Genomic DNA, 271,672 nt, shown 5'->3' on the forward strand with positions numbered 1-271,672 from the left:
TATTACCCAGTACAGTATATTAGTATTATATACAGAGGTAATAGTGTAATGTGTCACATCTCATGGTATATCAGTATTACCCCAGTACAGTATATTAGTATTATATACAGAGGTAATAGTGTAATGTGTCACATCTCATGGTATATCAGTATTACCCCAGTACAGTATATTAGTATTATATACAGAGGTAATACTGTAATGTCACATCTCATGTTATATCAGTATTACCCAGTACAGTATATTAGTATTATATACAGAGGTAATACTGTCATGTGTCACATCTCATGGTATATCAGTATTACCCCAGTACAGTATATTAGTATTATATACAGAGGTAATACTGTAATGTCACATCTCATGGTATATCAGTATTACCCCAGTACAGTATATTAGTATTATATACAGAGGTAATACTGTAATGTGTCACATCCCATGTTATATCAGTATTACCCCAGTACAGTATATTAGTATTATATACAGAGGTAATACTGTAATGTGTCACATCTCATGTTATATCAGTATTACCCAGTACAGTATATTAGTATTATATACAGAGGTAATACTGTAATGTGTCACATCCCATGTTATATCAGTATTACCCCAGTACAGTATATTAGTATTATATACAGAGGTAATACTGTAATGTGTCACATCTCATGTTATATCAGTATTACCCAGTACAGTATATTAGTATTATATACAGAGGTAATACTGTAATGTGTCACATCTCATGTTATATCAGTATTACCCCAGTACAGTATATTAGTATTATATGCAGAGGTAATAGTGTAATGTGTCACATCCCATGGTATATCAGTATTACCCCAGTACAGTATATTAGTATTATATACAGAGGTAATACTGTAATGTGTCACATCCCATGGTATATCAGTATTACCCCAGTACAGTATATTAGTATTATATACAGAGGTAATACTGTCATGTGTCACATCTCATGTTATATCAGTATTACCCCAGTACAGTATATTAGTATTATATACAGAGGTAATACTGTAATGTCACATCTCATGGTATATCAGTATTACCCAGTACAGTATATTAGTATTATATACAGAGGTAATACTGTAATGTGTCACATCTCATGGTATATCAGTATTACCCCAGTACAGTATATTAGTATTATATACAGAGGTAAAACTGTCATGTGTCACATCTCATGGTATATCAGTATTACCCCAGTACAGTATATTAGTATTATATACAGAGGTAATACTGTAATGTGTCACATCTCATGGTATATCAGTATTACCCCAGTACAGTATATTAGTATTATATACAGAGGTAATACTGTAATGTCACATCTCATGTTATATCAGTATTACCCCAGTACAGTATATTAGTATTATATACAGAGGTAATACTGTAATGTGTCACATCTCATGTCATATCAGTATTACCCCAGTACAGTATATTAGTATTATATACAGAGGTAATACTGTAATGTGTCACATCTCATGTCATATCAGTATTACCCCAGTACAGTATATTAGTATTATATACAGAGGTAATACTGTAATGTGTCACATCCCATGTTATATCAGTATTACCCCAGTACAGTATATTAGTATTATATACAGAGGTAATACTGTAATGTGTCACATCTCATGTTATATCAGTATTACCCAGTACAGTATATTAGTATTATATACAGAGGTAATACTGTAATGTGTCACATCCCATGTTATATCAGTATTACCCCAGTACATTAGTACTAGCCTCTGCTCGTGACTTTGTCTGCGGGTTGTTGGTGTTGATGATCTGCCTATATTCAGCAAATTTCTGGCATTGATGGTTTGCCTGCTCCGGCATTTTGGCAGCTCTTAAGCTCCTCTGCTGCTGTACTTGCTCCTCACACCGTTCCTGTAATTGTTCCAGCATCTTAACAGCTCGCTGCGATGCCATATAATGAGCGTGTTGTTGGCATTGATTATCCGCATGCTCCGGCATTTTGGCAGCTGTCACGCTGGCCTGTTGCTGAATTCGTTCCTCGCGCTGTGCTCGTGATTGCTGTGGCATCTCAGCAGCTTGCTGAGAAGCCATATAATGAGCTTGTTGTTGTTGATGATCCGCATGCTCTAGCGTTTCGGCAACTCTGAAGCTGGCCTACCGCTGAACTTGTTCCTCGTGCTGTGCCTGTAATTGTTGCAGCATCTCAGCAGCTCGCTATATGAGCGTATTGTTGGCGTTGATAATCCGCCTGCTCTGGTGTTTTGGTAGCTATTAAGTTGGCCTGTCACTGAAGTTGTTCTTCGCACCGTGCCTGTAATTGTTCCAGCATCTCAGCAGCTCGCTGCGATGTCATATAATGCATGTGTTGTTGACGTTGATGATCTTCCTCAGCTTGCTTGACTTCTGGCTCCTTCATAGTTCTCTTTGTTTGCAATATATTAGATTTTCTTTTTCTCAACATGTCTAAAATTGGCAAACTGCTAATTTGGAGTAAAGGTGTATGCCCATTTCAGTTTGTCTGCACTGCCTGGAGCATTTCAGGTAATATGCAAATGTGTATACTAAGGGTCAGTGTGTGTTTACACAGAGATATAACAGACCTGGGACCTGAGATAAGCTGCTGCAGGAGCAGTGTAATATAGTATGTGAACATAAATTCATAACAGTCATGAAGCCGTGTTATTTACCAGGATAAAAAGTAGCCAATGTTTTAGTCAAGGTTACAAACTAACAGCAGTGTTAGCCAAAAGTATTGGCACCCCTGCAATTCTGTCAGATAACACTCAGTTTCTTCCAGAAAATGATTACAAGCACAAATTCTCTGGTATTATTATCTTCATTTAATCTGTCTGCAATGGAAAACCACAAAAAGAATTGTCAAAAAGCCAAATTGGATATAATTCCACAGCAAAAATAAAAAAGGGAGTGGACAAAAGTATTGGCACTGTTTGAAAAATCATGTGATGCTTCTCTAATTTGTGTAATTAGCAGCACCTGTTATTTACCTGAGGCACCTAACAGGTGGTGGCAATAACTAAATCACACTTGCAGCCAGTTGAAATGGATTAAAGTTGACTGAACCTCTGTCCTGTGTCCTTGTGTGACCACATTGAGCATGGAGAAAAGAAAGAAGACCTAAGAACTGTCTGAGGACTTGAGAAGCAAAATTGTGAGGAAGCATGAGCAATCTCAAGGCTACAAGTCCATCTCCAAAGACCTGAATGTTCCTGTGTCTATCGTGCGCAGTGTCATCAAGAAGTGTAAAGCCCATGGCACTGTGGCTAACCTCCCTAGATGTGGACGGAAAAGAAAAATTGACGAGAGATTTCAACGCAAGATTGTGCGGATGGTGGATAAAGAACCTCGACTAACATCCAAACAAGTTCCATCTGCCCTGCAGTCCGAGGGGACAACAGTGTCACCCCGTACTATCCAGCGTCAGCGTCTGAATGAGAAGGGACTGTATGGTAGGAGACCCAGGAAGACCCCACTTCTTACCCAGAGACATAAAAAAGCCAGGCTGGAGTTTGCCAAAACTTATCTGAGAAAGCCAAAAACGTTTTGGAAGAATGTTCTCTGGTCAGATGAGACAAAAGTAGGAAAAGGCCTCAACATAGAGTTTACAGGAAAAGAAAGAGGCCTTCAAAGAGAAGAAGACGCCCCCTACAGTCAGACATGGCGGAGGTCCCTGATGTTTTGGGGTTGCTTTGCTGCCACTGGCACTGGACTGCTTGACCGTGTGCATGGCATTATGAAGTCTGAAGACGACCAACACATTGTGCAGCATCATGTAGGGCCCAGTGTGAGAAAGCTGGGTCTCCCTCAGAGGTCAGGGGTCTTCCAGCAGGACAATGACCCAAAACACACTTCAGGTCAGCACTAGAAAATGGTGGCGAGAGAAAGCCCTGGAGACTTGTAAAGTGGCAGCAATGAGTCCAGCCCTGAATCCCATAGAACACCTGTGGGGGAGGGGGAGAGAGCTCTTGGTGGCAGTTTGGAGAAGACCCCCTTCACATCTCAGGGGGGACCTGGAGCAGTTTTCCAAAGAAGAATGGTCTAAGATTCCAGCAGAGCCTTGTAAGAAACTCATTGCTGGTTAGCGGAAGCGGTTGTGCGCAGTCATTTTACAGTCTAAAGGTTGTGCTGCCAAGTATTAGGCTGAGGGGGACAAGATTTTTGTCCGGAACATTTTTGGAGTTTTGTGTAAAATGATCAATGATTTGACTTTTTTTTAATTCTCTTTTGTGTTTTTTCATTGCAAGCAAAATAAATGAAGAATAAAGATATTACCAGAGAGTTTGTGCTTGTAATCATTTTCTGGAAGAAACCGAGGATTATCGGACAGAATTGCAGGGGGGACAATACTTTTGGCCAACACTGTACATACAGTCCTATGAAAAAGTTTGGGCACCCCTATTAATCTTAATCATTTTTAGTTCTAAATATTTTGGTGTTTGCAACAGCCATTTCAGTTTGATATATCTAATAACTGATGGACACAGTAATATTTCAGGATTGAAATGAGGTTTATTGTACTAACAGAAAATGTGCAATATGCATTAAACCAAAATTTGACTGGTGCAAAAGTATGGGCACCCTTATCATTTTATTGATTTGAATACTCCTAACTACTTTTTACTGACTTACTGAAGCACAAAATTGGTTTTGTAACCTCACTGAGCTTTGAATTTCATAGCCAGGTGTATCCAATCATGAGAAAAGGTATTTAAGGTGGCCAATTGCAAGTTGTTCTCCTATTTGAATCTCCTCTGAAGAGTGGCATCATGGGCTACTCAAAACAACTCTCAAATGATCTGAAAACAAAGATTGTCCAACATAGTTGTTCAGGGGAAGGATACAAAAAGTTGTCTCAGAGATTTAACTTGTCAGTTTCCACTGTGAGGAACATAGTAAGGAAATGGAAGACCACAGGGACAGTTCTTGTTAAGCCCAGAAGTGGCAGGCCAAGAAAAATATCAGAAAGGCAGAGAAGAAGAATGGTGAGAACAGTCAAGGACAATCCACAGACCACCTCAAAAATACAGCGCACTTTGCACAAGGAGAAGCTGTATGGGAGAGTGATGAGAAAGAAGCCGTTTCTGCAAGCACACCACAAACAGAGTCGCCTGAGGTATGAAAAAGCACATTTGGACAAGCCAGCTTCATTTTGGAAGAAGGTCCTGTGGACTGATGAAACAAAGATTGAGTTGTTTGGTCATACAAAAAGGCATTATGCATGGCGTCCAAAAAAAACAGCATTACAAGAAAAACACATGCTACCCACTGTAAAATTTGGTGGAGGTTCCATCATGCTTTGGGGCTGTGTGGCCAATGCCGGCACCGGGAATCTTGTTAAAGTTGAGGGTCGCATGGATTCCACTCAGTATCAGCAGATTCTTCAGAATAATGTTCAAGAATCAGTGACGAAGTTGAAGTTACGCCGGGGATGGATATTTCAGCAAGACAATGATCCAAAACACCGCTCCAAATCGGCTCAGGCATTCATGCAGAGGAACAATTACAATGTTCTGGAATGGCCATCCCAGTCCCCAGACCTGAATATCATTGAACATCTGTGGGATGATCTGAAGCGGGCTGTCCATGCTCGGCGACCATCTAACTTAACTGAACTTGAATTGTTTTGTAAAGAGGAATGGTCCAAAATACCTTCATCCAGGATCCAGGAACTGATTAAAAGCTACAGGAAGCGACTAGAGGCTGTTATCTTTGCAAAAGGAGGATCTACTAAATATTAATGTCACTTTTCTGTTGAGGTGCCCATACTTTTGCACCAGTCAAATTTTGGTTTAATGCATATTGCACATTTTCTGTTAGTACAATAAACCTCATTTCAATCCTGAAATATTACTGTGTCCATCAGTTATTAGATATATCAAACTGAAATGGCTGTTGCAAACACCAAAATATTTAGAACAAAAAATGATTAAGATTAATAGGGGTGCCCAAACTTTTTCATAGGACTGTATCAGCTAAGAGAACCTTGGAGAATGTGAAGCAAGATGGAGGTGTCCCCCAAATATTTTGCGCCCTCGAGGTCTCAATGAGGATTTTCCATGGGCTGCATTTCTGTGACAAGGTTGATAGATTTCCATTTAATCCTTATTTATACCTTTGATGATATCGGCTTTTCTATCCCGGGCCAGGAAATGTGAACAGGATTCTGACAAGATGGCAAATAGCGCCAATAATTTATATTAGGGCTGATATAACGGGTAATGTTAGAGACGAAGCTCCTTACCAATATGTCTGTGGGTTATCTCTTTACAAAGACACATAGGATTGTGACTAGTCTATATCCATCCATCAGGGCTCGTTCACATCTGCGGCCCGGTCTCCGTACTTAGGTTTCCGTTTCCTGCCTAAAACACAGGCAGGATACGGAAACCTGCAGGAGACTTTCTCACCCATTCATTTGAATGGGTGAGAAAGCGGTCCGGCCGTGCGCGGCAGTGAGCGTTTTGCGCTCTCCGCCGCGAAACCGGGTTTTATAATCTGGACACAGAGTCGGACATGCAGTACTCTGTGTCCGGATAAAAAAATCCGGTTTCGCGGCGGAGAGCGCAAAACGCTCACCGCCGCGCACGGCCGGACCCGGTCTATGGTTTCCGTCTTCTGCCATGCAGAAGACGGAAACCATAGTACGGAGACCCCAGACGCAGGTGTGAACCCAGCGTAAGAAGAGAGAATTATTTCCCACTGTGGGGAATTTACATTAGACTGTATATATTCTATCTGGTGAAATAATGATCCCAATCTCCTGTGCCTGCGCCTTGTTCATGTGAGCTTATACTCACCTGGTTTGGTAAATGTTAAGTTCCCCTCTCATGTATCTTGCCTGTACATGGAGAGAGGGAGACCCCGAGATGTGCACTTACTATCTATAGTATTGGGGTCTTCTTATATTCTTCAGAGATCTTTGGGCCCCCTCCGGCTCCCGATAGTGATTGTTACCTCTGCACCCCCTATAGTTACGCCCCTGCAGGGATTCACAGGGGTAAAACACCATATGGTTAGGTGACATCAGCCATCTATCTGCAGGCTGGGGTATACGCTGAGATCTGGTGACTCTCCCTGTAAGGTCACATTCACACATAGCGGAATATTGTAGATTTGCTGGGTGCAGTAATTCATGGGATGGGGTTTAGTTAAATATTTTGTATTTCCGGTGAAGATTTCTGTGTGACCATGTGTTGTAGGCCTGAACATGATAGGAAGAGTCAGCTTGTTATAAAAATTTAGAGGTTTATTAATATCTTGAAGGAAAACACAGGAACAGGGAAAAATATCCAAAATAACACAAATATCAGTCAATGTCAATATAGCTTACATCTTCAGAGAAGTTAAAGTTCTTCGTCTGGATATCCTGTAGTTACAGCTTGGTTCATGCTTGGGTTGGTGGACTTGGGTTGAATACGTGGTCCATGGATGACCATCTGCCTGGACCACCCACCCTGGTCTTCCCAAAGACAGACCCAGACATGTGTATTTCTTACTCATTTATATTCATGAGAGTGGGTGTTACCTTCCATCTTGTAGCTATGTAAGGAGGTTTCTAAAATGGTGTACTCTAACCGCACCCATGTCCCCAGAATATAAGACTATGATGTCAGTAGAGTGTTAACCCCATGTCAGCTAGAGAATATTGTAAATATAATATTTAACAGGTTTCTAACGTAGATTTGTCTCCTGTAGGTTTTCATTGTGTCCTGGATTTGTTGCATGGATTTCACTGTTTACAATGTGACGGGGGAAACGGTGTCACAATCTGCTGCAATGTGTGGATTTTACTATGGATTTGATGCAGATTCATTGTAACATCGGTGTCAGATCGCTCTATAGCAGGGGTAGGGAACGTACGGCTCTCCAGCTGTTGCAAAATTACAACTCCCAGCATGCATACTGGCTCTGCTGTTCTGGGAAATCCCATGGAAGTGAATGGAGCATGCTGGGAGTTGTAGTTTCACAGCAGCTGGAGAGCCGAAGGTTCCCTACCCCTGCTCTATAAGAAGCTGAAAATTTATTTTACAAATGTAATATGATTTAGTTATTTCTTTATTTTGCAGGGTCAGGAATGAGTGTTACCTGTGACCATGACGGTAAGGATTCCTCCTCCTCCTCTTCATTCTTATATTTAGTAACTCATCTCCTTTTCCTCTCTCTCAGCACATAATGTGGAGAGTAATATCTGCAATGTCCTGTATTACTGAGGACACTGTTGTGTATTGTGTACATGGCGGTGACTTTAGTATTTTACAGGACGCCCCTACCCTGTACTTGTATCAGAAGCTGAGCCTGCGCCATCCGTAGGACGTCAGCTGTAACTACCTCACATCTGCTGCAATGTCCAGGCCGAGCACTAGCCCTGATACCAGATGTGTAACCCCTTACATGCCACAGCCCATACCTACAGCTGGACTCTACTGGGGCCTATGGCAGCCAGAGCCCAACCTTAACACATATAAAACCACCCCTTGCCACCCCCAGCCGCCCAAAGATCTCAATTCCAGGCTGCGGGGACATTTGTTGGCAATCTGGAATGGACAGACAGTCAGTGCAAACTGACCGTCTTCCTACAATCCCCTGATCTCCTGTAAGCAGTGGCATGGCCCGGCTCTCCCGCTGCACCAGGACTGAGGACATTGATGATTGTGTACAGGGGAGTAACATGAGGGGGTGCAGAGGATATGGCACAAAGATCAGAATGACTATATAAGGGGGGTTGTCTAGAAAATCTATATGGAAATCTGCCTAAAATAGACACTAAAACATAACTTCTATTAATATGACGTAAAACAGGGCTTGGACCAGTAACTTAACCCCTCAGTGACTGGCCTGTTTTGGACCTTAAAGGGGCTCTATGGATGGGATGGAAAATAATATTTTAATGTAAAGTTCTATTTAATTTGCATGCAAAAAACGGGATGGCGCATTTCTGCGACTTTGACGTTTCTTTAACACCCGCCCCTGTAAATATATATTTATTTTTTTTTAAATGTAGATTGTGAGCCCCACATAGAGCTCACAATGTACATTTTTCCCTATCAGTATGTCTTTTTTTGAAATATGGGATGGAAGTCCATGCAAACACGGGGAGAACATACAAACTCCTTGCAGATGGTTTTTTGCCCATGGCAGGATTTGAACACCAGGACACCAGCGCTGCAAGGCTGCAATGCTAACCACTGAGCCACCGTGTGGCCCCTCTGCCCCTGTAAATATATACATGTGTGGTATGTATGAACTCCTCACATATTGCAGTTTTTTGGACAGTACATTATGTTTGCAGAAAGGGATTGCTTGAGCCGCACTTTAGTGGCAAATTTGAATTTTTGTGCAATTTTTGCTTGCGATCTCTGTTTGCTGCAACATTGCATGAAGGTGGTTGTATATATGAAACATTAAGTTGTGTTTTTATATACGGTATGCTGTGCAATCTCAAAAAAAAAAAAAAAGTTAGATTTTGGTGTCACAGTTTGGTAGGTGCAGTATAGCTTTATAACATATTAGTGAACAACAGCAAAATCCTGCCTATCTTTTGTATTGGTGTTTTTGGGAGTCTGAGCTATTGTTGTAGTTGATGTTTGCGGTACATATAATATATATATATATATATATATATATATATATATATATATATACACACATTGTATACACCATAAGCTATTATTTTAAATGTATTTTGTATATGAACCTGAGATTGAACATGAGTTTTAGGTGCAAATATGTGTTTTAGTGCTTTTTTTTTTTTAAATGTTTTGTGTTTGTCACAAAGTTGCATGAAGGTGGATGTGGCTATTGATGACCTATTAAGACATTTGTAATCTTCAGGTTGTCTACTTTCAAAAAAATATATAGGGTTTAGGGGTTCACTTACTTTTCACTGTGTGTAATCCCTACATTTTATAGGATGATACTTTTTAACATTTCCAGCATCAAAGCAGATTTTGTACCTTCCAGTTCTAGCAATTTTCTGAAGACACGTGCATGTGGGTGCAGGCCATAGTGATATGTATGAACTCTGCACATGTTGAATTCTTATTTTTAGGAGGTTTGGTGCATATAACTTATTGTTCGGTTTCCGCTTTTAACAACTAATCTAAATTTATTTGCATTTTTTCATAAAACATTCACTTTAAATCAAAATTGCATGAAGGTGCCTGTTCGTATACAGTACCAAGTGGCATTGAGACAATGCTGCAGGTGTCTACTTTAAGAAAATATATAGGTATGGGGGGGTTGGATGCTTTTTTAATGTTGCAATTTACCTTTGATTTATCCCCATCTCAAAACTGTGAAAATTGCTCTGGCTACTGGAGGTGCAAAATTTCCAGAGACCCTTGGCAGCGAAAAGGTTAATGACCAAGCCATATTTAGGAAAGTTGCCATGTGCGACTATAAGTGAATAATTCTGTAACAGTATAGCGCATCCAAGCGATTCTGATATTGCTTTTTCGTGACATGTTGTACTTTACTGAGAACTAAACTAGACTGATATAACATGCATAAATTTATTAAAAAACTCACAAATGCTGAAAATTTTGAATTTTTTTTCCCCATTTTGAGCCGTGATATCTCACATATACACAATAATACAGGGCAAAAAAGTTTGTAGTTATATATTTCCAGATGTTCTTTTTGTGGTTTAAAGGGGACCATCACAAGGATCCTATCTATACTGCTTGTTAATGTGGATTTAAGACTTTTCCTAAATACATTGCTTCAGCAAAACTGCTTTGTTTGTCCACTATCTTACGTTATTCACTTCATTGTTGACACTGCGTTTCTTGGGATTCGTAGCTGCCTGCTCTCAGGGGGGAGGGGGGGGCTAAGTGCAGGGGAGCGAGCCTGTGTCTGTAGCTGTTCCTGTGTCTGCACCACACATGAGACCTAGCTTCCTGCTCTCAGATAGAGGAGGGGGGGAAAGTGAGTGCTCCGAGCTGCTTGCATTTCTGGACTCTTTGTCTTAGGGAGGCTTCACATGGAGTTCAGCTCCGCTCATTCTGAATGTAAAACTCGTTGAGAATGAGCGCATAAAAAGCAGATCCCATTCACTACTATGGGTGCCGGCATACACGCGTATCACATTGAAAGCAATTGGTAAAAAAGCCTCCCATTCATTTCAATGGGTAGCTCGCGAATGCCGCCCCCCTAGAAATGAATGGAAGCTGCTTTTTATGCGCTCATTATGAACGAGTTTTATGCTCAGAATGAGCGGAGCTGAAATTTATACTCGGGAGATATATGAAGGCTGGGAGACTTGTCTCACTATCTTATTAAAGAACTGTATGTCCGATGCCTAGCTGCATTGGGAGCACGCAGGCAAGGCCAGCGGCATAGAAGTGACGACATCTCGCCGTTGGCTTTGCATATGAAACCCTGCCCACCAATTGACAACGAAAACCAGGAAGAAAGGAGTCTTTACAGCAGCGAAGACTGGTGAGTAAGGGACATGGGAATACCCCTTTAAGCATATTTGAAATAATATTAGCATATTTGAGTAAGGGCGGGTTCACACTAGCGCCCGATCTCCGTTATGCAGGTTTCTGTTTTCTGTCAGCAGAAGATGGAAATTGGCATTCAGTGAGCGCCCCGTGAGCGTCTTTTGGTCTCTGCAGCGAAACCATTTTTTTTTTTTTTTGGGGGGGGGGTTGTAACCGGACAGAAAGTTCTGCATGTCCAACTTTGTGTCCGGTTAAAAAACAAAACGGTTTCGCTGTGGAGAGCAGAAGACAATCACAGGGGGACACTTTTCAAAACCATTCAAATGAACGGGTTTGAAAACTGCTTGCCGGTTTCCGTCTCCTGTCCAGTCTCTCGGGCAGGAAACGGAAACCTGCAAAACAGAGATCGGGCGCTGGTGAGATCATGAAAAACAAGCAAACAAAATAACCCTCCAACACATCACTAGGACTTTGTTGCACCACCTCTGGCTTTTTTTCTACAAAATTAAACAACTGAGGGAACATCCTCAGGGACTGGTGATTCCATAATTTTTGCCAGGAGTTGTATTTTAGGCCCATTGCACATTCAAAAAAGATTTGTGTTACCAAAGCAATTGATTCCCCATAAATGACACCATTTTATAAACTAGACCCCTTAAAGAGGATCTTTCACCACTTTTGGGCACATGCAGTGTTATATACTGCCAGAAAGCCGACAGTGCGCTGAGTTCAGCGCACTGTCGGCTTTCCCGATCTGTGCCCGGTGTAAAGAGCTTACAGTCCGGTACCGTAGTGTTCTATGGTCAGAAGGGCGTTTCTGACCATTAGCCAGAGACGTCCTTCTGCCTCGCGGCGCCAATCGCGCTGTGCTGTGGAGCGGGGAGGAACGCCCCCTCCCTCTGCTCACACTGCTCGTCTATAGACGAGCATTATCAGGAGCGGGAGGGGGGAGTTCCTCCCCGCTCCACAGTACAGCGCGATTGGTGCCGCGAGGCAGAAGGGCGTCTCTGGCTAATGGTCAGAAACGCCCTTCTGACCATAGAGCACTACGGTACCGGACTGTAAGCTCTTTACACCGGGCACAGATCGGGAAAGCCGACAGTGCGCTGAACTCAGCGCACTGTCGGCTTTCTGGCAGTATATAACACTGCATGTGCCCAAAAGTGGTGAAAGGTCCTCTTTAAGTTATTCATTGAGGGGAATGGTGAGGATTTTGACCCCCATAGGTTTTGAAAAAATTTGTGTCAAACAAAAAAATTTCATATTTTTTTACACAATAGTTTCATTTTAAAAGGATCCTGAAGAAAAAAGATGAGGTGAAAAAAAATGAGTTTTAATGATGGAATCCCTTTAAAGGCAGGTTTTTTTGCACATAACACATGAAAATGAAGAAAAACAGCACACAATAGATGACCCCCATCTCTCCCGTGTTCAAAAATGTACACTTTGTGGTCTTAATCCTATGTATGGGCTTACAGTGAGGCCACCCCAAAAAAAGAGAGTACCCATTGGGTTTCATAAAAGGAATGAATTTGAGGCTCCAACATATGGTCACTAGCCAGACTGAACGACTGTCCTTTCGCTACTCTCCTTGACACCAATTGTGCTGGTAGCCCCACTTGGTTCTTGCGTACTGTCCCACAGGCCCTTGTATTTGCAGCATGGAGACCTCTGTACAGGGGGACACTAGTATAGAAAGTGTCAGTATACACATAATACCCTAAGTGGAGAAAGGGTATCATCAGTTGCCAAACAATTTTCCCACTTGTGCCAATTCTCTCTGGGCACCCTGGGGGATTGATTTGGCGGTCCCTACCCTCGTATACAAAAATGTTGCAGGTACAGTTAGGGCCAGAAATATTTGGACAGTGACACAATTTTCGCGAGTTGGGCTCTGCATGCCACCACATTGGTTTTGAAATGAAACCTCTACAACAGAATTCAAGTGCAGATTGTAACGTTTAATTTGAAGGGTTGAACAAAAATATCTGATAGAAAATGTAGGAATTGTACACATTTCTTTACAAACACTCCACATTTTAGGAGCTCAAAAGTAATTGGACAAATAAACATAACCCAAACAAAATATTTTTATTTTCAATATTTTGTTGTGAATCCTTTGGAGGCAATCACTGCCTTAAGTCTGGAACCCATGGACATCACCAAACGCTGGGTTTCCTCCTTCTTAATGCTTTGCCAGGCCTTTACAGCCGCAGCCTTCAGGTCTTGCTTGTTTGTGGGTCTTTCCGTCTTAAGTCTGGATTTGAGCAAGTGAAATGCATGCTCAATTGGGTTAAGATCTGGTGATTGACTTGGCCATTGCAGAATGTTCCACTTTTTTGCACTCATGAACTCCTGGGTAGCTTTGGCTGTATGCTTGGGGTCATTGTCCATCTGTACTATGAAGCGCCGTCCGATCAACTTGGCAGCATTTGGCTGAATCTGGGCTGAAAGTATATCCCGGTACACTTCAGAATTCATCCGGCTACTCTTGTCTGCTGTTATGTCATCAATAAACACAAGTGATCCAGTGCCATTGAAAGCCATGCATGCCCATGCCATCACGTTGCCTCCACCATGTTTTACAGAGGATGTGGTGTGCCTTGGATCATGTGCCGTTCCCTTTCCTCTCCAAACTTTTTTCTTCCCATCATTCTGTTACAGGTTGATCTTTGTCTCATCTGTCCATAGAATACTTTTCCAGAACTGAGCTGGCTTCTTGAGGTGTTTTTCAGCAAATTTAACTCTGGCCTGTCTATTTTTGGAATTGATGAATGGTTTGCATCTAGATGTGAACCCTTTGTATTTACTTTCATGGAGTCTTCTCTTTACTGTTGACTTAGAGACAGATACACCTACTTCACTGAGAGTGTTCTGGACTTCAGTTGATGTTGTGAACGGGTTCTTCTTGACCAAAGAAAGTATGCGGCGATCATCCACCACTGTTGTCATCCGTGGACGCCCAGGCCTTTTTGAGTTCCCAAGCTCACCAGTCAATTCCTTTTTTCTTAGAATGTACCCGACTGTTGATTTTGCTTCTCCAAGCATGTCTGCTATCTCTCTGATGGATTTTTTCTTTTTTTTCAGCCTCAGGATGTTCTGCTTCACCTCAATTGAGAGTTCCTTTGACTGCATGTTGTCTGGTCACAGCAACAGCTTCCAAATGCAAAACCACACACCTGGAATCAACCCCAGACCTTTTAACTACTTCATTGATTACAGGTTTACGAGGGAGACGCCTTCAGAGTTAATTGCAGTCCTTAGAGTCCATTGTCCAATTACTTTTGGTCCCTTGAAAAAGAGGAGGCTATGCATTACAGAGCTATGATTCCTAAACCCTTTCTCCGATTTGGATGTGGAAACTCTCATATTGCAGCTGGGAGTGTGCACTTTCAGCCCATATTATATATATAATTGTATTTCTGAACATGTTTTAGCAAACAGCTAAAATAACAAAACTTGTGTCACTGTCCAAATATTTCTGGCCCTAACTGTATAACCTCTGGAGCTTTCACAAACTTTGTAAACTTTTACTCCATAGCGGGCTCGCTTCGAGGGGATGAACTGGTGGAATGAAAGTCATCAGGGATTTGTCAACTTCCAAATTGTGTTCGGGGGTGTATAAGGAAAGAAAGGTCTTATATTTAGCCTATCGTAGGCAGGGTCAGATCTAGGAAGCACTTGGGAGTTATCGGTAAAGTGAAAAAATCTCATGAGGGTCTCATAACGAAAATGGCTCAGTACTGCTGCAAATACAGGGGTTGCATGGAGAGTTGTGGTGCTTCAATAAGATCTGATTGAAGGCTTTTTTAACAATCGCATCAACAACGTAAGTCCCAAAAACTTTTTTATTTCAGGGACATTAGTGGAGCTCCAGTGTCTGGAATAGACGGATGTGGGATTGGCTGAAATATATTGTCCAGCATAGATGTTTTTCTACTGGACAATTAATTCCATTATTTGGTCCGTCACAAACAAGTTAAAGAAATTAATTGGGGTAAAGCCTCTGATTAGCATTTATTGCAGGTATTGCAAAAAATGGGGGTGTTTGGGGTACAAATGTAGCAGAAGACTCCCACATTGCAGTTGTAGGCTGAGGGACCGCAGTGCTAGGGCCTGCACCTGATTCAGTTTCTGCTTGGACTAGCAAAGGGCTTTGAAGACCAGAGACAGAGGCAGAATCAGAGTTGTTACTAGCTGATGGGACCTACTCTAACACACTGTTCATGTCACTGCCAGAGCTGCTGGAGCAAAGCGTATGCTTCCTCCGCGCTGTACAGCCTACTGGACATTATACTTGGTTTTTTTTTAATCAAAATTAGAGTTGCCTACACAGGCACTGCTATTGCAAAAACAGAGCAAAAGCAATATGTTTCCTTAGCTCTGCAAACAGATAGGTAATCTGGCGTCTGGCGACCAAATCGACTATCCCGCCAGTTAGAGAAAAAAGGAAGAGGTAAAATGTTTAGGTTTATGTTTATATGTGATTTTTTCTATGTAACCTTAGTGGTGGTACAGGAGTCCTCAGGTCTGGTAATATCTGTGTGAATGTTTATTCTTGCTTCTTATTTCTTTCTTTCCTCATTAGCCCGGCCACCTAATGCTCTATTTTCCTACTATTTCTTGTCTTACCATCTGGGAACAATATACTAACACTAAGGAACTGCTCACAATAACATGGATTGATAAAGTGGTTTTTTTGTATGCTTACCTGCAGTAATGGAGTTGCACTGTGGTGTGTCTGCCCTGACCTTATGACTAAGGCCCCACGGGCCGGATCCACAGCACTAAAGCACTGGGGGAAGAACCGCTGCGTGATCGCATTGCGGTTCGTTCCACAGCGCTTTTAAGAGAAAGTTCACAGTTTTCTTCCGCGGACTTTCTCTTACCATTATACAGTCCTATGAAAAAGTTTGGGCACCCCTATTAATCTTAATCATTTTTAGTTCTAAATATTTTGGTGTTTGCAGCAGCCATTTCAGTTTGATATATCTAATAACTGATGGACACAGTAATATTTCAGGATTGAAATGAGGTTTATTGTACTAACAGAAAATGCGCAATATGCATTAAACCAAAATTTGACCGGTGCAAAAGTATGGGCACCTCAACAGAAAAGTGACATTAATATTTAGTAGATCCTCCTTTTGCAAAGATAACAGCCTCTAGTTGCTTCCTGTAGCTTTTAATCAGTTCCTGGATCCTGGATGAAGGTATTTTGGAGAAACAATTCAAGTTCAGTAAAGTTAGATGGTCGCCGAACATGGACAGCCAGCTCTCAAATGATCTGAAAACAAAGATTGTTCAACATAGTTGTTCAGGGGAAGGATACAAAACGTTGTCTCAGAGATTTAACCTGTCAGTTTCCACTGTGAGGAACATAGTAAGGAAATGGAAGACCACAGGGACAGTTCTTGTTAAGCCCAGAAGTGGCAGGCCAAGAAAAATATCAGAAAGGCAGAGAAGAAGAATGGTGAGAACAGTCAAGGACAATCCACAGACCACCTCCAAAGAGCTGCAGCATCATCTTGCTGCAGATGGTGTCACTGTGCATCGGTCAACTATACAGCGCACTTTGCACAAGGAGAAGCTGTATGGGAGAGTGATGAGAAAGAAGCTGTTTCTGCACGTACGCCACAAATAGAGTTGCCTGAGGTATGCAAAAGCACATTTGGAGAAGCCAACTTCATTTTGGAAACAAAGATTGAGTTGTTTGGTTATAAAAAAAGGCGTTATGCATGGCGTCCAAAAAGAAACAGCATTCCAAGAAAAACACTTGCTACCCACTGTAAAATTTGGTGGAGGTTCCATCATGCTTTGGGGCTGTGTGGCCAATGCCGGCACTGGGAATCTTGTTAAAGTTGAGGGTCGCATGGATTCCACTCAGTATCAGCAGATTCTTGAGAATAATGTTCAAGAATCAGTGACGAAGTTGAAGTTACGCCGGGGATAGATATTCCAGCAAGACAATGATCAAAAACACCGCTCCAAATCCTCAGGCATTCATGCAGAGGAACAATTACAATGTTCTGGAATGGCCATCCCAGTCCCCAGACCTGAATATCATTGAACATCTGTGGGATGATTTGAAGCGGGCTGTCCATGCTCGGCGACCATCTAACTTAACTGAACTTGAATTGTTTGTCCAAAATACCTTTATCCAGGATCCAGGAACTGATTAAAAGCTACAGGAAGCGACTAGAGGCTGTTATCTTTGCAAAAGGAGGATCTACTAAATATTAATGTCACTTTTCTGTTGAGGTGCCCATACTTTTGCACCGGTCAAATTTTGGTTTAATGCATATTGCACATTTTCTGTTAGTACAATAAACCTCATTTCAATCCTGAAATATTACTGTGTCCATCAGTTATTAGATATATCAAACTGAAATGGCTGTTGCAAATACCAAAATATTTAGAACAAAAAATGATTAAGATTAATAGGGGTGCCCAAACTTTTTCATAGGACTGTATCTACGGCATATTAACACAAAACAGCCAACTAAGTCTGCAAAGCGAACTGCTGCAAAGAAGCTGGTGAATAGTCAAGGAGTCAGACAGGAGCATGCAGAAGTGCAAGGAGCCACAGCTGCTCCATTAACTCCAAGTGTTGCTGAGCCTTCTGAAAAGACTTTACCAGAGAGCATGGCTGACCTTATGAAATGGTGAACTGTGCAGCAGATCAATGCAGAAAAAAGGCAAATGGAGGAAGCCAGGAGAAATTGCGAGGAATTGCGACGTCAGGATGAACGCCCTTTTGAATTGTTATATGGGAGACCAACCTGGGGACTCTTGGATGTTATTAAAGAGGTATGGGAAGGTAGAGATGGTCATCAGAAAAATGTGGTAGAACATGTATTGGAAATGAGAGAAAGATTAATGAAATTGATTAAGGTAGCTCATGATAATGTCCACAAGGCTAAAGGTTACCAAAAGAAATGGTATGATCCACAGGCCAAAAATAAATCAATTAAAGTTGGGGATAAGGTTCTTCTCTTGCTTCCTAGCAGTGAGAATAAGTTGTTGGCCAGATGGCAAGGGCCATGTAAAGTGGTTAGACAAACAGGTCCTGATGACTTTGAAATTAAAACCCCAGATAAAAAACAAAAAAATAAGGTTTACCATAAATAAATCTATTGTAAATTTATTAAAACGTTGGATTTGAACCAGAGGTTAGTCCTAAAGATAACACTACCTGTACTATTGTCACAGAGTCTTCACAGGATATGTCTGAAAAATTTATGATTTGTTGAAAAATTGTGCTCACTGGTCAGAGGTAACATGGAATCCAAAGTTATCTAAAGAGCAACATTGTGACCTGAGGAAGATTATTGGGTCTAGTTCACATATTTTTGGAAGTAAGCCTGGCCGTGTGTCTTTAGTTTCTCATACAATAAATACTGGAGATCATCCGCCTATCAGACAGAGACCTTATCGAATACCTGAGAAATTATAGGGTGAGGCTGAAAATGAGGTTCAAGAAATGCTTAAATTGGGAGTTATTGAACCCTCTAAAAGTCCTTGGTCATCACCTGTAGTGATGGTTGGGAAAAAAGATGGGACCATAAGATTTTGCATAGATTTTCGTACAATTAATGCTATATCTAGTTTTGATAATTAATCAATGCCACGTATTGATGAGCTCATAGATAGATTGGGGTGTGCTGAATATATTTCTACCCTAGATTTATGTAAGGGCTATTGGCAAATTCCACTTGATGAGAAATCAAAAGAAAAAACTGCCTTTGTGATGCCAAGTGGTCTGTATCAGTTCAGAAACCATTCAGATGCCATTTGGTCTTCATGGTGCTCCAGCCACGTTTCAAAGAGCCATGGACTTACTCTTGAAGGATCATATGGTGTACTGTGCTGCTTATCTGGATGATGTTGTAATCTTTAGCAAATCATGGGAAGAGCACTTGTATCACTTGGAAAAGGTGATAACTGAAATTGGGAAGGCTGGTTTATGGATTTGTAGGGGAAAAAAGTATAAAAATGTGAAGAAAAAAGGACGAAGCACGGCGGAGCACTTCGTTCTGTTATATGATCTGCAGATCTGAAGGTGATCAGGGGGTTAAGGAATACAGTGTATTGTGTTTTCTTGTCATTGTCTCAGCTCTTTGTAAGTAGCGATGCGTCTCTCTCCTCTCATCAAACTACTAGCAGGAGGAGGGATAGACGCAGCACTAATCTTATACTTTTTTTTTTTTTTACAAATTTGTGACATTGAGCATTGCGATTGGCTTATCACACTACTCACATGTCAAATACCCAATAGAAAATTTAAGTTATAGTTAATTTTTACAGGAGGAGTTAAGTGTAGAGATCAGCGGAGGGTAAGGCCTAATCTATAGGTTTTAGGCCACATCCCCGACATTGATCAGAGATGTGGCCTAAAAACTGCAGATTTAGGCCACAAAACCTTCCAAGAAGGCAGCCGTCACTATTTAATGAATAGTGACGATCGCCGGACTGCGGTCACGTAATTGCCAGCATACAGATGTTCACTGGGTTGTCAGGTTTTCTGGGTGTCGTGTGTTTATGGTTTAATACTAGAAGTCCCAAAGAGGGGTCATTTAACATTTCTACCATTGCTTCAAATGGGAGCTCGAAATGTCTGGGACTTCTAGTGTTAACCGTACAATAATGGATTGGTTTTTGGCCACTATATGGGGAGCGTGTTATAACGGGTCAGGGCCTATGCTGTGCTGCGTGGAGGTGCCCGACCAGATCTCTGTCCAGTGTCGGAATCACTGCTGGCTCTGGTGGTGGGGTAGGCAGAGTGTGCGGAGGTTTCGTTTTCCCCCTAGCACCAGGATTTTCAGGGGGGGGGGGGGGCAGCGGGGGGCCTGAGGCTATTTAGGCCTCATTTTGGTTTAGGCCCGCTGCTGGTTATTCGTTTCCCTGTGGAATCAGCTCCGCTAGCGACGAGCCTCTCTCCATTTCCCTGTCTCCTGTCCTGCTACCTCCTGCCTCTTTCCCTGTACCTGGATTTTCTTGGATGTGTATGACCTGGCTTGCCTTACAGACCTCTCCTCCGTGACCCTGACTTGGCACCTTCCTAATCTCCTGTGTATGACCTTTGGCTTTCACCTGACCTCCCTTTTGGACTCTGTTTTGGCTACTCCGTTTACCTCCAGTGTATGACCCGGCTTCCTTGAGTATGCTTCTGCCTCTGACTTCTGCTACCACGTGACCTCCAGTTATCGACTCAGCTTGCTTGACCATGAATCTGTTCCTTGGGTATCTACGTTACTCACCTGGATTACCCTCCTGCTCACTTGCAACTCCAGTCCATCCTGCTCTCTTGGACTTCTCTCTAAGGCTGAGTTCACACAGTTTTTTGGTCAGGAATTTGGTCAGTAATCCGCCTCAAAATCAGCCTCCAAAAAAAGCCTCCCAATAGTTCGCTGGGTGTGCGTCGCTCTCTGGGCAGTTGCGGATCCGGGTCTCGGACTTTACCAAGGCCAACTCCACCATCAGGAGCTCTGGTGAAGAACTCTGGGGCCTGGTTCTGCTCTGATTAGGAGAGTGTAGCACACCCAGGACTGTTTTTGTCTCATTGCTTGGGGATTCTAGTTGCTCAGAACTTACTGAATTATTTGTTGCATCAGGTTCATAACAGCGCATGTCTTGAATCTAGATCTTCTTGTCCATCTGTGGGATTGGTTCAGTAATCTGGATCTGCTTTTGGTCTTTTTCTCTATTACAAAGAAATGGTCACTTCACACAATGGAACTGAAGGCCCTGCTCACAAGAGCTTAAAATCTGAAGCAGAGGGGACACAAGAGGTATCAGGGGCGACATCAGAGGTAGCATTGCTTATACAATGGTCAGAAAAATTTGTAATAGAGGATACTGTCATTACACAAACATAAAACTGAATGAGTCGTCACCAGTTGTGACCTTTAACATGCGGATGGTGCCTGAACATATAAAGTTAGCTTGAAATGGCATCATATTGTGTGGGGTAATGTGGGAGCTGGAACAGAGGAGGGTTTGTTTTAGGGATTGAAGCTTTAGTTTGCGCTTCAAGTTGTAGAAATTGGGAGTTAATCTGATTGTCTGGGGTAGAGCATTCCAGAGAAGTGGTGCAATTCAGGAGAAGTCTTGTATACGAGCGGGGGAGGTTCTGATAATAGGGGATGTAAGTGTTAGGTCATTGAGTGAGCGGAGAACACGGGTTGGGCAGTAGACAGAGATGAGGGAGGAAATGTAGGGAGGTGCGGCATTATGGAGAGCCTTGTGAGGAGGGGGATAAGTTTATATTGTATTCTGTAATGAATAGGCAGCCAATGTAGTGACAGCACAGACCGGAGGCCTCACTGTAGCGACCGGCACAGACCGGAGGCCTCGCTGTAGCGACCGGCACAGACCGGAGGCCTCGCTGTAGCGACCGGCACAGACCGGAGGCCTCGCTGTAGCGACCGGCACAGACCGGAGGCCTCGCTGTAGCGACCGGCACAGACCGGAGGCCTCGCTGTAGCGACCGGCACCGACCGGAGGCCTCGCTGTAGCGACCGGCACAGACCGGAGGCCTCGCTGTAGTGACCTGCAAACGGTAAGCAGGAAGTCAGCAGCAGCCAGTGCTGTATACACCCATAGGAAAGAATAGCATAGAGGAGTGCACAATGAGACTTCCGGGGTGCACGAGAGGCTAATGTCACGACCTGAATGCTTTTATAAAATTTGTGTGTTTTTCTGGTGGGGTTGTTTGGGAATTGATCTGGTGTTCTGTGGTCTTCTGGTGGTTTCCTTGCCAGTGGGCCATTGGTTGGATATTGAGTGTTGGCCTTCAGAATATACTTGAGTTTTCTTTGGATTGAACCTCAGGTGTTGGTCGTTACCATCACCCTATCAAATGGTTCTGGGGCCTGTATAAGGAGGAGAGTTGGCTTCAGTTATTGCTGATTTTCGTTGTAACCAACTAGAATTTGTGGCTCAGGGAGGAGGAGTGTTTGTGAATATTACAACTGACTATGCAGTGGTGTGAGTGTTGCCTGTGTGTGAGTCTGGTTTTCTCCTCCAAACTTCTACTCTACCTTGTCATTCTGGTTTCCTGACACTGTCTTGAGATTTGTAAGGTTGTTTGGGTTCCAGTTTGTTTTGCCCCAGTCCTGTGTAACCCTTTCCTCACCTCTCCACTGTCCCCCTCATTCTCTTGTTGCGTATTGTGTTGTGCTGCGCGTCTGTTGTCCAGCACATCCCATCCTGTTTGTTGTGTCTGCAGATGCACCTTGGTTTCTTTAGGGGTGACCACCTTAGTATCCCCAGTCCCTAACTCTCTGTAACTCTCACCCTATCTGTGGGCTAGGCTTTCATGTTTAGAGAGCCAGGAGTTGTCGGGGCCATGGCTAGCTTGGGAACAGCCGACCACCACCCGCAGGCAAGACCTAGCTAGCCGCCGTAGCGTCAGGGATAGTCTCCTACCCCTGTTCCCTTAGTGGTGCAGTCTGCATTTGTGTTCTGTGTCTGGGCATAACAGCTACTTAGCATATGAATAAAAACGGCTAAGGCGATTTACATACAAAAGGTAGGCGTGGAATAGCCTTTCTAAAGACTATGCAAGGGTGTGCTTAGTTAAAAATGACTTTTCCCAATGATAGAGCCCCTTTCATCATTTATACACATACTATCAATATATGACACATGAAGGAACCAGTGTATACCTACTATATGACTAATATTTCTCCACACACAGTCTGTATATACCACATTAGGACCTCCAGGGATGGTAATATGGATATGTTCTATTATAAATGGAGCTCAATTCAACATAACATTGTTACTAGTTGTTTGCAACATTTATAGCCACAAGGAGGCCAAATACATCTTATGTGACCCTCGCAGTGTGCTGAGTGTATATACCTTATGGGTATTAGTATTCCTATCCTATGTAGGACATTACCAGGGGTCACTATACAAAGCTGGAGACGTCTGAGTAGGGATCTTCAGAAGTAGTTTCTATGTTCATTCTCTCAGACATCTCCAGGTCTCTCTAGGCCAGGGGTCGGCAACACCTGGCACGCGTGCCAAGAGTGGCACGCGAGGCATATTTTGCTGGCACTGCAGCCAGCCCGCATCCTTCATGCACTAAATTGAGAAAGAGAGCGTCCTTTCAGAAGCTCGGCTAAAGCCGAGGTGTAGGACACGCCCCCTTCCCTCCCTGCCACCAATCAGAGATGAGCCTCTCACTGCACAGGATAAGGGCTCCCTGGACCTGCTGCTACATGTGAGGAGCTCCTGCCGTCTGCAGCCCTGAGGAGAGGACGCAAAGTGAAAGTAAACACAACACCAGGTACGTGTGTTACTAACTATTCTTATTACTGTCAGGCATTTGGGGTTATTAATTTAGTGTTAGTAACTCCATGTGCCTCACATTAATAACAGTTAACCCCATCATGTCCCTCATATTAACCCCTGTGTGGCTCACATAAGGGTTACTGATGTGTGAGACATATAGGGGTACTAATAAAGGACCTATATAATGAAGATGTTCACTTATTACCTCCATATGTCTCACATATCAGTATCCTTATGTAAAGCACACAGGGGGTTATTGTGAGGGACATGATGGGGTTAACTGCTATTAATATGAGTTACTAAGCTGTAATATACATAACCAGACTTTTTATCCACAACTTTGGATAAGAGTACAGACCTATACATTTCAATTGACCCATATATACAGCATTTTTTTGTGGCTGTGTATCTGGGCCAAAATGTCCGGTTTTTAAAATCGGACACTGAGTACTGCATGTCCGACTTAAAAAAAACGGTTTTGCGGCGGAGAGCATAAAACGCTCACCGACGCTCACGACCTGCAGGTCTCCGTCTCCTGCCTCTGTTTTGTGCAGGAAACGGAAACCTGCAGAACGGAGACCGGGCGCAGATGTGAACGAGCCCTTAGGCTCAGAAAAACGCAGCAAAATATTCAACAAAAAAGCTGTGTTCTCACAACGTGGGGGCCTCAGCCTTAGGCTAAAGCCCCACGTTCCAGAAACAGCTTTTTTTTGTTGCAGATTTTGCTGTGTTTTTTGAGCCGAAGCCTGGAGTAGATTGAGCAGGAGGGAGACATATAAGAAGCTTTCTATATATTTCCCGTTCCTTTTCTAGCCATTCGTGGCTTTGACGGAAAAAAAACGCAGCTAAATCTGCAACAAAAAAAGCTGCATTTTTGTAATGTGGGGCCTCAGCCTTGGTGTGATTCTATTGGGTGGTGACACTGTAACTAGATGCAATTATAGTCAAATCCAGTTCCTGGGCACCAGTGCGGTCACTTTGGTGTAAGTGTGACACCCATTAATTCCTGGCTAGGGTTTTGCGGTTACTGCACCACCAGGAACTAAAAGTGACTGAAATTAATCTGTGTTTCACTTACAGAAAACTGAAGGGCCAAGGGACTGGATGGAGCATCCAAGTACATTGTGTGTCAGCGCTTTACAGGTATGACCTTACTCTGCTCCCAGTCACATACATTACCACTAATTGTGGGTTACATATGTTACATTGCTTCTAATGGAAAAGAACATGTGTATCCAGGCAAATAGTAGTAAGCGCATGTGGCTGGGAGCGCAGTATGACAGCACCCCTATGTTGTGCTATATGACTTTAGTGTAGGTGTCATCAGCTTTACAATTATTGCCCGGCACTCCGAGGACCTCATCTTTGATTTTTTTATTTAAATCGGCACGCCGAACAAAAAAGGTTGCCTACCCCTGCTCTAGGCTATTACTGATATGTCCTTTATCGAGGCTATAGCAGCGGATTAGCGTCTGATTTAAAGGGATTCTACCATTAAAAAACTTTTTTTTCTAGCTAACACGTCCGAATAGCCTTTAGAAAGGCTATTCGTCTCCTACCTTTAGATGGGATCTCCGCCGCGCCGTTCCTTAGTAATACCGTTTTTTACCAGTATGTAAATGAGTTCTCTGGCAGTGATGGGGGCGTCCCCACTGCTGCCCGAGATCAGGATCCTGCGCTGCCTCTATGTTCTTCTGGAACCTCCCCTTCTTTCTTCAGCCGCGTCTTCTTTGTGCTTAACGGGTTATGTTTCCCCATATAATACTTTACATCAATCCTCAGTGGGCGTAACTAACGGGGTAGAAGCGGTAGCCGTTGCCACAGGTCCCAAGACATTAGGGGGCCTCCTAATGTCTCGGGCCCCTGATAGTTGTTTTTTGTTTTTTAAATGTAGATTGTCTTTGTAGAATGGGAGGAAGTCCACACAAACACGGGGAGAACATACAAACTCCTTGTAGATATTCTTCCTGGCGGGATTCAAACTCCAGGACTCCAGCGCTGCACGGCTGCAGTGCTAACCACTAAACCACCATGTTGCCCCTGTTTTTTTGGTTTTTTGTTTTGCTTTTTTTTAAAAAAAATAATAGGCCGTTACCTGCTGTAGTAACCCCTGAAGGTAACGGGCCCTATTTACTTACTGATCCCCACTCCTGCTCACAGCCACCTGTGCTTCCCCTTCTGCGGAGGCGGCTGTAAGCAGGAGCGAGGATCAGTAAGTGAGGCTGTGAACCCGTGAACCCCACAAACACTGCTGTCATTATATTCTGTGGTCTCTTCAGACCCTGGAATATAATGATAGTTGGGCCAGGGGAGGTGAGGGAACATAAACAAAAAAACACTGTTACTTACCTCTCCTGCACTCCAGCAGGCTTCAGGCCTGTTTCATGGTGTCACAGACGTCACGTGACCCAGACCAGTGTCATTATGTGTCCATCCATGAAGAGATCTGCAGGGGGTGCATTGGAGCCAGGGAGAGGTAGGTAACATTGTTTTTCATGTTTGGATCCTCCTCTGTGTTTCCAATCATTATACTCTAGGGCAGGGGTCCTCACACTATTTCAGCGTGTGAGCTACTTTGTTAGCTGACCAAGGCAAAAGATCTACTAGGGCGGGGGCGAGCCCGGGTGGTATTGTGGGCAGTGTGGGGCAGGTCTGTGGGCGGGGCCGAGCATGTGGGCGGGGCCAGGCGGATCGTGAAAGCAGGAGACAGCGGCGTTCTGTGGCCGCCCAGGGATCCCTGCTGTCTGTCTGTTCACAGTGCAGGCTGAGAGTTATCTCTGGACACTGGCAGGCTGGGGCTGCGGCAGCCAGTGTCTGGAGATGACTCTCAGCCTGCACTGTGAACAAGCAGACACCGGGGATCCCTGCATCCCGTGATCGACCAATACGTCCTTTGCGATCTACCAGTACAATGATTGTTCATGGGTGGTCTACAATTGGGCATAATATTGTGTGCAGGGGCTACTGTGGGGAATAATAATATGTGTGTCTAGGGGCTATTATAATAGCGTGTGCAGGAATGTGGGGGCGTAGTGGTGCTGGGGTTCCCCATGTCAAATGTTCTCCTTGGGCCCCTGCCATTCCTAGTTACGCCAGTGTACATCCTGCAATATAGCTGTTAAAACAGAGAGAGGATTGGGGTCTGTAGTGTATATCACTCTGCTACCACACCGGCCATCTATTCTTGCTCATCATAATAATTCACGAACCTGAGCTCAGATCCTAATTCTAATACTGTGATCACAGAGATATTGCTGAGACTCCAGTGAGACATTAGGAGACAGTCAGAGAGATACAGAGAGCCTAATCTCATCTCTGTTATTACAGTGATATTGCTGATTCTGCGGTGTTGGGGGGGGGGTGTATTAGATGCAGAAACATAGGCCGCTAAGCACCTATAATGGGACCCTAATCCGCTGCTATAGCCTCAGTAAAGGACATATCAGTAATAGCCAAGAGAGACCTGGAGATGTCTAATAGGAGGGAATGAAGAGGGGGGTGTAGTATACAAATATAGCAACTACTGAAGATCCCTACTCAGATGTCTCCAGCTTTGTATAGTGACCCCTGGTAATGTCCTACATAGGAGGCTGTATAGGAATAAGGGGCGTTCACACTTAGGCCCGTGTCATTCCGCCTGGTTTCCGTCCTTAGCCCTGGCGAAACTGGACAGGGGACGGTTTCCCGGCGGTCAGCTTTAAAACCCATTAATTTGAATGGGTTTTAAAGGTAACCCCCAGTGTCTGCCTGTGTCCTCTCTGCGGGAAAAGCAATCTTTTTGGGCTGGAAACAAAGTCCTGCATGTACGACTTTGTGTCCAGCCAAAAAAAAAATGGTTTCCCCATGGAAAGGCAGCAGGCGGACTCCGGCGGCTTGCTTTCAAAACCCATTCAAATTAATGGGTTATAAAACTGACCGCCGGGAGACCAGTTTCGCCAGGGCTGAGGATGGAAACCAGGCAGAATAACACAAGACAGACACGAAAACAAGTGTGAGCGCCCCCTAAGGCTGTATATTGTCTGATATCCTGCCTGCAGCATTATCTACAATTACAGCCCATAGCAATAACTTCATAGAGTACATGGAGAATGGTGTGAATAGGGATCTATGATAGGGGCCTGTTTCCTGAAGTGTAAGCCGTCTGATGACCCTGCACCAATATTATACCTGACAGGGGAAACACCTCAGACATATATAGGAGGAGAAATGTACGTCAAGTACTATGGTGTCTATATTGCCTTGGCTAAACTCATAAGTTGTGGCCATTGCATATTGAACTGTATGCCGTATACACCTTGCAAAGCTGCTGGAGCATCTGTTGGCATTGTTCAATAAAAGTTATTTGGTTTACCCTGCACCCCTGGGCTCCTGAGTCATTGCCTGCATCATCATCATCAGGGTACCTCCTGAACTACATCCATATCGGCTCAGTATTGAGAGGTCCCCTCTCCAACAAGGAGTGCCCCAGGGGAAAAGAAGGACACTATCGTATCCAAAAGATAAAACAGCAGGACCCCTCGTGTCTGCACAGCCTTGTGGAGGAATCGGAGTGTGTGAGCACCGTAGCAGGCCTAGTAGGTGGCACAGCCCGTGTCATCTCATTCCACACTCTGTTCTCCTCCGCTGGGTTGTTGCATCAGTGCACATGATGGAAAGCCTACGCCAGTCACTTACTAGATATACAAGTTACTGCTCCGAGCCCTGTTTTACTTTTACTTTATAGTAATATAAGTTATGTTTTAGTCTCTAGTTTAGTCAGATTTCCTTGGTGCAGAGGTTATAGTTAGAGATGAGCGAACAGTGTTCTATCGAACTCACGTTCGATCGGATATTAGGCTGTTCGGCATGTTCGAATCGAATCGAACACCGCGTGGTAAAGTGCGCCATTACTCGATTCCCCTCCCACCTTCCCTGGCGCCTTTTTTGCTCCAATAACAGCGCAGGGTAGGTGGGACAGGAACTACGACACCGGTGACGTTGAAAAAAGTAGGCAAAACCCATTGGCTGCCGAAAACATGTGACCTCTAATTTAAAAGAACAGCGCCGCCCAGGTTCGCGTCATTCTGAGCTTGCAATTCACCGGGGACGGAGGTTTCCGTCCAGTTAGCTAGGGGTTAGATTCTGGGTAGGCAGGGACAGGCTAGATAGGAAGGAGAAGACAACCAATAGCTCTTATAAGAGCTAAATTCCAGGGAGAAGCTTGTCAGTGTAACGTGGCACTGACGGGCTCAATCGCCGCAACCCAGCTTTCCCAGGATCCTGAATGGAATACACTGTCAGTGTATTCCCGTATACCCTATATATACCCCCGATACCCGTTCCAACGGTGTGCCCCCCCACCTTCACCCCAGAAATACCCTGCAAGTCCCCTAGCAATAGGATTGGGGCTATATACACCCACTATTTTTGCTACTGCCATACAGTGCCATTGTCTCACTGGGAATTCAAAGAATATATTGGGCTTACATATAACTTCAATTCCAGGGAGAAGCTTGTCAGTGTAACGTGGCACTGACGGGCTCAATCGCCGCAACCCAGCTTTCCCAGGATCCTGAATGGAACACACTGACAGTGTATTCCCGTATACCCCATATATACACCCCAAATCCCCGTTCCAACGGTGTGCCCCCCCCACCTTCACCTCAGAAATACCCTGCAAGTCCCCTAGCAATAGAATTGGGGCTATATACACCCACAATTTTTGCTACTGGTATATAGTGCCATTGTCTGACTGGGAATTCAAAGAATATATTGGGGTGACGTGCACCCACAATTTTTGCTACTGGTATACAGTGCCATTGTCTCACTGGGAATTCAAAGAATATATGGGGGTTATGTGCACCCACAATTTTTAATACTGGTATACAGTGCCATTGTCTGACTGGGAATTCAAAGAATATATTGGGGTTATGTGCACCCACAATTTTTACTACTGGTATAGAGTGCCATTGTCTCACTGGGAATTCAAAGAATATATGGGGGTTATGTGCACCCACAATTTTTACTACTGGTATATAGTGCCATTGTCTGACTGGGAATTCAAAGAATATATGGGGGTTATGTGCACCCACAATTTTTAATACTGGTATACAGTGCCATTGTCTGACTGGGAATTCAAAGAATATATGGGGGTTACGTGCACCCACAATTTTTGCTACTGCTATACAGTTCCATTGTCTCACTGGGAATTCAAAGAATATATGGGGGTTATGTGCACCCACAATTTTTAATACTGGTATACAGTGCCATTGTCTGACTGGGAATTCAAAGAATATATGGGGGTTACGTGCACCCACAATTTTTGCTACTGCTATACAGTTCCATTGTCTCACTGGGAATTCAAAGAATATATGGGGGTTATGTGCACCCACAATTTTTAATACTGGTATACAGTGCCATTGTCTGACTGGGAATTCAAAGAATATATGGGGGTTATGTGCACCCACAATTTTTAATACTGGTATACAGTGCCATTGTCTGACTGGGAATTCAAAGAATATATGGGGGTTATGTGCACCCACAATTTTTACTACTGGTATACAGTGCCATTGTCTGACTGGGAATTCAAAGAATATATGGGGGTTATGTGCACCCACAATTTTTAATACTGGTATATAGTGCCATTGTCTGACTGGGAATTCAAAGAATATATGGGGGTTATGTGCACCCACAATTTTTAATACTGGTATATAGTGCCATTGTCTGACTGGGAATTCAAAGAATATATGGGGGTTATGTGCACCCACAATTTTTAATACTGGTATACAGTGCCATTGTCTGACTGGGAATTCAAAGAATATATGGGGGTTATGTGCACCCACAATTTTTACTACTGCTATACAGTGCCATTGTCTGACTGGGAATTCAAAGAATATATGGGGGTTATGTGCACCCACAATTTTTAATACTGGTATACAGTGCCATTGTCTGACTGGGAATTCAAAGAATATATGGGGGTTATGTGCACCCACAATTTTTAATACTGGTATACAGTGCCATTGTCTGACTGGGAATTCAAAGAATATATGGGGGTTATGTGCACCCACAATTTTTACTACTGGTATACAGTGCCATTGTCTGACTGGGAATTCAAAGAATATATGGGGGTTATGTGCACCCACAATTTTTAATACTGGTATACAGTGCCATTGTCTGACTGGGAATTCAAAGAATATATGGGGGTTATGTGCACCCACAATTTTTACTACTGGTATATAGTGCCATTGTCTGACTGGGAATTCAAAGAATATATGGGGGTTATGTGCACCCACAATTTTTAATACTGGTATACAGTGCCATTGTCTGACTGGGAATTCAAAGAATATATGGGGGTTATGTGCACCCACAATTTTTAATACTGGTATACAGTGCCATTGTCTGACTGGGAATTCAAAGAATATATGGGGGTTATGTGCACCCACAATTTTTAATACTGGTATACAGTGCCATTGTCTGACTGGGAATTCAAAGAATATATGGGGGTTATGTGCACCCACAATTTTTACTACTGGTATACAGTGCCATTGTCTGACTGGGAATTCAAAGAATATATGGGGGTTATGTGCACCCACAATTTTTACTACTGGTATACAGTGCCATTGTCTCACTGGGAATTCAAAGAATATATTGGGGTTATGTGCACCCACAATTTTTACTACTGGTATATAGTGCCATTGTCTGACTGGGAATTCAAAGAATATATGGGGGTTATGTGCACCCACAATTTTTACTACTGGTATATAGTGCCATTGTCTGACTGGGAATTCAAAGAATATATGGGGGTTACGTGCACCCACAATTTTTGCTACTGGTATACAGTGCCATTGTCTCACTGGGAATTCCACAAATAATTTGGGGATTCATTCACCCTACATCTCAGGCTCTTGCCATATTCACCCAGGTTGTCAGTGCTGCACCAGCTCGTTCCCAGACAGCTCGGCCCGAAAAACACGTTACCTATATAGAGGATTTGGACAATGAAGACAACATGTTCTAAATCTAATGTCTGCACCTTCTCCAGAATTAAAATAAAGGCAGCGTTTAACTTTCAAATAGCACTGCACAAAGGAAGAGCTTATCAGCTTGTCTCATGACATGCTACTGAAAAGTTTCATTTGTGTATCTTAATGTAAATATAGTTGTATAAGCTTTTTGGGTTTTAGGCACTGCCAAATTATTTATTACCACCCGCTCCCTTATAATGATGATGACGCCAAAGTCACTGTGGGTGTTCAGAGCTCACAGCTTTGGGTGACATTTGTCTTGCTCTCTGTCGGTACCAGCTGTCTTTTTGGATACCGTAAAGTTATGTTGACTTTATTAACAGCTATAGAAGCTTTAGCCAGGTTGTGACGGTGTGTAACCCTAACAACACTAAGTGGGATACACATTAATAGTCAGTCTATGTACGCTAAACGTATCACTGAAGTAATTTTTTTTCCCTCTCCCCTAATATAAGAAAGGAACAGACATTAGACCTAGACCGGGGTTCGAGGCTTGAAAAAATCCAGTATTATTTGTTCTTCATGATGTGAAATATGTGTTGAAAAGCAACCCAAGATGAAGTCAGCCATGTGTGCCAGTGTGTTACTTGGCATGCCTTTGCTGGCCCCAACTGTAAGGGTCACTCTCCATTTCCTCCATTTTCCACTCCCCTTCACACCATTTGTGGTGAAGCAATGGGATGCACTGAAGTGCACCCTCTAGCCTCGTGTGGGATAGGGACATCAGATGCCACTCCAACCCCCTCGTCTTCCTCCGCCAGCCAACGGTGCGAAGATGAGAGGAGTGTGCTCTGAATGTTTTCTGCCTAGCAGAGGCTAGTTCTCACTTACGAAAATGGCCCCACTTTGACCTGTATATCAGGCACAATGGTGTAGGTTTCAAAGAAACATGGCACCAACAAGTTGGAAAACGTGGGCCATGCGTGGACCGTGTTTGAGTCTGGCAAGCTCCAGATCTGCTACCAGGTTCCAGCCATTATCACAGGCGCAAAAATGCCAGGCCCCAGGTGTAGCAGGGAAAAAAAAATGCCATCTCAGCCAGGATGGCATCCCTGACCTCGGAGGCACTGTGCTGTCTGTCCCCCAAGCTGATCAGTTTCAGCACGGCCTGCTGACATCTCCCCATGCCAGTGTTACAGTGTTTTCCGCTAGTAGCTGGGGTGGAGGTTGCAGCTTCGTAGGGTTTCAGTCTACTCCTGCCATGAATTTTGGCCTGGGAGAGGAGATAGGCCACCCCAGTTTGCACCCGGGGAACAGACTCCACCACATTCACCCTGCCTGTCATTAAAGATAAGCACTGCAGCATCCCTGACCACAGGCGCTTGTCCATGTGTCGGTGGTCAAGTGGACCTTGCAGCAAAGCGCAGAGCTCTGGGCCCGACTGATGTTATGGGACACATGCAGGCGCAAGGCAGAGACAGCACACCAAGAGAAGTAGTAACGGCTAGGCCCAGCATAGGAAGGTGCCCCAGCTGCCATCTGCTGACGGAAGGCCTGGGTCTCCAGAAGCATAAACAAACACCAACATCTCCAGGGCCAGCAGTTTATCGATGAGGCTGTTACAGGCTTGGGCATGGGGGTGGGTTGTATTGTACTTCTGCCTGCAATGAAAAGCTTGGGAAATGTGGAGTGGCTGGGAAGAGACGCATGATGGTGCAGGCCAAAAGGGTGCATGAGGGTGAACTCCCCAATGTGTCAGAGATAGGTGTGTAGGTGTCCTTGCATCATATACTTGCACCATATTTGGCTTTGGAAGTTAATTTTGTGCCAAAAAGTGGTTAAGACAGCGATCCCTCAGCTACTCCCGTTACACTGTCTATTGAAGTTACCATCTGTGGAAGTGGACCACCATTTCTAAGATCCCAAAGGAAGCAGGCAAGAGATGTGCAGTTCAGAAAAAAAGATGAGAAAATAAGTTTAGGCTGTAGAGCACAGAGGGATCGGAGAGGACAGAGCTGGTGTCGGCCAGGTATTCCCACAACATGCGCCTATACTTGTCCCTCCTGGTGACACTAGGCCCCTGAGTGGCAGTAATTTGTCCAGGGGGGCCATTAACGTGTTCCAGACCTAGGAATAAGTCTTCCAACAGGGTAGAGTTTTGCATGCCTTTGCTTCTACCCACTGTTTTTGCTGCTTAGCTTCCCTCCACATCTACTCTGCTTTCACCCCTAAACATCACCCCAGTTTATGCCTTTGCTTCTACCCAGGTTTTTTGTTGATTTAGCTTCCCTCTACATCTACACTGCTTTAGCCCCTAGACATCACCCCTGTCCATGTGGGGTCGGTGGCCTCGTCATCCACCAACTCCTCTTCCAATTGCGCACTGCCCCCTTACTGCAAACCGCACATGACCACAGCTTGCCTTGATGGCAACTGTGTCTCATGATCCCCACTTAGGTCCAGACAAGTCGGTGGCGGGTCCAAAACCCCAAAATTGGAAGGAAATGGCAGATGCTGCAGTATTTCTAACACCTGTTCCTGGTGCTCGGGCCTGGTCTGTGTTGTACCCTGCACCCTGCTTAACGCATCTGCCATATCCGAAGTTGTGCTGAGCGCATGCTAATGTTTTGTGTCCAGTGCAATGGATGGGATGGGATTTCACATAAGTCTGCCACCCATGGCCACTCATGGTTGAGCAACTGAGGGAGTTGACTTTGACGAACCCGAGGGTTTTGGAGTTGGAACTACATCAAAGGTCTGTGCTGCTCACACACTCTGCTCAACACATGATATGTTTAGTGCCAGCAGTGTGGAGACGTCGCACAACAGCCGTTGTTCCAGCAGGTACAGGCGTTGTAGGAGTGCATAGAGGCTAGCAGCGGCAACTATACACTTTAAAAACTATCCGCACAAGCGCCACACTTTCACCAGTAGCTCAGGAACATTGGGGTACCTTTTTCAAAAGATTAGCAGCAATGAGTTAAAAACGTGGCCCAGGCATGGAATATGTTGCAGGCTGCCAAGCTACAGAGCCAATCCCAGGTTACGGCCATTATCACACATGACAACATGCCTGGGCCCAGGTGCAGTGGCAAAAACCACATTGCCGTCTCATCGAGGATGGCATGACTCACTTTGTAGGCAGTGTGCTGTCTGGCCCCCAAGCTGATGAGCTTCAGCACGGCCCGCTGACGTCTCCCCACACCAGTGTTGCAGCGTTTCCAGCTCGTAGCTGGGGTCAATTTAACAGCGGAGGAGGGTGGTGTTTCAGCCCTCCTCCCAGGAATGTTGTGTGGGGAGACAAGTCAGGCCACCACATTTTGCGACCCGGTCCACGCCTCAACTACATTCAACCACTGTGCCCAAATTGAAAGTTAGCGTCCCTGTCCGCATGCACTTGTCCATTCGTAACTGGTCACATGGAACTTTAGGGCTAAGCGCTGAATTTAGGGACCGCCTCATGTTTGGGGGAAAGTGCTGGTGTGGACGGCACAGTGCGGTGGCGCAGTAGACACTCTGCCCAAAAAGGGCAGAGTGTCCCCCAGCCGGGATTCCAACATCTCCTGGGCCAGATTTCTTGAGATGAGGCCGTTGAAGCCTTGGGCATGTGGGTGGGTTGCGCTGTACTTTAGCATGAAATGAAAGGCTTGGGAGATGGGGAGTTGCTGGGAAGAGGCGCATGATGGCGCGGGCAAAAGGAGAAATGGCAGGAAAAGGTGAGGATAAGGGTGAACTCCCCAAAGTGTCAGAGGCAGATGTGGAGGTGTCCTGGCTCCTGGTCTGGACTGCAGCGCCAGCCCTGTCAACAGTGGAAGAGGCAGTGGCCGCCAGGCCAAACGACGATTATCCTGCGCTTGCTCTCACCCACTGAGCCCAGGGCTTGCCTTCCAAATGATGGCACCCGCAAGAGGTGGTGAGATTCCTCTCCGCAGATCTCCAAACCATCTTGGACTTGCAAATTGCACTAAATTTGTCATGTAACTGACATGTATATGATGAGTCTATCCATTGTCTGTTCATTTTGGTGAAAGTCAGCCTGTCAGCTGACAGACAGCTGTGCTTGTCAGTGATGATGTCACCGGCTGCTTGTACCCCCAGTTTTTGCTGCTTAGCTTGCCTCCACATCCACACTGCTTTTGCCCCTACACATCACCCCTATCCATGCCTGTGCCTCTAGCCATAAGTCTGCCACCCATGGAAACTCATGGTGCAGAAAGTGAGGGAGCTGACTCTGAGGAACCCTTGGGTTTTGTAGCTGGTACTCCATCAAAGGTCTCTGCTGCTCACACACCCTGCTGAACATACGGTATCTAGGGTTAGAGCGTGTGGTGACCTCGCACAACAGTAGGTGCTTCAGGCAGATGTAGGCCTTGCTGGAGTGTATTGCGGCTAGCTCCAGGTACTGTAGACTTGGGAAAGTGGGTGTCCAAGTGCCGCACTTTCACCCTTAGCTCAGCTAATTTGGGGTATGTTTTTAAAAATCATTGCACCACTACATTGAACATGTGGGCCAGGCATGGAACGTGTTGGAGGCTGGCAAGCTCCAGAGCCCTCCAACAAGCTAAAAAACCTGGCCCCAGGGGCAGCGGGGATAAACAAATTGCCATCTCATCCAGGATGGCATCCCTGACCTCAGAGGCAATGTGCTGTCCGTCTCCCAAGCTGATGAGCTTCAGCCCAGCCTGCTGACGTCTCCCCACACCAGTGTTGCAGCGTTTTCAGCTCGTAGCTGGGGTCAATCTAACAGCGGAGGAGGAGGAGGGTGGTGTTTCAGCCCTCCTCCCAGGAATGTTTTGTGGGGAAACAAGTCAGGAAAATTCTTGAAACGGGAGAGTTTTGCATCTTTGCCCTTGCTGCCTATGGACATCCCTTTGCCTCTAGCCACCATTTTCCCTGCTTTGCTTGCCTCCACATCCACACTGCTTTTGCCCCTAGACATCACCCCAGTCCATGCCTTAGCTTGTACCCCCAGTTTTTCCTGCTTAGCTTGCCTCCACATCCACACTGCTTTTGCCCCTAGACATCACCCCAGTCCATGCCTTAGCTTGTACCCCCAGTTTTTCCTGCTTAGCTTGCCTCCACATCCACACTGCTTTTGCCCCTAGACATCACCCCAGTCCATGCCTTAGCTTGTACCCCCAGTTTTTCCTGCTTAGCTTGCCTCCACATCCACACTGCTTTTGCCCCTAGACATCACCCCAGTCCATGCCTTAGCTTGTACCCCCAGTTTTTCCTGCTTAGCTTGCCTCCACATCCACACTGCTTTTGCCCCTAGACATCACCCCAGTCCATGCCTTAGCTTGTACCCCCAGTTTTTCCTGCTTAGCTTGCCTCCACATCCACACTGCTTTTGCCCCTAGACATCACCCCAGTCCATGCCTTAGCTTGTACCCCCAGTTTTTCCTGCTTAGCTTGCCTCCACATCCACACTGCTTTTGCCCCTAGACATCATCCCTATCCATGCCTCTTCCCCTAGCCATAACTCTGCCACCCCTGGAAACTCATGGTGCAGAAACTTTGGTTGCTGACTTTGAGGAACCCTTGGGTTTTGTAGATGGAACTCCATCAAAGGTCTGTGCAGCTCACACACCCTGCTCAAGATATGGTATTGTAGGGTTTCAGCGTGTGTGAATGACGGACAACAGCCTGTGTTTGGACAGATGTAGGCCTTGCTAGAGTGTTTTTAGGCTAGCAGCGACTCCTGTGCACTTGCAAAAGTGGGCGCACAAGCGCCGCATTTTCAACAGTAACTTCGGTACATTTGGGTATGTTTTTAAAAAACTTTGCACCACTAGGTTAGACGTGGGCCAAACATGGAACGTGTTGGAGGCTGGCAAGCTCCAGAGCCGCTACCAGGTTCCAGCCATTATCACAGGCGTAAAAATGCCAGGCTCCAGGTGTAGCAGGGAAAAAAAAAATGCCATCTCAGCCAGGATGGCATCCCTGACCTCGGAGGCACTGTGCTGTCTGTCCCCCAAGCTGATGAGCTTCAGCACCGCCTGCTGACGTCTCCCCACACCAGTGTTTTAGCGTTTGCCGCTAGTAGCTGTGGTGGAGGTTGCAGCGTCGTGGGGTTTCAGTCTACTCCTGCCATGAATTTTGGCCTGGGAGAGGAGATAGGCCACCCCAGTTTGCACCCGGGGAACAGACTCCACCACATTCACCCTGCCTGTCATTAAAGATAAGCACTGCAGCATCCCTGACCACAGGCGCTTGTCCAAGTGTCGGTGGTCAAGTGGACCTTGCAGCAAAGCGCGGAACTAAGGGCCCACCTGATGTTGAGTGACACGTGCTGGTGCAAGGCGGGGACGCCACACCGGGAGAAGTTGAGACGGCTAGGGACGGCATAGTGAGGTGCCACAGTTGCCATCAGGTCCGGGAAGGCGGGAGTTTCAACAAGCCGGAACGCCAACCTCTCCTGGGCCAGCAGTTTAGCGATGTTGGCGTTCTAGGCTTGCGTGGGTGGGTGGTTAGCGGTGTATTTCTGCCGGCGCTCCAATGTCTGAGAGATGGTGGGTTGTTGTAAAGAAGCGCCTGATGGTGCCTTTGATGGTGCAGGAGAAGGAGATAAGACAGAAACAGGGGAGGATGAGGGAGAAGTCAACAAAGTGGCGGAGGCAGATGAAGTGATGTCCTGGCTCGTCCTCTGGAGTGCATCGCCAGCACTGTGAGCAGAGGCAGTGGCATGAACGGCGGGCGACGTTTGTCCTGCCGTTGCTGCCTGCCACTGATTCCATTGCTTGGATTCCAAATGACGGTGCATTGAAGTGGTGGACAGGTTGCTCTTCTCAGGGCCCCTACTCGATTTCGAGAGGCAAATTGTGTAGACGACACTATATCTGTCCTCGGCGCATTCCTTGAAAAAACTCTACACCTTCAAGAAACGTGCCCTCGATGGGGGAGTTTTTCTGGGCTGGGTACAAAAGGGAACATCTTCGGACATTCCGGGTCTGGCCTGGCTTCGGCAAAGCAGCTGACCTCTGCCTCTGGACATGTCTCTGCCTCTAGCTACCCTTTTTGGTGCTGCACCTGCCTCAACATCCACACTACTTTCCCAGCTTGACATCTGCCTTGTCCAGGTGGGGTCGGTGTCCTCGTCGTCCACCACCTCCTCTTCCAACTCCTGTCTCGCCTCCTCCTCCTGCACAATGCGCATGTCAACTGGCTGCCCTGACAGCAACTGCGTCTCATCGTCGTCGATGAGGGTGGGTTGCTGGTCATCCGCCACCAAATCGACCGGAGATGGAATGGAGGAGACTCTAGTGTTTGAGCATCTGGACACAGATACTCGTCTGTTAGGTCCGTGGAATCGCGAAATGGAGGGGCAGGTTGCGGTACAGTCAAAGGAAGGGAGAACAGCTCTGGGGAGCAGGGACAGTTGGGGTTATTGTTCTGGGAAGATTGGGAATTTTGGGTGGAAGGAGGACAAGACTGTTGGGTAAGAGGAGGTAGAGGCTGACTGGCTGGTGGACAATGTGCTTTAAGCGTTATCCGACAGCCATTGCAAGACCTGTTCCTGGTTCTCGGGCCTACTAATCTTTGTACCATTCAGCCTAGTTAATGTGGAACTTTTGTGCAAAGCGCAGAACTTAGGGCCCGCCTGATGTTAAGGGACACACGCTGGTACAAGGCTCAACTCACCCTAAGTGCCAAAAACACTGCTGGTGCAAGGCTCTACTCATGCCAAGGGCCTCAATCTCTGCTGGTAGCTCAGCTTAAGGTCATGTAACTTTGTTTGGAAGGGCTCATGTTAAGGGCTAGAAAAGTGAATTTTGGAAGGTCTTACCACATCACACACACACACACACACACACACACACACACACACACACACACACACACACACACTCAAAATGACAGTTAAGGGTGAGGGCTTTTGGAATTCCCATTGCCTATTCCATTTGTGGTTGTCATGGGGAACGTGATTTAAAGGGGTGGTTGTTACTGTTTGTTGAGCTTAAATTGGGGTTTGTGTCCATCCATTTGGGGAGTAAAGAAGGTTTCCAGGTATTTTCCCACTTTGATAGAGGTTTTTTGGAATGTGGAAAGTGTGTAGTTGTTAGGCAGTGATGTTGGGGTAATAGAGGGTCTTTGGTGTGTTAGATGCCCCCAGACATGCTTCCCCTGCTGTCCCAGTGTCATTCCAGAGGTGTTGGCATCATTTCCTGGGGTGTCATAGTGGACTTGGTGACCCTCCAGACACGGATTTGGGTTTCCCCCTTAACGAGTATCTGTTCCCCATAGACTATAATGGGGTTCGAAACCCGTTCGAACACACGAACATTGAGCGGCTGTTCGAATCGAATTTCGAACCTCGAACATTTTAGTGTTCGCTCATCTCTAGTTATAGTTGCTCCCAGGCCCAGGAGCCTTAGTGGGGCAATAAGGTGTCTTCCCAATATGATGAGACCAGTAGTATAAGTATAATTCTGGGGCCTGGTACATTATATTACAATGGGGCTCAGGAGCGTCATGTTATGCCTCTGAATGTTTATGAATTTACCTGATATTATTGCACTTTCAGTCCCACTAGGGGACTTTACTATGCGATCACTATATAACTTGTACAATGCACTGCCGTACCTCTGTATTGCAGTACACTGTTCCTATGTCGTCATCCTATTACACCTTCTCCTAGCAAATAGAAGTAATACCATGACAACTCCTTGTCACCCTATGATCATGTTGTTGATCCTAAGCTCCCCTCTTGGGATTGGGACAAGGTCCTGCACAGATCACTTCTACACTCGGCGTCTTCCTCAGGCTTATATTTCTCAGATATAAAGTGTTTCCCCCAGACCTAGACTATGGATAAAAGCCGTCTGGTTCGACAGTGAGGACTAGAGCGGTTCCCTCCTTGGATGTACCTAGACTGCTGAAAGCCCTACAAGTCTCATGGAGGGGACACTCTGCATCCTACATACAGCAAGTCTGAATAGATAAATAGGTTTGGAAAAGTATTCACACCCCTAGACCTTTGTCACATTTTGTCACCTTACAATCACAAACTTAAGCGTATTTTATTGAGATTTTAAGTGATGACCAATACAAAGTATCAGATAATTGTGAAATGGAAGGAAAATGATACAAGGTTATCAAAATTTTAATGAAATTAAAATCTGAAAAGTGTTATATGCAAAAGTCTTCACCCCCCTGTACTCTGATACCCCTACATAAAATCCAGTGCACACAATTGCCTTCAGAAGTCACTTAATGAGTTAATAGAGTCCGGCTGTGTGTAATATAGTCTCAGTTATAGTGGTTTTTTAGAGAACACTAGTGAACAAACAGCATCATGAAGACCAAGGAACTCACAAGACAGGTCAGAGATAAAGTTGTGGAGAAGTGTAAAGCAGGGTTAGGTTAAACAAACATCTCCCAAGCTTTGAGCTTCCCAAGGAGCCCTGTACAATCCAACATCTAAAAATAGAAAAAGTATTCTACAACTGCAAACCTACAAAGACATGGCCGTCCACCTAAACTAACTAACCAGGAGAGCGCTGGTCAGAGAAGCAGCCAAGAGGTCCATGATCACTGTGGAGGAGCCGCAGAAATCCACAGCTCAAGTACAGGGAGAATCTGTCCACAGGACAACTATAGAAAGTGCCATTTGCAGTTTGTCAAGACATGTGGAAGAAGGGGCTCTGGTTAGAGGAGACCAAAGTTGAACTTTTTGGAATGCTAAATGTAAAGCTCCATATATGGTGCAAAAGTACCCCTGCTCATTGCCCTGAACACCACGTCATCCCTACTGTGACACATAGGGGGCAGCTTCATGCTGGGGGAGGCTTTTCTTCAGCAGGGACAGGGAAGCTGCTCAGAGATAATGAGAAGATGGATGGAGCCAAATACAGGACGATCCTGGAAGAAAACCTGAGACTGGAGGCTGCAAAAACCCTGAGACTGGGAAGGAGATTCCAGTAAGACAATGACCCTAAACCTCCAGCCCGAGCTCCAGTGACTGGTTTAGATCACAGACTATTCTGGTGTTAGATCGGCCCAGACACAGTCCAGACCAAAATCCCATTGAGCATCTGAGACATGAAAATTACTGATCACAGACGTCTCCATCCAATGTGGCCGCAAAGAAGAAGAAGGGGCAGAAATCTCATCTCTAGATGTGCAAAGCTGAGACCGAGCCCAAAAGACTTGGAGATGTAACTGCAGCCATAGGTGGTTCTACAAAGTATTACTATAGGGGGGCTGAAGACTTTTGCACGTCACACTTTTCAGATTTTTATTGGATTACAATGTTGATAACCTTCTATCATTCTCCTTTCACTTCACAGTTATCTGATACTTTGTGTTGGTTATTACTGAAAATCTCAAGAAAATACATTGACTGTAAGTTTGTAGTTGTAAGGTGACAAAATAAGAAAGTTCAAGGGGTGTGAAGACTTTTGCAAGGCGCTGTGTGTACCAGTCTAACTGCCCTTAGTGTGGTCAGGCAGTTGCTGACATTTACCATTGTTTGTGGACCTGCCCCGCCATTCAGAGGTTCTGGTACTTGGATCTTCTCTCCGGCCCATCCTACTACTTCTGTTCTTACCTATAAATGTAATACAGGTTTCTCATTTATCTTGCAGGGAATCCTATCCCAGACTCAGGAGAGAGGATTATAACTCCACATGATGGTAAGGATTCCTGCTCTGCCTTCATACAACAATCTGGATCTGGTAAATAATCCTACATCTGTACATGTCACCCATCCCAGATCAGGAGGAGATAAATGTTGGCTGTAATGCCTCTGATTGACCACATGGGGGGTCATATGTACAATCACAATATAACTAAATAAACTGCTCAGTCGGGCAGGATGGGGCCGAGTTTACAAAACTCTTTAAAATCCTGAGTCTGCACAAAATGGCAAATAATTGGCCAAATTTGGCTGATGATGCCATAATCTTATATTTTGAGCTGACCCTCAGTGGATCAGACAGAAGTTTGCCGTGTTGTTTGTTATAAAGTTTTTTAAGCAATTGTCATCTGAAATGGCCAAAATTGACCATTTGGCCGCCTTTTATCTTATACTTGGCCAGTTTATGGCTGTGCTCTTGTGTTCCAGCTGTGATGTGGGACAGACACCATTTCTCATCCAAACTACATTTTACCCTGAGGCCATTAACTATGAAATCATACCTCCCAACTTTTGAAGAACTGAAAGAGGGACAAAATGTGCGGCGGGCGTAGCCCCGCCCACTTTTGTGTTGACTCCGCCCACTCGTTAATTTTTCATGTGCCCGCACACAGTATAATCCTCCTACAGTCACCCGTAAATTATATGTCCCCCCTCTATCTCTCCCCCAGTTTCATATACACCCTCTGCCCCTAGTTTCATGTCCCTCTTCCATCTCTGCCCCCAGATTCATGTCCCTCCATCTCTGCCCCCAGATTCATGTCCCTCCATCTCTGCCCCCAGATTCATGTCCCCACATCTCTGCCCCCAGATTCATGTCCCTCCATCTCTGCCCCCAGATTCATGTCCCCACATCTCTGCCCCCAGATTCATGTCCCCACATCTCTGCCCCCAGTGTCATGCCGTCCTCTCCATCTCTGCCCCCAGATTCACGTTCCACCTCCACATTAAACTTACCTTCTCCTCCGCTCCCTCGCCGCTCTCTGCCCGCCTCTCTCGCTGACACATGCGGCTGAAGGAAGGAGCTGACACAGGTCAGCTCCTCGCTTCGCCGCTGCCCGCCTCTCTCCCTGACACATGCGGCTGAAGCTGCTCGCGTGCTCGCTTCGCCGCTGCGTCTCTCTCTCGCTGACACATGCGGCTGAAGCGAGGAGCTGACCTGTGTCAGCTCCTCGCTTCGCCGCTGCCGCGTCTACAAGCCAGGAGCCGGCGGCAGCGGCGAAGCGAGCAGCTTCAGCCACATGTGTCAGGGAGAGAGGCGGGCAGCGGCTAAGCGAGGAGCTGACCTGTGTCAGCTCCTTGCTTCAGCCGCATATGTGTTCAACTCAGATCTGCGTCCTGTGGACGCAGATCTGAGTTGAAATCGGGACATACCTCCCTCCAACCGGGACCGCGGGACATGTCACCCAAATCGTGACTGTCCCGCGGAAATCGGGACGGTTGGGAGGTATGTGAAATTGCTGTAAGCTGTAACCTGCACCACAGTCTGCATGTCTGGTAGAAGTCAGAGAGTAGAATCTCAAGTAACTCACCAGACACAAAGTAAACAACAGTGTAGGGTCATCAGTGGAGAAAGCAGCAAAGTACAGGAGCGAGTGACAGAAAGAGAGGTCGAGATACGTAGCCAGAGTCAGATGCCAGAGAGGGTAAGTACAGCAGAGTCACAATCCAAAGATAAGTCCAGTGCACAGTCTGATGGTCAGAGCCAGAGAAACACAAACAGGAAGCAATAGGGGTGGGAGCCAAAACCAGGGCGAAACCAATAGCCGGCATGGAAGAGAGAGCTGGAGGGCACTATAAAGACCTGGACCAGAACATAAATTAAAGTACAGTTTCTTATCCCCTTCCCGCCGATGGCATTTTTTGATTTTCGTTTTTTGTTTTTGACTCCCCTCCTTCTAAACCCCATAACTTTACTCCCCACGCAAGGATGAGTTAACCACTCAATTACTATCGGCGGCCAAATTACTCATCCCTCACTTCTGGCGTCAGCAGACCGCCCCACCGATCTCACTATGGGAATCAAAAGTTCAAGAGCTTGCACGCTTCGAAGAGCTAGTCGCCTGGTCCGAGAGACGAATCGAAAAGTTCCGCACAACCTGGGCCCCATGGCTGAAGTCTTGATTACTCTTCCTTTGGACCTGTTGCATCTCAGAGGCTGCGCTACCTCGTATAGTGGAACCTTCCAAAGCAATAACAAATGGCTACGTTGCGGAGGACTCAATGACTGGTTGGATACTGGCTGTACCCTCTGTTATACCTGATCCCTCTCCTCCCCCCCCCCCCCCTTCTTACGTTCCTCACCTGTCCTTATCACCCCTCTTACCATCTACCTAGCACACACCTTGATATTACGGTGGTTACAGAATTAGATTTACTATGACAAAAACTCCACTTGAATCCACTATCTGAAAATGCTATACTCCAAACCAAAGGACAGCGTAAAATTTAACTTTTATTAAATAATGTTAAAACAATAACTCCGGGTATATAGAAGATAAAGTGTCAAACTAACTGCATAACCTTCCTAATAAAGTCTTTGCATGAAAATGACTCAATTAGTGTCTAGCTCCCAACTCTCTAGTTCAGAAGCCAAGGGTATGCTTATTGATCCAGAAATAACTTGATGGTAGGCATAGGTACCAGGATGAAAGCTCATCATCCTGGTACCTGTGCCTACCATCAAGGCACGGGGAAAGGTGGTTTTAACCGCCCATCTTCTATAGACAGAAAGTGGACTATTGAGTTCAAAGTAAATGTGAGCCGCCGAAAAAGGAGGTAGATAGGCTCCGATAGGGTTCCTGGCTATTAGGATATATGGAAAGCATAGGATACCTAAATGATTTGCAGTAAGATTGAAGCAACAGACTTTTTTAGTCATTTAGTCTCCTGATGAACTCCTAAATACGGGAGGGAAACGCGTTGAGACGGGACTATACTATATGTGAATGGGGACCTAAAACCTTTGAATAGATCCTCAGCAAATTACCATCAGCTGCTATATCGGCTTGATGCCGGATAGCTAACATTGGGCAGAGTGGGAGGTAGCTTATATCCTAATATAGGAATACCCTAGCCCATTTTGCTACTTTATAGACGGCATGCCAATGTTCTGTCTTCTTTTAATATTCAAATATTAGTGAGACATTTGTCTATCTGTTATTGATCCAGGGGAGAAGTTATTTCTGGATCAATAAGCATACCCTTGGCTTCTGAACTAGAGAGTTGGGAGCTAGACACTAATTGAGTCATTTTCATGCAAAGACTTTATTAGGAAGGTTATGCAGTTAGTTTGACACTTTATCTTCTATAAACCCCGGAGTTATTGTTTTAACATTATTTAATAAAAGTTAAATTTTACGCTGTCCTTTGGTTTGGAGTATAGCATTTTCAGAATTAGATTTACACATGTTATGCTTTAAACCGTCTGGTCAGGCTGCTATTATGCTGATGTCTGCTTCTAGACTACAGTTGTTTGAATTTCCTGTATCCTTTTCTTGTTTCTGTATCCCCATAAAATTTCTTTGAAAAGTCAATAAAACTTGTTGAATTAAACCCCATAACTTTTTTATTTCTCCGCTCCCAGAGCCATATGAGGTCTTAATTTTTGCGGGACAAATTTTTCTTCATGATGCCACCATTAATTATTCTATATAATGTCCTGGGAAGCAGGAAAAAAATTCAGAATGGGGTGGATTTGAAGAAAAAAATGCATTTCTGCGACTTTCTTATGGGCTTTGGTTTTACGGCGTTCACTGTGCAGCCAAAATGACATGTCCCCTGTATTCTGTGTTTCGGTACGGTTCTGGAGATACCAAATTTATATGGTTTTATTTACATTTTGACCCCTTAAAAAAAATCCAGAACTGTGTTAAAAAAATTTTTTTCTAAAAGTCGCCATATTCCGACGGCCGTAACTTTTTTTTATACATAAGTGTACGGGGATGCATAGGGCGTCTTTTTTGCAGGGCCGGGTGTACTTTTTAGTTCTACCATTTTCGGGAAATGTTATTGCTTTGATCACTTTTTATTCAAATTTTTATCAGAATCAAAACAGTGAAAAAACGGCGGTTTGGTACTTTTGACTATTTTTCTCGCTATGGCGTTTACCGAACAGGAAAAATATTTTTATAGACTTGTAGAGCGGGCGATTTCGGACACAGGGATACCTAACATGTATGTGTTTCACAGTTTTTAACTACTTTTATATGTGTTCTAGGGAAAGGGGGGTGATTTGAACTTTTAATACTTTTTATATTTTTTTATATTTTTTACTTTTTTTTTTTTTAATTTTTTTTGCATTTATTAGACCCCCTGGAGGTGTTGAACCCCAGGGGGTCTGATCACTAATGCAATGCATTACAATGCTAATGCATTGCAAAAAATCATCCTTTCTTTTGCAGGCTGCATAGACCAGCCTGCAAAAGAGAGAATTTGCAGACAAGCCTGGGAGCCTTGTAAAGGCTCCCGGATGTCATGGCAACGTGACGTCGGCCCTGGAGCATGCTCCAGGAGCCGGCGATCCCGGGAAAAATGACGGAGCCGTTTGACCGTGGCGCCGGAGGGGTTAATGCCTCGGATCGGTCCCCTTAAAGCAGTAAACACCCGGCGGCTATGGCGGCCGCCCGACTCCCGGGCGGTCGCCATAGTTATAGACCCGACATGCGCCGTACTATTACGGCGCATGTTGGGAAGGGGTTAAAGGGGAATTTGTATCTGTGAACCCGGAAGACTTAAAGGGACCACAGCGGACGATACAACCCTAACAATAATAAGTAAAGGTCTAGGTGAAGTGATTAAAAATAACAAACACTTATACTTACCTTGCCTCACCTCTCCTGGTTATCCTCGCTCAGTCTGGCTCTATTCCTCGGTCCTCTTCTTCCTGCGACTGAAGTAAATGCCGGTGTGCCTTATTTGTGAGCTCAGTCACTGGCCAGAAGAGCCCCGGAGTGAATGCTGAGCCTAGGAGAGGGGAGTATTTTAATCATCTGGCCTAGACTGACATCCATTGGAAAGGGGGCCAGCAAGATGTCGGCCACTTTCCAGTAACAAAATATATAGTGGCTGGGGATCCAGGCATACCCTGACTGCTATCATGTTGGTCTGGGGCCCTGGCCATTTCCAGCTGGCTGCGGGCCTCATACCCCTCCAGGCTCCGTCGTGATTGCAACCTCTGCAATCGCGATTGTTACTGACTGGGGGTTATTATAATTTGCCTGGAGGTTACTGTAGAAAATGACTACTTGCCTGGAGGTCACCAGGGAGTATTGCTCCTCGCCTGGGGACCATTATTAGGTGTCTGCTGTCAATTGAGGAGCAGTATTATGTGTCTGAGGACCACTGGAGAGCATATAGTGTTAGCCAAAAGTATTGGCCCCCCCTGCAATTCTGTCAGATAATCCTCGGTGTCTTCCAGATAATGATTACAAGCACAAACTCTTTGGTAATATCTTCAGTTATTTTGCTTGCAATGAAAACACAAAAGAGAATGAAAACAAAGTCACATCATTGATCATTCTGCACCAAACTCCATAAATGGGCCGGACAAAAGTCTTGGCCCCCTCAGCCTAATACTTGGTAGCACAACCTTTACACTGTAAAATAACTGCACACAACCGCTTCCGCTAACCAGCAATGAGTTTCTTACAAGGCTCTGCTGGAATCTTAGACCCTTCTTCTTTGGCTCCTGCTCGCGGTCCCCCCTGAGATGTGAAGGGGGCCTTCTCCAAACTGCCATCAAGAGATCTCTCCCCCTCCCCCACAGGTGTTCTATGGGATTCAGGGCTGGACTCATTGCTGCCACTTTACAAGTCTCCAGGGCTTTCTCTCACCACCATTTTCTAGTGCTGACCTGAAGTGTGTTTTGGGTCCTTGTCCTGCTGGAAGAGCCCTGACCTCTGAGGAGACCCAGCTTTCTCACACTGGGCCCTACATTATGCTGCACAATGTGTTGGTCGTCTTCAGACTTCATAATGCCATGCACACGGTCAAGCAGTCCAGTGCCAGAGGCAGCAAAGCAACCCCAAAACATCAGGGAACCTCTGCCATGTCTGACTGTAGGGGGCGTCTTCTTTTCTTTGAAGTCCTCTTTTTTCCCCTGTAAACTCTATGTTGAGGCCTTTTCCTACTTTTGTCTCATCTGACCAGAGAACATTCTTCCAGAACGGTTTTGGCTTTCTCAGGTAAGTTTTGGCAAACTCCAGCCTGGCTTATGTCTGTGGGTAAGAAGTGGGGTCTTCCTGGGTCTCCTACCATACAGTCCCTTCTCATTCAGACGCTGATGGATAGTACGGGGTGACACTGTTGTACCCTCGGACTGCAGGGCAGCTTGGACTTGTTTGGATGTTAGTCGAGGTTCTTTATCCGCCATCTGCACAATCTTGCGGTGAAATCTCTCTCTTGCAATGTTTCTTTTGCGTCCACATCTAGGGAGGTTAGCCACAGTGTCATGGGTTTTACACTTCTTGATGACACTGCGCACGGTAGACACAGGAACATTCAGGTCTTTGGAGATGGACTTGTAGCCTTGAGATTGCTCACGATTCCTCACAATTTTGCTTCTCAAGTCCTCAGACAGTTCTTTGGCCTTCTTTCTTTTCTCCATGCTCAATGTGGTCACACAAGGACACAGGACAGAGGTGGAGTCAACTTTAATCCATTTCAACTGGCTGCAAGTGTGATTTAGTTATTGCCACCACCTGTTAGGTGCCTCAGGTAAATAACAGGTGCTGTTAATTACACAAATTAGAGAAGCATCACATGATTTTTCAAACAGTGCCAATACTTTTGTCCACCCCCTTTTTTATGTTTGCTGTGGAATTATATCCAATTTGGCTTTTTGACAATTCTTTTTGTGGTTTTCTATTGAAGATAAATTAAATGAAAATAATAATACCAAAGAATTTGTGATTGCAATCATTTTCTGGAAGAAAATGAGTATTATCTGACAGAATTGTAGGGGTGCCAATACTTTTGGCCAACACTGTAAACTGGGCCACTAAGGGTGAGTTTTTGTTATCTGTTGGGTAGAAAGTATAGGATGCTGTAGCTTTGAGTCAGGCATCAAAACTGCAATGGGAAAATGCTTATAGTTTTGATGTGGTTTTTGGTTAGATTTTCTAAAAGTGGAAGAAATTTATGTTCCAGCTTTAACTCTTTCCCAACATCCACCATACTAACACGGTGCATGCTGGGCGTTTAACTATGGCGGCTGCCTGGGAGCCAGGCGGCCACTATTGCCGCTGGGTGTCTACTGTTTTATACAGATCAGGGGCATTAACCCCTCCGGCGCCTCGGTCCGCTTTGACATTTTTCCTGTAATCGCTGGCACGCAGAGTAAGATCCAGGGCTGGCATCCCGTTACTGGGACAGCCGGGAGCCTTGTGAAGGCGCCCTGGGCTGTCATTCTATTGCAGGATATGCTAGGTAGCCTGCAATAGAAGCGCCGGTATTTTGCAATGCATTGCCTAAAACACATATAAAAGTAGTTAAATACTATGACACACATACATGTTAGGTATCCCTGTGTCCGAAATCACCCGTTCTACAAATCTATAAAAATATTTTTCCCGTACGGTAAACGCCGTAGCGGGAAAAAAGTCAAAGTGCCAAACCGACATTTTTCACAGTTTTGCCTCTGATAAAAATTTGAATAAAAAGTGATCAAAGCAATAGCATTTTCCGAAAATGGTAGAACTGAAAGTACACCCGGCGCTTCAAAAAAAAAAAAAAAAAAAAAAAAGACGCCCTATACATCCCCATACACGGAAGTATAAAAAAGTTACAGGTGTCAGAATATGGCGACTTTTAGAAAAAACATTTTTAAACAGTTTTGGAATTTTTTTGAGGGGTTAAAACATAAATAAAACCATATAAATTTGGTATCCCTGGAATCGTACTGATACATAGATGACATTTCATTTTGGCTGCACAGTGAACACCTTAAAATCGAATCTTGTAATAAAGTCGCACAAATGCACTTTTTCTTCAAATCCACCCCATTATGATTTTTTTTTCCATCTTCCCAGTACATTCTACAGAATAATTAATGGTAGCATCATGAAGAAGAATTTGTCCCACAAAGATTAAGACCTCATATGGCTCTGGGAGCGGAGAAATACAAAAGTTATGGGGTTTTGGAGGGGGAGGAGTCAAAAATGAAAATCGAAATATGCTGTCAGGGGGAAGCGGTTAAATTCAACAACTGCAGAAAAAAAAAAAATCATCAAGACTGGTGGTATTTTTTTTTTTTTTTTTTGTCTTTTGGTAAAAATTATTTGGTAGGGGTGTCCTGCAGGATCTTTTTTTTTTTTTTTCCAGGGATGCCCCAAGTCTGAAATGGTAGGAAACTCTGGTGTAAGGATTTGTTTTCTAATGTATTTTTTTCCCAGTACATTAGTGAAGTGAAATAAGAGGATATACATGTGGTATTGGTGTATTCACACTCAGCAGGATAACCAAGGTTACATCACACTTAGGGTGAATTCACACTGAGTAAACGCTAGCTTATTCTGAACGTAAAACACGTTCAGAATAAGCGGCGTCTAAAGCAGCTCCATTCATTTCTATGGGAGCGGGGATACGAGCGCTCCCCATAGAAATGAATGGGCTGCTTCTTTCACTCCGTGCAGTCCCATTGAAGTGAATGGGGAGTGCCGGCGTGTACGCTCCGGCATGAGCAGAGCTTGCCGTATACGCCGGCACTCCCCATTCACTTCAATGGGACTGCACGGAGTGAAAGAAGCAGCCCATTCATTTCTATGGGGAGCGCTCGTATCCCCGCTCCCATAGAAATGAATGGAGCTGCTTTAGACGCCGCTTATTCTGAACGTGTTTTACGTTCAGAATAAGCTAGCGTTTACTCAGTGTGAATGCACCCTTACTGCTCAGACATCACTGTAATAACATGTACAATGACTGCCAATAGGAGATTCTTCTTAGTTACCAGGACAGGAATATTCTCCATACAATGCTGCCAGTCTTCTCCATGTCCTAGAAGATTTCATTCTTGTGTCTCCTTCATGTCCTAGATGATGAGACCCGGCAGTTTTACCAGCGGCTTTGTCAGTATAAAGATCATGTCCTGAGGATGACATATGGATATTTCCAGGATGATCTGATCTACATTGTGGAGAACATGAATCCTACTTCTCTTTTGAAAGAGCTGTGGTCCAGAGATGTCACAGATTTTGAGGTGAGAGCACATGAAAGGTAAAGCATGGAGTAGCAATTTTTGGCTGCATGCACATGGAGTTAAGCCGGGCTTGTAAAAATACTCATTCACTGCCGTACACACAAGCGCTACGGACAGCTCCCGAACACTTCCGATTCACTTCAATGGGAGCGCTCGTAACGCCAGTGTTACGAGCGCTCCCATTGAAGTGAATGGGAAGTGTTCGGGAGCCGTCCGCAGCGCTCGCATCTACGGCAGTGAATGAGTATTTTTACAAGCCCGGCGTTACGTCGTGTGAATGCAGCCTTTGTGTATAAATTAGTTATTACAGCCTGTTCTGCACCACGTGACTTCCCCATTGCATGTGTTATGTATCAGCAGCATCGTTGCGTGGGATTCACCATATTCTATAATATTTTTGATGTTATAGTGATGCAGTCACAGAGTTTCAGGATTTGGTTTGTATACTGTGATATTCCTCTCTATCCATCTCCTCCGGCCATTATTGTTATATAGTAATCTCCTTGGCAGCTTTTTCCCATTTTGTCTCACAGTTTACAGGTATTTTTTACTAACATGTTACTTAATAAAATGAAATGATTTTATTTTGTTGTGGGCATGATTTTTTTTTTACATTGGGATATAGTCACATGATTCTCGATTTTGTTCTGATTTATGTATTATGCTGGGTTCACACCAGCGTTCAGGTCTCCGTATTAGGTTTCCGTCTTCTGCCGGCAGAAGACGGAAACCTGTCATGCCGAGTCCAGCCGTGAGCGCCGGTGAGCGTTTTATGCTTTCCGCGGCAAAACTGTTTTTTTTTTTAAAACCGGACACAAACTACTGCATGTCCGACTCTGTGTCTGATTAAAAAAAAAAAAAAAAACGTTTCACCACGGAGAGCATAAAACGCTCACCGGCGCTCATGGCCGGACACTTTTTTTACCCATTCAAATGAATGAGTTTGAAAGATGCCTGCAGGATTCTGTCTCCTGCTCTGTTTTTTGCAGGAAACGGAAACCTGCATGAACGGAGACCGGGTGCAGATGTGAACGAGCCCTTACTGGCACTTTTTGAAATTTGTTGTATTTCCTGTATAGAAATGTATACATATGTATACTGTATGTACGGTATGTATAGATATATATGAGATAGCACCAAGTAAGAATGAAATACAGAAATATTAACCCCTGTGCTGGACCTCCCGCATAGTACTACAGCGGCAGCATGGTGCGCACACAGAAACTGGCAAATGTGTCATGGCACCTGAAAATAATACTGCCCTTCATAAGCCTTATGACGCTCCCTGCCTTCTTTGCCCTGCCGTGTGCCAAAATAGTAGTTTTCCTCCACATGTGGGGTATTTCCATAGTCAGGAGAAATTGCATAACAAATTGTTGAATCACACATCTGGTCATCCAGGCAAGCAAATACACCACGGCAGTTCCTTTGCACTTGAAGAAGGGCGACCTATGCCCGAAACGCGTTTGCTGTTGAACTTTGATAAACTGGTTATTTTGACATCTGGTGAAGCGCGGTCCTTCCTCCTGGTCCCTATTTATATTCTCTACACCATTGGTGAACAGGACCCAGTCGCTCAATCACTTATAGGGAGGAACCCCCTAGAATTGGTTTCCAAGCATTTACAGTAGTTGTGAATTCCTCACAACTCTATCAGGTGAGAGTGCATCTAACCCTGTTACTACACCCCTATCTTGACAATACTTCACCATATACAGCTCGGTGCTGTTCTGTTTTTTCTTTGCATCCTCCTGTCCTGGCTCTTCCCCGCCTTGATCTTCCGATCTTCCTGTGGGTTTGGTTCAAATCCCGCACATGCGTAGTAACGCTCCCTCCGGAGCACTACTGCGCACGCTCTGGGGCCATTTTTGTAGTAGTTCTAAGTTCCCCTTAGAACTATGTGAGTGTACTGTGCATGCTCGGTACGCTTGCGAACCTCTTCATTCTGGAAGAACAGAAGATCAAGGTGTGGAAGAGCGAGGGCAGGAGGATGGCTCTGGAAGAAGAAAGAAGAGGAAAGCGTGACAGCAAGATGACGTCCGACAGTGCACGACCGCTTGAATAATTTCGCTGATAGAGCCCCTTTACAGTAATAAATATGTGAAACAGCTGTTGGATCAAAATGGTTAGTATAGCCCTTGAAAAATTCCTTGAGGGGTGTAGTTGACAAAATGGGGTCATGTTTTGGGGTTTCAACTGTTATGGTACTTTAGGGGCTCTGCAAATGCAACAATGGACCTGAAAACTATTCCAGCAAAATCTGCCCTCCAAAACCCAAATAGCGCTCTTTCCATTCTGACCCTACCTTGTACCCATACAGCAGATTATGGCCACATATGGGGTATTGCCGTGTTCAGGAGAAATTGTGTAACAAACTGTGGGGGGATTTTTCTCCTTCAACCTTTTGTGAAAATTATAAGGGCTAGTTCACACGGGGACAAGGAGGTGGATTTTGACAGCGGATCTCACCTCAAAATCCGCCTCCATACAATGGTGGTCTATGCAGACCGCCAGGCATCTGTTCTCCACTAGCCGCATGTTGCGGCTAGTGGAAAAAAGAAGTGACATGACCTTTCTTCAGGCGGATTCCGCCTGAGGAAAGCAATAGGAGTCTATGGGATGTGGAAAAACCACCTTGCGGTTTTTGGTCGCGGTTTTGTACCGCGGTTTTGTCAAAAACCGCAACCAAAACCACGAGGCGTCTTTTTTTTTAAGGTCCATTCACTTTAGAGCAGGGGTAGGGAACGTACGGCTCTCCAGCTGTTGCAAAACTACAATTCCCAGCATGCATACTGGCTCTGCTGTTCTGGGAACTCCCATGGAAGTGAATGGAGCATGCTGGGAGTTGTAGTTTCACAGCAGCTGGAGAGCCGAAGGTTCCCTAGCCCTGCTTTAGAGGAGGGGAAAACCGCCTGGCGGTTTCTGAAGCGGTGCTTACCAAAAACCACTTCCTGATTAGGAAACGTTTTTTTTCCGGTGCCAAAATAAGCCACATTTTTTTTACGTGTGAACTAAGCCTAAATTTGGGTCTAATACAACATTTTATTGGACAAAAAGGAAACTAGGATTTTCACATTCCACTGGTAGTAAAATTGGTGAAACAGCTGTTGCTTCCAAATACTGATTATAACCCTCGATAAATTCCTTGAAGGGTATAGTTTTCAAAATGAGGTCACTTATTGGGGCTTTCCACTGTGCTGGTACCTCAGGGGCTCTGCCAGTGTGACATGGGGCCTGAAACCAATTCCAGCACAATCTGCCCTCTGAAATGCTCAATGGTTCTCCTTCCCTGCTGTTCGCCAATACAGAGATTTATATCCACATGTGCGGCATTTCTATAGTCGGGAGAAATTGCATCACAAATTGTGTGTGTGGGGGGGGGGGGGGGGGCATTTCTCCTTTAACCTCTTGTAAAAATGAAACATTTTGGGTTAAAGCTACAGTTTATAGATAAGAATGTAATTTTCCATTTTTATGCCGAATTCTGTGAAACACCTGTAAGGTCAAAGTACTCACTATACCCCTTGATTAATTCCTTGAGGGGTCTTCTATACAAAATAGGGTCACTTTTGGGGGTTTCCACTGTTTGGCACCTCAGCGGCGTTACAAATGGGACATGGTACCTGAAAGCTATACCAGGAAAATCTGTCCTTCAAAAGCCAAATAACGCTCTGTTTCAAGCCCTGCCATGTGCCCGTACATCAGTACACCAGCACATTAGTGTCCCCATACATCAGTGTATCAGCACATTAGTGTCCCCGTACATCAGTGTACCAGCACATTAGTGTCCCCGTACATCAGTGTACCAGCACATTAGTGTCCCCGTACATCAGTGCACCAGCACATTAGTGTCTCCGTACATCAGTGTACCAGCACATTAGTGTCCCCGTACATCAGTGCACCAGCACATTAGTGTCTCCGTACATCAGTGCACCAGCACATTAGTGTCTCCGTACATCAGTGCACCAGCACATTAGTGTCTCCGTACATCAGTGTACCAGCACATTAGTGTCCCCGTACATCAGTGTACCAGCACATTAGTGTCCCCGTACATCAGTGCACCAGCACATTAGTGTCTCCGTACATCAGTGTACCAGCACATTAGTGTCCCCGTACATCAGTGTACCAGCACATTAGTGTCCCCGTACATCAGTGTACCAGCACATTAGTGTCCCCGTACATCAGTGCACCAGCACATTAGTGTCTCCGTACATCAGTGTACCAGCACATTAGTGTCCCCGTACATCAGTGTACCAGCACATTAGTGTCCCCGTACATCAGTGTACCAGCACATTAGTGTCCCCGTACATCAGTGTACCAGCACATTAGTGTCTCCGCACATCAGTGTACCAGCACATTAGTGTCCCCGTACATCAGTGTACCAGCACATTAGTGTCCCCGTACATCAGTGTACCAGCACATTAGTGTCTCCGCACATCAGTGTACCAGCACATTAGTGTCCCCGTACATCAGTGTACCAGCACATTAGTGTCCCCGTACATCAGTGTACCAGCACATTAGTGTCCCCGTACATCAGTGTACCAGCACATTAGTGTCCCCGCACATCAGTGTACCAGCACATTAGTGTCTCCGTACATCAGTACACCAGCACATTAGTGTCCCCGTACATCAGTGTACCAGCACATTAGTGTCTCCGTACATCAGTGCACCAGCACATTAGTGTCCCCGTACATCAGTGTATCAGCACATTAGTGTCCCCGTACATCAGTGTACCAGCACATTAGAGTCCCCGTACATCAGTGCACCAGCACATTAGTGTCCCCGTACATCAGTGCACCTGCACATTAGTGTCCCCGTACATCAGTGCACCAGCACATTAGTGTCTCCGTACATCAGTGTACCAGCACATTAGTGTCCCCGTACATCAGTGCACCAGCACATTAGTGTCCCCGTACATCAGTGTACCAGCACATTAGTGTCCCCGTACATCAGTGCACCAGCACATTAGTGTCTCCGTACATCAGTGTACCAGCACATTAGTGTCCCCGTACATCAGTGCACCAGCACATTAGTGTCTCCGTACATATGGGGGATTGTCGTGTTCAAGTGAAAAAGTTAGATGGTTATTCTCCTTTAACCCTTTGTGAAGGTCAAAAATTTGAGGCTAAAGTGATCAGAAAATTTGATCAGAAAAAGGGTAATTTTTCATTTTCACGTCCTTATGGTAATAAATTCAGTGAAAAATCTGTAAGGTCACAAAGCTCACTATACCCCTTGATAAACTCCTGAGGTGTCTAGTTTCCAAAATGCCAGGGGCTTTCAAAACCCCTTTATAACTGGATTAGACCCTTAAAAAATGGGTTTTGGAAATGTTCTTGAAAATTTTAAATGTTGTTTGATATGTAAACCTTATAATTAGAGATGAGCGAACAGTGTTCTATCGAACTCATGTTCGATCGGATATTAGGCATGTTCGAATCGAATCGAACACCGCGTGGTAAAGTGCGCCATTACTCGATTCCCCTCCCACCTTCCCTGGCGCCTTTTTTGCTCCAATAACAGCGCAGGGTAGGTGGGACAGGAACTACGACACTGGTGACGTTGAAAAAAGTAGGAAAAACCCATTGGCTGCCAAAAACATGTGACCTCTAATTTAAAAGAACAGCGCCGCCCAGGTTCGCGTCATTCTGAGCTTGCAATTCACCGGGGACGGAGGTTTCCGTCCATTTAGCTAGGGCTTAGATTCTGGGTAGGCAGGGACAGGCTAGGATAGGAAGGAGAAGACAACCAACAGCTCTTGTAAGAGCTAAATTCCAGGGAGAATCTTGTCAGTGTAACGTGGCACTGACGGGCTCAATCGCCGCAACCCAGCTTTCCCAGGATCCTGAATGGAATACACTGACAGTGTATTCCCGTATACCCCATATATACACCCCAAATCCCCGTTCCAACGGTGTGCCCCCCCACGTTCACCTCAGAAATACCCTGCAAGTCCCCTAGCAATAGAATTGGGGCTATATACACCCACTATTTTTGCTACTGCCATATAGTGCCATTGTCTGACTGAGAATTCAAAGAATATATTGGGGTTACATATAACTTCAATTCCAGGGAGAAGCTTGTCAGTGTAACGTGGCACTGACGGGCTCAATCGCCGCAACCCAGCTTTCCCAGGATCCTGAATGGAATACACTGACAGTGTATTTCCGTATACCCCATATATACACCCCAAATCCCCGTTCCAACGGTGTGCCCCCCACCTTCACCTCAGAAATACCCTGCAAGTCCCCTAGCAATAGAATTGGGGCTATATACACCCACTATTTTTGCTACTGCCATATAGTGCCATTGTCTGACTGGGAATTCAAAGAATATATTGGGGTTACAAATACCTTCAAGTCCTGCCACTGCCATATAGTGCCATTGTCTGACTGGGAATTCAAAGAATATATTGGGGTTACGTGCACCCACAATTTTTGCTACTGGTATATAGTGCCAGTTTCTGAGTGGAAATTCCCCAAATAATTTGGGGATTCATTCACCCTACATCTCAGGCTCTTGCTATATTCACCCAGGTTGTCAGTGCTGCACCAGCTCGTTCCCAGACAGCTCGGCCCGAAAAACACATTACCTATATAGAGGATTTGGACAATGAAGACAACATGTTCTAAATCTAATGTCTGCACCTTCTCCAGAATTAAAATAAAGGCAGCGTTTAACTTTCAAATAACACTGCACAAAGGAAGATCTTATCAGCTTGTCTCATGACATGCTACTAAAAAGTGTCATTTGTGTATCTTAATGTAAATATAGTTGTATAAGCTTTTTGGGTTTTAGGCACTGCCAAGTTATTTATTACCACCCGCTCCCTTATAATGATGATGACGCCAAAGTCACTGTGGGTGTTCAGAGCTCACAGCTTTGGTTGACATTTGTCTTTCTCTCTGTCGGTACCAGCTGTCTTTTTGGATACCGTAAAGTTATGTTGACTTTATTAACAGCTATAGAAGCTTTAGCCAGGTTGTGACGGTGTGTAACCCTAACAACACTAAGTGGGATACACATTAATAGTCAGTCTATGTACGCTAAACGTATCACTGAAGTAATTTTTTTTCCCTCTCCCCTAATATAAGAAAGGAACAGACATTAGACCTAGACCGGGGTTCGAGGCTTGTAAAAATCCAGTATTATTTGTTCTTCATGATGTGAAATATGTGTTGAAAAGCAACCCAAGATGAAGTCAGCCATGTGTGCCAGTGTGTTACTTGGCATGCCTTTGCTGGCCCCAACTGTAAGGGTCACTCTCCATTTCCTCCATTTTCCACTCCCCTTCACACCATTTGTGGTGAAGCAATGGGATGCACTGAAGTGCACCCTCTAGCCTCGTGTGGGACAGGGACATCAGATGCCACTCCAACCCCCTCGTCTTCCAGCCAACGGTGCGAAGATGAGAGGAGTGTGCTCTGAATGTTTTCTGCCTAGCAGAGGCTAGTTCTCACTTACGAAAATGGCCCCACTTTGACCTGTATATCAGGCACAATGGTGTAGGTTTCAAAGAAACATGGCACCAACAAGTTGAAAAACGTGGGCCATGCGTGGACCGTGTTTGAGTCTGGCAAGCTCCAGATCTGCTACCAGGTTCCAGCCATTATCACAGGCGCAAAAATGCCAGGCCCCAGGTGTAGCAGGGAAAAAAAAATGCCATCTCAGCCAGGATGGCATCCCTGACCTCGAAGGCACTGTGCTGTCTGTCCCCCAAGCTGATCAGTTTCAGCACGGCCTGCTGACATCTCCCCACGCCAGTGTTACAGCGTTTTCTGCTAGTAGCTGGGGTGGAGGTTGCAGCATCGTAGGGTTTCAGTCTACTCCTGCCATGAATTTTGGCCTGGGAGAGGAGATAGGCCACCCCAGTTTGCACCCAGGGACCAGACTCCACCACATTCACCCTGCCTGTCATTAAAGATAAGCACTGCAGCATCCCTGACCACAGGCGCTTGTCCATGTGTCGGTGGTCAAGTGGACCTTGCAGCAAAGCGCAGAGCTCTGGGCCCGACTGATGTTATGGGACACATGCAGGCGCAAGGCAGGGACAGCACACCAAGAGAAGTAGTAACGGCTAGGCCCAGCATAGGGAGGTGCCCCAGCTGCCATCTGCTGACGGAAGGCCTGGGTATCCAGAAGCATAAACAAACACCAACATCTCCAGGGCCAGCAGTTTATCGATGAGGCTGTTAAAGGCTTGGGCATGGGGGTGGGTTGTGTTGTACTTCTGCCTGCAATGAAAAGCTTGGGAGATGTGGAGTGGCTGGGAAGAGGCGCATGATGGTGCAGGCCAAAAGGGCGCATGAGGGTGAACTCCCCAATGTGTCAGAGATAGGTGTGTAGGTGTCCTTGCATCATATACTTGCACCATACTTGGCTTTGGAAGTTAATTTTGTGCCAAAAAGTGGTTAAGACAGCAATACCTCAGCTACTCCCATTCCACTGTCTATTGACAACTCCAGCCCTGAAATTACCACCTTTGGAAGTGGACCACCACTTCTAAGATCCCAAAGGAAGTAGGCAAGAGATGTGCAGTGCAGAAAAAAAGATGAAAAAATAAGTGTAGGCAGTAGAGCACAGAGGGATCGGAGAGGACAGAGCTGGTGTCGGCCAGGTATTCCCACAACATGCACCTATACTTGTCCCTCCTGGTGACACTAGGCCCCTGAGTGGCAGTAATTTGTCCAGGGGGTGCCATTAACGTGTTCCAGACCTAGGAATAAGTCTTCCAACAGGGTAGAGTTTTGCATGCCTTTGCTTCTACCCACTGTTTTTGCTGCTTAGCTTCCCTCCACATCTACACTGCTTTAGCCCCTAGACATCACCCCTGTCCATGTGGGGTCGGTGGCCTCGTCATCCACCAACTCCTCTTCCAATTGCGCACTGCCCCCTTACTGCAAACCGCACATGACCACAGCTTGCCCTGATGGCAACTGTGTCTCATGATCCCCACTTAGGTCCAGACAAGTCGGTGGCGGGTCCAAAACCCCAAAATTGGAAGGAAATGGCGGATGCTGCAGTATTTCTAACACCTGTTCCTGGTGCTCGGGCCTGGTCTGTGTTGTACCCTGCACCCTGCTTAACGCAGCTGCCATATCCGAAGTTGTGCTGAGCGCATGCTAATGTTTCGTGTCCAGTGCAATGGATGGGATGGGATTTCACATAAGTCTGCCACTCATGGTTGAGCAACTGAGGGAGTTGACTTTGACGAACCCGAGGGTTTTGGAGTTGGAACTACATCAAAGGTCTGTGCTGCTCACACACTCTGCTCAACACATGATATGTTTAGTGCCAGCAGTGTGGAGACATCGCACAACAGCCGTTGTTCCAGCAGGTACAGGCATTGTAGGAGTGCATAGAGGCTAGCAGCGGCAACTATAGACTTTAAAAACTATCCGCACAAGCGCCACACTTTCACCAGTAGCTCAGGAACATTGGGGTACCTTTTTAAAAAGATTAGCAGTAATGAGTTAAAAACGTGGCCCAGGCATGGAATATGTTGCAGGCTGCCAAGCTACAGAGCCGATCCCAGGTTACGGCCATTATCACACATGACAACATGCCTGGGCCCAGGTGCAGTGGCAAAAACCACATTGCCGTCTCATCGAGGATGGCATGACTCACTTTGTAGGCAGTGTGCTGTCTGGCCCCCAAACTGATGAGCTTCAGCACGGCCTGCTGACGTCTCCCCACACCAGTGTTGCAGCGTTTCCAGCTCGTAGCTGGGGTCAATCTAACAGCGGAGGAGGAGGAGGGTGGTGTTTCAGCCCTCCTCCCAGGAATGTTTTGTGGGGAGACAAGTCAGGAAAATTCTTGAAACAGGGGAGAGTTTTGCATCTTTGCCCTTGCTGCCTATGGACATCCCTTTGCCTCTAGCCACCATTTTCCCTGCTTTGCTTGCCTCCACATCCACACTGCTTTTGCCCCTAGACATCACCCCAGTCCATGCCTCTGCTTTTACCCCCAGTTTTTTATGCTTAGCTTCCCTCCACATCAACAATGCTTGCGCCCCTAAACATCACCCCAGTTTCTGCCTGTGCTTTTCCCAAGCTTTTTTTGTCGATTTAGCTTCCCTCCACATGCACACTGCTTTTGCCCCTAGACATCACCCCAGTCCATGCCTCTGCTTTTACCCCCAGTTTTTTATGCTTAGCTTGCCTCCACATCCACACTGCTTTTGCCCCTACACATTACCCCTATCCATGCCTGTGCCTCTAGCCATAACTCTGCCACCCATGGAAACTCATGGTGCAGAAAGTGAGGGAGCTGACTCTGAGGAACCCTTGGGTTTTGTAGCTGGTACTCCATCAAAGGTCTCTGCTGCTCACACACCCTGCTCAACATACGGTATCTAGGGTTTGAGCGTGTGGTGACCTCGCACAACAGTAGGTGTTTCAGGCAGATGTAGGCCTTGCTGGAGTGTATTGCGGCTAGCTCCAGGTACTGTAGACTTGGGAAAGTGGGTGTCCAAGTGCCCCACTTTCACCCTTATCTCTGCTAATTTGGGGTATGTTTTTAGGTGTAATCAGATTTTATTAAGGTTTTTGCAATTAAAAAAAAACAAACATCCAATGTAACAAAACAGCAGGGAGGGGAAAGAACATTCTAGGAACAAACAAGGCGACCACGCAGGGCCGAGGGACAAGGTACAGAACCGGGGAAAAACCCCAGCAAAAAAACAAGGGCAAAAAAAATAAAAAAGGCATCAAATCAGGGGGCAAGAAGGGGGGAGGACAGGACAGGGCGAATGTACAGGACACAAAAGGGGGGTGGGACGAACAGAAGGTGTAACAAAACCAGAGGGAGGGGGAGGAAAATCAACCAGAGAGCACAACCCAGAGCAGGGTAAACAACAAAGGAGGAAGGGAAATCAGGCAAAAAGGGAGGTGAAATCCGAGGATTCCTGGAACACCACCCACGGCTGCCAGAGGGCGTTAAATTTGGAAGTATCGGGCGTATCCTCCACCACAAGAAACTCCATTCTACGGATAAGGAGAAACTCCTGCAGCCATTCCAGGAGGGAGGGAGGGACAGGGCTGCGCCAATGGCGGGGAATGACCGTCCTGGCAGCCGTGAGAAAGTGACGCAGAAGATCACCCTTCACCTTGGAGAGCTTGCCGGGGATAAGGGAGAGAAGGGCCAGCTGCGGGGAAGGAGTCAGAGAGCGGCCGGTAACCTTTTCATAAAGCGAGAACACAGCCGACCAAAACGGCTTGATCTCCTCACATTCCCACCATACATGAAGGAGAGAACCCTCCGCAGAACCACAGCGCCAACAGCGGTCAGAGACCGACGGATAAATCCTATGGAGGAGGGTAGGGCAGCGATACCATCGGGTCAACAATTTGAAGTTCTTTTCCTGGGCACTACAAGGTAAAGGCAGCTTGTGTGAAAGGAGGAAACAACGGTCCCAATCAGCAGCAGATAGACTAAATCCCAGATCGGACTCCCAAGATCCAACGAAGGGGGGGGGGGCCCGGGGTGGCAGCCTTCAGTAAAATATCGTACAAAAGGGAGAGGGCGTGCGGAGGGGACTCAGCGCCCCTCAGCAAAGCCTCTAAGTCCGTGAGGGGAGGGGAAAGGAAGGATTGTACAGAATACTTGTGCCAAAAGGCGGATAATTGATGATACTCCAACCAGGAGAGCGCAACGTCCGGACAGGAAGATTGGAAGTGGGCGAAAGGGGGTAGAGAGGGAGAAGAATCGGGGATATCGCCCAGTTTAGTGTCAGCAGTCGCAGACCAAACCAAAAAGCGGCGGGCGGCTACGCCCGGCGGAAACATAGGGTTTCGAAACAGTGGGGTCAGGGGGCCGGGCACCCTAGCCAGAGCAGCAGATTTGCACAAAGAGTCCCACACTGAAAGGAAGTGGGAGGCCAACGGAGAAGAACGGATCGAGGCAGGGCGGAAGTGCGAGGGCAACCAGGGGAGAGAAGGAAGGTGGGACGACGTCAGTTTTGCCTCTAGGGACACCCATTGTTTATCGCGGGACCTATAGCGCCAATCAAGCAAGCGGAGGAGGACCGCTGCGCGGTAGTAAAGAAGAGGATCCGGCAAGCCAGCGCCCCCAGCAGTTTTGCGCCGAGTGAGTGTCCTAAAGCGAATCCGACTACGGGAAGGGCCCCAGACGAAACGACCGAAAAGGGACCTAAGCGCAGAAAAAAAACGCCCGGGAACCGAGATCGGGAGAGCCTGAAAGAGGTAGAGGAAGCGGGGAACGACATCCATTTTTAGGACATTTATACGGCCGAACCAGGATAGACCAAGGGAGCCTTAGGAACTCAAATCGGAAGTGGTCTTCTCTAAGAGGGGAAAATAGTTGAGATCTACCAAATCCTTAGGGTCGGGGGCGACCCGGATCCCCAGGTATTTAATGGAGCGGGATTGCCAACGAAAAGGAAATTGGGCGGCCAGACCGGCGACTTCGGAAGGCGGGAGAGAGACGTTAAGGGCTTCGCTCTTGGTAAGGTTAACTTTGAAGTTGGAGACCTCCCCGAAGCGACGGAATTCATCAAGGATAGCAGGGAAAGAGCGGTTGGGTTGGGCAACATAAAGCAATAGATCATCTGCGTACAGAGCGGCCTTAACCTGAGCACCATCTACCGAAAATCCCGTAATGTCCGAGCGAGAGCGTATAGCCACGGCCAAGTGCTCCATCACAAGAGCGTATAGAAGGGGGGAGAGGGGGCAGCCCTGACGAGTGCCGTTGCGGACCAGAAAAGGCTCCGAGATGATACCGTTCGCACGTACCCTGGCAGAGGAATCCCCATATAGCGAAAGTACCCTGTGAAGGAACACCCGCCCGACACCAACCTGCTCCAGGGACGCCCTCAAAAAACCCCAGTGGACCCGGTCGAACGCCTTTTCGGCGTCGACAGAGAGAAGGCAGAGTGGGGAGCAGCGCGCACGAGCCGCGTTCAGAACTAGGAGGGTTTTACCTATATTATCACGCGCCTCCCGCCCGGGTATGAAGCCCACCTGGTCAGTGTGAATGATACGGGGCATGAGAGGGGAAAGGCGATTAGCTAGCATCTTAGCAAAAAGCTTGATGTCTACATTAAGGAGGGAGATCGGGCGAAAATTAGGACAACAAGTAGGGTCCCTCCCCGATTTGGGGAAAACCGTAACTAGGGCAGAAAGGTATTGACGTGTGAAAGGAGTATCCGCACCCAGACTGTTGAAGACTCTGAGTAGGAGGGGAGAAACCTGATCCTTACACATCTTATAAAAGCGGGGAGTGAAACCATCTGGGCCGGGGGATTTGCCTGATGGGGCCATCTGAATCGCCAGAGACAGCTCCTCTTCAGTAAAGGGGGAGTCCAACGCCTCCCTATCCGAGCTCGATATCGAAGGGAGGGCCGTGTTGCGTACGTAGTCCCGAATTTTAAGGAGGGTCGAATCAGGGTCAGCCGAGTCACTAGGGCCCGCAAGGTTGTAGAGAGATTGATAATATGCGCGAAAAGACTCCGCAATGTCAGTGGGATTGTGTAAGGGGCGACCCGAGCTATCTCTCAGAAAAGGAATATACGTCTTAGCCACCCGGGGATGCAATTTTTTAGCGAGCGGTCGACCACATTTATTTGCAAATTCGTAAAAGTGCTTCCGCTGTCTATCGCGGTTCTTCATATACCTTTCATCTAGGTAAGAGCGCAACTCCTCTCGGGCATTGAGAAGTTCAGTGGATAAAGAGGTCGTGGGGGTACACTTATGCGCAAGTTCAAGGGCATGTATCTTCGCCAAGCGATCGGAAATCCAGATTGAGCGCTCCTTCTTAAGTCGGGAGCCATGTTTGATAAAGATTCCCCGAAGGACACATTTGAGGGCCTCCCATTTTGTCGGAAGGGGAGTAGGGTCGTGGGCATGAGTGAGCTCGAACTCCTGAATGGTTGAGAAGACGTCAGTCCGGCAGGAAGCATCTTTGAGGAGAGAATCGTTGAGGCGCCAGGTGAAAGGACGGGAGATAAGTCCGGGGATCAAAAAGGACACAAAGACAGGAGCATGGTCCGACCAAAGCATGGACCCTATACGGGCCGTGGGGGACCAGGACAGTGCATGGTGACTGACTAAGAAAAAATCAAGACGGCCGTACGAGCCATGGGCAGGGGAGTGGTATGTGTAATCACGCCCCTGGGGGTGGAGGACCCTCCAGACATCTACGAGACGGAGAGAGTGTAACTGGGCTTTAAGTCTGCGTAATTGGGAGGGGGCGTTGGGCAAACGTGGGGGGGAAGAGTCTACAGAAGGGTCAAGTACAAAATTGAAGTCGCCCCCCAGGATCACCACCCCCTCGCTGAAGTCCGCCAATTTACTCAATAGGGACCGACAGTAAGCCATCTGCCGCTGATTGGGAAGATAACACCCCGCGATAGTCACAACAGAGCTGCCAATACGTAATTTCAGAAAAACATACCTGCCCTCCGGATCAAGAACCGAGCCCAGTACCTCATGTTGAAGAGAGCGATGAAGAGCAATAGAGACACCCTTCGACTTCGCCGAGGGGTTGGCGCTGTGGAACCACGTCGGGTAATGACGGTCACGCATAGCTGGAATATGGTCTTTCCGGAAATGAGTTTCCTGCAAAATTAATATGTGAGAATGAGATTTGTGAGATTGATATAACACCTGGTGCCGCTTCTGAGGGGTATTGAGGCCCCTGGCATTCAAAGAGCATAATGTAACCGAGGCCATAGTGCCACAACCCTGGAGGAAGGATGGAGCGAGGTGAGCTCACAAAGAGGACCAGAAACAGAAGGAAGGCTTGACACAAAAGGAAAAGACAAGGGGAAGAGGAGTAAAAGAACAAAGGCAAGGGACAGGGGAGACAACACACAAAACACAACAGAAACCACAAAGTGGGGGGAGGAGAGGTCCTCCCTAGAAAAAGTGGGGAGAGGTGATCAACGCACCAAGAATCACGTTAACAACTAACGCGAGGACCCCGGGAGGGAAGAAGCCAGGCAAGAACAGACCGGCTCCCCCCGAAGACCCCGCACCACAATAAAGAAAAGGATAACAGATAAATGAACATACAGTAGACCGGCCAGGCATAGAACTCAGTGGGAGGAAAATCAGCAAAAAAAAAAAGGGAAGGAGAAAATCGAATCAATCAAACAAAGTACAACAATAGCAAAAGCAACCCAACAAGGGGGATAAATCCATCTCAGGGCGGTAGGGCAGCTCGCCCAGAGGGGCCATCATCAGAAGCCCTGTCCGGGGGGCGCTGGCGGGGCCGAGCCCTCCTCTGAGGAATCGGGCGTAGGTAAGGAGCAGGGGCTCCGCCGGGAGCAGGCCAGCTAGGAATGTCCACTGGAGGGAGGTGAAGGGCCAACATGAATGATGGGATCTCAGCAGGATGATGAAGGGTGAGAAGTTGACCATCTCTCCGGACCTGCAGACGGAAGGGGAAGCCCCAAGAGTAGGCGATGTTGTTGCGCACTAGGACATCCAGAAGGGGCTTCAGAGCCTTACGCTTGGCCAGGGTAATACGAGAAAGGTCAGGTAGGAGCTGTATCGGCTGACCCTGGAAGAGGACTGGAGCAGAGTCTCTAGCTTTGCGAAGGATTTGCTCTTTAAGCTGATAACGGTGCACTCGGCAGATGACATCTCTTGGATTGTCCTGAGAGGGAGTGCGGGGGCCCAGTGCCCTGTGTGCGCGATCTAATTCTAGGGGAGAATCCGGGGAGGCACCCAGCAGGGAATTGAAAATGGAGCAGAGGGTACCTTCCAGATGTCGAGGTTCAACCGACTCCGGAAGGCCACGCACTCGGATGTTGTTACGCCTGTTTCGGTTCTCCAAATCGTCCAAGGCGTCAGAGAGTCGCTGCAGTTGGTGGGAGTGTGTCTGCAGAACCACATCGTGGGAGTCCACCAGGGCCGAAGTAGTAGATGAAGAAGCCTCAACCGCAGCCACCCTATGCTCCAGGCGTTTAACAGAGGAAGAAACAGCGGCCAGTTCAGCCTTGTAGGACCGTTCCAGTCTAGCAACATAAGATTCCATGTCTGCTTTGGTCGGGATGGAGCTGATAGTAGCACTGAGACGACGTAGCTCACTCAAGGCATCACCTAAGGAGGCCCCAGGTACAGCAGTCATAGATACAGCAGAATGACAGATTGTGGAGGGACCCAAAAATGAACCAGGACCAGCAGCATGCCACGGGGGCAGGGAGGCCTGAGGGGTCTGTGCAGGTTGGGTCACAGAGGGCTCATGTTGAGAGACCTGTACAGCAGGGGAGCTCAGGGTAGCCTGTTGTGGGGCCTGCATAGGGGAGGCAGGAAGAGAGGGCCAGTCCATATCAGAGGCAAGCACAGGGCCCTGGGGGGAGGGAGAGACACGTCCATGCACAGTACCTGGGGAAGAGGAAACAGCCGGAGGAGTGCAGAGGAGAGAGTCTTCTAGAGCTGGAGGCGGGGGGCTGGAAGCCAAGGAGGACGGAGGAGAGCTGCTGGCATTCTCCTGTTGTGGCGTCAGGGCTGAGACAGAGCCGGGCGGCAGGTTCCGGGACTCCACACACGTGGCGGGCGCCATCTTGACAGACCCGCCGGCAGCAGCAGACGGGCCGAAAAGCCGGTGAAGCGCCGCTCCCGGAGCTAAGGGAGGCGGCGTGGAGGAGGAGCGCCCTGTGCCCCGCTTAGATCTCCCCATAGATGAAGTCCGCGGCAGGCCGGTCCGTGGTATGTGCGGCACGGGGTAAGTCTCGGGCGGGAGCCGATGTGAAGCACGTCTCTACTCGTGCATCGCCAGGCCACGCCCCCTTGGGGTATGTTTTTAAAAATCGTTGCACCACTAGATTGAACACGTGGGCCAGGCATGGAACGTGTTGGAGGCTGGCAAGCTCCAGAGCCCTCCAACAAGACAAAAAAGCCTGGCCCCAGGGGCAGCGGGGATAAACAAATTGCCATCTCATCCAGGATGGCATCCCTGACCTCAGAGGCAGTGTGCTGTCCGTCCCCCAAGCTGATGAGCTTCAGCCCGGCCTGCTGACGTCTCCCCACACCAGTGTTGCAGCGTTTCCAGCTCGTAGCTGGGGTCAATCTAACAGCGGAGGAGGAGGGTGGTGTTTCAGCCCTCCTCCCAGGAATGTTGTGTGGGGAGACAAGTCAGTCTACCACATTTTGCGACCCGGTCCATGCCTCAAGTACATTCAACCACTGTGCCAAGATTAAAAGTTAGCGTCCCTGTCCGCATGCACTTGTCCATTCATAGCTGGTCACGTGGAACTTTTGGGCAAAGCGCTGAACTTAGGACCGCCTCATGTTTGGGGAAAAGTGCTGGTGTGGACGGCACAGTGAGGTGGCGCAGTAGCCAGCAGGCCCAAAAAGGGCAGAGTTTCCACAAGCCGGGACCCCAACATCTCCTGGGCCAGAATTTTTGAGATGAGGCCGTTGAAGCCTTGGGCATGTGGGTGGGTTGTGCTGTACTTTAGCCTGGAATGAAAGGCCTGGGAGATGGGGAGTCGCATTGCAAAGTGTGTAAACCACACTCAGTTTGTCCTCGACCTATACATTTAGAAATTATCTCCCCCAGCGAGGAACGTGGCCTCGATGGGGGAATTTTTCTAAGGAAGCTAGAAAAGAGGGCATCTTGGGCCTTGCTGGCTCAGGTCTAGCTTCTGTCATGCAGCTGTCTTCTGCCTCTGGACATCACTTTGCCTCTAGCCACCTTTTTCCCTGCTTAGCTTGCCTCCACATCCACAATGCTTTTGCCCCTAGACATCACCCCAGTCCATGCCTTAGCTTGTACCCCCAGTTTTTGCTGCTTAGCCTGCCTCCACATCCACACTGCTTTTGCCCCTAGACATCACCCCAGTCCATGCCTTAGCTTGTACCCCCAGTTTTTGCTGCTTAGCTTGCCTCCACATCCACACTGCTTTTGCACCTAGACATCACCCCAGTCCATGCCTTAGCTTGTACCCCCAGTTTTTGCTGCTTAGCTTGCCTCCACATCCACACTGCTTTTGCCCCTAGACATCATCCCTATCCATGCCTCTTCCCCTAGCCATAACTCTGCCACCCCTGGAAACTCATGGTGCAGAAACTTTGGGAGCTGACTTTGAGGAACCCTTGGGTTTTGTAGATGGAACTCCATCAAAGGTCTGTGCAGCTCACACACCCTGCTGAAGATATGGTATTGTAGGGTTTCAGCGTGTGTGAATGACGGACAACAGCCTGTGTTTGGACAGATGTAGGCCTTGCTAGAGTGTTTTTAGGCTAGCAGCGACTCCTGTACACTTGCAAAAGTGGGCGCACAAGCGCCGCATTTTCAACAGTAGCTTCAATATATTTGGGTATGTTTTCAAAAAACGTTGCACCACTAGGTTAGACGTGGGCCAAACATGGAACGTGTTGGAGGCTGGCAAGCTCCAGAGCCGCTACCAGGTTCCAGCCATTATCACAGGCGTAAAAATGCCAGGCCCCAGGTGTAGCAGGGAAAAAAAAATGCCATCTCAGCCAGGATGGCATCCCTGACCTCGGAGGCACTGTGCTGTCTGTCTCCCAAGCTGATGAGCTTCAGCACCGCCTGCTGACGTCTCCCAACACCAGTGTTTTAGCGTTTGCCGCTAGTAGCTGGGGTGGAGGTTGCAGCGTCGTAGGGTTTCAGTCTACTCCTGCCATGAATTTTGGCCTGGGAGAGGAGATAGGGTACCTCAGTTTGCACCCCGGGACCAGACTCCACCACATTCACCCTGCCTGTCCTTAAAGATAAGCAGCATCCCTGACCACAGGCGCTTGTCCAAGTGTCGGTGGTCAAGTGGACCTTGCAGCAAAGCGCGGAACTAAGGGCCCACCTGATGTTGAGTGACACGTGCTGGTGCAAGGCGGGGACGCCACACCGGGAGAAGTTGTGACGGCTAGGGACGGCATAGTGAGGTGCCACAGTTGCCATCAGGTCCGGGAAGGCGGGAGTTTCAACAAGCCGGAACGCCAACATCTCCTGGGCCAGCAGTTTAGCGATGTTGGCGTTCTAGGCTTGCGTGGGTGGGTGGTTAGCGGTGTATTTCTGCCGGCGCTCCAATGTCTGAGAGATGGTGGGTTGTTGTAAAGAAGCGCCTGATGGTGCCTTTGATGGTGCAGGAGAAGGAGATAAGACAGAAACAGGGGAGGATGAGGGAGAAGTCAACAAAGTGGCGGAGGCAGATGAAGTGATGTCCTGGCTCGTCCTCTGCAGTGCATCGCCAGCACTGTGAACAGAGGCAGTGGGATGAACGGCGGGCGACGTTTGTCCTGCCGTTGCTGCCTGCCACTGATTCCAGTGCTTGGATTCCAAATGACGGTGCATTGAAGTGGTGGACAGGTTGCTCTTCTCAGGGCCCCTACTCGATTTCGAGAGGCAAATTGTGTAGACGTCACTATATCTGTCCTCGGCGCATTCCTTGAAAAAACTCTACACCTTCGAGAAACGTGCCCTCGATGGGGGAGTTTTTCTGGGCTGGGTACAAAAGGGAACATCTTCGGACATTCCGGGTCTGGCCTGGCTTCGGCAAAGCTGTTGACTTCTGCCTCTAGCTACCCTTTTTGGTGCTGCACCTGCCTCAACATCCACACTACTTTCCCAGCTTGACATCCGCCTTGTCCAGGTGGGGTCGGTGTCCTCGTCGTCCACCACCTCCTCTTCCAACTCCTGTCTCGCCTCCTCCTCCTGCACAATGCGCATGTCAACTGGCTGCCCTGACTGCAACTGCATCTCATCGTCGTCGATGAGGGTGGGTTGCTGGTCATCCGCCACCAAATCGACCGGAGATGGAGGAGACTCTAGTGTTTGAGCATCTGGACACAGATACTCGTCTGTTAGGTCTGTGGAATCACGAAATGGAGGGGCAGGTTGAGGGACAATGAAAGGAGCGGAGAACAGCTCTGGGGAGCAGGGACAGTTGGGGTTATTGTTCTGGGAAGATTGGGAATTTTGGGTGGAAGGAGGACAAGACTGTTGGGTAAGAGGAGGTAGAGGCTGACTGGCTGGTGGACAATGTGCTTTAAGCGTTATCCGACAGCCATTGCAAGACCTGTTCCTGGTTCTCGGGCCTACTAAGGTTTGTACCATTCAGCCTAGTTAATGTGGAACTTTTGTGCAAAGCGCAGAACTTAGGGCCTGCCTGATGTTAAGGGACACACGCTGGTACAAGGCTCAACTCACCCTAAGTGCCAAAAACACTGCTGGTGCAAGGCTCTACTCATGCCAAGGGCCTCAATCTCTGCTGGTAGCTCAGCTTAAGGTCCTGTAACTTTGTTTGGAAGGGCTCATGTTAAGGGCTAGAAAAGTGAATTTTGGAAGGTCTTACCACATCACACACACACACACACACACACACACACACTCACACTCAAAATGACAGTTAAGGGTGAGGGCTTTTGGATTTCCCATTGTCTATTCCATCCGTGCTTGTCATGGGGAACGTGATTTAAAGGGGTGGTTGTTACTGTTTGTTGAGCTTAAATTGGGGTTTGTGTCCATCCATTTGGGGAGTAAAGAAGGTTTCCAGGTATTTTCCCACTTTGATAGAGGTTTTTTGGAATGTGTAAAGTGTGTAGTTGTTAGGCTGTGATGTTGGGGTAATAGAGGGTCTTTGGTGTGTTAGATGCCCCCAGACATGCTTCCCCTGCTGTCCCAGTGTCATTCCAGAGGTGTTGGCATCATTTCCTGGGGTGTCATAGTGGACTTGGTGAACCTCCAGACACGGATTTGGTTTTCCCCCTTAACGAGTATATGTTCCCCATAGACTATAATGGGGTTCGAAACCCGTTCGAACACACGAACATTGAGCGGCTGTTCGATTCGAATTTCGAACCTCGAACATTTTAGTGTTCGCTCATCTCTACTTATAATGTCTTTACAACACAAAAGGGTGACTAAAGTTTGATGCCGACATAAAGCAGAGATCTGGGACATGAGATTTATGATATAATTTTGGCGGTCTGACTATCTGTATGCAATGCACATCATTTCAAACTTTTTGAAATGCATATTTTTTCAAAATTAAGCACAAAATATATCCACCAAAATTTACCACTAGGACGAAGTACAATGTGTCACGAAAAACAATATCAAAATTATTTTGATGACTTAAATTGTTCCAAAGTTATTAAGTGGCACATGTCAGATTTAAAAAAATCGAGCTCTGTCAATATAACCATAGTGGCCTAAACAGTGCACCCCAGTAATAGTAATGGCCCTCACATAGTGTCCCCAGTAATACCGTCATACAGAACATCCCAAAGGTCCCAGAAATAAATAGTGACAAATGGTAAGTATTAGAGATGAGCGAACACTAAAATGTTCGAGGTTCGAAATTCGATTCGAACAGCCGCTCAATGTTCGTGTGTTCGAACGGGTTTCGAACCCCATTATAGTCTATGGGGAACATATACTCGTTAAGGTGGAAACCCAAATCCGTGTCTGGAGGGTCACCAAGTCCACTATGACACCACAGGAAATGATGCCAACACCTCTGGAATGACACTGGGACAGCAGGGGAAGCATGTCTGGGGGCATCTAACACACCAAAGACCCTCTATTACCCCAAAATCACAGCCTAACAACTACACACTTTACACACTCAATACCACCTCTCTGACAGTAGGAAAACACCTTGAAACATGTGTATTTGGCACTTGCAGTGAGGAGAGCTTGTCACCAGCAGTGAATTTGGCCCTTGTAGTAAGTTGAGGTTGGCACCAACATTTGTTTTGAAAATCAGGGTGGATTGAGCCTCTAACCAGCAGAGTTTGGGCAAATTCATGGTGGAGGGAGCCTCTAACCAGCCCAGTTTGGACCAATTCATGGTGGAGGGAGCCTCTAAAAACCCCAGTTTGGACGAATTCATGGTGGAGGGAGCCTCTAAAACCCCAGTTTGGACCAATTCATGATGGAGGGAGCCTCTAAACAGCCCAGTTTGGGCAAATTCATGGTGGAGGGAGCCTCTAACCAGCCCAGTTTGGACCAATTCATGGTGGAGGGAGCCTCTAACCAGCCCAGTTTGGACCAATTCATGGTGGAGGGAGCCTCTAAAAAACCCAGTTTGGGCAAATTCATGGTGGAGGGAGCCTCTAAACAGCCCATTTTGGGCAAATTCATGGTGGAGGGAGCCTCTAACCAGCCCAGTTTGGACCAATTCATGGTGGAGGGAGCCTCTAAAAAACCCAGTTTGGGCCAATTCATGGTGGAGGGAGCCTCTAACCAGCCCAGTTTTGACCAATTCATGGTGGAGGGAGCCTCTAACCAGCCCAGTTTGGGCAAATTCATGGTGGAGGGAGCCTCTAAACAGCCCAGTTTGGGCAAATTCATGGTGGAGGGAGCCTCTAAAACCCCAGTTTGGACCAATTCATGATGGAGGGAGCCTCTAAACAGCCCAGTTTGGGCAAATTCATGGTGGAGGGAGCCTCTAACCAGCCCAGTTTGGACCAATTAATGGTGGAGGGAGCCTCTAAACAGCCAAGTTTTGGGAAATTCATGGTGGAGGGAGCCTCTAAAAAACCCAGTTTGGACCAATTCATGGTGGAGGGAGCCTCTAAACAGCCCAGTTTGGGCAAATTCATGGTGGAGGGAGCCTCTAAACAGCCCAGTTTGGGCAAATTCATGGTGGAGGGAGCCTCTAAACAGCCCAGTTTGGGCAAATTCATGGTGGAGGGAGCCTCTAAAACCCCAGTTTGGACCAATTCATGATGGAGGGAGCCTCTAACCAGCCAAGTTTGGGCAAATTCATGGTGGAGGGAGCCTCTAACAAGCCCAGTTTGGGCAAATTCATGGTGGAGGGAGCCTCTAACAAGCCAAATTTTGGGAAATTCATGGTGGAGGGAGCCTCTAAACAGCCCAGTTTGGGCAAATTCATGGTGGAGGGAGCCTCTAAAACCCCAGTTTGGACCAATTCATGATGGAGGGAGCCTCTAAAACCCCAGTTTGGACCAATTAATGGTGGAGGGAGCCTCTAAACAGCCCAGTTTGGGCAAATTCATGGTGGAGGGAGCCTCTAACCAGCCCAGTTTGGACCAATTAATGGTGGAGGGAGCCTCTAAACAGCCAAGTTTTGGGAAATTCATGGTGGAGGGAGCCTCTAAAAAACCCAGTTTGGACCAATTCATGGTGGAGGGAGCCTCTAAACAGCCCAGTTTGGGCAAATTCATGGTGGAGGGAGCCTCTAACCAGCCCAGTTTGGACCAATTTATAGTGGAGGGAGCCTCTAACCAGCCCAGTTTGGACCAATTCATGGTGGAGGGAGCCTCTAAAAAACCCAGTTTGGACCAATTCATGGTGGAGGGAGCCTCTAACCAGCCCAGTTTGGGCAAATTCATGGTGGAGGGAGCCTCTAAAAAACCCAGTTTGGACCAATTCATGGTGGAGGGAGCCTCTAACCAGCCCAGTTTGGACCAATTCATGGTGGAGGGAGCCTCTAACCAGCCCAGTTTGGGCAAATTCATGGTGGAGGGAGCCTCTAAACAGCCCAGTTTGGGCAAATTCATGGTGGAGGGAGCCTCTAAACAGCCTAGTTTGGGCAAATTCATGGTGGAGGAAGCCTCTAAACAGCCCAGTTTGGGCAAATTCATGGTGGAGGGAGCCTCTAAAAACCCCAGTTTGGACCAATTCATGGTGGAGGGAGCCTCTAAAAACCCCAGTTTGGACCAATTCATGGTGGAGGGAGCCTCTAAAATCCCCAGTTTGGACCAATTCATGGTGGAGGGAGCCTCTAAACAGCCCAGTTTGGACCAATTCATGGTTGAGGGAGCCTCTAAACAGCCAAGTCTTGGGAAATTCATGGTGGAGGGAGCCTCTAAAAACCCCAGTTTGGACCAATTCATGGTGGAGGGAGCCTCTAAACAGCCCAGTTTGGGCAAATTCATGGTGGAGGGAGTCTCTAACCAGCCCAGTTTGGACCAATTCATGGTGGAGGGAGCCTCTAACCAGCCCAGTTTGGACCAATTCATGGTGGAGGGAGCCTCTAACCAGCCCAGTTTGGACCAATTCATGGTGGAGGGAGCCTCTAAAAAACCCAGTTTGGACCAATTCATGGTGGAGGGAGCCTCTAAACAGCCCATTTTGGGCAAATTCATGGTGGAGGGAGCCTCTAACCAGCCCAGTTTGGACCAATTCATGGTGGAGGGAGCCTCTAAAAAACCCAGTTTGGACCAATTCATGGTGGAGGGAGCCTCTAACCAGCCCAGTTTAGACCAATTCATGGTGGAGGGAGCCTCTAACCAGCCCAGTTTGGGCAAATTCATGGTGGAGGGAGCCTCTAAACAGCCCAGTTTGGGCAAATTCATGGTGGAGGGAGCCTCTAAACAGCCCAGTTTGGGCAAATTCATGGTGGAGGGAGCCTCTAAACAGCCCATTTTGGGCAAATTCATGGTGGAGGGAGTCTCTAACCAGCCCAGTTTGGACCAATTCATGGTGGAGGGAGCCTCTAAAAAAACCCAGTTTGGACCAATTCATGGTGGAGGGAGCCTCTAACCAGCCCAGTTTGGGCAAATTCATGGTGGAGGGAGCCTCTAAAAAACCCAGTTTGGACCAATTCATGGTGGAGGGAGCCTCTAACCAGCCCAGTTTAGACCAATTCATGGTGGAGGGAGCCTCTAACCAGCCCAGTTTGGACCAATTAATGGTGGAGGGAGCCTCTAAACAGCCAAGTTTTGGGAAATTCATGGTGGAGGGAGCCTCTAAAACCCCCAGTTTGGACCAATTCATGGTGGAGGGAGCCTCTAAACAGCCCAGTTTGGACCAATTCATGGTGGAGGGAGACTCTAAAAAACCCAGTTTGGACCAATTCATGGTGGAGGGAGCCTCTAACCAGCCCAGTTTGGACCAATTCATGGTGGAGGGAGCCTCTAACCAGCCCAGTTTGGGCAAATTCATGGTGGAGGGAGCCTCTAAACAGCCCAGTTTGGGCAAATTCATGGTGGAGGGAGCCTCTAAACAGCCCAGTTTGGGCAAATTCATGGTGAAGGGAGCCTCTAAACAGCCCAGTTTGGGCAAATTCATGGTGGGGGGAGCCTCTAAAAAACCCAGTTTGGACCAATTCATGGTGGAGGGAGCCTCTAACCAGCCCAGTTTGGGCAAATTCATGGTGGAGGGAGCCTCTAAAAACCCCAGTTTGGACCAATTCATGGTGGAGGGAGCCTCTAAAAAACCCAGTTTGGACCAATTCATGGTGGAGGGAGCCTCTAACCAGCCCAGTTTGGGCAAATTCATGGTGGAGGGAGCCTCTAAAAACCCCAGTTTGGACCAATTCATGGTGGAGGGAGCCTCTAACCAGCAGAGTTGGGGGAAATCAGGGTGGAGGGAGCCTCTAACCATTAGAGTTGGTGGAAATCAGGGTGGAGGGAGCCTCTAACCAGCAGAGTTGTGGGAAAGCAGGGTGGAGGGAGCCTCTAACCAGCAGAGTTGTGGGAAAGCAGGGTGGAGGGAGCCTCTATCCAGCAGAGTTGGGGGAAATCAGGGTGGAGGGAGCCTCTAACCAGCAGAGTTGGTGGAAATCAGGGTGGAGGGAGCCTCTAACCAGCAGAGTTGTGGGAAAGCAGGGTGGAGGGAGCCTCTAACCAGCAGAGTTGGGGGAAATCAGGGTGGAGGGAGCCTCTAACCAGCAGAGTTGGTGGAAATCAGGGTGGAGGGAGCCTCTAACCAGCAGAGTTGTGGGAAAGCAGGGTGGAGGGAGCCTCTAACCAGCAGAGTTGGGGGAAATCAGGGTGAAGGGAGCCTCTAACCAGCAGAGTTGGTGGAAATCAGGGTGGAGGGAGCCTCTAACCAGCAGAGTTGTGGGAAAGCAGGGTGGAGGGAGCCTCTAACCAGCAGAGTTGGGGGAAAGCAGGGTGGAGGGAGCCTCTAACCAGCAGAGTTGTGGGAAAGCAGGGTGGAGGGAGTCTCTAACCAGCAGAGTTGGTGGAAATCAGGGTGGAGGGAGCCTCTAACCAGCAGAGTTGGGGGAAATCAGGGTGGAGGGAGCCTAGTATTAGCAGAATTGTGCAACGCTTATGGTGGATGAGTATGAGGATGCGGAGGAATTGGAGAGGTTGAGTACAGACATGGAGTTTCATGTTGGGGTGCTTTACACAGGTGGGCACAAAAATGAAGGCTCTATCCAGTGGTGGTTCATTTTTATCAAAGTGAGCCGGTCGGCACTCTCAGCTGACAGACGGGTGCGCTTGTCAGTGATGATGCCACCGGCTGCACTGAACACCCTCTCAGATAGGACGCTGGCGGCAGGACAGGACAGCACCTCCAAGGCATATAGGGCAAGTTCAAGCCACAGGTCCAACTTCGACACCCAATACGTGTAGGGCGCAGAGGGGTCGGAGAGGACAGGGCTGTGGTCGGAAAGGTATTCCCGCAACATGCGCCTATACTTCTCACGCCTGGTGACACTAGGACCCTCCGTGGCGGCACTTTGGCGAGGGGGTGCCATCAAGGTGTCCCAGACCTTAGACAGTGTGCCCCTCGTTTGTGTGGACCGGTGAGAACTTGGTCGCCTACTGGAGGAACTGCCCTCCCTGCCGCCAACGTCACATGCTGGAAACATCTCCATCATATTCTGCACCAATTGCCTGTGGCAAGCATTGATGCGATTGGCCCTCCCCTCTACCGGAATAAAAGACGAGATGTTGTTTTTATACCGGGGGTCAAGGATAGCAAAGATCCAGTACTGGTTGTCCTCCATGATTTTGACAATACGCTTGTCGGTTGTAAAGCACCCCAACATGAACTCAGCCATGTCTGCCACAGTGTTAGTTGGCATGACTCCTCTGGCCCCACCGGAAAGTTCAATCTCCATTTCCTCCTCATCCTCCATGTCTACCCATCCGCGCTGCAACAATGGGACGATTCGAAGTTGCCCGGAAGCCTCCTGTATCACCATCACATCATCGGACAACTCTTCTTCCTCCTCCCCCTCCTCCTCCTCCATTAAACGCGATGAAGCGGACAGATGTGTGGACCTACTCTCCAGCTGTGACGGATCGGATGCTATCCCTGACTCCTCTGTGTGATCTGAGTTATCCCTGATGTCAATCAGGGATTCTCTCAGAACACACAAGAGCGGGATTGTAAGGCTCACCATCGCATCCTCAGAGCTCACCCTCCTTGTGGACTCCTCAAACACCCGTAGGATGTCACAAAGGTCTCTCATCCATGGCCACTCATGGATGTGAAACTGAGGCAGCTGACTTTGTGGCACCCTAGGGTTTTGTAGCTGGTATTCCATCAAAGGTCTCTGCTGCTCAACCACTCTATTCAACATCTGAAACGCTGAGTTCCAGCGTGTGGGGACGTCGCACAAAAGCCGGTGTTGTGGCACATGCAGGCATTGCTGGAGAGATTTTAAGCTAGCAGCGGCTACTGTCGACTTGCGAAAGTGGGCGCACATGCGCCGCACTTTCACCAGTAGCTCTGGAACAGTGGGGTAGCTCTTTAGGAAACGTTGCACCACTAGGTTGAAGACGTGGGCCAGGCATGGAACATGTTGGAGTCCGGCAAGCTCCAGAACTGCTACCAGGTTCCGGCCGTTATCACAAACGACCATGCCTGGGCCCAGGTGCAGCGGCTCAAACCATATTGCCGTCTCATCGAGGAGGGCATCCCTCACCTCGGAGGCAGTGTGCTGTCTGTCCCCCAAGCTGATCAGCTTCAGCACAGCCTGCTGACGTCTACCAACGCCAGTGCTGCAACGTTTCCAACTCGTAGCTGGGGTCAATCTAACAGCGGAGGAGGAGGCGGTGGCGGAGGAGGAGGCGGTGGAGGAGGAGGAGGAGGGGGGTGTTCTTCTCGTGTCCCTGCCAGGAATGTTAGGCGGGGAGACGAGGTACACCGGGTCAGTTTGGGAAGCAGTCCCAGCCTCAACTACATTCACCCAGTGTGCCGTCAGTGAAATGTAGCGTCCCTGTCCGCATGCACTTGTCCACGCGTCGGTGGTCAAGTGGACCTTTGTGCAAAGCGCGGAACTAAGGGCCCGCCTGATGTTGAGTGACACGTGCTGGTGCAAGGCGGGGACGGCACACCGGGAGAAGTAGTGACGGCTAGGGACGGCATAGCGAGGTGCCGCAGTTGCCATCAGGTCCAGGAAGGTGGGAGTTTCAACAAGCCGGAACGCCAACATCTCCTGGGCCAGCAGTTTAGCGATGTTGGCGTTCAAGGCTTGCGCGTGTGGGTGGTTAGCAGTGTATTTCTGCCACCGCTCCAATGTCTGAGAGATGGTGGGTTGTTGTAAAGAAGCGCCTGATGGTGCCTTTGATGGTGCAGGAGAAGGAGATAAGACAGGAACAGGGGAGGATGAGGAAGAAGTCAACAAAGTGGCGGAGGCAGATGAAGTGGTGTCCTGGCTCGTCCTCTGGAGTGCATCGCCAGCACAGTCAGCAGTGGCAGAGGCAGTGGCAGTGGCGTGAACGGCAGGCGGCCTTTGTCCTGCCGTTGCTGCCTGCCACTGATTCCAGTGCTTGGATTCCAAATGACGGCGCATTGAAGTGGTGGACAGGTTGCTCTTCTCAGAGCCCCTAATCAATTTCGAGAGGCAAATTGTGCAGACAACACTATATCTGTCCTCGGCGCATTCCTTGAAAAAACTCCACACCTTCGAGAAACGTGCCCTCGAGGTGGGAGTTTTTCGGGGCTGGGTACGAACTGGAACATCTTGGGAGATTCCGTGTGTGGCCTGGCTTCGCCTAAGCTGCTGACCTCTGCCTCTAGCTACCCTTTTTGGTGCTGCACCTGCCTCAACATCCACACTACTTTCCCCGCTTGACATCCCCCCTGTCCAGGTCGGGTCAGTGTCCTCATCATCCACCACTTCCTCTTCCAACTCCTGTCTCATCTCCTCCTCCCGCACAATGCGCCGGTCAACTGGATGCACTGACGGCAACTGCGTCACATCATCGTCGATGAGGGTGGGTTGCTGGTCATCCACCACCAAATCGAACGGAGATTGAGGAGACTCTAGTGTTTGAGCATCTGGACACAGATGCTCCTCTGTTAGGTTCGTGGAATCGTGACGTGGAGGGGCAGGTTGAGGGACAATGAAAGGAGCGGAGAACAGCTCTGGGGAGCAGGGACAGTTGGGGTTATTGTTCTGTGAAGCTTGGGAATTTTGGGAGGAAGGAGGACAAGACTGTTGGGTAATAGGAGGAGAGGAGGCAGAGTCTGACTGGCTGCTGGACAATGTGCTGTAAGCGTTCTCTGACAGCCATTGCAAGACCTGTTCCTGGTTCTCGGGCCTACTAAGGTTTGTACTCTGCAGTTTAGTTAATGTGGCAAGCAACCCTGGCACTGTGGAGTGGCGCAATGCTTGCTGCCCCACAGGAGTAGGCACGGGACGCCCTGTGGCTTCACTGCTACCTTGCTCCGCAGAACCATTCCCCCGACCTCGCCCACGGCCTCGTCCACGTCCCTTTCCGGGAGCCTTGCGCATTTTGAATTCCCAGTTATAAACTGGCACTATATACCAGTAGCAAAAATTGTGGGTGCACGTAACCCCAATATATTCTTTGAATTACCAGTCAGAAACTGGCACTATATACCAGTAGCAAGAAATGAGGGTATTTGTATTCCCAATATATTCTTTGAATTCCCAGTAAGACAATGGCACTATATACCAGTAGCAAAAAGTGTGGGTGCACGTAACCCCAATATATTCTTTGAATTACCAGTCAGAAACTGGCACTATATGGCAGTAGCAAGAAATGAGGGTATTTGTAACCCCAATATATTCTTTGAATTCCCAGTCAGACAATGGCACTGTATGGCAGTAGCAAAAATAGTGGGTGTATATAGCCCCAATTCTATTGCTAGGGGACTTGCAGAGTATTTCTGGGGTGAAGGTGGGGGGGCACACCGTTGGAACGGGTATCGGGGGTATATATAGGGTATACGGGAATACACTGTCAGTGTATTCCATTCAGGATCCTGGGAAAGCTGGGTTGCGGCGATTGAGCCCGTCAGTGCCACGTTACACTGACAAGCTTCTCCCTGGAATTTAGCTCTTACAAGAGCTGTTGGTTGTCTTCTCCTTCCTATCCTAGCCTGTCCCTGCCTACCCAGAATCTAAGCCCTAGCTAACTGGACGAAAACCTCTGTCCCCGGTGAATTGCAAGCTCAGAATGACGCGATCCTGGGCGTCGCTGTTCTTTTAAATTAGAGGTCACATGTTTTCGGCAGCCAATGGGTTTTGCCTACTTTTTTCAACGTCACCGGTGTCGTAGTTCCTGTCCCACCTACCCTGCACTGTTATTGGAGCAAAATAGGCGCCAGGGAAGGTGGGAGGGGAATCGAGTAATGGCGCACTTTACCACGCGGTGTTCGATTCGATTCGAACATGCCGAACAGTCTAATATCCGATCGAACATGAGTTCGATAGAACACTGTTCGCTCACCTCTAGTAAGTATCAGTAATATCCGTAGTAAGAATCCCACAATGTGCCCTAGACATTGTACCATATGGACAGTGCCATTTATAAATTGCCTGCCAGTAAATACTGTACAGATAGCGCCCCCTATAGCCCAATATAAAATGTCACCAACTACTTGCCCCAATGTGCTGTAAATAAAATTTTGCCGTGTGGGTTTTGACACCACTGAGGGCTCCATATACAGTAGTGTCATTTATAGGGTCCTCCAAGTGCTCCATATAAAAGCTGACATAATGTTATTGCCCCTGTAAAGCAATGGCACTTCCTAAAAGACATGCTGACCCTATCCCAGCTGGAATCTCGCACTGCGCCATTTCTTTCCCGGTCATAGTAGTCTGCAGCCTCATACAGTGCAGGGTGTTATGTAAGCTGATGGCTAAAAGAACCTAAGCCAGTGACTCTTGTGCGCCCCCTATCAGCCATAGTGCAGAGCTCCTGTATCCCTGCCAGATCCAAGCAGCACTGCCATAGCCGACCCCCCCCCCCCCCCACTAAGTGCTGTCTGTGGCCCCCGACCTGCAGCACCTGGGACTAAATACAGCTCAGTGTATCTGCAGTGTCACATGGGGAAGGGAAAATGGCGACTTTCCACCACAGCACAGAAAATAAAATGTTGAGACTATGAAGTGATGGAGACAACAGAGAGACTGAAATAACTGACAGGCAACATGAGATGGTAGAAGAAGTATTTATGTGCAGCAGCCCATTGGTGGAGGCCAGGAGGTTGGGAGTAGTAGTGGTCACAGTGCTGATGGTGGCAAGGATCTTAACTAGAGATGAGTGAACAGTGTTCTATCGAACACATGTTCGATCGGATATCAGGCTGTTCGATGTGTTCGATTCGAATCGAACATCACGTGGCAAACTCCAAAAAAATTTGATTCCCCTCCCACCTTCCCTGGCGCTTTTTTTGCACCAATAACAGCGCAGGGGAGGTGGGACAGGAACTACGACACCGGAGGCATCGAAAAAAATCAGAAAAAAGTCATTGGCTGCCGAAATCAGGTGATCTCCATTTTAGACGAATAGTGGATTTCAAATCCGGGTCATATGAGAATGTGAACTTTGTGACTAAGAGACAGGCATAGCTGTACAGACAGGGATAACCTTTATTTAGGTAGGAATGTTATTAAAAATAACTTTTTGGGGCTCTATCGGGTGTGTAATTGTGATTTTTGTGACATAAACTTTTTCCCATAGGAATGCATTGGACAGCGCTGATTGGCCAGAGTACGGAATTCGACCAATCAGCGCTGGCTCTGCTGGAGTCTAAGATCGCTCCACACCAGTCTCCATTCAGGTCCGACCTTAGACTCCGCCTCCTCCGGCAGAGCCAGCGTTGATTGGCCGAAGGCTGGCCAATGCATTCCTACATCTGATGCCGGTCAGCCCATCAGATGTAGCAGAGCTGAGTGTGCCGGTCAACCCATCTGATATAGCAGAGCCGACTGTGCACACTCGGCTCTCCTACATCAGATGTAGCAGAGACGAGTGTGCACACTTGGCTCTGCTACATCAGATGTAGCAGAGGCGAGTATGCACACTCGGCTCTGCTACATCTGATGTAGTAGAGCCGAGTGTGCACACTCGGCTCTACTATATCAGATGGGCTGACCGGCACACTTGGCTCTGCTACATCTGATGTAGCAGAGTCGAGTGTGCACACTCGGCTCTGCTATATCAGATGGGCTGACCGGCACACGGTGTAGTTGAGCAGAACTGGCTCAGCAGTGTGCACACTCGGCTCTGCTATATCTGATGTAGCAGAGCCAAGTGTGCACACTCGGCTCTGCTATATCAGATGGGCTGACCGGCACACGGTGTAGTTGAGCAGAACTGGCTCAGCAGTGTGCACACTCGGCTCTGCTATATCAGATGGGCTGACCGGCATCAGATGTAGGAATGCATTGGCCAGCCTTCGGCCAATCAGCGCTGGCTCTGCCGGAGGAGGCGGAGTCTATGGTCGGACCTGAATGGAGACTGGTGTGGAGCGATATTAGACTCCGCCTCCTCCAGCAGAGCCAGCGCTGATTGGTCGAATTCCGTACTCTGGCCAATCAGCGCTGTCCAATGCATTCCTATAGGAAAAAGTTAGCTTGCGAAAATCGCAAGCTGACAGGGATTTCCATGAAATAAAGTGACTTTTATGCCCCCAGACATGCTTCCCCTGCTGTCCTAGTGTCATTCCAGGGTGTTGGTATCATTTCCTGGGGTGTCATAGTGGACTTGGTGACCCTCCTGAGACGGATTTGGGTTTCCCCCTTAACGAGTATATGTTCCCCATAGACTATAATGGGGTTCGAAACCCGTTCGAACACTCGAACAGTGAGCGGCTGTTCGAATCGAATTTCGAACCTCGAACATTTTAGTGTTCGCTCATCTCTAATCTTAACCAGATTCTCCTACTCATCTCCTAGGCTGGTGCAGTGCTGAGGGGGCTGCAGGTTAGTAGTAGTGTTTTCCCTGGGCCATGTCCTAATGCTTTTGCCTCTCTGTGCCTGATGGTAGTTGGAGAGCCCTTGTTGGACATGCTGGAATAAGACTAGAGAGGTAGGGTTTTGGCAGAACAAACTCGCTGAGGTTTCTTGAGGCAGAACAAGGTAAGTTCAGCAGCATCTAAATAATGGACACACAGTACTTACAGAGCATCCACTGAGGGCTGGGGCTGAGCTGGTTGATGGTACTACCCAATGGCATCTTCCTGACCACAAAACAACACATGACTGTCCTAGTGCTGGCACCTTCCATCCTACCTTGGAGTCTGGCCCAGTCTCCAAGCTTCTCTTCTCTCTGATACAACTTCTTCCTCCTGCTGAGGAAGGAAGAAACCAACTGTCTCCTTGTCTTCCCTACGTCGAACTCCAAGTCATGGTTGTACCTTCAGATCAGCAGCCATTCTCCGGTGGTTCTCTCCACTAAAAGGTACATATAGGTATTAATAGTAATACACTGTGTTCCAGATTACTATGTAAAAAGTGTTTAGGAGTGATAAGGTAAGAATTTTTTTGTTAGTCAGTTAAACTCATGGATGGTGATGTGTGTCAGGGCTCTTTATATCACTGAAAGCAATTGCAGACGCCTGTGCTAATTAGTTTGGCAGGTATGTCCAATTAAAGGCAAGACTACTTAAGAAGGTTGTCCCACATTATTAAGCAGCCTACATTTTCAGTCAAAATGGGAAAGAAAAAGGATGTGTCGGCTGCTGAGAAGCAACAAATTGTGGAGTATTTAGGTCAAGGAATGACTACAATCAACATTGCCAAGACACTTCATCGTGATCATCACACAATCAAGAAGTATGTAGCTGATTCACAGCACACACGTGTGCGTGCAGATAAGGGAGAATTGAGGACTCTTTCCAACAGACAATTACGTTAGATTAAAGAGCAGCTGCAAAAATGCCTGGTCATAGCAGCAGACACGTTTTTAAAGCTGCTGGTGCCTCCAACGTCCCCCGAACAACAAGATGCAGGGTCCTTCAGAGGTTTGCAGCTGTGCGTAAGCCGTCCTGTCCACCTCCTCTATCCACTGCACACGAGCAGAAAGGGCTCCAGTTGGACAAACAATACATGAAGACTGACTGCAAAACTGTTTTGTTCACCAATGAGCGCTGTGCAGCGCTCTATAGTCCAGATGGATGGAGTGGAGGATGGCTGGTTGGTGGACACCCCATGCAAATACGGCTACGGTGCCAACAAGGAGGAGGTAGAGTAATGTTTTGGGCTGGAATCATGGGGAGAGAGATTGTCGGCCCCTTTAGGATCCCTGAAGGGGTAAAGATGAACTCCATAATATATGTGGAGTTTCTCAAACAGCACTCCCTGCCATGGTTCAAGAAGAAGAACCGCGCACTCCGCAGCAAGATCATATTCATGCAGGATAATGCACCAATGTCTCAGGCTGCAAATAACACATCTGCATCTCTGGCTGCTATGGGCATGAAAGGGGACAAACTTATGGTGTGGCCCCCATGCTCCCCTGACCTCAACCCCATTGAGAACCTCTGGAGCATCATCAGAAGGAGTGTCTATGATGGTGGGAGGCAGGTCACATCTAAGCAACAGCTCTGGGAGGGGATTCAGTCCTCATGCCAAACAATTGAAGCAGAAACCATCCAAAACCTGACAAATACAATGGACAAGAGAGTTCAGAAGCTCCAACAAGGGGTCCGATGTGCAAACGTAACATCACATACAAGACAGTTTGGACTTGAAAACTGTTTGATCTCAGTCTGTAATAACCTGCTAATGCTGAGAATTACACAAATGACCATTTTTTTGTTCTTTATAAAAATAAAAAGGTTGAAAACTCTGCTGTGCATAATAATTTACAACATGCATTTTGTGTTGTTTTTTTGTTTTTTTTAATATGTAATCATATGTGACTGATCATAGGCAGTTTGTTCAAAAACCTTTCAATTGTACTCTAATAGTTGATGACTGGAAAATTACAAAGACTGCAATTCGTATATGTCATTTTTGAAAATATGAGAAAATAATATTTGCATAATAATTTGGAACACAGTGTATCGGTTCTCCATGATACATATATATAGGACACTCCACATGTACACCTACAGAATGACCACGATATACTGGAGACATGACAGCTTATATCTAATGGAGAATACCAAAAAGATGTATAGTCCAGTCTAGGTGGAAGTTACCCCTCCCCCGCACACATATTAGGGGGTCACTAGATCTTTATATATAATCTGATTGTTACTTGTGGGTTCTGGAAGGATTTTCTCTCCTATTCCTTAAATTTATCTTTCTCTTCATTGTAAAGAAGACTGACATAAAATATTCTGATATGTTAACCCCTTGTATTCTCTATATTTGTGTAATGACCCTTATCTGTGATCTTTTCTTGTGTTCTAGAAATATCTGAGTCTACAAAATGATAGAAAAACATTGGCCCGGACATTACTACGGGATATTTTCCAGAGAGGAAGAGAAGCTGTGATAGCATTGTGGGTCAGTCTATACAGCTTACAGAAGAATCATGGGACCCCCGGCCTGCGCGCTGTACTGGAGGAGCTACATGAGAGAGGTAACATTGTGTATGTGATGTGTCCGTCATACAGGTAACATTGTGTATGTGATGTGTCCGTCATACAGGTAACATTGTGTATGTGATGTGTCATACAGATAACATTGTGTATGTGATGTGTCCGTCATACAGATAACATTGTGTATGTGATGTGTCATACAGGTAACATTGTGTATGTGATGTGTCATACAGGTAACATTGTGTATGTGATGTGTCTGTCATACAGGTAACACTGTGTATGCGATGTGTCTGTCATACAGGTAACATTGTGTATGTGATGTGTCATACAGGTAACATTGTGTATGTGATGTGTCATACAGGTAACATTGTGTATGTGATGTGTCATACAGGTAACATTGTGTATGTGATGTGTCATACAGGTAACATTGTGTATGTGATGTGTCATACAGGTAACATTGTGTATGTGATGTGTCTGTCATACAGGTAACACTGTGTATGTGATGTGTGTGTCATACAGGTAACACTGTGTATGCGATGTGTCTGTCATACAGGTAACACTGTGTATGCGATGTGTCATACAGGTAACATTGTGTATGTGATGTGTCATACAGGTAACATTGTGTATGTGATGTGTCATACAGGTAACATTGTGTATGCGATGTGTCCGTCATACAGGTAACATTGTGTATGTGATGTGTCATACAGGTAACATTGTGTATGCGATGTGTCCGTCATACAGGTAACATTGTGTATGTGATGTGTCATACAGGTAACATTGTGTATGTGATGTGTCATACAGGTAACATTGTGTATGTGATGTGTCATACAGGTAACATTGTGTATGTGATGTGTCTGTCATACAGGTAACACTGTGTATGTGATGTGTCCATCATACAGGTAACATTGTGTATGTGATGTGTCTGTCATACAGGTAACATTGTGTATGTGATGTGTCATACAAGTAACATTGTGTATGTGTCCGTCATACAGGTAACATTGTGTATGTGATGTGTCCGTCATACAGGTAACATTGTGTATGTGATGTGTCCATCATACAGGTAACATTGTGTATGTGATGTGTCCGTCATACAGGTAACATTGTGTATGTGATGTGTCCGTCATACAGGTAACATTGTGTATGTGATGTGTCATACAGGTAACATTGTGTATGTGATGTGTCTGTCATACAGGTAACATTGTGTATGCGATGTGTCCATCATACAGGTAACATTGTGTATGTGATGTGTCCATCATACAGGTAACATTGTGTATGTGATGTGTCCATCATAGATAGATAGATAGGTTCCTAGGAGTCCTAAGAGTATTCTCTACTATGTATTATAGGTAGGTTCCTAGGAGTCCTAAGAGTAATCTTCCCTATATATAAAACAAACTTGTGTGATCCGAAATAAATCCTGGTACTGAACCACCTGAACCCAAAAGAAAACCAATGTTGAAAGCTTCAACAATCTGTACCAATAAGTCATAAGAAAAATCTCAAAGGGTGTTTTTTTGATAAGCAGTCAGTGTTTTTTCAAAACTTGAGTGGTGACTAAAGGGATTCTAGTAGCCCGCACTTCTTTCTCAGATGGGCTCCGCACCCTTGTCAGTGCTTTTAATGATTGATGACGTGAATATCCCACAGACAGTTCTTATGTCTTCTTACTATGGGGGTTCATCTTACGTCTGTTGTACATAGTGTTGTGGTAGAATTTCATTGTGACCCCCAGAGTAGAGATGACACCTTATTGTCTGTGGGTTCTCAGTTCTTCTTCAGTTCTCTACCTCCCACCTCCTCCAGAATCCATTCAGCTACAGAAAGACACCGCTACTACTTTCCTGCCATCAGAGAGGAAGTGCAGCCTTCACTGCAGACAATATACCTTAGGATAGACCATCAGTATCAGACCTGCGGGAGTCCAGTCCTAGACCAGCACAGTGACAACAAATGTACTTCTTCTAAGCACATGAAAAATGGTCCTGACAGAGACAGGGGTGTGTAATGAAGGCGTCGCCTGTGTCTGGATGGTGGACAATGAAACTATGGGAGCTGCTCATGCTTGTGTATGACTAGGTTCACACTTGGGCCTCATCTACGTCCAAGGTTTCAGTCCCAAAATCTGCTTAAGAAATGCAGAGAGAAAAGTCCAGTCCTTCCAACAGGACTTTTCTCTCCACATTTTTCCACCCTTTTCGGGCGGAAACCCAGTGGACCCCATTATCATTTCTGGGGGCTGCAGGTAACACTCTTCTAAGTGGATTATGTTTCAGTTCAGGGGGTCCCCAAAAGAACCCCCATATGGAAACCTTCACGCAGGTGTTAACATAGCGTATCAAGCAATCTTTTCTACTGGTGGTCTGTCTGGGCCGCCTGGAGTCTGTTCACCGTGTGTCCCCTCACATAACCACTGCCCCAACATCTCCTAAAATGTGAGAATGACCTAGATGGTGGAAATACATCAAAATAACCGTCCTGCTTCTCTCAGTCCAATCATGCTGCCCCCCCCCCCTTTCAAACTCTGTCAACTTGGCACAATGTCATTGAGTGCGTCATAGAGACATGTCTAGCACTAAATGTTCTCATAACCAAGAGGTACACTACCCAAAAGCAGCCTCTGAGAGGGCAGCAGGGGGAGCACTTTGGCCAGACCTGTAATCATTTACATATCTGCCTGAGACAGAACTCCATGCTGGATTTTGCAGCAATCTGACCTATCAGTGTGATATTTTATACCAGTGAGTGTATGCTGTTAGTGTATAAGTGAATGTCTGCTCCATATGATACATGATTAGAGATATCAGCCGGACCAGTGACCGCCATCTGTATACTGTGCTCTATAGGAGACTAGCATCTGCCCGCAACTTCGTCTGCGGATTGGTGTTGGCGCTGAGCCGCGTATAGTTGGTGCTCTTTGTATGATCCGCGGTGTGAGCCCCTGCGCTGTCCCCGTGTGCGCCTCCATCCCTCCTTCCACCCCATGGTCCCCCTACATACAGCTCACCCCTAGCCAGCCCTCTTACCCCTCCCTTGCCCCAGTCCCCCCTCGCCCATGGCCCCTCACTTACCTGCACCCCCTGCCCCTTGGGTGTAGTGTACTGAGGTGTATGTACATCTGTGCATATGCATATGGGGGGCAACCCCCTGCATCCCCCTCCCGTGGCACCCCCCCCCCACGTGCCCCCCCATCTGTGCGCACCTCCCTCACTCCCTCCATTCCCTCCATTCCCCCCCCCTCTGGCCAAAACCTAGGTTGAACAGCAGGTTTACCTGGCGTACTGACAGAAAGCGCAGAGCATGTCTGCACACACGCTGCCTGTTCGGTCCGGGCCCAACGTTCTATTCCTGTCTGTGTGGCGCAGCTTCGTGCAGGCGTGGAGGTTGAGACCGCCGATACCCTGTGCGTCTCCACAGACATGCGGCCTGTTCGCTCCGGCACCAATGTCCTATGCCAGTCCATGTGCCGCCACTTCCTCCAGCTGCAGAGGAACATCAGCCGGCATGTGCGCTCCTTCCCCAGCCCTCTGTTGTATCGGCCGCACAGTATGCGGGGACGTGCGGCTCTCCGCTGCTGGTGTACAATGGCCACGCCCACATTTTGCCGCCAACGTATGGTGCCGCCGCGCTGCCTCCATAGGCTACCCATACCCTGCCATGCACCAATAGGAGGTGTGTTGAATAACCTGCGCTAGCGTGATGCCAGGTTATGCAGCGGAGCCGGCGCAAACTTTTGCTGGTTGCGGTGGCGATTTGGGGTGAGTGAGCCACATTTAGAGTAGCCTATTGTTCCTTCCTGACCAATATTTAGGTGTGTGTGAAAATGCTGGAAAATCCATTCAGCCGTTTGGCTGTGATTGAGGAACAAACATCCAAAAACAGAAACCCACAATCATCCAAACACACAAACTTTCCCCTTTATAATATTAGTGGGATTAGTAGGATAGGACGTCATGTCCTGATGCTCCAGGTCACTACAGAGTCAGGTCCTGTATATCCAGCACTAATAATGTCTTTACACTACAAGACTGGTTACATCTGTCATTTCTTATTAGGTGACAGTCTGGTGGTGGAAATCCTACTGGATAAAGAAGGACACCGACTGCACCCAGACCTGGAAGGTAAGTGTGTATTATATAACCGTATTATTATATTAACCCCTTCCTGCTCTGCCATGTACTACTATGTCATGTTGAGTGTATAGTTACTGATCAGTGCTGTAATAGTACGGCACCTTCATTACACAGACAGGACCTGGGACTTGGCGCTAGAGTCAGAAAATAATCCGTCTCTGGCAGCTTAACCCCTCAGATTCTGTGATCAATAGCGAGGAAGCTTCAGTGCAATGTACTGCAATACAATGCGTCACCAATGTGTCATGTCCGCACTATCCAAATATTCAGGCGCAGAGTTTACTCAGGACTTCTTGGAGCCCATTATTTTTCTGTCAGACATACATTACCAGCTCCAGCCTGGAAGGCAGCAGTCCCTCGTTGCATTTTTTCCTAGTTTAGTCTCCCCTCCCTTTAACTCCTTCCTGACATGTTGGGAATCCTGACCCAGGCGCTATTTTCTCGATAGTGCATTTGGGGAGGAGCGCCAATTCCCTGAAACGAGATTGTATATATTTTCTTAGATATACAAAAATGAAAAAACATTCTAAAAATAAAAACAACTTAAAAATAAAGCCCTATGTGTCACCGAAAAAAAAGACGCAGAAATCAATTGTATAACGCTAATGATAAAAATATCATAGTTCTCAAACCGCACATACAAAAACTCAAATATGTGTCTGGTCCTGATCCAGAGAAATTGGCCCAGTACTGAAGTGGTTAATGTATTTTTGGCGGGAGTGCCTCATGTTGGTAATAATTAGAGTTATTGCCAGTACCCCCCCCCCCCCCTTAGGCAGCATCTTCAGGGAGGGCGGAGGAGGGTAAAGGGGAGGAGCTGACAGGTGGCAGAGACAGATATAGGAGAACAGCGCCTCCTCTCTGTATAGACTGTACGTGAGCCCAGGGGTGCGGGTTAGATGGACTTCTGTCCATGTTATCACTTCTCCTGTCCATCATCTCTAAGTTATAGGGGTGACTTATAGGGGTATTCTCTCTGACGCCGCAGCCAAAACATTTGCCATCACCCAGTTTGTGGCCTGAAAAGAGCTGATCCACCAAAAGGAATAGATATATATTGCGGTTAAAACGTAACCTTTAATAAATATGCATTAATACCAATCTAAAGGAACACACAGGAAGGAAATTCATGTACCAGTATATACTGTGCAAGAATAAATCATCACACAGGCACGGCAGCCTCCAGAAAATAAAACCAAAAACACTCACCAATTAGATGATATGGAGTGTGGTAACGGTGCACAAATGGAGGTGGCTAATAGTAACAAAAACTGGTACAATATCAGATATATCAAAAGATAGGAGTGGCCAAGGGTAGAGAGGTTAGGGAAATGGACAGTCACACCACTAAGGGGACAGGAATAGCTATTTCACCCTAGAAACCGGACTCCGAACCATTCCGCTAATGGTAAATGGTCTGACTGGAACCTCTCCCTAGATGGTTAAGGCCACCATAAGAAATACTGAATGAAAACACTCTTATATTAAAAACATAGAGCATGCCACCCGACATGCATGTTTCATCAGGAAGATCACACACAATCCTGAATCATCAGGGGTTAATGGCTGAAAAATGCTCAAATGCAGATCAACCCTGTACAGCCATATAGTCATACTACACCAGTCACATACTGCTCAAACCTCACATCCCATATGGTGCTGGGGGGAGAAGACAAGGTTAAGAGCCAGTATGGAAGGGAGCCGTCATAGAAAAAACAGGTTAGTGGTGTTCCAGAGTGTTAGGAAACAACCACATACGCCCAGGTATCTGACAGAGTGCCGTCCGCCCTGCGTTCATTATATAGAGAGCCAGGAAACGCGCGTGTCCAAATCGAAAGAACGCGCATGCGCACTAGATGCCCGACTCGAAAACGAACCCCAGTGCACATACGCAAAAGGTCCGAAGCCTGCGCACTCGCACAAAGGTCCAAAATCAGCTCAAATAGGACTACAAGTACAAAAGTAACAACAAGGAGCCAGCAGGATCACTCCAAATGTATGTAACCATAATAATATACAGAGGGGATCAGTGTCACGCTCTATATAAATAGAACATACCACCCTGATAAAACGGGGAGGATGTAAAAAGAAGGATATTTAGTGCCAGCATCTAACCAGGATTAACATACCAGTGAACACAGGGATCAATGAGCTGATACAACCTAATCACAATCAAATCAATGAAGTAAAACTAAGCTGTTCATTCAACCCCAAAGGCTGAACTGTTTTTAGGCGAAATATCCATTTGGTCTCTGCTTGAGTAACAAGATGATCCCAATCCCCCCTTCTGACCGGAGGTTTGAGGAGATCAATGCCCATGAATTTGATGCAAGAAGCATCACCTTGATGTGCCAATCGAATATGGCGTGCAATGGGAGTATCAGATTTACAATGGGAGTCATGCATATTTATTAAAGGTTACGTTTTGACCTCAATATATATCTATTCCTTTTGGTGGATCATTTGTATAGTTGAATAGATTGTCAATAATAATTGGAATCAATTTCTGAAAAGAGCTGCACAAAAACACCACAAAATAAACATCAAGAAACTTTACCTTTAACACCGCCCCCATCCTGTCCGAACCAGATCCTTATAGTGCAAATTATAGGGCAATATAATGGGTGTATAGACACAACCCCCAAACCTCCAGAGGGGCATCAAATCCAAAGTTATATCACTGTAACTGCAATACTGAGGAACTGCAGGAGCTTCAATGGTTGTGTCCATAATATGTGAGTAATACAGCGGCCATATTACACCAACCTGTAAGTGGCCCTACTTATCCCATCAGGTAGGGTCAGAGACTTACCATTACTGACTGGAGTTATAGTGTGTATACGGAGATGGGAATTATATTCCTATGTCCAGCTCCAGCACCAGACATCACAGCAGGAGCCATTATAGTTTGCCTGAGACAAATCACAAAGATTTGGGTTTTGTTAAAAAGCATAACTTTTGGAAAATTTTGGTCAAAACCAGTTTCCTGGGTATTATTGGTTCATTCATCTCTACTAGAGATGAGCGAACAATAAAATGTTCGAGGTTCGAAATTCGATTCGAACAGCCGCTCACTGTTTGAGTGTTCGAACGGGTTTCGAACCCCATTATAGTCTATGGGGAACATATACTCGTTAAGGGGGAAACCCAAATCCGTGTCTGGAGGGTCACCAAGTCCACTATGACACCCCAGGAAATTATACCTACACCCTGGAATGACACTGAGACAGCAGGGGAAGCATGTCTGGGGGCATAAAAGTCACTTTATTTCATGGAAATCCCTGTCAGCTTGCGATTTTCGCAAGCTAACTTTTCCCCATAGAAATGCATTGGCCAGCGCTGATTGGCCAGAGTATGGAATTCGACCAATCAGCGCTGGCTCTGCTGGAGGAGGCGGAGTCTAAGGTCGCTCCACACCAGTCTCCATTCAGGTCCGACCTTAGACTCCGCCTCCTCCGGCAGAGCCAGCGCTGATTGGCCGAAGGCTAGCCAATGCATTCCTATTGGTAGCAGTGCTGAGCCAGTTCTGCTCAACTACACAGTGTGCCGGTCAGCCCATCTGATATAGCAGAGCCGAGTATGCATCAGATGTAGCAGAGCCGAGTGTGCATCAGATGTAGCAGAGCCGAGTGTGCATCAGATATGTCGTTGAGCAGAACTGGCTCAGCACTGCTAAGTCTCTGCATTCACATAGGAATGCATTGGCCAGCCTTCGGCCAATCAGCAATGGCTCTGCCGGAGGAGGCGGAGTCTAAGGTCGGACCTGAATGGAGACTGGTGTGGAGCGATATTAGACTCCGCCTCCTCCAGCAGAGCCAGCGCTGATTGGTCGAATTCCGTACTCTGGCCAATCAGCGCTGGCCAATGCATTCTATTAGCCCGATGAAGTAGAGCTGAATCCCGATCAGCCTATCGCGCTGTGCTGTGTGAGCGGGGAGGAACGCCCCCTCCCTCTGCTCACACTGCTCGTCCATAGACGAGTATTATCAGGAAGGGAGGGGGCGTTCCTCCCCGCTCACACAGTGCTATAGGCTGTGCTGTGAAGAAGGACGTCTCTGACTGACTGTCAGAAACGCCCTTCTGACCATAGAAGAGCTACGGTACCGGACCGTAAGCTCTTCACACCGGGCACAGATCGGGAAAGCCGACAGTGCGCTGAATTCAGCGCACTGTCAGCTTTCCGGCAGTATATAGAACTGCCTGTGCCCAAAATGGTGAAAGGTCCTATTTAACCCCTTAACAAAAATCCAAAACTGTGCCAATTTTTTTTTTTTTTAAAGTCGCCATATTCTGACAGAGCAGCCTGCAAAAGAAAGTCACTGCACACAGGCCAGGGAACATTTACAAGGCTTCCGGCTGTCTTGCCAATGTGACGTCAGCTTTGACCAAGGCACGAGAAGGGTTAATGCCCACGATCAATGCGGGCACCGACTGTGGGCATTAGTGCATGGTGTCTGCTGTATGAAACAGGCTCACGGGTGGCGGCCATAGTTAAACACTTGGCATCCACCGTAATAGTACGGTGCATGTCAGGAAGCGGTTACAGAATTCTGTTTCCTTCTCCATTTATTAGGCTGCTCTCCTCCTCTTTGTTATCAGTCAGACTGTATATATGGAATATGTCTCCATGTTAACCTCACACACAGAAGTCTACAGAGAGGGGAGGGAAGGGATTTATTGCCTCATTTTGTGCAGTGGTTGAGTCTTATCCTGAAAGATAGCGGTATCAGAAGAGCGTCCTCACTCAGTGTAACAGAATGGAGGATTATGTAGATAATCTGTTTTCCCATAGTCCAAACAGCAGCACAACAGATGGGGTATTCCTGCCCCTGCGTGCAATCAGGACAGGTGGAACTTTTGCTCAATCAAAGAACCTCCCCTATAAGAGGTCACCAGACCTCCCCCTCCTCGTGTTAGTTATAAAGTAGAGATTTCCGAAACCCTTCAGAAAATTAAACAAAACAAAAATACAGGGAGGAAGCTTTGTGCTGCTGTTTGGACTATGGGAAAACAGATTATCTACATAATCCTCCATTCCCCATACGTCCAACACAGCAACACAACAGATGGGGAGGTAGCAAGAAACCCCCCCCCTAGGGTGGGACTTCCTGACAAACTGATGTCAATACAGAGCGACTGAAGGCAACCGCCTCCGCGCTATAATCGTCTAACCTATAATGTCTCACAAAAGTTAAGTGAGAACTCCAGGCTGCTGCAGCGCAAATCTGGTCCAGGGAGATAGAATGTCTCTCCGCACATGTCGCAGCAACTGCACCAGTAGAATGTGCCCTTACAAACTCAGGTGGAAGTAGGCCCTGAGTACTGAATGCTTGAGAGATGGCCTCCTTAATCCATCTCGCCTATGTTGCCTTAGAGGCTCTACACCCCTTTTATTTTCTGGAAAAATTTACCAGAAGGTTTTCCACTCTCCTGAATGTTCTAGTGCATTCCAGATAAATTTGTAAGCACCTCTTCAGATCCAGGGAATGCCACCTCTCTTCCTCCTGAGAGGTGGGGGACGGAAAAACCGTGGGTAGGGTAATTATACGATTAATATTCCATGTCTACGGGACTTTTGGAATAAATCCCGGAAGATATCTTAATTTGTACCCTGTCTGGCAAGAATAACAAATCCGGTTCAGAGGCTGCTAAAGCCTGTAGTACTCCAGTACGTTTAGCCGATGTAATGGCTACGAGGAATGCCACTCTGCAGGAGAGGAATTTTAGTCCTACCTCTTGTGGTGGTTCAAAGGGGGGCCCACAGATCCCCTGCAGTACCGTAGCTAAATCCCATTGGGGGATTGGGACTTGGATGGTGGGTCGGCGCCTAGCGGCCCCTCTTAAGAATTGACTTACCAACGGATCTTGAGACAGTCTCATCCCTAATACGGCTGAAAGGGCAGCTACATGCACTTTTAATGTTGCCGGGGTGAGGCCTTTCTCCAGCCCGCTTTGCATAAACTCCAATACCGACTCAATAGCCGGTATTGCACGTTGATTCTCCGTGCACCATTGCTGGTAAATTCTGCCAATCCTCATGTAGCTTCTATTCGTAGAATCTGCCCTTGAGCAGGCCAGTGTTGTCCGCACAGCCTGTGTCAATCCCCCAGGCTGTCAGGTTGAACCTCTTCAGGTCCTGGCATAGCCGCTTGTTTTGGGTTACCAGGTTGTGAAGAAGTGGAAGCCTCCAGTAATTCCCTCGACTCATCTGCATGAGGTGGGTAAACCATACCCTTTTCGGCCAGTACGGTATGATCGTAATCACCGATACCTGATCCTGTCTGATCTTGGCCAATACCTTCAAAACCATGGGAAGTGGAGGGAAGATGTATGCCAGCCTGAACCTCCAAGGTATTGATAGGGCATCTGCTGCCAAGGGGTTGTCTTTCTGGCAGAGGGAACAGAACCTCTCCACCTTGGCATTGTATTGGGTGGCCATTAGATCCACCTCGGGGAGACCCCACATCCGAGTCAATTGAAGAAAGACCTCCTGGTTGAGGGACCACTCGCCCGACACTGCTTCTCCCATGCTGAGCTGGTCTGCCAGCACATTCAGATGTCCCCTTATGTGCACCGCACTGAGGTGGCTTAGATTTTCCTCCGCCCAGGTAAAAATCTGATTTGTTAGCTTGAGGAGGGAGGAGGACCTCGTCCCTCCCTGCTTGTTCAGGTAGAGGACCACCGTGACGTTGTCCGTCCTGACTCTGACCGCCTTGCCGCGTAGATCCCGGGCGAAGTATAGCAGGGCTCGGTACACTGCGCATAACTCGCTCCAATTTGATGACTGAGCAGTCTCCAGTCGGCTCCATGTCCCTTGTGCCAGGGTCTCCCCCAGATGCGCTCCCCAGCCATGAAGGGAGGCATCCATTGTCAACAGGGTCCAGTCGGGCTGGACCGTGGACATCCCGTCTTTCAATAGGGACCACCATCGCAGTGATCGACGGGTACTGATGGACAACTGGATAGGCTTCTTCAGCCCTGAGGGGCTGCGGCTCCATACCTTGAGGATCTCGCTCTGTAGTGGTCGCATATGCCATAGTGCCCATGGAACTGCATCCGCAGCTGCTGACATTAAACCTAGGACCTTCATTGCGGTTCTTACCTGAACCTCCCGCGTAACCGCCAGATGTTGCACCGCCCGACAAATCTTCTTCTTCCGATTGTGAGGAAGAGATATCTCCATCCTCTGAGAGTCCACAATGAACCCTACGAACTGGATTCTGGTGGTGGGGACGACTGCTGACTTTTGCCAATTGATCAGCCAGCCTAACTCTTCTAGGAAGGCGATAGTGGTCCTTAGGTGGGCCGCGAGAACCTCTGTTGAGTGGGCCTTTAACAGCCAATTGTCTAGGTACGGTATGACAAATATACCTTGGAGCCGAAGAGCTGCAAAGACCGGAGCCACGACCTTTGTAAAGGTGTGGGGGGCCGAAGATATTCCGAACGGAAGAGCTATGAACTGTAGATGACACATAGTACCGTTCAGCACAACCCCGATTCTCAAGAACCTTCTGTGTGGCGGAAAAATCGGGACATGTAAATACACGTCCCTTAAATCTAGGGTGACAAACCTTTCTCCTCGGTGCAGAAAAGGTATCACTGACCTGATGGTTTCCATCCAGAAACGGATCTTGAGGACATAGTGGTTGAGAGGTCTTAAATCGACCACCATTCTCCAGCCTCCCGATGTTTTGGGTACTAGAAACACTGGAGAGTATACCCCGGTTGATTGCTCTTGCCAGAGACATCGGTTCTAGAGCACCTTTGTCCAGGTATTCCTGAACAACGTTCTCCAGAAGGATCTGCATTTGACCAAATAAGACACGGATTTTCACAACTTGTCGGCTGGGTGAGAAGTGAACTATATTTTGTAGCCCGAATGCACGAGCTGGAGGACCCATGGGTCCTGAATGTGACAGCTCCACGCCGCCAAGAGGGGAAAAGGGAGGGGGGGCCTGGGAGTGGGCGTCAGAAGATCGTCTTCTTCATTTCGGGCTTGCCCCTCTGCCCTGACCCCCAGGGCGCTACTGAAAAGGAGCCTCTGGAGGCATACGACTTGGAGAACCCTCTCCCTCTATATGAAGGTGCAGCCCTCCCCCTAGAGCTTTGGGGAAAACTCTTCCACTTGCTGCCAACCTCTCCATGGTGGTGTCCAGCTCTTTTCCAAAGAATCTGCCAGGTTCAAACGGAAGAGCACATTGATTATACTTAGAAGTATTTTATTTATTAGGATATTTATTTTTAATGTAGACTGTGAGCCCCACATAGGGCCCACAATGCACCCCTCTCCTCCCTACCAGCATGTCCTTCTGGAGCATGGGATGGAAATCCATGCAAACACGGGGAGAGCACACAAACTCCCCGCCGATGCTTTTTTTTTATTTTTTTGACCCCCGGCAGGGCTCGAGCCGAGGACTCCGGTGCTGCAAGGCCACAGCGCCAACCACCAAGCCACCGCACGGCCCCCTTATACTTAGACATATTATCTGCCCTCCAGGGCTTTAACCACAGGGGATGTAGCCTCCGCCAGATAGGCCACAGCCATGGACGTGGAGGATAGGAAGGCCAGTAAATCATCCCTGGGAACTCCCGAATCAATATCCTTCCTCAGAGTGGATATATTGGATCGCAGAAACTGCACGACCTCGTTGGTGAAGATTCCCACAGAAGCCTGGCCGAAGCTGAGGTATAAATGCGGCGCAGAAACCTCTCTGTATGTCTATCCATTGCATCTTGCAGATTTGAACCGTCCTCCGACGGTACTACTGTGCGCTTGGATAGCTTGGAGACGGCCATATCCGCTCTTGGGGGTGGCCCTCAGCGATCAACCTCCACCGGAAAAAAAGGGTTCTAAGCCTCTTTGAGATCTGAAAAGACCTCTCTGATCGTCTCCATACACTTCACCAAGGTGAAGTTAGGATGGAACCCCGCTGTGTCACCTATAGATAATGCACTGCTGATATAAACTTTTCCCACCTTTAGAGGAGGGAGATTTTCAAGCAGACAGAGCCCAGGATGAAGGAAACTTTTTCCATGAGAACCACAAGTACATTATTACTTTTTTTTTGATCATATCATAAATGCAAAGTGCAACTGGGACTGAACCTAGGATACTGTGGATTCAGGCATACAGGTCTGTAACCCTACAGACTGAGCCACTAGGGCTCCTGTTTCTAAGTAAGACCTCTATGAAACTGGGAGAGGGGATCTTACCAGAAATCTGCATGTACTCCTTTACCCAGGAGATGACAACATAAGTGGAGGGATCCTAGCTGGAGGACCCCGTACTGACAGCAGTGCAGATATACATAACCTTACAACAAAATGCCATCATGTGAGCAATAAGCAAATATGCATCTAATAAGTAATGATAGTACATAGGTATATGAACCCTTCTTTTAGGTTCACAGCATATAGTTCCCGCTTAGGAATTAAATGCACATTGGAAAAACCGCAAGACATATAAAATATTTGGTTGGATCTTACCATAATGGCGGCAAATCGACTTCCATGCTGTGAAGTTGACAGAGTGCCCTTAGCAATAGAAATGAGTGCTTTTAGTCTCTGCACTAAAACACAGAGGGAAATCTGAAAGGGATATGGCTTACCTTACTGCAGGGCAGTAAATGAACTGCAGCTGAAAAAAAAGTCAGTAACCTGCACAAGGCAGGTAAGACAAGAGACTGCAGTATAAACCTAGTTCTTTCTCTCAGAAAGAAAAGGAAAAAGGATCCAAGACATCTTCTTCCAAACCACAGAGGAGGCCACAGCCTCCTCCACCTGTCCAGTCACACAGGACAGAAAAAAACACGAGGATGGGGAGGTCTGGTGACCTCTTATAGGGGAGGTTCTTTGATTGAGCAAAAGTTCCACCTGTCCTGATAGCACGCAGGGGCAGGAATACCCCGTATGGGGAATTAGTCTTTTCCTGCACCTCCCCCTCCCCTCTCCATAAATGTTGATGTATAAAGTAACTCAGCATGTTAAGTGGAGACGGAAACCTATTTATATAATGAGATCTGTTATAAAGTTTTTTATATTCACCTGTACTATTCACTTATAATAAATGGTGTTAGAATTGGATGATAAGGATGTACACAACTGCTAAACTCATATTTATTACTGATCCTGTAATACATTCTCATCTTGGTTCTCACCTTCACATTCATCTTATATTTTTTCATAGAATCCCAGAGAAGTCACAAGAGACAATTTTATGAAAATAACAAGATCCTTACAGAGAAGAAACCCCCGGGATGTAACCTGGGAGAGGAAAGTTTCTCCTTCTCTACACGTTATGTGAACCTCATCATTGTCTCCACTGATCACTTTAGGGAACGTTCTCAGAATGAGCTCATAGAGACCGGGGCAAGACATGAGGAATACTTAAAGGAAAAACAAAATGAATTACAGCGAATTTCACCCAACAAGATGTTCCGTTGGTGCCACCGATCCAGACTTGTACTACATATGGTAATGGTGAGCGGAGTGCCCGGTGTAGGGAAGACCACACTGATGCAGAAGTTTGTCTATGACTGGGTGAAGGGCGATCTCTATCAAAGATTCTCTTTTGTCTTTTTCTTCAAATTCCGAGAACTGAACAGACTTGAGGATAAGGTTAGTCTGGAGACCATGATCCTTCTTCAGTACCCATATCTGGAGGAGCAGCTGGAGAACATCTTAGAAGATCCAGAGAAACTTCTCTTTATATTTGATGGATTAGATGAAAACAATCATACAATGGATTTCACATCACGTCACTTGTGCTCTCATCCTAAACAGCTCAGACATTGTGGTCAGATTGTGGTTAGTTTGGTGAGAAAGTCTCTTCTTACTGGTTGTTCTGTCCTAATGACCAGTCGCCCAACCAGACTGGCATCAATAGGTTGTAATGTTTTCCAGAGAATAGTAGAAATCACTGGGTTTCTTCCAGAAGAACGAAAGACTTACTTTGAGAATTTCTTCTCCAACCCTGAACTGTCAGAGAAGGCTTTTACTTATGTGAAGCAGAATGCCACCTTGTACACGTTCTGTTACCTCCCGTCCTACTGCTGGATCATCTGTTCTGTATTATCCAGGAGCTTCCAGACGACAAGTAGTGACCAGCAGGTGACATTATTACCCAGAACAGTGACACAACTCTTTGCCATATTTGTCGCCAACATTCTGTCCAATCACAGCCTGGAGAAAAGTGACGCTCAGAAGATCCTGCAGTCCATCGGGTGGATGGCACAACATGGAGTCATGAACCACAGGATTATATTTGAGGAAATAGATCTGGATTCTTTCCATGTGGACAATAAGTCAAAGCTCTTATCAAGTTTTCTGATGGAATTGGGGAAACCTGTGACCTATTCCTTCTTACATCTCACTGTTCAGGAATTCTTCTCTGCCTTGGTCCATTATACTGATTATTCTCCTGAGAAGTTACAGAAATCACTAGAAGAAGCCAAATCCTATCCTGATGGACGTGGTGAGATGTTCCTCCGTTTCCTGTGTGGTCTATCAGACGGCACCACCAGGTCAACACTAACTGGATACCTGGACAAACAAGCAGCTCAGGCCTCCAGAGATGTCATCACTTGGCTGAAGAACTTCATTTCAGAAGAACAGAGGCTGGTGGAAAGTAAAGACAAGAAGCAACATCTTCTCAGGACATTCTTCTATCTGTTTGAGACCCGGAATAAGGCTCTAGTGCTGGAATCATTACAATCACTAAGAAGATTGGACCTTTCTGGTGTTCACATGTCAGCTCTAGACTGCACAGTGTTAGCATTCATCATGGAAACCTGCACACATATAGAAGGACTAGACCTGAAGGCATGTTCCATAGGTCCAGAAGGATTAGAGAGACTTGTACCAGGGTTACATAACCTGCAGCATCTGAGGTAAAATACTAACAGTATTTAATTTTTCTACATTATTTGGCTTCTGATGAACATATTACATTTAACCCCTTTCTGACATCCGCCGTTATATAGCGGCCACACAGGAGCTGAGCAGCTGCCATAGTTGCTGGGTCTTTGCTGTATTATACAGTAAGGACCTGGCACTAATACCCAGATCAATGTCTGCACTAATCCCAGGCATTAAAGCTAACTGAAGGGGGGAGGGGGGGCTCAAAATCTACTTTAAAAAAAAAAGAGAAATATAAAATAGTTACGGGTGTGAGAATATGGCGACTTTAAGAAATATTGGGGGTTTTAGCAAAGTTTTTAATTTTCATTAAAGGGTTAAAATGTAAATAATATGACATCAATTTGGGATCCCTGGAGTTGCACAGAAATGTAGAATACAGGTGACGCCATTTTATCTGCACAGTGAACACCATAAAAACGAAGCCAGTAAGTCGCACAAACGCACTTTTTCTCCAATTCCTCCCTATTCTGAATCTTTCCCCTCTTCCCAGCACATTGTACAGAATAATAAATGGGACCATTATCAAGAACAACTTCCCTGCAAACACTAATCCCTCATATGGCTCTGAGAGCGGAGAAATAAGAATGTCTGTTACTATTGGTCCTATTATAAAGTACCTGTACATGGGGTCCGGTACCTACAGTAATGGGAATGATCCCAGCAGGAGGGGAATGTGCTGAGCGTGTGACCCATGTGCTTGTTAGTAAGGGGGAGGGGAGCTACCATATATGTGCCCACTGATGGGTATGAGGGCTCAGCACTATGTGCACCGCTCACAACATCCAATTCACATATTTTTTTTCTTAACTGGGTGAAAATCTCCAGAGACTACAAATGGCAGATACTGTCACCTGTTTTCTGTGTATTGTGCCACAGCCCAGATGGAGGGGAGCGGAGGATGGGAGTAGTAGTGGTAGATGCTGCCACCGGATAGGCCAAGTGTCCTCAGCCACTCTCCCCAGCTCTGCTCCTAGGCCGGACACCGGTGAGGGGCTGCTGTGCTACCTGATGGCGGTGGTAGATGGTAGTGGTGGTAGACTGACCCTCACTGCTAGCACCATAGATATCCCTATTACATGTATAAGACTAGCACTGGGGAGATTCTTAGCACACGGCACTACTGGGTATGATATGGAGGCGGTATTATTTATATATCACACAAGAGGTGCCCCCCCCCCCCCAAAGAAAAGGATATAAAACAGAACTTGTAATAAATATAGGTTAAAACTAGTATATAAGACGGGACGACGTATAGCCCCTATGTTAGCTACAAATAGATAGTGGTGCTAAGGCCACACACCCAACCCCTGCGCCTACTTAGACACAAGAGCAGTCCCTGGTGTTAGAAAGTTGCTATTACACTGTGGAGATGCAATTAGAAACCACAAACCATGTATGACATGATGTGGCTGATGTAGATAGATTTCCACACCAAGATGGAATGTGTCAGATGAATAGACAGGGGGCGGTATTGCCTCTAGGTTACAGGCCTGGCCCAGATAATAGCCCATCTGTTACATAATACACAGTTCACTGTCAGGAGTCCATTGTAGGAGCAGCGCTGGGCAGGGGAAGACTAATACATTAGATTGCCTTCATGCTGCATTCACAAAGTGTCACGTCTTATTTATAAAGAGTTGTGACATCCCATTCCTAGTTGTGGGGTATATTTTGGGGGTATATTGATAGGGGTGCAGCAATATCATGGCATCCCCTGAGCATATTAGCTCCGTACCCTCTATTGTTATCTATATACATTATATTTGGGATAATATAACAGAGTAGATCCCCCTTATCAGAGAGGAGTTCTCCCTTATGGTCTTACATTTTATGTTTATTCAGATGGACCTAGATATTCCTCACACAGTCGGCTGTAGATTATTGTATTGTCAGAAGGTTTATCGTTATAGTTTATTTCCCTGGGACCAGTGCTGTGATATTATAGGGGTTGTGGATGGCTTTGTATGTTAGCGTTAATAGCTTGAACTCAATTCGCTGGGCTATGGGTAACCAGTGGAGGGACTGGCAGAGGGGAGCAGTCGATGAGGATCGGGGGCTGAGGTGGATTAAGCGAGCAGCGCAGTTTAGGGTGGACTGGAGGGGGGCGAGGGTGTTAGCTGGGAGTCCATGCAGAAGGGTGTTGCAGTAGTCTAGGCGGGAGATTATGAGGGCCTGGACGAGCATCTTGGTAGTTTCTGGGGTGAGGAAGGAGCGGATTCGGTGGATGTTCTTGAGCTGGAGGCGACAAGAGGTGTTGAGGGTTTGAATATGTGACTTGAAGGATAAGTCAGAGTCCAGGGTTACCCCAAGGCATCAGGCCTGTGGGACAGGGGTAAGTGGGGTTCCATTAACTTTGATAGATGGGTCGGGTGGGGGGGCCATACAGGATGGGCTGAAGATGATAAACTCTGTTTTATCCATGTTGAGTTTGAGAAAGCGGGAGGAGAGGAAGGAGGCTACGGCAGCTAAACAATCTGGAACTCTGGCCAGCAGGGAGGCAATGTCAGGTCCAGAGATGTATATTTGGGTGTCATCGGCATAGCAATGGTACTGGAAACCATGGGATTCTATGAGTTGGCCCAGGCCAAGGGTTATCCACCTCGGCCTATAGGCCAACTACCACAAAAAAACAGAATAATCTCTCAAAAAGTATATAAATTTATTGAAAAATTACATAAAAATAACAATATATTCAGAAGCAATGGTGCAACCAGCAATAGATGCAATGAACATACATACTAGTAGGTTTTCACGATATACTCAATAAATAGTCAATGCAATGCTCCATAATATAGCATTTTAAGAAAGTGAATGTCACTGGCTATATAAGAATAAATATAAAAACTTGGAATTACCAAAAGCATACTAGGTTACAAGGCCAATGATTTAACACTTAGTGTTGAAAGAGCAACATTGCAGACATGAGAAGATAGCATATGAACTACTTAGGACATTACCTCTATGTATTTCATGCACCGATACGCGCCCCGACGCGCGTTTCACCACACAAGTGGCTTCGTCAGGGGGAAAATAGCTGTATGGCTGAATGTTTAATGCCAAATATATATAGTGTCCGGGTAATTTTTAGATTCCGTTCAGCTGCCCTGCGTGTCTAAGCTCCAATCGGAGCTGCCGCACATTGTAAACATACCCGCGTACTCCAAAATAGCCATTGCGCATGCGCAAGTATTTCAAAGCATCGCGAGATGCCTGTATTATGACGAGCGAGCCAATATGTACTGCGCATGTGCGGGGAAGACACGCTAATCGCCGCATCCAGTAAAAAGTCCACACATCTATAAGAACCAACGTAATATACTAAATTTAGACTGTTAATATATGGCTACAAAAAGAGTGATTTGGTGTATACTGCATATATAGAGGAGATTGCCCTAAGGTACAGCTACTTAGACTTTGAAAAGAGACACACCATCATTCCTTGCAGCAAAACATTTTCAATGATGAAAAGCAGTATGATTACCGCAACAATAACGCATGCAATGTGAATAGTATCAAAGACTATAAATACAAATTAAAACAAAAAAATATAAAAATAATAATTATATAAACATAGTGCAAAAATTATATATAGACATGATACAAAAAATGAAATAAAGTGACGTGAATAGTGAAAAAGTGCGCAGTGGCGAAGTGAATAAAGCAATGTGAATAATATATACATGATAATAGACTTTAATAAAATCATAATCATCTATCCTATAAACAATCTTTGCAATAAATACCATAATAAAGTGCAAGTACATAATAAAGTGCATAATGTATATATCATTTAAGTATAATAATAAATGTTACATAATATTAATGTAGATGCGTTTCAGTTTTCAATTTATTGGGTCTTTTTTTATATTTTCTATTGTTCTTATGATGGTTCATGTACTGTAAATACCCGAACACTATATAAAAAAACAAAAAATCAAAAAATAAAAAATGAAAAAAGAGAAGAGAAAGTAAAATTAATATTAATAAAAATATATAAATGGCGGTAGTGTGCGTGCATATACATATACAACCGTACATATATATACACACACACACACGCTCATAATACATCCAATATACAAAAGTGCTCATTCAGCCAATTAGCACTAAGAATATAAAACATGACGACTGCAGATAAAAACTGGAGGCTAGAAAGAAGAGAGAGAGAGAAAAAAAAGAGAGAGAAAAAAAGAGAAAGAAAGAAAGAAAGAAAGAAAGAAAAAAAAAAAAAAAAAAAAGAAAAAAAAAAGAAAAAAGAAAAAAGAAGAAAAAAGGAGAAAAAGAAAAAGAAAAAAGAAAGAAAAAGAAACAAAAGAATAGAAAAGTAATTATAAAATTGCAAAATTACAAGAAAGGAGCATATTGAATGTTATCGTTCAAACCTTTCGGATGAAGTGTCTCAAGAGTAAAGATCCAGCGGGACTCTTTTTGCGCTAAAGTACGTTTCCAATCGCCAGAGCGTGAAGTTGGAACCACTTGGTCGATTGCCCTCATTCTCAACAAAGAAGGATCTGAATCATGATGAATTTTAAAATGTTTAGGTAATGTCTTCAGTAGAGAGATGTTGTTTTCATCCCTTGAGTTACGGATATCTATATAGTGTTCTCTAATTCTTTTTTTGAACTCACGACTAGTGAGGCCAATATAGATAAGGCCACAAGGGCATGTTGCAAAATATATAACTCCTTTTGACAAACAATTCAAGGAATGACGTATTTGGTAGAGCCTTGTTCCCTCCGAATTCCGAAAATCCTTAACACTGTCAACATTTTGGCATGCTATACATTGACCACAAGGCCTGCATCCCCAAGTTGGTTTTGAAGCTCCAAAAATATATTGCCGTGGATTGATAGTATAATGGCTCTTTACCAACATGTCTCTCAAATTTTTTGATCTTCGATATGTTATCTTTGGATATGTATCAACATATTTTCTCAAAACAGGATCTTGGGTGAGTATGTGCCAATGTTTATTTAAGGTGCGATTCATCTCATGATGTCTAGAATTATAGGATGTAATAAATCTTACTTGATCGCTGGTGGTTGATGGTTTCATACGGGGACGAAGTGCATCTTTTCTCTGAACTGAAGCAGCTCGTTTAAAGCCTTTTTGTATGTATTCTTCATCATAACCTCTTTCACGAAATCTCCTGGTGAGATCCAGGGAAGCTTCAAAGAAGGAATCCTCTGTAGAACAGATCCTTCTAGTTCTTGCAAATTGACCAATAGGTATACTCTGTACCAAGTGTCTTGGATGGGATGTCTGAAAGTGTAGTAATGAGTTAGTAGACGTATCTTTACGGTATAATCTTGTTTGTATATCTCCATTACTGTCAGTAGTGAGTTTTACATCCAAAAATTGAATTTCATGATGGCTGAAACTATATGTCAAAAAAATATTCTTATTATTCCTATTCAAGTGTCCCATAAAGGTGTTTAATTGTTCTGGAGTACCCTGCCAGATGATGAATATGTCATCGATAAACCTCCCCCAGTAGTGGACATATTCCACGCCTGGGGGAGGGTCGACGAGAAAAATGAGACGCTCCCACATGCCTAAAAAAAGATTAGCATAGGGGGGCGCACAAGACGCCCCCATTGCCGTTCCTTGGCATTGCAAAAAGAAACTATCCTTAAAAGTAAAGAAGTTGTGTGTAAGTGCGAATCGTAGTAGCTTAAGGATGAACTCACCTAGAGACGTATCAAGGGAAGACATACGTATAGCTTCATGGACCGCTTCCAATCCATCATCATGTTTTATAGAAGTGTACAAAGATTCAACGTCACAAGTGACCATCATCATATCTGGATCCAAATGAATTCCATCAATCTTCTGCAGGAAATGAGTAGTATCCTTTAAGTAAGAAGGCAGATTTTCTACCAGTGGTTTTAGATAATGGTCAATGTATTGACAGATAGGTTCACACAAATTGTTATTGCCAGAGACAATAGGCCTACCTGGAGGAATCAGCGGGTTTTTGTGTATCTTAGGAAGGAAATATAGAGTAGCAATAGATGGTGAACTTGGTAACAGGTAGGAAAACTGATCCTTTGTAATAATTCCCTCTGAGACTGCTTCCTGTAGAATTGAAGATAGTTCAGAGGTGAATTTTAAAAGGGGATTAAAAGTGAGTTTTTTATATAAAGCAGCATTTTTTAAATGTTTAAACGCTTCCTTCTCATACATTGATCTTGGCCATAATACAATGTTGCCTCCTTTATCCGAAGGTTTTATAATTAAATCAGTCATATCCTGTAATTCCCTAAGTGCATTTCTCTGTTGTTTATTCAAATTATCTCTACAAATGGTAGGAGATATTTTTTTAAGATCTAAACTGACTAAGTTTACAAAGGTCTCAACTGAATGGGATAATGAGACAGGAGGGAATTTTTTTGATGGTGGAATCAACCTTTTGGGAAACTTACTTGGATCAAAGGGTTGTGTTTCCTCAGATAATTCCTCTAAAATCTGTAAGGCCATTTGCTCTTCTTCGGTTTGAAAAATAGCTGCTGCTGATGTATTATCAAAAATCTTTTTAAATATCAGTTTCCGTGCGAATAAATGCAGATCCTTGATTACCTCAAATGGATCAAATCTAGAGGTTGGAGAAAAATTTAATCCTAGACTTAACACTTCCTGTTGTGACGTAGTGAGAACGCAATTAGACAAATTTATAATTTGCAATTGATTCACCGTGCTCCTTACCATATTTGAAGCAGACATGGAAGTATGTTTTTTCCGATTGGTCCCTTCCATATTTTCCTGTTTCCTTTTGTATTGTCGTGTAAATTGTCTGTCTCGTGAATTCGAAGCATGAGATGAATCGCCACCAGTAGAGTGATAGGAAGAGACAGATGAAGATCTGCTTCTTCCTGAATTAGAGTTATATCTCCATTTGTACACTTTATTATTTTGAAAATCTAAAGAGTCGCGCTGATACTTTTTTCCTTTTGTTTCACGTATATGTTTCTCGGTTTGATTAATTGCATCATCAATCTCTTTCTTAAAAATCTCCAGTTCTGAATTTGATAACTTCTTTTTTAAATCACGTTCAAGTTTTTCAATATCTGTGGTGAGTTCATCAACCATTTTCGAATTATATTCTATGATCAATTCCATTAGGGACTTACTTGCTCCATTACATATGGTTTCCCATTTATTCAGAAATTCCTGATGTAATTCATTGAATGATGGAGGAATTTGAATTCGTAGGCCCCTAGGTATCAGCTGTTTACTTATATAATTCTCCAAAAAAGATTTATTCCACCACACTTTAAGTTGTTTAATCTGTTGTTGTTTGAATTGTTGTTTAATCTCACGAATTGAACGTTGATCTGCAGTCTCAGAAGGTGCACCATTACCTCCAAAAACAGAATCTAATTGGATGCGCCATGACGCTTCCCTGGCCCGAGAAAACCGAGAAACATATACGTGAAACAAAAGGAAAAAAGTATCAGCGCGACTCTTTAGATTTTCAAAATAATAAAGTGTACAAATGGAGATATAACTCTAATTCAGGAAGAAGCAGATCTTCATCTGTCTCTTCCTATCACTCTACTGGTGGCGATTCATCTCATGCTTTGAATTCACGAGACAGACAATTTACACGACAATACAAAAGGAAACAGGAAAATATGGAAGGGACCAATCGGAAAAAACATACTTCCATGTCTGCTTCAAATATGGTAAGTAGCACGGTGAATCAATTGCAAATTATAAATTTGTCTAATTGCGTTCTCACTACGTCACAACAGGAAGTGTTAAGTCTAGGATTAAATTTTTCTCCATCCTCTAGATTTGATCCATTTGAGGTAATCAAGGATCTGCATTTATTCGCACGGAAACTGATATTTAAAAAGATTTTTGATAATACATCAGCAGCAGCTATTTTTCAAACCGAAGAAGAGCAAATGGCCTTACAGATTTTAGAGGAATTATCTGAGGAAACACAACCCTTTGATCCAAGTAAGTTTCCCAAAAGGTTGATTCCACCATCAAAAAAATTCCCTCCTGTCTCATTATCCCATTCAGTTGAGACCTTTGTAAACTTAGTCAGTTTAGATCTTAAAAAAATATCTCCTACCATTTGTAGAGATAATTTGAATAAACAACAGAGAAATGCACTTAGGGAATTACAGGATATGACTGATTTAATTATAAAACCTTCGGATAAAGGAGGCAACATTGTATTATGGCCAAGATCAATGTATGAGAAGGAGGCGTTTAAACATTTAAAAAATGCTGCTTTATATAAAAAACTCACTTTTAATCCCCTTTTAAAATTCACCTCTGAACTATCTTCAATTCTACAGGAAGCAGTCTCAGAGGGAATTATTACAAAGGATCAGTTTTCCTACCTGTTACCAAGTTCACCATCTATTGCTACTCTATATTTCCTTCCTAAGATACACAAAAACCCGCTGATTCCTCCAGGTAGGCCTATTGTCTCTGGCAATAACAATTTGTGTGAACCTATCTGTCAATACATTGACCATTATCTAAAACCACTGGTAGAAAATCTGCCTTCTTACTTAAAGGATACTACTCATTTCCTGCAGAAGATTGATGGAATTCATTTGGATCCAGATATGATGATGGTCACTTGTGACGTTGAATCTTTGTACACTTCTATAAAACATGATGATGGATTGGAAGCGGTCCATGAAGCTATACGTATGTCTTCCCTTGATACGTCTCTAGGTGAGTTCATCCTTAAGCTACTACGATTCGCACTTACACACAACTTCTTTACTTTTAAGGATAGTTTCTTTTTGCAATGCCAAGGAACGGCAATGGGGGCGTCTTGTGCGCCCCCCTATGCTAATCTTTTTTTAGGCATGTGGGAGCGTCTCATTTTTCTCGTCGACCCTCCCCCAGGCGTGGAATATGTCCACTACTGGGGGAGGTTTATCGATGACATATTCATCATCTGGCAGGGTACTCCAGAACAATTAAACACCTTTATGGGACACTTGAATAGGAATAATAAGAATATTTTTTTGACATATAGTTTCAGCCATCATGAAATTCAATTTTTGGATGTAAAACTCACTACTGACAGTAATGGAGATATACAAACAAGATTATACCGTAAAGATACGTCTACTAACTCATTACTACACTTTCAGACATCCCATCCAAGACACTTGGTACAGAGTATACCTATTGGTCAATTTGCAAGAACTAGAAGGATCTGTTCTACAGAGGATTCCTTCTTTGAAGCTTCCCTGGATCTCACCAGGAGATTTCGTGAAAGAGGTTATGATGAAGAATACATACAAAAAGGCTTTAAACGAGCTGCTTCAGTTCAGAGAAAAGATGCACTTCGTCCCCGTATGAAACCATCAACCACCAGCGATCAAGTAAGATTTATTACATCCTATAATTCTAGACATCATGAGATGAATCGCACCTTAAATAAACATTGGCACATACTCACCCAAGATCCTGTTTTGAGAAAATATGTTGATACATATCCAAAGATAACATATCGAAGATCAAAAAATTTGAGAGACATGTTGGTAAAGAGCCATTATACTATCAATCCACGGCAATATATTTTTGGAGCTTCAAAACCAACTTGGGGATGCAGGCCTTGTGGTCAATGTATAGCATGCCAAAATGTTGACAGTGTTAAGGATTTTCGGAATTCGGAGGGAACAAGGCTCTACCAAATACGTCATTCCTTGAATTGTTTGTCAAAAGGAGTTATATATTTTGCAACATGCCCTTGTGGCCTTATCTATATTGGCCTCACTAGTCGTGAGTTCAAAAAAAGAATTAGAGAACACTATATAGATATCCGTAACTCAAGGGATGAAAACAACATCTCTCTACTGAAGACATTACCTAAACATTTTAAAATTCATCATGATTCAGATCCTTCTTTGTTGAGAATGAGGGCAATCGACCAAGTGGTTCCAACTTCACGCTCTGGCGAATGGAAACGTACTTTAGCGCAAAAAGAGTCCCGCTGGATCTTTACTCTTGAGACACTTCATCCGAAAGGTTTGAACGATAACATTCAATATGCTCCTTTCTTGTAATTTTGCAATTTTATAATTACTTTTCTATTCTTTTGTTTCTTTTTCTTTCTTTTTTCTTTTTCTTTTTCTCCTTTTTTCTTCTTTTTTCTTTTTTCTTTTTTCTTTTTTTTTTTTTTTTTTTTTTCTTTCTTTCTTTCTTTCTTTCTTTCTTTCTCTTTTTTTCTCTCTCTTTTTTTTCTCTCTCTCTCTTCTTTCTAGCCTCCAGTTTTTATCTGCAGTCGTCATGTTTTATATTCTTAGTGCTAATTGGCTGAATGAGCACTTTTGTATATTGGATGTATTATGAGCGTGTGTGTGTGTGTATATATATGTACGGTTGTATATGTATATGCACGCACACTACCGCCATTTATATATTTTTATTAATATTAATTTTACTTTCTCTTCTCTTTTTTCATTTTTTATTTTTTGATTTTTTGTTTTTTTATATAGTGTTCGGGTATTTACAGTACATGAACCATCATAAGAACAATAGAAAATATAAAAAAAGACCCAATAAATTGAAAACTGAAACGCATCTACATTAATATTATGTAACATTTATTATTATACTTAAATGATATATACATTATGCACTTTATTATGTACTTGCACTTTATTATGGTATTTATTGCAAAGATTGTTTATAGGATAGATGATTATGATTTTATTAAAGTCTATTATCATGTATATATTATTCACATTGCTTTATTCACTTCGCCACTGCGCACTTTTTCACTATTCACGTCACTTTATTTCATTTTTTGTATCATGTCTATATATAATTTTTGCACTATGTTTATATAATTATTATTTTTATATTTTTTTGTTTTAATTTGTATTTATAGTCTTTGATACTATTCACATTGCATGCGTTATTGTTGCGGTAATCATACTGCTTTTCATCATTGAAAATGTTTTGCTGCAAGGAATGATGGTGTGTCTCTTTTCAAAGTCTAAGTAGCTGTACCTTAGGGCAATCTCCTCTATATATGCAGTATACACCAAATCACTCTTTTTGTAGCCATATATTAACAGTCTAAATTTAGTATATTACGTTGGTTCTTATAGATGTGTGGACTTTTTACTGGATGCGGCGATTAGCGTGTCTTCCCCGCACATGCGCAGTACATATTGGCTCGCTCGTCATAATACAGGCATCTCGCGATGCTTTGAAATACTTGCGCATGCGCAATGGCTATTTTGGAGTACGCGGGTATGTTTACAATGTGCGGCAGCTCCGATTGGAGCTTAGACACGCTGGGCAGCTGAACGGAATCTAAAAATTACCCGGACACTATATATATTTGGCATTAAACATTCAGCCATACAGCTATTTTCCCCCTGACGAAGCCACTTGTGTGGTGAAACGCGCGTCGGGGCGCGTATCGGTGCATGAAATACATAGAGGTAATGTCCTAAGTAGTTCATATGCTATCTTCTCATGTCTGCAATGTTGCTCTTTCAACACTAAGTGTTAAATCATTGGCCTTGTAACCTAGTATGCTTTTGGTAATTCCAAGTTTTTATATTTATTCTTATATAGCCAGTGACATTCACTTTCTTAAAATGCTATATTATGGAGCATTGCATTGACTATTTATTGAGTATATCATGAAAACCTACTAGTATGTATGTTCATTGCATCTATTGCTGGTTGCACCATTGCTTCTGAATATATTGTTATTTTTATGTAATTTTTCAATAAATTTATATACTTTTTGAGAGATTATTCTGTTTTTTTGTGGTAGTTGGCCTATAGGCCGAGGTGGATAGTTCTTATAAATACTACCTAGATTTGCCCTATATTTTTTTGTCTGACCAGGCCAAGGGTGTAGATGGAGAACAGGAGGGGTCCTAGGACGGAGCCTTGGGGGACACCTACAGAGAGAGGGCGAGGTGAGGAGGTGGTGTGCGAGTGGGAGACGCTGAATGTGCGGTTGGTGAGGTATGAGGAGATCCAAGAAAGGGCCAAGTCTGAGATACCAAGGGATGAGAGAATTTCTAACAGGAGGGAGTGGTCAGCTGTGTCAAAGGCAGAGGAGAGGTCAAGGAGGAGGAGGACAGAGTAATGGCGCTTGGCTTTGGCGGTTAGCAGGTCATTTGGTGACTTTTGTTAGGGCAGTTTCAGTGGAGTGCCGGGGTCTGAAGCCTGACTGAAGTCTGTCAAAGAGCAGGTTGGACGAGAGATAGGAGGAGAGTTCTGAGTGGACGTGTTGCTCAAGAAGTTTTGAGGCGTACGGGAGCAGTGAGATGGGACGATAGTTGGCAGGAGAGGACGGGTCCAGGGACGGTTTCTTAAGTATAGGAGTGACAGTGGCGTGTTTGAAGGCTGAGGGGAAGGATCCACTGGTTAGGGATAGATCGAAGAGATGGGTTAGGGCTGGGGTGATAACTTCAGTGAGCTTGGGGATGAGGTGTGACTGGATCGGGTCAAGCGCGCAGGAGGTGAGGTGGGATTTGGAGATTAGGGAGGAGAGTTTTTCGTCCGTGATGGAGGGAGAGAGGGAGAGATGAGGATTTATTTGCTGACAAGGCTGGTTTGGGGTGGAAAAGTGGATTTTACAAGAAGTGGCAGAACAATAGTGATTAGAGGGAGAAACATTTCTGTTGGTCAAGTGAGTAGTTTACAGCAGTTGGATTATGTTACCTTCTGTTCCAATTCTGGCAGAATCCTGAAGCCTACACTTAGTTGCACACTTGCATTGCACAATGGATTGCAAAATGACCAAGGCCAAATGACCTAAGCTATTACATTTATACAGGCCAGGTCTGTTAGATGTCTATCAGGTGTGAATAGAGTGTGTATTTAAGCAGACGCACTCAGGCCAGAATCAAAGAAAAGGAAATGAGACAGGGGGAAGAAACACAGCAGGGATTACAGACAGGTATCACAAATGATGTAATATACACACATACCATCAGAAAGATTGAGTGACAATAGCAGGCAGGAAATCAGTTATACAGGGCACAGGCGTATATTTCATGTGCTATATACACACACATACCATTTATTCATAAAAAACTAGGAAATGTGAAAAAAAATGCAATTTTTAAAATGTGAAATTCTCTGCTTTTCAGGCAGATAGTTATACGACCCAAATACATGAATAAATATTATCTACCATATCTCTCCTTTATATCGGCATCATCTTTTGATTGTCTGTTAATTTATTTTGGATGTTACAAGGCTTACAAGTGTAACAGCGATTTTCCAGATTTACAAGAAAATTCCCCAAACCAATTTTTTAGGGAGCACTTCAGTTCTGAAAAGAATTATAAAGGCCTATATAATAGAAACCCCCATAAATCACCCCATTTGCAAAACTACACCCCTCAAATTATTCAAAACAGAATTTGGGATGTTTGTTAACCCTTTAAGCATTTCATAAGAATAAAAATAATATGGAGGTGAAATTTAGACATTTAATTTTTTTTCACTAATACATTCATTTAGACCAGTCTTTCTCAAAGTGGGCGATAACGCCCCCTTGTGGGCGCTGGAGGCCTATAGGGGGGCAGTAAAGGGCACAGAAAAGATTGGGGGGCGTTGAAGCGGTTTAGGGGGGCGATGGCTAATTTAAAGGGGTGGTATCATAATAATGATTCTATCTATACTGCTTGTTAATGTGGATTTAAGACTTTTCCTAAATACATTGCTTCAGCAAAACTGCTTTGTTTGTCCACTATCTTACTTTATTCACTTCATTCTGGACACTAGCACCTGGCCCCCTGCTCATTGCTGAGGGAGCCACATGACGTAGCTCCCTGCTGTGTGTGAGGGGGGGCTGAGTGTATGGAGCCAGCCTGTGTCTGCACTACACATACACATCACATACACATGACGTAGCTCCCTGCTGTATGTGGGCTGAGTGTACGGAGCCAGCCTGTGTCTGCACCACACATACACATCACATACACATCACCTAGCTCCCTGCTGTGAGATAGAGGGGGGGGGGGTGGAATAAGTGCTGCTTTCTTATATAAAGCAGTCTAAATCATACTGGGCTAAAGGACCTGGTCTCTCTGTTCACTAGGATAAAGCTTTATTATATAGAGCAGGCTGCTAGTGGGCAGAGGAGCCAGGTCCTTTAGGAAACTCCGTACAAGGTAAATCCAAGTCTACAGGACCTTTTGATGACATCACAGGCCCTTCAGTCATCCCATAGGATCACGCTATGTGGTGGGCGGAGCTACACGCTAATTTGGGGGTGGGGCTAATTGACGCGAGCAAACAGGAGGAAAGAAGATTTTTAGGCAGCTTAGAAGGCAGATCAAGCTTCATGAGGCTACCCCTTTAAAATTGTTTTTTTGCTTTTAACACAAACTTTACTGCTCCTAACACACATAATTTAATTATTAACATAATGACTGCGATTGTGATTCTTAAGATGTAGTAAAGTAAAAAAATTTGGGGGGGGCGCTAGAAAATAATTAATTCTCGAAGTGGGCGGTAGACAAAATAAGTTTGAGAACCTCTGATTTAGACCAAAAATAACACATTCACAAAGGGTTAAAGGAGAAAATGCATCTAACAGTTTGTTATGCACAAAAATCCCCCACATGTGGGTGTAAACTGATATTTGGGCACACGGCAGTGCATGGAAGGAAAGGAGCGACACTGGGTGTTTGAACAGCAGATTTTGCTGGAATAGTTTTCAGGCGCCATGTCTCATTTGCAGTGCCCCTAGAGGACCAAAACAATGGAAACCCCCCAAAATCGACCCCTTTTTAGAAACTACACCCCTCACAGAATTTATCAAGTGGTATAGTGAGCATTTTGACCCTACAGCTGTTTCACAGATTTTACTAACATTGGGGATGTGTAAATGAAAAATTACTAAAATGTCCCTTTATCCCCAGTTTTCATTTTCACAAGGGGTTAAAGGAGTAAAAGCCCCCACAGTTTGTTAAACAATTTCTCCTGAACACGGCAATACCCCATATGTGGCTATAATCTGCTGTATGGGAACATGGCGGGGCTTGGAATGGAAGGAGCGCTATTTGGCTTTTGGAGGGAAGATTTTGCTGGAATATTTTTTAGGTCCCATGTTGCATTAGCTGAGCCCCTAGAGTACCAATACAGTGGAACCCCCCTAAAACTGACCCCATTTTGGAAACTACACCCCCCACAGAACATATCAAAGGGTAGAGTGAGCATTTTGACCCTACAGCTGTTTCACAGATTTTATTAACATTGGGGCATGAAAAATTACTTTTTTTTCCAATAAACCATCAATTTAGCCCCAAATTTTTCATTTTCACAAGAGGATAAAGGAGAACAAGCTCCCTAAAGACCGTTACACAATTTCTCCTGAACACGGAAATGCCCCATATGTGGTAATAATCTGCTGTATGGGAACATGGTGGGGCTTGGAATGGGAAGAGCGCTATTTGGCTTTTGAAGGGCAGATTTTGCTGGAATATTTTTTAGGTGCCATGTTGCATTTGCAGAGCCCCTAGAGTACCAATACAGTGGAAACCCCCTAAAAGTGATCCCATTTTGGAAACTACACCCCTCATAGAATTTATATAGGGGTAGAGTGAGCACTTTGGCCTCACAGCTGTTTCACAGATTTTATTAACATTGGGACGTAAAAATGAAAATTTAAGTTTTTTCCAATAAATCGTCCATTTAGCGCCATAGTTTTAATTTTGCAAGTGGTTAAAGAAAAAAAGCCCCCCACAGTTTGTTACACAATTTTTCCTGAACACAACAATACCCCATATGTGGCCATAATCTGCTGTATGGGTACAGGGTGGGACTCAGAATGGGAAGAGCAGATTTTGGGGGAATAGTTTTCAGGTGCCATGTCACACTTGCTGAGCCCCTACAGTACAAATACAATGGAAACCCCTCAAAAGTGACCCCATTTTAGAAACTACACCCGTCAAGGAATGAGTCTAAAAATGCTTCCCAAAAATTAATGTACAAAATGAAAATGAAATGAAAATTTAAATTTTGAAAGAAATCTGCCATTTCGGTGCCCAGTACGTTGCACCCACTTTGTGTTGTCAGAGACCTGCACTCCTAAAACTATTAAGTGGACCTTCCCGAGGGGCAAAAAATTATATATGCGGGTGTAAACTGCTACTTGGGCACACAGCAGGGCTCAGAAGGGAAGGAGCACTGCGCTTTTTAGCTTTTGGGGTACAGATTTAGAGGGACTTTCTGGGCGCCATGATGTTTTTGCAGAGCATTTTTAACCCTTGAGTGTTGCATTTATTTAGTTTCCAGAAATGAAATCGTAGCTGATAATGAGAAGTTAAAAATGAAATTTTTCCAGAGATTTGCCATTTCAGTGCCCGATATGTTGTGCCCGACTTATGTCAGCAGAGACACACACTCCAAAAACTGGTAAGCGGGTATCCCGGGCACAACCGCTTTAAGAGTGTTCATCTCTGATACAAGTCGAGCACAACATATTACTCACTGAAAGGACGGATTCCTGGAAAAATTGTCATTTTCACCTCTCTCAATCAGCTTCATATTCATTTATGGATAATAAGTTATAGCAACACTTGGGGGTTACAAATGCTTTTTGTACCCCTGGATAAATCCTTCAGGGGTGTAGTTTCCTAAATAAGGTCACATATCAGGGGATTCCACTTTACTGGCGTTTCAGATCTGCAAAAGTGTCATGGCATACAAAAGCCAAGCAGTCTGTGCTCCAAAAATCTAATAACCACCTGTACTGGGTCCAGGGGGCTCCACAGGACAGAGATGGCCCTTCTGATCAGCCTGTCAAGTCTATTTCTGTCCCTGGTTGATATACTGCTCCCCTAGCAGGCCACACCGAAAAAGATGGCTGAAGCAACCACAGAGTTGAAGAAGGCCCTAAGAAGTGGCCCCTGGACTCCGAAGGCCCTCATCCTCCTGAGCAGGTAGAGTCTGCTGTGGCCCTTTTTGTGCAGCGCCTCCAGGTGATCAGTCCAGTCTATCTTATTATTGAGGAGCACACCCAGATACTTATAGGTCCTGACTATCTCAATGCATGTCCCTTGGATCTCTACCGGGGTCGGAGCACTTCTCCGTTTACTAAAGTCCACCATCTCCTTGGTCTTCCCAACATTAATCCTGAGCTGGTTCTGCTGGCACCATTCAACAAAGTTCCGATTTAAGTCTCTGTATTCCCTATCGTCACCATCAGTGATATGGCCGACTATAGCAGAGTCATCGGAGGACTTATGTAGGTAACAGCTGGAGGAGTTGTGCCTAAAGTCAGCAGTGTACAATGTGAAGAGAAATGGGGCAAGAACTGTACCTTGTGGTGCCCCCGTACTACAAATCACAGTGTCAGACACACAGTCCTGGGCTCTCACATACTGAGGGCGGTTTGTCAGGTAGTCTAGGATCCAGTTGGACAGGTGATGGTCCACTCCACCAAGGTCCAGCTTCTCCCTCAGTAGCTCTGGCTGAATGGTGTTGATGGCACTGGAGAAATCAAAGAACATTATTCTCACAGTGTTTCCGGGTTTCTCCAGGTGAAAGAGAGCGCATGTTGCTGGAATACCTTTCCGACCACAGCCCTGTCCTCTCCGATCCCTCTGCGCCCTACACGTATTGGGTTTCGAAGTTGGACCTGTGGCTTGAACTTGCCCTATATGCCTTGGAGGTGCTGTCCTGTCCTGCCGCCAGCGTCCTATCTGAGAGGGTGTTCAGTGCAGCCGGTGGCATCATCACTGACAAGCGTACCCGCCTGTCAGCTGAGAGTGCCGACCGGCTCACTTTGATAAAATTGAACCACCACTGGATAGAGCCTTCGTTTTCGTTCCCACCTGTGTAAAGCACCCCAACATGAAACTCCATGTCTGTGCTCAACCTCTCCAATTCCTCCTCCGCATCCTCATACTCATCCACCATAAACATTGCACAATTCTGCTCCTACTAGGCTCCCTCCACCCTGATTTCCCACAACTCTGCTGGTTAAAGGCTCCTTCCACCATGACTTTTCCCAAACTGTGCTGGTTAGAGGCTCCCTCCATCATGACTTTCCCCAAACTGTGCTGGTTAGAGGCTCCCTCCACCATGAATTTCCCAAAACTTGGCTGGTTAGAGGCTCCCTCCATTATGAATACATTTGCAAAGAGCAAGTCCAGCGTTTTGTTGTATCTTGTGTGGCAGGTTACGTACTGAGTAAAGCCTGGTAGAGTGGATGCTGGAGAGACATGGTTGAAATCTCCAGACACCAGTAGGAGGGCATGGGGGTGAGATGATTGCAGCTCGCTCACAGCAGCATGGAGGACCTCACAGGCAGAGTCCTGGGTACACCAGTGTCATACATGTGCCCTAATATCAGTATATACCACATATGACATTACGTACATTATCCCGGGTACACCAGTGTCATACATGTGCCCTAATATCAGTATATACCACATATGACAAAACATACAATATCCTGGATACACCAGTGTCATACATGTGCCCTAATATCAGTATATACCACATATGACATTACGTACATTATCCTGGGTACACCAGTGTTATACATGTGCCCTAATATCAGTATATACCACATATGACATTACGTACATTATCCCGGGTACACCAGTGTCATACATGTGCCCTAATATCAGTGTCATGGAGCGAAGGTATACGTCTTCCTCCGGAGGATATCTTGAATCAACACGGACGCAAGAGGACGGGAGACAACAGCAATTTATTGTAATCGACAAAGTTAGTAGCCGGCGGCGGTCACATCAACCGTAATAACAATAAGTCCACAGAAGTCAAAATACAATGATAGCTTTCGTTCCTTGGTCCTGTAACTAAATCCTGGCTCTCTGCAGAGCTGTGCACAGGCCGGCTAACACATACTAACTGCTAGCTACATACTATATACTAAGACTGTTACATCCTATATCTGTGGGTGGGAAGGGCTGAGTCACAGATCCTTCCCCCCTCACCTATACCAAGGAGAGCAGACTCCCTGTCTACTATGGACAATGCACCGTCCAACATCTTCATGGGGACACAATCAGATTATCTCCACTCATTTTCCTCACTGGTCCTCACTAGTTAGAGGTATTTGCATACAATGTGCTAACACACTAGACCCCAATCAGCCAATTACACATTGATGTATACAACAGGTTAGAGAATACATTCCACACCAAATATATATTACACATGGCCTATAGTATAGACTCTAACCATCCCGTGACAACCCCTCCCCCTCTCAAAACATGTGCATGACACAATTGGCCTACACAGGTAAATTGGGGAATGCACATCAGTCTCTATAGCTCATATGTCCTCCTGCCAGGATAACCCATCTGCGTTCTGGTGTTGGCTCCCTCGGCGGTACTGAATGGTAAAGTTGTAGGGTTGAAGGGCTGGCATCTGGCAGAAAATCCGGTGGATCCATGTTGGCTTCTCCCTGAGCTTGGCTTCGGGTCACTGCTCCCACAAAGTGGCACTGTAGATTTCCAACATCGTTGCCTAACAGAACATCGGCCGGCAGCCCGCTCATCACACCAATTGTGCATCGTTTTGGTCCATAACCATAGTCGAGTTCCACGGTAGCTTTAGGAATACGTCTCCGAGTACCCCCTGCCAACTCGATAGAAAGGCCAGGGCCCTCCTCTAGGGCCTCAGGTCGAACCACTCGGGGGTCCGCTACCGTTAGGAAAGCTCCCGAGTCCCGGAATCCAACAACTGTTCGGCCATCCAGGAAGATCTCCTGCAAGTGCTTCCGCTGAGGGTTTGCGAGGTGTGTGGCAGAGGGCTGAATCCCATAGACCCCTGGAGGTGGAACAGATGGATCATTCATGGAGTCATCTGGAAATGGGGCCAAACTTTCTGTCCTAGGGGTGGTTCCCAGGTAGTGAATAGGCCGGGATGCCACTGTGGAACGTGCCCCCAAGTTAGCAGGGCAGCTAGCTTGCAAATGTCCAGGCCGCCCGCACCCAAAACATCTGCGCTCTAGAGTTCTTCCAGCAGGTCGTTGTCTAGGGACAGGGTTGTTCATAGCTGGAGGCCGATGGGCTGGGGCAGGGGTAGAGGGGGAATTGTAATCCTGAGGCCGGACACGCAAGGTGGGTGGCTGGCTGAAGGGTGTCTGGCGGACTGTGGTAGTTTTCCGCTCCTCTGCAAACAACCTCTTCCACTGCGGCTTGATGGTCAGGCCCTCATCTGCAAGGGAAGCAGCTTGCTCCACTGTGGCTGGGTTCCGTTCCAGCACCCACTCACGGATCTCAGCGGGGCACTGGGAAAAGAACTGTTCCTTAAGTATGACTTGGAGGATCTTATCGACTGTGACAGCCCCCTCTCCTTCTAGCCAGCGCTTGCATGCTTGCTTCAACTTGTGGGCGAACATGTGGAAGGAGCTTCCCCCATTGTAAGACAAAGAGCGGAACTGAACTCGGTAGGTCTCTGCAGTGACTGCATAATACTTCTGCACCGCTCTTTTAATGGCCTCATAGTCCCGCTGATCACTAGGGTCCATGGCTCTGAGAGCTTCCGCAGCCCCATCTCATAGGTGCCCCACCAGATACCGGACCCAATCCTTCTCTGGGACTTCCATCAGGCGGCACTGGTGTTCGAAGTCCTGAAAATATCCATCAACATCCCCAGCCGCTTCATCAAAGGTCTTGAAGTGTTTATGGGACACATATTGTGGTTATCTCACTGGCTGGGGGTCGGCGTTGGATTATAATTCCTCGTAGTTATCTCAGCCATTCGCATTTCATGCGCCATTCTTTCCTTTTCATGCGCCATTCTCTGTTCCTCCTTCTCCGTTTCCTGAGCCCTCTGTAATGCTCTACTCCTTTGCTCTGCAGTTGCTTCTAGCCCCAGCACTGCCAATTCCTCCTCATACAAAACAACCCATCTGCTCTTTTGGGTCTGTACCTGCCACTCCCGTATCTCTCCAGTCTCCTGGGGGCAGCCCTCCTCATGGTCGCTTTGCAGGGTCATCTCCTCCAGTGCCTCGATCAGTTGCTCTTTCGTTCTTCCCTGGTAACTCAGGTTTAGTTCCCAGGCCCTTACTTGTAGACTTGCCTTAGTCCAGTTCTTTTATTCTGAGGTTGTGGCTCCATTAATCGCTGGGCTGCTGTAGTCCATCTTGCTATCCGCTGTTGATCCCACTGCTTCCACCAGTTGTCACGGAGCGAAGGTATACGTCTTCCTCCGGAGGATATCTTGAATCAACACGAACGCAAGAGGACGGGAGACAACAGCAATTTATTGTAATCGACAAAGTTAGTAGCCGGCGGCAGTCACATCAACCGTAACAACAATAAGTCCACAGAAGTCACAATCCAATGATAGCTTTGGTTCCTTGGTCCTGTAACTAAATCCTGGCTCTCTGCAGAGCTGTTCACAGGCCGGCTAACACATACTAACTGCTAGCTACATACTATATACTAAGACTGTTACACCTATATCTGTGGGTGGGAAGGGCTGAGTCACAGATCCTTCCCCCCTCACCTATACCAAGGAGAGCAGACTCCCTGTCTACTATGGACAATGCACCGTCCAACATCTTCTTGAGGACACAATCAGATTATCTCCACCCATTGTCCTCACTAGTTAGAGGCATTTGCATACAATGTGCTAACACACTAGACCCCAATCAGCCAACTACACATTGATGTATACAACAGGTTAGAGAATACATTCCACACCAAATATATATTACACATGGCCTATAGTATAGACTCTAACCATCCCGTGACAACCAGTATATACCACATATGACATTACATACGTTATCCTGGATACACCAGTGTCATACATGTGCCCTAATATCAGTATATACCACATATGACATTACATACGTTATCCTGGGTACACCAGTGTCATACATGTGCCCTAATATCAGTATATACCACATATGACATTACATACGTTATCCTGGGTACACCAGTGTCATACATGTGCCCTAATATCAGTATATACCACATATGACATTACGTCCGTTATCCTGGGTACACCAGTGTCATACATGTGCCCTAACATCAGTATATACCGTATTTTTCGGACTATAAGACGCACAAATTTGGGGGGAAAAGAAGGGTGCGTCTTATAGTCCGAATGTGGCACCTGGCACCCGCTGTAATAGAGAGGCGGATGCCGGCAAGGGATAGATGCAGGTGCCGGGGCCTGAGACATGGCTACGCTCCTCTGCCCTGCATGAAGCCAGCAGCGGCAGGGGCGATGCTATTCCGCTCCTCCGTCCCCCCGCCGCTGGCTTCATGCAGGGCAGAGGAGCGCAGCGATGTCTCAGACCCCGGCACCTGCATCTATCCCTCGCCGGCATCCGCCTCTCTAGTACAGTGGATGCCGGGTCTGTAGTCTGGATTGGCGGCGCCTTCTCCCCCGGGGCCGGTCCCCACCGGCCCCATACCTGTGAAGTTGTAGGCCGGCTCCTGCGCAGCGATATCGCAGGAGCCGACCTGTTCGGGTGAGAGCCGGGAGCCTAATGAGGCTCCCAGGCCTGTCACTGCTGTATTAGTATTGCTGCTGAGTCTATGACCAGCCGTAATACTAATATACAGAATGTCCCATAGACGGCAATACAGTTGTATTGCCGTCTATGGGACTTGCAATCAAGTGACCGCAGGTTCAAGCCCCCGGGGCGGAATAAAATAGTAAAAACAAAAAAAAAAAAAAAAAAAAAAGAAAAGAAAAGCTTTAAAAATATATAATAATAATAGGAAAAAAGTTCTAAATCACTCCTTTCCCTAGAATATACAGTATATAACAGTAGAAAATCATATGTCATAAACCGCCGGGGTTTTTTTCAATACAAGGTGATCTAAGCAATAGATATTCCCCAAAATGGTAAACTAAAAAGTACATCTGGCCCCGCAAAAAAAAAAAAAACACTCTATGCGTCCCCGTACAGCTGCAGGGTCACCTGTCAATGTGGCCTTGCAGCTGCTGCAAAACTACAACTCCCATATATTAAATATTTTACCATTTTTTGCTTCAAAATTTTTTTTCCCTATTTTCCTCCTCTAAAACCGAGGTGCGTCTTATAGTCCGAAAAATACGGTACCACATAAGACATTACATACGTTATCCTGGGTACACCAGTGTCATACATGTGTCCTAATATCAGTATATACCACATATGACATTACGTACGTTATCCTGGGTACACCAATGTCATACATGTGCCCTAATATCAGTATATACCACATATGACATTACGTACGTTATCCGGGGTACACCAGTGTCATACATGTGTCCTAATATCAGTATATACCACATATGACATTACGTACGTTATCCTGGGTACACCAGTGTCATACATGTGCCCTAATATCAGTATATACCCACATATGACATTACGTACGTTATCCTGGGTTCACCAGTGTCATACATGTGCCCTAATATCAGTATATACCACATATGACATTACATACATTATCCCGGGTACACCAGGATCAGACATGTGTCCTAATATCAGTATATACCAAATATGACATTACGTCCGTTATCCGGGGTACACCAGTGTCATACATGTGCCCTAATATCAGTATATACCACATATGACATTACGTACGTTATCCTGGGTACACCAGTATCAGACATGTGTCCTAATATCAGTATATACCACATATGACATTACGTACGTTATCCCGTGTACACCACTGTCATACATGTGCAATAATATCAGTATATACCACATATGACATTACGTACGTTATCCCGGGTACACCAGTGTCATACATGTGCCCTAATATCAGTATATATCACATATGATATTATGTACTTTATCCCAGGTACACCAGTGTCATACATGTGTCCTAATATCAGTATATACCACATATGGCATTACATACGTTATCCGGGGTACACCAGTGTCATACATGTGCCCTAATATCAGTTTATACCACATATGACATTACGTACGTTATCCTGGGTACAGCAGTGTCATACATGTGCCCTAATATCAGTATATACCACATATGAAATTACGTACGTTATCCTGGGTACACCAGTGTCATACATGTGCCCTAATATCAGTATATACCACATATGACATTACGTACGTTATCCCGGGTACACCAGTGTCAAACATGTGCCCTAATATCAGTATATACCACATATGACATTACGTACGATATCCTGGGTACACCAGTGTCATACATGTGCCCTAATGTCAGTATATACCCACATATGACATTACGTACGTTATCCTGCGTACACCAGTATCAGACATGTGTCCTAATATCAGTATATATCACATATGACATTACATCCGTTATACGGGGTACACCAGTGTCATACATGTGCCCTAATATCAGCATAAAGCACATATGACATTACGTACGTTATCCTGGGTACACCAGTATCAGACATGTGTCCTAATATCAGTATATACCACATACGACATTACGTACGTTATCCCGGGTACACCACTGTCATACATGTGCAATAATATCAGTATATACCACATATGACATTACGTCCGTAATCTTGGTTACAACAGTGTCATACATGTGCGCTAATGTCAGTATATACCACATATGACATTACGTACGTTATCCCGGGTACACCAGTGTCATACATGTGCCCTAATATCAGTATATACCACATATGACATTACGTACGATATCCTGGGTACACAAGTGTCATACATGTGCCCTAATATCAGTATATACCCACATATGACATTACATACGTTATCCGGGGTACACCAGTGTCATACATGTGCCCTAATATCAGTATATACCACATATGACATTACGTACGTTATCCCGGGTACACCAGTGTCATAAATGTGCCCTAATATCAGTATATACCACATATGACATTACATACATTATCCCGGGTACACCAGTGTCATACATGTGCCCTAATATCAGTATATATCACATATGACATTACGTACATTATCCCGGGTACACCAGTGTCATACATGTGCCCTAATATCAGTATATACCACATATGACATTACAAACGTTATCCTGGGTACACCAGTGTCATACATGTGCCGTAATATCAGTATATACCACATATGGACATTACATCCGTTATACGGGGTACACCAGTGTCATACATGTGCCCTAATATCAGCATATACCACATATGACATTACGTACGTTATCCTAGGTACACCAGTATCAGACATGTGTCCTAATATCAGTATATACCACATACGACATTACGTACGTTATCCCGGGTACACCAGTGTCATACAAGTGCCCTAATATCAGTATATACCACATATGACATTACGTACGTTATCCTGGGTACACCAGTGTCATACATGTGCAATAATATCAGTATATACCACATATGACATTACGTCCGTTATCCTGGGTACACCAGTGTCATACATGTGCCCTAATATCAGTATATACCACATATGACATTACGTCCGTTATCCTGGGTACACCAGTGTCATACATGTGCCCTAATATCAGTATATACCACATATGACATTACGTACGATATCCTGGGTACACCAGTGTCATACATGTGCCCTAATATCAGTATATACCCACATATGACATTACGTACGTTATCCTGGGTACACCAGTGTCATACATGTGCCCTAATATCAGTATATACCACATATGACATTATGTACATTATCCCGGGTACACCACTGTCGTACATGTGCCCTAATATCAGAATATACCACATATGACATTACGTCCGTTATCTGGAGTACACCAGTGTCATACATGTGCCCTAATATCAGTATATACCACATATGACATTACGTACGTTATCCTGGGTACACCAGTGTCATACATGTGCCCTAATATCAGTATATACCACATATGACATTACGTACGTTATCCTGGGTACACCAGTGTCATACATGTGCCCTAATATCAGTATATACCACATATGACATTACATACGTTATCCTGGGTACACCAGTGTCATACATGTGCCCTAATATCAGTATATATCACATATGACATTACGTACATTATCCCGGGTACTCCAGTGTCATACATGTGCCCTAATATCAGTATATACCACATATGACAATACGTACGTTATCCCGGGTACACCAGTGTCATACATGTGCCCTAATATCAGTATATACCACATATGGACATTACGTCCGTTATCCTGGGTACACCAGTGTCATACATGTGCCGTAATATCAGTATATACCACATATGGACATTACATCCGTTATCCTGGGTACACCAGTGTCATACATGTGCCCTAATATCAGTATATACCACATATGACATTATGTACATTATCCTGGGTACACCAGTGTCATACATGTGCCCTAATATCAGTACATACCACATATGACATTACGTACATTATCCCGGGTACTCCAGTGTCATACATGTGCCCTAATATCAGTATATACCACATATGACAATACGTACGTTATCCCGGGTACACTAGTGTCATACATGTGCCCTAATATCAGTATATACCACATATGACATTACGTACGTTATCCTGGGTACACCAGTGTCATACATGTGCCCTAATATCAGTATATACCACATATGACATTACGTACATTATTCCAGGTACACCAGTGTCATACATGTGCCCTAATATCAGTATATACCACATATGACATTACATACGTTATCCTGGGTACACCAGTGTTATACATGTGCCCTAATATCAGTATATACCACATATGACATTACGTACGTTATCCTGGATACACCAGTGTCATACATGTGCCCTAATATCAGTATATACCACATATGACATTACGTACATTATCCCAGGTACACCAGTGTCATACATGTGCCCTAATATCAATATATACCACATATGACATTACAAACGTTATCCTGTGTACACCAGTGTCATACATGTGCCCTAATATCAGTATATACCACATATGACGTTACGTACGTTATCCGGGGTACACCAGTGTCATACATGTGCCCTAATATCAGTATATACCACATATGACATTACGTACATTATCCCAGGTACACCAGTGTCATACATGTGCCCTAATATCAATATATACCACATATGACATTACAAACGTTATCCTGTGTACACCAGTGTCATACATGTGCCCTAATATCAGTATATACCACATATGACGTTACGTACGTTATCCGGGGTACACCAGTGTCATACATGTGCCCTAATATCAGTATATACCACATATGACATTACGTACATTATCCCAGGTACACCAGTGTCATACATGTGCCCTAATATCAGTATATACCACATATGACATTACAAACGTTATCCTGGGTACACCAGTGTCATACATGTGCCCTAATATCAGTATATACCACATATGACGTTACGTACGTTATCCGGGGTACACCAGTGTCATACATGTGCCCTAATATCAGTATATACCACATATGACATTACGTACATTATCCCAGGTACACCAGTGTCATACATGTGCCCTAATATCAGTATATACCACATATGACATTACGTACATTATCCCAGGTACACCAGTGTCATACATGTGCCCTAATATCAGTATATACCACATATGACATTACATACGTTATCCTGGGTACACCAGTGTCATACATGTGCCCTAATATCAGTATATACCACATATGACATTACGTACGTTATCCTGGGTACACCAGTGTCATACATGTGCCCTAATATCAGTATATACCACATATGACATTACGTCCATTATCCGGGGTACACCAGTGTCATACATGTGCCCTAATATCAGTATATACCACATATGACATTACGTACGTTATCCCGGATACACCAGTGTCATACATTTTCCCTAATATCAGTATATACCACATATGACATTACGTACGTTATCTGGAGTACACCAGTGTCATACATGTGTCATACATGTGTCATACACTGCAGTTTGGGCACAGAAGAGAAGGAGCGCTATGTGGCTTCTGGTGTACAGATTTGGATGTTTGGTATCTGGACGTCATGTCATGTTTCAAAACTGCACCCCTCAAATAATTTCTCAGGGGGTGTAGTGAGTATTAGCATCCCAGACATGACTGCAAAGCGGATGGTGAAGAGGGAATATATACCGTATATACTCGAGTATAAGCCGAGGTTTTCAGCACAGTTTTTGTGCCGAAAAAGTCCCCTTCGGCTTATACTCGAGTCAAGCGCAGGGGGGATATTGTTATATACACTCCAGACACTGTATTGTTTGCACGGTGTAGGTTGCACTCACATTCTACTGCGGTTGTCCAGCCAGAAGGTCCACGGGGAGTACAGCGGGATGCCCTCACTGTCCGGCTCCTGCGGCAGCTCCAGGCTGGTGATGGTTCAGGTGCAGCTGCTCCTCGCTCTCTGCCTTCAGCTGCCGTGGGTCTACATCTATGCCATTTGCTTATATCCTGCAAAGAGTATGGCCGGGAGTCCGTGGTTACATACAATATTTGCAGAGATATCATATGGCTGCCCAGGTGATATATCGTGTTATAATGATGTGATTATGATCCCATGTATGAGTGGATTCTGTTTCCCTAGAATACTAATACAGTTGGTATATGTAGATGTAATCTTAGTCCTTGCACTAGGTTGCTTACTGGTCACCCGGTATGATTATTTCCTTTTGGGTACGGGGGCTCGTTTCATGTATTGCAATTCACATTACTTGTTATACATTAATTATACAGTATTATGTGATATCAATTCAAGATTCATGTGTGTCTGTTATATTTCACAGTATGTTGTATGCTGTTTGTGGATTTTTTTATTTTAATTTGTGTGTGTCTCTTTAAATCCTGGTTCTGTGACGTATGTCTGTTGTTGGTGCCAGGTACAATAATCAGGTCTAATTAGGAGACGTCTAGAGTATATATAGCAGGTAAAGCACACTGGCAGATATCGCTATGAGTAAGGAGCTCAGGCTCTGAAACGCGTAAGCGGTTCAGTATGTCGCATCGTCATTGTTAGTCCGGTATGTCTACATGAATTTTTTTGAATAACGCTGAATTTGTTTTTTGTTCGATGTCTGTGTTGGTTTTTTTATGGGACCAAATGTTCCTATTCATTAAAAGCTAAGCTTTATCGGGATCTATCGTTGTGCTGGATATATCTTTTTTCTCATGCATTATGACTTTTGCCTAAACCCAGTAGGCTATATCCGTGCATAACCAGTTTCACGTATATACATTTTTACTGGAGCATGGAGCCGTGAATCATTGTGACAGTACTGTTTCTACCTTGATAAATATATGACCCAAAACCCAATAAAACAAGTTGCAGATCTCAAATATCCACTCACATAAATCTGATAGATCCGTAAAACCAAAGATCCCACCGAGCGTGCCAAATATAATGTGATGGAGCCGATCCCTATGTTGCCCTCAACAAACATGGCGCTCACATACTCACATTTAGGAAATGCGCATGCGTGAACCTCTAAATCTCACTCAATCCATAGGATGTATAGATGGATACTTGTAAGAGAAAACCTACGCATGCGCACTAGCTCCAACACTAAGAACTTGTTATCCTAGGCATCAAAGGAAGGACTCAGACATGCACACTAGCTTAACCACTGAAAACTACCCTTGTATAAAGGTAAGTAAAAATACATGTATATACAACTCCAGGATGCTCCTATTACGGAAATATTACCATATAATACCAATCAGACAAATACACATTTAGAAAACATTCCCTTGATCTTATAAACTAGGATTATGATTATTGAGTACAGTACTAATTCTACCTTAACAAATATATGCAAGGTCATGCTAGTCGGTGGTCCAAATGGGACATCCCCAAGTATCGACAGACGGGTTTTACGCCACGCGCTCACTGTACAGCGCCACATTATCCCCTGGTGGGGGAGTTTTCGTATTAAATTTTTTTTCATGCCGTCCGTTTCCCCATGCCTTGATTAGCACACATATAAATTTTCACGCAATTCCGTCCATTGAGTCAGCCTGCACACGACTCCAAACGACATGCAGTATCTGTGTCCGGTTTAAAAAACAGTTTGCGACGTAGAGCATAAAATGCTCACCGGCGCACACGGCCGGACCCGGTCTGACAACTTTCTGTCTTCTACATGCAGAAGACGGAAAGCTAAGAACGGACTCCGGGCGCTAGTGTGAACCCAGCGTAAAGCTGTGTGATCACGTGAGCTATGTATCTAATCCTATCCTGTGTGATACTGTATACTGAGCCGTGTATCTAATCCTATCCTGTGTGACACTGTATACTGAGCTGTGTATATAATCCTATTCTGTGTGATACTGTATACTGAGCTGTGTATCTAATCCTATCCTGTGTGATCCTGTATACTGAGCTGTGTATCTAATCCTATTCTGTGTAATACTGTATACTAAACTGTGTATCTAATCCTATCCTGTGTGATACTGTATACTGAGCTGTGTATCTAATCCTATCCTGTGTGATACTGTATACTGAGCTGTGTATCTAATCCTATTCTGTGTGATACTGTATACTGAGCTGTGTATCTAATCCTATCCTGTGTGATACTGTATACTGAGCCGTGTATCTAATCCTATCCTGTGTGATACTGTATACTGAGCTGTGTATCTAATCCTATCCTGTGTGATACTGTATACTGAGCTGTGTATCTAATCCTATCCTGTGTGATACTGTATACTGAGCTGTGTATCTAATCCTATCCTGTGTGATACTGTATACTGAGCTGTGTATCTAATCCTATCCTGTGTGACACTGTATACTGAGCTGTGTATCTAATCCTATCCTGTGTGATACTGTATACTGAGCTGTGTATCTAATCCTATCCTGTGTGATCCTGTATACTGAGCCGTGTATCTAATCCAATCCTGTGTGATACTGTATACTGAGCCGTGCATCTAATCCTATCCTGTGTGATACTGTATACTGAGCTGTGTATCTAATCCTACCCTGTGTGATACTGTATACTGAGCTGTATCTAATCCTATCCTGTGTGATACTGTATACTGAGCTGTGTATCTAATCCTATCCCGTGTGATACTGTATACTGAGCTGTATCTAATCCTATCCTGTGTGATACTGTATACTGAGCTGTGTATCTAATCCTATCCTGTGTGATACTGTATACTGAGCTGTGTATCTAATCCTATCCTGTGTGATACTGTATACTGAGCCGTGTATCTAATCCTATCCTGTGTGATACTGTATACTGAGCTGTGTATCTAATCCTATCCTGTGTGATACTGTATACTGAGCTGTATCTAATCCTATCCTGTGTGATACTGTATACTGAGCTGTGTATCTAATCCTATCCTGTGTGATACTGTATACTGAGCTGTATCTAATCCTATCCTGTGTGATACTGTATACTGAGCTGTGTATCTAATCCTATCCTGTGTGATACTGTATACTGAGCTGTGTATCTAATCCTATTCTGTGTGATACTGTATACTGAGCTGTGTATCTAATCCTATCCTGTGTGATACTGTATACTGAGCCGTGTATCTAATCCTATCCTGTGTGATACTGTATACTGAGCTGTGTATCTAATCCTATCCTGTGTGATACTGTATACTGAGCCGTGTATCTAATCCTATCCTGTGTGATACTGTATACTGAGCTGTGTATCTAATCCTATCCTGTGTGATACTGTATACTGAGCTGTGTATCTAATCCTATCCTGTGTGATACTGTATACTGAGCTGTGTATCTACTCCTATCCTGTGTGATACTGTATACTGAGCTGTGTATCTAATCCTATCCTGTGTGATACAGTATACTGAGCCGTGCATCTAATCCTATCCTGTGTGATACTGTATACTGAGCTGTGTATCTAATCCTACCCTGTGTGATACTGTATACTGAGCTGTGTATCTAATCCTATCCCGTGTGATACTGTATACTGAGCTGTATCTAATCCTATCCTGTGTGATACTGTATACTGAGCTGTGTATCTAATCCTATCCTGTGTGATACTGTATACTGAGCTGTATCTAATCCTATCCTGTGTGATACTGTATACTGAGCTGTGTATCTAATCCTATCCTGTGTGATACTGTATACTGAGCTGTGTATCTAATCCTATCCTGTGTGATACTGTATACTGAGCTGTGTATCTAATCCTATCCTGTGTGATACTGTATACTGAGCTGTGTATCTAATCCTATCCTGTGTGATACTGTATACTGAGCTGTGTATCTAATCCTATCCTATGTGATACTGTATACTGAGCTGTGTATCTAATCCTATCCTGTGTGATACTGTATACTGAGCTGTGTATCTAATCCTATCCTGTGTGATACTGTATACTGAGCTGTGTATCTAATCCTATCCTGTGTGATACTGTATACTGAGCTGTGTATCTAATCCTATCCTGTGTGATACTGTATACTGAGCTGTGTATCTAATCCTATCCTGTGTGATACTGTATACTGAGCTGTGTATCTAATCCTATCCTGTGTGATACTGTATACTGAGCCGCGTATCTAATCCTATCCTGTGTGATACTGTATACTGAGCCGTGTATCTAATCCTATCATGTGTGATACTGTATACTGAGCTGTGTATCTAATCCTATCCTGTGTGATACTGTATACTGAGCCGCGTATCTAATCCTATCCTGTGTGATACTGTATACTGAGCTGTGTATCTAATCCTATCCTGTGTGATACTGTATACTGAGCTGTGTATCTAATCCTGTCCTGTGTGATACTGTATACTGAGCTGTGTATCTAATCCTATCCTGCGTGATACTGTATACTGAGCTGTATCTAATCCTATCCTGTGTGATACTGTATACTGAGCTGTGTATCTAATCCTATCCTGTGTGATACTGTATACTGAGCTGTGTATCTAATCCTGTCCTGTGTGATACTGTATACTGAGCTGTGTATCTAATCCTATCCTGTGTGATACTGTATACTGAGCTGTATCTAATCCTATCCTGTGTGATACTGTATACTGAGCTGTGTATCTAATCCTATCCCGTGTGATACTGTATACTGAGTTGTGTATCTAATCCTATCCCGTGTGATACTGTATACTGAGCTGTGTATCTAATCCTATCCCGTGTGATACTGTATACTGAGCTGTGTATCTAATCCTATCCTGTGTGATACTGTATACTGAGCTGTATCTAATCCTATCCTGTGTGATACTGTATACTGAGCTGTATCTAATCCTATCCTGTGTGATACTGTATACTGACCTGTGTATCTAATCCTATCCTGTGTGATGCTGTATACTGAGCTGTATCTAATCCTATCCTGTGTGATACTGTATACTGAGCTGTGTATCTAATCCTATCCTGTGTGATACTGTATACTGAGCTGTGTATCTAATCCTGTCCTGTGTGATACTGTATACTGAGCTGTGTATCTAATCCTATCCTGTGTGATACTGTATACTGAGATGTATCTAATCCTATCCTGTGTGATACTGTATACTGAGCTGTGTATCTAATCCTATCCCGTGTGATACTGTATACTGAGCTGTATCTAATCCTATCCTGTGTGATACTGTATACTGAGCTGTGTATCTAATCCTATCCTGTGTGATACTGTATACTGAGCTGTGTATCTAATCCTATCCTGTGTGATACTGTATACTGAGCTGTGTATCTAATCCTGTCCTGTGTGATACTGTATACTGAGCTGTGTATCTAATCCTATCCTGTGTGATACTGTATACTGAGATGTATCTAATCCTATCCTGTGTGATACTGTATACTGAGCTGTGTATCTAATCCTATCCCGTGTGATACTGTATACTGAGCTGTATCTAATCCTATCCTGTGTGATACTGTATACTGAGCTGTGTATCTAATCCTATCCTGTATGATACTGTATACTGAGCTGTATCTAATCCTATCCTGTGTGATACTGTATACTGAGCTGTGTATCTAATCCTATCCTGTGTGATACTGTATACTGAGCTGTGTATCTAATCCTATCCCGTGTGATACTGTATACTGAGCTGTGTATCTAATCCTATCCCGTGTGATACTGTATACTGAGTTGTGTATCTAATCCTATCCCGTGTGATACTGTATACTGAGCTGTGTATCTAATCCTATCCCGTGTGATACTGTATACTGACCTGTGTATCTAATCCTATCCTGTGTGATGCTGTATACTGAGCTGTGTATCTAATCCTATCCTGTGTGACACTGTATACTGAGCTGTGTATCTAATCCTATCCTGTGTGATACTGTATACTGAGCTGTGTATCTAATCCTATCCTGTGTGATACTGTATACTGAGATGTATCTAATCCTATCCTGTGTGATACTGTATACTGAGCTGTGTATCTAATCCTGTCCTGTGTGATACTGTATACTGAGCTGTGTATCTAATCCTATCCTGTGTGATACTGTATACTGAGATGTATCTAATCCTATCCTGTGTGATACTGTATACTGAGCTGTGTATCTAATCCTATCCCGTGTGATACTGTATACTGAGCTGTATCTAATCCTATCCTGTGTGATACTGTATACTGAGCTGTGTATCTAATCCTATCCTGTATGATACTGTATACTGAGCTGTATCTAATCCTATCCTGTGTGATACTGTATACTGAGCTGTGTATCTAATCTTATCCTGTGTGATACTGTATACTGAGCTGTGTATCTAATCCTGTCCTGTGTGATTCTGTATACTGAGCTGTGTATCTAATCCTATCCTGTGTGATACTGTATACTGAGCTGTGTATCTAATCCTGTCCTGTGTGATACTGTATACTGAGCTGTGTATCTAATCCTATCCTGTGTGATACTGTATACTGAGCTGTGTATCTAATCCTATCCTGTGTGATACTGTATACTGAGCTGTGTATCTAATCCTATCCTGTGTGATACTGTATACTGAGCTGTGTATCTAATCCTATCCTGTGTGATACTGTATACTGAGCTGTATCTAATCCTATCCTGTGTGATACTGTATACTGAGCTGTGTATCTAATCCTATCCCGTGTGATACTGTATACTGAGTTGTGTATCTAATCCTATCCCGTGTGATACTGTATACTGAGCTGTGTATCTAATCCTATCCCGTGTGATACTGTATACTGACCTGTGTATCTAATCCTATCCTGTGTGATGCTGTATACTGAGCTGTATCTAATCCTATCCTGTGTGATACTGTATACTGAGCTGTGTATCTAATCCTATCCTGTGTGATACTGTATACTGAGCTGTGTATCTAATCCTGTCCTGTGTGATACTGTATACTGAGCTGTGTATCTAATCCTATCCTGTGTGATACTGTATACTGAGATGTATCTAATCCTATCCTGTGTGATACTGTATACTGAGCTGTGTATCTAATCCTATCCCGTGTGATACTGTATACTGAGCTGTATCTAATCCTATCCTGTGTGATACTGTATACTGAGCTGTGTATCTAATCCTATCCTGTATGATACTGTATACTGAGCTGTATCTAATCCTATCCTGTGTGATACTGTATACTGAGCTGTGTATCTAATCTTATCCTGTGTGATACTGTATACTGAGCTGTGTATCTAATTTTATCCTGTGTGATACTGTATACTGAGCTGTGTATCTAATCCTATCCTGTGTGATACTGTATACTGAGCTGTGTATCTAATCCTGTCCTGTGTGATACTGTATACTGAGCTGTGTATCTAATCCTATCCTGTGTGATACTGTATACTGAGCTGTGTATCTAATCCTATCCTGTGTGATACTGTATACTGAGCTGTGTATCTAATCCTGTCCTGTGTGATACTGTACACTGAGCTGTGTATCTAATCCTATCCTGTGTGATACTGTATACTGAGCTGTGTATCTAATCCTGTCCTGTGTGATACTGTATACTGAGCTGTGTATCTAATCCTATCCTGTGTGATACTGTATACTGAGCTGTGTATCTAATCCTATCCTGTGTGATACTGTATACTGAGCTGTGTATCTAATCCTATCCCGTGTGATACTGTATACTGAGCTGTATCTAATCCTATCCTGTGTGATACTGTATACTGAGCTGTGTATCTAATCCTAATCTGTGTGATACTGTATACTGAGCTGTATCTAATCCTATCCTGTGTGATACTGTATACTGAGCTGTGTATCTAATCCTATCCTGTGTGATACTGTATACTGAGCTGTGTATCTAATCCTATCCTGTGTGATACTGTATACTGAGCTGTATCTAATCCTATCCTGTGTCATACTGTATACTGAGCTGTATCTAATCCTCTCCTGTGTGATACTGTATACTGAGCTGTGTATCTAATCCTATCCTGTGTGATACTGTATACTGAGCTGTGTATCTAATCCTATCCTGTGTGATACTGTATACTGAGCTGTGTATCTAATCCTATCCTGTGTGATACTGTATATTGAGCTGTGTATATAATCCTATCCTGTGAGATAATGTATACTGAGCTGTGTATCTAATCCTATCCTGTGTGATACTGTATACTGAGCTGTGTATCTAATCCTATCCTGTGTGATACTGTATACTGAGCTGTGTATCTAATCCTATCCTGTGTGATACTGTATACTGAGATGTGTATCTAATCCTCTCCTGTGTGATACTGTATACTGAGCTGTGTATCTAATCCTATCCTGTGTGATACTGTATACTGAGCTGTGTATCTAATCCTATCCTGTGTGATACTGTATACTGAGCTGTGTATCTAATCCTATCCTGTGTGATACTGTATACTGAGCTGTGTATCTAATCCTATCCTGTGTGATACTGTATACTGAGCTGTGTATCTAATCCTATCCTGTGTGATACTGTATACTGAGCTGCGTATCTAATCCTATCCTGTGTGATACTGTATACTGAGCTGTGTATCTAATCCTATCCTGTGTGATACTGTATACTGAGCTGTGTATCTAATCCTATCCTGTGTGATACTGTGTACTGAGCTGTGTATCTAATCCTATCCTGTGTGATACTGTATACTGAGATGTGTATCTAATCCTATCCTGTGTGATACTGTATACTGAGCTGTATCTAATCCTATCCTGTGTGATACTGTATACTGAGCTGTGTATCTAATCCTATCCTGTGTGATACTGCATACTGAGCTGTGTATCTAATCCTATGTGATACTGTATACTGAGCTGTGTATCTAATCCTATCCTGTGTGATACTGTATACTGAGCTGTATCTAATCCTATCCTGTGTGATACTGTATACTGAGCTGTGTATCTAATCCTATCCTGTGTGATACTGTATACTGAGCTGTGTATCTAATCCTATCCTGTGTGATACTGTATACTGAGCTGTATCTAATCCTATCCTGTGTGATACTGTATACTGAGCTGTGTATCTAATCCTATCCTGTGTGATACTGTATACTGAGCTGTATCTAATCCTATCCTGTGTGATACTGTATACTGAGCTGTGTATCTAATCCTATCCTGTGTGATACTGTATACTGAGCTGTGTATCTAATCCTATCCTGTGTGATACTGTATACTGAGCTGTGTATCTAATCCTATCCTGTGTGATACTGCATACTGAGCTGTGTATCTAATCCTATCCTGTGTGATACTGTATACTGAGCTGTGTATCTAATCCTATCCTGTGTGATACTGTATACTGAGCTGTGTATCTAATCCTATCCTGTGTGATACAGCTGCTGATACATCTCATCTTCTTATTCTTACAGGTTGGCTGGTAATGGTCTCCCAGACACTTGCTGCACCCAGTTGGCCTCTGTAATAAGGAATAACCAGTCCCTGAAGAGACTTGGCCTGTCTGGTAACCGTCTGTCCGGTCCTCACTTCAGTGACTTGATGGCCGCTCTGTCCAGTCCAGCCTGCAGGATAGAGGATATAGAGTGAGTATAAGAGATGTGTACAGGAGGAGACATGTGGGGACAAGTTATACAGGGATGTTATAGTATTTTTTTTTTTTTAATAATATTTTTATTAAGCGTAGTACAAATTTACAAAACAAAGAGAAATGAATAATATGCACACATTTACAATGCAAGGGCTGAAAACAACAATCAGGTATCAGCAAGCAAACGGCTACAAAAGGTGACCGCTTGGAGAGAGCAAATAAGGGTCAAGATTTAGCATAGCACATAGGATAAAAAAACATAAAATCTGTGTGCCCATGTAGAACGTTGTATCACAAAAAGGTGTAAGGAGGGAATATAGCTAACCTAGAAAGGTGGGGAGAAGGAGAAAAGGCGAAGATTTTGCAGAAGGGGGAGAAAAAAGAAAAAGGGGGGGGGGGGGAGTATAAGAAATGAAGCAAAAAGAAGGTGTGTGGGGGGGGGGGGGGGGGGGGGTCAGTCGCCACCTCCCAGACTCAGAGTCTTCCAAGCAGACCATGTCTTTAGGTACTTATCATGTGTCCTGGTCTTCCAGCTGGAGAGTTCCTCAAACCTAGAAACCACATTAACTTTAGCAATCCATTCAAACTTCTTGGGGGGGTCAGTGCTAAGCCATTTTAGTGGGATCAGTTGATTCGCTGCCAGAAGGATGTTATACTATTTTATGTTCCTCCGCACCATTGTTATGTCTATGAGATAAACTGCTGGCTGCACCTTTATATGTGAGTTATAGAAAGATATTAGAAAATGGCTTGCAAATCAATAAAATTGTATCTACCACTTTTATGGAGAATATGTAGTGTTTTCAGTAGAATATACACTGCTCAAAAAAATTAAGGGACCCTCCAATATCACCTCCTAGATCTGAATGAATGAAATCTTCTCATTGAATATTTTTTCTGTACAAAGTTGAATGTGATGACAACAAAATCACACAAAAATCACCAATCAGACTTATTAACCAATGGAGGCCTGGATTTGGAGCCCCCCCCCCCCCCCCCCCAAATTAAATTGGAAAAACACACTACAGGCTGATCCAACTGTGATGTGATGTCCTTAAAATTTGTCAGTATGAGGCTGAGTAGTGTGTGTGGCCTCCACGTGCCTGTATGACCTCCCTACAATGTCTGGGCATGCTCCTGATGAGGCTGAGTAGTGTGTGTGGCCTCCACGGGCCTGTATGACCTCCCTACAATGTCTGGGCATGCTCCTGATGAGGCTGAGTAATGTGTGTGGCCTCCACATGCCTGTATGACCTCCCTACAATGTCTGGGCATGCTCCTGATGAGGCTGAGTAGTGTGTGTGACCTCCCCGGACCTGTATGACCTCCCTACAATGTCTGGGCATGCTCCTGATGAGGCTGAGTAGTGTGTGTGGCCTCCACGTGCCTGTATGACCTCCCTACAATGTCTGGGCATGCTCCTGATGAGGCTGAGTAGTGTGTGTGGCCTCCACGTGTCTGTATGACCCCCCTACAACACCTGGACATGCTCCTGATGAGGCTGAGTAGTGTGTGTGACCTCCACGTGCCTGTATGACCTCCCTACAACACCTGGGCATGCTCCTGATGAGGCTGAGTAGTGTGTATGGCCTCCACGTGTCTGTATGACCTCCCTACAATGTCTGGGCATGCTCCTGATGAGGCTGAGTAGTGTTTGTGGCCTCCACGTGCCTGTATGACCTCCCTACAACACCTGGGCATGCTCCTGATGCGGCCGAGTAGTGTGTGTGGCCTCCACGTGCCTGTATGACCTCCCTACAACACCTGGGCATGCTCCTGATGCGGCCGAGTAGTGTGTGTGGCCTCCACGTGTCTGTATGACCTCCCTACAACACCTGGGCATGCTCCTGATGCGGCCGAGTAGTGTGTGTGGCCTCCACGTGCCTGTATGACCTCCCTACAATGTCTGGGCATGCTCCTGATGAGGCTGAGTAGTGTGTGTGACCTCCACGTGCCTGTATGACCTCCCTACAATGTCTGGGCATGCTCCTGATGAGGCTGAGTAGTGTGTGTGGCCTCCACGTGCCTGTATGACCTCCCTACAATGTCTGGGCATGCTCCTGATGAGGCTGAGTAGTGTGTGTGGCCTCCACGTGCCTGTATGACCTCCCTACAACACCTGGGCATGCTCCTGATGAGGCTGAGTAGTGTGTGTGACCTCCACGGGCCTGTATGACCTCCCTACAACACCTGGGCATGCTCCTGATGAGGCTGAGTAGTGTGTGTGGCCTCCACGTGCCTGTATGACCTCCCTACAATTTCTGGGCATGCTCCTGATGAGGCTGAGTAGTGTGTGTGGCCTCCACGTGCCTGTATGACCTCCCTACAGCACCTGGGCATGCTCCTGATGAGGCTGAGTAGTGTGTGTGGCCTCTACGTGTCTGTATGACCTCCCTACAATATCTGGGCATGCTCCTGATGAGGCTGAGTAGTGTGTGTGGCCTCCACGTGCCTGTGTGACCTCCCTACAATGTCTGGGCATGCTCCTGATGAGGCTGAGTAGTGTGTGTGGCCTCCACGTGCCTGTGTGACCTCCCTACAATGTCTGGGCATGCTCCTGATGAGGCTGAGTAGTGTGTGTGGCCTCCACGTGCCTGTGTGACCTCCCTACAATGTCTGGGCATGCTCCTGATGAGGCTGAGTAGTGTGTGTGGCCTCCACGTGCCTGTGTGACCTCCCTACAATGTCTGGGCATGCTCCTGATGAGGCTGAGTAGTGGGTGTGGCCTCCAGAGGTTTACACGTGGCGGTCACATGTAACTGCCCATCTTATTCCACGACCAATTATATTGCATATTCTTATATGATGTATTGTGTCATCCTTAAGCCATTATATCCCTATATTATCTATAGCGCAGCTTCAATAAACAGAACATAATTATCACAGAGAACTCCTTGTGCTTGTCATTATTCATGTTGGGCCCAATTGATTAATTAATTTGGACCTCTCCTGACAATCGAGACTGGGACAGCCTGGGTTCCAATGACATGTGACATCTCCACTGAGCAGTGTATCTAATCCTATCCCGTGTGATACAGTATACTGAGCTGTGTATCTAATCCTATCCTGTGTGATACTGTATACTGCGCTGTGTATCTAATCCTATCCTGTGTGATACTGTATACTGAGCTGTGTATCTAATCCTATCCCGTGTGATACTGTATACTGAGCTGTGTATCTAATCCTATCCTGTGTGATACTGTATACTGAGCTGTGTATCTAATCCTATCCCGTGTGATACTGTATACTGAGCTGTGTATCTAATCCTATCCTGTGTGATACTGTATACTGAGCTGTGTATCTAATCCTATCCTGTGTGATACTGTATACTGAGCTGTGTATCTAATCCTATCTGTGTGATACTGTATACTGAGCTGTGTATCTAATCCTACCCAGTGTGATACTGTATACTGAGCTGTGTATCTAATCCTATCTGTGTGATACTGTATACTGAGCTGTGTATCTAATCCTATCTGTGTGATACTGTATACTGAGCTGTGTATTTAATCCTATCCTGTGATACTGTATAATGAGCTATGTATCTAATCCTATCCTGTGTGATACTGTATACTGAGCTCTGTATCTAATCCTCTCATGTGTGATTCTGTATACTGAGCTGTATCTAATCCTATCCTGTATGATACTGTATACTGAGCTGTATCTAATCCTATCCTGTGTGATACTGTATACTGAGCTGTGTATCTAATCCTATCCTGTGTGATACTGTATACTGAGCTGTGTATCTAATCCTATCCTGTGTGATACTGTATACTGAGCTGTATCTAATCCTATCCCGTGTGATACTGCATACTGAGCTGTGTATCTAATCCTATCCCGTGTGATACTGTATACTGAGCTGTATCTAATCCTATCCTGTGTGATACTGTATACTGAGCTGTGTATCTAATCCTATCCTGTGTGATACTGTATACTGAGCTGTGTATCTAATCCTATCTGTGTGATACTGTATACTGAGCTGTGTATCTAATCCTATCTGTGTGATACTGTATACTGAGCTGTGTATCTAATCCTACCCTGTGTGATACTGTATACTGAGCTGTGTATCTAATCCTATCCTGTGTGATACTGTATACTGAGCTGTGTATCTAATCCTATCCTGTGTGATACTGTATACTGAGCTGTGTATTTAATCCTATCCTGTGATACTGTATAATGAGCTATGTATCTAATCCTATCCTGTGTGATACTGTATACTGAGCTGTGTATCTAATCCTATCCTGTGTGATACTGTATACTGAGCTGTGTATGTAATCCTATCCTGTGTGATACTGTATACTGAGCTGTATCTAATCCTATCCTGTATGATACTGTATACTGAGCTGTATCTAATCCTATCCTGTGTGATACTGTATACTGAGCTGTGTATCTAATCCTATCCTGTGTGATACTGTATACTGAGCTGTGTATCTAATCCTATCCTGTGTGATACTGTATACTGAGCTGTATCTAATCCTATCCTGTGTGATACTGTATACTGAGCTGTGTATCTAATCCTATCCCGTGTGATACTGTATACTGAGCTGTATCTAATCCTATCCTGTGTGATACTGTATACTGAGCTGTGTATCTAATCCTATCCTGTGTGATACTGTATACTGAGCTGTATCTAATCCTATCCTGTGTGATACTGTATACTGAGCTGTGTATCTAATCCTATCCTGTGTGATACTGTATACTGAGCTGTGTATCTAATCCTATCCTGTGTGATACTGTATACTGAGCTGTATCTAATCCTATCCTGTGTGATACTGTATACTGAGCTGTGTATCTAATCCTATCCTGTGTGATACTGTATACTGAGCTGTATCTAATCCTATCCTGTGTGATACTGTATACTGAGCTGTGTATCTAATCCTATCCTGTGTGATACTGTATACTGAGCTGTGTATCTAATCCTATCCTGTGTGATACTGTATACTGAGCTGTGTATCTAATCTTATCCTGTGTGATACTGTATACTGAGCTGTGTATCTAATCCTATCCTGTGTGATACTGTATACTGAGCTGTGTATCTAATCCTATCCTGTGTGATACTGTATACTGAGCTGTGTATCTAATCTTATCCTGTGTGATACTGTATACTGAGCTGTGTATCTAATCCTGTCCTGTGTGATTCTGTATACTGAGCTGTGTATCTAATCCTATCCTGTGTGATACTGTATACTGAGCTGTGTATCTAATCCTGTCCTGTGTGATACTGTATACTGAGCTGTGTATCTAATCCTATCCTGTGTGATACTGTATACTGAGCTGTGTATCTAATCCTATCCTGTGTGATACTGTATACTGAGCTGTGTATCTAATCCTATCCTGTGTGATACTGTATACTGAGCTGTGTATCTAATCCTATCCTGTGTGATACTGTATACTGAGCTGTATCTAATCCTATCCTGTGTGATACTGTATACTGAGCTGTGTATCTAATCCTATCCCGTGTGATACTGTATACTGAGTTGTGTATCTAATCCTATCCCGTGTGATACTGTATACTGAGCTGTGTATCTAATCCTATCCCGTGTGATACTGTATACTGACCTGTGTATCTAATCCTATCCTGTGTGATGCTGTATACTGAGCTGTATCTAATCCTATCCTGTGTGATACTGTATACTGAGCTGTGTATCTAATCCTATCCTGTGTGATACTGTATACTGAGCTGTGTATCTAATCCTGTCCTGTGTGATACTGTATACTGAGCTGTGTATCTAATCCTATCCTGTGTGATACTGTATACTGAGATGTATCTAATCCTATCCTGTGTGATACTGTATACTGAGCTGTGTATCTAATCCTATCCCGTGTGATACTGTATACTGAGCTGTATCTAATCCTATCCTGTGTGATACTGTATACTGAGCTGTGTATCTAATCCTATCCTGTATGATACTGTATACTGAGCTGTATCTAATCCTATCCTGTGTGATACTGTATACTGAGCTGTGTATCTAATCTTATCCTGTGTGATACTGTATACTGAGCTGTGTATCTAATTTTATCCTGTGTGATACTGTATACTGAGCTGTGTATCTAATCCTATCCTGTGTGATACTGTATACTGAGCTGTGTATCTAATCCTGTCCTGTGTGATACTGTATACTGAGCTGTGTATCTAATCCTATCCTGTGTGATACTGTATACTGAGCTGTGTATCTAATCCTATCCTGTGTGATACTGTATACTGAGCTGTGTATCTAATCCTGTCCTGTGTGATACTGTACACTGAGCTGTGTATCTAATCCTATCCTGTGTGATACTGTATACTGAGCTGTGTATCTAATCCTGTCCTGTGTGATACTGTATACTGAGCTGTGTATCTAATCCTATCCTGTGTGATACTGTATACTGAGCTGTGTATCTAATCCTATCCTGTGTGATACTGTATACTGAGCTGTGTATCTAATCCTATCCCGTGTGATACTGTATACTGAGCTGTATCTAATCCTATCCTGTGTGATACTGTATACTGAGCTGTGTATCTAATCCTAATCTGTGTGATACTGTATACTGAGCTGTATCTAATCCTATCCTGTGTGATACTGTATACTGAGCTGTGTATCTAATCCTATCCTGTGTGATACTGTATACTGAGCTGTGTATCTAATCCTATCCTGTGTGATACTGTATACTGAGCTGTATCTAATCCTATCCTGTGTCATACTGTATACTGAGCTGTATCTAATCCTCTCCTGTGTGATACTGTATACTGAGCTGTGTATCTAATCCTATCCTGTGTGATACTGTATACTGAGCTGTGTATCTAATCCTATCCTGTGTGATACTGTATACTGAGCTGTGTATCTAATCCTATCCTGTGTGATACTGTATATTGAGCTGTGTATATAATCCTATCCTGTGAGATAATGTATACTGAGCTGTGTATCTAATCCTATCCTGTGTGATACTGTATACTGAGCTGTGTATCTAATCCTATCCTGTGTGATACTGTATACTGAGCTGTGTATCTAATCCTATCCTGTGTGATACTGTATACTGAGATGTGTATCTAATCCTCTCCTGTGTGATACTGTATACTGAGCTGTGTATCTAATCCTATCCTGTGTGATACTGTATACTGAGCTGTGTATCTAATCCTATCCTGTGTGATACTGTATACTGAGCTGTGTATCTAATCCTATCCTGTGTGATACTGTATACTGAGCTGTGTATCTAATCCTATCCTGTGTGATACTGTATACTGAGCTGTGTATCTAATCCTATCCTGTGTGATACTGTATACTGAGCTGCGTATCTAATCCTATCCTGTGTGATACTGTATACTGAGCTGTGTATCTAATCCTATCCTGTGTGATACTGTATACTGAGCTGTGTATCTAATCCTATCCTGTGTGATACTGTGTACTGAGCTGTGTATCTAATCCTATCCTGTGTGATACTGTATACTGAGATGTGTATCTAATCCTATCCTGTGTGATACTGTATACTGAGCTGTATCTAATCCTATCCTGTGTGATACTGTATACTGAGCTGTGTATCTAATCCTATCCTGTGTGATACTGCATACTGAGCTGTGTATCTAATCCTATGTGATACTGTATACTGAGCTGTGTATCTAATCCTATCCTGTGTGATACTGTATACTGAGCTGTATCTAATCCTATCCTGTGTGATACTGTATACTGAGCTGTGTATCTAATCCTATCCTGTGTGATACTGTATACTGAGCTGTGTATCTAATCCTATCCTGTGTGATACTGTATACTGAGCTGTATCTAATCCTATCCTGTGTGATACTGTATACTGAGCTGTGTATCTAATCCTATCCTGTGTGATACTGTATACTGAGCTGTATCTAATCCTATCCTGTGTGATACTGTATACTGAGCTGTGTATCTAATCCTATCCTGTGTGATACTGTATACTGAGCTGTGTATCTAATCCTATCCTGTGTGATACTGTATACTGAGCTGTGTATCTAATCCTATCCTGTGTGATACTGCATACTGAGCTGTGTATCTAATCCTATCCTGTGTGATACTGTATACTGAGCTGTGTATCTAATCCTATCCTGTGTGATACTGTATACTGAGCTGTGTATCTAATCCTATCCTGTGTGATACAGCTGCTGATACATCTCATCTTCTTATTCTTACAGGTTGGCTGGTAATGGTCTCCCAGACACTTGCTGCACCCAGTTGGCCTCTGTAATAAGGAATAACCAGTCCCTGAAGAGACTTGGCCTGTCTGGTAACCGTCTGTCCGGTCCTCACTTCAGTGACTTGATGGCCGCTCTGTCCAGTCCAGCCTGCAGGATAGAGGATATAGAGTGAGTATAAGAGATGTGTACAGGAGGAGACATGTGGGGACAAGTTATACAGGGATGTTATAGTATTTTTTTTTTTTTAATAATATTTTTATTAAGCGTAGTACAAATTTACAAAACAAAGAGAAATGAATAATATGCACACATTTACAATGCAAGGGCTGAAAACAACAATCAGGTATCAGCAAGCAAACGGCTACAAAAGGTGACCGCTTGGAGAGAGCAAATAAGGGTCAAGATTTAGCATAGCACATAGGATAAAAAAACATAAAATCTGTGTGCCCATGTAGAACGTTGTATCACAAAAAGGTGTAAGGAGGGAATATAGCTAACCTAGAAAGGTGGGGAGAAGGAGAAAAGGCGAAGATTTTGCAGAAGGGGGAGAAAAAAGAAAAAGGGGGGGGGGGGGAGTATAAGAAATGAAGCAAAAAGAAGGTGTGTGGGGGGGGGGGGGGGGGGGGTCAGTCGCCACCTCCCAGACTCAGAGTCTTCCAAGCAGACCATGTCTTTAGGTACTTATCATGTGTCCTGGTCTTCCAGCTGGAGAGTTCCTCAAACCTAGAAACCACATTAACTTTAGCAATCCATTCAAACTTCTTGGGGGGGTCAGTGCTAAGCCATTTTAGTGGGATCAGTTGATTCGCTGCCAGAAGGATGTTATACTATTTTATGTTCCTCCGCACCATTGTTATGTCTATGAGATAAACTGCTGGCTGCACCTTTATATGTGAGTTATAGAAAGATATTAGAAAATGGCTTGCAAATCAATAAAATTGTATCTACCACTTTTATGGAGAATATGTAGTGTTTTCAGTAGAATATACACTGCTCAAAAAAATTAAGGGACCCTCCAATATCACCTCCTAGATCTGAATGAATGAAATCTTCTCATTGAATATTTTTTCTGTACAAAGTTGAATGTGATGACAACAAAATCACACAAAAATCACCAATCAGACTTATTAACCAATGGAGGCCTGGATTTGGAGCCCCCCCCCCCCCCCCCCCCCCCAAATTAAATTGGAAAAACACACTACAGGCTGATCCAACTGTGATGTGATGTCCTTAAAATTTGTCAGTATGAGGCTGAGTAGTGTGTGTGGCCTCCACGTGCCTGTATGACCTCCCTACAATGTCTGGGCATGCTCCTGATGAGGCTGAGTAGTGTGTGTGGCCTCCACGGGCCTGTATGACCTCCCTACAATGTCTGGGCATGCTCCTGATGAGGCTGAGTAATGTGTGTGGCCTCCACATGCCTGTATGACCTCCCTACAATGTCTGGGCATGCTCCTGATGAGGCTGAGTAGTGTGTGTGACCTCCCCGGACCTGTATGACCTCCCTACAATGTCTGGGCATGCTCCTGATGAGGCTGAGTAGTGTGTGTGGCCTCCACGTGCCTGTATGACCTCCCTACAATGTCTGGGCATGCTCCTGATGAGGCTGAGTAGTGTGTGTGGCCTCCACGTGTCTGTATGACCCCCCTACAACACCTGGACATGCTCCTGATGAGGCTGAGTAGTGTGTGTGACCTCCACGTGCCTGTATGACCTCCCTACAACACCTGGGCATGCTCCTGATGAGGCTGAGTAGTGTGTATGGCCTCCACGTGTCTGTATGACCTCCCTACAATGTCTGGGCATGCTCCTGATGAGGCTGAGTAGTGTTTGTGGCCTCCACGTGCCTGTATGACCTCCCTACAACACCTGGGCATGCTCCTGATGCGGCCGAGTAGTGTGTGTGGCCTCCACGTGCCTGTATGACCTCCCTACAACACCTGGGCATGCTCCTGATGCGGCCGAGTAGTGTGTGTGGCCTCCACGTGTCTGTATGACCTCCCTACAACACCTGGGCATGCTCCTGATGCGGCCGAGTAGTGTGTGTGGCCTCCACGTGCCTGTATGACCTCCCTACAATGTCTGGGCATGCTCCTGATGAGGCTGAGTAGTGTGTGTGACCTCCACGTGCCTGTATGACCTCCCTACAATGTCTGGGCATGCTCCTGATGAGGCTGAGTAGTGTGTGTGGCCTCCACGTGCCTGTATGACCTCCCTACAATGTCTGGGCATGCTCCTGATGAGGCTGAGTAGTGTGTGTGGCCTCCACGTGCCTGTATGACCTCCCTACAACACCTGGGCATGCTCCTGATGAGGCTGAGTAGTGTGTGTGACCTCCACGGGCCTGTATGACCTCCCTACAACACCTGGGCATGCTCCTGATGAGGCTGAGTAGTGTGTGTGGCCTCCACGTGCCTGTATGACCTCCCTACAATTTCTGGGCATGCTCCTGATGAGGCTGAGTAGTGTGTGTGGCCTCCACGTGCCTGTATGACCTCCCTACAGCACCTGGGCATGCTCCTGATGAGGCTGAGTAGTGTGTGTGGCCTCTACGTGTCTGTATGACCTCCCTACAATATCTGGGCATGCTCCTGATGAGGCTGAGTAGTGTGTGTGGCCTCCACGTGCCTGTGTGACCTCCCTACAATGTCTGGGCATGCTCCTGATGAGGCTGAGTAGTGTGTGTGGCCTCCACGTGCCTGTGTGACCTCCCTACAATGTCTGGGCATGCTCCTGATGAGGCTGAGTAGTGTGTGTGGCCTCCACGTGCCTGTGTGACCTCCCTACAATGTCTGGGCATGCTCCTGATGAGGCTGAGTAGTGTGTGTGGCCTCCACGTGCCTGTGTGACCTCCCTACAATGTCTGGGCATGCTCCTGATGAGGCTGAGTAGTGGGTGTGGCCTCCAGAGGTTTACACGTGGCGGTCACATGTAACTGCCCATCTTATTCCACGACCAATTATATTGCATATTCTTATATGATGTATTGTGTCATCCTTAAGCCATTATATCCCTATATTATCTATAGCGCAGCTTCAATAAACAGAACATAATTATCACAGAGAACTCCTTGTGCTTGTCATTATTCATGTTGGGCCCAATTGATTAATTAATTTGGACCTCTCCTGACAATCGAGACTGGGACAGCCTGGGTTCCAATGACATGTGACATCTCCACTGAGCAGTGTATCTAATCCTATCCCGTGTGATACAGTATACTGAGCTGTGTATCTAATCCTATCCTGTGTGATACTGTATACTGCGCTGTGTATCTAATCCTATCCTGTGTGATACTGTATACTGAGCTGTGTATCTAATCCTATCCCGTGTGATACTGTATACTGAGCTGTGTATCTAATCCTATCCTGTGTGATACTGTATACTGAGCTGTGTATCTAATCCTATCCCGTGTGATACTGTATACTGAGCTGTGTATCTAATCCTATCCTGTGTGATACTGTATACTGAGCTGTGTATCTAATCCTATCCTGTGTGATACTGTATACTGAGCTGTGTATCTAATCCTATCTGTGTGATACTGTATACTGAGCTGTGTATCTAATCCTACCCAGTGTGATACTGTATACTGAGCTGTGTATCTAATCCTATCTGTGTGATACTGTATACTGAGCTGTGTATCTAATCCTATCTGTGTGATACTGTATACTGAGCTGTGTATTTAATCCTATCCTGTGATACTGTATAATGAGCTATGTATCTAATCCTATCCTGTGTGATACTGTATACTGAGCTCTGTATCTAATCCTCTCATGTGTGATTCTGTATACTGAGCTGTATCTAATCCTATCCTGTATGATACTGTATACTGAGCTGTATCTAATCCTATCCTGTGTGATACTGTATACTGAGCTGTGTATCTAATCCTATCCTGTGTGATACTGTATACTGAGCTGTGTATCTAATCCTATCCTGTGTGATACTGTATACTGAGCTGTATCTAATCCTATCCCGTGTGATACTGCATACTGAGCTGTGTATCTAATCCTATCCCGTGTGATACTGTATACTGAGCTGTATCTAATCCTATCCTGTGTGATACTGTATACTGAGCTGTGTATCTAATCCTATCCTGTGTGATACTGTATACTGAGCTGTGTATCTAATCCTATCTGTGTGATACTGTATACTGAGCTGTGTATCTAATCCTATCTGTGTGATACTGTATACTGAGCTGTGTATCTAATCCTACCCTGTGTGATACTGTATACTGAGCTGTGTATCTAATCCTATCCTGTGTGATACTGTATACTGAGCTGTGTATCTAATCCTATCCTGTGTGATACTGTATACTGAGCTGTGTATTTAATCCTATCCTGTGATACTGTATAATGAGCTATGTATCTAATCCTATCCTGTGTGATACTGTATACTGAGCTGTGTATCTAATCCTATCCTGTGTGATACTGTATACTGAGCTGTGTATGTAATCCTATCCTGTGTGATACTGTATACTGAGCTGTATCTAATCCTATCCTGTATGATACTGTATACTGAGCTGTATCTAATCCTATCCTGTGTGATACTGTATACTGAGCTGTGTATCTAATCCTATCCTGTGTGATACTGTATACTGAGCTGTGTATCTAATCCTATCCTGTGTGATACTGTATACTGAGCTGTATCTAATCCTATCCTGTGTGATACTGTATACTGAGCTGTGTATCTAATCCTATCCCGTGTGATACTGTATACTGAGCTGTATCTAATCCTATCCTGTGTGATACTGTATACTGAGCTGTGTATCTAATCCTATCCTGTGTGATACTGTATACTGAGCTGTATCTAATCCTATCCTGTGTGATACTGTATACTGAGCTGTGTATCTAATCCTATCCTGTGTGATACTGTATACTGAGCTGTGTATCTAATCCTATCCTGTGTGATACTGTATACTGAGCTGTATCTAATCCTATCCTGTGTGATACTGTATACTGAGCTGTGTATCTAATCCTATCCTGTGTGATACTGTATACTGAGCTGTATCTAATCCTATCCTGTGTGATACTGTATACTGAGCTGTGTATCTAATCCTATCCTGTGTGATACTGTATACTGAGCTGTGTATCTAATCCTATCCTGTGTGATACTGTATACTGAGCTGTGTATCTAATCCTATCCTGTGTGATACTGTATACTGAGCTGTGTATCTAATCCTATCCTGTGTGATACTGTATACTGAGCTGTGTATCTAATCCTATCCTGTGTGATACTGTATACTGAGCTGTGTATCTAATCCTATCCTGTGTGATACTGTATACTGAGCTGTGTATCTAATCCTATCCTGTGTGATAGAGTATACTGAGCTGTGTATCTCATCCTATCCTGTGTGATACTGTATACTGAGATGTGTATCTAATCCTATCCTGTGTGATACTGTATACTGAGCTGTATCTAATCCTATCCTGTGTGATACTGTATACTGAGCTGTGTATCTAATCCTATCCTGTGTGATACTGTATACTGAGCTGTGTATCTAATCCTATCCCGTGTGATACTGTATACTGAGCTGTATCTAATCCTATCCTGTGTGATACTGTATACTGAGCTGTGTATCTAATCCTATCCTGTGTGATACTGTATACTGAGCTGTGTATCTAATCCTATCCTGTGTGATACTGTATACTGAGCTGTATCTAATCCTATCCTGTGTGATACTGTATACTGAGCTGTGTATCTAATCCTATCCTGTGTGATACTGTATACTGAGCTGTGTATCTAATCCTATCCTGTGTGATAGAGTATACTGAGCTGTGTATCTCATCCTATCCTGTGTGATACTGTATACTGAGCTGTGTATCTAATCCTATCCTGTGTGATACTGTATACTGAGCCGCGTATCTAATCCTATCCTGTGTGATACTGTATACTGAGCTGTGTATCTAATCCTATCCTGTGTGATACTGTATACTGAGCTGTGTATCTAATCCTATCCTGTGTGATACTGTATACTGAGCTGTGTATCTAATCCTATCGTGTGTGATACTGTATACTGAGCTGTGTATCTAATCCTATCCTGTGTGATACTGTATACTGAGCTGTGTATCTAATCCTATCCTGTGTGATACTGTATACTGAGCCGCGTATCTAATCCTATCCTGTGTGATACTGTATACTGAGCTGTGTATCTAATCCTATCCTGTGTGATACTGTATACTGAGCTGTGTATCTAATCCTATCCTGTGTGATACTGTATACTGAGCTGTGTATCTAATCCTATCCTGTGTGATAGAGTATACTGAGCTGTGTATCTCATCCTATCCTGTGTGATACTGTATACTGAGCTGTGTATCTAATCCTATCCTGTGTGATACTGTATACTGAGCCGCGTATCTAATCCTATCCTGTGTGATACTGTATACTGAGCTGTGTATCTAATCCTATCCTGTGTGATACTGTATACTGAGCTGTGTATCTAATCCTATCCTGTGTGATAGAGTATACTGAGCTGTGTATCTAATCCTATCCTGTGTGATACTGTATACTGAGCTATGTATCTAATCCTATCCTGTGTGATACTGTATACTGAGCTGTGTATCTAATCCTATCCTGTGTGATACTGTATACTGAGCTGTGTATCTAATCCTATCCTGTGTGATACTGTATACTGAGCCGCGTATCTAATCCTATCCTGTGTGATACTGTATACTGAGCTGTGTATCTAATCCTATCCTGTGTGATACTGTATACTGAGCTGTGTATCTAATCCTATCCTGTGTGATACTGTATACTGAGCTGTGTATCTAATCCTATCCTGTGTGATACTGTATACTGAGCTGTGTATCTAATCCTATCCTGTGTGATACTGTATACTGAGCTGTGTATCTAATCCTATCCTGTGTGATACTGTATACTGAGCCGCGTATCTAATCCTATCCTGTGTGATACTGTATACTGAGCCGTGTATCTAATCCTATCCTGTGTGATACTGTATACTGAGCTGTGTATCTAATCCTATCCTGGGTGATACTGTATACTGAGCTGTGTATCTAATCCTATCCTGTGTGATACTGTATACTGAGCTGTGTATCTAATCCTATCCTGGGTGATACTGTATACTGAGCTGTGTATCTAATCCTATCCTGTGTGATACTGTATACTGAGCTGTGTATCTAATCCTATCCTGTGTGATACTGTATACTGAGCTGTGTATCTAATCCTATCCTGTGTGATACTGTATACTGAGCCGCGTATCTAATCCTATCCTGTGTGATACTGTATACTGAGCTGTGTATCTAATCCTATCCTGTGTGATACTGTATACTGAGCTGTGTATCTAATCCTATCCTGTGTGATACTGTATACTGAGCTGTGTATCTAATCCTATCCTGTGTGATACTGTATACTGAGCTGTGTATCTAATCCTATCCTGTGTGATAGAGTATACTGAGCTGTGTATCTCATCCTATCCTGTGTGATACTGTATACTGAGCTGTGTATCTAATCCTATCCTGTGTGATACTGTATACTGAGCCGCGTATCTAATCCTATCCTGTGTGATACTGTATACTGAGCCGCGTATCTAATCCTATCCTGTGTGATACTGTATACTGAGCTGTGTATCTAATCCTATCCTGTGTGATACTGTATACTGAGCTGTGTATCTAATCCTATCCTGTGTGATACTGTATACTGAGCTGTGTATCTAATCCTATCCTGTGTGATACTGTATACTGAGCTGTGTATCTAATCCTATCCTGTGTGATACTGTATACTGAGCCGCGTATCTAATCCTATCCTGTGTGATACTGTATACTGAGCCGTGTATCTAATCCTATCCTGTGTGATACTGTATACTGAGCTGTGTATCTAATCCTATCCTGTGTGATCCTGTATACTGAGCTGTGTATCTAATCCTATCCTGTGTGATACTGTATACTGAGCTGTGTATCTAATCCTATCCTGTGTGATACTGTATACTGAGCTGTGTATCTAATCCTATCCTGTGTGATAGAGTATACTGAGCTGTGTATCTAATCCTATCCTGTGTGATACTGTATACTGAGCCGCGTATCTAATCCTATCCTGTGTGATACTGTATACTGAGCCGTGTATCTAATCCTATCCTGTGTGATACTGTATACTGAGCTGTGTATCTAATCCTATCCTGGGTGATACTGTATACTGAGCTGTGTATCTAATCCTATCCTGTGTGATACTGTATACTGAGCTGTGTATCTAATCCTATCCTGTGTGATACTGTATACTGAGCTGTGTATCTAATCCTATCCTGTGTGATACTGTATACTGAGCTGTGTATCTAATCCTATCCTGTGTGATACAGCTGCTGATACATCTCATCTTCTTATTCTTACAGGTTGGCTGGTAATGGTCTCCCAGACACTTGCTGCACCCAGTTGGCCTCTGTAATAAGGAATAACCAGTCCCTGAAGAGACTTGGCCTGTCTGGTAACCGTCTGTCCGGTCCTCACTTCAGTGACTTGATGGCCGCTCTGTCCAGTCCAGCCTGCAGGATAGAGGATATAGAGTGAGTATAAGAGATGTGTACAGGAGGAGACATGTGGGGACAAGTTATACAGGGATGTTATAGTATTTTTTTTTTTTTTAATAATATTTTTATTAAGCGTAGTACAAATTTACAAAACAAAGAGAAATGAATAATATGCACACATTTACAATGCAAGGGCTGAAAACAACAATCAGGTATCAGCAAGCAAACGGCTACAAAAGGTGACCGCTTGGAGAGAGCAAATAAGGGTCAAGATTTAGCATAGCACATAGGATAAAAAAACATAAAATCTGTGTGCCCATGTAGAACGTTGTATCACAAAAAGGTGTAAGGAGGGAATATAGCTAACCTAGAAAGGTGGGGAGAAGGAGAAAAGGCGAAGATTTTGCAGAAGGGGGAGAAAAAAGAAAAAGGGGGGGGGGGGGAGTATAAGAAATGAAGCAAAAAGAAGGTGTGTGTGTGTGTGTGTGTGTGGGGGGGGGGGGGGGGGGGGGTGTCAGTCGCCACCTCCCAGACTCAGAGTCTTCCAAGCAGACCATGTCTTTAGGTACTTATCATGTGTCCTGGTCTTCCAGCTGGAGAGTTCCTCAAACCTAGAAACCACATTAACTTTAGCAATCCATTCAAACTTCGTGGGGGGGTCAGTGCTAAGCCATTTTAGTGGGATCAGTTGATTCGCTGCCAGAAGGATGTTATACTATTTTATGTTCCTCCGCACCATTGTTATGTCTATGAGATAAACTGCTGGCTGCACCTTTATATGTGAGTTATAGAAAGATATTAGAAAATGGCTTGCAAATCAATAAAATTGTATCTACCACTTTTATGGAGAATATGTAGTGTTTTCAGTAGAATATACACTGCTCAAAAAAATTAAGGGACCCTCCAATATCACCTCCTAGATCTGAATGAATGAAATCTTCTCATTGAATATTTTTTCTGTACAAAGTTGAATGTGATGACAACAAAATCACACAAAAATCACCAATCAGACTTATTAACCAATGGAGGCCTGGATTTGGAGCCCCCCCCCCCCCCAAATTAAATTGGAAAAACACACTACAGGCTGATCCAACTGTGATGTGATGTCCTTAAAATTTGTCAGTATGAGGCTGAGTAGTGTGTGTGGCCTCCACGTGCCTGTATGACCTCCCTACAATGTCTGGGCATGCTCCTGATGAGGCTGAGTAGTGTGTGTGGCCTCCACGGGCCTGTATGACCTCCCTACAATGTCTGGGCATGCTCCTGATGAGGCTGAGTAGTGTGTGTGGCCTCCACGTGTCTGTATGACCTCCCTACAATGTCTGGACATGCTCCTGATGAGGCTGAGTAGTGTGTGTGTGGCCTCCACATGCCTGTATGACCTCCCTACAATGCCTGGGCATGCTCCTGATGAGGCTGAGTAGTGGGTGTGTGGCCTCCACGTGCCTGTATGACCTCCCTACAATGCCTGGGCATGCTCCTGATGAGGCTGAGTAGTGGGTGTGTGGCCTCCACGTGCCTGTATGACCTCCCTACAATGTCTGGGCATGCTCCTGATGAGGCTGAGTAGTGTGTGTGGCCTCCACGTGTCTGTATGACCTCCCTACAATGTCTGGACATGCTCCTGATGAGGCTGAGTAGTGTGTGTGTGGCCTCCACGTGCCTGTATGACCTCCCTACAACACCTGGGCATGCTCCTGATGAGGCTGAGTAGTGTGTGTGGCCTCCACGTGCCTGTATGACCTCCCTACAATGTCTGGGCATGCTCCTGATGAGGCTGAGTAGTGTGTGTGGCCTCCACATGCCTGTATGACCTCCCTACAATGTCTGGGCATGCTCCTGATGAGGCTGAGTAGTGTGTGTGGCCTCCACGTGCCTGTATGACCTCCCTACAACACCTGGACATGCTCCTGATGAGGCTGAGTAGTGTTTGTGGCCTCCACGTGCCTGTATGACCTCCCTACAACACCTGGGCATGCTCCTGATGTGGCTGAGTAGTGTTTGTGGCCTCCACGTGCCTGTATGACCTCCCTACAACACCTGGACATGCTCCTGATGAGGCTGAGTAGTGTTTGTGGCCTCCACGTGCCTGTATGACCTCCCTACAACACCTGGACATGCTCCTGATGAGGCTGAGTAGTGTTTGTGGCCTCCACGTGCCTGTATCACCTCCCTACAACACCTGGACATGCTCCTGATGAGGCTGAGTAGTGTTTGTGGCCTCCACGTGCCTGTATGACCTCCCTACAACACCTGGGCATGCTCCTGATGTGGCCGAGTAGTGTGTGTGGCCTCCACGTGCCTGTATGACCTCCCTACAATGTCTGGGCATGCTCCTGATGAGGCCGAGTAGTGTGTGTGGCCTCCACGGGCCTGTATGACCTCCCTACAATGTCTGGGCATGCTCCTGATGAGGCTGAGTAGTGTGTGTGACCTCCACGTGCCTGTATGACCTCCCTACAATGTCTGGGCATGCTCCTGATGAGGCTGAGTAGTGTGTGTGGCCTCCACGTGCCTGTATGACCTCCCTACAATGTCTGGGCATGCTCCTGATGAGGCTGAGTAGTCGGTGTGGTCTCCACGTGCCTGTATGACCTCCCTACAATGTCTGGGCATGCTCCTGATGCGGCCGAGTAGTGTTTGTGGCCTCCACGTGCCTGTATGACCTCCCTACAATGTCTGGGCATGCTCCTGATGAGGCTGAGTAGTGTGTGTGACCTCCATGTGCCTGTGTGACCTCCCTACAATGTCTGGGCATGCTCCTGATGAGGCTGAGTAGTGTGTGTGGCCTCCACGTGCCTGTATGACCTCCCTACAATGTCTGGGCATGCTCCTGATGAGGCTGAGTAGTGTGTGTGGCCTCCACGTGCCTGTGTGACCTCCCTACAATGTCTGGGCATGCTCCTGATGAGGCTGAGTAGTGTGTGTGGCCTCCACGTGCCTGTGTGACCTCCCTACAATGTCTGGGCATGCTCCTGATGAGGCTGAGTAGTGGGTGTGGCCTCCAGAGGTTTACACGTGGCGGTCACATGTAACTGCCCATCTTATTCCACGACCAATTATATTGCATATTCTTATATGATGTATTGTGTCATCCTTAAGCCATTATATCCCTATATTATCTATAGCGCAGCTTCAATAAACAGAACATAATTATCACAGAGAACTCCTTGTGCTTGTCATTATTCATGTTGGGCCCAATTGATTAATTAATTTGGACCTCTCCTGACAATCGAGATTGGGACAGCCTGGGTTCAAATGACATGTGACATCTCCACTGAGCAGTGTATCTAATCCTATCCCGTGTGATACAGTATACTGAGCTGTGTATCTAATCCTATCCTGTGTGATACTGTATACTGCGCTGTGTATCTAATCCTATCCTGTGTGATACTGTATACTGAGCTGTGTATCTAATCCTATCCTGTGTGAAACTGTATACTGAGCTGTGTATCTAATGCTATCCTGTGTGATACTGTATACTGAGCTGTGTATCTAATCCTATCCTGTGTGATACTGTATACTGAGCTGTGTATCTAATCCTATCCTGTGTGATACTGTATACTGAGCTGTGTATCTAATCCTATCTGTGTGATACTGTATACTGAGCTGTGTATCTAATCCTAACCCTGTGTGATACTGTATACTGAGCTGTGTATCTAATCCTATCCCTGTGTGATACTGTATACTGAGCTGTGTATTAATCCTATCCTGTGATACTGTATACTGAGCTCTGTATCTAATCCTATCCTGTGTGATACTGTATACTGAGCTGTGTATCTAATCCTATCCTGTGTGATACTGTATACTGAGCTGTGTATCTAATCCTATCTGTGTGATACTGTATACTGAGCTGTGTATCTAATCCTACCCTGTGTGATACTGTATACTGAGCTGTGTATCTAATCCTATCCTGTGTGATACTGTATACTGAGCTGTGTATCTAATCCTATCCTGTGTGATACTGTATACTGAGCTCTGTATCTAATCCTATCCTGTGTGATACTGTATACTGAGCTCTGTATCTAATCCTCTCATGTGTGATTCTGTATACATGAGCTGTATCTAATCCTATCCTGTATGATACTGTATACTGATCTGTATCTAATCCTATTCCTGTGTGATACAGTATACTGAGCTGTGTATCTAATCCTATCCCGTGTGATACTGTATACTGAGCTGTGTATCTAATCCTATCCCGTGTGATACTGTATACTGAGCTGTATCTAATCCTATCCTGTATGATACTGTATACTGAGCTGTATCTAATCCTATCCTGTGTGATACAGTATACTGAGCTGTGTATCTAATCCTATCCCGTGTGATACTGTATACTGAGCTGTGTATCTAATCCTATCCCGTGTGATACTGTATACTGAGCTGTATCTAATCCTATCCTGTGTGATACTGTATACTGAGCCGTGTATCTAATCCTATCCTGTATGATACTGTATACTGAGCTGTATCTAATCCTATCCTGTGTGATACAGTATACTGAGCTGTGTATCTAATCCTATCCTGTGTGATACTGTACACTGAGCTGTGTATCTAATCCTATCCCGTGTGATACTGTATACTGAGCTGTGTATCTAATCCTATCCTGTGTGATACTGTATACTGAGCTGTGTATCTAATCCTATCCCGTGTGATACTGTATACTGAGCTGTGTATCTAATCCTATCCCGTGTGATACTGTATACTGAGCCGCATATCTAATCCGATCCCGTGTGATACTGTATACTGAGCTGTGTATCTAATCCTGCCATGTGTGATATACTGTATACTGAGCTGTGTATCTAATCCTATCCTGTGTGATACTGTATACTGAGCCGTGTATCTAATCCTATCCTGTGTGATACTGTGTACTGAGCTGTGTATCTAATCCTATCCTGTGTGATACTGTATACTGAGCTGTGTATCTAATCCTATCCTGTGTGATACTGTATACTGAGCTGTGTATCTAATCCTATCATGTGTGATACCGTATACTGAGCCGTGTATCTAATCCTATCCTGTGTGATACCGTATACTGAGCCGTGTATCTAATCCTATCCTGTGTGATACTGTATACTGAGCCGTGTATCTAATCCTATCCTGTGTGATACTGTATACTGAGCTGTGTATCTAATCCTATCCTGTGTGATACTGTATACTGAGCTGTGTATCTAATGCTATCCTGTGTGATACTGTATACTGAGCTTTGTATCTAATCCTATCCTGTGTGATACTGTATACTGAGCTGTGTATCTAATCCTATCCTGTGTGATACTGTATACTGAGCTGTGTATCTAATCCTATCCTGTGTGATACTGTATACTGAGCTGTGTATCTAATCCTATCCCGTGTGATACTGTATACTGAGCTGTGTATCTAATCCTATCCCGTGTGATACTGTATACTGAGCTGTGTATCTAATCCTATCCTGTGTGATACTGTATACTGAGCTGTGTATCTAATCCTATCCTGTGTGATACAGCTGCTGATACATCTCATCTTCTTATTCTTACAGTTTGGCTAGTAATGATCTCCCAGACACTTCCTGCACCCAGTTGGCCTCTGTAATAAGGAATAACCAGTCCCTGAAGAGACTTGGCCTGTCCTATAACCGTCTCTCCGGTCCTCACTTCAGTGACTTGATGGCCGCTCTGTCCAGTCCAGCCTGCAGGATAGAGGATATAGAGTGAGTATAAGAGATGTGTACAGGAGGAGACATGTGGGGACAAGTTATACAGGGATGTTATCCTATTATATACTCTGCACCCTGTTATATATAGTCTCACACCACGTGACTGATGAGACTAGAGCTGCACGTCGGTGACACCAAGAAGCAGATGGAGTCCAATCCAACTCGTAGATGAAACAGAGTAAAAGGTGTAATTCATACAAATAGATCACAGGTTACAGTGCAAAAGGTAAAGAAGGTTACAATAACACAGAATATACATGACAGATGTGACGTGTTAATCTGAAGGGAGTGAGAGCGGGTGTGAAGGTGGAGTTAGTGCTCTCCCCTCATGTTACCACAGCCTGCTTATATAGGCGGAGGACGCTTTACCCTCATCCAGGCTACTTCCCCATAAGGATAAGTGTAGGTACGACCCCTCCATGTTCTCCGGATCGTTCCTTGGTTGACCATAGCCCTAAGTTTGGCTACAATGATGTGCTGATAACGAGACTATTTTTTACCTCCACCAGCCCCTCCATCTGTCATGGATGACATGCTGCACACAAATGCTACTCCATCACCTCCTCCATTCATACACTCTTTAACCCCTTAGTGACCAGCCTGTTTTGGACCTTAATGACCAAGCCACATTTTGGAAATTTGCCCTGTGTGACTTTATCAGTGAATAATTCTGTAACAGTATTAGGCATCCAAGCGATTCTGATATTGTTTTTTCGTGACATGTTGTACTTTACTGAGAAGGTAAAATTAGACTGATATAACTTGGTAAATTTATTAAAAAACTCGCAAATGATGAAAATTTTGAAAATGTTTCAAGGTTTTCCATTTTCAGCTGCGATATCTCACATATACACAATAATACAGGGCAAAAAAGTTAGTAGTTATAGACTTCCAAATGTTCCTTTTGTGTTTCAAGCATATTTGAAATAATTTTAGCATATTTGAGTAACAATTTACAAGTTTATCGAGTTTATAAGCAAATTTTGGAAATTTGGAGTATGTGATTTTTTCCTGTACCAAGCGATGTTTACAGACAGGAATAGGCGGCCTAATGACAGAAACTCCCATGAAATGACCCAATTTGTAAAACTCGCCCCCTTCAGGTATCTTTGAGGGGTACAGTGAGCATTTTGATCAAACAAATATTGTTTTGCAAGAATTATTACAAATGATGAAAAAAATTACATTTTCATTTTCTTCAAATATGTGTCATTTTAAAGCCAGTTTTTTTGCGCACAACGCATCAAAATGAAGAAACACACCCCAAAATATATCACCCCACTTCTCCCGTGTTAAAAAATGTACACTTTGTGTCCTTAGTCCTATGTACGCACATACAGGAGGGCCCAAGAGGTAGGGAGGGCCAAATGGATTGCAAAACACAAATTTTGCTTGCAGATATTTCAGGCCCATTGCACATTTGAATAAGATTTCAGTTACCAAAGCAATTGAAAACCCCCATAAATGACCCAATTTTATAAACTACAACCCTTAAGGTATTCATTGAGGGGTATAGTGAGTACTTTGACCCCATAAGTTTTTATAAAATTTGCGTCAAACAAAAAAATTCATTTTTTTTACACAAAAGTGTCATTTTATAGGCAATTTTTTTGCACATAACACATGAAAATGAATAAAAACACCCTAAAATAGATGACCCCATTTCTCCTGTGTTCAAAAATGTACACTTTGTGGCCTTAATCCTATGTACGGACGCACGGTAGGGCCCAAAAAGATGGGAGCAACAAGTGGATTTCAAGACACAAATTGTGCTTGCAGATATTTCAGGCCCATTGCGCATTCAAAGAAGATTTGAGTTACCAAAACAATTGAAAACCCCAATAAATGACCCCATTTTATAAACATACCAATAACATACCATGTGAGGGAGGGTCCCCTCCAAACAAAAATAACCAAGATAATAGATTATTATACACCAATGGGCAACAAAAGAAAAATACAACACAATGTGACAAAGAACACTATAACAAAGTCCTTAGAAAAAGAACTAGAGGCTGCAGAGAAGGAAGGAGAGGCAAAATAGATGAAGAAACACTGAGCCCCAGTCCCAAAAGGAACAGAGTTTAGGGACATGGAGCTTCAATGTATCCAAGTATGAACTTTCATCAGCTGAAACCAGTCTCTTGTCTAGAGGACTATCCTTCTGCCCCACTCAAAAAGTGGATGATTTACAATGATACAATGATCTAAATAGATACATTAGGAAACTTACACTTAATAGACATTTCCATATAGTTCAGGATTCTCAACATCAAAAGATTGAAAGAATTGAGTCTGCTGAAACTTCAACAATGGGGGATATTATATATCCAAACGCCACTAAAATCAAACCACCATCCACCTTTTACCCGTTGCATCATAAGGGTCATAATATTGAGACGTTTTTTTCTCTAGTCTCAAATGATTTTAAAAAACTCACCAATCATAGTGAGGTTCCCTCAAACCTCACTCATGATGAAAAGAAAGCCTTAAAATTCCTTAAAAACAATTCAGATATAATAATAATCAGAAATGCAGATAAAGGGGGAGGAGTGGTTGTGCAAAATAAAAAATGTTCCATTCAAGAAGCTAATAGAATTTTAGCAGATACTAACTATTCTATTAAATTGGATTCGGATCCCGCACAATCTCATTTATAAAAGTACCTACTACTTGTTAATAAAGCTCATGCAGAAGGCATTCTGTCTAAAAAAGAGGAGTATCTACATATCAAAGATCCAACAATAAGTTTATTCTATCACTTACCTAAAATACACAAAGACCCCCTCAATCCACCTGGTAGGAGAAAAATCCCCCCACAGTTTGTTACACAATTTCTCCTGAACACGGCAATACCCCATATGTGGCCATAATCTGCTGTATGGGGACATGGCGGGGCTCAGAATGGAGAGAGCGCTATTTGGCTTTTGGAGGGCAGATGTGGCTGGAATAGTTTTCAGGTGCCAGGTCACATCTGCTGAGCCCCTAAAGTACCAATACAATGGAAACCCCCTAAAAGTGACCCCATTTTAAAAACTACACCCATCAAAGAATGTATCAAGGGGTATTATCATTTTGAGGCTAAAAATGCTTCCCAAAAATTAATGTACAAAATGAAAATTTAAATTTTGAAAGAAATCTGCCATTTCGGTGCCCAGTACGTTGCACCCACTTTGTGTTGTCAGAGACCTGCACTCCTAAAACTATTAAGGGGCCATCCCGAGGGGCAAAAAATGATATATGTGGGTGTAAACTGCTGCTTGGGCACACAGCAGGGCTCAGAAGGGAAGGAGCACTGAACTTTTTAGCTTTTGGGGTACAGATTTAGAGGGACCCTCTGGGCGCCATGTTGTTTTGGCAGAGCCCTGGAGGTGCCAGTAAACTGGAATTCGCCAAGAAGTGACCCCATTTTGTAGGGGCAATTTTAGGGTCTCTCCAAATGTGACATGGTGTCCAAAAACCAACAATCCAAATCTGCTCTCCAAAAGCACATATCGCTCCTTCACATCTGCGCCCTGCTGTATACCCAAATGGCGGTGTATGCCCACATGTATGACACTGGTGTACCCCGGATAACGGACTTAATGTCATATGTGGCACAGAAGGGAAGGAGCGCTATTTTGGTTTTTGGAGCACAGTTTGGTTTTTGGACGTCACTTTTGCAAAGCCCCTGAATTGCCAATAAAGTGGAATCCGCAGACATGTCACCCCATTTTGGACACTACCCCACTGATGGGATTTATAAAGAGGCGTAGCGAGCGTTTTTAACCCTTGAGTGTTGCATTTATTTAGTTTCCAGAAATGAAATTGCAGCTGATAATGAGAAGTTAAAAATGAAATTTTTCCAGAGATTCGCCATTTCAGTGCCCAATATGTTGTGCCCGACTTATGTCAGCAGAGACACACACAACAAAAACTGGTAAGCGGGTATCCCGGGCACAACAGCTTTTAGAGCGTTCATCTCTGATACAAGGCGGGCACAATATACCGTATTTTTCGGACTATAAGACGCACTTTTTTTCCCCCAAATTTGGGGGGAAAAGAAGGGTGCGTCTTATAGTCAGAATGTGGCGCCGCGTCCGCTGTAATAGAGAGGCGGAAGCTGGCAAGTGATAGACGCCATTACAGGTGCTGGGGCCTGCGACATCGCTGCGCTCATCTGCCCTGCATGAAGCCAGCAGCGGGAGGGGTGATGCTATTCCGCTCCTCCGTCCCCCCGCCGCTGGCTTCATGCAGGGCAGGGCAGCGATGTCTCAGGCCCCGGCGTCTATCCCTCCCCGGCATCCGCCTCTCTAGTACAGCGGATGCCAGGTCAGTATCAGCGGTCCCTTCTCCCCCGGGGCCGGTCCCCACCGGCCCCATACCTGTAAAGTTGCAGGCCGGCTCCTGCGCGACGATATCGCAGGAGCCGACCTGTTCGGGTGACAGCCGGGAGCCTAATGAGGCTCCCAGGCCTGTCACTGCTATATTAGTATTGCGGCTGGTCTCTATGACCAGCCGTAATACTAATAGACAGAATGTCCCATAGACGGCAATACAGTTGTGTTGCCGTCTATGGGACTTGCAATCAAGTGACCGCAGGTTCAAGCCCCGGGGGGGGGAATAAAATAGTAAAAAAAAAAAAAAGCTTTAAAAATATATAATAAAAATATGAAATAAATAAAAGTTCTAAATCACCTCCTGTCCCTAGAATATATATATAAAAGTAGAAAATCATATATCATAAACCACCGTTTTTTTTTTCAATAAAAGGTGATCTAAGAAATAGATATTCCCCAAAATGGTAAACTAAAAAGTACTTCTGGCCCCGCAAAAAAAAACACTCTATGCGTCCCCGTACAGCTGCAGGGTCACCTGTCAATGTGGCCTTGCAGCTGTTGCAAAACTACAACTCCCATATATTAAATATTTTACCATTTTTTGCTTCAAAATTTTTTTTCCCTATTTTCCTCCTCTAAAACCGAGGTGCGTCTTATAGTCCAGTGCGTCTTATAGTCCGAAAAATACGTATCATATTACTCACTGAAATGACGTATTCCTGGAAAAATTGTCATTTTCACCTTTCACAATCATCTGCGTATTCATTTATGGATAATAAGTTATAGCAACACTTGGGGGTTACAAATGCTCTCTGTACCCCTGGAGAAATCCTTCAGGGGTGTAGTTTCCAAAATAAGGTCACATATCAGGGGATTCCACTTTACTGGTGTTTCAGCTCTCATGGCATCCAAAAACCCAATAACCCTTCTTCCTTTCTGTGTCCGTCTGTGCCCTAATATCAGTATATACCACATATGACATTACGTACATTATCCCGGATACACCACTGTCATACATGTGCCCTAATATCAGTATATACCACATATGACATTACGTACGTTATCCTGGGTACACCAGTGTCATACATGTGCCCTAATATCAGTATATACCACATATGACATTACATACGTTATCCTGGGTACACCAGTGTCATACATGTGCCCTAATATCAGTATATACCACATATGACATTACGTACATTATCCCGGGTACACCAGTGTCATACATGTGCCCTAATATCAGTATATACCACATATGACATTACGTACGTTATCCTGGGTACACCAGTGTCATACATGTGCCCTAATATCAGTATATACCACATATGACATTACGTACATTATCCCAGGTACACCAGTGTCATACATGTGCCCTAATATCAGTATATACCACATATGACATTGCATACGTTATCCGGGGTACACCAGTGTCATACATGTGCCCTAATATCAGTATATACCACATATGACATTACGTACGTTATCTGGAGTACACCAGTGTCATACATGTGCCCTAATATCAGTATATACCACATATGACATTACGTACGTTATCTGGAGTACACCAGTGTCATACATGTGTCATACATGTGTCATACACTGCAGTTTGGGCACAGAAGAGAAGGAGCGCTATGTGGCTTCTGGTGTACAGATTTGGATGTTTGGTATCTGGACGTCATGTCATGTTTCAAAACTGCACCCCTCAAATAATTTCTCAGGGGGTGTAGTGAGTATTAGCATCCCAGACATGACTGCAAAGCGGATGGTGAAGAGGGAATATATACCGTATATGCTCGAGTATAAGCCGAGGTTTTCAGCACAGTTTTTGTGCCGAAAAAGTCCCCTTCGGCTTATACTTGAGTCAAGCGCAGGGGGGATATTGTTATATACACTCCAGACACTGTATTGTTTGCACGGTGTAGGTTGCACTCACATTCTACTGCGGTTGTCCAGCCAGAAGGTCCACGGGGAGTACAGCGGGATGCCCTCACTGTCCGGCTCCTGCGGCAGCTCCAGGCTGGTGATGGTTCAGGTGCAGCTGCTCCTCGCTCTCTGCCTTCAGCTGCCGTGGGTCTACATCTATGCCATTTGCTTATATCCTGCAAAGAGTATGGCCGGGAGTCCGTGGTTACATACAATATTTGCAGAGTTATTATATGGCTGCCCAGGTGATATATCGTGTTATAATGATGTGATTATGATCCCATGTATGAGTGGATTCTGTTTCCCTAGAATACTAATACAGTTGGTATATGTAGATGTAATCTTAGTCCTTGCACTAGGTTGCTTACTGGTCACCCGGTATGATTATTTCCTTTTGGGTACGGGGGCTAGTTTCATGTATTGCAATTCACATTACTTGTTATACATTAATTATACAGTATTATGTGATATCAATTCAAGATTCATGTGTGTCTGTTATATTTCACAGTATGTTGTATGCTGTTTGTGGATTTTTTTATTTTTTCTTTTAATTTGTGTGTGTCTCTTTAAATCCTGGTTCTTTGACGTATGTCTGTTGTTGGTGCCAGGTGCAATAATCAGGTCTAATTAGGAGACGTCTAGAGCAGGCATGTCAAACTTGGGGTACCCCGAGGGCCACATGAGTAACAAGAGGTTATAGCGAGGGCCGCACAAAGCAGCTAATATCACACACGTATTTTAACAGCAGTCATGAAAACAAGATATGAAGTAGTAATATGTAACAGCAACTAATATAATTAACAAAAATACAGAAATTAAAAACTAAACATTTATTTGCTATAATTTTTTTCAATCTTTTTTAGATAAGTGGTGATCAGTCAGCCTTGTTCTCTGAGAAGATTTTGTTAGTTTCATAAAAGAAAATTATCTGTTTACATATACACCCTTCATCTGCCCCCAGATTCATGTCCCCCATCTCTGCCCCCCAGATTCATGTCCCCATCTCTGCCCCCAGATTCATGTCCCCCCCCATCTCTGCCCCCATATTTATGTCCCCCCATCTCTGCCCCCATATTCATGTCCCCCCATCTCTGCCCCCATATTCATGTCCCCCCCATCTCTGCCCCCATATTCATGTCCCCCCCATCTCTGCCCCCAGATTCATGTCCTCAATCTCTGCCCCCAGATTCATGTCCCCCCCTCCATCTCTGCCCCCAGATTCATGTCTCCCCTCCATCTCTGCCCCCAGATTCATGTCCCCCATGTCTGCCCCCAGATTCATGTCCCCCATCTCTGCCCCCAGATTCATGTCCCCCCTCCATCTCTGCCCCCAGATTCATGTCCCCCCTCCATCTCTGCCCCCAGATTAATGTCCCCCCTCCATCTCTGCCCCCAGATTCATGTCCCCCCTCCATCTCTGCCCCCAGATTCATGTCCCCCATCTCTGCCCCCAGATTCATGTCCCCCCTCCTTCTCTGCCCCCAGATTCATGTACTTCCTCCATCTCTCCCCCCAGATTCATGTCCCCCATCTCTGCCCCCAGATTCATGTCCCCCCTCCATCTCTGCCCCCAGATTCATGTCCTCTCCATCTCTGCCTCCAGATTCATGTCCCCCCATCTCTGACCCCAGATTCATGTCCCACATCTCTGCCCCCAGATTCATATCCCCCATCTCTGCCCCCAGATTCATATCCCCCATCTCTGCCCCCCAGATTCATGTCCCCATCTCTGCCCCATATTCATGTCCCCCCCATCTCTGCCCCCATATTCATGTCCCCCCATCTCTGCACCCATATTCATGTGCCCCCATATTCATGTCCCCCCATCTCTGCCCCCATATTCATGTCCCCCCCATCTCTGCCCCCAGATTCATGTCCTCCCATCTCTGCCCCCAGATTCATGTCCTCAATCTCTGCCCCCAGATTCATGTCCCCCCCTCCATCTCTGCCCCCAGATTCATGTCCCCCTCCATCTCTGCCCCCAGATTCATGTCCCCCATCTCTGCCCCCAGATTCATGTCCCCTCCATCTCTGCCCCAGATTCATGTCCCCCATGTCTTCCCCCAGATTCATGTCCCCCATCTCTGCCCCCAGATTCATGTCCCCCATCTCTGCCCCCAGATTCATGTCCCCCATGTCTGCCCCCAGATTCATGTCCCCCTCCATCTCTGCCCCCAGATTCATGTCCCCCATCTCTGCCCCCAGATTCATGTCCCCCCTCCATCTCTGCCCCCAGATTTATGTCCCCCCATGTCTGCCCCCAGATTCATGTCCCCCTCCATCTCTGCCCCCAGATTCATGTCCCCCCTCCATCTCTGCCCCCAGATTCATGTCCCCCCTCCATCTCTGCCCCCAGATTCATGTCCCCCCTCCATCTCTGCCCCCAGATTCATGTCCCCTCCATCTCTGCCCCCAGATTCATGTCCCCCCTCCATCTCTGCCCCCAGATTCATGTCCCCCCTCCATCTCTGCCCCCAGATTCATGTCTCCCCTCCATCTCTGCCCCCAGATTCATGTCCCCCCTCCATCTCTGCCCCCAGATTCATGTCCCCCCTCCATCTCTGCCCCCAGATTCATGTCCCCCCTCCATCTCTGCCCCCAGATTCATGTCCCCCCTCCATCTCTGCCCCCAGATTCATGTCCCCCCTCCATCTCTGCCCCCAGATTCATGTCCCCCCTCCATCTCTGCCCCCAGATTCATGTCCCCATCTCTGCCCACAGATTCATGTCCCCAATCTCTGCCCCCAGATTCATGTCCCCCCTCCATCTCTGCCCCCAGTGTCATGCCATTCCCTCCTTCATCTGCCCTCTGTTTCACGTTCCACACACATTAAAGAGGACCTTCTTCACAGCACAGCCAATCGCGCTGTACAGTGTGTGCGGGGAGGAACGCCCCCTCCCTCTGCTCGCAGTACTCGTCCATAGACGAGTATTATCAGGGAGGGAGGGGGGAGTTCCTCCCGGCTCTCACAGCACAGCACGATTGGCTGTGCTGTGAAGAAGGACGTCTCTGGCTAACTGTCAGAAACGCCCTTCTGACCATAGAAGAGCTACGGTACCGGACCGTAAGCTCTTCACACTGGGCCCACATTGGGAAAGCCGACAGTGCGCTGAACTCAGCGCACTGTCAGCTTTCCGGCAGTATATAGAACTGCCTTACCTTGTCCGACGACTCCAAGTCCTCGCTCCCCCGCCGCACTCTCTCTCGCGCGCTAATAGTCGTAGACGCGATGTGACGTCATCACGTCACATCACGTCTACACAGCAGCGTGTAGACGCGTGAGTATTGCATCTCTGCGGCCCGCACAAAAGTTTCAAACTTTGTCTCTAAACTTTAGAGACAAAGTTTGAGACTTTTGTGCGGGCTGCAGATATGCCTGCAAAGGGCCGCATGCGGCCCGCGGGCCGCATGTTGACATGCCTGGTCTAGAGTATATATAGCAGGTAAAGCACACTGGCAGATATCGCTATGAGTAAGGAGCTCAGGCTCTGAAACGCGTAAGCGGTTCAGTATGTCGCATCGTCATTGTTAGTCCGGTATGTCTACATGAATTTTTTTGAATAACGCTGAATTTGTTTTTTGTTCGATGTCTGTGTTGGTTTTTTTATGGGACCAAATGTTCCTATTCATTAAAAGCTAAGCTTTATCGGGATCTATCGTTGTGCTGGATATATCTTTTTTCTCATGCATTATGACTTTTGCCTAAACCCAGTAGGCTATATCCGTGCATAACCAGTTTCACGTATATACATTTTTACTGGAGCATGGAGCCGTGAATCATTGTGACAGTACTGTTTCTACCTTGATAAATATATGACCCAAAACCCAATAAAACAAGTTGCAGATCTCAAATATCCACTCACATACATCTGATAGATCCGTAAAACCAAAGATCCCACCGAGCGTGCCAAATATAATGTGATGGAGCCGATCTCTATGTTGCCCTCAACAAACATGGCGCTCACATACTCACATTTAGGAAATGCGCATGCGTGAACCTCTAAATCTCACTCAATCCATAGGATGTATAGATGGATACTTGTAAGAGAAAACCTACGCATGCGCACTAGCTCCAACACTAAGAACTTGTTATCCTAGGCATCAAAGGAAGGACTCAGACATGCACACTAGCTTAACCACTGAAAACTACCCTTGTATAAAGGTAAGTAAAAATACATGTATATACAACTCCAGGATGCTCCTATTACGGAAATATTACCATATAATACCAATCAGACAAATACACATTTAGAAAACATTCCCTTGATCTTATAAACTAGGATTATGATTATTGAGTACAGTACTAATTCTACCTTAACAAATATATGCAAGGTCATGCTAGTCGGTGGTCCAAATGGGACATCCCCAAGTATCGACAGACGGGTTTTGCGCCACGCGCTCACTGTACAGCGCCACATTATCCCCTGGTGGGGGAGTTTTCGTGTTAAATTTTTTTCATGCCGTCCGTTTCCCCATGCCTTGATTAGCGTTATAGGATGTGAACACTAGTTTAGCCATGAGTCCGGCGTAAGGTCAGGGAGGTATAATGTTAAAGGCCCAGGTAGAGGGAACAATTAGGGGAGGGGGGAGGGAAGGCTGGGAGAGGGTGATCAAGAGGGAGAGGAGGGTACAACTATAGGTAGTCAGTAAAAAAGAGCGAGAAATTGCAAATGACAGAAGTGGTTCTCACTGCAAATAACAACCACAGTTTAATGTGAAAAGCAATCAACAGTATAAAGCAATAACAGTCAAATTATGCGTATTATAGCAGCGGCAAGGCTGATATCCGCTAGCTATGCAAAACACTGTCCAAACGACAGCTAAACGGAGGTAGGAGATAAAGTCCAATCGTGGTCATCGGCCAACCACTCCAAACAGGGGCTAAATAACTATACAAAGAGGGTGAAAAGGGGAGAGCAGTTTAAAGAGGGGGTAGACACGTAGTATAGGAGGTAGGAGACCCTGGAGCAGGCATAAGAGGCAGAGGAGGGGGGGGGGAATGAGTTGAGGGGGGGGAAACAGAGAGAGCATGAAGTACACATATTACCAGCGTATCAATTAGCAGACCAGAATATCCCAAAATCTGCGCATGCCCGATAAGGACAGACGCAATAACTGGCTATTCACATAGGGAACTAGAGATTGAGACGCCCCGCGAGACATACCCACACAGCCCATATAAGCTGGACAGGTTGAACCGCTGCATGTGTGCAATGCAGGGTCTGGGAAAGGGCGGCCACCCGGGGCCGCGGGGCCCATCCTCGGTACCCCAGGGCCACGGGCAGGAGCCCCCCCCAAGGATACAATAACACTAAGCAATAAAAATGCCAAAGAACTAGTACAAATCAGATTGCCTCATGCAATCTGCCACCAACACTGCCAGTATGTGAAACATGACTTAAGACCCGGCGTAGCATGTGAATAAAGAAAACCATAAATATAAGTGTCACGGGATGGTTAGAGTCCGGCAATAGGCAATGTGTAATATATATTTCATGTGGAATGTATTCTCTAACCTGTTGTAAACATCAGTGTGTAGTTGGCTGATTGGGGTCTAGTGTGTTAGCACATTGTATGCAAATCCCTCTAACTAGTGAGGACAATAGGTGGAGATAATCTGATCAGTGTCTCCAAGAAGATGTTGGACGGTGCATTGTCCATAGTAGACAGGGAGTCTGCTCTCCTTGGTATAGGTGAGGGGGGAAGGATCTGTGACTCAGCCCTTCCCACCCACAGATATAGGTGTAACAGTCTTAGTATATAGATGTAGCTAGCAGTTAGTATGTGTTAGCCGGCCTGTGCACAGCTCTGTAGAGAGCCAGGATTTTGTTACAGGACCAAGGAACCAAAGCTATCATTGGATTGTGACTTCTGTGGACTTATTGTTATTACGGTTGATGTGACCGCCACCGGCTACTAACTTTGTGGATTACAATAAATTGCTGTTGTCTCCTGACCTCTTGCGTCCGTGTTGATTCAAGATATCCTCCGGAGTAAGACGTATACCTTTGCTCCGTGACAACTGGTTGGCAGCGGTGGGATCAACAGCGGACAGCGAGATGGACTACAGCAGCCCAGCGATTAATGGAGCCACAACCTCAGAATACAGGAACTGGACTATGGCAAGTCTACAAGTAAGGGCCCGGGAACTAAACCTGAGTTACCAGGGAAGAACGAAAGAGCAACTGATCGAGGCACTGGAGGAGATGACCCTGCAAAGCGACCATGAGGAGAGCTGCCCCCAGGAGACAGTAGAGATACGGGAGTGGCAGGTACAGACCCAAAAGAGCAGATGGGTTGTTTTGTATGAGGAGGAATTGGCAGTGCTGGGGCTAGAAGCAACTGCAGAGCAAAGGAGTAGAGCGTTACAGAGGGCTCAGGAAACGGAGAAGGAGGAACAGAGAATGGCGCATGAAAAGGAAAGAATGGCGCATGAAATGCGAATGGCTGAGATAACTGCGCGGAATTATAATCAAACGTCGACCCCCAGCCCAACAGTGAGAGAACCACCATATGTCTCCCATAAACACTTCAAGACCTTTGATGAAGCGGCTGGGGATGTTGATGGATATTTTCAGGACTTCGAACACCAGTGCCGCCTGATGGAAGTCCCAGAGAAGGATTGGGTCCGGTATCTGGTGGGGCACCTACGAGATGGGGCTGCGGAAGCTCTCAGAGCCATGGACCCTAGTGATCAGCGGGACTATGAGGCCATTAAAAGAGCGGTGCAGAAGTATTATGCAGTCACTCCAGAGACCTACCGAGTTCAGTTCCGCTCTTTGTCTTACAATGGGGGAAGCTCCTTCCACATGTTCGCCCACAAGTTGAAGCAAGCATGCAAGCGCTGGCTAGAAGGAGAGGAGGCTGTCACAGTCGATAAGATCCTCCAAGTCATACTTAAGGAACAGTTCTTTTCCCAGTGCCCCGCTGAGATCCGTGAGTGGGTGCTGGAACGGAACCCAGCCACAGTGGAGCAAGCTGCTTCTCTTGCAGATGAGGGCCTGACCATCAAGCCGCAGTGGAAGAGGTTGTTTGCAGAGGAGCGGAAAACTACCACAGTCCGCCAGACACCCTTCAGCCAGCCACCCACCTTTCGTGCCCGGCCTCAGGATTACAATTCCCCCTCTACCCCTGCCCCAGCCCATCGGCCTCCAGCTATGAACAACCCTGTCCCTAGACAACGACCTACTGGAAGAATGCTAGAGCGCAGATGTTTTGGGTGCGGGCGGCCTGGACATTTGCAAGCTAGTTGCCCTGTTAACATGGGGGCACGGGCCACCGTGGCATCTCGGCCTATTCACTACCTGGAAACCACCCCTAGGACAGAAAGTTTGGCCCCATTTCCAGATGACTCCATGAATGACCCATCTGTTCCACCTCCAGGGGTCTATGGGATTCAGCCTTCCGCCACACATCCCGCAAACCTTCAGCGGAAGCACTTGCAGGAGGTCCTACTGGATGGCCGAACAGTTGTTGGATTCCGGGACTCGGGAGCTTTCCTAACGGTAGCGGACCCCCGAGTTGTGCGACCCGAGGCCCTAGAGGAGGGCCCTGGCATTTCTATCAAGTTGGCAGGGGGTACTCAAAGACGTATTCCTAAAGCTACCGTGGAACTCGACTATGGTTATGGACCAAAACGATGCACAATTGGTGTGATGAGCGGGCTGCCGGCCGATGTTCTGTTAGGCAACGATGTTGGAAATCTACAGTGCCACTTTGTGGGAGCAGTGACCCGAAGCCAAGCTCAGAGAGACGCCAACATGGATCGACCGGATTTTCTGCCAGATGCCAGCCCTTCAACCCTACAACTTTACCATTCAGTACCGCCGAGGGAACCAACACCAGAACGCAGATGGGTTATCCCGGCAGGAGGACATATGAGCTATAGAGACTGATGTGCATTCCCCAATTTACCTGTGTAGGCCAATTGTGTCATGAACATGTTTTGAGAGGGGGAGGGGTTGTCACGGGATGGTTAGAGTCCGGCAATAGGCAATGTGTAATATATATTTCATGTGGAATGTATTCTCTAACCTGTTGTAAACATCAGTGTGTAGTTGGCTGATTAGGGTCTAGTGTGTTAGCACATTGTATGCAAATCCCTCTAACTAGTGAGGACAATGGGTGGAGATAATCTGATCGGTGTCTCCAAGAAGATGTTGGACGGTGCATTGTCCATAGTAGACAGGGAGTCTGCTCTCCTTGGTATAGGTGAGGGGGGAAGGATCTGTGACTCAGCCCTTCCCACCCACAGATATAGGTGTAACAGTTTAGTATATAGATGTAGCTAGCAGTTAGTATGTGTTAGCCGGCCTGTGCACAGCTCTGTAGAGAGCCAGGATTTTGTTACAGGACCAAGGAACCAAAGCTATCATTGGATTGTGACTTCTGTGGACTTATTGTTATTACGGTTGATGTGACCGCCACCGGCTACTAACTTTGTGGATTACAATAAATTGCTGTTGTCTCCTGACCTCTTGCGTCCGTGTTGATTCAAGATATCCTCCGGAGTAAGACGTATACCTTTGCTCCGTGACAATAAGCAATACTGAGGCGCTCTGGGTATGGGGCCAAAACGCAAGTTCAAAAAACTGCGAAGATGTGCCAAAAAAGAAGTCCAGGGTCTGGGTGAAGTCGTATAGGATCCTGAAAATCCAGGGTTCAGGGGACAAGTGTCTTCCTTGCCTTAGGAGACTTTGGCTTATACGGGCGATCCGGCCCGGTGATGCTGGGAAGCGAAGGCCAAGCAGTTATGTCCATATTGAGAGCCTGCCAGGAGGGAATGGGGATAGGCTGGATGCCCAACAGGGGCCACGCGGCTTCGAGGTCTGCAGGCGAGCGTATCACAATTCTGCGGCCCTGTTTCAGGACTGCCAGCCCAAATGGAAACAACCACATGTATTGTAGGCCTTTCTCCTTTAATGCCTCTAGCAGCGGGCGCAGCATGCGCCGCTTAGATAGGGTTACCGGAGCCAAGTCCTGATAAAGTTGTACCTCTGATTGTTCATAATGAACTGGCCTCTTTGCCCTGGCCGCGGTCAGGATCTCCACAGTGTCCACTGAATTCAAGAGTCCGCATATAATATCTCTGGGCGGGTCTGTGGTTGCGGGTTTAGGCCGCACAGCACGGTGTACTCTTTCAATTTGGATAGCCCCAGCCCTCTCCTGGCCCAGGAGAGATGTAAAGATAGACGCCATGATGTCTCTCAAATCCTCCGGGGGGTAGGATTCGGGCAGACCCTTCAGACGTATGTTTCTGCGTCTGTTTCGATTTTCCAAATCCTCTAACATATCACTTGCTCTATTAATATGGGCATGATGCAACACGACATGCTGTTCTACAGTAGTGGAGTGAGTGGCGAGAGCCGAGTAGGCCGACTCCACTGACGACACTCTGCCCCCCAGGCTTTGCATGTCTTCCCTGAGGGCTGCTAATTCCGACATAATCGGGGCTACCGTATGCGAGAGTAGTTTGCGCATAAAGGACTTAGTAACTAGAGCCGAAGAGTTGGTATCTGACCTGTCCGCGCTGGTCACGCTTTCCATATCCGAGTCCTCGGCAGTGTACTCCTCCTGCACTTCCCCCTGCGCCATCTTGCGCGCCAAGGCCGGGGACCGGGCCGGCTTCTTCTTGAAGAATTTGTGCATTTCCCCCTGCTGATTCCTCCCGATGGGTGTACCGGGGGTCTCCTGGCTCTTGTCTCGCCCGTTCTTCCCCATTTGTGCTGCTGTTCGTTAAGTTTAGAGTGGGTAAGGCCGATTCACAGACGGAGCTGCAGGCTCAGACGTCCATCTGTGTTGACGGTTAGGCTCCGCCCCCCCCATGCCTTGATTAGCACACATACAAATTTTCACGCAATTCCGTCCATTGAGTCAGCCTGCACACGACTCCAAACGACATGCAGTATCTGTGTCCGGTTTAAAAAACAGTTTGCGGCGTAGAGCATAAAATGCTCACCGGCGCACACGGCCAGACCCGGTCTGACAACTTTCTGTCTTCTACATGCAGAAGACGGAAAGCTAAGAACGGACTCCGGGCGCTAGTGTGAACCCAGCGTAAAGCTGTGTGATCACGTGAGCTATGTATCTAATCCTATCCCGTGTGATACTGTATACTGAGCCGTGTATCTAATCCTCTCCTGTGTGATACTGTATACTGAGCTGTGTATCTAATCCTATCCTGTGTGATGCTGTATACTGAGCTGTATCTAATCCTATCCTGTGTGATACTGTATACTGAGCTTTGTATCTAATCCTATCCTGTGTGATACTGTATACTGAGCTGTATCTAATCCTATCCTGTGTGATACTGTATACAGAGCTGTGTATCTAATCCTCTTATGTGTGATACTGTATACTGATCTGTGTATCTAATCCTATCCTGTGTGATACTGTATACTGAGCTGTGTATCTAATCCTATCCCGTGTGATACTGTATACTGACCTGTGTATCTAATCCTATCCCCTGTGATACTGTATACTGAGCTGTGTATCTAATCCTATCCCGTGTGATACTGTATACTGAGCTGTGTATCTAATCCTATCCCGTGTGATACTGTATACTGAGCTGTGTATCTAATCCTATCCTGTGTGATACTGTATACTGAGCTGTGTATCTAATCCTATCCTGTGTGATACTGTATACTGAGCTGTGTATCTAATCCTATCCTGTGTGATACTGTATACTGAGCTGTGTATCTAATCCTGTCCTGTGTGATACTGTATACTGAGCTGTGTATCTAATCCTATCCTGTGTGACACTGTATACTGAGCTGTGTATCTAATCCTATCTTGTGTGATACTGTATACTGAGCTGTGTATCTAATCCTATCCTGTGTGATACTGTATACTGAGCCGCGTATCTAATCCTATCCTGTGTGATACTGTATACTGAGCCGTGTATCTAATCCTGTCCTGTGTGATATTGTATACTGAGCTGTGTATCTAATCCTATCCTGTATGATACTGTATACTGAGCTGTGTATCTAATCCTATCCTGTGTGATACTGTATACTGAGCTGTGTATCTAATCCTCTCCTGTGTGATACTGTATACTGAGCTGTGTATCTAATCCTGTCCTGTGTGATACTGTATACTGAGCTGTATCTAATCCTATCCTGTGTGATACTGTATACTGAGCCGCGTATCTAATCCTATCCTGTGTGATACTGTATACTAAGCTGTGTATCTAATCCTGTCCTGTGTGATACTGTATACTGAGCTGTGTATCTAATCATATCCTGTGTGATACTGTATACTGAGCTGTGTATCTAATCCTGTCCTGTGTGATACTGTATACTGAGCTGTGTATCTAATCCTATCCTGTGTGATACTGTATACTGAGCTGTGTATCTAATCCTATCCTGTGTGATACAGTATACTGAGCTGTGTATCTAATCCTATCCTGTGTGATACTGTATACTGAGCTGTGTATCTAATCCTATCCTGTGTGATACTGTATACTGAGCTGTGTATCTAATCCTATCCTGTGTGATACTGTATACTGAGCTGTGTATCTAATCCTATCCTGTGTGATACTGTATACTGAGCTGTATCTAATCCTATCCTGTGTGATACTGTATACTGAGCTGTGTATCTAATCCTATCCTGTGTGATACTGTATACTGAGCCGCGTATCTAATCCTATCCTGTGTGATACTGTATACTGAGCTGTGTATCTAATCCTATCCTGTGTGATACTGTATACTGAGCTGTGTATCTAATCCTATCCTGTGTGATACTGTATACTGAGCTTTGTATCTAATCCTATCCTGTGTGATTCTGTATACTGAGCTGTGTATCTAATCCTATCCTGTGTGATGCTGTATACTGAGCTGTATCTAATCCTATCCTGTGTGATACTGTATACTGAGCTGTGTATCTAATCCTATCCTGTGTGATACTGTATACTGAGCTGTGTATCTAATCCTATCCTGTGTGATACTGTATACTGAGCTGTGTATCTATTCCTATCCTGTGTGATACTGTATACTGAGCTGTGTATCTAATCCTGTCCTGTGTGATACTGTATACTGAGCCGCGTATCTAATCCTATCCTGTGTGATACTGTATACTGAGCTGTGTATCTAATCCTATCCTGTGTGATACTGTATACTGAGCCGTGTATCTAATCCTATCCTGTGTGATACTGTATACTGAGCTGTGTATCTAATCCTATCTTGTGTGATACTGTATACTGAGCTGTGTATCTAATCCTATCCTGTGTGATACTGTATACTGAGCTGTGTATCTAATCCTATCCTGTGTGATACTGTATACTGAGCTGTATCTAATCCTATCCTGTGTGATACTGTATACTGAGCTGTGTATCTAATCCTGTCCTGTGTGATACTGTATACTGAGCTGTGTATCTAATCCTATCCTGTGTGATACTGTATACTGAGCTGTGTATCTAATCCTATCCTGTGTGATACTGTATACTGAGCTGTGTATCTAATCCTGTCCTGTGTGATACTGTATACTGAGCTGTGTATCTAATCCTATCCTGTGTGATACTGTATACTGAGCTGTGTATCTAATCCTATCCTGTGTGATACTGTATACTGAGCTGTGTATCTAATCCTATCCTGTGTGATACTGTATACTGAGCTGTGTATCTATTCCTATCCTGTGTGATACTGTATACTGAGCTGTGTATCTAATCCTGTCCTGTGTGATACTGTATACTGAGCCGCGTATCTAATCCTATCCTGTGTGATACTGTATACTGAGCCGCGTATCTAATCCTATCCTGTGTGATACTGTATACTGAGCCGTGTATCTAATCCTATCCTGTGTGATACTGTATACTGAGCTGTGTATCTAATCCTGTCCTGTGTGATACTGTATACTGAGCTGTGTATCTAATCCTGTCCTGTGTGATACTGTATACTGAGCTGTGTATCTAATCCTATCCTGTGTGATACTGTATACTGAGCCGTGTATCTAATCCTATCCTCTGTGATACTGTATACTGAGCCGCGTATCTAATCCTATCCTGTGTGATACTGTATACTGAGCTGTGTATCTAATCCTATCCTGTGTGATACTGTATACTGAGCTGTGTATCTAATCCTATCCTGTGTGATACTGTATACTGAGCTGTGTATCTAATCCTATCCTGTGTGATACTGTATACTGCGCTGTGTATCTAATCCTATCCTGTGTGATACTGTATACTGAGCTGTATCTAATCCTATCCTGTGTGATACTGTATACTGAGCCGTGTATCTAATCCTATCCTCTGTGATACTGTATACTGAGCCGCGTATCTAATCCTATCCTGTGTGATACTGTATACTGAGCTGTGTATCTAATCCTATCCTGTGTGATACTGTATACTGAGCTGTGTATCTAATCCTATCCTGTGTGATACTGTATACTGAGCTGTATCTAATCCTATCCTGTGTGATACTGTATACTGAGCTGTGTATCTAATCCTATCCTGTGTGATACTGTATACTGAGCTGTGTATCTAATCCTATCCTGTGTGATACTGTATACTGAGCTGTGTATCTAATCCTATACTGTGTGACACTGTATACTGAGCTGTGTATCTAATCCTATCCTGTGTGATACTGTATACTGAGCTGTGTATCTAATCCTATCCTGTGTGATACTGTATACTGAGCTGTGTATCTAATCCTATCCTGTGTGATACTGTATACTGAGCTGTGTATCTAATCCTATCCTGTGTGATACTGTATACTGAGCTGTATCTAATCCTATCCTGTGTGATACTGTATACTGAGCTGTGTATCTAATCCTATCCTGTGTGATACTGTATACTGAGCTGTGTATCTAATCCTATCCTGTGTGATACTGTATACTGAGCTGTGTATCTAATTCTGTCCTGTGTGATACTGTATACTGAGCTGTGTATCTAATCCTATCCTGTGTGATACTGTGTACTGAGCTGTGTATCTAATCCTGTCCTGTGTGATACTGTATACTGAGCTGTGTATCTCATCCTATCCTGTGTGATACTGTATACTGAGCTGTGTATCTAATCCTATCCTGTGTGATACTGTATACTGAGCTGTGTATCTAATCCTATCCTGTGTGATACTGTATACTGAGCTGTATCTAATCCTATCCTGTGTGATACAGTATACTGAGCTGTGTATCTAATCCTATCCTGTGTGATACTGTATACTGAGCTGTGTATCTAATCCTATCCTGTGTGATACTGTATACTGAGCTGTGTATCTAATCCTATCCTGTGTGATACTGTATACTGAGCTGTGTATCTAATCCTATCCTGTGTGATACTGTATACTGAGCTGTGTATCTAATCCTATCCTGTGTGATACTGTATACTGAGCTGTATCTAATCCTATCCTGTGTGATACTGTATACTGAGCTGTGTATCTAATCCTATCCTGTGTGATACTGTATACTGAGCTGTGTATCTAATCCTATCCTGTGTGATACTGTATACTGAGCTGTGTATCTAATTCTGTCCTGTGTGATACTGTATACTGAGCTGTGTATCTAATCCTATCCTGTGTGATACTGTGTACTGAGCTGTGTATCTAATCCTGTCCTGTGTGATACTGTATACTGAGCTGTGTATCTCATCCTATCCTGTGTGATACTGTATACTGAGCTGTGTATCTAATCCTATCCTGTGTGATACTGTATACTGAGCTGTGTATCTAATCCTATCCTGTGTGATACTGTATACTGAGCTGTGTATCTAATCCTATCCTGTGTGATACTGTATACTGAGCTGTGTATCTAATTCTGTCCTGTGTGATACTGTATACTGAGCTGTGTATCTAATCCTATCCTGTGTGATACTGTGTACTGAGCTGTGTATCTAATCCTGTCCTGTGTGATACTGTATACTGAGCTGTGTATCTCATCCTATCCTGTGTGATACTGTATACTGAGCTGTGTATCTAATCCTATCCTGTGTGATACTGTATACTGAGCTGTGTATCTAATCCTATCCTGTGTGATACTGTATACTGAGCTGTGTATCTAATCCTATCCTGTGTGATACTGTATACTGAGCTGTGTATCTAATCCTATCCTGTGTGATACTGTATACTGAGCTGTGTATCTAATCCTATCCTGTGTGATACTGTATACTGAGCTGTGTATCTAATCCTATCCTGTGTGATACTGTATACTGAGCTGTGTATCTAATCCTATCCCGTGTGATACTGTATACTGAGCTGTATCTAATCCTATCCTGTGTGATACTGTATACTGAGCTGTGTATCTAATCCTATCCTGTGTGATACTGCATACTGAGCTGTGTATCTAATCCTATCCTGTGTGATACTGTATACTGAGCTGTGTATCTAATCCTATCCTGTGTGATACTGTATACTGAGCTGTGTATCTAATCCTATCCTGTGTGATACAGCTGCTGATACATCTCCCCTTCTTATTCTTACAGGTTGGCTAGTAATAATCTCCCAGACACTTGCTGCACCCAGTTGGCCTCTGTAATAAGGAATAACCAGTCCCTGAAGAGACTTGGCCTGTCTGGTAACCGTCTGTCTGGTCCTCACTTCAGTGACTTGATGGCCGCTCTGTCCAGTCCAGCCTGCAGGATAGAGGAATTAGAGTGAGTATAAGAGATGTGTACAGGAGGAGACATGTGGGGACAAGTTATACAGGGATGTTATACTATTTTTTTATTTTTTTTTAATAATATTTTTATTAAGCGTAGTACAAATTTACAGAACAAAGAGAAATGAATAATATGCACACATTTACAATGCAAGGGCTGAAAACAACAATCAGGTATCAGCAAGCAAACGGCTACAAAAGGTGACCGCTTGGAGAGAGCAAATAAGGGTCAAGATTTAGCATAGCACATAGGATAAAAAAACATAAAATCTGTGTGCCCATGTAGAACGTTGTATCACAAAAAGATGTAAGGAGGGAATATAGCTAACCTAGAAAGGTGGGGAGAAGGAGAAAAGGCGAAGATTTTGCAGAAGGGGGAGAAAAAAGAAAAAGGGGGGGGGGGAGTATAAGAAATGAAGCAAAAAGAAGGTGTGTGTGTGGGGGGGGGGGGGGGGGGGGGGGTCAGTCGCCACCTCCCAGACTCAGAGTCTTCCAAGCAGACCATGTCTTTAGGTACTTATCATGTGTCCTGGTCTTCCAGCTGGAGAGTTCCTCAAACCTAGAAACCACATTAACTTTAGCAATCCATTCAAACTTCTTGGGGGGGTCAGTGCTAAGCCATTTTAGTGGGATCAGTTGATTCGCTGCCAGAAGGATGTTATACTATTTTATGTTCCTCCGCACCATTGTTATGTCTATGAGATAAACTGCTGGCTGCACCTTTATATGTGAGTTATAGAAAGATATTAGAAAATGGCTTGCAAATCAATAAAATTGTATCTACCACTTTTATGGAGAATATGTAGTGTTTTCAGTAGAATATACACTGCTCAAAAAAATTAAGGGACCCTCCAATATCACCTCCTAGATCTGAATGAATGAAATCTTCTCATTGAATATTTTTTCTGTACAAAGTTGAATGTGATGACAACAAAATCACACAAAAATCACCAATGGAAATCAGACTTATTAACCAATGGAGGCCTGGATTTGGAGCCCCCCCCCCCCCCCCCAAATTAAATTGGAAAAACACACTACAGGCTGATCCAACTGTGATGTAATGTCCTTAAAACTTGTCATTATGAGGCTGAGTAGTGTGTGTGGCCTCCACGTGCCTGTATGACCTCCCTACAACACCTGGGCATGCTCCTGATGAGGCTGAGTAGTGTGTGTGGCCTCCACGAGCCTGTATGACCTCCCTACAATGTCTGGGCATGCTCCTGATGAGGCTGAGTAGTGTGTGTGGCCTCCACGTGCCTGTATGACCTCCCTACAACACCTGGGTATGCTCCTCATGAGGCTGAGTAGTGTGTGTGGCCTCCACGTGCCTGTATCACCTCCCTTCAACACCTCGGCACCCCACACAAGGGGCTCAGGTAGTGCAGCTCATCCAGGATGGCACATCAATGCGAGCTGTGGCAAAAAGGTTTGCTATGTCTGTCAGCGTAGTGTCCAGAGGCTGGAGGCGCTACCAGGAGACAGGCCAGTACACCAGGCGACATGGAGGGGGCAGTAGGAGGGCAACAACCCAGCAGCAGGACCGCTACCTCTGCCTTTGTGCAAGGAGGAACAGGAGGAGCACTGCCAGAGCCCTGCAAAATGACCTTCAGCAGGCTACAAATGTGCATGTGTCTGCACAAACGGTTAGACACTGACTCCATGAGGATGGTATGAGGGCCCAATGTCCACAGATGGGGGTTGTGCTCACAGCCCAACACCGTGCAGGACACTTGGCATTTGCCATAGAACACCAGGATTGGCAACTTAGCCACTGGCGCCCTGGGCTCTTCACAGATAAAAGCAGGTTCACACTGAGCACATGTGACAGACGTGACAGAGTCTGGAAACACCGTGGAGAGCGATCTGCTGCCTGCAACACCCTTCAGCATGACCAGCAGTGGGTCAGTAAAGGTGTGGGGCCGCACAGCCCTCCATGTGCTCGCCAGAGGTAACCTGACTGCCATTAGGTACTGAGAGGAGATCCTCAGACCCCTTGTGAGACCATATGCTGGTGCGGTTGGCCCTGGGTTCCTCCTAATGCAGGACCATGCCAGACCTCATGTGGCTGGAGTGTCAGCAGTTCCTGCAAGATGGAGGCATTGAAGCTATGGACTGGCCCGCCCGTTCCCCAGACCTGAATCCGATTGAGCACATCTGGGACATCATGTCTCGTTCCATCCACCAATGTCACATTGCACCACAGACTGTCCAGGAGTTGGCAGATGCTTTAGTCCAGGTCTGGGAGGAGATCCCTCAGGAGACCATCCACAACCTCATCAGGAGCATGCCCAGATATTGTAGGGAGGTCGTACAGGCACGTGGAGGCCACACACACTACTCGGCCTCATCAGGAGCATGTCCAGGTGTTGTAGGGAGGTCATACAGACACGTGGAGGCCACACACACTACTCGGCCTCATCAGGAGCATGTCCAGGTGTTGTAGGGAGGTCATACAGACACGTGGAGGCCACACACACTACTCAGCCTCATCAGGAGCATGCCCAGGTGTTGTAGGGAGGTCATACAGGCACGTGGAGGCCACACACACTACTCAGCCTCATCAGGAGCATGCCCAGGTGTTGTAGGGAGGTCATACAGACACGTGGAGGCCACATACACTACTCGGCCGCATCAGGAGCATGCCCAGGCGTTGTAGGGAGGTCATACAGACACGACGAGGTCACACACACTACTTAGCCTCATCAGGAGCATGCCCAGATATTGTAGGGAGGTCATACAGGCATGTGGAGGCCGCACACACTACTCGGCCTCATCAGGAGCATGCCCAGGCGTTGTAGGGAGGTCATACAGACACGACGAGGTCACACACACTACTTAGCCTCATCAGGAGCATGTCCAGGTGTTGTAGGGAGGTCATACAGACACGTGGAGGCCACACACACTACTCGGCCGCATCAGGAGCATGCCCAGGCGGTGTAGGGCGGTCATACAGGCATGTGGAGGCCGCACACACTACTCGGCCTCATCAGGAGCATGCCCAGGCGTTGTAGGGAGGTCATACAGGCCCGTGGAGGCCACACACACTACTCAGCCTCATCAGGAGCATGCCCAGGTGTTGTAGGGAGGTCATACAGGCACGTGGAGACCACACACACTACTCAGCCTCATCAGGAGCATGTCCTGGTGTTGTAGGGAGGTCATACAGGCACGTGGAGGCCACACACACTACTCAGCCTCATCAGGAGCATGCCCAGGTGTTGTAGGGAGGTCATACAGGCACGTGGAGGCCACACACACTACTCAGCCTCATCAGGAGCATGCCCAGGTGTTGTAGGGAGGTCATACAGGCACGTGGAGGCCACACACACTACTCAGCCTCATACTGACATGTTCTAAGGACATTACATCACAGTTGGATCAGCCTGTAGTATGTTTTTCAAATTTAATTTTTGGGGAGCTCCAAATCCAGGCCTCCACTGGTAAATAAATTTGATTTCTATTGATGATTTTTGTGTGATTTTATTGTCATCACATTCAATTTTGTACAGAATAAAGTATTCAATAAGAATGTCATTCATTCAGATCTAGGAGGTGTTATTGGAGGGTCCCATTATTTTTTGAGCAGTGTATATACATTAGAATGTTTTATAGTTTAGAAAGTTCTCACAATTATTATCTAGGTCTTCGGATAAGATGGTTGTCCACCTCACTCCCTTCATTTGGGAAATGAGATACAAGAACTCGGCCTTATCGTAACACATTCCAAGGTCTACTGACAATAATTAGCCAGTATTGTCAGGTGCTCCAGATGGCGACATCAGAGGTTTACACGTGGCGGTCACATGTAACTGCCCATCTTATTCCACGACCAATTATATTGCATATTCTTATATGATGTATTGTGTCATCCTTAAGCCATTATATCCCTATATTATCTATAGCGCAGCTTCAATAAACAGAAGAGAATTATCACAGAGAACTCCTTGTGCTTGTCATTATTCATGTTGGGCCCAATTGATTAATTAAGTTGGACCTCTCCTGACAATCGAGATTGGGACAGCCTGGGTTCCAATGACATGTGACATCTCTACTGAGCGGTGTATCTAATCCTATCCTGTGTGATACTGTATACTGAGCTGTGTATCTAATCCTATCCTGTGTGATATACTGTATACTGAGCTGTGTATCTAATCCTATCCTGTGTGATACTGTATACTGAGCTGTGTATCTAATCCTACCCTGTGTGATACTGTATACTGAGCTGTGTATCTAATCCTATCCTGTGTGATACTGTATACTGAGCTGTGTATCTAATCCTGTCCTGTGTGATACTGTATACTGAGCTGTGTATCTAATCCTATCCTGTGTGATACTGTATACTGAGCTGTGTATCTAATCCTGTCCTGTGTGATACTGTATACTGAGCTGTGTATCTAATCCTATCCTGTGTGATACTGTATACTGAGCTGTGTATCTAATCCTATCCTGTGTGATACTGTATACTGAGCTGTGTATCTAATCCTATCCTGTGTGATACTGTATACTGAGCTGTGTATCTAATCCTATCCCGTGTGATACTGTATACTGAGCTGTGTATCTAATCCTATCCCGTGTGATACTGTATACTGAGCTGTGTATCTAATCCTATCCCGTGTGATACTGTATACTGAGCTGTGTATCTAATCCTATCCTGTGTGATACTGTATACTGAGCTGTGTATCTAATCCTATCCTGTGTGATACTGTATACTGAGCTGTGTATCTAATCCTATCCTGTGTGATACTGTATACTGAGCTGTGTATCTAATCCTATCCTGTGTGATACAGCTGCTGATACATCTCATCTTCTTATTCTTACAGTTTGGCTGATAATGATCTCCCAGACACTTCCTGCACCCAGTTGGCCTCTGTAATAAGGAATAACCAGTCCCTGAAGAGACTTGTCCTGTCTGGTAACCCTCTGTCCGGTCCTCACTTCAGTGACTTGATGGCCGCTCTGTCCAGTCCAGCCTGCAGGATACAGGAATTACAGTGAGTATAAGAGATGTGTACAGGAGGAGACATGTGGGGACAAGTTATACAGGGATGTTATCCTATTATATACTCTGCACCCTGTTATATATAGTCTCACACCACGTGACTGATGAGACTAGAGCTGCACTTCGGTGACACCAAGAAGCAGATGGAGTCCAATCCAACTCGTAGATGAAACAGAGTAAAAGGTGTAATTCATACAAATAGATCACAGGTTACAGTGCAAAAGGTAAACAAGGTTAGAATAACACAGAATATACATGACAGATGTGACGTGTTAATCTGAAGGGAGTGAGAGCGGGTGTGAAGGTGGAGTTAGTGCTCTCCCCTCATGTTACCACAGCCTGCTTATATAGGCGGAGGACGCTTTACCCTCATCCAGGCTACTTCCCCATAAGGATAAGTGTAGGTACGACCCCTCCATGTTCTCCGGATCGTTCCTTGGTTGACCATAGCCCTAGGTTTGGCTACAATGATGTGCTGATAACGAGACTATTTTTTACCTCCACCAGCCCCTCCATCTGTCATGGATGACATGCTGCACACAAATGCTACTCCATCACCTCCTCCATTCATACACTCTTTAACCCCTTAGTGACCAGCCTGTTTTGGACCTTAATGACCAAGCCACATTTTGGAAATTTGCCCTGTGTGACTTTATCAGTGAATAATTCTGTAACAGTATTAGGCATCCAAGCGATTCTGATATTGTTTTTTCGTGACATGTTGTACTTTACTGAGAAGGTAAAATTAGACTGATATAACTTGTGTAAATTTATTAAAAAACTCGCAAATGATGAAAATTTTTAAAATGTTTCAAGGTTTTCCATTTTCAGCTGCGATATCTCACATATACACAATAATACAGGGCAAAAAAGTTAGTAGTTATAGACTTCCAAATGTTCCTTTTGTGTTTCAAGCATATTTGAAATAATTTTAGCATATTTGAGTGACAATTTACAAGTTTATCGAGTTTATAAGCAAATTTTGGAAATTTGGAGTATGTGATTTTTTTCCTGTACCAAGCGATGTTTGCAGACAGGAATAGGCGGCCTAATGACAGAAACTCCCATGAAATGACCCAATTTGTAAAACTCGCCCCCTTCAGGTATCTTTGAGGGGTACAGTGAGCATTTTGATCAAACAAATATTGTTTTGCAAGAATTCCTTTCTAATCTTAGTGTACCGTCACTCGGTCAAGGCGTTCGGTGCCAGGAAAAGGCTTCTCATAGCCATAATATACATACACTCACCGGCCACTTTATTAGGTACACCATGCTAGTAACGGGTTGGACCCCCTTTTGCCTTCAGAACTGCCTCAATTCTTCGTGGCATAGATACAACAAGGTGCTGGAAGCATTCCTCAGAGATTTTGGTCCATATTGACATGATGGCATCACACAGTTGCCGCAGATTTGTCGGCTGCACATCCATGATGCGAATCTCCCGTTCCACCACATCCCAAAGATGCTCCTCTATTGGATTGAGATCTGGTGACTGTGGAGGCCATTGGAGTACAGTGAACTCATTGTCATGTTCAAGAAACCAGTCTGAGATGATTCCAGCTTTATGACATGGCATTGCATTATCCTGCTGAAAGTAGCCATCAGATGTTGGGTACATTGTGGTCATAAAGGGATGGACATGGTCAGCAACAATACTCAGGTAGGCTTTGGCGTTGCAACGATGCTCTATTGGTACCAAGGGGCCCAAAGAGTGCCAAGAAAATATTCCCCACACCATGACACCACCACCACCAGCCTGAACCGTTACCGATACAAGGCAGGATGGATCCATGCTTTCATGTTGTTGACGCCAAATTCTGACCCTACCATCCAAATGTCGCAGCAGAAATCGAGACTCATCAGACCAGGCAACGTTTCCAATCTTCAATTGTCCAATTTCGATGAGCTTGTGCAAATTGTAGCCTCAGTTTCCTGTTCTTAGCTGAAAGGAGTGGCACCCGGTGTGGTCTTCTGCTGCTGTAGCCCATCTGTAGCCTCAAAGTTGGACGTACTGTGCGGCGTTCAGAGATGCTCTTCTGGCTACCTTGGTTGTAACGGGTGGCTATTTGAGTCACTGTTGCCTTTCTATCAGCTCAAACCAGTCTGGCCATTCTCCTCTGACCTCTGGCATCAACAACGCATTTCCGCCCACAGAACTGCCGCTCACTGGATGTTTTTTCTTTTTCGGACCATTCTCTGTAAACCCTAGAGATGGTTGTGCGTGAAAATCCCAGTAGATCAGCAGTTTCTGAAATACTCAGACCAGCCCTTCTGGCACCAACAACCATGCCACGTTCAAAGGCACTCAAATCACCTTTCTTCCCCCCCATACTGATGCTCGGTTTGAACTGCAGGAGATTGTCTTGACCATGTCTACATGCCTAAATGCACTGAGTTGCCGCCATGTGATTGGCTGATTAGAAATTAAGTGTTAACGAGCAGTTGGACAGGTGTACCTAATAAAGTGGCCGGTGAGTGTACATACATACATACATACATACATACATATACATCTGACCTGGACACATTCCAAGCTTCCACCTTCCACAATACTCCACCGACAAACTGAAGAAGGTCTGTATATGACCGAAACGTCTTTTGTCGGATGTAAATAAAAGTTCACAGTATTTGGAAGCATAAATTCGAGTGCAGGAAATTCAGTTTTGCAAGAATTATTACAAATGATGAAAAAAATTGCATTTTCATTTTCTTCAAATATGTGTCATTTTAAAGCCAGTTTTTTTGCGCACAACACATCAAAATGAAAAAACACACCCCAAAATATATCACCCCACTTCTCCCGTGTTAAAAAATGTACACTTTGTGTCCTTAGTCCTATGTACGCACATACAGGAGGGCCCAAGAGGTAGGGAGGACCAAATGGATTGCAAAACACAAATTTGGCTTGCAGATATTTTAGGCCCATTGCACATTTGAATAAGTTTTGAGTTACCAAAGCAATTGAAAACCCCCATAAATGACCCCATTTTATAAACTACAACCCTTAAGGTATTCATTGAGGAGTGAGTACTTTGACCCCATAAGTGTTTATAAAATTTGCGTCAAACAAAAAAATTCATTTTTTTTACACAAAAGTGTCATTTTATAGGCAGGTTTTTTGCACACAACACATGAAAATGAATAAAAACACCCTAAAATAGATGACCCCATTTCTCCTGTGTTCAAAAATGTACACTTTGTGGCCTTAATCCTATGTACGGACGCACGGTAGGGCCCAAAAAGATGGGAGCAACAAGTGGATTTCAAGACACAAATTGTGCTTGCAGATATTTCAGGCCCATTGCGCATTCAAAGAAGATTTGAGTTACCAAAACAATTGAAAACCCCAATAAATGACCCCATTTTATAAACACAGCAATAACATACCATGTGAGGGAGGGTCCCCTCCAAACAAAAATAACCAAGATAATAGATTATTATACACCAATGGGCAACAAAAGAAAAATACAACACAATGTGACACAGAACACTATAACAAAGTCCTTAGAAAAAGAACTAGAGGCTGCAGAGAAGGAAGGAGAGGCAAAATAGATGAAGAAACACTGAGCCCCAGTCCCAAAAGGAACAGAGTTTAGGGACATGGATCTTCAATGTATCCAAGTATGAACTTTCATCAGCTGAAACCAGTCTCTTGTCTAGAGGACTATCCTTCTGCCCCACTCAAAAAGTGGATGATTTACAATGATACAATGATCTAAATAGATACATTAGGAAACTTACACTTAATAGACATTTCCATATAGTTCAGGATTCTCAACATCAAAAGATTGAAAGAATTGAGTCTGCTGAAACTTCAACAATGGGGGATATTATATATCCAAACGCCACTGAAATCAAACCACCATCCACCTTTTACCCGTTGCATCATAAGGGTCATAATATTGAGACGTTTTTTTCTCTAGTCTCAAATGATTTTAAAAAACTCACCAATCATAGTGAGGTTCCCTCAAACCTCACTCATGATGAAAAGAAAGCCTTAAAATCCCTTAAAAACAATTCAGATATAATAATAATCAGAAATGCAGATAAAGGGGGAGGAGTGGTTGTGCAAAATAAAAAATGTTACATTCAAGAAGCTAATAGAATTTTAGCAGATACTAACTATTCTATTAAATTGGATTCGGATCCCGCACAATCTCATTTATAAAAGTACCTACTACTTGTTAATAAAGCTCATGCAGAAGACATTCTGCCTAAAAAAGAGGAGTATCTACATATCAAAGATCCAACAATAAGTTTATTCTATCACTTACCTAAAATACACAAAGACCCCCTCAATCCACCTGGTAGGAGAAAAATCCCCCCACAGTTTGTTACACAATTTCTCCTGAACACGGCAATACCCCATATGTGGCCATAATCTGCTGTATGGGGACATGGCGGGGCTCAGAATGGAGAGAGCGCTATTTGGCTTTTGGAGGGCAGATGTTGCTGGAATAGTTTTCAGGTGCCAGGTCACATCTGCTGAGCCCCTAAAGTACCAATACAATGGAAACCCCCTAAAAGTGACCCCATTTTAAAAACTACACCCATCAAAGAATGTATCAAGGGGTATTATCATTTTGAGGCTAAAAATGCTTCCCAAAAATTAATGTACAAAATGAAAATTTAAATTTTGAAAGAAATCTGCCATTTCGGTGCCCAGTACGTTGCCCCCACTTTGTGTTGTCAGAGACCTGCACTCCTAAAACTATTAAGGGGCCATCCCGAGGGGCAAAAAATGATATATGTGGGTATAAACTGCTGCTTGGGCACACAGCAGGGCTCAGAAGGGAAGGAGCACTGAACTTTTTAGCTTTTGGGGTACAGATTTAGAGGGACCCTCTGGGCGCCATGTTGTTTTGGCAGAGCCCTGGAGGTGCCAGTAAACTGGAATTCCCCAAGAAGTGACCCCATTTTGTAGGGGCAATTTTAGGGTCTCTCCAGATGTGACATGGTGTCCAAAAACCAACAATCCAAATCTGCACTCCAAAAGCACATATCGCTCCTTCACATCTGCGCCCTGCTGTGTACCCAAATGGCGGTGTATGCCGACATGTATGACACTGGTGTACCCCGGATAACGGACTTAATGTCATATGTGGCACAGAAGGGAAGGAGCGCTATTTTGGTTTTTGGAGCACAGTTTGGTTTTTGGACGTCACTTTTGCAAAGCCCCTGAATTGCCAATAAAGTGGAATCCGCAGACATGTCACCCCATTTTGGACAATACCCCACTGATGGGATTTATAAAGTGGTGTAGCGAGCGTTTTTAACCCTTGAGTGTTGCATTTATTTAGTTTCCAGAAATGAAATTGCAGCTGATAATGAGAAGTTAAAAATGAAATTTTTCCAGAGATTCGCCATTTCAGTGCCCAATATGTTGTGCCCGACTTATGTCAGCAGAGACACACACTCCAAAAACTGGTAAGCGGGTATCCCGGGCACAACAGCTTTTAGAGCGTTCATCTCTGATACAAGGCGGGCACAACATATTACACACTGAAATGACGGATTCCTGGAAAAATTGTCATTTTCACCTCTCACCTCACTGCGTATTCATTTATGGATAATAAGTTATAGCAACACTTGGGGGTTAAAAATGCTCTCTGTACCCCTGGAGAAATCCTTCAGGGGTGTAGTTTCCAAAATAAGGTCACATATCAGGGGATTCCACTTTACTGGCGTTTCAGCTCTGCAAAAGTGTCATGGCATCCAAAAACCCAATAACCCTTCTTCCTTTCTGTGTCCGGCTGTGCCCTAATATCAGTATATACCACATATGACATTACATACGTTATCCGGGGTACACCAGTGTCATACATGTGTCCTAATATCAGTATATACCACATATGACATTACGTACGTTATCCGGGGTACACCAGTGTCATACATGTGCCCTAATATCAGTATATACCACATATGACATTACGTACGTTATCCCGGTTACACCAGTGTCATACATGTGCCCTAATATCAGTATATACCCCATATGAAATTACGTACGTTGGGGCCACACGGTGGCTCAGTGGTTAGCACTGCAGCCCTCCTGGTGTTCAAATCCCGCCAAGGGCATAAAACCATCTGCAAGGAGTTTGTATGTTCTCCCCGTGTTTGCATGGATTTCCATCCCATATTTCAAAAGACATACTGATAGGGAAAAAAATGTACATTGTGAGCTCTACACTCACCGGCCACTTTATTAGGTACACCTGTCCAACTGCTCGTTAACACTTAATTTCTAATCAGCCAATCACATGGCGGCAACTCAGTGCATTTAGGCATGTAGACATGATCAAGACAATCTCCTGCAGTTCAAACCGAGCATCAGTATGGGGAAGAAAGGTGATTTGAGTGCCTTTGAACGTGGCATGGTTGTTGGTGCCAGAAGGGCTGGTCTGAGTATTTCAGAAACTGCTGATCTACTGGGATTTTCACGCACAACCATCTCTAGGGTTTACAGAGAATGGTCCGAAAAAGAAAAAACATCCAGTGAGCGGCAGTTCTGTGGGGGGCGGAAATGCGTTGTTGATGCCAGAGGTCAGAGGAGAATGGCCAGACTGGTTCGAGCTGATAGAAAGGCAACAGTGACTCAAATAGCCACCCGTTACAACCAAGGTAGCCAGAAGAGCATCTCTGAACGCCGCACAGTACGTCCAACTTTGAGGCTACAGATGGGCTACAGCAGCAGAAGACCACACCGGGTGCCACTCCTTTCAGCTAAGAACAGGAAACTGAGGCTACAATTTGCACAAGCTCATCGAAATTGGACAATTGAAGATTGGAAAAACGTTTCCTGGTCTGATGAGTCTCGATTTCTGCTGCAACATTCGGATGGTAGGGTCAGAATTTGGCGTCAACAACGTGAAAGCATGGATCCATCCTGCCTTGTATCGGTAACGGTTCAGGCTGGTGGTGGTGGTGTCATGGTGTGGGGAATATTTTCTTGGCACTCTTTGGGCCCCTTGGTACCAATTGAGCATCATTGCAACGCCAAAGCCTACCTGAGTATTGTTGCTGACCATGTCCATCCCTTTATGACCACAATGTACCCAACATCTGATGGCTACTTTCAGCAGGATAATGCAATGCCATGTCATAAAGCTGGAATCATCTCAGACTGGTTTCTTGAACATGACAATGAGTTCACTGTACTCCAATGGCCTCCACAGTCACCAGATCTCAATCCAATAGAGGAGCATCTTTGGGATGTGGTGGAACGGGAGATTCGCATCATGGATGTGCAGCCGACAAATCTGCGACTGCAACTGTGTGATGCCGCCATCATGTCAATATGGACCAAAATCTCTGAGGAATGCTTCCAGCACCTTGTTGTATCTATGCCACGAAGAATTGAGGCAGTTCTGAAGGCAAAAGGGGGTCCAACCCATTACTAGCATGGTGTACCTAATAAAGTGGCCGGTGAGTGTATGTGGGGCTCACAATCTACATAAAAAAAAAAAAATTACATACGTTATCCTGGTACACCAGTGTTATACATGTGCCCTAATATCAGTATATACCACATATGACATTACGTCCGTTATCCCGGGTACACCATGTCATACATGTGCCCTAATATCAGTATATACCACATATGACATTACATACGTTATCCTGGGTACACCATGTCATACATGTGCCCTAATATCAGTATATACCACATATGACATTACGTACGTTATCCTGGATACACCAGTGTCATACATGTGCCCTAATATCAGTATATACCACATATGACATTACGTCCGTTATCCGGGTACACCAGTGTCATACATGTGCCCTAATATCAGTATATACCACATATGACATTATGTCCGTTATCCCGGTTACACCAGTGTCATACATGTGCCCTAATATCAGTATATACCACATATGACATTACGTCCATTATCCGGGGTACACCAGTGTCATACATGTGCCCTAATATCAGTATATACCACATATGACATTACGTATGTTACCCTGGGTACACCAGTGTCATACATGTGCCCTAATATCAGTATATACCACATATGACATTACGTACGTTATCCCGGTTACACCAGTGTCATACATGTCCCCTAATATCAGTATATACCACATATGACATTACGTACGTTATCCGGGGTACACCAGTGTCATACATGTGCCCTAATATCAGTATATACCACATATGACATTACGTACGTTATCCGGGGTACACCAGTGTCATACATGTGCCCTAATATCAGTATATACCACATATGACATTACGTACGTTATCCGGGGTACACCAGTGTCAGGGTGGTCTCAATGGGACCATTTAAGTATATTGGATGGATTCCAAATTACGTCACACTCCGGAGCGTCAGTGATGCAATGACACAGAAACAAGATGAATCTGAGCTAAATCATAAAGTTTATTGAACAAATCATCTCTTCTTATACCCAAAGAAGTGGGCGTACATACAGGGTGTATTATAGAGTAATCATGAATTCGGTAGGCGTATATGGGTGTGTCATTGAGTAATCATTAACTGTTAGGATTCTATACATGAGTATTACAAGAATATCCCACCCCTAATCATGAATATTCTAACTGTTCTGACATCTGATGACGAGGTTAACTCAGTGCACATTACGTAGTGTATGTTTTAGTCACCTTACTGCGTGGCATAACAAAGTCTATTCTGACATTGGTTTTTCCATTAGTCTCATCTTAAACTATTTTAATAACCATCTTATCACTTTATTCCAGCCACTTTATTACTCTGTTTATTATGGGGTGCGGCATTATGTCTGCAAATATTCTGATTAATATGAAATACAGGTCAAGCTGACCTGGAGATGCATGTTACAAGCTTAAGTTATTGACAGAATGTATACACATATAGGGAATATATATGAACGTATTGATTTCCCTATCAATCCCTCCTTTTGAGAACAGATATGAGACCTCCCTCATCCACAAGTACTTCAATAGCAAGAAGCTATTGTCGGGCCTTCCCGAATTCCCTGAAGGTATGGGAAGGATCATATCTTATTCTCACTTATAGCATTTCACATTTAATCATCATTGCAGGGCTTTGATTCCAAACACATAGTTGTATCAGTCAATCTATGACAAAGTCCTTGATTGCAGGAAATTCAGCAGTATCCACAGGTAACAAGTATTGCCGCTACGACTGCCACCGAGACGAAAAGGCTTGACATTAGGCCACTCCATTTTCCAAACCAGGTTTGCAGCCAATCAGTGAAGGGGTTGTCAATGCCTGAGTTTTCAGCCACCTCTTCAGACAGGGATGTAAGACCCTCTAGCGCTCTAGTGACTCTTCCATCAGGGGCTGTATTATTCGGGATAAAAGTACAACCATTAATGTCAATAATTTTGCAAACCCCTCCTTTTTCTACTAATAACTTCTCTAAAACTACTCTATTCCTCCCTGTTATCAAAGAAATTAGATCAAATTGTTCAGCTATTTCCTCTATGAATCTAAGCTGATTGTAGAAAATATCATTTATAAGCCGTATGGTCATCACAGTGTCATTTTGGGTTATCAGCCCGTCGGTCGTCTCCCCTTTTTGGAGCGAGGTTACTAGAATCATCAGAAACAGGATCATTCTTTTGCTACAGGGCTTATAGTGGCTTGCATGAATCCAAGTGGCCTTCCCCTCAAGTGGCGGTAGTAAGGAGGACTTGGAAAGGACCATCAAACCTGGAATAGAATCATAAGCTTGTTTATGCACAAGGGAGAGTCTCTTCTGGAGGCTCCGGACATAACTGATGAAATTGTCACAGTGTATAGGCCTAGCCTAGTGTCTGTGGGAAATACAAGCCTAGCCTTGATGCTGACCTGAATAAAACCTTTAATAGGAGACAATTTCTTTATTTTTCCATTGGCGTGTACCCTATAGAAAATGACCCCAATGGCAAGCACTCTGTGCAGGGTTTCCCTAATTTCTCACTTGCTTTCTGACTTTTTAAGCTTTAGGGTATCATTCAGTCTCTCCACTTTTTCCCTAGTTTGTGGATGAAAAGATGTATGAAATGCTTGTGTGACCCCCAACATTTGCATAACATTTTGCATTACCTCTCCTGTAAAACGGATACCTCTGTCAAATTTTATGGCTTCAGATCCACACCTACAGAAAACCTCCAATATCAGTTTCTTTGCAGTGGCTCTTGCAATGGCTTTTGGCATTGGTGGCCGGACGCCTTCCCCTGCGAAAAGATCAACACACACAAAAACATACTCATACATGCCTACCTTAGGTAGTTGTATGAAGTCAATCTGCAGTCATTGAAATGGGTAGAGGGTTTTTGGTGCATGAATCTGGGGCACCTTAACTATACTACCTGGATTGTGTTGTATACATGTGTGTATATGTCATCCATGTTTTGTGTAAATGTGTTGGCAACCACTGAAAACTCAGGTGTGAAACATTGCTTCTCCACCAAAACACAAATAGCATTTTTAGACAGGTGGGTCGTACCGTGAACAGCTACAAGGACCTTGGCAGGCATACCCGCAATCCCACCTTCCACAGACCTTCATTGTCCTGAGCTCCAGCCTTTGACCAGACCTTTCATCTCTTCCCCCGGTGTTTCCCAAGTTAGAGCCTGTAAAGGTACTTGAGTCCATCTGGTTACACTCAGTACTCACCATGATCAGCGGAGGTGTTCCTGGGGTGTCCTTTCACCTTGGTTTCCTTGCTGCTTTTGTTTGCACCTTGTCTCTGCCTCATTGGTGGCTTTGTGTGTGCCTTTACCTTTCCTTACAGCTACTTCTTTTAGAAGCATCAGGGTTTCCATCAACTGTTTAATGAGACTCCCATGTTTAATACAGGTACCTGCTGTTGTAATGAAATCTCTTGCCCTCCATATGGGTCCATAGTCATGGGCAACTCTAAAATCATACCTGAAGTCAGTGTATATGTTGTACTGTTTACCTTCTGACCCTCTAAGCAATTCAATGAGCGCCATCAGCTCCATCTCCTGTGCAGACATATGAGGAGGGAGTGGTTCTGCTGTGACTACCTCATGTTGTGTGATCTCTGTATACCCAGTGTAGAACCGTCCATCTTCACCAATGTTTCTTGAGCCATCTACAAAAAAACTCAACATCTGAATTAATGAGAGGTACATTAAAAACATGTGAAAAACCTAATTTTCCCTGAGTCATGGTCTATAAAATCAACAAATGAAGAAAAATAATGATTTTCCTTGTCCCATTTCCCCCCCTTTTGAATCCATTGCACCAATAGGAATTAGAGCAGCTGGGTTCAAAAGCAAGTACTGTATCTCTTTAAGGTTACAAGATTTTGTAGGCTTTATTGCAGCAGAAGGAATTAATTCTGTGATATATTTCCCTATTGCTGGATGTTACTTCACTATAAGGGACTTTGCTCTTAGCTTTACCACTGGAGAAACTGGCATATGCCCAATATCAATATCAGGGACTTTGACCACAGGGACTTACTGTAATGCTGGATTGTCAGGTGGGGCTGTATACACTGTATACATCTATATACCCTGTACTGTATCTACTCTTAATAAATTAACAGGTGACTTATCACTGACTATAGTCTATCAATCTGGTCATACATATATGAGTAATTACAATTTGTGGTACATTGATACAGGATCCTATTGTGAGTTCTAGGATGAGACACCTTCCCCTGAACTTTACCTTTATGTGGGGACCTACAGTGACGCTTGGTGTGTCCCATCTTCTCACAGTTATAATACTCAAGACACCTACATGCTTTCCTGGCTGGGTTGTATTCCAGGAATTGTAGATTCTCCCATTTTCTCTATTGTGTCCATAACTGATTGCATTATAGATTCAGCATTTATTTCCCTTTAAGATGGACTCTAGATCTGCCCATGTAAATGTTGTTCACCCACAATCTGTCTATAGAAGCCCCTTTACAAACCAAATGAGTCTGGTACATTCTTGAGTAGCCCCCTTTTATCCTTTAGACCCCATGGTTTATAATGAGATCTTGGTTCCTCCCCCCCCCCCCTTTTTGGCAAAACATTATTTACACCAATCATGGTTTTGCTATCCATACACACAAGTCCATCCTCCTGGTCCTGTTGCAACAGGAGACATGAGATGGTGGAGGAACTTTACATTTGCTATTTTTCTCATATATTATACCTTCCAAAGTCTTTCAAAGTCTTTCAAATATCTTTCATTACCTCAAACCAAACTTCCTTTTCTGACCAACTTATTGTCATTAACCCATTAATCAGCACTAAAGCTGATCGTCAGCTCACTAATGAATCACTTCACATTTCTAGAACTTGCAATAACTTAATAACTTACTTGAATCTTTCTTTCATAACAACTTTGCATGCACACATAACACTATCTCACAAGCATCACAAGCCTTACCCCCTTCAGGTTCCTGCTGGCTAGGTACATTTCCCATGTTTGCACTTTCCTCTATGCCCACCTCTGGTTGAAATATAAACCTCTGTGTCTCTCAGTACTGTATACCACTACCGTACTCTATAAGATGCCACAGATACTGTATCCTCCTGATCTAACTCCCACTCCAGGCGTTTTCTCCCACCCAATAGCTCACAAAGTGCTTGCTGGGCCCAAGAACAGTTCAGCGACCCCTTTGGCCAATCGTGACTTCCTAAATTTCAGTCACCTTCCAGTCGCTGATCACCGCCCGAGGAGCTAGATACGGTACAGATATCAGGCTACTTTCCGCATAACAATAGATTCTATATATCAACCAGAGGGTGAAGCAAACTAATGCTAAACAAAACAAGAACAACCTAAAACCTTTCAAATTCTCCTGAAATCATGTGAGATAGCGTCGTGCGTACTACAAGACAAACAATGACAAACGTAGGACAAACATAAGACAAGACTTATCCTCTGATCTCTAATTATCTCTTATTGTCCCCAAGAGGAGGTATCTGGCATGTAGGATCACCCATCAGGGGCACTCTTTCCCAGCCCCACCGGACACACTAGTCTGATCCCAGGAAGAGTTGGTCTTTATGGTAGACCCCAACAGACCATTCCATACCCTCTAGGTATTAGGCAGACTCATACATTCACACAGCCGTTACACGTTAGACATAACAAAACAGTAATACATAGAGCTATCCAATCCAATATACCATTAAGTATCAAGAATGATATTCTACGGTTCTTTGCCAAATAATATGGGCTGGAAGTACAAAAGACAGACTATAGCATACCTTCAGATCCGGTCCAGAGTTAGAAGACCCCCGGAAACACAGAGATATTGTAAGTAAGAAGCAATGGTTCTTACCTCACCGGTGATTGTCTGTGTGTCCTTTGATCCTCAACTCTGTTATTGCCGGGTCTCAAGATATTGAGGTCTTTTGCCTTTGCCAGCCCCACGTTGGGCGCCATTTACTGTCACGGTGGTCTCAATGGGACCATTTAAGTATATTGGATGGATTCCAAATTACGTCACACTCCGGAGCGTCAGTGATGCAATGACACAGAAACAAGATGAATCTGAGCTAAAGCATAAAGTTTATTGAACAAATCATCTCTTCTTATACCCAAAGAAGTGGGCGTACATACAGGGTGTATTATAGAGTAATCATTAACCCGGTAGGCGTATATGGGGGTGTCATTGAGTAATCATTAACCGTTAGGATTCAGCAATTTCTATACATGAGTATTACAAGAATATCCCACCCCTAATCATGAATATTCTAACTGTTCTGACATCTGATGACGAGGTTAACTCAGTGCACATTACGTAGTGTATGTTTTAGTCACCTTACTGCGTGGCATAACAAAGTCTATTCTGACATTGGTTTTTCCATTAGTCTCATCTTAAACTATTTTAATAACCATCTTATCACTTTATTCCAGCCAATTTATTACTCTGTTTATTACGGGGTGTGGCATTATGTCTGCAAATATACTGATTAATATGAAATACGGGTCAAGCTGACCTGGAGATGCATGTTACAAGCTTAAGTTATTGAAAGAATGTATACACATATAGGGAATATATATGAACGTATTGATTTCCCTATCACCAGTGTCATACATGTGCCCTAATATCAGTTTATACCCACATATGACATTACGTCCGATATCCCGGGTACACCAGTGTCATACGTGTCATACATGTGGCATAGATTGCAGCTTGGGCGCACAGCAGGGCGCAGAAGGGAAGGAGCGCTATGTGGCTTTTGGAGCACAGATTCAGATGTTTGGTATCTGGACGCCATGTCATGTTTGTAGAGCCTGTAAAGGTACCAGAAAAGTGGATTCCCCAAAGGAGTGACCCCATTTTGAAAACTGCACCCCTCAAAGAATTTATCAGGGGGTGTAGTGAGTATTAGTATCCCAGACGTGACTGCACAGCGGATGGTGAAGAGGGAACATATAAGCTGTGCGGAGAACATTGCAGACACCAAATTCCCTACTATGTCCCAGTAGCTCCTATAATTGGGGGAGTCACTCTGGGGGTCACTTTGGGGGTGTATCTAATCCTCTAATGTGTGATACTGTATACTGAGCTGTGTATCTAATCCTATCCTGTGTGATACTGTATACTGAGCTGTGTATCTAATCCTATCCTGTGTGATACTGTATACTGAGCTGTGTATCTAATCCTATCCTGTGTGATACTGTATACTGAGCTGTGTATCTAATCCTATCCTGTGTGATACTGTATACTGAGCTGTGTATCTAATCCTATCCTGTGTGATACTGTATACTGAGCTGTGTATCTAATCCTATCCTGTGTGATACTGTATACTGAGCTGTGTATCTAATCCTATCCTGTGTGATACTGTATACTGAGCTGTGTATCTAATCCTATCCTGTGTGATACTGTATACTGAGCTGTGTATCTAATCCTATCCTGTGTGATACTGTATACTGAGCTGTGTATCTAATCCTATCCTGTGTGATACTGTATACTGAGCTTTGTATCTAATCCTATCCTGTGTGATACTGTATACTGAGCTTTGTATCTAATCCTATCCTGTGTGATACAGTACACTGAGCTGTGTATCTAATCCGATCCTGTGTGATACTGTATACTGAGCTGTATCTAATCCTATCCTGTGTGATACTGTATACTGAGCTGTGTATCTAATCCTATCCTGTGTGATACTGTATACTGAGCTGTGTATCTAATCCTATCCTGTGTGATACTGTATACTGAGCTGTGTATCTAATCCTATCCTGTGTGATACTGTATACTGAGCTGTGTATCTAATCCTATCCTGTGTGATACTGTATACTGAGCTGTGTATCTAATCCTATCCTGTGTGATACTGTATACTGAGCTTTGTATCTAATCCTATCCTGTGTGATACTGTATACTGAGCTGTGTATCTAATCCTATCCTGTGTGATACTGTATACTGAGCTGTGTATCTAATCCTATCCTGTGTGATACTGTATACTGAGCTGTGTATCTAATCCTATCCTGTGTGATACTGTATACTGAGCTGTGTATCTAATCCTATCCTGTGTGATACTGTATACTGAGCTGTGTATCTAATCCTATCCTGTGTGATACTGTATACTGAGCTGTGTATCTAATCCTATCCCGTGTGATACTGTATACTGAGCTGTGTATCTAATCCTATCCCGTGTGATACTGTATACTGAGCTGTGTATCTAATCCTATCCTGTGTGATACTGTATACTGAGCTGTGTATCTAATCCTATCCTGTGTGATACAGCTGCTGATACATCTCATCTTCTTATTCTTACAGTTTGGCTAGTAATGATCTCCCAGACACTTCCTGCACCCAGTTGGCCTCTGTAATAAGGAATAACCAGTCCCTGAAGAGACTTGTCCTGTCTGGTAACCCTCTGTCCGGTCCTCACTTCAGTGACTTGATGGCCGCTCTGTCCAGTCCAGCCTGCAGGATAGAGGATATAGAGTGAGTATAAGAGATGTGTACAGGAGGAGACATGTGGGGACAAGTTATACAGGGATGTTATCCTATTATATACTCTGCACCCTGTTATATATAGTCTCACACCACGTGACTGATGAGACTAGAGCTGCACGTCGGTGACACCAAGAAGCAGATGGAGTCCAATCCAACTCGTAGATGAAACAGAGTAAAAGGTGTAATTCATACAAATAGATCACAGGTTACAGTGCAAAAGGTAAAGAAGGTTACAATAACACAGAATATACATGACAGATGTGACGTGTTAATCTGAAGGGAGTGAGAGCGGGTGTGAAGGTGGAGTTAGTGCTCTCCCCTCATGTTACCACAGCCTGCTTATATAGGCGGAGGACGCTTTACCCTCATCCAGGCTACTTCCCCATAAGGATAAGTGTAGGTACGACCCCTCCATGTTCTCCGGATCGTTCCTTGGTTGACCATAGCCCTAAGTTTGGCTACAATGATGTGCTGATAACGAGACTATTCATTACCTCCACCCAATATCCCACCAGCCCCTCCATCTGTCATGGATGACATGCTGCACACAAATGCTACTCCATCACCTCCTCCATTCATACACTCTTTAACCCCTTAGTGACCAGCCTGTTTTGGACCTTAATGACCAAGCCACATTTTGGAAATTTGCCCTGTGTGACTTTATCAGTGAATAATTCTGTAACAGTATTAGGCATCCAAGCGATTCTGATATTGTTTTTTCGTGACATGTTGTACTTTACTGAGAAGGTAAAATTAGACTGATATAACTTGTGTAAATTTATTAAAAACTCGCAAATGATGAAAATTTTGAAAATGTTTCAAGGTTTTCCATTTTCATCTGCGATATCTCACATATACACAATAATACAGGGCAAAAAAGTTAGTAGTTATAGACTTCCAAATGTTCCTTTTGTGTTTCAAGCATATTTGAAATAATTTTAGCATATTTGAGTAACAATTTACAAGTTTATCGAGTTTATAAGCACATTTTGGAAATTTGGAGTTTGTGATTTTTTCCTGTACCAAGCGATGTTTGCAGACAGGAATAGGCGGCCTAATGACAGAAACTCCCATGAAATGACCCAATTTGTAAAACTCACCCCCTTCAGGTATCTTTGAGGGGTACAGTGAGCATTTTGATCAAACAAATATTGTTTTGCAAGAATTATTACAAATGATGAAAAAAATTACATTTTCATTTTCTTCAAATATGTGTCATTTTAAAGCCAGTTTTTTTGCGCACAACACATCAAAATGAAGAAACACACCCCAAAATATATCACCCCACTTCTCCCGTGTTAAAAAATGTACACTGTGTCCTTAGTCCTATGTACGCACATACAGGAGGGCCCAAGAGGTAGGGAGGGCCAAATGGATTGCAAAACACAAATTTTGCTTGCAGATATTTCAGGCCCATTGCACATTTGAATAAGATTTCAGTTACCAAAGAAATTGAAACCCCCCATAAATGACCCCATTTTATAAACTACAACCCTTAAGGTATTCATTGAGGGGTATAGTGAGTACTTTGACCCCATAAGTGTTTATAAAATTTGCGTCAAACAAAAAAATTCATATTTTTTTTTTACACAAAAGTGTCATTTTATAGGCAGGTTTTTTGCACATAACACATGAAAATGAATAAAAACACCCTAAAATAGATGACCCCATTTCTCCTGTGTTCAAAAATGTACACTTTGTGGCCTTAATCCTATGTACGGATGCACGGTAGGGCCCAAAAAGATGGGAGCAACAAGTGGATTTCAAGACACAAATTGTGCTTGCAGATATTTCAGGCCCATTGCGCATTCAAAGAAGATTTGAGTTACCAAAACAATTGAAAACCCCAATAAATGACCCCATTTTATAAACACAGCAATAACATACCATGTGAGGGAGGGTCCCCTCCAAACAAAAATAACCAAGATAATAGATTATTATACACCAATGGGCAACAAAAGAAAAATACAACACAATGTGACACAGAACACTATAACAAAGTCCTTAGAAAAAGAACTAGAGGCTGCAGAGAAGGAAGGAGAGGCAAAATAGATGAAGAAACACTGAGCCCCAGTCCCAAAAGGAACAGAGTTTAGGGACATGGATCTTCAATGTATCCAAGTATGAACTTTCATCAGCTGAAACCAGTCTCTTGTCTAGAGGACTATCCTTCTGCCCCACTCAAAAAGTGGATGATTTACAATGATACAATGATCTAAATAGATACATTAGGAAACTTACACTTAATAGACATTTCCATATAGTTCAGGATTCTCAACATCAAAAGATTGAAAGAATTGAGTCTGCTGAAACTTCAACAATGGGGGATATTATATATCCAAACGCCACTGAAATCAAACCACCATCCACCTTTTACCCGTTGCATCATAAGGGTCATAATATTGAGACGTTTTTTTCTCTAGTCTCAAATGATTTTAAAAAACTCACCAATCATAGTGAGGTTCCCTCAAACCTCACTCATGATGAAAAGAAAGCCTTAAAATCCCTTAAAAACAATTCAGATATAATAATAATCAGAAATGCAGATAAAGGGGGAGGAGTGGTTGTGCAAAATAAAAAATGTTACATTCAAGAAGCTAATAGAATTTTAGCAGATACTAACTATTCTATTAAATTGGATTCGGATCCCGCACAATCTCATTTATAAAAGTACCTACTACTTGTTAATAAAGCTCATGCAGAAGGCATTCTGTCTAAAAAAGAGGAGTATCTACATATCAAAGATCCAACAATAAGTTTATTCTATCACTTACCTAAAATACACAAAGACCCCCTCAATCCACCTGGTAGGAGAAAAATCCCCCCACAGTTTGTTACACAATTTCTCCTGAACACGGCAATACCCCATATGTGGCCATAATCTGCTGTATGGGGACATGGCGGGGCTCAGAATGGAGAGAGCGCTATTTGGCTTTTGGAGGGAAGATGTTGCTGGAATAGTTTTCAGGTGCCATGTCACATCTGCTGAGCCCCTAAAGTACCAATACAATGGAAACCCCCTAAAAGTGACCCCATTTTAAAAACTACACCCATCAAAGAATGTATCAAGGGGTATTATCATTTTGAGGCTAAAAATGCTTCCCAAAAATTAATGTACAAAATGAAAATTTAAATTTTGAAAGAAATCTGCCATTTCGGTGCCCAGTACGTTGCACCCACTTTGTGTTGTCAGAGACCTGCACTCCTAAAACTATTAAGTGGGCCATCCCGAGGGGCAAAACATTATATATGTGGGTATAAACTGCTGCTTGGGCGCACAGCAGGGCTCAGAAGGGAAGGAGCACTGAACTTTTTAGCTTTTGGGGTACAGATTTAGAGGGACCCTCTGGGCGCCATGTTGTTTTGGCAGAGCCCTGGAGGTGCCAGTAAACTGGAATTCCCCAATAAGTGACCCCATTTTGTAAGGGCAATTTTAGGGTCTCTCCAAATGTGACATGGTGTCCAAAAACCAACAATCTAAATCTGCACTCCAAAAGCACATAGCGCTCCTTCACATCTGCGCCCTGCTGTGTACCCAAATGGTGGTGTATGCCGACATGTATGACACTGGTGTACCCCGGATAACGGACTTAATGCCATATGTGGCACAGAAGGGAAGGAGCGCTATTTTGGTTTTTGGAGCACAGTTTGGTTTTTGGACGTTATGCCACTTCTGTAAAGCCCCTGCATTGCCAATAAAGTGGAATCCGCAGACATGTCACCCCATTTTGGACAATACCCCACTGATGGGATTTATAAAGTGGCGTAGCGAGCGTTTTTAACCCTTGAGTGTTGCATTTATTTAGCTTCCAGAAATGAAATTGCAGCTGATAATGAGAAGTTAAAAATGAAATTTTTCCAGAGATTCGCCATTTCAGTGCCCAATATGTTGTGCCCGACTTATGTCAGCAGAGACACACACTCCAAAAACTGGTAAGCGGGTATCCCGGGCACAACAGCTTTTAGAGCGTTCATCTCTGATACAAGGCGGGCACAACATATTACACACTGAAATGACGGATTCCTGGAAAAATTGTCATTTTCACCTCTCACAATCATCTGCATATTCATTTATGGATAATAAGTTATAGCAACACTTGGGGGTTAAAAATGCTCTCTGTACCCCTGGAGAAATCCTTCAGGGGTGCAGTTTCCAAAATAAGGTCACATACCGGAATTCCACTTTACTGGTGTTTCAGCTCTGCAAAAGTGTCATGGCATCCAAAAACCCAATAACCCTTCTTCCCTTCTGTGTCCGGCTGTGCCCTAATATCAGTATATACCACATATGACATTACATACGTTATCCCGGGTACACCAGTGTCATACATGTGCCCTAATATCAGTATATACCACATATGACATTACGTACGTTATCCTGGGTACACCAGTGTCATACATGTGCCCTAATATCAGTATATACCACATATGACATTACGTACGTTATCCTGGGTACACCAGTGTCATACATGTGCCCTAATATCAGAATATACCACATATGACATTACGTGCATTATCCTGGGTACACCAGTGTCATACATGTGCCCTAATATCAGTATATACCACATATGACATTACGTATGTTATCCTGGATACACCAGTGTCATACATGTGCCCTAATATCAGTATATACCACATATGACATTACGTCTGATATCCCGGGTACACCAGTGTCATACATGTGTTCTAATATCAGTATATACTACATTTGACATTACGTACGTTATCCCGGTTACACCAGTGTCATACATGTGCCCTAATATCAGTATATACCACATATGACATTACGTACGTTATCCCGGGTACACTAGTGTCATACATGTGCCCTAATATCAGTATATACCACATATGACATTACGTACATTATCCTGGGTACACCAGTGTCATACATGTGCCCTAATATCAGTATATACCACATATGACATTACGTATGTTACCCTGGGTACACCAGTGTCATACATGTGCCCTAATATCAGTATATACCACATATGACATTACGTATGTTATCCTGGATACACCAGTGTCATACATGTGCCCTAATATCAGTATATACCACATATGACATTACGTACGTTATCCGGGGTACACCAGTGTCATACATGTGCCCTAATATCAGTATATACCACATATGACATTACGTATGTTATCCTGGATACACCAGTGTCATACATGTGCCCTAATATCAGTATATACCACATATGACATTACGTCTGATATCCCGGGTACACCAGTGTCATACATGTGTTCTAATATCAGTATATACTACATATGACATTACGTACGTTATCCCGGTTACACCAGTGTCATACATGTGCCCTAATATCAGTATATACCACATATGACATTACGTACGTTATCCCGGGTACACTAGTGTCATACATGTGCCCTAATATCAGTATATACCACATATGACATTACGTACATTATCCTGGGTACACCAGTGTCATACATGTGCCCTAATATCAGTATATACCACATATGACATTACGTATGTTACCCTGGGTACACCAGTGTCATACATGTGCCCTAATATCAGTATATACCACATATGACATTACGTATGTTATCCTGGATACACCAGTGTCATACATGTGCCCTAATATCAGTATATACCACATATGACATTACGTACGTTATCCGGGGTACACCAGTGTCATACATGTGCCCTAATATCAGTATATACCACATATGACATTACGTATGTTATCCTGGATACACCAGTGTCATACATGTGCTCTAATATCAGTATATACCACATATGACATTACGTACATTATCCGGGGTACACCAGTGTCATACATGTGCCCTAATATCAGTATATACCACATATGACATTACGTATGTTATCCTGGATACACCAGTGTCATACATGTGCTCTAATATCAGTATATACCACATATGACATTACATACATTATCCGGGGTACACCAGTGTCATACATGTGCCCTAATATCAGTATATACCACATATGACATTCGTCCGATATCCCGGGTACACCAGTGTCATACATGTGTTCTAATATCAGTATATACCACATATGACATTACATACGTTATCCTGGATACACCAGTGTCATACATGTGCCCTAATATCAGTATATACCACATATGACATTACGTACGTTATCCTGGTACACCAGTGTCATACATGTGCCCTAATATCAGTATATACCGCATATGACATTACGTACGTTATCCGGGGTACACCAGTGTCATACATGTGCCCTAATATCAGTATATACCACATATGACATTACGTCCGATATCCCGGGTACACCAGTGTCATACGTGTCATACGTGTGACATAGATTGCAGTTTGGCCAGCACAGCAGGGCGCAGAAGGGAAGGAGCGCGATGCGGCTTTTGAGCACAGAATCAGATGTTTGGTATCTGGACGCCATGTCATGTTTGTAGAGCCTGTAAAGGTACCAGAAAAGTGAATTCCCCAAAGGAGTGACCCCATTTTGAAAACTGCACCCCTCAAAGAATTTATCAGGGGGTGTAGTGAGTATTAGTATCCCAGACGTGACTGCACAGCGGATGGCGAAGAGGGAATATATAAGCGGTGCGGAGAACATTGCAGACACCAAATTCCCTACTGTACCCCCAGTAGCTCCTATGATTGGGGGAGTCACTCTGGGGGTCACTACTGGTGTCTGTTCCCTCATAAACTGTAAATCTGGGGTGTCCCCTGATATTCGCTCGCACAGCTTATATATTCCCTTCCTGCCGCAGCCAGTTGTGTTATAATGATTTGACGATTTTTGCAGGTTTTTGTCTTCACATTCACAGTCTTTTTTACTTTTCTGGTGACGCGGCCATATAAGGGCTTGTTGTTTGCGGGATCAGATGCATTTTGTAATGACACCATTTTTGGGTGCCTACAACTTATTGAATACATTTTATTAACTCTTTTTTCGCTGAATTTCAAAAAATAAAATCAATTCTGGCATTGCATTTTACCTTTTACATTTTGCGCCATGCAGCGTACAGTATAAGTAACATGTGACCTTTATTCTGTGGGTCGGTATGGTTACGGCGTTACCTCATTTATAGTATTGTTTATGCGTAACTAATTCTGCAGAACAAAAACACATTTGGGGACATAAATCAGTGATTTTTGCATCGCCATCTTCTGAGAGGTGTAACATTGTTATTTTTCAGTTGACAGTGTTGATTGGAGGTTTATTTTTTGCGGGACAACCTTTGCTTTTTATTGGTACTATTTTGGGGTGTATATGACCTTTTGATCACTTTTTATAGCATATTTTCTAAGGTGAGCTGGCGAAAAATCACTACTTCCGGTGGGTTTTTTTCCCCAACGTTTACCATATACATTAAATATTATTTCAGTTTTATTGTACAGATTGATACGGACGTGACGATACCAAATATGCATAGTTTTTATTAATTTTTAGGTTTGTTTTTTTTACATAACTCATTTTCTATAGAAAAAAGGGGATTTTTGGGGGCTTTATAACTTTATTAATTTTTTTCAAATACTTTATTTTTCACTTTTTTGTGTGTCCCTTTTAGGACACTTCTATCAGCAATGATTTCATTGTTGAATCAATGTTACAGGCTGGAGACACAGGCTGCATGTGTCTCCAGTCTGTAACAGGGCGTCTGCATCGCTTGGCTTCCTTAGTACCCGGGCAGGATCAACCAGGTAACGGGGGTCTCAGGTAGCCTGGGGTCACTGGCCAGACCCCAGGCTACATGTTTTGCATATCAGCACCCCCCGATCTCGCCGCGGGGGGTGCCGATAACGCTGGCACTGTCATGGAACCGCTTCAGTTTCGTGATCATGTTTGATCACGGAACTGAAGGGGTTAAAAAACCCCGATCGGAGCCCCCTAGCATGGGGGGTAATGGAGCAGGGTCTTAGCTGTCAGATACAGCTAAGACCCCCTCCAATTATGTCGGCACTAACAGGGAATCCTTCCCTGACTGCCCGACGTAGTTTTCCTATGGGACGGTCGTTAAGGGGTTAAGTTCAGCAAATTATGAGATTTAACGTCAGTGATACTTGTGCTCCATCCTGTAGGCCGGTAACGTCTATGGACATGTATCAGTGTACGGGATATGTCCAGAGAGATTCCTGCTGTATACACTGATAATACATTACATACATGGTGTGAATCCAGTCCTAGTCTATCTATTCTGACCTCCATTGTTATACAGAATCTCCATAATACATTTACAGCCTCAGAAAGTCGATCTGTCTGCAGTAATACAGAGGACTCGTGACGATTATGTTTCACTCTTTGGGGTGTGACTTGCTATGGAAAGGGTTTGTAGGGCTGTAATTTGTGATGGGATGAGGTTGTAGAGACCTGACATGGGGTAACAATATGTTCTTTTTCTGAATATATACGGTATATTTTCCTGACTATAAGGGCCTTACAGTGAGGACATTATAGAGGGAGGGGACTGACTGCACCGGGGGTCTTAGATGATATGTGTTATTAACCTCAATCCATGTTCTCTATTTCCCAGGATCCTGAGCTGCAGGTCACCTCCTCTTACTAGTCACCTAATGCCCCTCTCCATTAGGCCGTCTGGTACATGTAGTCCAGGAGGAAGGCCTGAATAATGGAGCATCCACTGAACTGCATTACATAGAGGGCTAATGTAATATCTGTGCAGGATACCTTGTCCTCTCTGCATGACAGCGGCCATTATGAGCGGTATATGTACAGGCAGCAAATGTGACAACTGTGAGCGACAGAATAGAGCACAATAGGACGGCAAGTACAATGGAGTAAGGCCGGTTGTAGATGAGCGTGCTGTAACTGGCCTACCGTGATGTAATAGCCCGGGCTGTACATGGGGATGTCCCTGTGTGCCAACCATGCATGGGCCGCATAACAATGGGTCCGTGTGCTCTGCGTGACATACACAGACAGCACACTGACCCACACCACGGTCATACAGCGAAATAACAGACATTATACAGAGGAATAAGAGGCAGAGCCCGGGGAATATGAGGCACGTTATAGCGGAAAGCCAAGAGTGGAATCGTATGGAATAGGAACTATATAGGAATCTCTTATACTTCTCCTCCTGCCTAAATCCACTCCTGGCGACGGCTCAGAATATTGCAGCAACATTTACAGCAAAAACCACAGCTTTTCTACATCGTGTGGCCTCAGCCTTTATCCATTGTCCAGTATTCTGGTTTTATTCTTGCAGATTTTTATTGTCTCTTCACTGCCTTCCTGTTTAGGTATTTTATAGAGCCCCCGCCCCTTTATTAATGTTCTCTGTCACTTTTGTGGTATAAAAATGGTGTTTTGGCTCCTTAACCAGTTCCAGACGCCCATAGACAATATATCTATATATACATCTGGGCAGTGCAAGTCTAACCCTGCAAAAAATAAGTAACATGACTCCTCACCAACACTACCTCGCCCCGTCACCGATCGTAGCTCCGCCCCCAGCGACACAAAATAAGTGTCACCAAAGTAAACTGACCATAACCGATAGGGAAAGCTAGTAAAGGGAAAAAGTACACAAAAATTTGAAAACCAAGATATTTCCCTCCTTTTTTGTTCACATTTTTTCAGATAGTAAAATAAATAATACAAACATGACATAAAGCCTTATTTATCACAGAAATATAACCCAAAGAAGAAACATGTTTTAGTCCTCAAAACTGCAAGTATGAAAAAACGTACAAATGTGTCTGGTCCTGAACCAGGCCAATAGCCCAGCACTGAAGGGGTTAATCACTGATTGTAAAAAAAAAAAAAAAAAAAAAAAATTGTTACAAATTTTTCTAAAATGCCGCCCTCGCTACATACATAAAAGGGCATGACAAAAAGTGTGGCTAGCCCAGGTACACCAACCCCTTCAGATTAACCCCTTGACATAAGGGGCTAACATGTGCGATTGGAGCTCAGCTATGACTGCACGTGTTACAGGTAAGAGTCATATGTATGGTGGGTGACAGCTGGGCCAGTGTTGAGGGGGGGGAACTAGGCAAATGCCTCAAGATCCACAGCACAAGAACCTTTGGTCTGAGGATCCGGATCAGGGGAGCCCTAGCTACAAGTGTATTGGCGTGCTAAAGCACCAATACTGTGGTCATCGGCATCTATTATAGAGTAGCAGTCCCTGCTCTACATGGAAGACGGAAAAGGACCTTGTAGTGACGTCATCACAGGTCCTGCTCCACTAGCAGGGAGAGGCGTCAGCCTCAGGATATAGCGGGGAGCCTGGGATGGTGAGTACAAGGTTTATTATATTTCTGAGAAATTAAAGGAGTTTATTACTAATAAAGGGGGCACATACTTACTGACAGATTAGATTTAATACTTTCAGGGAAATTTATAACGGGAAGGGGGTATTTATAAGGAGCACTTATTGTTACTAACCCTAGGGGAGCTATTATATAAGGATGGGGGGATAGTTCTCCTAGCTTTATTAATAATAGGTCATCCTTCTAATAATAATAATCCTTCATTAATAATAGGTCATCCTTTTTATACGAGAGAGAGAGACACTATTATTAGCAAAGCTCGGGGAACTATTATTCCCCCCCCCTATTAATAATAGTTCCCCCTGCCTTATTAGTAGTTACTCCCTATAAATAGATCCTATTATATACAACATTTATAAATTTATAAGAAAAATCTATTATTAACAAATATATTTGGAGGAACTAATAAGGGGGTCTTATATTAGTAAAGCTGGTGGAAGAATTATTTATAGTGTTGGCCAAAAGTACTGGCACCCCTGCAATTCTGTCAGATAATACTCGGTTTCTTCCAGAAAATGATTGCAATCAAAAATTCTTTGGTATTATTATCTTCATTTAATTTGTCTTCAATGGAAAACCACAAAAAGAATTGTCAAAAAGCTAAATTGGATATAATTCCACAGCAAACATAAAAAAGGGGGTGGACAAAAGTATTGGCACTGTTTGAAAAATCATGTGATGCTTCTCTAATTTGTGTAATTAACAGCACCTGTTACTTACCGAAGGCACCTAACAGGTGGTGGCAATAACTAAATCACACTTGCAGCCAGTTGAAATGGATTAAAGTTGACTCAACCTCAGTCATGTGCCCTTGTGTGACCACATTGAGCATGGAGAAAAGAAAGAAGACCAAAGAACCGTCTGAGGACTTGTGAGGAAGCATGAGCAATCTTAAGGCTACAAGTCCATCTCCAAAGACCTGAATGTTCCGGTGTCTACCGTGCGCAGTGTCATCAAGAAGTGTAAAGCCCATGGCACTGTGGCTAACCTCCCTAGATGTGGACGGAAAAGAAAAATGGACGAGAGATTTCACCGCAAGATTGTGCAGATGGTGGATAAAGAACCTCGACTAACATCCAAACAAGTCCAAGCTGCCCTGCAGTCCGAGGGTACAACAGTGTCACCCTGTACTATCCGGGGGCGTCTGAATGAGAAGGGACTGTATGGTAGGAGACCCAGGAAGACCCCACTTCTTACCCAGAGACAGAAAAAAGCCAGGCTGTAGTTTGCCAAAACTTACCTGAGAAAGTTAAAAAACGTTTTGGAAGAATGTTCTCTGGTCAGAGGAGACAAAAGTAGGAAGAGGCCTCAACATAGAGATTACAGGAAAAAAGAGGCCTTCAAAGAAAAGAACACGGTCCCTACAGTCAGACATGGCGGAGGGTCCCTGATGTTTGGGGTTGCTTTGCTGCCTCTGGCACTGGACTGCTTGACCGTGTGCATGGCATTATGAAGTCTGAAGACGACCAACACATTGTGCAGCATCATGTAGGGCCCAGTGTGAGAAAGCTGGGTCTCCCTCAGAGGTCAGGGCTCTTCCAGCAGGACAATGACCCAAAACACACTTCAGGTCAGCACTAGAAAATGGTGGTAGGAGAAAGCCCTGGAGACTTGTAAAGTGGCAGCAATGAGTCTAGCCCTGAATTCCATAGAACACCTGTGGGGGAGGGGGAGAGATCTCTTGGTGGCAGTTTGGAGAAGGCCCCCTTCACATCTCAGGGGGGACCTGGAGCAGTTTGCCGAAGAAGAATGGTCTAAGATTCCGGCAGAGCCTTGTAAGAAACTCATTGCTGGTTAGCGGAAGCGGTTGTGCGCAGTTATTGTGTCTAAAGGTTGTGCTACCAAGTATTAGGCTGAGGGGGACAAGACTTCTGTCCGGCCCATTTTTGGAGTTTTGTGTAAAATGATCGATGATGTGACTTTTTTTCATTCTCTTTTGTGTTTTTTCATTGCAAGCAAAATAAATGAAGATATTACCAAAGAGTTTGTGCTTGTAATCATTATCTGGGGGACAGCGAGGATTATCTGACAGAATTGCAGGGGGCCAATACTTTTGGCCAACACTGTATAAGGTTGGACTATTAATAATAAGCCCAGCTGGGGAATTATAGTTAATAAGGAGGGATTATTATTAAAGGGATCCTATCATTTAAACTCCATTTTTTTCTGCCTATCATGTACAGGTACGTCAGGGAATGTGGATCGTTCCCTCGTGCCTGTACGTGATGGAGATCGTAGGGACTCAGAAGCAGAGCCCGTGCAATCACCATGGGAGACCAGCTGTTTAACCCTTAAGGTGCCATGATCAATAGCGATCATGGCATCCTAAGTGTTTGGCAGCTCTCTGATCGCTGGTTCTAGTGTCCTTATAGGACAAATAAAAAAATGTAAATGTAAAAAAAAACAAATAAAAAAGTTATAAAGCCCCACAAACTCCTTTTGTCTATACCAAACGAATTACATAAAAACTGAAAATATTAATAAAAACAATACATGTTTGGTATTGTTGTGTCCGTAACAACCTGTACAATAAAAGTGAAATAATATTTAACCTGCTCAGTGAACGTCGGGAAAAAAAAAACTGAAAAAAATCACCAGAAATAAAGTTTTTTGCACATTTTGCCTTACATAAAATGCTAAAAAAAAGTGATCAAAAAGTCAGACATCCCCGAAAACAGTACCAATGGAAAGCACAGGTTGTCCTGCAAAAAATAAGCCCTCAACCAACTCTGTAAACCGAAAAATAAAAACATTACACATCTCAGAAGATGGCGATGCAAAAATTATTGATTTATGTCCCCAAATGTGTTTTTGTTCTGCAGAAATATTATTGTATAAAAATATAATATAAATAAGGTATCGCCGTAACCGTACCGACCCGTAGGATAAAGGGAACATGTTATGTATACTGTACACTGCATGGCGAAAAAAAATGTACAGGTAAAAAGCAATGCCACAATTGCTGGTTTTTTTTAATCCACCAAGAATTAATAAAATGTATTCAATAAGTTGTAGGCACCCAAAAATGGTGTCATTACAAAATACATCCCATCCCGCAAACAAAAAGCCCTTATATGGCCACGTCACCAGAAAAATATAGAAAATATAGCATCTAGCAATGTGAGGACAAAACCCCCCCAAATCACCAAATTATTAGAACACAACTGGCTGCGGCAGGAAGGGAATATATAAGCTGTTCTCCAAACAACCCGAATGTTTGAGTCCTCAGCTCTCCATAGCAGCAGCAGCAAGGGAAGTGAGTGGCACACCCGACTGTCTGGAGATGGTTAAGGCTCCACTGCTGTTGGAACCAAACTCAGGGCCAGAGCTTTGAACCCGAGTCTATGATTACCCCCAACACCCGGAACTGGATTAGTCATTACCTAGTGGAGAGGAGCCATCTCAATGGGATATACCTTCCTTCCAAAACCTTTCCCTCCACTTGCCTACAATATGTAAGTTCTGTAACAGTACTGAGACTATCAGGGAAAATTCAGCCCCCTTGGTCGCACAGCAGAACCCCATCCAGGTCCAGCTCATCAGCAACCATTGGAGAAATCTTCTTTACTGAAACAATAGCATCATGCATCATATATACCGAATCAGATCAGGTATAACAACATACCAATCACATGATCAACTCTGTCTGTAAAATCTTTCCATGTGGTCCTATAAATATAAAGATGCTTATTAGGTGCAAATAACACATTATAAAACATCACCTGGGATTGAGATTAATAACTGCAGTCAGTCTGCATGATACACGCCAGCTACAGTGTGTGTGTGTCAGTATCATCCATGCCTGTGATCACACTGTAACCCATTGTGTATACATAGTCCCGAGTCGCAGTGAGCATGCTCTGTACTGTGCTGTACTGCACATGTATCGTCCAGTAAGTAGCTCAGTCACTTAGTGACCCACAGATATCAGAGTTCTCCTCCCAGGCATGTGGAATGATAGATCTATCTATGAGGTGTGTAATATTACCATCTATAGCAGCTGAGGTGTATTATGAGGTTCTGCAGCAGCTGAGGTGTGTATTATGAGGTTCTGCAGCAGCTGAGGTGTGTATTATGAGGTTCTGCAGCAGCTGAGGTGTGTATTATGAAGTTCTGCAGCAGCTAAAGTATAATGAGGTTCTGCAGCAGCTGAGGTGTGTATAATGAGGTTCTGCAGCAGCTGAGGTGTATAATATTAGGTTCTGCAGCAGCTGAGGTGTGTATTATGAGGTTCTGCAGCAGCTGAGGTGTGTATTATGAGGTTCTGCAGCAGCTGAGGTGTGTATTATGAGGTTCTGCAGCAGCTGAGGTGTGTATTATGAGGTTCTGCAGCAGCTGAGGTGTGTATTATGAAGTTCTGCAGCAGCTAAAGTATAATGAGGTTCTGCAGCAGCTGAGGTGTGTACAATGAGGTTCTGCAGCAGCTGAGGTGTATAATATTAGGTTCTGCAGCAGCTGAGGTGTGTATTATGAGGTTCTGCAGCAGCTGAGGTGTGTATTATGAGGTTCTGCAGCAGCTGAGGTGTGTATTATGAGGTTCTGCAGCAGCTGAGGTATTATGAGGTTCTGCAGCAGCTGAGGTGTATAATATTAGGTTCTGCAGCAGCTGAGGTGTGTATTATGAGGTTCTGCAGCAGCTGAGGTATTATGAGGTTCTGCAGCAGCTGAGGTGTATAATATTAGGTTCTGCAGCAGCTGAGGTGTGTATTATGAGGTTCTGCAGCAGCTGAGGTGTGTATTATGAGGTTCTGCAGCAGCTGAGGTGTGTATAATGAGGTTCTGCAGCAGCTGTGGTGTGTATTATGAGGTTCTGCAGCAGCTGAGGTGTATAATATGAGGTTCTGCAGCAGCTGAGGTGTGTATTATGAGATTCTGTAGCAGCTGGGGTGTGTATTATGAGGTTCTGCAGCAGCTGAGGTGTGTATTATGAGGTTCTGCAGCAGCTGAGGTGTGTATTATGAGGTTCTGCAGCAGCTGAGGTGTGTATTATGAGGTTCTGCAGCAGCTGAGGTGTGTATTATGAGGTTCTGCAGCAGCTGAGGTGTGTATTATGAGGTTCTGCAGCAGCTGAGGTGTGTATTATGAGGTTCTGCAGCAGCTGAGGTGTGTACTATGAGGTTCTGCAGCAGCTGAGGTGTGTACTATGAGGTTCTGCAGCAGCTGAGGTGTGTATAATGAGGTTCTGCAGCAGTTTGGGCCCCACACATGAAATTGTCACGCTGGGCCCACCAATGTGATAACAGGGCCCTGTGTGATAGCAGGTTAATAAATATGGAACAAGTCATCTGAGCATGTCCTGGCTCCTCGCACATTGATAACCTGCCCCTCTGCTCAGTGGCGCCTCCTGCTGGTGACACTTGATCTGTGACACCCCGCTCTGCCCGCAGACCTGTTGGGGAATATTCTGGGCAGTGCCAGGTTGTGCCCATCATTACTCATAGAAAAGTGTCAGAGAAACTTGTACCTGAAATCCATCAGTGAGACGAGAGGCGACTGTCATAGAAGGGTCATGTGACCTACAGGGGGCGGTAGAGCCGGCGACCAGGATACAAATCACAATTATTACATTTTACCTTGACTACAATTAATGAGCCATTATTATAGGACACGCCCCTTTTACATGCCACGCCCACTATTTCTATACCACACCACTGGATATTGGGTCTTCACGTCTCGGTAATCCTGAATGGATGCGCACAGTGAGTGACATATCCTTTATCCAATGGCCGTGTGAGACAGGATGACATGGAGGCAGAATCATTGGAATAATCCGTGTCAGCGAGATCACATCTAGTCATTCTGCCGACTCATTCATTGCACAGTCCTAGGAAATGGCCTCATTGTATTATTACCCACAAGATTGTACAGACTCATCCTCAGCAGATCTAGCCACTGACTAATCTGAGGTCAGGAGAAATCCTCAATATAAAGTCACTAATACTGCGCTGTCTGTTTTATCTTCTAGTCTGGTGGGCAATGGATTGTCTAGAGAGGAGGAGGAAGAAATAAGAAACCTGGAAAGACACAAACCAGATATGAAGATATATACAGGAATCTGGTGAAGAACAGGAGCCTCAGTGCTGGAGCGGCGAGGGATTTATCTCCTATTCTGGGCTATAGGGGTTCTGTATAATGTTTGGGTGACCCTGGGGACACAGCGGCCCCTGTGAGAGTAAATAATGTACCCGGGGGCCGCAGAATAAGAAGCTCATCCACCATGACTGCCATAGTAAAGGCTGAGAAGACTGACTAAGCCTCAGGGCAGGAGAACACGTGATCACCTGTGTGTATGAGCACTAAGGCCCCACGTGGAAACACAGCAGGACAATATACTGTATTAGGGTGCATTCACACTGAGTATACGACAGCTTATTCTGAACGTAAAACACATTCAGAGTCAGCGGCGTATAAAGCAGTTCCCATTCATTTCTATGGGAGCCGGCATACGAGCGCTCCCCATAGAAATGAATGGGCTGCTTTTTTCTATTCATTTTTAAGAGGAACGCTCGTATGCCGGCTCCCATAGAAATTCTATGACCAGCCACAATAGTGATGTATAGAATCTCCCATAAAATAGTGGGAAAAAAAGAGAAGCTTTAAAATAAATTTAATAAAAAAATAAAGTGCTCCTGTGCCGTCAGGAAGGGGTTAATAGGAGCACTGCAGATCCCCTATAGTCAGCCAGGCTGAATTCCAAGTGGGGGAAAAAAAACAGTCCTCAAGCTCAGGGAAGGGGCAAACAGACCACCAAAACACCCCCTCCCCATCACCCAGCATCTTCTGCACCCAAAAACTCCGACCATTTTAATTTTTGATATTTTCCAGTAGCTGCTGCATTTCCCCCCCTCGGCTTATACTCGAGTCAATAAGTTTTCTCAGTTTTTTGTGGTAAAATTAGGGGCCTCGGCTTATATTCGGGTCGGCTTATACTCGAGTATATACAGTAAATGTAACAGAAAGTCCGGAGTAAAACTCAGTGAACTTTCTGTTCAAAGTACTGTGGGAAGAACCACGATGCGTTCACACCGCGGTTATTACCATAGTGCTTTAATGTGGCGTTTCCAGCCCGTGGGGCCTTAGCTTTAAAAGTAACTCTTGTGTTGCTGGACAAGATTGGTGGATTACTTCTCAGGAACAGTGAGATAATGACATATTATAAAATGTCCGGGTGTGATTGTCAAGTCCCAAGTCATGAATCAATATTTTTGTACTTTTTATACCTTTCTATTTTGTGTCACAAATACTAATTTTTCCTTGCTATTAAGTGCTGACAGTTTTAAACAAAAGAATGAAAACCAAGATGGCGCCGATGTCCTGCCGGCCACACCTTATGGCAGATTCCTTAGGCTGAAACTAAGGAAGTATCTGGTTGTGTGTCAGAGGTCTAGAGCCAATGGGGGATGGACAGCTCAGGAATGTCAGACAAACATCAGGGCATACTATGCATTAACCCATTCCTTTCCTGTATAACAATGTGAGCTTTGAATAAATGCCAGCAGTTCAGTGCTGATCAAACCAGGGCGAAGGAGCATTGGCTGAATTGGAAACAGAACTTAGTGTCTGTGTCATTTTTAGCATTGTGCACAAATGCTCGTAGATCTGGACTGACTGATTTGACCCAAGGAATAGTCGATTACGACCCCGACATGATCAGGTGCAGGGACGGCCTAATGTCTTATGATCAGTGTATATAACATGTTACTGATACATGAGACATCATGTGACACTGGGAATGAGAGATCTCTGCCATCTACATAATACCCCTAAGTACAGCTAGCACTGACCCCTGGGACTGATAGATAACACTACTGAGTACACATCCAGGGAAGTTTAATGTGATAGATTCATTAAAGGATTTGTCCAGGATCTGAAGGTCACTGATACTGATGACCACTCTATGGTTGGCGTTGGAATGACTGATGGAGACAGAGCCCCCTTCATCTGCATTCACTCCAGTGTAAACAACATGGCGGAAGCTTTCTTCACATGGAACATGCAGGAAAAAGTTAAAAGAAAACTGTGATGTTATTAGACTGACGTGACGGCAGACAGTGGGGGGGCCCTGTGACCAGACTGAGTCCTTACGCTCCCCTCAGGCAGTTCCGGGGTTATCATCTCTCGCTATCCCTAGTCCCTGTACTGCTACATTTCCCTTCCTTATCTCTCCTGATTCAGGATGATTTTTATATTTATTTTTCTTTTTGTATGATATCTCTTGATATATGATGCTGACTTTGATGTTTGATGCTGTGTCTGCCAATTTATGACTGTATTATCTTTGATATGCAATATATTATGTTATATTATGTTTTTGAATTGTTTAATTTAAGAAATACCTTTGAATCTATGACTAGCTGGGCCGCGCCTGCCTCCTCCCCCCAAACTGCTCTCGCACAGTCTGATGAGGTTACCCCAGGTTATACTGGAACTAGGGGACTAATATAATTTACCGTTAGGGGGAGGAACTCATCACACAGCTAGTGCAGGGACCTCTATGTATCTTTAGGAGTCCCTGCACTAGCTTCATGTTCTGGCACACAGACCCTACCAGATGCACCACAAGGAATAATTCTGGCACCTCTCAGGAGGTCTCTTGTGCCAGAATAGAAACTGTAGGTTATTGAGCTGGAAATTCCAAACAGTGACAGAATAGGTGAGTATATATATATATGTGTGTGTGTGTGTATATATATATATATATGTGTGTGTGTGTATATATATATATGTGTGTGTGTGTATATATATATATATATATATATATATATATTTCTCAGGATCATTTGGACTATGTCAGATTTCTTGTATGCATAGGGCATCTTTTTTGCGGGGCCGGGTGTACTTGCTATTGCTTTCATCACTTTTTTTATTCTACTTTTTTATCAGAATCAAAACAGTGAAAAAACAGCGGTTTAGCACTCTTAACTATATTTCCCGCTATGACGTTTACCGTACAGGAAAAATATTTGTATAGCTTTGTAGAGCGGGCGATTTCGGACACGGAGATACCTAACATGTATATGTTTCACAGTATTTAACTACTTTTATATGTGTTCTAGGGAAAGGGGGGTGATTTGAATTTTTAATACTTTTTAACATTTTTTTTATATTTTTTTTTACTTTTTTTTTGCATTTATTAGACCCCCTAGGGGTCTTGAACCCCAGGGGGTCTGATCACTAATGCAATGCATTACAATGCTAATGCATTGCAAAAAATCATTTCTTTTGCAGGCTGCATAGACCAGCCTGGAAAAGGAGACCACTGCAGACAAGCCAGGGAGCCTTTAGAAGGTTCCCTGCTGTCATGGAAATGTGACATCGGCCCTGGAGCTTGCTCCAGGCACCGGCGATCACCGGCAAAATGGCGGCGCCCATGCGCTTCCGGGAAAATGGCACCTCCGTCAAAGGTTAATGCCTCCGATCAGTCTGGGGAACGATCAGAGGCATTAGCACTGGCTGTCTACTGTGTAACATAGTTACACACCTGACATGCACCGTACTAGTACAGCGGATGTCGGGAAAGGGTTAAATGGCAATAACTTTGAGACGCTTTAACTTATACAAGTGATTTTGAGATTGTTTTCTCGTAACACATTATACTTCATGTTAGTGTTAAACAATCAATATTTTTGTATTTATTTTTTAAAAAAGGAAATTTGATGGAAATTTGGAAAAAATTGCAATTTTCAAAATGTCAAATTCTCTGCTTTTCAGGCAGATAGTCATTCCACCCAAATACATGAATAAATATTATCTACCATATCTCTGCTTTATATTGTCATCATCTTTTGATTGTCTTTTAATTTATTTTGGCTGTTACAAGGCTTACAAGTGTAACCGCGATTTTCAAGTTTTAACCTTTTTGCTGCCAAGGGTCTCTGGAAATTTTGCACCTCCAGTAGCCAGAGCAATTTTCACAGTTTTGAGATGGGGATAAATCAAAGCTAAATTGCAACATTAAAAAAGCATCCAACCCCCCCCCCATACCTATATATTTTCTTAAAGTAGACACCTGCAGCATTGTCTCAATGCCATTTGGTACTGTATACGAACAGGCACCTTCATGTAATTTTGATTTAAAGTGAATGTTTTATGAAAAATTGCAAATAAATTTATATTAGCTGTTAAAAGTGGAAACCAAACAATAAATTATATGCACCAAACCTCCTAAAAATAAGAATTCAACATGTGCAGAGTTCATACATATCACTATGGCCTGCACCCGCATGCACGTGTCTTCAGAAAATCGCTGCTAGAACTGGAAGGAACAAAAATCTGCTTTGAAGCTGGAAATGCTAAAAAGGTATCATCCTATAAAATGTAGGGATTACACACCATGAAAAGTAAGTGAACCCCTAAACCCTATATATTTTTTGAAAGTAGACAACCTGAAGATTACATATATCTCAATGGGTCATCAATAGCCACATCCACCTTCGTGCAACTTTGTGACAAACACAAAACATTTTTTTTTTAAATGTACTAAAACACATATTTGCACCTAAAACTCATGTTCAATCTCAGATTCATATACAAAATACATTTAAAATAATAAGTTAAGGTGTATACAATGTGTATATATACACTATATGTACTGCAAACATCAACTACAACAAGAGCTCGGACTCCCAAAAACCCTAATACAGAAGACAAGTAGGATTTTGCTGTTATTCACTAATATGTTATAAAGCTATACTGCACCTACCAAACTGTGACTGTGATACCAAAATCTAACTTTTTTGAGATTGCACAGCATACCGTATATAAAAACACAACTTAATGTTTCATATATACAACCACCTTCATGCAATGTTGCAGCAAACAAAGATCGCAAGCAAAAATTGCACAAAAATTCAAATTTGCCACTAAAGTGCGGCTCAAGCAATCCCTTTCTGCAAATATAATGTACTGTCCATAAAACTGCAATATGTGAGGAGTTCATACATACCACACCATATATACAGTACATACCACACATGTATATACATACCACACTATATATACAGTACATACCACACATGTATATATTTACAGGGGCGGGTGTTAAAGAAACGCCAAAATCGCAGAAATGCGCCATTCCATTTTGTGCATGCAAATTAAATAGGACTTTACATAAAAATATTATTTTCCATCCCCCTATAAAATTTTTAGCAATCTATACCTTCATCTCTAGTGATAATCGTTATTACTATTATTTTAGTGTGTAACGGACATCACTAGAGGTGTATTTCACTCTACAAAGCTCAGGTATAGACAGGACAGGGATTGGGTGAAATATAAACTTTATTCATGACTTTGTATGTGTTGTGTAAGTGTTTGGTGTGACTTTTTTTTTTTGGCGCTGCGACCTGGACAATGGTAAATGTCCTGGTCACAGCGCCAATAACCTTCCTGGTTGTATTCAGGAGGTATAACATAAGAATACCCCACTAGTAAAGCTCAGGGGGAATTATACCTGTATATGACAATCAGACTGCAAAAGTACAGTATGCTATCTGATTGACAGGAGGGGGGAAATTGGGACTAAATCCCTCCTCCTCCCTCCTCCTGGGGTCACATACAGGTTGTCCACAAAGATCAGAGAAAATGCTTCTCTATCTCTGTGTCTCCTGCACACTGCTGCAGCTGCTCCTCTCTCCTTCCTGTTTCACTAATGCTTCCCGAGACAGGAGTGGGGGGGACACTTTAAAGTCCTGTATCTCAGGACTCATTTGGCCTATGAAGATAATTTTAGATTCATTTTAAATATGAGAATCTCATCTTTAAAATGACACCAAGATCTTCATAATAGCCCTTACAGATTTTTAGCCAATTGCTGTTAAAAACGCTGTCAGGGAATTGAGATCTTCAATGAGATCTAAATCCCCAATAGCGTTTTCAACAGTGAATCACTATGGCACAGTAAGGGTTAATGTGAAGATCTTGGTGTCATTTTAAAGATGAGATTATCATCTTTAAAATGAATCTAAAACTATCTTCATAGGCCAAACAAGTCCTGCGATATGGGCATTAGAAGTAAGCATGTAGTAGCTACGTCCTCGGCTAGGCAAGTGACACCCTGGGAAGATGGAGAGCTACGTGCTTGGCGAGAAAAGGGTTAAAATAAAATTCCCCAAACTAATTTTTAGGGACCTCTTCAGTTCTGAAAGGAATTATAAAGGCCTATATAATAGAAACCCCCTAAATCACCCCATTTTCAAAACTGCACCCCTCAAATAATTGCATTGCAAACAGCATTTGGGATGTTTGTTAACCCTTTAAGCATTTCATAAGAATAAAAATAATATGGAGATGAAATTTAGACATTTCATTTTTGCACTAATACATTCATTTAGACCTAAAATTATCACATTCATAAAGGGTTAAAGTAGAAAATGCATCTGACAGTTTATTATGTAATTTCTCCCGTGCACAGAAATCCCCCACATGTGGGTGTAAACTGACGGCAGTGCATGGAAGGGAATGAGCGACACAGAGGGTATGAAAAGCAGATTTTGCAGGAATCGTTTTCAGGCACCATGTCTCATTTGCAGTGCCCCTAGAGGACCAAAACAATGGAAACCCCCCCAAAAGTGACCCCATTTCAGAAACTACAACCCTCATAGAATTTATCTAGGAGTTTGGTGAGCATTTTGACCTCACAGCTGTTTCACAGATTTTATTAACATTGGGACGTAAAAATGAAAAAAAAAATTTTTTTTCCAATAAATCGTCCATTTAGCGCCATATTTTTAATTTTTGAAATTAGTTAAATAATTAAAAGCCCCCCCCCCCAGTTTTTTACACAATTTCTCCTGAACACAGCAATACCCCATATGTGGCCATAATCTGCTGTATGGGAACATGGCGGGGCTCAGAATGTGAAGAGCGCTATTTGGCTTTTGGAGGGCAGATGTTGCTGGAATAGTTTTCTGGTGCCATGTCACATCTGCTGAGCCCCTGAAGAAACAATACAATTGAAACCCCTCAAAAGTGACCCCATTTTAGGGGGGGTGTGGCTTGGCATGCACGCAAGCGGCAGCAGGCTGTAAGAACTTCGCTCTGTGCTCCAGCGAAATTAGGGTACCGACAGTACAGCAATGGGCAGAACCAGGGCCAAACGACCTCAGGGGGACCCCCTACATTCCCAGTATTCTTCATCCCGCAGGTGGGATTGCAAGCATCGGCCTCCCGAGCGGCTGCTAGTGAAGGACGGGCGCCATCTTCTTCACAGGCACACTTCAGCTTCCATGCCTGACCTCCGATGCCGGGATCCTGCCGCGCCTGAACCAACCTCTACAGGACCAGATCTGCCACAGGTACAATCATCTCCTCCACTTGCCTCAGACCTTTCTCCTACCATCCTGCAGACCCCTCCCCCACTGGAGGCCTCAGTTCTCCTGGGATTGGCGGCAACAGGGGCGCCGCTGATCTCTGCAGCTACTTCTCAGCCAGCCAACTCAAGGGACACCCAGAGGTCGCTCCAGACGACCCCCCTTTATTTCACCAGGATGACTGGCAACCCAGCATCCCGCACCCGAACTGGGGTGTCAGCCCACCAAATAAAAGGCCCTTGTTTGCATCGCGGGACCTAACGCAGGGGCGCCCCTCCTTGGCTCCTGACGTGTCTTCTGACGATGATCTCTCACCCCCTGTCACTTGCAAAAAGCTCCCCGGACCCAGTCTCACCTCTGTGACCCTGCGTGCTGAGGCACCCCCATTTATATCTCATCTTCCGCCACCGGAGGAGGCTGCTCTCACTCTGCAAAAGTTTCCAGAACTACAAGCCCTTCTTACTCTGAGCAGGAGAGATATGGACAGTCTTGCAAGTGATTTGAAGAAGGCATGGCGTCAGGACTTGAGAGTGGTAAAATCTGATATTTCTGACCTGCAACAACGGGTAACAGTGCTGGAAGAATTCCAGCAATCAACAGTGCATTCCGCCCAAATTTGTAATCTTGTCTCCCACCTGGACGACATTGAGAATCGCAACCGCCGCAACAATATCCGTATACGCGGCCTTCCTGAATCTGTCCAAACGGTGGACCTTGTCCCTGCTCTCACTGGCATCTTCAATTCGCTGCTGGGACGCCCTCCTGACTCGCACATTGAAATGGAACGTGCGCATCGTGCCCTCCGCCCTCGCAGCGCGGACTCATCTAAGCCAAGGGATGTGATTTGCAGGATTCATTTTTATGCCATTAAGGAGGAAATTATGCACAGGGTCAGAGATAGCAAGTCAGTGGACTTTGAGGGCTCCTCCTTATCCATCTATCCAGATATGTCCAGGTTTTTTGTTTTTTTTCTTATGGTAGAGTTGGAAGGGACCTCAAGGGCCATCGGGTCCAACCCCCTGCGAGTGCAGGTTTTCCTAAATCATCCCAGCTATATGTTTATCCAGATTCCGCTTGAAGATTTCCATTGATGGAGCGCCCACCACCTCCCGTGGCAGCCTATTCCACTCGCTCACTACCCTCACCGTCAGAAAGTTTTTCCTAATGTCTAATCTGTATCTCTTTCCCTTTAGTTTCATCCCATTGCTTCTTGTACTTCCTTGTGCTAATGAGAATAGGGTAGATCCCTCTGCACTGTGACTACCTTTCAGATATTTGTAGACTGCTATTAAATCTCCCCTCAGCCTTCTCTTCTGCAAACTAAACAATCCCAGTTCTTTTAGCCGCTCCTCATAGGACATGGTTTGCAGACCTTCCACCATTTTGGTTGCTCTTCTCTGGACTTGCTCCAATATATCGATGTCTTTCTTGAATTGAGGCGCCCAGAACTGTACACAGTATTCCAGGTGTGGTCTGACCAGGGAAGAGTACAGCGGAATAACGACCTCTCTTGATCTAGATTCAATGCTTGTCTTAATACATCCCAGAATTTTATTCGCCTTTTTTGCAGCAGCACCGCACTGTTGGCTCATGTTGAATTTGTGATCTACTATTATGCCCAAGTCCTTTTCCCCTATGCTATCACTTAGTTCTATTCCTCCCATACTATATATGTTTTTTACATTTCTGTTACCCAGATGTAGAACTTTGCATTTGTCCCTGTTAAATACCATTTTGTTCGCCTCAGCCCATTGTTCCAGTGTGTCTAAGTCCTTTAGAATACACTCTCTCTCCTCTCTAGTGTTGGCTATTCCTCCTATCTTCGTATCATCTGCAAATTTTATGAGTTCCCCAATAATTCCATCGTCCAGATCATTTATAAAGATATTAAAAAGTACTGGGCCCAGAACAGAGCCCTGCGGCACCCCGCTTTTGACTTTCTTCCAGTTCGATGTGTAGCCATTTAGTATTACTCGTTGTGCCCGATCATTAAGCCAGTTGTGAATCCACCTAACTGATTTTTTGTCAAAGCCATACTTAATCATTTTTTCAATAAGAAGGTTATGTGATACTTTATCAAATGCCTTACTGAAGTTAAGATATACTATGTCCACGGCATTCCCTTGGTCCAACCATTCAGTGATTTTGTTGTAGAAGGAAATCAGGTTAGTCTGACAAGATTTATTAATCATAAAGCCATGCTGGCTCTGGTTAATTAATGCCTTCCCATCCAGGTACCGAAGTAAATGTTCCTTGACAATTTGCTCAAAGATTTTTCCTGCTATCGAGGTCAGACTTACCAGCCTGTAATTTCCTGGATCGTCCCTTTTCCCCTTTTTGTAGATGGGGACAACATTTGCCCTTTTCCAATCTAAAGGGACCACTCCTGTTTCCCATGACTTACTGAAGATTATAGCAAGGGGTTCTGTTATTTCCTCTGCTATCTCTTTCAGGACTCCAGGGTGTAAATCATCTGGTCCTGGGGACTTGGTTTCCTGTAACTTGGCTAAGTGCTCTCTTACCAGTCCTTCGCTTATAGTCAGCTTGGAGTCCTCCTTCCCCTCATCTCCATCACCATTAATGTCGATATTTCCATTAGTTTCTTGGGAGAAGACGGATACAAAATATGAATTTAGTAGCTCCACCTGCTGTTCCACCATGTTAACTGTTTCTCCTTTGTCATTCTTCAGGACTCCAATGGTCTCCTTCACTTTTCTTTTGCTTTTAACATATCCCCAAAATCCTTTTACCTTACTCTTTGCCTCTTTTGCAAGCTTCAATTCGTGTTCAGCCTTAGCTCCTTTGATGCTTGTCTTGCAGAGTCTGCAGACTGCTGTGTACTCTTCCTTAGGTATAGTTCCCATCTTCCACTTTTTGTATGTTTCCTTTTTCCTTTTTAGCAGGTTATGTAATTTTTTGGTCATCCATCCTGATATTTTTAGGTGCTTCCCATTTTTCTTCCTTCTAGGTATTGTTAGTTCCTGTGCTTTAATGATTTCCCTATGGAAGATTTCCCACCCTTCATGTGCATTTTTGTGCGTAAGAATTTTGCACCATGGAATTCTGCTAACCCTTGCCTTCAGGCTCTTGAAGTCTGCCCTGCTAAAGTCGAGCCTTGAAGTCTGTGTCTTCTCAGGTCTTCTTCTTCTTGCAACCCCAAACTCAAGTATAGCATGATCACTGAGTCCCAGTGTCCCTGCTACTCGTAGACCCTTAACCATGTGCTCTTTGTTGGTTAGGACTAGGTCCAAAATGGATGTTCCTCTCGTGTTTTCTTCTACTAGCTGGGCAATGAAGTTGTCTGCTAGAGAGGATAAAAATTTGATGGAGCCTTTACTCTTGGCTGTGTGGGTTTCCCAATGAATGTCAGGGTAATTGAAGTCTCCCATGATCACTATTTCATGTTTCTTTGAGAGCGTGGTCATTTGCTGTGAAAAAATCTCATCCATGTCTTCTGTCTGTCCTGGTGGTCTGTAATAAACGCCTAGTATGACGTCCTTATCATTGTTTTTCCCTTGAATTACTACCCAAATAATTTCCAGTAGATTATCATTCTGTAAAACTGTAATTTCTGTGGAGATGTGTTCTTTTTTAACATACAATGCAACTCCACCCCCTCTTTTATTAGTTCTATTCTTTTTGAATAAGTTGTATCCTTCCATCTGTATATTCCAATCATGCATGTTGTTCCACCAGGTTTCTGTGATGCCGATGGCGTCATAGTTTTCCTTGTGTATCATCAGCTCTAGTTCTCCTTGTTTGTTTCCCATACTTTATGCGTTTGTGTAAAAACATTTCAGATTGTGCTCTGCTGCATCCTTTTTCGTAATTTCCTTCTGAGTATCCTGTCTTGGGTCCTCTTTACCACCTCTAGTAACCTTGTTAAGTATGTCTTTTAGCTGCATGTTCTTGTCTTTCTTTTTTCTTCCCATCCCCTCTTCTTCTAGTTTAAAGCCCTTCTGATGAGTGTGGCAAGTCTTCTGGCAAATATGTTTTCCCCAGGTTTTGTGAGATGTATCCCGTCTCTAGCAAGGAGTCCATCGTAGAGGTAATTCACGCCATGGTCCAAAAATCCAAATCCTTGCTCTCGGCACCACCGTCGAAGCCAGGTGTTTACCTCTAGTATTCTATTCCATCTCCTGATGCCATGACCATCAACTGGGAGGATTGATGAGAATACTACCTGCGCATCCAGTTCCTTCACGGTCTTCCCCAAATTTTCAAAGTCTTTATAGATAGTTGGTAAATCATTTTTTGCCGTGTCGTTTGTACCCACATGTATCAGTAGGAATGGGTAGTCGTCCTTGGAGCTGAGGAGGCTTGGTATCCTATCGGCCACATCCTTGATTTTTGCTCCTGGGAGGCAGCATACTTCTCGTGCGGTTAAGTCTGGCCTGCAGACAGCTGCCTCTGCGCCTCTTAGCAGTGAGTCACCCATAACCACTACTCTTCTTTTCTTCCTTGCAACACCATTTCTTGTTGCTCCTGATTGTCTCTGGGTGACTTTTGTTTCTTCTTTTGCTGATAGGTTATTTTTGTCATTTTCATCCGCCTGCATGAGAGTTTCATATCGGTTACTTAGCTGTGTGAGTGGTGATGGCCTTGTGATCCATTTGCATCTCTTGGTCACATGTGTCCAGTTTTCTGCCTCTGTAGGTTCTCTCAAGTATTCTTCCCTTACTGTATTCGGGGGACTTGCATCAGTCTCTGCAACAGTAGGCTCTCTAGCACTTTCATCCCCTACTGTGTTCTGGAGGCTTGCTTCAGCTTCATCAATGAAGACCTCACTTTCTTTGATGCTTCTCAACGTCACTATTCTTTCTTCCAACCTCTGCACTTTTTCTTCTAAAAGAGCCACTAGTTTACATTTCATACAGGTGAATTTGGCTTTATGGTCCGGCAGATCTGTAAACATATAGCAAGTGTTGCAGCTCACCATGTGGGTTTTCTCCTCTTCCATGTTGCTCATTAAATTTGGATGAATGATCTTGTATATGTTTTTTTTGTGTTTTTTTTCCTCGTCTGATGCCGTCTACGAAGTGTAGAAACTCGCGATGTCCTCTAACCAGCGAGACCCAGCAATTCCCAGCAATCGATACGACTAAGGCGACTCTTCTCCTCTTCCCAGAATGCACCAGAAATATTCAGATGAGCTTCCAATCCCAGGTTTTGCGATGTCCTCTAACCAGCGAGACCCAGCAATCAATACGATTAAGGCGACTCTTCTCCTCTTACCAGAATGCACCAGAAATATTCAGATGAGCTTCCAATCCCAGGTTTTGCGATGTCCTCTAACCAGCGAGACCCAGCAATCGATACGATTAAGGCGACTCTTCTCCTCTTCCCAGAATTATTCAGATGAGCTTCCAATCCCAGGTTTTGCGATGTCCTCTAACCAGCGAGACCCAGCAATCGATACGATTAAGGCGACTCTTCTCCTCTTCCCAGAATGCACCAGAAAATGCACCAGAGGTTTACCCTCCGACAGCGGTCGGCCCTGAAACCTCTGCTTTCCATGCTTCAGGAAAACAAGATACCATATCACTGGGGCTTTCCATTTGCCTTGCAAGTGCGTCAACGTGACCGTGTGCTGTCCTTGGCGCACCTGGACGATCTTCCGAGCTTCCTCCGGTCTTTAGGCCTTCCGCCTCTACGATTCCCTGAGTGGTCCTCCCTGCTGGCTGATCCTAACAGTTCGGGCCTGTTTCGCTGAGATGGGACGCGACGGACATCACTGATTCTGGCCCTCCGCGCTCTCAGCAGCCACATCGCCGCCGCAGGCCTCCCATGGAGCAGGAGGCGCTGCCGTGACTACCTTTTCCACACTGATCCCTAACGGCAGGATTTTGTGAGTTCGTTCCATGATGAGACTGTCTGATTGTTTTGTTTTTGCCATTTTCACGTACATGCCTATGGTTTAATACCTCTCAAGTTTAGATTTGCACCCTGTGCCATTTTGTTCTATGTTATTGCTGTTTTATACGCCGGAGCTGCTCCTCCTCATGTTTTTGATTGCTTTAGTTTACCACTGTATTCCTGTATTTGACCTTGAGGTCTACCTTCCTCGCACCCACATAGTCAAGACCCCGCAGTGCGGGATCTCTTGGAGACCAGTGCTCCTGCCCCCTTAGTCTTCCTTTTTTCTTTGGAGGGGTTATTTGGCCCTCTTCTTATTTCTGTTTTCGTTTTTTGTTTGCGGTTTCTTGTTGTGTTGTTGTTTGTTTGTCCTTTTCCTTGACTCGTGTTTGTTTCGTCCCTGTCTGTTTTCCCTTTGTTTCTTTCCCCTATGGTGGACATTTCCATCTCAATGTTAAGGGTTTTAACGTTCCTGAGAAACGGTCCCAAATTTTGTATGATGCCCATAAACGGAAAGTGCAGAATTTATGTCTGCAGGAGACACATTTTGTATCTGAGCACATTCCAGTAGTCAAGAATCGGTACTTTCCGCAGTGGTTTCACAGCAGCAGTGCTCAGGGAAAGGTTCGTGGAGTTGCCGTTTTCTTTCATAAAAATTTGCCAGTTAGGATTGTGGACTCTATGTCTCATGGGGATGCTAGGTATATATTTCTGATTTGTGAAATTTTGGGCTCTGTTTATACCATAGCTAACATTTACGCTCCCAACACTGAGCAGGACCCCTTTCTCCTGTCGGCTCTGTCAGCACTCCAATGCTTCGCTAAAGGCCAATTAATTGTTTGTGGTGATTTCAATCTACCCCTCAACCCCCTACTAGACACGTCATCTGGCAGGTCTCATATTTCTTATAGTGCATTGAATAAGGTGAGGAAACTTCTAAACTCTATGTTGCTATGTGATGTCTGGCGGATTCTCCACCCCGTTGATAGGGATCTTCTTTTCCACTCCTCATAATTCATACAGCAGAATTGACTACATTTTTTTCTCTCATGATCTTCTCTCTTTGGTGACTCTTACCAGAATTCATCCGGCTTTTCTGTCTGACCATTCTCCTGTCTTCTGTGCTTTCCGTCCTCTTTCCTCTGCCCCTCGTGCCAATGTGTGGAGACTTAATGAGTCGCTTCTCCTTGATGTTCAGTGCTTGGAAGATTTAAAGCTCTCTACCTCTCACTTTCTTCAGGACCACTTGGAAGATGACACAGCCCCCCCTATTCAGTGGGAAGCTTTGAAATGCGTCCTCTGTGGTGTGTTGATCAAACATGGTGCACGCCTGAAGAGGGAGGCAGGTTCGAGGTTTCGTTCTCTTTTGAGGGATTTGGCGGTCTTAGAGGCACAACATAAGAAGACGCTTCAGCAGTCGACTTTGGCCTCCTTGACGCCCACACGGCAGATCAAATCCTTGCTTGGGCCAATGTTCTTTTTATGAATGGGGGAATAAGTCAGGGCGCCTCCTGGTGAGGGCGGTGAAGGCACGTCAGGCGGCGTCCCATGTGTTAGCCATTAAAAAATCTTCGGGAGCCATCACTCATGCGACAGCAGAGATTGCTTCTGCCTTTCTGGAGTATTATGCCTCCCTGTACCACCTACCCTCACCAGGAACCGCTCACCCGGCTCCCACTCCTAATCTCTCTCTCTCTCTCAGTATGTTGCAGCAACCGCCCTTCCTACTCTCTCGGCCGAGGATGTGGCTCTTCTTGAGGCACCTTTCTCTGCTCAGGAGTTAGAGGAAGCCATTTCCTCGCTCCCTGGAGGGAAGAGTCCTGGCACAGATGGCTACACAGAGCGTTTTTTCAAGGCCCTGAAGACGGAATTAGCCCCCCCCCTTGAGGGCTTTCAACTCCATTTCCTCTGGCGCTGCGTTTCCCTCATCATTCCTTCAGGCCCATATCACGGTTCTCCCTACGCAGGGCAAGGACCACACTCTCTGTTCGAGCTACAGACTGATCTCGCTCCTTAACACAGACGCGAAGCTGTACGCCAAATTGATCGCCAACCGACTTGGCCCGCACATGGGGGACCTTGTTCACCCCGATCAAGTGGGCTTTGTCCCCCGCAGAGAGGCCCGGGACAACACCTTGAAGGCTTTCTCCGCAATCCATCGCGCTCAACGGTCCCAGACCCCTATGTTATTACTCTCCCTGGATGCAGAGAAGGCCTTTGATAGGGTTGATTGGAGCTTCTTGGAGGCGACCCTGTCTCAGATTGGCCTCGGCCCTGCTATGCTTAATCGCATCCGGGCACTTTATCGCTCCCCCATGGCGCGGGTCAGAGACAATGGCTCCCTCTCATCCCTGTTTACCATATACAATGGTACCCGACAGGGCTGTCCTCTTTCCCCATCATTGTATGCTTTAGTTATGGAACATCTACTGGTCGCTATCCGGAATAACAATGATATTAAGGGCCTGAGAGTTCGTAATCTTCATCTTAAAGTCTCAGCATTCGCAGATGATGTTCTCCTCTTTATCACCCAACCACTTTTCTCGATTCCCTCCCTGCTCCGGGTTCTCAGCACATACAGCTTTTATAGTAATTACAAGATCAATCTGTCTAAGAGTACCGGTCTTGATGTTTCCCTCCCGGCGACGGTCCTCAGTTCCTTGCGCTCCTCTTTTCCTTTCTCCTGGTTCTGCAGATCTCTTAAGTACCTGGGGGTGCAGCTCCCTTCTGACTTAGCTGATATTCCTTAAATTTCCTACCTCTTTTACGCACTCTCCGTGCTGACCTTGAGCGCTGGGATACTAAGGGGCTCTCATGGCTGGGCCGTATCAACTTGCTAAAAATGAACATCCTCCCCCGACTTTTGTATCTCTTTCAGACAGTTCCGTGTATTGTTACGGACATCAATGGGTCCTCATATTAGACTATGTTGTAGAGTTCCAAATTAAATAATTAATTAACAGGTCTGGATGAGTCACGCCCATCCTGGACCTGGAGAATCATCAGACACACATGGTGGTTGGTGTTTCAAAGGATTCTGATTTATTGATACAAAACAAAGCAGGTTGGACTTATATCATAACATACCAGGATTGGATGTGGACTGGTAGCCTCTATCCATTGGCTAAAGCCTACTGTAACTATTACATTCCAACCAGAAACTAACCCCCCACCCAGTCACTGTCTCAAGGCTCCGAAGATAATTAGAGATCAAAGGCTTGGTGCTACTTCTTGGATTTAACAATTCAATGGACTATAGACATCCTGTGTTTAAACACTCTACATTGAGACAAAGGTGCAGCCCTGAAGTCGATCAGATAGATGAGGATTCATTAGCATTCCATTTTCTTATCTCTCTCTAGTATGTAGCCCATAGCACCTCCATGTTAATTAGTCTAACCACTTCCTTTTGAGACAAACTACTTATCTTTGATAGAGAAACATGGATGACAAATACAAGATGGGGGATGTGACTCTAACAGTATCATCCCGTCACGATTCTTTACTGCCGTGGGGCAGGCCTTTATTCAGTTCATCTGGACCCCGAAATCGCCGCGTATCGCTCGGTCTACGCTGTCGCGTGCAAAACGTAGTGGGGGTCTGGCGGTCCTGGACTGCTCGAGGTATTTTTTGGCTGCTGTTGCTACGCGTATCCTTGATTGGCATCATGCTGCCCATTCCAAACTTTGGGTAATGTTGGAGGGGTCTCGAGTTCCCTCTCTCTCACCGCTCTCCCCTGGCTTCATAAGATGTTTTGGGCGGATGACAAATCCCTCTCACTTCCCTTTGTGGCACACCAAACGCTTGGAGTTTGTCGGCTGTATGGGGAAATGAGGAAGCTCTTCAAGAATGATGGGCCGATGACTCCAATCTCGGGTAACCCCGATTTCCCCGCCGCACTTTACTCTCCTTTCCTTGGCCACTTGGTCAGTGACCCGGTTCTCCGCTTCCGTCATGTTACCTTGGCCTCCTCGCTTCTTCCACGTGCAGAACTCCTGGCCCGGACATTGCTTCCAGATTCGGTCTCTGCACATTGGAAATGTTCTCAACTCTCTCACTTTTACTTAACTTTGAAATTCTCTAATGATGTTCATAGACCCCTGCTTCCTGTCAAGCGTCTTTGTCTTGCTTCATCACCTCAGGCTCATACTGTCTCTCTGCTGTATGAAACACTGCTAGATGACCCTGGGGGTGCCCCAGTGGCGTAACTAGGAATGGCTGGGCCCCGTGGCGAACTTTTGACATGGGGCCCCCCTGACACCGAAGATCTCGACCGAGTCCCTCCTACGCATTCCTGCGCGCTCTATTATGTTCCATAGTGGCCCCTGCACACAGTATTATACCCAATAGTGGCCCCTGCACACAGTATTATGCCCCATAGTGGCCCCTGCACACAGTATTATGTCCCATAGTGGCCCCTGCACACAGTATTATGTCCCATAGTGGCTCCTGCACACAGTATTATACCCAATAGTGGCCCCTGCACACAGTATTATATCCCATAGTGGCCCCTGCACACAGTATTATACCCAATAGTGGCCCCTGCACACAGTATTATGTCCCATAGTGGCCCCTGCACACAGTATTATGTCCCATAGTGGCCCCTGCACACAGTATTATACCCAATAGTGGCCACTGCACACAGTATTATGTCCCTTAGTGGCCCCTACAGGACTAAATACTGTCATGTCACCCGCTGATCGCTATACCAGGACAAATTGTGGATAAAAAATCTGGTCATGTGCATTACAATTTAGTAACTCCATGTGCCTCATATTAATAGCAGTTAACCCCATCATCTCCCTCACATTAACCCCTGTGTGCCTCACCATAAGAGTTACTGATATGTGAGAGACATGGAGGTAATAATAAAGTATCTTCATTATTATTACCCCCATATGTCTCACATATCAGTAACTCTTATGGTGAGGCACACAGGGGTTAATGTGAGGGATATGATGGGGTTAACTGCTATTAATATGAGGCACATGGAGTTACTAAAACACAAGTAATCACCCCATATGCCTGACATTAATAAGTAACCCCAGTACGTACCTGTGTAGCTTTAGTTTCATTTTCCTTCTGCCTTTCTTCCTCCAGTGCAGGACGGCAGGAGCTCGGCAGGGATAAGCCCCGCCTCCTCCTCTCATTGGTGGGCAGAGGACAGCAGAGAAAGGGAGGGGGGAGAGAGGGGGAGCATCCTGAAGCGCTGACAAGAGCCAGAGCTGCAGCTCCTGTGTCTCAGCCGTTGCTGCAGCTTCGGGGCCCCCTGTTGGTGGAAAGTATTCCACCAACAGGGGGCCCCGATCATTATACTCGGGGGTCCGAAAAGACCTCCGAGAATAATGATAGCAGCGGTAGCAGCTGTCACCGGGCTCCTAATGTCCCGGGCCCTGTGGCAGCTGCTACCGCTGCTATGGTGGTAGTTACGCCACTGGGGTGCCCTACCCGCCTTTGTAAGTGGCTGGAAGAAGGAGCTGGGGTTTCACTCCCGCTGGATTTGTGGTCCTCTGCCTTCACTGCATGTCACAAATTTTTTATTTCGTGTAGAGCACAAGAGTCCAACTATAAAATCCTCTCCAGGTGGTATAGAGTCCCGGTACTCCTTCACACAATATACCCATCTACATCCGATAGGTGTTGGAGGTGTCTCTCTGATCAAGGCACGATGGCTCACATCTGGTGGGGGTGTCCCCTCCTGCGTCCTTTTTGGTCCGGTGTTAGACTATTCGCCAAGAGATGGGAGTAGATTTGGAGGACGATCCTGCTCCTTTACTTCTCTACATATTTTCCCGCAAATTTAGGAAATCCACCCGCAGGCTCCTGGGCTTCAAGTTGGTAGCAGCCCGGTCGGTAATTCCTAGGCTATGGAAATCTAGGACTCTTCCTATCCTCCTCTCCTGGCTTAAAGAGTTACTTGCGCATGATGGAGGACTTGATGGCTCAACTTCGCCCTGATGTGGGTACACATCAACAGACTTGGCTGTTGTGGGATCACTTCTATTACTCTGCTGACTTCCGCACCCTTTTTCCTTCTGTGCCCTTGTAATGTGGTCGAATGTCCTTGTCTTTGTGTTCTGTTTACCGCTTTCACTTGTTTACTGGCTTTGATACTGGATATTGTGCTCTTTCTGTATTTCTCAAATGTTTTGACTCTGCTGCGTCAGAGTCTTTTGTCCCCACCCCACCCCCCTCTCCCATTTTTCTCTTTCCCTGTTCCTGACCTGATTTGCTTGCTTGTTATTCCGAGCTTTCCCCCTCATCCCACCCCTCCTCCCTTTTCAACTTCTCTCTCTTTGTAAAATTTTTTTGAAAACCTTCAATAAAGTTTAATTTAAAAAAAAAAAAAAAAAAAAAAAAAAGTGACCCCATTTTAGAAACTACACCCGTCAAGGAATGTATTAAGGGGTATTATCATTTGGAGCCTAAAAACACTTCCCAAAAATTAATGTGAAAAATGAAAATTGAAATTTTTAAACAAATATGCCATTTCGGTGCCCCATACGTTGCAGCCACTTTGTGTTGTCAGAGACCTGCACTCCTAAAACTATTAAGGGGCCATCCCGAGGGGCAAAAAAATATATATGTGGGTATAAACTTCTGCTTGGGTACACAGCAGGGCTCAGAAGGGAAGGAGCACTGCGCTTTTTAGCTTTTGGGGTACAGAGTTAGAGGGACTTTCTGGGGGGGCATGTTGTTTTTGCAGAGCCCTGGAGGAGACCGTAAACTGGAATTCCCACAAGAAGTGACATACATTATCCTGGGTACACCAGTGTCATACATGTGTCCTAATATCAGTTTATACCACATACGACATTACGTACGTTATCTTGGGTACACCAGTGTCATACATGTGCCCTAATATCAGTTTATATCACATACGACATTACGTGCGTTATCCGGGGTACACCAGTGTCATACAGTGGAACATCTGTGCAGGTATGGCCGCTACATTGACGACCTGCTTTTAGTGTGGTTGGACAAGGTGGCAGCCATACTGGCATTCATGGATTACGGTATATAAATAACAAGGATATAAAGTTAAGATTTACTCACTCTATTGAACATACCCTTATAGGGGATGTGGACACACAGAGGGTTAAAACTTCACTTTTCCACAAAAAACACAATCCTGCATGCGTCTAGCTGTCACTCAGTGCATACTAGTAAGTCGGTATCTGTGGGAGAAATGGTTAGGGTCAGGAGGACATGTTCTGATGATGATGATTTTTCCCTACAGAAAGATAGGGTGCGCAAACAGATAAAAGCCAGGGGTTATCCTTCATGGTCCCTGGATAGAGCCAGCTATAGCGCTGATGACAAACAAAGGTCATCTCTATTACATGGATCTCCCAGACAAAGTCATAAACTTAATAATAAAGGGGTATTTCTGTCCCAATTACAGTAATAATTATGGACAGGTTACACAAGTTGTTGGTAAATACTTATTACCTATCGTGTTGCAGGATGATATCTTTGCTAAAATCATAGATAATGGTTGCCAGTTTGTAGCATGTAGAGGAAGAGCTTCAGGAAACATGTTGTCCCCCAGTTTATATGTGGAACCCCCCCCCCCCCCCGCTGCGGATAAAAAAGACTTGGCTTGACATCTGTGGCTTCCATAAGTGGGACCCCCAGATGCCAGGTCTGTCGGTGTGTCACAAAAACATCTACTTTTGAAAACAAAACAAAAAAACCCAACAAAAAATAGAAGTTTTTGTAACTCTGAATCGGTTGTGTATATGATCTGGTGTAGCACTTGGGATTTGTACTATGTTGGGTGCACTATACGCCCGTTACAGGTGCGTGTTTCTCAGCATATGGCAGATTGCAGCGATGCCAGTCAGAGCAGGGTTTCAGGCGTTTCCAAACATGTTTTACAATGCCATTAGGGAAATGTGTCATCTCTCATTGAACCGGTCACTAGACCTACATGGGGTGGCGATTGGAGGGGGAAATTATTAAAAAGGGAGGCCTTCTGGATACTTGAGCTTTGCACTTGATATCCAGAAGGTCTCAATTACAAAACCGACCTGGCCTGTTTTTATTAAGGTCAGGTCATATTTTCCCTTTATTGGTTTTATTTATTAAAAACCATATTTCAGTTATACTCATTGGCTATTATTGGTTTTATTATGCTATAAAACATACACGCCAGGATATTACTTATTTGCCGGTGTTTCAGACGCTCAGCCTTTGAATTTACCGGCTTTAATGTGTCATGTGACTTTTTTTCCCTCACATGACATGGTAATCATGGTTACTGTACACGCCTCCTTTGCATCACGTGTTCTCTGATCATATGGTGGGGAAATCGCAGGATTTCCTTCTCTGACTCCGCTTATGCATGTCATCTAATCAGGTGAGAAAATATATGATATGATGTCATGACCTTCTTGAGTGTATATGTGGATATGTATTTTTCCTGCGCTAAGTGATATTATTCTAATATAAGTTCTTTCCTTGTATATTTTTATACCATGCATGGTGTTTTATGTCTTTTTCTTTTCATGTTGTTTCCTCTGTTTTTGAGTTTTCTTTTGCCATGGGTGTCTTTGAAGTTTATTCATCTATGTGCCGTATATGTTGGTATATATGGTTGTATTTGCATATGTCCTTTCACCTGGGTGTGGTCAGACATGCTGACTGAATTTTATCAATTGACAAGGTTATATATTCTGGGGATTTGCCATTTGGTTTCAGTGCTATGAGTAAGGCGCCTATGCCTCGAAACGCGTAAGCAGCAGCTAATATGGCCTTTATTTGTCTTCGTTTTTTTGACATATTGTGGTGAATTTGTGTATTTTTCATTAATTTTTTTGACTCTTGCGTTGATTCAGATATGTTTTCTATTTTATTAAAGTTAAGGTTTTTATATATATACATATATATATACCGTATATACTCGAGTATAAGCCGAATTTTTCAGCCCAGTTTTTGTGCTGAAAAAGCCCCCCTCGGCTTATACTCGAGTCAGAAAAATTTTTTTTTTTTTTTTTTTTTTTTTTTTTTAGGAGGGGGGTCTATGACCAGCCACAATATCAATGTATAGAATCTCCCATAAAACAGTGGAAAAAAAGATTTAAAAAAAAAACAAATGAGTTCTAAATCACTCTCACTTTCCTTAGAATAGATACAAAAGTAGAAAATGACTGTGAAACACATACACATTAGGTATCCCTGTGTCTGAAAGTGCCCGGTCTACTGAATATAGGGTATCTGCAGTGCTCCTGTTCCGTCGGGAAGGGGTTAATAGGAGCATACCGCAGATACCCTATATTCAATCAGACTGAATTCCAAGTAGGGGAAGAAAAAAACAGTCCTCAAGCTCAGGGAAGGGGCAGACAGACAACCAAAACACCCCCTCCCCTTTCACAGCATCTACTGCACCCAAAAACTCCGACCACTTTAATTTTTGAAATTTTCCAGCAGCTGCTGCATTTCCCCCCTAGGCTTATACTCGAGTCAATAAGTTTTCCCAGTTTTCTATGGTAAAATTAGGGGGTCGGCTTATATTCGGGTCGGCTTATACTCGAGTATATACGGTAAATATATATATATATATATATATATATAAAATATTTTTTTTTTTTTTTTTGTGGAGTTTTTCAAGTTGCTGGATACAATAGATTTTCTATTCCATGTATTTGTACACGTTCATTATCAGGTTGTGAAAACTTGTTTGCATTTTTTTAGATAACAGTACAGGACAATAATGAAGAACAATAAAGAGAAATAATGGTAACAATATAAAATAATAAAGTATATAACAACTGAAACGAAAGTAGAGAAAACAAAATAATACAGAAATACATAATGGGCGCACATGAATGTGATGGAGAGAGATGGTGTGAAAAATCCGGTAATGGCGATTGCCCCGGCACCAAAATGTTTCTGTTTGGATGAAATACATATTTGGAGTACTGTAACTATATTTATGAGTGCCAGAAGTTTTGTTCTTTTGCATACGAATGTGAGAACCTTTCTGAGCACCATTTTCCTCGCTAACCGAATGACGTATCATTAACATCCTACTATTCTTCAATAATTCATCAATATTTTTAGACAAATCAGAATTTCTAAATTTCATGTACATAATGCAGATTTTTACATCCCTCACTTGCCTTGGTGAGTCAGTCAGCAGAATACAGACTGCCGCTCCCTGCAGCCGCTCTGTGTCCAGTCTATAATGATACAGGCCGCCATGTTGTGCTGCTGGAGATGACAACAATCCGTGTGTGGGTCATTCCATATCAAGTGATCCAAATCAGAATATTTTTTTTACCTGACGTCTTTAGATTTTTTTTATTTTTTTTTAAGTACAACTTAAGTTAATTACAAATAAAAAGTTTTGAATTTTTTTCTTCATCAGTTAATTTTTTATAGACTTCTAAAGTTTTGAAAAAGTGTGAATTTTGGCCTGGTATGGCTTTACATTTTTTAACATATCTTGGGCTAGAATTAAGATAAATCGGTGGGAGAGGCATCATTTTTCTCAGAGCGGTACCGGCTTTGATTTGATATGTTACAAGACGATGTTTCTTTATGTTTTGTTTTGGAGAAATCAAATTCAAAATTTTGATACGCAATTGTGAAAAAAACGTATGTTTTAAAATTGTGAAAAAATGCATTTGTGTTACTTGTGTTCTTGGTTATATTTGTACAGGTTTTCAACTTGGGACCAAATTGGGATCAATTCTTTTTTATTTTTTAAGCCTTGAATCTTCTGATTTTATGTTTGTGTGAGCTTCTTCCTTTTTTCTTTTCAAATTACAACTTGCTGAATTCAACATTTATATGCAACAATAAAAAACCATAAAAAACAAATACTGTAAGTGCCAGAACAAATACATCTTATCATCAGAACACAGCTTGTTCAGCATTTTCAACCTGAATGCATTGAACAAACCAAAAGAAAAAAGCTGCTCATATCCTCAAGTGCGATTTTCTAAATAGTCTCATCCTAATTACCGTATTTTTCGGACTATAAGACGCACCTAGGTTTTAGAGGAGGAAAATAGGGAAAAAAAATTTTGAAGCAAAAAATGGTAAAATATTTAATATATGGGAGTTGTAGTTTTGCAACAGCTGCAAGGCCACATTGACAGGTGACCCTGCAGCTGTACGGGGACGCATAGAGTGTTTTTTTTTTGCGGGGCCAGATGTACTTTTTAGTTATACCATTTTGGGGAATACCTATTGCTTAGATCACCTTGTATTGAAAAAAACCCCGGTGGTTTATGATATATGATTTTCTACTTTTATATATATCTATATTCTAGGGACAGGAGGTGATTTAGAACTTTTATTTATTTCATATTTTTATTATATATTTTTAAAGCTTTTTTTTATTTTTTTTTACTATTTTATTCCCCCCGGGGGCTTGAACCTGCGGTCACTTGATTGCAAGTCCCATAGACGGCAATACAACTGTATTTCCGTCTATGGGACATTCTGTCTATTAGTATTACGGCTGGTCATAGAGACCAGCCGCAATACTAATATAGCAGTGACAGGCCTGGGAGCCTCATTAGGCTCCCGGCTCTCACCCGAACAGGTCGGCTCCTGCGATATTGCCGCGCAGGAGCCGGCCTGCAACTTTACAGGTACGGGGGAGGTACAGGTTTGGGGGAGAAGGGGCCACTGATACTGACCCGGCATCCGCTGTACTAGAGAGGCGGATGCCGGCGAGGGATAGACGCTGGCACAGGTGCCGGGGCCTGAGACATCGCTGCGCTCCTCTGCCCTGCATGAAGCCAGCGGCGGGGGGACGGAGGAGCGGAATAGCATCACTCCTCCCGCTGCTGGCTTCATGCAGGACAGAGGAGCGCAGCGATGTCTCAGGCCCCGGCGTCTATCCCTTGCCGGCATTCACCTCTCTATTACGGCGGGTGCCAGGTGCCACATTCAGACTATAAGACGCACCCTTCTTTTCCCCCCAAATTTTGGGGAAAAAAAGTGCGTCTTATAGTCCGAAAAATACGGTATATGTTAACAAGAGTACAAGAACCAATATTTATAACACCTATTTCTACATGTAACAATTGTTTTTTGTTATATCACTAAACATGTAATTTATTAAGAAAAATAGTCCAGTAGATAAATCCTCATTCTATAAAATATGAAATAATCAAACAATTAATAGGACATTTTTAAACTACTGGCCTTTTATCATCAATTTGTCCTTTCTAGTGAGTGAAATGTAATCTTGTCCATAAGCGCTTACTAGCAATGGCCATTTCCTTTTGTGTCAAAAAGTATGTACGGCCTGTCATGGTGTTAGGCTCCACCTGAGTTAATATCGGATTTTTGTTGACTTGTAAAATGTCTGGTTTTCTTGGATACACAAAGGATGGTGCTGGACCAGAACGATGCAAAAAAGTCAATTTTATGTCTTCATTTTCACAATCTTTGGAGAGTCCAGTAGCCGCCACCAGCGCCGATTATATTCACAGGTCACATAACCAGTTATGTCATCCATTGCCAATCTTGTGCCGCCTTCTACCACTTCATGGACTTCACTGTCATTGCTGAATGAAAAAATCCTTGTTTTTATTTGTTTCACTACATGGAATGAAAGTGTTTTTGTGAGGTGGATCATTCTCTGTACATATCTCACATATAGACCCCACACTTTTAGACCACAGGCTGAACAGATCTGAATTCAAGATTTTCAGAATGACACTGTAAGGGTGCATTCACACTACGTTTCCTGAAGCTTATTCTGAACGTAAATCACGTTCAGAATAAGCGGCGTATAAAGCAGCTCCATTCATTTCTATGGGTGCCGGCATACGAGCACTCCCCATAGAAATGAATGGGCTGCTTCTTTCACTGCGAGCAGTCCCATTGAAGTGAATGGGATGTGCCGGCGTGTATGGCTCGGCATGAGCAGAGCTTGCCGTATACGCCGGCACTTCCCATTCACTTCAATGGGACTGCTCGCAGTGAAAGAAGCAGCCCATTCATTTCTATGGGGAGCGCTCGTATGCCGGCTCCCATAGAAATGAATGGAACTGCTTTATACGCCGCTTATTCTGAATGTGATTTACGTTCAGAATAAGCTTCAGGAAACGTAGTGTGAATGCACCCTTAATAGTTATATTTTAAAATATTATCCCATCGCGATCCCAACTTGAATTTTGGTACAGATGTGGCTAAGGGCATAGCAGGCCCATGTGCATTTTTTGGAAATTTTTAAATAAAACGTTTTTTTCGGAAATGCATTTTAAAATTTTGCGTTTGCGTTCACATGGGTAAAATATTAACAAAGATACTCTTGTGACATATTTGGTGAAAGCCTGTCTAGTTCTGAGTAGAATGGCGTTTATTTTGTTTCTCTATCTTTTTTCTAGCCTAAGTTATGAGGAGAAATGTAAAGGCAGGCAACACAGAAATTCGCATTTTTCTGAACTTTGAAAATCAATTAAAAATCAAAAAAAAATTCTAGAATTTTTTTTTCTTCACTTTTTGCATTCTCTGACACACTATTACCAAATAACAAAATCTCAAAAGAATTAAAAATATAGAGGGAAAAATCATTGGTTCACTTGACACGGAATGACCCGTCTGCAGTACAGAGTCCAGGCTGCTGTTCTGTCATCATCTGCAGATGGAGGAAGAAGGAATTGTCATCATCTTCTCTGGCCATTACTGACTCACTACAGCTACACGTAACAGTGACTATTATACAGGAGCAAACAGGCAGGAGTGTCCCCCAATAACCACAGCGGGGAGATACCTGGAGGCGCCCCCCTATCCTCACAGGACTCCGCTCAGCCATCTATTACATTGTCACCCATCTCCGCTCCAATAAATCAGGAATTTATCATCCATTGACTTTCATCCCCTTTAAGGGAGGGCTTTAAATGCAGTGGAAGAAATGGCTCAACATCCAGACCTATGCCCCGCCCTAAATGATGACATCATCACACAGATTGTACTTTAGGCTGGTTTCACCCTCCTGCTATATAAGGACTCGGCAACTCTACCGGATCCGCTCTCTCCACTGTAAGAGGTGGGGTTGGGAGCAGAGACCCGTCAGATAGTCAGACCACCCAAATTATATCATAAATCTCATGTCCCAGATCTCTGCTTTATGTTGTACGGACATTATAAGGTTTACAAGTCAAACAACGTTTATAATTTTCAAGAACTTTTCCAAAACCCATTTTTTAAGGGACTAATCCAGTTATGAAGGGGTTTTGAAAGCCCCCTGTATTAAAACCCCCCATAAATCACCCCATTTTCAAAACTGCACCCCTTAAATAAGCCAAAACTACATATACCAAGTATTTCAACCCTGTAAGTTTTAGAACAGGAATTAAGACAAAATGTAAGTGAGATTTACACATCTCATTTTCTTTTGTTAATATGTTCATTTAGCCCTAGTATTTACACATTCACAAGGGGTTAAAGAAGAAAATGTATCTAAAAATGTGTTACAGCGATTTCTCCTGACTACGGAAATACCCCACATGTGGAGGAAAGCTATTGTATTGGCACAGAAGGCAGGGAGCGCCATTAGGCTTTTGGAGGGCAGAATCAATTTCAGCTGCCCCTAAGGGGCTAATGCAGTGCAGAGTGCCAAGAAGTGACTTCGTTTTGGAAACTGCACCCCTCAAAGGGTAAAGTGATCATTTCAACCCCAGAGATGCTTTACTAAAAGAAATACGCAGCAGATTGTGCAAAATGAAAATTTTCCATTTTCCCAGATAGGCCATTTCAGTGGCCAATATTTCCTGCCCATATCACAGACCTGTAAAATGTCAGCTCTCCAGTTATTAGGCTCTGTCTCCTAATTTCGGGAACCCCCTATATGTGGTCCTATTCTTCTGCCTACAAATATGGCAAGGCTCAGACATTTAGACGTGCCATACTTATATGAGACCTAATTTGGTTATTTGCACCTCACCGGTGAGCCCTTGCTGAGGAACTCAGGCAAAACTAAACAATGCACCCCCTATTCTGAAAACTACAACCCCTCAAGGAATGTATGAAGGGGCACAGCGAGCATTATTAACCCTTGAGTATTGCATTATTTTAATTTCAAGAAATAAATGCACAGTGAAAATCGAAAATTGTAATTTTTCCAGACATACGCCATTTCAGTGCCTGTTATGTTGCGCTCAGACTGTGACAGCAGAGACGCACACTCCAAAAACTGTTCATCGGGTTCTCCTTGGTACAACAGTCTTTGGAGCGTTTCTCTGACATAAGCCGGATACAACATATTGTGCAATGAAATGACGGATTGCTGCAAAAATTGTTATTTTGACTCTGCGCAGCTGATGGTGCATTCATTTCTGGGGAATAAATTAATGCAACACTTGTGGGGAAATATGCTCGTTGTACCCCTGGATAAATTCCATGAGGGGTGTAGTTTCCAAAATGGGGTCACATGTTAGGGGATTCCAATTTACTGGCATTTCAGGAACTCAGCTAAAGTGGCATGACATCCAAAAATCAAAGCGGTTGTTCCAAATCCCAAATAGGCCTGCTTCTTTTCTGCTCCCTTCTGTGTGCCCAAACAGTAGTTTGTACCCCCATATATCTAAGTGGGGTGTCCTCGGTACAACAATGTGAAATATGTGGGAGTAAACTGCTGCTGAGACAACAGCAGGGCACAGAAGGGAAGAAGCGCAGATTTAGATGGTTTGGTTTTTGGATGCCAGGTCATGTTTGCAGAGTCTTTGATCTTGCAGGAAAGTGGAATCCATCATTAGGTGACCCCATTTTGAACACTGCCCCCTCAAAGAACTTATCAATTGGTTTAGTGAGTATTAGTATCCCAGACGTGACTATGTAAGTTGTGCAGAGTAAACTGGGTACACCAAATCCCATTCTATTTTCCTACTAATTCCTATGACATGGATGGGGGGTGGGGGTGTCCCCTGATATACGCTTGCACAGCTTATACATTCCCTTCTTGCCACAGCCACTTATGTCCTAATGATTTGGTGATTTGGGGGGTTTGTCTTCACATTGTACAAGCTATATTTTTTTATTTTCTGGAGATGTGGCCATATGAGGGCTTGTTGTTTGCGATATGAGATGTACTTTTCAATGCCACCATTTTGGGGTGCCTGTAACTTATTGAGGAAATTTTATTACAGAGGACCTTTCATTTTCTCAGGCACATGTGGTATTATATACCACTAGAAAGCTGATAGTTCGCTGCATTCAGTGCACTGTTGGCTTTCCCGTTATGTGTCCCAGTGGAAGAACTATCAGTGCCGTTACCGTAGCTATTCAGAGTCAGAAGAGCGTTCTGACCGCCTGTGAGGAACGCCCCTCCTGACAGGAGAGTGCATAGCGCTATACTATCAGGGGGGCTGCTCCTTACCACCCAGTAATGATGCTGAGCTGCAAGGAACGCTCCCCCCCCCCCCCCCCAATACTAGTCTATGGAGGAGTAGTGTCAGGAGGGATGTTCCTCATAGACTGTCAGAAACGCCCTTCTGAAACTGAAGAGCTACAGTAACGGCACCGACAGCTCTTCACCAGGGGCACATAATGGGAAAGCTGTTGTCAGATTTCTAGCGGTACATAATACTGCACATGCCCAAGGATATGAAAGGTCCTCTTTAAAGAGTACCTTTCATGGGTTGGGGCACAGGCGGTTTTATATACTGCTGAATTCAGCGCACTGTCGGCTTTCCCGATCTGTGCCCCAGGTGAAGAGCTATCGGTCCCAGTACCGTAGCTCTTTACAGTCAGAAGGGCGTTCCTGACAGTCTGCAGGAACGTCCTTCTTCACAGCAGAGCCTATAGCGCTGTACTGTGAGACCGGGGAGGAACACCCCTCCCAGTACTTGTTCATAGATGAGTACTATCAGGAGGGGAGGAGCGAAGTGTCGGCTTTCCAGCGGTATATAAAACCGCCTGTGCCCCAACCCATGAAAGGTCCTCTTTAACTCTTTCTGGGTGGGATGTAAAAGAAGACATCTATTCTGGCATTGCTTTTTCACATTTCATTTTTCCCGTACAGCACAAGTAACATATGGCCTTTATTCTGTGGGTCCATACAATTAAGGCAATACCTCGTTTAGGTTTTCAGTTTTGCTAAAATTAAATTTAGGGAAAAGACCAATTATTTTTCCATTTTCTGAAAGACATAACATTTTTATTTTTCTGTTGACAGAACTGGTTGAGGGACAACCTTGGTTTTTATTGGTACCAGTTTGGTTTTCATCTGACCATTTACCTTTTATTGAACATTTTGTGAGGAAAAGGTGGCGAATAATCATTATTTTGTGCGGTTATCTATGTTTTTTCTAATGTCATTCAGCGTGAGGGTTAAATAATGTTTTAGTTTAATTGTGCAGGTTTTTACAGACGCGGTGACACCGAATATGTAATTTGTTTGTCTTTATTTTACATAATAAAACATTTTATATGGGAAAATGGGATTTTTGGGGCTTTATTTATTTGTTGGTTTTTTTACATGTTAAACTTTTTTTTTTTATTACTTTTTTAAATATTTTTTTTGGTCCCCATGGGGTATTGAAGCAGCGATCTTCTGATTGCTGGTTCAATACATAGACTCTGCAATACACATGTACTGCACTGTATAGAAGGCTGTCAGCCCATACAGACGCATCGGCTGACAGCCTTCACTCTTGGCAGGATCAACCAGGTACGTGGACGGACAGACCCACGATCACTAATCAGACTCCGAGCTGCCCATTAGGATTACCGAAAACATCACGGGAGTGCCAGTTGGGACTCCGAAACATAAAGAAACCCCTGAGATGCAGCATCTCAGGGGTTAACACCTGCGATTGGTACCCAATTCCAACCGCGGGTGTTACAGGATAATGTCAGCCGTAACATACGGCTGACACCCGAAAAGCAGTGTGTGCACACAGTCTCTGTGTGTGCATCATACTTCCGCTATAGTAGTACTGCGGTTTGTGGGAAGTCTTTCCCGGCAGCGCTGTACTATTACGGTGGATGTAGGGAAGGGGTTACTGCTAAGACCCCATGCAGCAAAACACAGCAAACAACCGCAGTGGAAATACATCACATTTTTTTCCAAAGCTTTTTTCATTCTGTTTTTGCAGAATTTTCCTCTGCATCAGGTATATGGAAAAGGCCAGCCTTTCCACAGGTATAACGTAAATGCTGCGATCTTCAAAAAACGTCCGTGTTGTTGACAATGAAGCTTTTCCTCCGCAGATAATTTTTTTTTCTGCAATGTGCGGATGGGAATAGTTCCAATTCCATTCACTTTAAAATTCACTGTAAAACGCAGCATTTTCTGCCATGGCATTTACACAGCATTGGGCTTCAGCTCCAAACCCTACATATCAGGCCACAGCAAAAATGCAATGCGGGAAAAACCGCATTTGTTGGTGACAACAAATTGTGTTTTTTTTCCCACATCGTTTTTCACAAAAAGTCCAAAGAGGTTTCCTCTGCGGGCTCTCTGCTTCCAATGTACCTATAGGAAAACCGACGGCATTTCCATAGGTATAATTGGCATTCTGCGATTTCCATAACCGCGTTTTGTGTATTTTTATGCAATTGATTGATTTGTGAGAAACACGAGGAAGCAGGGGCGGATCCAGGGCCGGGCGAGCCGGGTTTAGCGGGGCCCCGCGGCCCGGCCCTAACAAAATGGTCCCGGTCAGCCTCGGCATAGTCGGGCAAGTGCTGGGGCCACAGAGCCTCTGGGGGCCCCCGGGCACTTCCCTGTCACGATTCCAGCTCATCTGCGTCCGTCCGCCAATGAGCTGGAATACATACGCGATGCAGGAGCTGTGAGCTCAGCTCCTGCTTTAAAGCTCCGGCCCGGCTTGCGTGTGTAGGCTGTTATTTCAGTCCAGGTAGCTGCAACGGGGCTAAGGGATAGCAGTAGGGAATCTCGCCCTGCACTACTCCCACTAGCTATCCCGGTCCCTGCCTCACGGGTGTGGGTCGGCTGTACTCAGGCTAAGCCTGACCCCGACAGCTCCTCTCTCACTGATTCCGTAGGCCTAGAGGGAAGTGGGAGAAGGAATGCCCTATAAGACCTCTAGGGACTGGAGACTAAAGGGGGTCACCCCTAACGAACAAGTGAAGCTGCTACTGACAGGGACTGACAAGGGTGTGCGCTGACTAACAACACAAGCAGCACACAGGAAAAATGTGGGAAAGGATTCCCCCAAACCAATATGGGAAGGAACCATACACTAGGAAACAAACACAGGGAAACTGAGTAGAAATCAAAGGATAAGGCAATTCACTCACACAGTCAATTATACACAGAGGAAGGATTGGTGAACACAGAAGGGAAAACACACAAACCAACTCGTTCACCCAAACCTCCCAAAAATCAACCACGGAACTTCCTCTATCCCAGAACACCACCTACTCCTCCTGCTAAGGCCTAGCTCTGTAAAAGCGACACTCAGCACAGAACCATGGGAGGCATGGGTTTAAATACAGAGTAGAGACCACTCCTCCCAGGTGCAAATGGGAGGACAGACTAATCAACCAGGAGATAAAGCTGCCTACCAGCAGTGCGTGCGAGCAAGTCAGAAGGTGTGCACCAATACTCACGACAGGACAACCCCGCAGCGCCAGGATGCCACCCCAGACACTGCGCAGCCAAAAACTCCCCAGGTAAGAAAAATAGAAATTAAAGAACCTAAATACTCCTAACATAGGCGCGATGACGTCACCACATTACACTTACACACGCAAGCCGGGCCGGAGCTTTAAAGCAGGAGCTGAGCTCACAGCTCCTGCATCGCGTATGTGACTGGAGAGAGGAGCGTCGGGGGAACGATGGAAGGTGAGTGTGTTTGTTTGTATTAAATATTAAGGTGGAACATAATGAAGGGGGCCCATGAAACTGGGGGGCAAATGAGGGGGGGGGGGGGGAACGGCATGACACTGGGGAAGATGAAGGGGTTGGGGAGAGAACGGCATGAAACTGGGGACAGAGATGGAGGGGGCCCAAAGAAACTGGGGGCAAATGAAGGGGAGGGGGGAACAGCATGACACTGGGGCAGATGGAGGGGGGGAGAACAGCATGACACTGGGGCAGATGGAGGGGCGGAGAACAGCATGACACTGGGGCAGATGGAGGGGGGGAGAACAGCATGACACTGGGGCAGATGGAGGGGGGGAGAACAGCATGACACTGGGGCAGATGAAGGGGGGGAGAACGGCATGACACTGGGGCAGATGGAGGGGGGAGAACGGCATGACACTGGGGCAGATGGAGGGGGGAGAACGGCATGACACTGGGGCAGATGGAGGGGGGAGAACGGCATGACACTTTGGCAGATGGAGGGGGGGAGAACGGCATGAAACTGGGGCAGATGAAGGGGGGGAGAACGGCATGACACTGGGGCAGATGGAGGGGGGAGAACGGCATGACACTGGGGCAGATGGAGGGGGGAGAATGGCATGACACTGGGGCAGATGGAGGGGGGGGAACGGCATGACACTGGGGCAGATGGAGGGGGGAGAACGGCATGACATTGGGGCAGATGAAGGGGGGAGAACGGCATGACATTGGGGCAGATGAAGGGGGGAGAACGGCATGACACTGGGGCAGATGGAGGGGGGAGAACGGCATGACACTGGGGCAGATGGAGGGGGTTGAACGGCATGACACTGGGGCAGATGGAGGGGGGAGAACGGCGTGACACTGGGGCAGATGAAGGGGGGGGTAGAACGGCATGACACTGAGGCAGATGAAGGGGGGAGAACGGCATGACACTGGGGCAGATGGAGGGGGTTGAACGGCATGACACTGGGGCAGATGGAGGGGGGAGAACGGCGTGACACTGGGGCAGATGAAGGGGGGGGTAGAACGGCATGACACTGAGGCAGATGAAGGGGGGAGAATAGCATGACACTGGGGTGGATGGAGGGGGGAGAACAGCATGACACTGGGGTGGATGGAGGGGCAAGAACGGCATGACACTGGGGCAAATGAAAGGGGAGAGAACGGCATGACACTGGGGCAGATGAAGGGGGGGGATGGCATGACACTGGAGCAGATGAAGGGGGGGAGAATGGCATGACACTGGGGCAGAGACGGGGGGGACATGAAACTGTGGGCAGATAAAGGGGGAGAATGGCATGAAACTGAGGACAGAGATAGAGGGGGGGACATGAAACTAGGGGTAGAAGAAGGGTGTATATGAAAATGGGGAGAGATGGAGGGGGAACATATAATTTACGGGTGACTGTAGGAGGATTATACTGTGTGGAATCACATGTAAAATTAATGAGAATGGGCGGAGTCAACATGAAAGTGGGCGGGGCCTAATTTGCTGCGGCGCGCTGCGCGTAGGGCCCCGCCAAAGTCAATTGCCCAGGGCCCCGCAAACCCTGGATCCGCCACTGCGAGGAAGCGCACAGAAACAAACAAAAGAGGCCCCCCCCTCTGTGTGTGTGTGTGACATACTTCTCTCATATATATATATATATATATATATTGCTGATATATAAGGGTTCTGCATCCTCTGGAAACGTTTTGTGATATGCTGGGCTGTATGTTCTCCACCTCTTAGCAAAGACTTAGCCATGTTTTTTAACACCACATGGGGCGCTGGCATAAAACACAGAAGATGAGGTGTAAAGTATGTATAGCGCCTTTTTGGCACAAAATTGAGTTGCGTTTTTATTCATTTATCTGCCCCACTGTGTACTCGCAGCAGGTCAGTTACTGACAAATCCCTAGCGGATAACCCAATGTGCAGGACAGCAGCAGTGTAGTGAATGGGATTTACAGGAACCCTGACCAGACACTGCAGAAACAAATCTGCATCATGTCAATCATTGCTGCGTGTTTGCTGCAGTTCACAACATTTAGGGTCCATTCACACTAAGATTTTTGGCGCTGATTTTGATGCAGAATCCGCGTCAGAATCCATGTGGAAAAAAAGCCTCCCACTGAAGTCAATGGGAAGCTTTTTCTCCACATGGATTCTGATGCAAATTTAGCGTCAAGATCAGCACCAAAAAACTCAGTGTGAATGGACCCTTAAGGGTGCATTCACACTGAGTAAACGTGGCGCGCAACGCGCCCCGTTTACGGGACGTTTGCGCGGCGTTTTTTACGGTACATGTTTGCGCTCGCGTTTACAAGGCGTTAACGCGAGCGCAAACATGCACGGTAAAAAACGCGGCGCAAACGTCCCGTAAACGCGGCGCATTGCGTGCCACGTTTACTCAGTGTGAATGCACCCTAACAAAGTAAAGAAATCACAGCTGAAAACTATGGAAAAGACTATTCGTTTTCAGGTGGGTTTTCCAGCAGGTCCATTGCAGGATGTGGAGGACGTAGCATTGCGGATCCACCTAGAGGCGTCTGAGCGTTAGGCTCAAAACGCATGCAATAAGCGAAAAACCTAAAATGACAATAAAACCATGGATAAGACTAGTTGTTTTCAGGTGGGTTTTCAGCAGGTCCATTGCAGGATGTGGCAGACATACCATTGCGGATCGACCTAATGGCGTTTGAGCTTTAGGCTCAAAATGCACGCAAAAAGCGAAAAAACTAAAATGACAATAAAACTAAAGGCGTATTATTTATTTTTCTTACTCGTACAACAACAACGTAAGATATGACAAGATGGAGGACAAGCGGTGCAATGACTGTCAGGTGGTGTAACATGTAGTATGTGTTGTATTCCACATGATGGCGCACAATACTGATCTATGCCAGGCTGTACCTGAAAACCCATATACAGTACTTTACCTACATTATTAAAGCAGATCCTAACTTCCCTGACAACTCCAGATGTGTGGTAGTTGTCAGAGATAGTATCATGAACGTGACTCAGGCTGAATCACATTAAAGGGATTGTCCACACGAGATACCATAAATGTTGGATAGACAGATTGGTCTCACCTGTTTCCAGGAATACTCTCCACCCCATCCGGCCTTACTTCACGCTACTGACAGCCAATTCCAGGTAGCCAGCGGTGGTCGCTTTGCAGTAACAGCCCGGCTCACTTGGTTCTGTTATTTCTGTAATGTCCATAGAAGTGACTGGAGAATGGAAGTTATAGACACAGCACAGGGAGCTACATGGGTTCTGTCACTTGTGAGGCGGGAAACAGCGTAACTCACATTCACTTCTATGGGAATTAGGGAACAGCGTGACACGGTGAGCTCAGCTGTCTCTGTAACCCCGACCAACACTGGCAGCTTGTATATGGCCGTCAGCGGGATCAGATGAGGCTGAATGGGGCTGAGGGGTTTATTTCTGGATATAGGGGAGACTCTCATGGGACAATTTCCTATAATAATATTCTAACCTGGTCACACATGACATGAAACCTGGTCACACAAAATAAGAGGAAAATGCTGAAATGTGCAAAACAGTCAGTGCTGAAAGGGTTAACCATCCCCTGCCCCTTTATTACTCCTATGTGTGACACATAATACAGGGGCAGCAATGGCTGCTGGGATTTCTTCTCCCCTCACACATTATGTGACTGTATTCCTCCCCTCTGACTGCAGAGACATAATCTGCCCCATCAGCTTCTCCTCACATCTCATCTCCATCACTGTCCTCTCCTCACATCTCACCTCCATGTCTCCTCACATCTCTCCTCCATGTCTCCTCACATCTCCCCTCCGTGTCTCCTCAGTCCTCTCCTCACATCTCCCCTCCATGTCTCCTCACATCTCCCCTCCGTGTCTCCTCAGTCCTCTCCTCACATCTCCCCTCCGTGTCTCCTCAGTCCTCTCCTCACATCTCCCCTCCGTGTCTCCTCAGTCCTCTCCTCACATCTCACCTCCATGTCTCCTCAGTCCTCTCCTCACATCTCACCTCCATGTCTCCTCAGTCCTCTCCTCACATCTCACCTCCGTGTCTCCTCAGTCTTCTCCTCAGCGCTCCGCACATCACACACTCACTAGCCCCGCCCCTTCCTCTTTCCCGCGCTCTCCTCTCATTGGCTGGTTACACCGCGCGGCCATTTTCCTCTCCTCCCAGCCGGAACATAAAATGGCTGCTGTCCTCAGATCTCCTCCTAGTGCCTGGGATATGAGAACCTGTAGTAAAGAAGCCGCAGGACACCCGGAGGAGGAGACTGAGCCCTCTCTCCTCAGCAGGAAAGCCTCCCCGCGGTGCTGTCCTCTGACAGGAGGAGTTGTCATAGGAGGAGCTGACTGGCTGCAGTGCTGAGGAGGGAGATGAAGCTGATGAGAGCGCCCCGCACAGGACATACAGGTGACTGCATTACACTGGGGGGGACCAGAGATGAGGTGAAGGATTAGGGTAAAATCTACCACTTAGTTCCATCTTTGTGTAGTAACAAGAAGACGCTCGTGTCCTCCAGAGTCGCCGCCATTTATGAGGTCAGATAGGAGATGGCGTTTTGCACATGGCCGTGTAGATTTCCTCAGTGTCAGACATTATAATGTAATGATGTATTTTCCTCCAATAAGCTGTGAGAATTGTATCCGGTGTACTATATGGCGCACGTCTCTTATAAATCCGCCACATCTACAATTCTGACTGAGCAGCGGCCGCACATCTGCGCCTCTTCTATCATCTGTAGTGAGAAGACAATATCACAGATATGGCGCCATGTTACTTGTCACTAATCTCACATAAGAGGAACAATAAATGTGGTCGGGGTCTCCATGATGGCGGTGACAGCAGAAGAGCCGTGTATATGGCGCCAGGTTTTATATGTCAGCTTTCCTCCCATTTATTTCTGCCTGATGTCATTAGGGAAAGTGTCTCAAAAGCTTCTGGCATAGAAGAGGTTAAAAAGCTATGCAGAGCGCTATAATATACCGCACACCTCTACGTGACGGACTCTCTTCCTCTATAGACCCCACTAGCCATACACTTATTAGGACATATGGATATCACAGGGGTCTCTGCTCCCGACCCCTCCTGTTACAGTGGAGATTGCTGATCCGGTGGAGTTGCCGAGTCATATATGGCAGGCGGGTGAAACCAGTCTAAGGCTGAGGCCCCACGTGGCAAAAACCGCAGCGCTATACAATATCTGCAAAGTGGACAGGACTCCGGCTAATCCCATCCACACATTGCAGGAAAAAAATGAGAAAAGCTGCGTTTTCATAAACACCCGTATTTTTGGAAACTGCAGCCTGTCCATTATACCTGTGGAATTGCTGGTGTTTTCCCTATAAGTATAATATGGGCAGGAAGTCTGTAGGAGAAATTTGAGCTGTATTCTGCTGACTGACTCACTAAGGCAAGTGTGTGGATATAATATTCTGTCATGGATTGATTTTCTTATTTTTTTCCTGTGAGGGCACACGCACATATAAAGGTGTATACTCTGTATATTGCACTCTAAAATCCACAATAAATCTGCATGTGGATTAGTTGTGGATTTTGTTGGGTCACACAGGCTCATCTATTCTTTTTTTTTTTTTTTTTTTTTTGAGAAGAATAAGGTTATCAGTCGGGCTCATATCACATCTACATTAGAGATTTCATCTGGACCCCCCTCACCCCCAATGAAGATTCTGACATCACTCCTGGGTATAAAAGTCCTTCATAGAAGAACTTGTCACTCAGGAACAATGGCAGACACCCTAGTGATACCTGACAGACCACGTGGTGGGTAATAGAGAGATCCCCAGGTAACAGTTTGTGTCTCCCCAATGTAATGTGCCGAGGTGCGCCCCACCTGATGTAACCTACATGTCTGATAGGGGAGACATGGTGGAGAAAGCAGGCAGTAAGGAGTTAATATTGAAATAAGGAGAAAACTGAACCTTTATGGAGGCTACTAATAGAATAGAAGAGAGAAAACAATAAAAATAAGTGTGTGGTCGGGACAGTGGAGAAATAGTGGTAAGTGACCCCTGTCATTGGCCAATCCACTGCCAGTAGGAACTATTGAGGGATCGGGGAATTCTATTGTTACTTTATTAGACATGTACATAGAGTACACCAGTGTGCTAACCCGGTATAAGGGGGGCCAAAGAGGAAATTATTATATGGAGACCCCCAATTATGGAGACTTTGGAGAAAGTCCCAATGCCACTAATGCTGTTGGGGACCACGGACTGCCCCAGTGTGTACAGTGACGGAGGCCAATATACCCCCCAGGACAGATCTGCAGCCCCCCCATATCTCATCCAAGGTACGGGAGAGGCAAGACCGAGCTCTGCTACCTAAGTAATGGCGAATATACTGGGGGTTATTTATCATCTGCCCCTTATTTTACCAATAGAAAACAATGGGAGTCACATTCTAGATGGAATCTGCCCCGGATTCAGACATGGAATCTGCCCTCAAATCTGTGTCACATTCCTACATGTGACCGTACCCTAAGACTGTCCCTCATTAATCTGTCCTTGCTTATTCACACACGATTGCCATCAGTATTAGATCTGTGGGGTCCAACCCCGGGGATCCTGCAGTTTTGCTAGTGTTGGGGAAGCCCAGGAGACCCTCGCTGCTCAGTCACCATACAAACTAGTGGTGAGCATAGGTACTACAACACTGCCCCATTGAAGTCTATATAGTTGGTATGACAAGTGAGGAGCGTGGCTCTCCAGCACTGCCTAGGTACCAGCGATCTGCGAGGGTCCCAGATGTCAGACCACAGATCCTGAGGATAGGCCATTAGTAATAGAGACTGGATAACCGCTGTAACACATCTCCATACTGATGGCCTCATGTTTAGGCTGCACATGTATATGATTAGGTGTGAGGGGCTGTATGGAGAGGGCTCAGTAGCTGAGGGTATACAGGGGATGTCACCCACAACTAACAGCCGTAATCGCTGCCGACACTGCTCATGGCTGTTAACCATGTAGATGCTGCAGGTGTCATGGGCACCACTATTTTAGGCTATTATCACTCTCCAGAATGTCATTAGAGGGGGCGATCAGTCACCAGGACACTGGGAACCTACTGAAGACTTCCAGGCTTGTCATTACTAGAGTTCTATTACAGGTGGCCATAGACAGTGTGTGATACAAGGCAATGGATGTTGTTATAAAGGATTATCTTATCTTATCTTATACACCTCAGTACATTAGTATTTTTTTTAAAAAAAGCACAAAATATAAAAATTGAATTCACCTCCATATTTATCCAATAAGAAAGACATCATAGTGAGGAAAACATGTAAATGGCTGTAGGGTCCCAGATGTTTGTCTCCAGCAGATCTTCAGTTGATATTCTGTCCTCTTAGTAGGGTCTCCCAAACCCCTTTATATTACAATGTAGGAATAGCATAAATGAATTACAGAGCAGCTCTGTATTGTACCACATGGTGGCAGCACAGGGCAATAAGTATGACCACAAGAAGAGCGCACTGAGCATGACCATCATGTCCGGGGTGATTAACCCTTTCCTGACATCCGCCATAATAGTACGGCGCATGCCGGGTGTGTAACTATGGCGACCGCTCGTGAGCCGAGTGGCTGCCAGGTGTCTACTGCTTTACGTAGTAAACAACCGGCGCTAATGTCTCTGATCGGCCCCCGGACCGCAGCGCCGGAGGCACCATTTTCCCGGCGGCGCATGGGCGCAAGCTCCAGGGCCGACGTCAGGTTTCCATGACAGCTGGGAGCCTTTACAAGGTCTGCAGTCTTCAGTTTCAGGCTGGTCTATGCAGCAATGCATTTTTGCAATGCATTGCATTAGTGATCAGACCCCCTGGGGTTCAAGACCCCTAGGGGGTCTAATAAATGCAAAAAAAAAAAAGTTAAAAAAAAATATTAAATTTTTTAAAAAGTATTAAAAATACAAATCACCCCCCTTTCCCTAGAACACATTTAAAAGTAGTTAAACACTGTGAAGCACATACACGTTAGGTAGCTCTGTGTCCGAAATCGCCCGCTGTACAAATCTATAAAAATATTTTTCCTGTTCGGTAAACGCCGTAGCGGGAAAAATAGTAAAAAGTGCCAAACCGCCGTTTTTTCACTGTTTTGATTCTGATAAAAATTTGAATAAAAAGTGATCAAAGCAATAGCATTTCCCAAAAATGGTAGAACTAAAAAGTACACCCGGCCCCGCAAAAAAAGACGCCCTGTGTATCCCCTACACGGACGTATAAAAAAGTTATGGCTGTCAGAATATGGCGACTTTTAGAAAAAAAAAATTTTAGCACAGTTTTGAATTTTTTTTTTTTTTAAAGGGTTAAAATGTAAATAAAACCATATAAATTTGGTATCCCCGGAATCGTACTGAAACACAGAATACAGGGTCATGTCATTTTGTCTGCACAGTGAACGCCGTAAAACCGAAGCCCGTAAGAAAGTCGCAGAAATGCATTTTTTTCTTCAAATTCACCCCATTCTGATTTTTTTTTTCCAGCTTCCCAGTACATTGTAAAGAATAATTAATGGTGGCATCGTAAAGAAAAATTTGTCCCGCAAAGATTAAAGGGGTTGTCCCACGTCGCATACTCACCAGTCTTTGTTGCTGTAAAATCTTCTTTCTTCCTGCTTTGTTGCGTCATTGGTGGGCGAGGTTACATATGCAAAGCCAGGGGCGAGATGCCGCCGGCCCTGCGTGCACGCTCATAGATGGTGAGACCAGTCTCGCCGCTGGCTTTGCATATGTGAATACAGACCCGTCATCCGCTGTAATAGAGAGGCAGATGCCGGGGAGTGTTAGACGCCGGCACAGATGCCTGCGACATCGCTATGCTCCTGCCCTGCATGAACCAAGCAGCAGCAGGAGCAATGCTGTTATTCTGTTCTCCTCCCCCCTTCATCTGCTCCAGTGTCATGCCATGCCGTTCTCTCCCCTCTTCATCTGCCCCAGTGTCATGCCATTCTCCCCCCCTTCATCTGCCCCAGTGTCATGCCGTTCTCCCTCCCCCCTTTATCTACTCCAGTGTCATGCCATGCCGTTCTCTCCCCTCTTCATCTGCCCCAGTGTCATGCCATTCTCCCCCCCTTCATCTGCCCCAGTGTCATGCCGTTCTCCCTCCCCCCCTTTATCTACTCCAGTGTCATGCCATGCCGTTCTCTCCCCTCTTCATCTGCCCCAGTGTCATGCCATTCTCCCCCCTTTCATCTGCCCCAGTGTCATGCCGTTCTCCCTCCCCCCCTTTATCTGCTCCAGTGTCATGCCATGCCGTTCTCCTCTCCCTTCATATGCCCCAGTGTCATGCCGTTCTCTATGGAGGGGCACAGTTGACTATATTGGGCCAGGCCATGGAGACAGCGCGCTTCACTTTACCTATTGGAGGGCACCGCTCCTGATGTCTGTGCGACCTGCGCTGCCTCCGGTGTCCACCTGTGTCCTCCTGCCACATCGCTTGTATGCGATGTAAGGAGGATGCCGGAGGCAGATCAGTCCACGCAGACATCAGAAGTGGTGCCTGCCAATAGGTAAAGTGAAGTGCGCTCCATGGCCTGGCCCGAGCTCCCCAGGAGCTTTATTATAAATGCACGCCTACCGCGTTGTCGGAGGGCCGGACAGAAGTGCTTGGCGGGCCGCATGTGGCCTGCTGACCCCATCGACGTCCGTAGGATGCCAATGAGTTGAAATCGGGACATACCTCCCGCCGACTGGGACCGCGGGACAGGACACCGAAATCGTGAGTGTCCTGCGGAAATCGGGACGGTTGGGAGGTATGATATAAGTTAGCCCAACTTCAACTGTATTTTCATTGTGAGAGATCAGCAAGCAGGGACAGAGCTGTAGTGTGTGCACAGGCATAGAAAGAAATGACTAGAGGATTATAGGAGAGGACTGATCTGCATTCGGTAATCTGTTCGGGGAGTCTGCATGGGGACTACCCCCCCGAATGGACTACCGAACGCATTGGAAAGCGGTGTGCAGTGAAAGCACACGGACCCCATAGACTATAATAGGGTCTTTGTGCTTTCCGCACGGTCTCCGCACAGAACATGTGGATAAAAAAGTACTTCACTATCTACTTTCCTGTCCACATGACTCACCAATGCATTCGGTTGTCCGTTTGGGATGGGGGGGTCCCCATGTGGACTTTCTGAAACTGATTACCGAAGCAGATGTGAACCAGGCCTTAGAAAGATTTACAGTGGCATGCAAAAGTTTGGACACCCCTGGTCAAAATGACTATTATTGTAAACAAAACTTGGAAAAAAGCAATTATCCAGCAAAAAATTATTAAATTTAACTTTTACTTGAAATGATTGAAAAGAGACATACAAAAAAGTGGATCCATACATAAAAACAGAAACAAGTTTACGCGTTTCGGGACGTAGATTTCATACCCTTAGTCATAGCTTATAGTTGATTACTGACAGAGTTAGTTTATATGCTGTCAGAAAACGTATCTGTTAATAAAACACAGGTGATAGGATCTTACACGTGACCTTAAACTTAAAGGTACCAACGATACATACATGAACTGTGAAAGAAACCATAGTTGTAAATGACATATGCAAGAAATCTCCCTCTGAGACAGGAACATGTCTGAAAAAATAAAAATAAATGAACTCACATCAGCCTCTACATCAGCTTCATACTTTGCTAATTTATTTACACCCAATCCCTCATTACAGATTGCAAACATAGCAGATGGCAGAGCAAGTGAAACCCCGCCCACCAATGTGCCGAGAAAACCAGGAAGTGAAGAGAGCACAGAGCCTGCAGGCTGCTGAACAAGCGTGATGGGAATACCCCTTTGAAGAGGACCTTTTATGTCCTCAGGCACATGCGGATTTGTATACTGCTAGAAAGCCAACAGTGCAGTTACTGATGTCTGCCCAATGTCAGAAGGGCGCTCCTGACAGTCTAGCTGAGCTGTGAGGAACGTCGCCCCCGATAGTACTCATCCATAGCTCTGTAGTGTCAGAGGGGTCGTTCCTTACTGCCCAGCCATGACACCAAGCTGTGAAGAACACCTCCTAATACTATGGATGAGTACTGTCAGAAGGGGGCGTTCCTCACAGATCAGCGTCATATATTAGTAAACAATGCAGAAATCTAAGAGATACCAAAGGGCTGACTTATCTTTCCATGTACCTGTGACTATATTCTCTAGCGCTTCCTCTTCTCCTTGTCTTGGACTTTGTCCTCTCTGTAGATCTTGTGTTTCTAGGCACTGGGCACACCTTAATAAGGTAAGACATTACCTCTCTTATAGTCTATATACTGTATATAATGTGTCACTTGTGGGTCTGTTATACCGACCAGTGATAGGAGGGGGTCACAAACTTTCTGGTAGATCCAATTTTAGGTTCAGACCATTAGTTTTCGCTCTTAAAGTCAGTGATCAGTTCCTAGTATTTGTACGTGGCTCCTTATAATATTGTTATTGGATTCATGTGATTTTCTGGATTTTATGTTACTGTATGTTCTATACATTGGTGTAACCTGATGGAGGTGTTATGGTGACGTGTACAATGTTATCTTAGTAGTAAAACTTCTTATACAGTGGTAAGGTGTAAGTACAGAAGCCCAGTGGTAAATAACAGGGGGGCGCTCTCCTCAGATGCCAATACTCAGGTGTAAGGTTGAAGGCTTGTTTATTGATTAGATAACGCGTTTCAGGGTTTTGTGAACAAACACATTCCCCTTCATCAGATCTCAATTTTCAATTTTGTTGCGCCTAGCATGCTGCAGATAACACACAAGGTTTCCTCGAGGTTTCGTGTGTACAGTGTTGGCCAAAAGTATTGCCCCCCCCCCCCCCCTGCATTTCTGTCAGATAATACTCGTGTTCTTCCAGAAAATGATTACAAGCACAAACTCTTTGGTAATATCTTCATTTATTTTGCTTGCAATGAAAAAACACAAAGAGAATGAAAATAAAGTCACATCATTGATCATTTTACACAAAACTCCAGAGCTGGGCCGGACAGAAGTATTGGCGCCCTCAGCCTAATACTTGGTAGCACAACCTTTAGACACAATAACTGCGCACAACCGCTTCCGCTAACCAGCAATGAGTTTCTTACAAGGCTCTGCTGGAATCTTAGACCATTCTTCTTTGGCAAACTGCTCGCGGTCCCCCCTGAGATGTGAAGGGGGCCTTCTCCAAACTGCCACCAAGAGATCTCTCCCCCTCCCCCACAGGTGTTCTATGGGATTCAGGGCTGGACTCATTGCTGCCACTTTACAAGTCTCCAGGGCTTTCTCTCACCACCATTTTCTAGTGCTGACCTGAAGTGTGTTTTGGGTCATTGTCCTGCTGGAAGAGCCCTGACCTCTGAGGGAGACCCAGCTTTCTCACACTGGGCCCTACATTATGCTGCACAATGTGTTGGTCGTCTTCAGACTTCATAATGCCATGCACACGGTCAAGCAGTCCAGTGCCAGAGGCGCAAAGCAACCCCAAAACATCAAGGCCCCTCCGCCATGTCTGACTGTAGGGGGCGTCTTCTTCTCTTTGAAGGCCTCTTTTTTTTATCCTGTAAACTCTATGTTGATGCCTTTTCCTACTTTTGTCTCCTCTGACCAGAGAACATTCTTCCAGAACGGTTTTGGCTTTCTCAGGTAAGTTTTGGCAAACTCCAGCCTGGCTTATGTCTCTGGGTAAGAAGTGGGGTCTTCCTGGGTCTCCTACCATACAGTCCCTTCTCATTCAGATGCTGACGGATAGTACGGGGTGACACTGTTGTACCCTCGGACTGCAGAGCAGCTTGGACTTGTTTGGATGTTAGTCGAGGTTCTTTATCCACCATCCGCACAATCTTGCGTTGAAATCTCTCGTCAATTTTTCCTTTGCGTCCACATCTAGGGAGGTTAGCCACAGTGCCATGGGCTTTACACTTCTTGATGACACTGCGCACGGTAGACACAGGAACATTCAGGTCTTTGGAGATGGACTTGTAGCCTTGAGATTGCTCATGCTTCCTCACAATTTTGCTTTTCAAGTCCTCAGACAGTTGTTTGGTCTTCTTTCTTTTCTCCATGCTCAATGTGGTCACACAAGGACACAGGACAGAGGTTGAGTCAACTTTAATCCATTTCAACTGGCTGCAAGTGTGATTTAGTTATTGCCACCACCTGTTAGGTGCCTCAGGTAAGTAACAGGTGCTGTTAATGACACAAATTAGAGAAGCATCACATGATTTTTCAAACAGTGCCAATACTTTTGTCCACCCCCTTTTTTATGTTTGCTGTGGAATTATATCCAATTTGGCTTTTTGACAATTCTTTTTGTGGTTTTCCATTGAAGACAAATTAAATGAAGATAATACCAAAAAAATTGTGATTGCAATCATTTTCTGGAAGAAACTGAGTATTATCTGACAGAATTGCAGGGGTGCCGATACTTTAGGCCAACACTGTATGTCAGAGGGAATCATGAGTAATATGAGGGGGCAATTCATTTAGTTAAGATGACACTTGGGCTTTATAAAGGGGTCTATCATTTACAATAGGCTTTTGTAACTCAACATATCCTTACATGGCCTTTAGAAAGGCGATTCCGGGGACACCTTTTATTGGCGCCGGTGTTTTTGAATTGTCTCGGTTAATACCCTTCAGGTATTAGATGAAGATTTTTAACACTGTGCTGTAAAAAAAAAAAAAAAAAAAACGAAACATTTTTTGTTCCAATAAAACATTGTTTTTGCCTCCAATCTTCCAATCTCACAGGGGTTATTAGGATAAACAACCCCACAATGTGTAACTCAGTTTCTCCTGAATGGGTTCATGTGAGGATTTGGAAGAGATAGAGCACTGTTTGGCCTTTGGAGGGCAGAACCAGGCAAGTGGAAAACTCCAAAAAGTGACCCCATTTTGGAGACCACACCCTTGACAGAATTTATCAAGGGGTATAGTGAGCATTGTGACCTCACAAGTGTTTGATAGAATTTATTATCATTGGGTTTTTAATAGGAAAAAACAAATTTATTTTTTTTTTGCAATACACTCTCTTTAGTCCTAGTCATTTTTACAAGGGGTTAATGGGCAAAATGCGCCCCCTGAATTTGTCTTGGAAATAACTCCCAGTTGTTTGGGCACATGGCCGAGAGCAGGAGTCCTGGAGTGCCATAAGACTTTGTAGAGCAGATGTCACTGGAATCCCTTCTGGTGCCATGACACATTTGCAAAGGCCCTAAGGTGCCGGTGCAGTGGAAAGTACCAAGAAGGGACCTCGGGAACTGCAGCCCTCCAAAATGTATCAAGGCATAGTGAGCAGTTCCACCCCAAAGATGCTTTCCGCAAAATGAAAAGAGTTGTCCAGGGATTACAGATTTTTTTCTAGGAGGTTGAGGATGGTGAAAAAATACACCATACGTCACCTCTGATATAACTGTTCATTTTCTTAGGCGAGGATTTCCACTGGAATAAGTCCCCGGTGTTACTGGACCGGACAGCAGTGGGGACAACGTTGGGTCCAGGACAGGTGAGTTTCTTTTTTTCACCTTCTCCAGCCTTCTGGAAAAATCTGTAATTCCTGGACAACCCCTTTAATATAGAGAAGATGGGGCAAAAAGAAAGTGGACATTTTTGCTATATCCTATTAATATTATAAATGTGAAAGTTTGTGGGTTTGTGTGTTTGGATGTTTGCATGTTCGGATGTTTGTTCCTCAATCACGGAAAAACCGCTCAACCGATTCGGCTGAAATTTTCCACAAACATAGTTAATACACCCGATTAAACAATAGGCTACTTTTCGTCACAATAGCGCACATACGTTTGTGCCAGGACCCCCACAAAACCCAAACTCACACCACCATCTCTGCAATCTCACACACTTTGGACCATAGCAAGCCACAAAATTCATATTGCCCTCTACAGCCTCGCCCCTCACCCCACACAATCACATATACATATACTTTACCACTTTGCCCCTCACCTTACCGATACTCCAGGAGGCGCTCTTTAACGCTCCGGAGCAGCCATGTTTGCCGACCCCCACCGCTCTGACAATCCGCGACACCGCCCACCCATGTCAATACCCCTAGGCGGTTCAAAAAAATGCAAAAATTTTTTTTTAAAAAAAAGTAAAAAAAAATATAAAACAAAAATAAAAAGGATTAAAAATTCAAATCACCCCCTTTTCTCTAGAACACATATAAAAGTACTTAAAAACTGTGAAACCCATACATGTTAGGTATCCCCACGTCCAAAATCGCCCGCTCTACAAAGCTATACAAATATTTTTCCTGTTCGGTAAACGCTGTAGCGGGAAAAATGGTCAAAAGTGGCAAACCGCTGTTTTTTTACTGTTTTGATTCTGATAAAAATTTGAATAAAAAGTGATCAAAGCAATAACATTTCCCGAAAATGGTAGAACTACAAAGTACACCCGATCCCGCAAAAAAAGACGCCCTATACATCCCCGTACACGCACGTATAAAAAAAGTTACGCCTGTCGGAATATGGCGACTTTTAAAAAAAAAAAAAAAATTTAAACACAGTTTGGGATTTTTTTTAAGGGGTCAAAATGTAAATAAAACCATATAAATTTGGTATCCCCGGAATCGTAAGGAAACACAGAATACAGGGGACATGTCCTTTTGGTTGCACAGTGAATGTCGTAAAACCAAAGCCCGTAAGAAAGTCGCAGAAATGCATTTTTTCTTGAAATCCACCCCATTCAGAATTTTTTCCCTGCTTCCCAGTACATTATATAGAATAAATAATGGTGGCATCATGAAGAAAAATTTGTCCCAGGAAAAATTAAGACCTCGCATGACTCTGGGAGTGGAGAAATAAAAAAGTTATGGGGTTTAGAAGGAGGGGAGTCAAAAGCGAAAATCAAAAAATGCCATCGGCGGGAACTTCAAATACCTCTGTCCCAAAATCACTATGTAAAGTTTCTCACAACACCGTATATATAGCAGCTCAAATACAAAGTAACTGCAACACAAAAGTCTCACGTATTCCCTGAATTACAGCAAAAACAAGCTACAAAGTTACATTTCATATCCCATACCTTATACACAGTACGAAAACCTTACCCGCGCCTGTATATACCCACTGCTACAATCACCGCAGACGAAGTCGCGGGTACCAGCTAGTTGCTAATATAATATGTCCGTGAATAATGATGTAATAAGAAATAATAACGTGGTGATGATGATGATGAGTGCACTGCAGCTGGGAGATTCTTTGTTAGGTGTTGCCTACATTGGAGCCCATCGGACCTGCCCCGGGACTACAATGTGATAGTTGGAAGGTTATTTATTGGTTATTTATGTTACATATTTTTTCTATGTTACAAATAGTAATAAAGAGGTGGTTTAGTGTTACAATCGCTGCAAAAAAATACAAAGTAGCTGAAAGGCTTAGGTAGGCGATACCAAAGGATGAACCGGCCACAAAAAAAGATACCCAACCCAACTATCTTTGGTTGTTTGATGGGACCCCCCTTATTAAATTTGTAGGACATCCCCCCCATTTGAAGATTAAAAAAATCCACATATTTGACCCACACACATACATACATTTTTTGTCCCCACAAAGGTACACAACCTCTTTTCTTGCCCCCCCCAGTATAAGTCCCCCTTTTTTGGCCCCCACATTAGGCCCTCCATGGTATATGGCCATTTTTTTTTGCCACACACAGTATATGACCCCCTTCCCCTCACAGTATGTCACTCATTTTTTTTTGCCCCCCCCACCACAAGATATAGCACCCCTTTTTGCCCTCTCACAGTATATGACCCCCACAGTGTATAGACCCCTTTTGTGCTCCCCCCCATAATATATGACCCCCTTTTCTTGGCTCTTGA

At 44.7% G+C, this 271,672-nt stretch overlaps 1 protein-coding gene across 1 annotated transcript; it reads left to right on the plus strand.

Moving 5' to 3' along the window:
- The first annotated feature begins 44,961 nt into the window (after positions 1-44,961).
- On the plus strand, positions 44,962-221,989 carry LOC142214652 (NACHT, LRR and PYD domains-containing protein 12-like). The gene is made up of 14 exons (XM_075283592.1): positions 44,962-45,092; positions 45,486-45,538; positions 51,347-51,510; positions 86,765-86,936; positions 90,948-91,013; positions 101,212-102,913; positions 140,460-140,630; positions 148,770-148,940; positions 157,108-157,278; positions 162,752-162,922; positions 184,581-184,751; positions 189,577-189,747; positions 205,464-205,634; positions 221,875-221,989. The coding sequence occupies exons 1-14, from the start codon at positions 44,962-44,964 to the stop codon at positions 221,969-221,971; spliced, it is 3,582 nt and encodes a 1,193-aa protein (XP_075139693.1). The 3' UTR covers positions 221,972-221,989.
- Positions 221,990-271,672: the final 49,683 nt, after the last annotated feature.

The sequence above is a fragment of the Leptodactylus fuscus genome, chromosome 7 (assembly GCF_031893055.1).
Source record: "Leptodactylus fuscus isolate aLepFus1 chromosome 7, aLepFus1.hap2, whole genome shotgun sequence".
Taxonomy (NCBI): domain Eukaryota; kingdom Metazoa; phylum Chordata; class Amphibia; order Anura; family Leptodactylidae; genus Leptodactylus; species Leptodactylus fuscus.

Bases quoted from the DNA above. Each gene is read 5' to 3' on its own strand.
- LOC142214652 (XM_075283592.1), top strand. From the start codon at position 44,962: ATGAAAGCTCATCATCCTGGTACCTGTGCCTACCATCAAGGCACGGGG. The intron at 86,937-90,947 runs GTAACATTGTGT...ATTTCTTATTAG, and splicing joins GGAGGAGCTACATGAGAGAG to GTGACAGTCTGGTGGTGGAA. The intron at 189,748-205,463 runs GTGAGTATAAGA...TTATTCTTACAG, and splicing joins TGCAGGATACAGGAATTACA to TTTGGCTAGTAATGATCTCC.